This window comes from Salvelinus alpinus, chromosome 17 (genome assembly GCF_045679555.1).
Source record: "Salvelinus alpinus chromosome 17, SLU_Salpinus.1, whole genome shotgun sequence".
NCBI classification, from domain to species: Eukaryota; Metazoa; Chordata; class Actinopteri; order Salmoniformes; family Salmonidae; genus Salvelinus; species Salvelinus alpinus.
In genome coordinates this window covers 36,413,435-36,701,792 of record NC_092102.1, presented here as the reverse complement: position 1 = coordinate 36,701,792, position 288,358 = coordinate 36,413,435, and the positions used below count along the sequence as shown (strand labels likewise).

Sequence of the window (288,358 nt, the reverse complement as noted above, 5' to 3'; positions counted from 1 at the left end):
AGGATCCGGAGAAGGTCTGTATGGAGGAGTGGGCCAAAATCCCTGTTGCAGTGTGTGCAAACCTGGTCAAGAACTACAGGAAACGTATGATCTCTGTAATTGCAAACAAAGGTTTCTGTACCAAATATTAAGTTCTGCTTTTCTGATGTATCAAATACTTATGTCATGCAATAAAATGCTAATTAATTACTTAAAAATCATACAATGTGATTTTCTGGATTTTTGTTTTAGATTCCGTCTCTCACAGTTGAAGTGTACCTATGATAAAAATTACAGACCTCTACATGCTTTGTAAGTAGGAAAACCTGCAAAATCGTCAGTGTATCAAATACTTGTTCTCCCCACTGTATATGCATAGTAAATGCACATCTTGAGGGCAGGTTGACTTTTATTGGGATGAGTCTTGTCCTGGAGGCAGAACTGAGCTGCAAAGACAAAATTGGCAATATTGTAAAAATTCATGAAAGAAAAAAAACTTGCTTTTTGGTCTTAATTTAAGGTTAGGGTTAGGCATTAAGGTTAACAGTGTGGTTAGGGTTAGGTTTAAAAAAATAGTAATAATTGATGACTTTGTGGCTGTGCCAGCTAGTGACCAGAGCTGCCTCTAGAACAAGATTCATGACCTGCATCTTGAGGGTCACTGTTTTCTCAATGGCCAGGGGGTGACAGAGTTAACGATAATGGCCAGGTGGTTGACAGAGATAACGATAATGGCCAGGGAGTTGACAGAGATAAAGATAATGGCCAGGGGGTTGACAGAAATATCGATAATGGCCAGGGGTTTGACAGGGAGAACAATAATGGCCAGGGGGTTGACAGGGATAACGATAATGGCCAGGGGGTTGACAGGGAGAACAATAATGGCCAGGGGGTTGACAGGGCTAACGATAATGGCCAGGGGGTTGACAAAGGTAAATGATAATGGCCAGGGGGTTGACAAAGGTAACGATAATGGCCAGGGGGTTGACAGAGGTAACGATGTGTAATACATTTGCATTCACACATAACACCCACATAATATGGCCATGTACAGAATGCACCAATTACAGATAACGTTTCATATGTTCACAGTACCAATTTGTAGAGTTCAGATAGACTGATATGATCCGGATCCACCATTTCAAACTCCTTTCTAGGAACAAGGTCCAAGCCAAGGTGCCTATTGAGAGAGAGAGAGAGAGAGAGAGAGAGAGAGAGAGAGAGAGAGAGAGAGAGAGAGAGAGAGAGAGAGAGAGAGAGAGAGAGAGAGAGAGAGAGAGAGAGAGAGATGGGGAGTCCACAAATCATAACATTAACCATCCAAGAAAACACAACTGACATTCAAAAAAAATATTTCAAAAAGCATTTCCTCATCGAAAGAATACCCTCATTAATAAGCACTGTCTGAACAACTAATTAGCTCATTGGCAGCACGTTAACATTCATAAAACTTCCCAACTAAACAGTGTTTTTATGTTGTATGCAGTTTAGCTAAATATACATATTTTTTAAGTATCTAAAGTTCACCCAAATCCATTTAACTAAGATTAAGGGAAAAGTTCAAGTTGACCCAACAGATGGCCTTTTCATTTTAAGCTCTTCCTTGGATGATGAGGACGGAGCCCAGAGAGCTCTCTCTACGGGTGGCTACTAATCTAGTTGATAACGTAGGATCAATCAGTAAGGACAGCTCACTTTACATCATTCAGTAAGCACAATATCATTCACATTGCTTCCTCTTCTATGGGCACAGCAGGAATTTATATCTGATGTTGACAATGTTCTCATCAACAGCACAGCATCATGTCCAGGGCTCTAAATTACAATTTTTGTTGGTAGCACTGGTGCTCCAAACTTTAAAAAGATAGGAGCACAACATAGGAACACCCGTCGGATGGTTAGAGCATGTTGCTGGCAACACCAAGGACCTGGGATCAATTCATTCCCCTTGGGGCCAACTATAGAGTACTGCATAAGTACTATGATAGGTACTAGAAGTCTCTTTGGATAGACGCATCTGCTAAATGACTGTGTCATTACATTACATCTACATTATATACTGTAACATGATACAGTGTTATACACACACACGCGGTCACACTCAATATGGTCTCTTGCCTATGCGATACAGTACAATAACTCACTCGTTGCCCCAGTCCAGGCGCACAGTGATGTGGCGTTTGATCTCTCTGGTCTGGTCTTGGGCCAGGTGACCCTGGATGAGCTGCCGGCGCAGGTCGATGAGCTCATTCATCACATGACGCAGTTTGTGGAACAGGTCCACCTTGTGCTTCTGTGTGGATCACATACACAACAATATGATCAAAACATAGAACATTGCATATGACATTACATGGTTCAATACACATTGAGTCTTGGAGACTCTCACACTATAGTATGCCTACTGTATATTGGTCTGAACAATGACGTTTCCATGTTAGTACCTCTATGTTGATGAGAGTTCCCTGGTCTGCTATGAGAGAACCCAGTACCTCCAGCTCCAGGCAGCCTCATGATTCGATCCCTGGTTTTAAATATACTTCCATTATGAAACACACAGCTAACCAACTAGCTACTGTCAGAGTGCAGGTGTTCCTCCTGAGAGTAGAAGGTCAGGGTTATGAAAGTGTAATGAGTGTTAATAAAACACACTGTGACATGGCTGTGTCATGAAATAATTATGCCGGAATTATGCAACTATTGAGGAAAATGGTTCAGTGAAGCCTATTTCTCTGTTATTAACAACCAACAAGGATCTTTCTTTTCTACTAGAGGTTACATATGATACCATATGATAGAGCTAAAATACTAGTATAATTAATTAAGAAGATTTTTTTTTTAAAGTCCTACTAGGCTACCTAGTTACCATACGAGTTCCATTGGAGGCTACCTAGTTACCATACGATTTCCATTGGAGGCTACCTAGTTACCATACGAGTTCCATTGGAGGCTACCTTGTTACCATACGAGTACCATTGGAGGCTAACTAGTTACCATACGAGTTCCATTGGAGGCTACCTAGTTACCATACGAGTTCCATTGGAGGCTACCTAGTTACCATACGAGTTCCACTGGAGGCTAACTAGTTACCATACGAGTTCCACTGGAGGCTAACTAGTTACCATACGAGTTCCACTGGAGGCTACCTAGTTACCATACGAGTTCTACTGGAGGCTACCTAGTTACCATATGAATTCTATTGGAGGCTACCTAGTTACCATACGAGTTCTACTGGAGGCTACCTATTTACCATATGAATTCCATTGGAGGCTACCTAGTTACCATATGAGTACAAACATAATTAATTAGGAAAATAATATTTTTTAAGTCCTACTCAGCTGACCTACATGTGATACAGGGTTTCATCAGCCACAGCTTCATGGAAACAAACTTTTCTCCATGACCAAGGACATCACTTTTAATTGAGCAGCGCACACTACTTCCCAGGTTTGTTTAAATAAGTGCAAAGATTAAGCGCATCCACAACGTTCATGTACATTTAATGAGGGTAAACATTCCATGTTCTCAAACTGCTCATGGCTGGAGGAAAACAAAGATTTTAGTCAGAGTTGATGAGGCATCTCGGACGGCTGTTCTGTAAGGCCTAATTATGTACATTACAACAGATACACATTAATGCTCAAGCCATCGCTCCCTGAAGTACCACTATGAATTCTAATTGGCAGCAAAATGTCTCGAGGGCAAAACATTCAAGGAAAAATCTAATAAACGTGTCAACATCTAGCCAATGATACATCCTGCTTTTTATGGATGGTAACCGTGGTGGTGACTGGCTACACTGGCTACCAAACAGGGGGCAGAATGAGTGCAGTGTTAAATCAATGGTTTGTATTAGTCGTGCTTGACAGGAAGTTACATCACCACAGTCCTGCCCCAGGCTCCTGGGCTCCTCTGAGCATGAGCAGTCCTCAGTGAGAGGTTACGTAAAAACACGCTGCCAGCTCGACAACATCTCCCTCCTCTCAGCTCAAGCTGCAGCTATCCTCCTGGCTCCTGCCCCCTCTACACTTAGCATGATAAGGGTTTATTTAGGTCTCATGGAACATTTATAAAGTGAGAGGAGGATGAGGATGCTGGCTGAATGTACAGAACTGGATTGGGTTTTAAGTTGATGTTATAATAGACCATGACAGGTAAACATTAGCCTGGGCCAGATCTGTGTGGGCTTTAGCTATCTCCTCTGACTATCATTGGTATGAATGGCATCCCAATGATAGAGGAGTTGGCTACTGCACATAGAGATCTGGGACGAGGCTAGGCAAAGAGCTGTGGTAAGAGCAGAGTGACATATAGTGAAATTGCCTATGACAGCTAGCTATCTAGGACATTATTTATGGCCAATGACTATTTTTGGTTTTACAGTAATATGAAGACAGAGTGGAGTGACAGCCTTTAGGACATGTTATGGGGATTCATGGGAAGGGGCTGTATTCGCAGTACAGTGTGTTCAACCCCAATTGTTTCTTACTATCCCACAGTATCTTGCAAATAGACATGGGTTTTTCAGGTATTGAATGAGGTGGATGAAAACTGCATACTGTAGCTAAAAATGTCTCTCATCAAATCCCTTGAGCTGTGTATGTAATGCAAGGATGGATGCAGCTCTTTTCTTGTTCCCTTTCTGATGATCTTCTAACCCTGCATATTGCATCTAAACGGACCCAGTGTTTCCTCGCCACTAGACAGAGGTCTCCCAGTGAGAGGTGAACGGTACTCACCACGTAGAGTTGCTTCCACAGCACGCCCCATTCCTGCAGGGTGGAGGTGGTCTCAGTGATGATAGGGTCTTCCAGAGGCACCACCGTCTCACACACCCTAGGGTGAGACACACAGTTATAGAAACAGAGTCAGACACTCAGAAACATTCAGATTTGACAGAGATGGAAACAAATAGAGAAACAAAAACACAAATGATTGAACGCATGCACAAACACACATGGATACATACACACATTCAAGCATGTATGCACACACTCACTCACACATACACACACATTTAGATCACTGCCCTGAGCTGACACTGTAATGACATAACTCATGATTCAAAATAAAACATTACACAGTAATGAGCTTTTCATTTTGTGAAATGAGGATTACAATGGATCATTAGAGCAAAAACACAATAGACATTTATTGTTCAGAGTGCCAACCATGAGACTACATGTAAGACAAGAGAAAGACCTTCAGCAAGACAAAGAGAGAAGACACCAGGTTGTTGTGAGATGTGGTTCTCTGCACTGTGGTTTTGTATTCCATAATGTACAACTATGCATTGCCTACCTTTTACATTTTGTTCTTTATAAAATGGGTCTAGTTAAAATCATAAGACAGTCTCCATTACATAACAAGTTAGAATGATACTCTATATCTCCAGCATAGATGTGATGCATTGGGAGAACTGAGGAGAAACCGTACAGATGTATGATGTTAATTTGAGCCAGTTTTCCACAGTAGGAAAATAATCTTGCAGCAACATGAAATGTGAATTATTATGTGGTTTCTAATTCATGGACATTATTTGTAGGGGTTGATAAATTTTTCTTTAGGGCAAATCAAGTCTGACATTTTAAAGTGGAAATTACAAACTTTACAAGCCTTCTTAAACCTTGAATACACTACAAGTTCCAATTTCATGCTGTGTAGGAAATTTCTCAGCAACAAAAGAGTGATCAAATTAAGTTCCTACATCTGTAGATGTTTCATATCATTAACCACACTGAACAGCAATGCACATATCTCAAGTGCAACTCTGAGCGGGGAAGTGTCACAATACCAACTTCTGCACCGTTAATTGATGATTGGGCGTCAGGTAGCCTAGCGGTTAAGAGCGTTAGGTAAGTAACTGAAAGGTCGCTAGTTCGAATCCCCTAGTCAACTAGATGAAAAATCTGTCGATGGTCCCTTGAGCAAGGTACTAAACCCTAATTGCTCTGGATAAGAGTGTCTGCTAAATGACAGAAATGTGAATTTAAATGTTAAAATGTAATTGTTTTAAAAGCAAACGAGAGCTCTCTGACTAGGTCCTATGTGCTATAGCGGCACTGGAGGGCGTTGGTGTAACACTGTGAAGTATCCTCCCATTCCAGACTGTGAAGTATCCTCCCAGTCCACACTGTGAAGTATCCTCCCATTCCACACTGTGAAGTATCCTCCCATTCCACACTGTGAAGTATCCTCCCAGTCCACACTGTGAAGTATCCTCCCAGTCTACACTGTGAAGTATCCTCCCATTCTACACTGTGAAGTATCCTCCCAGTCCACACTGTGAAGTATCCTCCCAGTCTACACTGTGAAGTATCCTCCCAGTCCACACTGTGAAGTATCCTCCCAGTCTACACTGTGAAGTATCCTCCCATTCCACACTGTGAAGTATCCTCCCATTCCACACTGTGAAGTATTCTCCCATTCCACACTGTGAAGTATTCTCCCATTCCACACTGTGAAATATCCTCCCAGTCCACACTGTAAAGTCACTGATCCTATCCTAATCTCCATCAACACTAGCTGATAAATAGCTGCCTGCCTGCCTGCCTGTCTTTGCTCTGCCTGCTCTCTGCTTCCACTGACATGAACAGCTTTTGTGCCTTGAACAGCTCTGATGACCACTACTGTCTTGTGTGTCCATTGGAGGGTGTGTGTGTGTGTGTGTGTGTGTGTGTGTGTGTGTGTGTGTGTGTGTGTGTGTGTGTGTGTGTGTGTGTGTGTGTGTGTGTGTGTGTGTGTGTGTGTGTGTTGGCATGCTTCGCTGGCAAAGCAGAACTAATGCTGTTTAAGTATAGATCCTCACAGATCAGTGATGAGGGAAATTAGGCAACAGAAATGGGCAAGACATGCACACACCACCCATCATTGAATCTGACCCAATGGCAGCACGACAGTATGTTGTGGGAAAGACAACGCTTCCTTTGACTTCCATGAACCAATGCTCCTGTTCCACTTATCTCATCTATCACAGTGGTCTTATGACTTAACAGGAAGAGACTCACCCTCTGTTGCTGACTGTGGATTTCTTCAGGTGGACATAGCTGGCTGGGAATATACCCTGCTGGATGGATAGGGCAGAAGTGTTAAAAAGAGAGTAGCAAGGTCCTGCAACTGAAGACCATAGTCCTGTGGTCTACATGCATGTAAACAGTATGTCCCACATGTTGCATGTGTGTCCTATGTTGTACTTGTTATGCTTTGGTCAACTGTAATGTGGAGCAGTTGTTAGAGGAATAGAGCTGTGTTGACAGAGACAGACTACTGTAGCAACAAGCTACTCTTAGATTGTGGCTATTTTAATACTGCTCTAACTCTCTCTGACATACACACATACACTAGCATGCATGCACACACACAAACCCAGACACACACACAAGCTGCATATGCAGAAGTGCCAGCCCAATTGTAGCTGAGCTGGGGACGACAGAACAGTGCAAACTGCCCCCCATACAGTTCCTCTTTTTGCTATAATCTGACAGATGTGATAAATTGGCCACAGTGAGCACAGCTGATTGTGGCAGCTCAGGGAGAGTATGAGCGAGGGAGCGTGGGAGGAAGAGTACATAACAAAATGGAGGCATGTTGGTGGGGAACTGTAAATAGCTCATGAAAGTAGTGAAAGCAGGACGGGCATTAGCATCACATAAGACCTTGAGAGATCTGCCAGGATTGTGAGAAGTTTTTGTGTGTCTTTCTGGAACAGTATGTTATCTGACATAACTCTAAATCTTACTGACCTTTGACTTCAGGTCGGTTTCAAAGAATGATGAGACAAAAGAGGTATCTGTAGCCTGGTCCCAGATCTGTAGGTTAGTGCTTTATCCCTCTGTCCAGCACTGTCATGACATTGTAGACGAGTAAACCACATACAGATCGGGGACCGGGGCCAGGCTAAGGCATCACTGGTTTCCCAGCTCATTAAGATACTGACTGAGTGACTGGTATCAGATGTCAGACATTTTGAGTTCGAATATGAAGCCGGAGGAACGGGTACGGTAATAGACATGGTTTACTAAACAATCGATTGGATCGGAAGAGGATGTGTCAGTAATATTTAATAATAATTTACTGCAGTGCAGAATATTGATCATTGGCAGCAACCAAGGTGGTGCATTGCTTGGAGGTACTGTACATATTTAGTTCAAACATAGTGTACGCAAGGTACACACATCCAATAAACTTCCACAGCTGCAGGCAGGTATAGTACTACCTTTGGTCTCTTGGCTGTCCCACCCCAACCAGAGGTCAGCTCCCACTCAGCCCAGTCAAAGCTCTTCTCTGTCCTGGCACCCCATTGGTGGAAACAGCTTCCCCCTGATGCTAGGGGAACAAAGTCCCTACCCATCTTCTGAAAATGTCTGAAACCCTACCTCTTCAACGAGTATCTTAAATAAGAAATCTCAGTCTTATCCCTACCCCAAAAAAATAACAAATAAACTTGCACTTGACTTTTCCTACTAGCACTGACTTTGCTGATAACTTCTTTGAGGAAAACATGTATTACTACAACTGTGATATGTGGTTGTCTCACCTAGCTATCTTAAGATGAATGCACTAACAGTAAGTCACTCTGGATAAGAGTGTCTACTAAATCAGTGGATCCCAGCATTTTTTGGTTACTGTAGCACAAACTGAATTTTGCTCTGACTGGCGTACTCCTGAAGTACCCCCTCCTGTGCATTTTACCAGTAGGTCTATGGTCTCAAGAGTCTTCTTAAGTACTGTACCTCCTGTGGATAGGCGAAGTACACCCAGGGGTCCTTGTACCCCCGGTTGGGAACTACTGTGCTAAATGACTAAAATGTTAATGTAAAATGTAATGATACCATAGAAAAAATAAGATGAATACCTGCACAATGTTTGAATGCTCTTTGATTTCGAAAGTAATGTGGTCAGCCTGACAAAGAGACACTTAGTAATCAAAACATTGCTATTAAAATATAGGATCATTTTAGCAGCTGTAAGGGTATTTTCTTTTTACTGTACCTATCTAGGCCTTGTGTTAATCGAGCTCAATCTGGAGGAGAAGTGTGCCAATTTACATGGAGCTGCATGTCAGAACAACAGCTGTGCAGGGTCTCTGGATGGGATGGCAGGAGATACTTGCTGGTTCAGACCACATCCTCCTCCCCTCTAACTCTCATCTCCCAGCTAAACACAAACTGCTGCAGGCTTTTATCTTAGATGCTCCAACATACTCTCCTCTTACACTCATGTAGGGTGGCAAAATTATTGGAATTTTCAATAAATTCCCTGGTTTTCCAGAAATCTTGGTTAGAGGACTCTAGATTTCATGCATATTCCATCCCGATTCAGGGAACCATCCAACTGGGATTTCGGGGAAAACCAGGAAATTTAAATTCCAGGAATTTAACAACCCTATACTCATCTCATTGGAAGAGAGATGAATGGTGAAAAGTACACTTGATGCCACAATATAGGCCTCTTTGTATGAGCGGTAAAACACGTGTGGCTGTATTTTAACAAAACCTAATGCAATGGTAAATCTAAGTGCAGGCGGTAGCGGGGTGTGTCAGAAATAGTTTTGCTATTTTCACTATCACAATTACCCGCGCACTTGATGGCGTTGACGCAAAAGGGCTGGGTTGTGGGTGTGTCGAGGCTTGGCTCCTCGCTGGCCAATCTGAACGTCCTCCATGGCGAAATATGTGGTTGCTTCAAGTTGTGTATTTTATGGTACTTTTTTATGTATTGCCTTGGAATTAACTCCATTTCAGATGTTAGTTTATAGTTTCTTAAATGGCTTACAGAAACGAAAATAACAAAATGTAGACCTATCTTTGCTAAATATGTTAACTTGAACCCATTTGTTCTAAGGAATCACATGGCATTCACACTGATACAGGGGCTAAATCAAATCAAAGTTAATTTGTCACATGCACCTTACAGTGAAATGCTTACTTACAAGCCCTAACCAACAGTACAATTTTTAAGTAAAAAATAGGTATTTGGTGAACAATAGATAACTAAAGAAATAAAAAACAACAGTAAAAAGACAGTGAATAATAACAGAAGCGAGGCTATATATAGTAGCGAGGCTATAACAGTAGCGAGGCTATTTACCGGCACCGGTTAGTCGGGCTGATTGAGGTAGTATGTACAGTTGAAGTCGGAAGTTTACATACACTTTGGAGTTGGAGTCATTAAAACTTGTTTTTCAACCACTCCACAAATTTCTTGCTAACAGACTATAGTTTTGGCAAGTCGGTTAGGACATTTACATTGTGCATGACACAAGTAATTTATCCAACAATTGTTTACAGACAGATTATTTCACTGTATCACAATTCCAGTGGGTCAGAAATGTACATACACTAAGTTGACTGTGCCTTTAAACAGCTTGGAAAATTCCAGAAAATTATGTCATGGCTTCAGAAGCTTCTGATTAGGCTAATTGACATCATTTGAGTCAATTGAAGGTGTACCTGTGGATGTATTTCAAGGCCTACCTTCAAACTCAGTTCCTCTTTGCTTGACATCATGGGAAAATCAAAAGAAATCAGCTAAGACATCAGAAAAAAAAGGGTCTGGTACTTCCTTGGTAGCAATTTCCAAACACCTGAAGGTACCACGTTCATGTGTACAAACAATAGTACGCAAATATAAACACCATGGGATCACGCAGCCATCATACCGCTCAGGAAGGAAATACGTTCTGTCTCCTAGAGATTAACGTACTTTCGTGCGAAAAGTGCAAATCAATCCCAGAACAACAGCAAAGGACCTTGTGAAGATGCTAGAGGAAACAGGTACAAAAGTATCTATATCCACAGTAAAACGAGTCCTATATCGACATAACCTGAAAGGCTGCTCAGCAAGGAAGAAGGCACTGCTCCAAAACCGCCATATAAAAGCCAGACTACGGTTTGCAACTGCACATGGGGGCAAAGATCGTACTTTTTGGAGAAATGTCCTCTGGTCTGATGAAACAAAAATATAACTGAATATGTATGAACTTTCCAATTTGTAAGTCGCTCTGGATAAGAGCGTCTGCTAAATGACTTAAATGTAAATGTAAATAACTGTTTGGCCGAAATGACCATCGTTATGTTTGAAGGAAAAAGGGGAGGCTTGCAAGCCGAAGAACACCATCCCAACCATGAAGCACAGGGATGGCAGCATCATGTTGTGGGGGTGCTTTGCTGCAGGAGGGACTGGTGCACTTCACAAAATAGATGGCATCATGAGGTAGGAAAATTATGTGGATATATTGAAGCAACATCTCAAGACATCAGTCAGGAAGTTAAAGCTTGGTTGCAAATGGGTCTTCAAAATGGACAATGACCCCAAGCATACTTCCAAAGTTGTGGCAAAATAGCTTAAGGACAACAAAGTCAAGTTATTGGAGTGGCCATCACAAAGCCCTGATGTCACGTTCTGACCATAGTTCTTTTGTATTTTCTTTGTTTTAGTGTGGTCAGGGCGTGAGTTGGGTGGGTAATCTATGTTTTGTTTCTGTGTTGTATTTCTGTGTTTGGCCTGATATGGTTCTCAATCAGAGGCAGCTGTCAATCGTTGTCCCTGATTGGGAACCATATTTAGGTAGCCTGTTTTGTCTTTTGGTTTGTGGGTGTTTATCTTCCGTGTCAGTGTTTGTCGCCACACGGTACTGTTTCGTTTGCTCACATCGTTTATTGTTTTGTTTAGTGTTCTGAGTTTAATTTAAACATCATCATGAACACTTGCCACGCTGCGCTTTGGTCCTCCTCTCTTTCTCCCGAAGACGATCGTTACACCTGACCTCAATGCTATAGACAATTTGTGGGCAGAACTGAAAAAGCTTGTGCGAGCAAGGAGGCCTACAAACCTGACTCAGTTACACCAGCTCTGTCAGGAGGAATGGGCCAAAATTCACCCAACTTATTGTGGGAAGCTTGTGAGAGGCTACCCAAAACATTTGACCCAAGTTAAACAATTTAAAGGCAATGCTACCAAATACTAATTGAGTGTATGTAAACTTCTGACCCACTGGGAATGTGATGAAACAAATAAAAGCTGAAATAAATCATTCTCTCTACTATTATTCTGACATTTTACATTCTTAAAATAAAGTGGTGATCCTAACTGACCTAAGACAGGGAATTTTTACTAGGATTAAATGTCAGGAATTGTGAAAACTGATTTTAAATGTATTTGGCTAAGGTGTATGCAAACTTCTGACTTCAACTGTACATGTAGGTATGATTAAAGTGACTATGCATATATGGTAAACATGTCACGTTCTGACCATAGTTCTTGTGTGTTTTCCTTGTTTTAGTGTTGGTCAGGACGTGAGCTGGGTGGGCATTCTATGTTTTGTGTTTCTATGTGGGGATTGTCAATTGGCCTGATGTGGTTCTCAATCAGAGGAAGGTGTTTGTCATTGTCTCTGATTGGGAACCAAATTAAGGTAGCCTGTTTTGTGTTGGGATTTGTGGGTGATGGTTTCCTGTCTTTGTGTTTCTCTGCACCAGATAGGACTGTTTCGTTTTGCCACGTTTGTTATTTTTGTATTTGTATAGTGTTCACGTTTATCGTCTGTCATTAAACATGTTGAGCACGAACTACGCTGCGTCTTGGTCCGATCCCTGCTACACACCGATCCCGGCTGCCGTTACAAAACAGAGAGTAGCAGTAGCGTAAAAGAGAGGTTGTCGGGTGGTTGGACACAATGCAGATAGTCCGAGTAGCCAATGTGCGGGGCCACCGGTTAGTCGGGCTAATTGAGGTAGTATGTACATGAATGTATAGTTAAAGTGACTATGCATATATGGTAAACAGAGTAGCAGCGGTGTAAAGAGGGGTTGGGGGGATGCAAATTGTCCGGGTAGCCATTTGATTACCTGTTCAGGAGTCTTATGGCTTGGGGGTAAAATCTGTTGAGAAGCCTTTTGGTCCTAGACTTGGCGCTCCGGTACCACTTGCCATGCGGTAGTAGAGAGAACAGTCCATGACTGGGGTAGGTGGGGTCTTCGACAATTTTTAGGGCCTTCCTCTGACACCGCCTGGTGTAGAGGTCCTGGATGGCAGGCAGCTTAGCCCCAGTGATGTACTGGGCCGAACGCACTAGCCTCTGTAGTGCCTTGTGGTCGGAGGCCGAGCAGTTGCCGTACCAGGCAGTGATGCAACCAGTCAGGATGCTCTCGATGTTGCAGATGTAGAATCTTTTGTGGATCTGAGGATCCATGCCAAATCTTTTTAGTTTCCTGAGGGGGAATATGCTTAGTCATGCCCTCTTTATGACTGTCTTGGTGTGTTTGGACCATTCTAGGTTGTTGGTGATGTGGACACCAAAGAACTTGAGGCTCTCAACCTGCTCCACTACAGCTCCGTCGATGAGAATGGGGGCGTGCTCGGTGCTCCTTTTCCTGTTGTCCACAATCATCTCCTTAGTCTTGGTTACGTTGAGGGATAGGTTGTTATTCTGGCACCACCCGGCCAGGTCTCTGACCTTCTCCCTATGGCTGTCTCGTTGTTGTCGGTGATCAGGCCTACCACTGTTGTGTCATCTGCAAACTTAATGATGGTGTTGGAGTTGTACCTGGCCACGCAGTCATGGGTGAACAGGGAGTACAGGAGGGGACTGAGCATGCACCCCGAGGGACCCCCCGTGTTTCGGATCAGTGTGGCAGATGTGTTGCTACCTACCCTCACCACCTGGGGTTGGCCCGTCAGGAAGTCCAGGATCCAGTTGCAGAGGGAGGTGTTTAGTCCCAGGATCCTTAGCTTAGTGATGAGCTTTGAGGGTACTATGGTGTTGAACGCTGAGCTGTAGTCAATGAATAGCATTCTCACATAGGTGTTCCTTTTGTCCAGGTGGGAAAGGGCAGTGTGGAGTGCAATAGAGATTGCATCAACTGTGGATCTGTTTGGGTGGTATGCAAATTGGAGCGGGTCTAGGGTTTCTTGGATAATGGTGTTGATGTGAGCCATTACCAGCGCCTTTCAAAGCACTTCATGGCTACGGACGTAAGTGCGACAGGTCTGTAGTCATTTAGGCAGGTTGTCTTAGTGTTCTTGGGCACAGGGACTATGGTGGTCTGCTTGAAACATGTTGATATTACAGTCTCAATCAGGGACATGTTGAAAATGTCAGTGAAGACACCTGCCAGTTGGTCAGCACATGCCCGGAGCACACGTCCTGGTATTCTGTCTGGCCCCACGGCCTTGTGAATGTTGACCTGTTTAAAAGGTCTTACTCACGTCGGCTACAGAGAGCGTGATCACACAGTCATCCGGAACAGCTGATGCTCTCATGCATGCCTCAGTGTTGCTTGCCTCGAAGTGAGAATAGAAGTGATTTAGCTCTTCTGGTAGGCTCGTGTCACTGGCCAGCTTGTGGCTGTGCTTCCCTTTGTAGTCTGTAATAGTTTGCAAGCCCTGCCACATAAGACGAGCGTCGGAGCCGGTGTAGTACGATTCAATCTTAGCCCTGTATTGGCGCTTTGCCTGTTTGAATGTTCGTCTGAGGGCATAGCAGGATTTCTTATGCTTCCGGGTTAGAGTCCCGCTCCTTGAAAGCTGCAGCTCTACCCTTTAGCTCAGTGCGAATGTTGCCTGTAATTCATGGCTTCTGTTTGGGGTATGTACGTACAGTCACTGTGGGGACGACGTCCTCGATGCACTTATTGATAAAGCCAGTGAGTGATGTGGTGTCCTCCTCAATGCAATCGGAAGAATCCCGGAACATGTTCCAGTCTGTGATAGCAAAACAGTCCTGTAGTTTAGCATCTGCTTCATCTGACCACTTTTTTATAGACTGAGTCATTAGTGCTTCCTGCCTTAATTTTAGCTTGTAAGCAGGAATCAGTAGTAGAGAATTGTGGTCAGATTTACCAAATGGAGGGCAGGGGAGAGCTTTGCACACATCTCTGTGTGTGGAGCACAGGTGATCTAAAATTGTTTTCCCTCTGCTTGCGCATTTAACATGTTGATAGAAAATAGGTCAAACTGATTTTAGTTTCCCTGCATTACAGTCCCCGGCCACTAGGAGCGCCGCCTCTGGGTGAGCAGTTTCCTGTTTGCTTATTTCCTCATACAGCTGACTGAGTGCGGTCTTAGTGCCAGCGTCTGTCTGTGGTGATAAGTAAACAGCCACAAAAAAGTATAGATGAAATCTCTCTTGGCAAATAGTGTGGTCTACAGTTTATCATAAGATACTCTACTTCAGGAGAGCAAAATCTAGAGACTTCCTCAGATTCCGTGCACCAGCTGCTGTTTACAAATATGCACGGTCTGTGTGCTGATCTATCTAGCCGGTGCAGCATATATCCTGCTCGCTTAATATTCATGTCATCATTCAGCCACGATTCCGTGAAACATAAGATGTTACAGTTTTTGATGTCCTGTTGGTAGGATATTCGTGATCGTACCTCGTCTAATTTATTGTCCAATGATTGTACGTTGCGGAGTGATATTGACGGTAACGGCAGCTTTCCCACTCGCCTTCTCCGGATCCTTACGAGGCACCTAGACCTATTGTAAATTGCATTATTGCTGAGCATGGACCAGCCAAACATTGTCAATAAGCAAAATTACATGAATTATTGATGAGGCCTAAAAATAATGAATAATTCGAATAAAATTCTAAACAAAACAACTTGTTTTAAATAGGCTATGTCTCACTCACAGGCACCATAATTTCTCCCCTTGGGCATATAACATTAAAACAACGCAGACTATGGAGGGTTTTACACACATCCAAACGTTTCACAGTAGCTGGACAAAGATCCAATCCCCGTTATACCCGTCCACTCCCCGTTATACTGCTCACAAATAGGCCTGTTTTCTGAACATAATCGGAACCATTTTACACATCAGATCGCATTCACACATCTCCAAGAGTTGCATTGCAAGCGCGCCACGGACATTGTCACCATAAAATCAGGAAGGTGAATCATTCTAATAAATTTGGTTGTAATAAAATTAAACAAAAAACAAGCTGTGTTTTTTATTGACAACAACAAGAAGAAATGTATGTAAAATCTCATGATATCATAGAATCGCCAGGATCTAAAAGACACGCGTTGCTGATGAACCAGCCTTTGTTATAGTAGGTCTAAGGGAGGGCTTGGGTTTTGAACATATGAAACAGAAAACAAGCTATTTTGACAGGTTACAGATAACTTCTAAATACTGAGGTTCACCGGTATTCACCGAGGTTCTCATCTTTTGTTTCATGATGGGCATAGACACGTAGCCTACATCATGGAGCGGGTTTTACGCACGTCCAAAACGGGACCTGCATGGCAAAAATAATGTTGGCCTGCCTACAATACATAGATAAAAAGGGAATGTCAGCTCACTGTTTTACACCTCTCAAATTTGATATTTTAATAAAGCTTTGGGGATTAAGATGTATTTCCAAGCTGTCTCAGGAGCCAACCCCTTCCTTTATCGACAGTCTTGACTACTTCGCGATTGCATTGGGCAGACAAAAAAAGCCTTCATTGAGAAGAGAGGAGGCTATGCTTGCTTTTTAATCAAATCAAACGAAATGGGTTTCTAAGTAAGAAGTATACAGGCACCAAAAGCACTACTCGTACATGGGCAGTGTGCGTCACGGTTGGATAGGCTGTGTTTCCGCTGTCCAAATTCATGCCATAACCAACTGCGTTACCGCTAAAACCAGCTTTTGGTTGGTCTTAAATATCCACATCAGCGCTGCCTGACATTAGCACTTTTGATCATGTTTTTAAGGATACACTATATAGGAACAGTATATCCGTTTTTCAGGAACTGATATACTGTAAGACAGGTAAATTGCCGAACCTGGCGTTAGGGCTGGAAAATGTCCGTGCGCCAGTTTTTACATGACAAAATTGCAAACTAACCTGCATTTGACACTGGCACCGTCTAGCACCAGACAAAAATCGAGCCCTTGCTCTGTAGTAAATTAATAGTATATGTGGGTGGCTCTGTAAGGTGGTGAACTGAGAAAATAAATTGTGTAACTCTTATTGTACGTTAACCACTACTCGTCCAATACAACGCCTCCAGAAATCTAAATGTGTATTGTATTCTTTGCTGCATAGAGGAAAGAGAGACAAAATATCCTTGATTGCACCTAACAACACATACTAATTGCTGCACCCAAACATGCTTACTTTTCTTAGCTTGTTGTGCTGGTATGGAGGTTTTCATTAGGAAACACGTTGCTGTAAATAAATAGCTTCAAACAAACGATGTCTGATAGCTGCCTGGTCTAAAAGGACCCCTCTGCAAAATGAAGAGAATATGATTGATTGATTGATTGATATGTTTACCTTGATGGAAGGCTTCTTGGTGGAAAACCCTCTGTACCAGCCTAAAGACAGATTAAAGATGCATATCAACCAGCTGAACAAGGACTATGACTATTACCCTTAATACACATACACACACTTTGAACTTGAAGTGCTGTTTTTAGATTAAGGTAAAGTGGTTAAACTTTACAATGTTACTCACTAGTATTCTCTATAAAGGGTTACTCAGCAGCTCTTACCTTCAGTCTTCTCCAGGATCTGCACAGTCTCTCCTATCTCCAGAACCAGGGCCTGACATACTGAGCTCCGGAAGTTGCAGATCACTGAGAGGAGAAAGTAAAGGGTCAACAATGTTACATTCATGAAGTCATCTCCGTTTCTGCTGTAGCCAACATGTTGTCAAGGTAAAGTTGTGACATTGTTTTTTTTGTGATCAATTGTTTATTTTTCAGTGAAAAGAGATTTCTCAAAGCTCAAATTACACAAAGCTCTGTTCATCCCTATATCCCTTTCCCGTAAACATCAGGTAAACATCAGGTAGACAGGTACCCAGCCTGAGGATGAGATACAGTACCCTGTCCTTGGCTTTGTCCTTATGTTACTTTCCACAAGGTGCATCCCTCCCCATCAATGTCATGTGTTTTGGTTTGTTGCTGAGCGGTGATCACAGCTTTTTTAATAAGCTGTTTTGTGCAAACATCTAAACAACACAGCTCACCCAACTGTAAACAGACTCCCCTCCCTTAAGAGTGTAGGCATTTTAATAGGCAATTCATTATTAAACAGTCCTGATTTTAATGCAATGTTAAGTTAATTACACTGTCTCCAAATATAGACCCCACACACAAAGCACACATTCTGCTGCTAAGTAGTAGGGATAAAAGCTCCTCCATCATATATTTTTATTTGCATAAATCTCCCATGCTGAATTGAACTGTGTGCCTACAATGTGTTCTTGCAGCAGCATAAATTCAACCAATGCCCTTTAAATTATACAGAGTACTGCTGGCTGAATATTTAAAAAATGTATACATTAAATACATGCTTTCTCATGTGGACAAATATTCTGCCTCCATTGTGTTGTGTTATGGAGAAAATGGGGGTTCATGTTTGCAGTAACTGCAAAAAATTACAGTGAAAACAAGGTGTCACGTATGCTCCCTCTCCGGCCTCTGGGTCACCAAGCTGCTCGTTATGGGCACACCTGTCACCATCGTTATGCGCATCAGCACATTATGACACTCACCTGGACTCCATCACCTCCTTGACTACCTGCCCTATATACAGTTGAAGTCAGAAGTTTACATACACTTAAGATGGAGTCATTAACACTCGTTTTTCAACCACTCCACACATTTTTTGTTAACAAACTATAGTTTTGGCAAGTCGGTTAGGACATCTACTTTGTGCATGACACAAGTAATTTTTCCAACAATTGTTTACAGACAGATTATTTCACTTATAATTCAATGTATCACAATTCCAGTGGGTCAGAAGTTTACATGCACTAAGTTGACTGTGCCTTTAAAGAGCTTGGAAAATTCCAGAAAATTATGTCATGGCTTTAGAAGCTTCTGATAGGCTAATTGACATCATTTGAGTCAATTGGAGGTGTACCTGTGGATCTATTTCAAGGCCTACCTTCAAACTCAGTTCCTCTTTGCTTGACATCATGGGAAAATCAAAAGAAATCAGCCAAGACCACAGAAGAAAAATGGTAGACCTCCACAAGTCTGGTTCATCCTTGGGAGCAATTTCCAAACGCCTGAAGGTACCACGTTCTTCTGTACAAACAATAGTACGTAAGTATAAACACCATAGGATCCCGCAGCCGTCATACCGCTCAGGAAGGAGACGCGTTCTGTCTCCTAGAGATGAATGTTCTTTGCTGCAAAAAGTGCAAATCAATCACAGAACAACAGCAAAGGACCTTGTGAAGATGCTAGAGGAAACAGGTACAAAAGTATCTATATCCACAGTAAAGCGAGTCCTATATCGACATAACCTGAAAGGCCGCTCAGCAAGGAAAAAGCCACTGCTCCAAAACCGTCATAAAAAAGCCAGACTACGGTTTGCAACTGCACATGGGGGCAAAGATCGTACTTTTTGGAGAAATGTCCTCTGGTCTGATGAAACAAAAATATAACTGTTTGGCCATAATGACCATTGTTATGTTTGGAGGGAAAAGGGGGTGGCTTGCAAGCCGAAGAACACCATCCGAACCGTGAAGCACGGGGGTGGCCGCATCATGTTGTGGGGGTGCTTTTCTACAGGAGGGACTGGTGCACTTCACAAAATGGCATCATGAGGTAGGAAAATGATGTGGATATATTGAAGCAACATCTCAAGACATCAGTCAGGAAGTTAAAGCTAGTTCGCAAATGGGTTTTATAAATGGACAATGACGCCAAGCATACTTCCAAAGTTGTGGCAAAATGGCTTAAGGACAACCAAGTCAAGGTATTGGAGTGGCCATCACAAAGCCCTGACCTCAATCCTATAGAAAATGTGTGGGCAGAACTGAAAAAGCGTATGTGAGCAAGGAGGCCTACAAACCTGACTCAGTTACACCAGCTCTGTCAGGGGGAATGGGCCAAAATTCACCCAACTTATTGTGGGAAGCTTGTGGAAGGCTACCCAAAACGTTTGACCCAAGTTAAACAATTTAAAGGCAATGCTACCAAATACTAATTGAGTGTATGTCAACTTCTGACCCACTGAGAATGTGATGAAAGAAATAAAAGCTGAAATAAATCATTCTCTCTACTATTCTGACATTTCACATTCTTAAAATAAAGTGGTGATCCTAATTGACCTAAGACAGGGGATTTTTACTAGGATTAAATGTCAGGAATTGTTAAAAACTGAGTTTAAATGTATTTGGCTAAGGTGTATGTAAACTTCCGACTTCAACTGTATGTCACTCCCTTATGTTCCTTCCCCAGGCGTCATTGTTTCTGTTTCATTTTCCTGTCTGTGTGTTGTTCGTGTTTCTTGTTTTGAATTATGTTTCAATCATTTATTAAAACACTCACTCCCTGAACTTGCTTCCCGACTCTCAGCACACATCGTTACAGAATGACGCCTCACCAAAGGGAAGCATCAGGGAGTGTTTTTGTTTTGGCGGTGCTGTCGGGTCCAGGTGTCAGAACCGGAGCTACCTGGAAGGCCTCAGCCGGTTTGTTGGATTCCCATGCCTTGGTAGGTTTGACGGGTTCCCCTGCCTCAGCTGGCTTGACGTGTTTCCATACCTCAGTGGGATCGATAGGCTCCCAAGCCTCAGCGGGCTCGATAGGCTCTCATGCCTCAGCCGGTTCATCAGGTTTCTGCACCTCAGCGGAGGCGTCTGGTCCGTTCCTGATCCCCGGGATTGACCCTGTGGTTGGCGTCCTGCGGCTGGGGCCAGCCGCACCGAGGAGGGGGTACTGTCACTTATACTCTCTCTGCGCTCTAGGTCGCCATGCTCCCGTGCCTCAGCTGGATCGACAGGTTCCCGCGCCTTAGCAGAGGTGACCGCTCCGCTCCTGATCCCCGGGATGGTCATCTTGGTCGGCATCCTGTGGCTGGAGCCGCGCGTTGGGGAGGGGGTACTGTCACATATGCTCTCTCCGGCGCTCTAGGTTGCCATGCTCCCGCGCCATAGCAGAGGTGACTAGTCCGCTCCTGATCCCCGGGATGGTCATCTTGGTCGGCGTCCTGCGGCCGGAGACGCTCGTTGGGGAGGGGGTACTGTCACGTGTGCTCCCTCCGGCATCTAGGTCACCAGGCTGCTCATTATGGCGCACACCTGTCACCAGCGTTACGCGCATCTGCGCATAATGACATTCACCTGGACTCCATCACCTCCTTGATTACCTGCCCTATGTCACTCTCTTTGGTTTCTTACCCAGTCATCATTATTTCTGTTTCTTGTCTGTGCATCGTTTGTGTTTCTTGTTTTGTATTATGTTTCGTTCATTTATTAAATTATTCACTCCCTGAACTTGCTTCCCGACTCCCAGCGCACTCGTTACACAAGGAAAACCTTGGTTTCACTGAGCTCTGTGCTGCAGTGTCTACGGTTTACCTTGGTATTATTTACTGTTCTTTGCTGATACAAGTATCAAACTGTGACACTGACAGTCACATATAAATATATGAACACAAGTTTGTTTTAAAAAATCCTCATGGAAACGTATACAGTGGGTGTACCAAGCAAGAAGGCAGTAACTGCCGTCTAGGGTCAAAGGTCACGGTCAATATAAATAAAAAAATAACTCATAGTAAGACAACCACATCTCAGCTTACAGTTCATTTGTCTGGACAATTTTTTAAAATTCAGTTTCACTCTGAGCAGTTACTACTCTTTTGCTTGATAGGGCAGTATAGTGTACTACCTCTTAATATGTCTAAATGGTATGTCAGTCGAGTAGCAGAGTAACTTAACAGCAGAACATAGCTGTAATGTCTACAAAGCCTCAGTATAAGACAAACATATTTGACGATGACAGGGCTCCATTGATGATTCCAAAACCCACAAATGGTGGCCCTTGGAGGAGAGTTCTGTGTAAGTCATTATGCTAATGACCCAGTCAGGGGACCCAATGGGAGAGGGGGGGGGGGCGCCTGTTCTGTTTATGGGAAATGAGTGCTTAGTTCCTCTGCTACGGTAGTTATGGCAACAGATCACATACAAAACTGTAGGGGTTTCTTCAACGTATAACTGCTGCAGGGATCTGGGCATTTTAAAATGGCAGGAATATAGATGTGATGCAATCATGAGTACAGGGCATAGATCAGATGGAGACAGAGATGGAGAAAGGGAGTGAGAGAGAGAGAATCTGAACATTAACCATCTAAAAGTGACAAGAGAGAAAGAGACTTGAAGAGGGCTCGTCACCTTTTTTTAAACTCTGCTTCAGGCTATTACCAAACAGGGATAAACATTCTCTACTTACAAGTCCTCTTCTATTAACATCCTCTACTTCATTTAAATGGCTAAATTACAGTGGAACCATTATGAGAACCTCAACAGAGACACCCATGTCAGAACAAGATGGTACTGTTTCAATGTAGAGTGTGGTTTTATTTCACAGACCATGTTGACACTACTCTCTCACTCTGATTCACTCACTGAAATCTGGAGCGAAGTTATCTCCAAAGCAAATCTCCAATTTCACCACTATTCCCCATATTATGCCTCAAACGTATTTCACTATATAGGGAATTGAGTGTCATTTGAGACACAGACCCAAAAACAAGCAAACGAACAAATCTGCATTGTTTAAAAGTATTGAACTCGCTTCACTTTTCTATTACAGGCCTACTATATATGATGATGTACTGTAATAATTGCCTCAAGCTGCTTTACTAGTAACACACACTGTCTTTGATCAGAGGCCATAACCTTAATGGATCACATGGTCTGTGGCACCAAAGTTCCCGGCCGTCAACACCCCAACAGTACAGTTACTTCACTCAGTGTGCAGTGTCACAATTACTCAAACAGTTGAGTTCAGCCAGAGTTCAGATGCTTACTGAAAATGTTGATGGTGTGAATAAGATACACTATGGTGTGTGATTAGTTAGTCTTGTCGAAAGCAAGGCATTAGGGCTGCACGATATGGGCAAATAATCTTTTTTTTTTTACCAAATATTGTTATTGCGATTGTACTTGCGATTTAGATCAAAACACTGTGGGAATCATAGAATCGGAGTACTCATTTTATTTCTATGGTTGGTGTCGTTTGGCATGACAACTAATGAAAAAGACAGGTATAGTAGAGGTTGTTGTGACAGTTTAGGATCCAAAGTGTTGGTCAGTTTCCCAGGGGACCCTTATTTCATTTGAATGTTACATTCATGGCATAAAAAAAAGTGAAACGATGTGGATATTGCACATCATAATATTTTAATTTAGATTCAAATGTGATTAATTGTGCAGCCCTACAAGGCATTTTCACAATGATAATCATCAAGTGGAGTGAGTAAAAGAAGGACAAACAGAACATGCTTGCTCATACAAGCCGTGCTTGCTCATACAAAAACACAAACAATAAAGGAAATGTTAGTCTTATACTAAAAGTAGTAATAAAGTGAGACAATGATATCTAAATGGGCTTCTTATAGCCTAAACATTTATATTGATGAACAAGTTATGGAGTATTAGGTTGCATGAAGTGCCAGTGTTGATGATTTGCCACAACCGGTGTTAGTTCATGAGCCTCTTTACGATAGCTATTAAGTCTGAATATGGCATAACTCTGTTTGGGAGTTGTTCCTAATTCCTCAACTTTGGAATTCAGTACAGCTTATTTTTGCAGAGATTCAGCTGAAGCTATTTTTTAAGGGTAACATTTCAGTGGGGCCCACATGACAATGTACGATGATGGCAGATGCTGCAGTTTTGTGCTCCCTGTTGTGTGAAAACAGACACGGAATAAGCCACACACACAAAAACAGGGGCGCGCGCACACACACACACACACACACACACACACACACACACACACACACACACACACACACACACACACACACACACACACACACACACACACACACACACACACACACACACACACAAACACTCGGGCATGCACACAAACACACACAAACACAGAGAGAGAGACATGGTTACACGGAAGACAGAGATCAAGGTTACATCAGTGATGCTTTGTAAATGAGTTAGCTCATGGTGTGATGTTACAGACTCCTATCTGTCATCCTTTGTTAGGTTTGTAAAGTGAACGAGAAAAAAAAGAAGCTCAGTTTGAGGTGATCCTTCTTTTTTAAAACAGTGCATGAACTGTTCACTTTTCTATCACAGTGACTATCTACAAAGCCATTTGTACAGTTGACTCTATCTCTTCAACCCAGTGAATCTAGGCCTTTACAGTGTGTCACTCTCTTAGTCCCCAGGCTCAATCAACCATGCAAATAGCTTCACTTAAATATGCACAGCGCACAAAATCATAATTATTATCCAACAATTTTTGTGGTCATCAAAATGCCACAACGTGGAAAAAATGTGAAATACAAAATGATAAATCAAAATGAAAATCAAAGTAGTCTCTCTGGTGATTAGATAGATAATGAACTCCAGACTGAAGTCACAGTCTTCCAAGAATGATCTATTCTTTCACCACAGACAGACATCACTCATTGTAAAGACAGCTTTATTGAAAATGCAGGAGTTAGATTACTGTTTTCTCTGTTAAATGTTTATTCTGTGTTGATTATGGAATAATTTAGCACAACAGGTCAGGAGAACATGCAGCTGAGAGAGAGACTGTACAAGACTGTACTGTATATGCCCTGTAGACCTGACACACTCTGCAGTGTAAAGGGCAGCAAGCATCAAACCCCACCAGCAAGAGTAAATTACAACCCTCTTTATTTTAGAACTGCTGGGCCTACCTCATATGAATTTAAGCTAAAGCAATATTTACATAGTAATTATATTGACAGGGACAGCATAACAACAGTACAATATGAATTGAAGCTAAATCAGAAGCTAAAGCAATGTATTTACATAGTAATTATATTGGAAAGGTCAGCGTAAGGACAGTACAGTGAGGGTGGACACTGTTTCTAAGGGGGCGTTATGGTACCATGATGAATGTAGACAAGGGAGTATACTAACACAGGGTTGGGGAGTAATCTGAATACAAAAAAACAAACTGTAATCAGTTACGTTTCCAGCAAAAATATTGTAATAATATTACAGATACTTATGTAAAACTAGAGGATTACTTTTAAATTCAGAAAGGATGTTTTCTCAATGACGTTTAATTCAGCATTGAAAAAAGATGCAAGTTAAAGTTTTTTCCACCTGAGCGAGTCTGACCACAAGTCAGTGACCACTATGATGACACACCGAATGCATTTGATGGATCCTTTATGTCTTCTAATGCCTCTTAACAGGAAAGTAATCATATTACATTACAGATTACAATACTGTGAGACGCCTAAGACAGCGCTACAGGGAGACAGAACGGACAGATGATCGTCCTTGCAGTGGCAGACCATGTGTAACAACACCTGCACAGGATTGGTACATCCGAACATCACACCTGTGGGACAGGTACAGGATGGCAACAACAACTGCCCGAGTTACACCAGGAACGCACAATCCCTCCATCAGTGCTCAGACTGTCTGCAATAGGCTGAGAGAGGCTGGACTGGGGGCTTGTAGGCCAGTTGTAAGGCAGGTCCTCACCAGACATCACCGGCAACAACGTCGCCTATGTGCAAAAACCCACCATCGCTGGATCAAACAGGACTGGCAAAAAGTGCTCTTCACTGACGAGTCGCGGTTTTGTCTCACCAGGGGTGATGGTCGGATTCGCGTTTATCGTCGAAGGAATGAGCGTTACACCGAGGCCTGTACTCTGGAGCGGGATCAATTTGGAGGTGGACGGTCTGTCATGGTTTGGGGCGGTGTGACACAGCATCATCGGACTGAGCTTGTTGTCATTGCAGGCAATCTCAATACTGTGCGTTACAAGGAAGACATCCTCCTCCCTCATGTGGTACCCTTCCTGCAGGCTCATCCTGACATGACCCTCCAGCATGACAATGCCACAAGCCATACTGTTCGTTCTGTACGTGATTTCCTGCAAGACAGGAATGTCAGTGTTCTGCCATGGCCAGCAAAGAGCCCGGACCTCAATCCCATTGAGCACGTCTGGGACCTGTTGGATCGGAGGGTGAGGGCTAGGGCTAGGGCCATTCCCCCGAGAAATCTCCGGGAACTTGCAGGTGCCTTGTTGGAAGAGTGGGGTAACATCTCACAGCAAGAACTGGCAAATCTGGTGCAGTCCATGAGAAGGAGATACACTGCAGTAATTAATGCAGCTGGTGGCCACACCAGATACTGACAGTTACTTTTGATTTTGTTCAGGGACCATTATTCAATTTATGTTAGTCACATGTCTGTGGAACTTGTTCAGTTTATGTCTCAATTGTTGAATCTTGTTTTGTTCATACAAATATTTACACATGTTAAGTTTGCAGAAAATAAACACAGTTGACAGTGTGAGGACGTTTCTTTTTTTGCTTTGTTTATATACAGTATATAGAGTACCAGTCAAAAGTTTGTACACCTACTCATTCAAGGGTTTTTCTTTATGTTTACTATTTTCTACATTGTAGAATAATAGTGAAGACATCAACACTACGAAATAACACATGGAATCATGTAGTATGCATAAAAGTGTGAAACAAATCAAAACATATTTTAGATTCTTCAAAGTAGCCACCCTTTGCCTTGATGACAGCTTTGCACACTCTTGGCATTCTCTCAACCAGCTTCACCTGGAATGCTTTTCCAACAGTCTTGAATGAGTTCCCACATATGATGAGCACTTGTTGCCTGCTTTTCCTTCACTCTGCGGTCCAACTCATTCCAAACCATCCCAATTGGTTTGAGGTCAGGTGATTGTGGAGGCCAGGTCATCTGATGCAGCACTCCATCACTCTCCTTGCTGGTCAAATAGCCCTTACACAGCCTGGAGGTGTGTTTTGGGTCATTGTCATGTTGAAAAACAAATGATAGTCCCACTAAGTGCAAACCAGATGTGATGGCGTATCGATGCAGAATGCTGTGGTAGCCATGCTGGTTAAGTGTGCCTTTAATTCGAAATAAATCACTGACAGTGTCACCAGCAAAGCACCCCATCACACCTCCTCCTCCTCCATGCTCCTCCTCCTCCATGAACCACACATGCGGAGATCATCCGTTCACCTACTCTGCGTCTCACAAAGACATGGCGGTTGGAACAAGATATCTCAAATTTGGACTCATCAGACCAAAGGACAGATTTCCACCGGTCTAATGTCCATTGCACGTGTTTCTTGGCCCAAGCAAGTCTCTTCTTATTATTGGTGTCCTTTAGTAGTGGTTTCCTCTGAACAGTTGATGTTGAGCTGTGTCTGCTACTTGAACTCTGTGAAGCATTTATTTGGGCTGCAATTTCTGAGGCTGGTAACTCGAATGAACTTATCCTCTGCAGCAAAGGTAACTCTGGGCCTTCCTTTCCTATGGTGGTTGTCATGAGAGCCAGTAACATCATAGCACTTAATGGTTTTTGTGACTGCACTTGAAGAAACGTTAAAAGTTCTTGACATTTTCCGGATTGACTGACCTTCATGTCTTAAAGTCATGATGGACTGTCGTTTCTCTTTGCTTATTTGAGCTGTTCTTGCCATAATATGAAGTTGGTCTTTTACCAAACAGGGCTATCTTCTGTGTACCATCCCTACCTTGTCACAACACAACTGATTGTCTGAAATGCATTAAGGACAGAAATTCCACAAATTAACTTTTGATAAGGCACACCTATTAATTGAAATGCATTCCAGGTGACAAGGTAGGGACCTCATGAAGCTGGTTGAGACTGGTACTGTGTGTATGTACATATTGGTACTGTGTGTATATATATATATACATACACACAGTACCAGTCATGGCGAAGGGTGATTCATCACTCCAGAGAATGTGTTTCCACTGCTCCAGAGTCCAATGGCGACGAGCTTTACACCACTCCATCCGACGCTTGACATTACGCATGGTAATCTTAGGCTTGTATGCAGCTATTTAGCCATGGAGACCCATTTCATGAAGCTACCAACGAACAGTTCTTGTGCTGATGATGCTTTGCTTCCAGAGGCATGCTTGGAACTCGGTAGTGAGTGTTGCAACCGAGGACAGACCGGGACAGCTCTTGCAAGGCAGAAATTTGACAAACTGACTTGTTGGAAAGGTGGCATCCTATGATGGTGCCAAAGTCACTGAACTCTTCAGTAAGGCCATTCTTCTGCCATTGTTTGTCTATGGAGATTGCATGGCTGTTAGCTCGATTTTATACACCTGTCAGCAACGGGTGTGGCTGAAATAGCCGAATCCACTAATTTGAAGGGATGTCCACATACTTTTATATATTTATAGTGTATATATACAGATTTTTTAAATTTTATTTAAAAATGTTTGCTACTGTAGGTAACCTTAGCTAGAGTTTTTCAGCTGTACCCGTGCCAAAACTCTGGTATTTTTCATTCTATAGCTTGTTCACCATCTTCTTTTTAAATAGTGAGCCAACATGTTTTCAGCACTTCTATTTCCCTGACTGATCAAAACTTGTTTTCTCAGGCTCTCTCGTCTCTCTGCAGAAGACATAGTGAGCAATATAAAATCGCAATATAGAATCGTGAGAATTGCAATACATATCATATCAGCTCCTTGTATCACATACTGGTAATTTCCAGTTCTACTTCTTTCCTAGTTTGAGAAACCCTTTCCCAGATCCACATGGCTCAGATAAAAATTACAAATGGGCCTTTTCTGTTTGGCGCCAATGAGTCATGTTGTTCAGCATGACCTGAATGAACGCTCACTCACTCAGACACACATTGTATCGCTGTTCGCAGGTTCTGCTAAGCTAACCTTGTGCCACAGGAGTGCCCTAGCGCTTCTGTCAGATCTGATTCCAGAACAGCAGCCACAGCTATCTGAGTGAGCATGGCACCCATCAGCAGTGGAGGTCACATGACTACTTGATGATGACCTCATTACCTTTCATTACTTTTTAGATGACCACAAGGCTGCTCGGCCAACCTGCAGCGGTGGAGAGCATCAATGGTTGTGTCCTCAGGGGGTTAAAACCATGAAAAAATGGTGCTTAGGGTACTCTAATCTCTGTAATCCCCCTCACAATGGAACAGTAGCTGTATGTCCTGCATTATGTACTTGCTTATGGCTGTCCATCCACATCATTGTCCAAGATGGCATTGCTCCAAATTTCCATGACTTTCAAGTTTATTGCTGTATTGTGTTGCACTTGAGCCATTACATGTGGAGGTGCAAGGGCAGGCCAATGTCAGAGCCACGAGGGGCAGATGTTTCTGAGGCAGAGTGAGAAGTGGCATACAGAAGTGGCATACAGTACTGTCATACAGTACAGTATGTGTACAGCTATCTTTACCCCTACCATATAAACAGCTATCTTTATCCCTACCATATAAACAGCTATCTTTACCCCTACCATATAAACAGCTTTCTTTACCCCTACCATATCAACAGCTATCTTTACCCCTACCATATAAACCGCTATCTTTACCCCTACCATATAAACAGCTTTCTTTACCCCTACCATATAAACAGCTTCCTTTACCCCTACCATATAAACAGCTATCTTTACCCCTACCATATCAACAGCTTTCTTTACCCCTACCATATAAACAGCTTTCTTTACCCCTACCATATAAACAGCTTTCTTTACCCCTACCATATAAACAGCTTTCTTTACCCCTACCATATAAACAGCTTCCTTTACCCCTAACATATAAACAGCTATCTTTACCCCTACCATATCAACAGCTTTCTTTACCCCTACCATATAAACAGCTATCTTTACCCCTACCATATAAACAGCTTTCTTTACCCCTACCATATAAACAGCTTTCTTTACCTCTACCATATGAACAGCTTTCTTTACCCCTACTATATCAACAGCTATCTTTACCCCTACCATATCAACAGCTATCTTTACCCCTACCATATCAACATCTATCTTATCCCCTACCATATCAACAGCTATCTTTACCCCTACCATATAAACAGCTTTCTTTACCCCTACCATATAAACAGCTTTCTTTACCCCTACTATATCAACAGCTATCTTTACCCCTACCATATCAACAGCTATCTTTACCCCTACCATATCAACATCTATCTTATCCCCTACCATATCAACAGCTATCTTTACCCCTACCATATCAACAGCTATCTTTACCCCTACCATATCAACAGCTATCTTTACCCCTACCATATGAACAGCTATCTTTACCCCTACCATATCAACAGCTATCTTATCCCCTACCATATCAACAGCTATCTTTACCCCTACCATATCAACAGCTTATCTTTACCCCTACCATATGAACAGCTATCTTTACCCCTACCATATCAACAGCTATCTTTACCCCTACCATATCAACAGCTATCTTTACCCCTACCATATAAACAGCTATCTTTACTCCTAACATATCAACAGCTATCTGTACCCCTACCATATCAACAGCTATCTTTACCCCTAACATACCAACAGCTTTATTTACCCCTAACATATCAACAGATTTATTTACTACTACCATATCAACAGCTACCTTTACCCCTACCATATGAACAGCTATATTTACCCTTACCATATCAACAACTATCTTTACCCCTACTATACCAACAGCTTTCTTTACCCCTAACATATCAACAGCTTTATTTACCCCTACCATATCAACAGCTTTATTTACCCCTACCATATCAACAGCTATCTTTACCCCTACCATATCAACAGCTATCTTACCCCTAACATATCAACAGCTATCTTTACTCCTAACATATCAACAGCTATCTGTACCCCTACCATATCAACAGCTATCTTTACCCCTACCATATCAACAGCTATCTTTACTCCTAACATATCAACAGCTATCTTTACCCCTACCATATCAACAGCTATCTTTACCCCTACCATATCAACAGCTATCTTTACCCCTACCATATCAACAGCTATCTTTACTCCTAACATATCAACAGCTATCTTTACTCCTAACATATCAACAGCTATCTTTACCCCTACCATATCAACAGCTATCTTTACCCCTACCATATCAACAGCTATCTTTACCCCTACCATATCAACAGCTATCTTTACCCCTACCATATCAACAGCTATCTTTACTCCTAACATATCAACAGCTATCTTTACTCCTAACATATCAACAGCTATCTTTACTCCTAACATATCAACAGCTATCTTTACCCCTACCATATCAACAGCTATCTTTACCCCTACCATATCAACAGCTATCTTTACCCCTACCATATCAACAGCAATCTTTAGCCCTCCCATATCAACAGCTATCTCTACCCCTACCATATCAAATCAAATTATATTTGTCACATGCGTAGAATACAACAGGTGTAGACCTTACCGTGAAATTACCTTACCAACAATGCAGTTTTAAGAAAAATAAGAGTTAAGAAAAATATTTACTAAATAAACTAAAGTAAAAAATAAAATAGCAACAATAAAATAACTATAACGAGGCTATATACAGGGAGTACCGATACCAAGTCAATGTGCGGGGGTACAGGTTAGTCGAGGTAATTGAGTTAATATGTACATGGTAGGGTTAAAGTGACTATGCATAGATATTAGATAATGAACAGTGAGTAGAAGGAGCGTGAAAAAAAGGGTGGGTCAATGCAAATAGTCCGGTAGCCATTTGATTAACTGTTCAGCAGACTTATGACTATGGCCCACCCGTCTCCCCCATCTCATCAATGGCCAACTGGCTTATACGGTGAGGCGTCTCCTGAAGGTTCAACCTCGGGGCAGGGGGTTCTAGTACCTGGTTGACTGGGAGGGTTATGGCCCGGAGGAGAGGTGCTGGGTCCCCGCCAGGGAGATGCTGGACCCAAGCCTCATCGCGGATTTTCAACACCGACACCCCGGTCAACCAGGTATGCGCCCAGGTGGGACCCCAGGTGGCGACCCTAGAGGGGGGGGGGTACTGTCACACCCTGACCTGTTTCGACCTGTCCTTGTCATTGTCTCCACCCCTCTCCAGGTGTCGCCCATCTTCCCCATTATCCCCTGTGTATTTATGTGTTCTCTGTCTGTCTGTTGCCTGTTTGTCTTGTTTGTCAAGTCAATCAGTGTTTTGTTATCAGCTCCTGCTTTTTCCAGTCTCTCTTTTTCTCGCCCTCCTGGTTTTGACCCTTGCCTGTCCTGACTCTGAGCCAGCCTGCTTGATCACATTGCCTGTTCCTGACCCTGAGCCTGCCTGCACCTTTGCCCCACCTCTGGATTGTTGACCTCTGCCTATCCTGACACTGAGCCTGCCTGCCGTCCGGTACCGTTGCCCCACCTCTGGTTCACTAACCCCTGCCTGCCGTCCGGTACCGTTGCCCCACCTCTGGTTCACTAACCCCTGCCTGCCGTCCGGTACCGTTGCCCCACCTCTGGTTCACTAACCCCTGCCTGCCGTCCGGTACCGTTGCCCCACCTCTGGTTTACTGACCCCTTCCTGCATTGACCTGTCTGCTGCTTGCCCCTGTTGGAATATTAAACCATTGTCAATTCGACGTGTCTGCATCTGGGTCTTACCTTGATTCCTGATAGGTATAAAGGTCCTGGGTGGCAGGAATCTTGGCCCCAGTGATGTACTGGGCCGTACGCACTACCCTTTGTTGCGCCTTGCGGTCGGAGGCCAAGCAGTTGCCATACCAGGCTGTGATAAGACCAGTCAGGATGCTCTTGATGGTACAGCTGTAGAACTTTTGAGGATCTGAGGACCCATGCCAAATCTTTTCAGTCTCCTCAGGGGGAATAGACGTTGTCGTGCCCTCTTCACGACTGTTTTGGTGTTTTTAGACCATGATAGTTTGTTGGTGATATGTACACCAAGGAACTTGAAGCTCTCAACCTGCTCTACTATAGCCCCATCAATGAGAATGGGGGCGTGATCGGTCCTCCTTTTCCTATAGTCCATGATAATCTCCTTTGTCTTGATCACATTGAGGGAGAGGTTGTTGTCCTAGCACTACACTGTTGTGTCGTCAACAAACTTAATGATGGTGTTGGAGTCGTGCTTGGCCACGCAGTCATGGGTGAACAGGGTGTGCAGGAGGGGACTAAGCACGCACCCCTGGGGGGCCCACATGTTGAGGATCAGCGTGGCAGATGTGTTGTTGCCTACCCTTACCACCTGGGGGCTGCCCGTCAGGAGGTCCAGAATCCAGTTGCAGACGAAGTGTTTAGTCCCAGGGTCCTTAGCTTAGTGATGAGCTATGAGGGCACCATGGTGTTGAATGCTGAGCTGTAGTCAATGAATAGCATTCTCATGTAGGTGTTCCTTTTGTCCAGGTGGGAAAGGGCAGTGTTGAGTGCAATAGAGATTCCATCATCTGTGGATCTGTTGGGGCAGTATGCAAATTGGAGTGGGTCTAGGGTTGCTGTGACGATGGTGTTGATGTGAGCCATGACCAGCCTTTCAAAGCACTTCATGTGCTACAGGTCGGTAGTCATTTAGGCAGGTTCCCTTGGTGTTCTTGGGCACAGGGACTATGGTGGTCTGCTTGAAACATGTAAGTATTACAGACTCGGCCAGGTACAGGTTGAAAATGTCAGTGAAGACACTTGCCAGTTGGTCAGCGTATGTTCTGAGTACACGTCCTGGTAATCCGTTTGGCCCTGTGGCCTTGTGAATGTTGACCCGCCATGGCGAGCGTGATCACAGAGTCGTCCAGAACAGCTGGTGCTCTCATGCATGCTTCAGTGTTGCTTGCCTCGAAGTGCGCATATAAGTAATTTAGCTCATCTGGTAGGCTTGTGTCACTGGGCAGTTCGTGGCTGGGCTTTCCTTTGTAGTCCGTAATAGTTTGCAAGCCCTGCCACCCCTGACAAGTGTCAGAGCCGGTGTAGTAGGATTCAATCTTAGTCCTGTATTTACGCTTTGCCTGTTTGATGGTTAGTCTGAGGGCATAGCGGGATTTCCTTGAAAGAGGCAGCTCTCCCCTTTAGCTCCGTGCAGATGTTGCCTGTAATCCATGGCTTCTGATTGGGGTATGTACGTACAGTCACTGTGGGGACAATGTCATCGATGCACTTATTGATGAAGCCGGTGACTGATGTGGTATACTCCAATGATATCATATGAGACCCGGAACATATTCCAGTCTGTGCTAGCAAAACAGTCCGGTAGCTTAGCATCTGCATCCTCTGACCACTTCCGTATTGAGCAAGTCACTAGTACTTCCTGCTTTAGTTTTGCCACTAGGAGCACCGCCTCTGGATGAGTATTTTCTTGTTTGCGTATGTGTCACGTTCCTGACCTGTTTTCCTTGTTTTTGTATGTGTTTAGTTGGTCAGGGCGTGAGTTGGGGTGGGCATTCTATGTTATGTGTTTCTATGTTGGGTTAAATGTGTTGCCTGATATGGTTCTCAATTAGAGGCAGGTGTTTGACGTTTCCTCTGATTGAGAACCATATTAAGGTAGGCTGTTCTCACTCTTTGTTTGTGGGTGATTGTTCTTGTGTCAGTGTTTCGCCACACAGGACTGTCACGGTAGTTATTTTGTATCGCATATTGTTTTTGTTAATTATTAAATCACTATGGAAACTAACCACTCTGCGTATTGGTCCGATCCTTCTCGAGGAGGATTACGACTGCCGTTACAGTATGGCTTTATACAGCTTGCTGAGTGTGGTCTTAGTGCCAGCATCGGTTTGCGGTGGTAATTAGACAGCTACGAAAAATATAGATGTAAACTCTCTTGGTAAATTGTGTGGTCCACAGCTTATCATGAGATACTCTACCTCAGGTGAGCAAAACCTTGAGACTTCCTTAATATTTGATTTTGCGCACCAGCTGTTATTGACAAATAGAGATGGACTGCCAACCCTTGTCTTACTGGAGGCAGCTGTTCTGTCTTGCCGATCAACGGAAAAAACAGCCAACTGTATATTATCCATGTCATCATTCAGCCACGACTCAGTGAAACATAGGATATTCATTTCATCTCGCTGACTAATTCTCAGGATGTACCCCGACCTGCGTCCCTTGTATCGGTGTCTTCTCTTCATGCGAATGATGGGAATTTGGGCCTGGTTGGGTATCTGGAGTAAATCCTTTGCGTCCGACTTGTTAAAGAAAAAATCTTTGTCCAGTTCGAGGTGAGTAATCGCTGTTCTGATATCCAGAAGCTCTTTTCGGTCATAAGAGACGGTGGCAGACATAAACATTACACAACAAGTTGGAAATCGCAAATTCAACAATGAGTTCTTTGGAAGGAATCGGTGACAGTGGCTAAGTGCAAGCATTGCAACTGGGAAGTCAGACTGGGAAAATACATTTTGAACAATCATTCAACTCGGAATTGTAAATCGTTTTCTTTGATGACAAAATTTGCCATAAAAGGACCGTCGCGCACAACAAGGTGAGTCCAAAAATGTCTTATATGCAGCTTCAGAAATTATGTAATATGACGGGGAGATATGGTCAGTCATATCAGCTATGTTTTTTAAAAAGTCAGTATATGAGGCTGAATGAACTGTTTAGCTGCCAGACAAGGCTCCACTGATAGCCAGGTGTAGCAGTGGTAAGGATTCACTCCATGGTGCTGAAAAGAAAGCTCTGCTGTTGGGACAGCTTTATGTGAGCCCTAAACGTTTGTGCGCATCGCTTGTTGCCGTTATAGTGCAATTAATGTATTGTTTAGTGTTGTGTAGTGGCTTTGCTGGCATGCATCTAAAAGAAATGTTTGGGGAGTTTGCACCACCAAGATTTACATGCTAAAATCACCACTGCCGCCGGCCAGTGTCGCACTTCCGCATCTGCGGTGAAAGGTGACAGAGCTAGAGAGGTGTTTGTCAGACCATGAGACATCCCAAAAATCTGTCTTCTCACTAAAAGTCTGTAGCGTCCGAACAGTTTGACCTAGAAACTATTATGACTACTCTATGGAAATGGTGTTCTCTGTTTCTATGACCCCTACAATTGTCAGGAGACTCGTCGATGTGCCAACTTCTGTTTTGTAGCATCTGAACCATTTGGGCTACTAATGGGACACCACGGTGGAAAGGGTAGACTCTCCTGAACACAATGGTGTTCTCCTTTTTGCTTTATGACCCACACAATTGTCATAGGACTCCTCTGAAGGTAACCAGTACCGGCTTTAAAAAAACGAATGAAAGTATGAAGATAGTTTTGTGCCTACCCAAAAAAAGGGGTAGGGGTAAATACGTATGTGTAAAAATGTTTTTTTCTTTTTTACATCTCCTAGATTTTTTGTTCAGCTTCTGTCAAAGCTTTGGATGTGTGTAAAACCCTCCCGTCTAAGTTGCCTTAATATTATATGCCCATGGGCAGCAATTATGGTGCCTGTAGGCCTAACTGAGACATAGTCTACTTAAAACAAGTTGTGGTTTCGTTTTTAGTAGAACTTGATAAAAAGTATTTTGCCTACATCAGTGTAAATGTTATGTACAGTGGGGAGAACAAGTATTTGATACACTGCCGATTTTGCAGGTTTTCCTACTTACAAAGCATGTAGAGGTCTGTAATTTGTATCATAGGTACACTTCAACTATGAGAGACGGAATCTAAAACAAAAATCCAGAAAATCACATTGTATGATTTTTAAGTAATTAATTTGCATTTTATTGCATGACATAAGTATTTGATACATCAGAAAAGCAGAACTTAATATTTGGTACAGAAACCTTTGTTTGCAATTACAGAGATCATACGTTTCCTGTAGTTCTTGACTAGGTTTGCACACACTGCAGCAGGGATTTTGGCCCACTCCTCCCTACAGATCTTCTCCAGATCCTTCAGGTTTCGGGGCTGTCGCTGGGCAATACGGAGTTTCAGCTCCCTCCAAAGATTTTCTATTGGGTTCAGGTCTGGAGACTGGCTAGGCCACTCCAGGACCTTGAGATGCTTCTTACGGAGCCACTCCTTAGTTGCCATGGCTGTGTGCTTCGTGTCGTTGTCATGCTGGAAGACCCAGCCACGACCCATCTTCAATGCTCTTACTGAGGGAAGGAGGTTGTTGGCCAAGATCTCGCGATACATGGCCCCATCCATCCTCCCCTCAATACGGTGCAGTCGTCCTGTCCCCTTTGCAGAAAAGCATCCCCAAAGAATGATGTTTCCACCTCCATGCTTCACGGTTGGGATGGTGTTCTTGGGGTTGTACTCATACTTCTTCTTCCTCCAAACACGGCGAGTGGAGTTAGACCAAAAAGCTCTATTTTTGTCTCATCAGACCACATGACCTTCTCCCATTCCTCCTCTGGATCATCCAGATGGTCATTGGCAAACTTCAGACAGGCCTGGACATGCACTGGCTTAAGCAGGGGGACCTTGCGTGCGCTGCAGGATTTTAATCCATGACGGCGTAGTGTGTTACTAATGGTTTTCTTTGAGACTGTGGTCCCAGCTCTCTTCAGGTCATTGACCAGGTCCTGCCGTGTAGTTCTGGGCTGATCCCTCACCTTCCTCATGATCATTGATGCCCCACGAGGTGAAATCTTGCATGGAGCCCCAGACCGAGGGTGATTGACCGTCATCTTGAACTTCTTCCATTTTCTAATAATTGCGCCAACAGTTGTTTCCTTCTCACCAAGCTGCTTGCCTATTGTCCTGTAGCCCATCCCAGCCTTGTGCAGGTCTACAATTTTATCCCTGATGTCCTTACACAGCTCTCTGGTCTTGGCCATTGTGGAGAGGTTGGAATCTGTTTGATTGAGTGTGTGGACAGGTGTCTTTTATACAGGTAACGAGTTCAAACAGGTGCAGTTAATACAGGTAATGAGTGGAGAACAGGAGGGCTTCTTAAAGAAAAACTAACAGGTCTGTGAGAGCCGGAATTCTTACTGGTTGGTAGGTGATCAAATACTTATGTCATGCAATAAAATGCAAATTAATTATTTAAAAATCATACAATGTGAGTTTCTGGATTTTTGTTTTAGATTCCGTCTCTCACAGTTGAAGTGTACCTATGATAAAAATTACAGACCTCTACATGCTTTGTAAGTAGGAAAACCTGCAAAATCGGCAGTGTATCAAATACTTGTTCTCCCCACTGTATATACAGTTGAAGTCAGAAGTTTACATACACCTTAGCCAAATACATTTAAACTTTAAAGTTTTTAACAATTCCTGACATTTAATCCAAGTAAGAATTCCCTGTCTTAGGTCAGTTAGGATCACCACTTTATTTTAAAAATATGAAATGTCAGAATAATAGTAGAGTGAATTATTTATTTAAGCTTTTATTTCTTTCATCACATTCCCAGTGGCTCAGAAGTTTACATACACTCAATTGGTAGCATTGCCTTTAAATTGTTTAACTTGCGTCAAACGTTTTGGGTAGCCTTCCACAAGCTTCCCACAATAAATTGGGTGAATTTTGGCCCATTCCTCCTGACAGAGCTGCTGTATCTGAGTCAGGTTTGTAGGCCTCTTTGCTCGCACATGCTTTTTCAGTTCTGCACACAAATATTTTATGGGATTGAGGTCAGGGCTTTGTGATGGCCACTCCAATACCTTGACATTGTTGTCCTTAAGCCATTTTGCCACAACTTTGGAAGTATGCTTGGGGTCATTGTCCATTTGGAAGACCCATTTTTGACCAAGCTTTAACTTCCTGACTGATGTCTTGAGATGTTGCTTCAATATATCCACATCATTTTCCACCCTCATGATGCCATCTATTTTGTGAAGTCAGACCAGAGGGCATTTCTCCAAAAAGTATGATCTTTGTCCCCAAACCGTAGTCTGGCTTTTTTTATGGCGGTTTTGGAGCAGTCTCTTCTTCCTTGCTGAGCGGCCTTTCAGGTTATGTCAAGTTAGGACTCGTTTTACTGTGGATATAGATACTTTTGTACCTGTTTCCTCCAGCATCTTCACAATGTCCTTTGCTGTTGTTCTGGGATTGATTTGCACTTTTCGCACCAAAGAACGCTAGGAGACAGAACGCGTCTCCTTCCTGAGGGGTATGACAGCTGCGTGGTCCCATGGTATTTATACTTGCGTACTATTGTTTGTACAGAGGAACGTGGTACCTTCAGGCGTTTAGAAATTGCTCACAAGGATGAACCAGACTTGTGGAGGTTTACAACATTTTTTCTGAGGTCTTGGCTGATTTCTTTTGATTTTCCCATGATGTCAAGCAAAGAGGCACTGAGTTTGAAGATAGGCCTTGAAATACATCCACAGGTACAAGTCCAATTGACTCAAATGATGTCAATTAGCCTAATCAGAAGCATCTAAAGCCATGATATCATTTTCTGGAATTTTCTAAGCTGTTGAAAGGCACCATCAACTTAGTGTATGTAAACCTTCTGACCCACTGGAATTGTGATGCAGTGAATTATAAGTGAAATAATCTGTCTGTAAACAATTGTTGGAAAAATTGCTTGTGTCATGCACAAAGTAGATGTCCTAACCGACTTGTCAAAACTATAGTTTGTTAACAAGAAATTTGTGGAGTGGTTGAAAAACGAGTTTTAATGACTCCAACCTAAGTGTATGTAAACTTCCGACTTCAACTCTAATTCCATATTGAAGCCATGCAATTACTTAGAACAATGTGAACTGCTAACATGTTAAACATATTTAGCAAAGATGGGATAGGCTTACATTTTGAAATGTTCTTTCTGTAGGCTTTTTAAAAAACTAACCTATAAGGAATAACATTCGAATTGGAGTTGTTGTCAATGCAATACATAACAAAACGGAAATAAACAACTTGAAGCAACCATATATTTAGCCATGGAGCATGTTCTGATTGGCCAGTGAGGAGTCATGCCTCGACACACCTACAACTAATTTATTCATCAAAACCCAGCCCTTTTGCGCCACTGCCACCTCTTGCACTCATAATTCCTGCAGTGAAAATAGCAAAAATATTTCTGGCACACCCCCAGACCTACAGCCTACTGCCAGCGTAAATATTTACCATTGCATTAGGTTTGTTAAAATAGCCCGTAGATTCTTTAGAGATGCTTCCAATCAAATCTGATATCTCAATTTCAGTTTGTAGCTTTCAACATGGGACATTGTTTTAACAGCTTCAAACATCAACCCTCAGCATCAGCCCACCAATCTGAAGAATATGATGTGCCTTTTGATTACTCTGGCAAAATTCAGAGCAGTAAAACAAAATGGACAGGTCTTTTAACAGTGTGTATGCCTCCGGCTGTCGCCTACATAATCATCTGCATCAGTGCTTATCAATTCAAGTCAAGTGGGCCTACCTACAGGGTTGCACATTTTGTTCTAACCCACCACACCATTAACACGTGACTATCAGTTGATTAGCTGAATCAGGTCTGTGCACTGCCATGTTGTGATAGCAAAATTGTGCAACCGGAATTGAAAAACGCTGCTGGGCAATTCCTCGGTAACAGAATTACACTCAGACTCAGATATTTCACTCTAAAATATATGACAAACAACAAACAATGATTTAAAAGTTTAACAGAACATACAAGTCTATGCACAAGGAATACTTTTAACAATTTACACAGAAAACAAATTTACACAAAAACACATTTATTAAAAGAACTATGCAGATGCAAAGTTTGTTAACAGAATTACGGTAAGATTTCCCTCCGTTTATGCGACCACGTTTTCCAAAAACTCTGTTAAATATCTGTTCCGAATTAAGATGAAAATATTTCTGCAGAAAGAATGGGGTGTCCGCTATGACATGACACTTTGACTTTGAAAAAAGGGCAGTAGCAGGTGACCCAACTGTGGTTTGTGACTACTATGATTTCCCATTGTATTCAATTCAATTGCAGTAATTCCGTTACCGATTTGGTAACAGCATTACACATTTGAATCACTTAATAATTCATAAACAAAATTGATATCAGTAAAACTTTAAATAAATGGTAAGTCTCCCTTTACTTCGACTTCTGTGAACGTTCATTATCCTCCTTATGAGGGAGAGAAATCTGAAAATATTTTAAAGATATGTGGGTTTTTGGTAACGGAATAACAAGGCACAAGGCAATGTTTCTTTAACTTACAGAAGGCAAATAATTTATCCAAAATGAATTAGAAGTGTTGATATTAGTTGGTAGGGGTATTTTACTTCAACATTATTGTGTTTGTAATAACTTTTTTTTAATGTTCTGGTAGATCCCTTTTCCATCTGTTTGACCAGGAATCAAAGCCATTACATATGCCTACTTTTTTAAGATGGAAAATGGTTGAAAAATATATCAATGCCTTCATTTCCCAAAAATATAGACTCCTTGTTTTCATTTGACACCCAATTTGAAATTCTCCTATGAACTTCACATGTTGGTGATCATGGGCCATTTTATATGGAAATGACCTGGACGCGGCTTCCCAAAAGCTTCGTTAGAACCATAGGATCCTAACCAATTTAGCCTTAAAATGCTTTTGTGAAACGGGCTCTGGTTTAAATGCTCTGCCTTCCACATTTCAGCATTTTCAGCACCACGGACAGCGATACGCTAAACGCGGCTCGGCCAGAAGTTGGTTTAAGTGTCATTTTCAGCTCCGTGAACATCGACAAAAAAAAGCATCTGGTTGAACTTGAAGCATCAAGGGTAGGCTACAGTACGCTGCGTGCTCTCATCAAACTGTTGCTTCTCTCCTCCTCCAATGTCAAATCAATAGTTTTCAGCCTTTGTTTCCTCTTTGTTGAACACCCATCAATAGTTCTGGAGTCTGGGTATTTTTCGAATCTACAGTGTAATACAAACATGCAAAGCCGTGTGTGTGTGTGTGTGTGTGTGTGTGTGTGTGTGTGTGTGTGTGTGTGTGTGTGTGTGTGTGTGTGTGTGTGTGTGTGTGTGTGTGTGTGTGTGTGTGTGTGTGTGTGTGTGTGTGTGTGTGTGTGCGCGCGCGTTTTGAGCGAACTGATTCAACATGACTCATTCAAATTGCCAGGAACAGACTTCTCCAATACTACTGATACGATTGTCCACTACCTCTAGGGTTACCAGTGGTGGAAAAAGTACACAATTATCATACTTGAGTAAAAGTACAGATACCTTGATAGAAAATTCATCAAGTAAAAGTAAAAGTCACCCATTAAAATACTACTTGAGTAAAAGTCTAAAAGTATTTGGTTTTAAACATACTTAAGTATCAAAAGTAAATGTAATTGCTAAAATATACCTAAGTATCAGTAAAAGTAAAAACATTTTTTAATTGCTTATACTGTATTAGGCAAACCAGACGGCACCATTTTCTTTTTTTTCTTTTTATTTACAGATAGCCAGGGGTACACTCCAACACTCAGACATAATTAACAAACGCAGCATGTGTTCAGTGAGTCCGCCAGATCAGAGACAGTAGGGATGACCAGGGTTGTTCCTCTGATAAATGTGTGAATTGGACCATTTTCCTGTCCTGCTAAGCATTTAAAATGTAGCGAGTACTTTTGGGAGTCAGGGAAAATGTATGGAGTAAAAACGACATTATTTTATTTAGGAATGTAGTGAAGTAAAAGTTGTCCAAAATATAAATAGTAAAGGGCAGTTACCCCCCCAAAAAACACTTAAGTAGTACTTTCAAGTATTTTTACTTAAGTACTTTACACCACTACTAGCACTTTCCAAATAATTCGGCCTACATGGACCGAGCATGAAGACGAGGGATGGGGTAGCGTTGGTTGTAGTATGCTAAGTAGCAACTATTGTATTAGCGAGGTAGTCGTGGTGCTATGTTATAAATGCCGACAAGTATATGGCCTACGCATAGTCAGACTCTAAAACGTAAGCTACACCTGTTGGCAGAACGCTATCTCATTGCCCCCTCGTGGTTTCCAGTCGAATAGCCTTTTCAGCGATATAGGCTCTGCCGCTCTTCAACACATGGATAGAACACTATGATTGACGCATTTACAGAACTCTAAAAATTAAATGTAGTATATGAATGAATGATAAGGATACTGTAGCCTTATAGGTTATATGGGTATAGACACTGGTGATACAGTCTAATAGAGGTAGCCCATCTAGCCCATAAGAGGGTATAGGCTATCATCCCACGCAATAACCTAGGCTTTGCATTATCTTATTTTTGACCGGTTATCTTCAGCCATTAAGCACAGCTGATAAACTATATGGTTTGTAAACTATAATTAGGCTCACATGATTTAAAGATATATGAAACATTAATTGAAAGACATTGTGATCGTTAGCTGAGAATATCCTACAGTAGCCTAGCCTATAATAACCTGTATGACCAAACATGATATCATCACAACGCTTCTTCATTAGCCAAAATAAGCAGCTTTGAATGAGAAAAGTCAATGAAATTGAAAACATGCAATCAAAAATGACAAATGTCTATATAAATACAGAATGGACTCACCAACTCCGATTTTTTCATCTTCTGTTGGTATCCACATTTTGGATTTTTTTGTTATTTTCCCACCAGGAGACCAAGCCTCATTCTGTCGATATCGTGGGAGAATGTAGCTAAATAAAAGCTATAAGAATATCCCCGACTCCTTCGATACGAACGGGATAATCTCCATAGAAATCTATAACATACAAAGGACCACAAATGTCTTAACCCGCGATTTCTTTATCTCCCGGGTCTGCTCTGCTCGCCGTCTCCTAGTCACACACTGATGCAGTCTCTGTGTCCACCTACCCAACACACACGGTAATCTAATCTCTGAACGCTATTATTGCAGCAGCATCTCGATAGGAACAGGAATAGTTTTTTTAAAGGTTTATTTATTTATTTCCCAGTTAGTCATTAGCCTATGGCTCAGCTACCAAATCAGATATCGGGTCCCACTCCCGGCGGTAGAGTTGAGTCGTTAGATGATAATTAGCAGTCGTGATATTGTCCGCCGGTCCAAACTGGTCTTGGGGTGCAAGAACAATTCAGAAACTGCGATATACCGTAAAATGCGCCATCTTCATGGTCATCACGACTCGTTTAGTCAATACCGATGTGTCAAGCATTTGCAAATGTAGATTGGACTGTCGGAGAGTAACTCGATGGCAATTGCATCTATCACTAACTGCGCTTTCACGGTCATGGGCTACCTCGGCAGCATCTGATTTCACTGCGCTTAAAATTGAATCTGCTGAACCAAGCTGCATATGCTATTAGACTACATCAGTTACTGGAACCAAGACAGATGTGGTAAGGCTTCTCTAGCCGATAATTACAGAAGAATAGGCTAACCACCATCAGAAAATGGTTGCAGAACCTCTATTGGTCCAATAAACACTGAACATACTCCTTGGGATATACATTTTGGATTTTGGCCTATGTTTAATTCACATGAATTAATACAAAAATGTGAACTTGCTCTTAATTACAGTGCATAGCCTACTCAATAAAACCTAAAAAAAACCTAGGCTATTCCTCCCATCACATTGGCAATGTCTTCTGGTTTGGAGGGCATAGGCCTAAGTTATGATCAACTGGTAGCCTAGGTTGTGTTCAGAAACAACCCCTTGTCAGAGGATATAGTGTGATAGTAACCTGCATGTAACGTTCTCACAGATAAACGCCATACACCATTGTGCACTTAGTGTGGGCTGTTGCAGGTGGGTGTTGAAAATGCTACTGTGCTGTATGCAGGCCTATACCCAAATGGACCCTCTCCCCAGGATGACACCTGCGGTTTTGTCTATTCATCTGCCTGTGTTTTTCTCAGAATCTAAAGACTAGTTCCTTCTTCTGCATTGCTGTACAATGTGATCCTTGTTGCCCTCAATAGCCTCCAACATCTCAGTGGGTTCTTGAATCTAGTCTGCCCCTCTCTCCAGTGCTTGCTCTTACTGCATCGCTTAGTGGATTCAGAAAGGCAAAGGGTTTAAAGAATGCTGCCTGCTTGCCAGTATTGAAACCTATTAAAAATCAACTCAGACTAATCCTCATGAAATTATATTTCTAGGGAAAACAATCTAATATTTCTGCCTTGAAAACCAACACAGCTACCTGGAGTATTACATCATCACCCCGTTGTCCTGGGTGATGGGTCAGAGCATGGTGTGATCAGCAGAATGTAGTGCTGTATATTGAGAAAAAAATATGTTCCTGATTCATTTGTTTTACTGTAGATAAAGCTGTTTCCTGTGTAAATAAACAGATTTATAGAACGTTATTATCTGATGATTGACCGTCTCAGAATGTGTCTTGTAATTACAAATGAATCTATCTCTGATGTTCAGTTCCATAGAGTAACTAGTGTGTTGGATGCTGAGTAGGAGGAAGGGCAGTGTTGTGCAGTGCTATGTCCTCATCACAGAGACTCCATACTGACTCCCATCCGTCATTCATCTCAAGTGGAACACTGTGGGCGGTGTTTTAATCACATACATAAAACTGGATGAGTGTGTGTGCAGGTTTAGCACTACAGCACGGGTCTTAGCTGATACAAATGTGTAGAAATGAAATGTAAACATCTAGCTTGACATATGATTCCTACTTGTATAGACAAACATGTGAAAATGTCAACACTGCAAACGTGTTTCCTCCACATGTAAATGTGACGAGTTTACAGCATATTTCAAAGATTAAACATTAGGCTGGGTATCAGACAAACAAGACCTGATGAGAAGTTTGATATGTGCCCTAGCCTACTATGCAAAGTCACTACGGATTTATTTTCCCTGGTTGATACAGACATTCTCAGGAAAGTGATATCACAACTTAAGCTTTCTGCCTGCCTTCTCAATCCCATCCCCACCCCACCACCTTCTTCAAAACAGTTTTTAATTGCATATCTAAAGAAGTGCAAGCTATTGTTAATCACTCCCTGTTCACAGGCACTTTCCTCACTGTACTAAAAACTGCTATGGTGAAACCCCTTCTGAAGAAAAGTCATCTAGATTCTTCAGTTTTTAGCAATTTTCGACCAATCTCCAAGCAACATTCTGGAGAAATTGGTTTTCAAACAACTAAATGCCTTTTTAAGTGCCAACTGTATTTTTTTTAAAAATCCAATCTGGTTTTCGTGCCCACCACAGCACAGAGACAGCCTTAGATAAATTGGCAAATGATCTTAGAGCCAACACCAAACAGCTCTCTGTCCTTGTGCGCTTGGATTCAAGCGCTGCATTCGACCATGCTGACCATGATGTCCTTCTGGACAGACTGGAGAGGTGGTTTGGCCTCTCCGGTCTCGTTCTAAATTGGTTTAGGACCTATTTAACCGGTTGGGAGTTTTTTGTCACCCTTGGTGAACATAACAGAGAAAATACATGTGGTATTCCACAAGGTTAAATTTTGGGTCCAGTACTGTTCCGTTTATATATGTTACCCCTTGGCAGCGTTATCAGAAAGCACAGCATTGATTTTCACTGCTACACAGACGTAACACAACTTTGCATTTCCATGTCACCAGAGGATTTTAGCTCCACAGATAAATTATTAAACTGTATTGGTGATTCAAATACTTGGATGGCTCAACACTTCCTCCAGCTAAATCACGGGCAATAAAGATAAAACACCAGGTAAAAAACCTAGGTGTTTTTTTAGATTCTGAACTCAATATTGAATCACACATTAGTAATGTGACCAAAATACCTTTTTACCACCTGAGGAACGTTGCCAAGGTGTGGCCGTTTCCCTCTAAGGCTGATACAGAGAGACTCATCCATGTACAGAGAGACTCATCCATGCTTTTATGGATACTGTCCTGTCTGTTCTACCCAAGAAAGCCATTGGTCAACTGCAAAACATACACAATGCTGCCACATGGGTACTGACCAAGAACAGATGGAGGGCACACATTACACTGGCTGCCTGTGAGTTTTAGAATTAATTTTAAGATTCTTCTATTGGTTTTTAAATCAATCCACGATTCTTCACTTACAATACATGTCAGGCATGCTTTTAACTTATGTACCCAGTAGTTCCCTCAGGTCCTCTGGCACTGGCCTTTTAACTATCCCAAAGCCTATAACCAATAGGCATGGAGAGGCAGCCTTCAGTTATTATGCCCCCAGCCTCTGCCAGAGAACCCGAGGGGGGCCGAAAGTGTGGACATATTTAAAAGAGATCTTAAAACATATTTTTAGCTTTGTTTTTCCTTAGGTAGCTTTTTAGTCATTCAGTTTTTATTGTTATTCTTTAGTTTTTTTGTAGTAAATATTTTATTTTCATTGTTTTTATGAGTTTTTGCCTGTGAAGAACATTGCGTTGCATTCCATGTCTGAAAAGCACTGTATAAATAAATCTCGATTTGAACACAATGTAAATACAGTGGGGCAAAAAAGTATTTAGTCAGCCACCAATTGTGCAAGTTCTCCCACTTAAAAATATGAGAGAGGCCTGTAATTTTCATCATAGGTACACTTCAACTATGACAGACAAAATGAGGAAAAAAAATCCAGAAAATCACATTGTAGGATTTGTAATGAATTTATTTGCAAATTATGGTGGAAAATAAGTATTTGGTCACCTACAAACAAGCAAGATTTCTGGCTCTCACAGACCTGTAACTTCTTCTTTAAGAGGATCCTCTGTCCTCCACTCGTTACCTGTATTAATGGCACCTGTTTGAACTTGTTATCAGTATAAAAGATCCCTGTCCACAACCTGAAACAGTCACACTCCAAACTCCACTATGGCCAAGACCAAAGAGCTGTCAAAGGACACCAGAAACAAAATTGTAGACCTGCACCAGGCTGGGAAGACTGAATCTGCAATAGGTAAGCAGCTTGGTTTGATGAAATCAACTGTGGGAGCAATTCTTAGGAAATGGAAGACATACAAGACCACTGATAATCTCCCTCGATCTGGGGCTCCACGCAAGATCTCACCCCGTGGGGTCAAAATGATCACAAAAACGGTGAGCAAAAATCCCAGAACCACACGGGGGGACCTAGTGAATGACCTGCAGAGAGCTGGGACCAAAGTAACAAAGCCTACCATCAGTAACACACTACGCCGCCAGGGACTCACATCCTGCAGTGCCAGACGTGTCCCCCTGCTTAAGCCAGTACATGTCCAGGCCCGTCTGAAGTTTGCTAGAGAGCATTTGGATGATCCAGAAGAAGATTGGGTGAATGTCATATGGTCAGATGAAACCAAAATATAACTTTTTGGTAAAAACTCAACTCGTCGTGTTTGGAGGACAAAGAATGCTGAGTTGCATCCAAAGAACACCATACCTACTGTGAAGCATGGGGGTGGAAACATCATGCTTTGGGGCTGTTTTTCTGCAAAGGGACCAGGATGACTGATCCGTGTAAAAGAAAGAATGAATGGGGCCATGTATCGTGAGATTTTGAGTGAAAACCTCCTTCCATCAGCAAGGGCATTGAAGATGAAACGTGGCTGGGTCTTTCAGCATGACAATGATCCCAAACACACCGCCCGGGCAACGAAGGAGTGGCTTCGTAAGAAGCATTTCAAGGTCCTGGAGTGGCCTAGCCAGTCTCCAGATCTCAACCCCATAGAAAATCTTTGGAGGGAGTTGAAAGTCTGTGTTGCCCAGCAACAGCCCCAAAACATCACTGCTCTAGAGGAGATCTGCATGGAGGAATGGGCCAAAATACCAGCAACAGTGTGTGAAAACCTTGTGAAGACTTACAGAAAACGTTTGACCTCTGTCATTGCCAACAAAGGGTATATAACAAAGTATTGAGCTAAACTTTTGTTATTGACCAAATACTTATTTTCCACCATAATTTGCAAATAAATTCATTAAAAATCCTACAATGTGATTTTCTGGATTTTCTTTCTCATTTTGTCTTTCATAGTTGAAGTGTACCTATGATGAAAATTACAGGCCTCTCTCATCTTTTTAAGTGGGAGAACTTGCACAATTGGTGGCTGACTAAATACTTTTTTGCCCCACTGTATAATATTCTGTTGAACATTGGTTGGTTAGTGACAGTCATTGAGAAGTTGGTATGGTAGAGAGTGGTATACTGCACCATCTGGGAACAGCAAACCTGGTATTTTAGTTACAGGTGCAAGGGAATAAACTCAATTAAAATGAACTTCAATCAATGTAAAAGTATTTACAAGGTAATTACCAAACTCAGAAATGTGATATTCTGGCTCTACATCTGATGAACGTCTTGCTTGAAAGATGTTTTACAGATGTTATTGTATAGTTTAATACTGTTTCCCCTGATACGTTTGGCTGAGGGAATGTTTATCACTCTGTATACCAGAGGGTTGTGTGGTACACTGGTCTATGGGCACTGGGAATGCCTACCACAGCAAGAGGTGATATCAGTTTCAACACCCTCCATTCCATCATACCACGGAAGCCAGAGGGGGAGGTAGTAAGAACCACGCAGTGCTTCCTCATCAATCATTTACCTACAGCCACTCCAACTCTCCATCTCACACACACACACACACACACACACACACACACACACACACACACACACACACACACACACACACACACACACACACACACACACACACACACACACACACACACACACACACACACACACACACACACACACACACACACACACACACACACACACACACACAAACAGCAGCTCTCTCTCTCTCACACAAATACACAGTTCAGCTCTCGCTCTCCATCTCTCTTTCATACACATGCAACACACACCTCTTCAAGTCATGCTTTGCCCTCCAGTTTAAAATCTCTCTCACACACACACACCTCTGATCAAACACAGCACAGCAGGAGTGCAACTTTCACTGGGGACGGAATGGCATTCCGAAATGGCATTTTTGTCCCCCCCCAGTTTTATAATTGGAATGTGATGCAAAACGGGGCAACGGGGTGCTTTAGGACCATGCGGATGCCTCCGAGTGGTTGGGTAGGCTGTTTGGAATGTTTATCCGACTGCATAAAAAAATATATATAATACCCCCCCACTTCTAAAACCAAAGTTGCGCCCCTGCAGCACAGACACTATATGCTACTCTCTTATGGACACACAGACTAATGCATACATCGGTCCTCCATCTCTTCCTCTCATACAGTAAGTAAATTCATTCAGACAAAATAGCCTCTGCTTGCAACAACACCCACACAGACAGAAAAATGCATTTATTCCTGCTCCCTCTCCTACACTTAGGCAGACACTATCCCGCCTGTTTTCAGCATAACACAGACTCACACACATACCCTAGCTCTCCCAATCACACACTCTCATACAGACCAAAATACATACACACACATGTTGAATTCTGTCCAGGAAACTACACTGAATAATAATATAAAATGCAACATGCAACAATTTCAAAGATTTTACTGAGTTACAGTTCATATAAGGAAATCAGTCAAGTGAAATATATTCATTAGGCGCTGGATTTCACATGACTGAGAATACAGATATGCATCTGTTGGTCATAAATACCAACAACAACAAAAAAGTAGGGGCGTGGATCAGAAAACCAGTCAGTATCTAGTGTGAACACCATTTACCTCATGCAGCGCAACACATCTCCTTCGCATAGAGTTGTCCAGGCTGTTGATTGTGGTTTGTGGAATGTTGTCCCACTCCTCTTCAATAGCTGTTCAAAGTTGCTGGATATTGGCGGGAACTGGAACACGCTGTCGTATATGTCGATCCAGAGCATCACAAACGTGCTCAATGGGTGACAGGTCTGGTGGGTATGCAGGCCATGGAAGAACTGTGTCATTTTCAGCTTCCAGCAATTGTGTACAGATCCTATGCGACATGGGGCTGTGCATTATCATGCTGAAACATGAGGTGATGGTGGCGGATGAATGGCACGACAATGTGCTTCAGGATCTTGTCACAGTATCTCTGTGCATTCAAATTGGAATCGATAAAATGCAATTGTGTTCGTTGTGTGTAGCTTCTGCCTGCCTGCCTGCCTGCCTGCCTGCCTGCCTGCCCATACTATAACCCCACCATGGGGCACTCTGTTCACAATGTTGATATCAGCGAACCACTTGCCCACACGATGCCATACACGCTGTCTGCCATCTGCCCGGTACAGTTGAGACTGGGATTCATCCGTGAAGATCACACTTCTCCAGCGTGCCAGTGGCCATCAAAGGTGAGCATTTGTCCAATAAAGTCGGTTATGACGCCAAACTGCAGTCAGGTCAAGGCCCTTGTGAGGACGACGAGCACGCAGATGAGCTTCCCTGAGACGTTTCTGACAGTTTGTGCAGAAATTCTTTCCTTGTGCAAACCCACAGTTTCATCAGCTCTTTGGGTGGCTGGTCTCAGATGATCCAGCAGGTGAGGAAGCACTTATGAAGGCCCTCTGCTGGCATGGTTACATGTGGTCAGCGGTTGTGAGGCCAGTTGGACATATTGCCAAATCATCTAAAACAACATTGGAGGTGGCTTATGTAGAGAAATTAACATTCCATTCTCTGGCAACAGCTCTGGTGGACATTCCTGCAGTCAGCATGCCAACTGCACACTCCCTCAAAACTTGAGACATTTGTGGCATTGTGTTGTGACAAAAATGCAAATTTTAGAGTGGCCTTTTGTCCCCAGCACAAGGTACACCTATGTAATAAACATGCTGTTTAATCAGCTTCTTGATATGCCACACCTGTCAGGATTACACAGTACACACAATACCCCATAGACATTTTTGCTCATTTATAAATATTTTCACATCAAAGAGATAACATTTACATAAGTATTCAGACTCTTTACTCAGTACTTTGTTGAAGAACCCTTTTCAGCGATTACCTATATTTGGGGAGTTTCTCCAATTCTTCTCTGCATATCCTCTCAAGCTCTGTCAGGTTGGATGAGGAGAATCGCTGCAAAGCTATTTTCAAGTCTCTCCAGAGATGTTCGATCGGGTTCAAGTCCTGGCTCTGGCTTGGAAACTCAAGGACATTCAGAGACATGTCCTGAAGCAACTCCTGTGTTGTCTTCGCTGTGTGCTTAGGGTGGCTGTCCTGTTGGAATGTGAATCTTTGCCCCAGTCTGAGATCCTGAGCGCTCTGGAGCAGGTTTTCATCAAAGAGCTCGCTGTACTCCGATGAAAAACATCCCCACAGCATGATGCTGCCACCACCATGCTTCACCGTAGGGATGGTACCAGGTTTCGTCCAGAGGTGACATTTGGCATTCAGGCCAAAGTGTTCAATCTGGGTTTCATCAGACCAGAGAATCTTGTTTCTCATGGTCTGAGAGTCATTTAGGTGCCTTTTGGCAAACTCCAAGCGGGCTGTCATGTGCCTTTTAATTAGGAGTGGCTTCCGTCTGGCCACTCTACTATAAATGCCTGATTGGTCGAGTGCTGCAGAGATGGTTGACCTTCTGGAAGGTTCTCCCATCTCCACAGAGGAACTCTGCAGCTCTGTAAGGGTGATCATCGGATTCTTGGTCACCTCCCTGACCACGGCCCTTCTCCCTCGATTGCTCAGTTTGGCTGGGCGGCCAGCTCTAGGGAGTCTTGGTGGTTCCAAACTTCTTCCAATTAGGAATGATGAAGGCCACTGTGTTCTTGGGGACCTTCAGTGCTGCAGAAATGTTTTGGTACCTTCCCCAGATCGGTGCCTTGACACAACCCTGTCTTGGAGCTCTACGGACAATTCCTTCGACCTCATGGCTTAGTTTTTGCTCTGACATGCACGGTCAACTGTTGGCCCTTATATAGACAGGTGTGTGCCTTTCCAAATCATATCCAATCAATTTAATTTACCGAAGGTGTACTCCATTCAAGTTGTAGAAACATCTCAAGGATGATCAATGGAAACAGGATGCATCTGAGCTCAATTTTGAGTCTCATAGCAAAGGGTTTGAATACTTACAGTTGAAGTCGGAAGTTTAGGTTGGAGGTTGGAGTCATTAAAAATCGTTTTTCAACTACTCCACAAATTTTTTGTTAACAAACTATAGTTTTGGCAAGCCGGTTAGGACATCTACTTTGTGCATGACAAGTAATTTTTCCAACATTTGTTTACAGACAGATTATTTCACTTATCACAATTCCAGTGGGTCAGAAGGTCTACTGGACGGTGCCTTTAAACATTTTGGAAAATCGGAAGTTCACTTACACCTTAGCCAAATACATTTAAACTCAGTTTTTCACAATTCCTGACATTTAATCCTAGTAAAAATTCAATGTCTTAGGTCAGTTAGGATCACCACTTTATTTTAAGAATGTGAAATGTCAGAATAATAGTAGAGAGAATGATTTATTTCAGCTTTTTTTTCTTTCATCACATTCCCAGTGGGTCAGAAGTTTACATACACTCAATTAGTATTTGGTAGCATTGCCTTTAAATTGTTTAACTTGGGTCAAACGTTTTGGGTAGCCTTCCACAAGCTTCCCACAATAAATTGGGTGAATTTTGGCCCATTCCTCCTAACAGAGCTGGTGTAACTGAGTCAGGTTTGTAGGCCTCCTTGCTCGCACACGCTTTTTCAGTTCTGCACACAGATTTTCTATAGGATTGAGGTCAGAGCTTTGTGATGGCCACTCCAATACCTTGACTTGGTTGTCCTTAAGCCATTTTGCCACAACTTTGGAAGTATGCTTGGGGTCATTGTCCATTTGGAAGACCCATTTGCAACCAAGCTTTAACTTACTGACTGATGTCTTGACTGATGTTGTGCTACCTGTCCCAGACCTGCTGTTTTCAACTCTCTAGAGACAGCAGGAGCGGTAGAGATACTCTTAATGATCGGCTATGAAAAGCCAACTGACATTTACTCCTGAGGTGCTGACTTGCTGCACCCTCGACAACTACTGTGATTATTATTATTTGACCATGCTGGTCATTTATGAACATTTGAACATCTTGGCCTTGTTCTGTTATAATCTCTACCCGGCACAGCCAGAAGAGGACTGGCCACCCCTCATAGCCTGGTTCCTCTCTAGGTTTCTTCCTAGGTTTTGGCCTTTCCAGGGAGTTTTTCCTAGCCACCGTGCTTCTACACCTGCATTGCTTGCTGTTTGGGGTTTTAGGCTGGGTTTCTGTACAGCACTTAGAGATATCAGCTGATGTAAGAAGGGCTATCAATACATTTGATTTGAGATGTAGCTTCAAGATATCCACATTATTTTTCTACCTCATGATTCCATCTATTTTGTGAAGTGCACCAATCCCTCCTGCAGCAAAGCACCCCCACAACATGATGCTGCCACCCCCGTGCGTCACGGTTGGGATGGTATTCTTCGGCTTGTAAGCCTCCCCCTTTTTCCTCCAAGCATAACGATGGTCATTATGGCAACATTTTTTTATTTTTGTTTCATCATACCAGAGGACATTTCTCCAAAAAGTACAATCTTTGTCCCCATGTGCAGTTTGTCGTGGAAAATTGCAAGATTATGTTATAATGCTTGTATTACATTATAATGGTTGTTTTATTCGACAGAATAGAGTATTCTGTTAACTATTGTGTGTGTGTGTTCCACTGAGGATGGGCCTCTATGAGATAGCACTGACAGAGGAGATTTACGATGTCTTTGGGTGATAAAACCTAAAGAGCATTCCAGAGAACATGAGCTAATGGTTCTGTTCTATGCCGTACCAGGGAGAGACGGTTCCCTTTTGGAGTAAGAGGGCCAGACACTGGTCTTTACAATGAAAACTGCTGACACAGCAGTAACTGTCTGCTTTGTTTTATAGATATCTTTCATACAAATCTTAACCTTTGTGAACTGTTCCTAAGATCTGTGGTTCGACATGTAGGTTGAGAGGGGTGTATCTTGGCTATAAAAGATCTGTGTACTTTTCTGTTGGTACTTTTTCAATGATTCATTAGAGATAGCGCATCATTGAAAGTAAAAAAAAGGCTATTGCAAATCTCTTATTATTAAAGATGTAGTTTAAGTATAACTCTGACTGGTGTGTGAAGTTTGTAACTCTCCTCATTTGGTAATGCAGAACTATGCCACCACAAGTTGCAAACCGTAGTCTGGCTTTTTTATGGCGGTTTTGGAGCAATGGCTTCTTCCTTGCTGAGCGGCCTTTCAGGTTATGTCGATATAGGACTCGTTTTACTGTGGATATAGATACTTTTGTACCTGTTTCCTCCAGCATCTTCACAAGGTCGTTTGCTGTTGTTCTGGGATTGATTTGCACTTTTCGCACCAAAGAACGTTCATCTCTAGTAGACAGAACGCATCTCCTTCCTGAGCGGTATGATGGCTGCGTGGTCCCATGGTGTTTATACTTGCGTACTATTGTTTGTACAGAGGAACATGGTACCTTCAGGCATTTGGAAATTGCTCCCAAGAATGAACCAGACTTGTGGAGGTCTACAATTCCTTTCTTAGGTTTTGGCTGATTTCTTTAGATTTTCCCATGATGTCAAGCAAAGAGGCACTGAGTTTGAAGGTAGGCCTTGAAATACATCCACAGGTACACCTCCAATTGACTCAAATGATGTCAATTAGCCTATCAGAAGCTTCTAACGCCATGACATCATTCTCTGGAATATTCCAAGCTGTTTAAAGGCACAGTCAACTTAGTGTATGTAAACTTCTGACCTACTGGAATTGTGATGCAGTGAATTATAAGTGAAATAATCTGTCTTTAAACAATTGTTGGAAAAAGTACTTGTGTCATGCAAAGTAGATGTCCTAACTGACTTGCCAAAACTATAGTTTAACAAGAAATGTGTGGATTGGTTGAAAAATGATTTTTAATGACTCCAACCTAAGTGTATGTAACTTCCAACTTCAACTGTAAGTAGCTAATAGCCCTTATACAGTATGTAGATACAGCATGTGGCCGACAAAAATATGTAACTGAAGTAGCTGCGTGTGTGTGTTGAACTGGGTTATTTCACTACGATTGGGTCATTCCACGAAGAGTGCCTTTTGCATCCCTTTGCTAGTTATGTAGAAATTGTGCACCAATATTGCATGTTAAATGCCTGCTAAATGTAGTGCCCTTTAATATAGACCACATGGAAAATTCAATAAATCTGATTAAAAAAATAAATATATATATATATATATGAATAAAGGATTGCTAAAGTGCCAAAATACTGCATTTTGACATTTCCCTCTGTCAACCCTGTGTCACTTCTTGGAAGATTTCAACCTACTTAATTTAAACGTTTGACCATTAATGTAAAGCCCTAGTTATTTTGTTGCTTTGACAGTCAATTTATGTAATGTGATTAGTGATTCATTTACAACTGTCCTTCATTTTAAGGTCAACCCTGTTACGTGAACTGAACGATTAATTTTCAAAAGAAACATTGAACATCGGAATAGTTATATCAGTGTAAAAGCAGGTAAGCTGGTTCTACTCTTTTTGGCAATTTACTGGTGTTTTGTGGTGGAAAACAAAGTTGGTCAAGCATAACACGTCAATACTGTTACCCATGGATAGACAGGCTAGAAATGTTTTAGCTTTTTTTTGTTATTGTGAAGCTTGGATTCAATGGCCATTCCTTGCTGCACACAACAAGCTTACATTCCCCATCACAAGGGGATTTATGGCTGATTTAAGATTAAATCGTAAACCCCGTTACGGTCAACCCTGTTACTTTATTTGGCACTTTGTCTTTTTTTAAATTTAATCTCTTTGAGATGGGAAAATGTATATTTTTAATTAATATAAAAGTGAAATTTATATAAACTTAATTTTTTGGGGGGGAGGGACCAAGTCAGATTTCTCAAACATCACTTGGTGGACCAACCCTAATATTGGGGTACAACTAATGACTACATTTCCTCCACATGCGATTCCCATATTCTCTTCGTTTTATGTTCTGACCGATAACCCCTGGCTCTATGTAGGCAGAAATGTGAGCAAACTCTCCATCACAGCGACTGAATAATAGCTGTTGGGTGTATGATGCATATGTCATATTCAATGTTCAGGCCAGGGAGTTAGTCTCTTAATGTCAATGGTTCAGGGTTTTCCAACAATGAATAGGCTTAAAGACAACAGAGCTCAACCTTTCATTTTATTTATAGTAAAAATACTTTTAGATAAAAACATGTTCTGTACAGTATGTATGGATCTTTACAAGAGTGCCTCGAAGAAATGAGAAGAGGCAGAAGGTAAAGAATGTCATCAAACTAGGTAAAGAAAGCATGATGTATTGGCAATAGGCAAGACCACGCCTACATTTGAATCGAGTGTCTTAATAAAGAAGATGCAACTGAATAATAGAGCTATCCACAATTAAATACTTATCAGGAATAGCTTCTAAATCCACCCAACATCAAAGGTTCAGAAAGATGATCCAAACAAGCCCACTTCAGTCAAAATACACTGTCTGCATAATTGACAGTAGGCAAACATTCTCCAATCCAGGTCAAGTTCTGTTGGTGTTGTTCCATGAGAGGACCAATCAAATCCAAAAGAGTCAAATGAAAGGTAAACAGGTTGTAGCTAACTAAAAACTGAACAAGCAATGTCTACTAATGAACGCAAAACTAATCCTAACATGTTTGCATGCAATCCAAATGTAAAGTATGTATTCCCTTAGACTAACCTGTGTGTGGGCAGCAAAAACCCAAGGTTAAGATCAAGCACCATTCAAAATGTCAACCAAAGCCAAATTCATACTTGGAAAAAGACAGACATCCTTGAAGGCCTCATTATGTAGACATACAACTACACCAATCGTGTGCTGACAATATTTGTAGTCCACATTTTACACTCACTAATGTGTGGAGTTTCTAAACAAAATACCAGTTTTCAGCATTTTTCAAGAGCACCATGTTTGATCTGTTGCTATGACGACAGTGAAATCCAGTGGTGTTGGTCATTGATAGCACTATTGTGTGTGGCGTCTTGGTCGTTGGTCACGTTTGTATAGTAGAAGGTGGTGCAGTGGAGATGAACCTGAGGATATGGCTGCTTTAGCTCCACATAGACTGTGTGTTAGTGGAAGCCTCATGCAGCACCTTAGTCTTCAGCAGGCCACATGGGAATTGATGCAGTATAGAACAGGATGTTTGAGTCAGCCAACACTGCCTTACCAATCCACAGTGTCAGAAGTAGCTTCATTCAGTTTCCCCATCTAAAAACAGCCCTTCAGTTTCCCAATCTAAAAAAAATTATACAAATAGCGGTGGCCATTCAGCATTCTAAAAAATAAAGGATAGTCCATATCAAAGGGTAAACTTTTGAAAGAGCTTTAATGAAATCAAAATGAAAAAATTATAACCTCAGTTGTTGTTGTGTCTGTACAAACATTGTTTTCCACTCATCAAGCCCACAGTGTAATATAAAACTATATCATATACAAATCTTCTATTTTTTCATGAATTCAATTTCTGTAGAAATGTTTTGAAAGGTGGATCTCTCTTCTGGCTCTTCACTGACTCCTTCAATCAGCTTCTCCCAGGATGACTTGCTCCTGGGCGGTGGGGGGCCTTGGACAGAATTCCAAACTGGCAATGCTCTGTTGGCGCTCTCAGTTCACTTCCCAAATCGCATCCTTCTTTCTCCCCAACTCTCTCTTATCTAACTGTACCTTATAGTCTTGTCTCAGTTGTTTATGACGGTTCACCCACATGGAGCGCTCTCTCCAGGAGTCTGGACGCGTCGTCCTAGTTTCTCTGTCCCAGACACTGACGGCTCCTCACTCATTCAGGGACAGGATGATGTCATCCTCAAGGTCAGAGTTGTCAGAGCTGTCTGCTGGGTTGACAGAAAGACAGCAAAGATACATTTAGAGATCTGGCGGATAAATGGGACAGAATACTGTACAGGTCACTGCTGTGGTGGTAGAAAAATGACAGAATACAGAAACGACATGCCTTCCGCAACATAGCCCCAGACAGTGTGAGGGTCCATCTTTTTTTCCCTTTTCCTTTCATTCAGTCAATCCCTCTCAAGCGGAAGTGTCCTCACACAGCAGTAGAGTAACAGCTTTTCAAGAATAATAACATAAATGGCTACGTCATTACTAAAAAGTGTTAAGTAGCCTAGCCCTTATGACAACAGGTTTTAGTTTACTGTTTCCAACAACTTCAACCTTGCCTGTCCTGCATCCCATGCTGTACCTATCAGTGAATGTCTGAAGGACAAACTGACAACTGTTACTCACTGTTATCCAGGGCAAGGTCCCCATCTTCCTCATCGTCATCCGAGTCATCATCATCCTCCTCCTCCTCCTCTCCATCCCCCTCCAGCAGGCGAGACACCTCATCGTCGGAGAGAGATAATTCATTGTTCCCGTCTTCGTCTTCCTCATCCTCCCCGTTATCGTTATCCAGCTCAGCGATCAGAGGGTCCGTGTCCATGTCATCATCAGAGTCATCATCATCATCATCATCATCGTCATCATCTTGATCGTCATCCTCCTGATAGGGACAAGTGTTCCAGAACAGCCGTGTAAGTAACATGCTTCGCAGATCTTACATTTCTATATTTAGGTTGTATTCCTTGCAACAAAAAAGACTGACACAACCAACCAATCTTCTAATGTTAGTGATTGGTGATTTGATTAATTATCTACCAACATAATAGAGCGGTGCTTTTTGAAGGCAGCGGGTTTGTTGTGTCTCTTTACCTGATCGTCTTCATCCTCCTCCTCTTCAGCCAGTCTCTGGCGTCCCACCTCGTACAGTCTGCACACCGTGTCTGTGTTGACTGAGTCCTGGTTCTGGATGGGAAACCGCAGCAGTCAGAAACATACAACTGTTGTATCAGAGGCGGTCTCCCAATACTATTCTACCAGTGTGTAACATTTGATTCAAGCCCGTTCAGATTTATTGTGTTATATTACAGATGACAAAAGACCTACCTCAATCACAGCCAGGTAGCAGTCCTTGGTGTCCGTGCAGAGGTCAAAGATATTCCTCTTCACGTCAATGGTGGCTGGGAGGGAAAAGACAGGGGGTATGTTTCACTGATGTCATGTAATACATAAACCTGTCACAATAGTTCAAACTTGACCATAGCTAAAGATGTTAATACAAAAAGAAGTTGTTTGGATGGAGTCTATTCGCTTACGGAACAAAATTAATTATATTCACTTCCACAGCAAGATGCTACAGACACCAAATACATCCAAGACTATTGCTTCCCAGTTGGTGGGTCAGGAATTGTTGCTAGTGACTCATGGCTGGGTTGTTTAGGGTCGTGCAGTATAAAACTGGATAGTCAATTCCTGATAAATGCAACGGCTTGAAACTCTGGTGATGGTGTGGGTCTTAGAGCCATCTCACCAATGGGTTTGTAGTCAGTGGCGTTGAATGTCCTGAAGGAGGAGCCAAAGGGAGTCTTCGTCTGCATCTCCATTATGTCATCATCATCATCTGCCTGGAGCATCGCTGCAAAAACAACCCAGCAGGGTTAGGTTCTCTACATGCCACAACTGGAACACATACACTGTTGTGCTTCATAAACAGAGAAAAAGCAATAGAGGTGTATGGATGGATACAATTATTTTTTACAGGCAAAGGGTAACAGTTGCATCAGTACAAAGGAAGCTGATCGTAGACTACAGGAAAAGGCGGGCCAAACAGGCCCCCTTTAACATCAACGGGGCTGTAGTGGAGTGGGTCGCGAGTTAAGTTCCTTGGTATCCACATCACCAACCAACTATCATGGTCCAAACACACAAAGACAGTCGTGAAGAGGGCACGACAAAACCTTTTCCCCCTCAGGAGACTGAAAAGATTTGACATGGGTCCCCAGATCCACAAAAAGTTCTACAGCTGTACCAGAGAGCATCCTGACCGGTTGCATCACCCCCTGGTATGGCAACTGCTCGGCATCTGACCGTAAGGCGCTACAGAGGGTAGTGCGTACGACCCAGTACATCACTGGGGCCAAGCTTTCTGCCACCCAGGACCTATATAACAGGCGGTGTCAGAGGAAAGCTCATAAAATTGTCAGCGACTCCAGTCACCCAAGTCAGAGTGTTTTCTCTGCTACCGCACGGCAAGCGGTACCGGAACGCCAAGTCTAGGACCAAAAGGCTCCTTAACAGCTCCTTAACAGCTTCTACCCACAAGCCATAAGACTGCTGAACAATTAATCAAATGGCCACCAGACCATTACATTAACCCCCCCATTTGCTTGTACACTGCGGCTGCTCGCTGCTATTATCTATAGTCGCTTCACCCCTACCTACATGTACAAATTACCTCAACTAACCTGTAACCCCTAACACTGACTCGGTAACCCCTGTATATAGCCTTGTTATTCTTATGTTATTGTGCAACTTTGATGATCTATTTCTTTATTTGGTAAATATTTTTGGAACACTTCTTGAACTACACTGTTGTTTAAGGGCTTGTAAGTAAGCATATCACGGTAAGGTCTACACTTGGTGTATTCGGTGCATGTGACAAATAAAGTTAAATTAGATTTTTTATTTAGAAGGGAAAATGGGTGGCCAGATTGATAGACATTGACCCATTATTCTGGCTACTAAATCAGTGTGGTGTGGATGTGCAGAGCCTTCATGGTATCCACAAGGCTTTGGATAACAGGATTGGGGTCAATTCCATTTCTATTGAGTCAAGTGAACTGGAATTCCAATGAAAGAAAAGAAAAATCCTCCTTGAAAATGGATGGCAAGGTTAAATTCAGGTACCTGTAATGTGAGGATTCATCATGGCAAAATAATCAGCTAGTTGCACACATACTGGCTGAACAGAGGTGTGGATGGATGAATAGATCGATAGTAAACTCAGCAAAAAAAGAAACGTCCTCTCACTGTCAACTGCGTTTCTTTTCAGCAAACTTAACGTGTAAATATTTGTATGAACATAACAAGATTCAACAACAGACATAAACTGAACAAGTTCCAGTGACTAACAGAAATGGAATAATGTGTAACAGTCAGTATCTGGTGTGGCCACCAGCTGCATTAAGTACTGCAGTGTATCCCCTCATGGACTGTACCAGATTTGCCAGTTCTTGCTGTGAGATGTTACCCCACTCTTCCACCAAGGCACCTGCAAGTTCCTGGACATTTCTGGGGGGAATGGCCCTAGCTCTCACCCTCCGATCCAACAGGTCCCAGACGTGCTCAATGGGATTGAGATCCGGGCTCTTCGCTGGCCATGGCAGAACACTGACATTCCTGTCTTGCAGGAAATCACGCACAGAAAGAGCAGTATGGCTGGTGGCATTGTCATGCTGGAGGTTCATGTCAGGATGAGCCTGCAAGAAGGGTACCATGAGGGAGGAGGATGCCTTCCCTGTAACACACAGCATTGAGATTGCCTGCAATGACAACAAGCTCAGTCCAATGATGCTGTGAGACACCGCCCCAGACCATGACAGACCCTCCACATCGATCCCGCTCCAGAGTACAGGCCTCGATGTAACGCTCATTCCTTCGACGATAAACGCGAATCCGACCATCACCCCTGGTGAGACAAAACCGCGACTCGTCAGTGAAGAGCACTTTTGCCAGTCCTATTTGGTCTAGCGACGGTGGGTTTGTGCCCATAGGCGACGTTGTTGTCTGGTGATGTCTGGTGAGGACCTGCCTTACAACAGGCCTACAAGCCCTCAGTCCAGCCTCTCTCAGCCTTTTGCGTTCCTGATGTAACTCGGACAGTTGTTGTTGCCATCCTGTACCTGTCCCGCAGGTGTGATGTTCGGATGTACCGATCCTGTGCAGGTGTTGTTACACGTGGTCTGCCACTGCGAGGACGATCAGCTGTCCGTCCTGTCTCCCTGTAGCGCTGTCTTAAGTGTCTCTCAGTACGGACATTGCAATGTATTGCCCTGGTCACATCTGCAGTCCTCATGCCTCCTTGCAGCATGCCTAAGGCATGTTCACGCAGATGAGCAGGGACCCTGGGCATCTTTCTTTTTGTGGTTTTCCAGAGTCAATAGAAAGGCTTCTTTAGTGCCCTAAGTTTTCGTAATTGTGACCTTAATTGCCTACCATCTGTAAACTGTTAGTGCATGTTCATTAATTGTTTATGTTTAGTTGAAAAAGCATGGGAAACGGTGTTTAAACCCTTTACAATGAAGATCTTTGAAGTTATTTGGATTTTTCGAATTATCTTTGAAAGACATGGCCCTGAAAAATTTCATGATAAGAGTGGTACTGCTGCTAGAGTGCCACTGCTGTGGGTGGATCTATCATGGCCTCACAGTGTCTCTGTCTACTGAGCTGTTACAATGGTGTGGATGTGGGTGGATCCATCATGGCCTCCCAGTGGCTGTAGCTGTGAACCAGCTGGTTAGACTCCTCTGCTAGCTCAGGGCACAGCCTCCTGGCCATATGGTTCAACAGGGCCGTGTGGCATCAAACACACACATCTACATGCACCTTTCACACGTCGTGAAAACACAACCCCACAAGCATTCACCTTTCTACACACATCTAAAAGTCTTAGCTCTTCACCACAAGGTGAAATTTGACCAGCCTACCACAGTAGACTACTTAATTTCCTATAGTCCTTACCTCCGTAGATGACCGTGCCGTTGTTGTTGAAGACGATCCTACACTGGTCCAGAGCTGGCACTGTGTGGAGGAGGTGAAAAGTCCGCAGGTCCCACTGACACAACCATTAAGGAATCACACGGTCACATTATCAATATAGCATATTGACTACTCTACCTAATTCCTCTGGGGTTGGGATGTACTCAACAGATGGCATGGGACAGTCTCATCTTGACATTAGGCCACTTATCAGACAAACTGATGCAGGCTCAGTACCGCCAATTAACTCTACAAATATGACTATAACTATTGTACAGTCTGTGAGTCGGATACAATTTCAGTGTTGACGATGACCTCCAGGCCATTGGGGTGGAACACTCCACTGATGTTCATGTTGAACTTGTCAAACTTGTGGATGGCACGAGCCGAGCGCACGTCCCACAGTACGCCGTCATTCAGCACCAGGTCATCAGTGGGGTTAAAGGTCGCACAGTTCCTCTTGTAGTTATTGGCCAGGTCCGGGTAGTTGAGGGTCAGGGTCTTCTGCCCCGTCTGGATGTCATAGATCTGGAGACCCAAAGATCAGGTGATCAGGACAAAAAAAAACAAAGCTTGTGTACCTGGTCGTTCAGTTGAACCTTTAGATGTTTGTAAAGAAGACTTACGTGAGCTATGTGTTCCTTTGTGCCAATAACTCGGTCTTGTGAGAGTTTGCTGAACTCCACATAATGATCATCTAAGAAGGAATGCCTGGAAAGAAGAATAAATAGAGATAAATAGAAAATATTCCTTACAACCTCTGACTTCAGCTCATACAGAATAAGCCATTTAGGTTAAGTAATGATGCACCAATGTTGCTTTGGTTAAACTGAGGGCAGAAGGAAGCCCCACTACACTGTGTATTGTATGAAGTGAATATTCCAGCCCTAAGACATAGTGATAAAAAATAGAAAGTAACATATTGCAATACTATATTGATACTTTGACTCAAAGTATTATTTTTTTATTTGTAACTTGTTAGCTAGCGCTAGAGGGCTGTACCTGCGCTAACCCTCCAGTATTTTTCATCCTATAGCTTGTTGGCCATCTTCTTAAATAGTGAGACATGTTTTCAGTTATTTTATTTCCATGATTGATCAAAACTAATTTCCTCATGTTCTCTCGTCTCTCTGCAGCAGACATAGTGAGCAGTGTTCGGAACATCAAATCGCAATAAATATTACAGTATTGAATGGTGAGAGTCGCAATTCATATCGTATAAGCACCTAAGTATCGTGAGAGTATTGTATTGCGAGGTCCCTGGCAATTCCCAGCCCTACTAAGTCAGTTCAGTTAGTGTGTATAATTAACGAATGTGTCAGCCTCTTTCAGCAGTTCCATGCTCTGCTGGCACTGAGCAGCTGGAGCATTGGGCAGGGAGCACCATAGACACACAACCAGTAGAATTAACCATAGAAATGGAATGGGTAAAGCAGTCATCCCCATTTGAAGAAATAACCAACTGTATTGATCTGACATGGTCAGTCTCCTGTGTCACACTTACTTCATGATGAACACCGACTTCATGCCCCACAGTGCAGACAGAGGATAACTCCATGATGCCGACGTCAACAACAGAGAGCCATCCTGATGACAAAAAAGACAATAAAAGTTTCACAAAAAAACTCATGTTTTAGATATCCACAAGACATGTAGATTTGTAAATGTCCCCACTAACCCGTGATGGCTCTAGGTGTGTGATGGCAGAGCTGTGGCAGCTGTAGCTCGCCTCCTCCTGGCCTGTGAACACATTGTAGAGTTTGAGCTGGCCCGTACACGTCCCCAGCATCAGGAACCGCTCACGGGCAGAGAAGGCACAACACATGAACCCACTCTCATCCTCATCTGCCTCCCTGAACACAGACATGGGACGAAACCTGGGGGAAAGGGGAACATGTTATCCAGAGAAACCTGGGGGAAAGGGGAACATGTTGTCCAGAGAAACCTGGGGGAAAGGGGAACATGTTATCCAGAGAAACCTGGGGGAAAGGGGAACATGTTACCCAGAAAAACTTGGGGGGAAAGGGGAACATGTTACCCAGAAAAACTTGGGGGGAAAGGGGAACATGTTACCCAGAAAAACTTGGGGGGAAAGGGGAACATGTTACCCAGAAAAACTTGGGGGGAAAGGGGAACATGTTACCCAGAAAAACTTGGGGGGAAAGGGGAACATGTTACCCAGAAAAACTTGGGGGGAAAGGGGAACATGTTACCCAGAAAAACTTGGGGGGAAAGGGGAACATGTTACCCAGAAAAACTTGGGGGGAAAGGGGAACATGTTACCCAGAAAAACTTGGGGGGAAAGGGGAACATGTTACCCAGAAAAACTTGGGGGGAAAGGGGAACATGTTACCCAGAAAAACTTGGGGGGAAAGGGGAACATGTTACCCAGAAAAACTTGGGGGGAAAGGGGAACATGTTACCCAGAAAAACTTGGGGGGAAAGGGGAACATGTTACCCAGAAAAACTTGGGGGGAAAGGGGAACATGTTACCCAGAGAAGTCAATCTAAAAACCCATTTAAAAGACAATGACGAGGACTTTGAGTCCCCAGTGTATTAGGAACCAACCATACCTGCTAAAGATGAGGTGTCTGTCGAAGCAGCCCCCGTCCACCCCTCCATACTTGGGGTAGACGACCCTGCGTGTGTTTCGGGAGGTGAAGTTGGTTGGGGCCTGGCGCCTCTGCTTGGGTTCGGGGCACTGGTGGGGGGTGAAGAGGGAGAAAGGGGGGCAGGTGGTGACAGGGTTCTTGCAGCGCGCGTGCTGCTCCCTCAGGTACTCTGTGATGATGCTGTCCAGGGCAGGGGGAGAGGGCAGGTGTCTGTCCAGCTGTTTCTTCATGGCTGGACTCTGGCTGAAGGCACCGTAATCTGACTTCTGCCTCAGCACCCGCGGCTTCTTACAACTGGCAGGCACGGGGCACGGCGATGGGCGCTCTCGCGTGAACACGATCCGACCAATTAGGGGAGAACCGTTGCTTTGGTGAGGGGTCAACAGGGGAGGGGCGGCCGGAGGGAGTGCGAGGAGTTGCGATGTCGAGGGACGGGGCTGAACTGACAACGGCATGGACGGATGAGAGCCGTGGCTCGCCAACCGCGCTGCAACCCCATTGGCCAGCCGAGGGGTCCTGGGGAGGGCAGGGGCAGGAGAGGCAGGAGGAGGGGGAACAACGACAGGAAGTAAAGCTGAGGAAGATGGGTGGGGGAGGATGGCCATGGGGAGGTCGGCCTCCTTGGTGAGTGTGGTGGCCGTGTCATGCAGGCCTTTGGCCACCAGGTGGTTCCGGATCAACAGCAGTAGCTCCTTCTCAGGGAAGGAGATCCTGGACTGGGCCACCACATTAGCCCTCTGCAGCCAGGCCAGGGAGACATCCGTCCCTATCATGAGGGGTTTACCAGACACTCGCTTGATGAGCTCTGCCGCAAACTTACAGAACTTGACGTGTTCGCTGCGTTTGTCTTGGAGCACAGGCTCCTTCATGAGCTGCTGGATGTGTCCACTGCTGAAGAGAGGCAGCTTGCTGATAATCTGTCTGACTGAGCTGGAGCGGGACAGACCCACCAGAGCCTTACAGGCCAGGGCACGGATTTGATCTGCATCTGTGATGGGCATCTTCACCGTCAGCAGGGACAGGAGCACCTACAGGGAGATGGCAGAAGAACTAGCTATGGTTACGAGTGCATAATAACAGTATTGAGAAATCATAAATGTAACCCAAACCATTAATAAATAGAGAGAAATCAGAGACCAGTAGCACCCAACAACATACCAGTGTAATATCTATCAATAGACAGTTCTGAAGTTAATCTTTTCTCACCTTGATGCCGTTGTTGGACTGCACCACGTTCCACATCTTGCTGAGCACGCTCTCACTGCTCTTGGTGGTCTGGGGCAGGCGTCTACGAGGAGTGCCCGAGATGAACTTGCCGATGCTGGACATGCGTTTGTCCGGAGCGCACACACAGTTGATGACCACCTGCAGAGCAGACTTCTGGATCTCGGCGTCGTTCACAAACACCTCTCCCTCCGCCACCAACAGGACTACACTCATACCTGAGGAACAACTGAACATTAAGATTAAACCCCAAAGCAAACAGTCCTGGTCTGCTGGATAGATAAGGAGGTGTCAATAGAACGCCATGGCAGGACAGGTAACGTACCCACGGTGGAGACTGCGTTACCCCCCTCCCCATCTGGCACAGCCACAGACTCAGCCATCAGCAGCTGGGTCTTAGGGATCACCGTCAGGATGCTCAGTATGTCCAGGGCATAACGCACTGTGTCACTCCTAGGGGACAACACGGAAACGGAGGGAATTAGTCACACAGTATTACTCGGGTATTCACTTAAATTGTGAAAAGATATAAACAAATGTTCTCCTTAATGAATAGAGATGTATTTTAATATAAAGCAGAGTATTTTAATTATGGATAACCATAAGGCACTGGTTAGTTTTGCAGCAGCTACTCTTCCTGGGGTCCAGCAAAATTGAAGTTGCACTATCCAGAAATCACTCTGGCATTTCCTGGTTGCTAAAACTATAACAGTTCGCCTAATTTCAGTTTATGTGACAAAATAAGCTAGTATAGTGTAGAGAATCATTGTACCATCTAAACCACTGTGAAATACATTTTCCATAACCATAAATATTGTTTCAGCTGTTTGAAACTGGTATAAAAAACGAAAGTAAAAAAACACGCAAAAATGGGAAGCATGGAAATAGAGCACATGAACAGATCTACCGCTTCTTAAGACTTGCTTTCAAGTAGAATGAGATCTAGACATTCGGTCAGGTCGCCCAAAAAGTTACATATTGCCACTTTAAGGCAAATTAAATACAATAATAGCAAATTATATTCTCACTAAAACATTTGTAGCATCCGAACAGTTTGGCCTACAAACTATTATGTTTATGGAAAGATGAGACTCTCACGAACACAATGGTGTTCTCCGTTTTGCTCTACAAACCCCAACAAGCGTCTTGGCAGTCGTCTGAAGTCTGTACAGCCGATCTGCCAACTTCCCACAAGGACTCTCCCTCTCATCTGTACTTGCAATAGAGAAGGAAGGTTGCATTTCTTATCTGTCCTTACCTGCCATAGTAGGTCCTCCAGTCACAAGCAATGGAGATGAGCTGTAGTAGCAGCTGAACACAGGACAGCTTGTGGAAGACCTCAGCTGGCTCCCAGTACAATCTGACTGGTCCGTACTCGATCAGGAACTCCATCATCTCCACCACCTGCTCATGGGTGTAGCTGCACGCCTGGGGAACAGAAAGACAATGAGGCACCTCTGAAGGAAAAACATCACCACGGTTCATCTGTGATGATGGTTCCAGGGGGTTGGGGTCAATTCCATTCCAATTCAGAAAGGGAACTTTAGAAATCCCTATAGAAAGAAATTGGCAATTTGGAGCGAACACATTCACTTCAATCTCCCAACTCAAATGGGACGGCCTGTTCCGCCTACCTTGTAGTAGGGCTGAGGGTGAATGGGAGCGCCCCCCTCAGTCCGCTGCAGGGACTGCTTGACCTGCTCCACCTTGATGGCCAGATGGGCCTCGAAGAACCTGCGCAGGGCCATGCAGGTGTGCTTGGCTGTCTGTCTGCTGGAGAAGATCTGATCATCACTCAGCAGGGCCGCCTGGTCTTCAGGGTTTAAGATCTCCAACGTACTTATCTGGAGACAGTAGAATTATACACAATAAGCAGCAGTGTAATACACACTGCAACAGTGAGCATGTTCAGAGAACTGATCTAGAGACAGAAATACCAAAACAGTATTTTATACAAATATTAGAAAACCCTGTCCTAGTGACAGCTAGAGGAAACAGAAGCAAGAATAAACCAGACAGGCCCTCCTACCAGGTTGACAAGGCGTCGGAGGCCGTCCTGCCTGTCGAAGAGCTCCAGCACGGCTCGGTAGGAGAAGGAGATGGAGAAGAACATGGTGGCGTGGCAGCAGCCTGAGGCGTGGGAACACTCCAACAGCCACAGAGTGTAGCTCACCACGTCAGACAGGATGGAGTGAGGCAGCATACACACCTAAGGGGAACAGAAACACATGAAGTGAACACACAATTTGTATTGACTTAATTTACTTCAATGTAAATCTGTGTTACACCCACAGACCACAGGAACAGTTAATCTTTATGGTGTGTGTTTGTGTCCCCTACCCTTTCCATGGCATCCTGGTTGTAGGCCAGGTAATAGAGGCACAGAGACACCCCTGTGGCAGCCATGGAAGGCTTGGGGATCTCCAGAAGCTTCTGAACTCCTCCATGGGCCACAAACTGGGCTGCAAACTTCTTATGCAGGAGCAGGGAGGCCAGGTACTACAGGTAGAGAACGGGAATCCTAGGATAAAGCTGGGATGCTCTTCTTTAAACAATTGAGACGCATTCTAAGTCAGTTACAGCTAGGGCTGTGGCAGTCACGAAATTTCGTCAGCCAGTGACTGTCAAGCAAATAACTGTTGGGTCTCACGGTGATTGACCGTTAATTAACAAACATTCAGCATCTCCTGGCTTCCACACATCTACAGTTGAAGTCGGAAGTTTACATACACCTTAGCCAAATACATTTAAAAACTCAGTTTCACAATTCCTGAAATTAAATCCTAGTAAAAATTCCCTGTCTTAGGTCAGGATCACCACTTTATTGTAAGAATGTGAAATGTCAGAGTAGTAGAGAGAAGGATTTATTTCACTTTTATTTCTTTCATCACATTCCCAGTGGGTCAGAGGTTTACATGCACTCAATTAGTACTTGGTAGCATTGTCTTTAAATTGTTTAACTTGGGTCAAACATTTTGGGTAGCCTTCCACAAGCTTCCCACAATAAGTTGGGTGAATGTTGGCCCATTCCTCCTGACAGAGCTGGTGTAACTGAGTCAGGCTCTCAGGCCTACTTGCCTGCACACGCTTTTTCAGTTCTGCCCACAAATTGTCTATACGATTGAGGTCAGGGCTTTGTGATGACCACTCCAATACATTGACTTTGCTGTCCTTAAGCCATTTTGCCACAATTTTGGAAGTATGCTTGGGGTCATTGTCCATTTGGAAGACCCACTTGCGACCAAGCTTTCACTTCCTGACTGATGTCTTGAGATGTTGCTTCAATATATCCACATAATTGCCCTACCTCATGATGCCATCTATTTTGTTAAGTGCCCCAACCCTCCTGCAGCAAAGCACCCCCACAACATGATGCCGCCACCCTGTGCTTCACGGTTGGAATGGTGTTCTTCGGCTTGCAAGCCTCCCCCTTTTTCCTCCAAGCATTACGATGTTTCATCAGACCAGAGGACATATCTCTCAAAAGTACAATCTTTGTCCCCATGTGCAGTTGCAAACCGTAGTCTGGCTTTATGGCGGTTTTGGAGCAGTGCTTCCTTGCTGAGCGGCCTCAGGTTATGTTGATATAGAACTCGTTTTACTGTGGATATAGATACTTTTGTACCTGCTTCCTCCAGCATCTTCACAAGGTCCTTTGCTGTTATTCTGGGATTGATTTGCACTTTTTGCACCAAAGTACGTTCATCTCTAGGAGACAGAACGCGTCTCCTTCCTGAGCGGTATGACGGCTGCGTGGTCCCATGGTGTTTATACTTGCGTACTATTTTTGTACAGATGAACGTGGTACCTTCAGGCATTTGGAAATTGCTCCCAAGGATGAACCAGCCTTGTGGAGGTCTACCATTTTTCTTCTGAGGTCTTGGCTGATTTCTTTTGATTATCCCATGACGCCAAGCAAAGAGGCGCTGAGTTTGAAGGTAGGCCTTGAAATACATCCACAGGTACACCTTCAATTGATTCAAATGATGTCAATTAGCCTAATCAGAAGCTTCTGAAGCCATGACATCATTTTCTGGAATTTACCAAGCTCTTTAAAGGCACAGTCAACTTAGTGTATGTAAACCTTCTGACCCACTGGAATTGTGATAGTGAATTATAAGTGAAATAATCTCTGCAAAGAATTGTTGGCAACATTTCTTGTGTCATGCACAAAGTAGATGTCCTAACCGACTTGCCAAAACTATAGTTTATGAACAAGAAATTTGTGGAGTGGTTAAAAAACGAGTTAATGACTCCAACCTAAGTGTATGTAAACTTCCAACTTCAACTGCACAGCTACATTATAGAAAGTCTAATAAATCCATGTTATACAGCCTGCACCTTCAAAATAAATTCATTATTTATTTTAGACAGGTCTAAAGAAGCATGACATGAAGAAAATGTAATCTATTTCAGAAGAACAGAATAGCATACTTTGAGTTGTACTTATGTTAGATCCTGATCTGGCTACTAGTTAATTTAGCAGACAAGATTTGCTTAGAATTCCATGGCATTATTTTATAGCATAAAGAATACAATTGAACAAAGCAGAATAAAACAGAAATATTTCAGCAAACAATTTGAAGGAGTGTGCACATTCTGTGGTTAACAAAGAAATAGGTACTCCTATCTGCTTAATTTAGAGTTATTAATGTAACTTTAGTTGTTCTACAAACGTTGGGCTATATGTTTTGATTTTTAATTGATTTTAAGGCTGCATGATGCAACTAATGATGATTTGAAAAAAGTTGCTTGAAAAGGCATTTGCTCTGCTTTGTTTTTTTTGCGCAGGCTGTACAATATTCATTAGTCTCTCATTTACAATTTGACAAGAACTTGATAATGCCTCGAATTTCACGGTGGCATTCCCTTTCTGGCTGTAATTCACCCTAAAAAAATCCATGCCTTCTCCCTGAGAGCTGCGCACTCTATCACGTGATCAAGGTCTTTCTCAGACTACAAGCGAAGACCGACACATCCGGGACACAACTGCGAATGTCCTTCTCCAATTCCGAGGTGCATATTGAAGATTTAAAGTTACGGTCCACATGTACTTCTCGTCAGCCAACAAGATCAGTAGGCCTAACAAACAGCAAAAGCAATCTATCCCACATAGCACAAAAGTCGACTTGTTCTATTCTGTGCGATAAATAAATATTCCAAATAGTCTGGGACAGTTGTGGGACGCAATAGATCCCAAATTAAAACAACCACTAGCATCAAAAAAACATTTACACAATGTGGCTGACAACAGATTAGAACGTTTAGCGTAAAATGTTAAACTATTAGGCTATTTCTTCGCAGCAATGCGCACATGGCAGTAGGCCATAAACTGGACTCTTCCATTAGCTGGAAAGACCATAATCAAAAGTGACCGCAAATGCGATTATCCATGTAATGCTTTATTATAGAAGTGAATTTATGGTGAATATTATCTTCCCAAAACTTGAAATAAAAATCTACTTTTATTTGTCACATGCACCGAATACAACAGTTATTGGTGTTGATAATAGTGTTGACTTTACAGTGAAATGCTTACAAGCCCCAACAACAGAGTTAAGAAAAAAATTTAAGTAAAAAAGATTAAATAAAAAGTAACAATTAAACCGCAGCAGTAAAAAAAAATATATATATATATACCGAGGCTATATACAGGGGGTACCGGCACCGGTTAGAGGTAATATGTACATGTAGGTAGAGTTAAAGTGACTATGCATAGATAATAAACAGAGTAGCAGCAGCGTAAAAGAGGGGTCTGGGAAGCCCTTTGAATAGCTGTCCAGGAGTCTTATGCCTTCTGGGTAGAAGCTGTTGAGACGCCTTTTGGACCTTGACTTAGCGCTCCAGTACCGCTTGCCGTGCGGTAGCAGAGAGAACAGTCTATGGCTAGGGTGGCTGGACTCTGACAATTTTTAGGGCCTACCTCTGACACCGCCTGGTATAGAGGTCCTGGATGGCAGGAAACTTGTAGTGCCTTGCGGTCGGAGGCCAGGCAGTTGCCATACCCGGCAGTGTTCAACACATGCAACCAGTCAAGATGCTCTAGATGGTACAGCTGTAGAACCTTTTGAGGATCTGAGAACCCATGCCAAATCTTTTCAGTCTCCTGAGGGGGAATAAGACGGTCGTGAAGAGGGCACGACAAAACCTGGTGTGTTTGGACCATGATAGTTTGTTGGTGAAGTGGACACCAAGGAACTTGAAGCTCTCAACCTGCTCCACTACAGCCCTGTCGATGAGAATGGGGGCGTGCTCGGTCCTCCTTGTCCTGTAGTCCACAATCATCTTTGTCTTGATCACGTTGAGGGAGAGATTGTTGTCCTGGCACCTCACGGCCAGGTCTCTGAACTCCCGCCTATAGGCTGTCTCATCGTTGTCAGTGACCAGGCCTACCACTGTTGTGTCGTCAGCAAACTTGATGGTGTTGGAGTTGTTCCTGGCCATGCAGTAATGAGTGAACAGGGAGAACAGGAGGGGACTGAGTACGCACCACTGAGGGGCCCCTGTGTTGATGATCAGCGTGGCGGATATGTTGTTACCTACCCTTACCACCTGGTGGCGGCCCGTCAGGAAGTCCAGGATCCAATTGCAGAGGGAGGTGTTTAGGTGCTTCGTGATGAGCTTTGAGGGCACTATGGTGTTGAACACTGAGCTGTAAGTCAATGAATAGCATTCTCACATTGTCCTTTCCCACCTAGACAAAAGGAATGCCTATGTTGAGTGCATTAGGAGATTGCATCATCTGTGGATCTGTTTGGGCAGTTTGCAAATAGGAGTGGGTCTAGGGTTTCTGGGATAATGGTGTTGATGTGAGCCATGACCAGCCTTTCAAAGCACTTCATGACAGTAGTCATTTAGGCATGTTCCCTTGGTGTTCTTAGGCACAGGGACTATGGTGGTCTGCTTGAAACATGTTGGTATTACAGAATCAGTCAGGGACAGGTTGAAAATGTCAGTGTAGACACTTGGCCAGCGCATGCTCTGAGTACACGCCCTGGTAATCCGTCTTACTCACATCGGCTACGGAGAGCATGATCACAGTCGTCCGGAACAGCTGATGCTCTCATGCATGTTTCAGTGTTACTGAAACTCACACGTTGCTTATGTATGCCAGTTAAGCTCTAAACCCCTTGTAAAGCAGATGAATGTGCTTAATTTAAGAAGTTATTTGGCCACTTTAGTTGTGATACAAACCTTATTATAACATATAGGCCTTTGGGCTAGGTTACATGAGGTGTGCGACTATGCTGGGCATCATTCACAAGTGATAATATATAATTCACAACCCATCAGACTATTCATGATTTCATCATGTCATTACAAAAAAATATACAATATCAGTCAAAAGTTTGTACACACCTATTCATTCATGGGTTTTTCTTTATTTTTACATTGTAGAATAATAGAAGACATCAAAACTATGAAACGTGGAATCATGTAGCAGCCCCAAAAAATTTAACAAATCAAAATATGTTTTATATATTTGAGATTCTTCAAAGTAGTCACCCTTTGCCTTGATGACACCTTTGCACACTCTTGGTATTCTCTCAACCAGCTTCACCTGTAATGCTTTTACAACAGTGTTGAAGAAGTTCCCACATATGCTGAGCACTTTTCTGCTTTTCCTTCACTCTGCGGTCCAACTCATCCCAAACCATCTCAATTTGGTTGAGGTGATTGTGGAGGCCACAAAGGCACGGCGGTTGGAACCAAAAATCTCACATTTGTACTCATCAGACCAAAGGACAGATTTCCACTGGTCTAAAGTCCATTGTTCGTGTTTCTTGGCCTAAGCAAGTCTCTTCTTATTGGTGCCCATTAGTAGTGGTTTCTTTGCAGCAATTCGACCATGAAGGCCTGATTTCACGCAGTCTCCTCTGAAAAGTTGATGTTGAGATGTGTCTGTTACTTGAACTCTGTGAAGCATTTATTTGGGCTGCAATCTGAGGTGCAGTTAACTCTAATGAACTTATCCTCTGCAGCAGAGGTAACTCTGGGTCTTCCTTTCCTGTGGCGGTCCTCATGAAAGCCAGTTTCATCATAGCGCTTGAAAGTTTTTGTGACTGCACTTGAAGAAACTTTAAAAGTTCTTCAAAATGTTCCAGATTAACTGGCCTTCATGTCTTAAAGAAATGATGGACAGTCATTTCGCTTATTTGAGGAGTTCTTGCCATATTAAGAACTTGTTCCTTTACCAAATAGGGCCATCTTCTGTATACCACCCCTACCATGTCACAACACAACTGAAATTCCACAAATTAACAAGGCACACCTGTTAACTTCTTACGGCGACAACATCCGCTGAAAAGGCAGAGCGTGAAATTCAAATATATATTTTTGTGCAATACACCAAATTAAAGCTTTACTTCTTGTTAATCTACCCATCGTGTCAGATTTCAAAAAGTCTTTACAGCGAAAGCACACCCATATAATTATGTTAGGTCAGAGCCTAGTCACAAAAATACAGCCATTTTCCAGCCAAAGAGAGGAGTCACAAAAAGCAGAAAGAGATAAAATGAATCACTAACCTTTGATGATCTTCATCAGATGGCACTAATAGGACTTCATGTTATACAATACATGTATGTTTTGTTCGATTAAGTTCATATTTATATCCAAAAATCTCAGTTTACATTGGCACGTTATGTTCAGTAATGTTGTGCCTCGAAAACATCCGGCGAATTTGCAGAGAGCCACATCAATTTACAGAAATACTCATCATAAACTTTGATAAAAGATACAAGTGTTATGCACAGAATTAAAGATATACTTCTCCTTAATGCAACCGCTGTGTCAGATTTCAAAAAAGTTTTATGAAAAAAGCACACCATGCAATAATCTGAGTACGGCGCTCAGACACAAAAACAAGCCATACAGATATCCGCCATGTTGTGGAGTCAACAGAAATCAGAAAGAGCATTATAAATATTCACTTACCTTTGATCTTCATCAGAATGCACTCCCAGGAATCCCAGTTCCACAATACATTTTTGTTTTGTTCGATAAAGTCCATAGTTTATGTCAAAATACCTCATTTTTGTTAGCGCGTTTAGTTCACAAATCCAAACTCACGAGGCGCGGGCAAGTCCAGGCGAAAGTTCAGACGAAAAGTCCAAAAAGTTATATTACAGTTCGTAAAAACATGTCAAACGATGTATAGAATCAATCTTTAGGATGTTTTTAACATAAATCTTCAATAATGTTGCAACCGGACAATTCCTTTGTCTTTAGAAATGCAACGGAACGCAGGTCGCTCTCACGGACACACGCGTGACCAGCTCATGGCATTCTGCCAGACACCTGGTTGAAACAGCTCTCATTCTCTCCCCCTTCACAGTAGAAGCCTCAAACAAGGTTCTAAAGACTGTTGACATCTAGTGGAATCCTTAGGAAGTGCAATATGACCCCATTTACACTGTATATTAGAAAGGCAATGAGTTGAAAAACTACAAACCTCAGATTTCCCACTTCCTGGTTGGATTTTTCTCAGGTTTTCGCCTGCCATATGAGTTCTGTTATACTCACAGACATCATTCAAACAGTTTTAGAAACTTCAGAATGTTTTCTATCCAAATCTACTAATAATATGCATATATTAGCTTCTGTGCCTGAGTAGCAGGAAGTTTACTCTGGGCACGGTTCTCATCCGAACGTGAAAATGCTGCCCCATATCCCAAACAGGTTAATTGAAATGCATTCCAGGTGACTACATCATGAAGCTGGTTGAGAGAATGCCAAGAGACTGCAAAGCTGTCAAGGAAAAGGGTGGCTACTTTGAAGAATCTCAAATATATTTTGATTTGTTTAACACTTTTGGTTACTACATGATTCCAGGTGTTATTTCATAGTTTTGATGTCTTCACTATTATTCTATAATGTAAAAATAGTAAAGATAAAGAAAAACCCTGGAATGAGTAGGTGTGTCCAAAACTTTGATTGGTACTGTATGCGTGAAATTTATATTGATTTAGAATGGACCATTATCACGCAACTGTCTTGAAAAATGGCCAGAGGAAAACATACATGTAATCTATGCACTTAAATAGAGAATGGAGGATGCTTTTCCAGTGATTAATTTTCATGCCAGCCAGTTAAAGCTATACTCCTGTTGTATGGTTGAGCAATGTGCTTAATATTAGGAAAGTTGAGAAATAAATATAGTAGGCCTAGCCTATAGAAAGCTGATGTGATGGCCTCTTAAAAAGAGGATCACTCTGTTTTCTCATGCAATTGCATAGCCTATAGAAATGTTGTGCAACATTAGCTCATGGGCTCTCATGAAGTGTTTGATTCGATTTTCAATAACATTTGCATTAATGTCAGAGTGATTAGAGGGACAATATAGTGCTGAGTACCAGGCAGTTATCACGTTTGGTAGGCTACTAATGACCAGCAGCATCTGAGCTTGGAAAAGCCTAATTAGCGTGACAAATGGTCACGTGGAAATTGGCTGCCTTCGTGACTCGTGACCGCCGGTAATACGGTCACCGCAACAGCCCTAGTTGTAGCAAGGTTACCTTGAGAGCCTCAAAGGTGAGCTGTACATCGTTGGTCTGCTTCAGGTCCATGTAATGTATGAGCAGCTCACAGGCTCCCATCTGCATGAAGACAGCCAACAGCTGAAAGACAGAAAATAATACAGAGAAATGAATCAGTTATGCAGAGTACTACTCGTCTGTCTAGCAGTCTACAGTTATTTATGGCATAATGTCTTCAACGAGTACAGTACTAGCTCTTATAATAGAGTTTGACAAGACTGACATCTGCTGGTAGGTTTATGTAGCAGACACTAACCTCCTGGTACTCCCCCAGAGGGGTGAGGTACTGTAGGATGAGCCTCTGCTCCATCTCCGGGGTCAGAGGGTAAAGGTGATAGTTGTTCCCAATCACCCAGGGGCTCATCTCAGACCAGCTGCTGTTGGACAGCTCGCTGAAGTTCCTCTCCGGCTCCGGCAGGGAGAAGTTCAGCTTCTGTTTTACCTTCCGTCCATTCTCCCTCTCCGCCCTCCTCTTGAGGTGACTGCTGCCCTCCGCCCTGCTGTCTAGGAAGTCCCGGTGGGACAGAGACTGCGGGGCAGACACGGGTTTCATCTGGCCTTTGATGGACGAGCTGGTGCAGCTGCTGGTCTTGTGGGAAGAGTTGTCAACCTCATTGCTGGGGAAGGGGTTCTCCTCTATGTCCTCCTCTGGTCCCTTCTCTGTTCTGTTATTCCCTGGGGGGAAGGGGTTCTCCTCTCTGTCCTCCTCTGGTCCCTTCTCCACCCTCTCCGTGCTGTTATTCCCAGAGGAGAACGGGGTGTCCTCAAAACCTCCGTCGACAGTCTCCTCATCCAGAGGAAGGAGAGGTTCCCCCAGGGCCTTCCTGGGACTGGGCCGTTTAAACTCCTTCCTGTTCTCAGTGTCCTTGGCCTGCAGCTCACGTAGCCGCTGCAGCATTAGAGGCACCTGAGAGAGCGAGAGAGAGATGCATAGCGTCCTTCACAGATACTGATGGACACCATGGCGCCCACATGTGGCAACACATGGTAAAATTAAATTGAACCCACATTGCAGTATTTATACAAGATCTTACATTCATGTTGTTAACTTCTTATGGCTGGGGGCAGTATTGAGTAGCTTGGATGAATAAGGAGGTGCACAGAGTAAACTGCCTGCTACTCAGTCCCAGAAGCTAAGATATTCATATTATTAGTAGATTTGTTTAGAAAACACTGAAGTTTCTAAAACTGTTTGAATGATGTCTGTGAGTATAACAGAACTCATATGGCTGGCAAAAACCCGAGAAAAAAATAAAACCAGGAAGTAGGAAATCTGAGGTTTGTAGATTTGCCTATCCAATATACAGTGTCTTTGGGGTCATATTGCACTTCCTAAGGCTTCCACTAGATGTCAAGAGTCTTTAGAACCTTGTTTGATGCTTCTACTGTGAAGAATGAGGGAAGGAGAGCTTTGAGTCAGGTGTCTGGCATGAGCTGACCACGCGCACTCCCGTGAGAGCAACCTGCGTTCCATCGCATTTCTGAAGACAAAGGAATTCTCCAGTTGAAACATTATTGAAGATTTATGTTAAAAACATCCTAAAGATTGATTCTATACATCTTTTGACATGTTTCTACGAACTGTAATGGAATTTTTAAAACTTTGTCAGGACCTAGTGCCTGCGCATTTGGATTACTGTACTAAACGCGCGAACAAAAAGGAGGTATTTGGACAAATTATGGACGTTATCGAACAAAACAAACATTTATTGTGGAACTGGGATTCCTGGGAGTGCATTCTGATGAAGATCAAAGGTAAGTGAATATTTATAATACTAATTCTGGCTTCTGTTGACTCCACAACATGGCGAATATCTGTATGGCTTGTTTGGGCTCTGAGCGCTGTACTCAGATTATAGCATGGTGTGCTTTTTCCGTAAAGTTTTTGAAAATCTGACACAGCGGTTGCATTAAGGAGAAATGTATGTAAAGTTCCATGTATAATACTTGTATCTTTTATCAATGTTTATTATGAGTATTTCTATAAATTAATGTGGCTCTCTGCAAGATCACCGGATGTTTTGGAGGCAAAACATTACTGAACATAACGCGCCAATGTAAACTAAGATTTTTGGATATAAATATGAACTTAATCGAACAAAACCTACATGTATTGTGTAACATGAAGCCCTATGACTGTCATCTGATGAAGCTCATCAAAGGTTAGTGATTAATTTTATCTCCATTTCTGCTTTTTGTGACTCAACTCTTTGGCTGGAAAAATGGCTGTGTTTTTCTGTGACTAGGTACTGACCTAACAATCGTTTGGTGTGCTTTCGTCGTAAAGCCTTTTTGAAATCGGACCCTGTGGCTGGATTTACAACAAGTTAATCTTTAAAATGGTGTAAAATACTTGTATGTTTGAGGAATTTTAATTATGAGATTTCTGTTGTTTGAATTTGGCGCCCTGCACTTTCACTGGCTGTTGTCATGTCGATCCCGTTAACGGGATCTCAGCCATAAGAAGTTAAACCTTCTCAGGGGCTTAATAAAAACACCTCATAATAGGGTTTGGGCACTGACCAGGACTGAGTTCTCCTCCCTGTAGTTGGCAGCGATGTCCTGGTTCTCCATGGCTCCAGCCAGCAGGCCCGTAGCATAGATCATCAGGGGTTGCTCAGCCTCCTGGGCCCATTTAAACAGCCTCTCCACTATGCCCTCCTGTCACAAACACAACATCATGATTATTGAACAAGTTGCATATTCTAGCTAACTAAATCTATAAAGATGTTTAAGTGCATCTCCACAGAAGCAGGTTGTAGCGTACCTTCTCCTGAAAGACCACAGCGGTCTCCAACCCAGGCATGATGTTCTGCAGCAAACGACAGGCTGCTGTGTTAAGGGTGAGCTCTCTGCTGGTCATCACATAGCTATTCACCAGCTGGAAAAAGTCAGGAGTTGAAATAGCATGCACTCACCAGATCATCAATTTACAAATAATACTAAGTAAGTATAATTGTTTTCCATTCTTACCGCATTCATGAAATCATCATCTTTGAACAGGATCTTAAGCAGGTGACCCAAGACGCATTCTGGATCAGCTCTCCCTAAGTGGCAAAAGGTGGGGAGAATTAAGAATCAACAAAATGTCAACAACTGTCACTTTTGCTAACTATAGTTAATTATATAGCTATGACTACACACAACATAAATAAAACATCTTACCAGGGTGCCTGTCATCAAAAGGATCAGGATCAGCTTTGTGATATTCCTCAGTCTCCCTCTCCACCAGCTCTGAGATCCTGAGAGGAAAATAAAACCCATGATATATTCAAAATAGACAACATATTCCTAAATGTCCAGAGACTTTAAAACAAACTTCCATCCATCCCTGCAAGTAATGTGCTCTGAATAAAGTAAGTGCATTTTTGTTGTTGTTGAAACTTCCCATAATATCCACTGGTGTTACAAAACATTATCCTCCTCTATTACACAGACACTCACTTGGTGAGGATGTTAACCAGGTCTGGTGTGCTAGCCTGCTGCTCCCCCTCCCACTTCTCCAACCAATGCTCCAGCAGAGCAGTCAGCTCTGCCTTGGAATCCACGCTGGCAGATGCCGACGCCATGGTGTGGCCTAATACACATGATGAAAGAATGTGCAAAACACTGGATTGGTGCAAGCAAGATGGAAGCATTGAATGTTGACAGAAAAGTGGTAGGAAAACAATCTAGCCCATATCAACATTTACAATGACAGGCAACTGACGGATAGTGATAGTCACTAACACTAGCTTACTTATTTGGCCTGCTCCTGAAATAAAATATATTTCATGCATGATCTATCTATGCTCACAAACACAAACCACGACTTCCTCTCCAGTTGCAACCAGTGACTCAAATGGGACTTTTCTTTGGGCTTCAGTTCAGAACAGATCCAGTGAGACAGCTGCATAGGTCCCTAGAGACTCCAACGGTCAACAGGTGATTTGGTCATGATGCTAGAAACCATCCAATAGCTTTAGCTATCTAACGTTACTGTGTAGTAGCTACTAGTTAGCCTATTAATAACGTCAGCTTGCTACCGTTACTGTCTCTGGAATATATAGCTAAACGTTAGCTAGCTACTGTACACCAGGATGACAAAACACAGTCATCGGTACCTCGATAGCTAACTTATTTCTTAGATAAACTCTGCAGGTGTGAAATACCCCGTTTAGCTAAATGTACCAGCTAGATAGCTAACTACGGATATTCGCTATATAGAGTTACAACGTTGGAAAATCTGTTGAAGCTAAGTTACACTTAGTTCAGTGTTCAGAAACAGCTGTTTGCATTGATTGTGCACACGAGCTAGCTACAAGACCGCCCAGAGTAGACAGTTATTAATGTGCGAGACAGCATTGTTGGCTAACTAACGCTAGCTAGCTAGCGAAAACATTATTAGCATGTTATGCGAATGCGTACCTTGGTATGCTCAATTTTCCCTCGCTTTCCTTATTCCTTCCACAAAAAAAATACTTTTTAAAATCCCGACATACACTTGCTAGCTAGACCTGTATTGTTAAAAACAATACAAACTGCAGCTTCGCACAGCCACCTTATCACTTGTTTTAGCACAGCCTTGTTCGGGGTTTATTATGGCGAACACGTTCTACACGGTTGTCACGAGTTACTACAGCCACAAAGTCAAAATTGGATGTATAGTAAAAATGCATACTTTCTTTTGTTGCTTTTTGGTCTTAATTTAATTTAAGGGTTATACATAAGGTTTGTAGTGTGGTTAAGGTTAGGTTTAAAGTAAGATTTTAAGAGAAATTGTTTATAAAAAGGGGGAGAAAGAGGCGGGGTTTATGCCTTTGTGGCTGTGCTAACCAGTGACGACCGTTTACACGTCAAAGTTTAGCGCCGACTGTCGATTTTTTATGACGCAAACAGGGTCGAGATAAACCAAGATTTGATAATCACAAAACACAGTATGAAATCCTTTATTTATTCAACAAATATTAATGGATTAGAAAACACCCTCAAGATATGTCCGGTTATTCCCCAAATGTGGTTATTTCATTAAATTGTATCAATGTTCATATTTCTGTTTTGTAAGGTGATATATCTATAAGAAAATAGTATAACATACAATGGAAATGATATTCAGCCATCCATTGAACATCAATCACACAGATAGTTGTTGTATACAAGCATAAAAAAAGAGTACAAATTAGCAGACATGTTCACAAATGACAGAACTATCGCATAGGTTAGGTGCATAGGTTTCAGTACATTATACATTACAGCCAGCCTTCCATCTTCACTTTTTCCCACTGGGCACAGACGTCAATTCAATGTTTATTCCACGTTGGTTCAATTTCATTGAAAATATGTGGAAACAACATTGATTCAACCAGTGTGTGTGCCGAGTAGGTTCATCCTAGGGCCTGTGTGGTCCCCAATGACTCCAGTGGAAATTGTATTACATCCATGTCTAGTTCACAAAAAGTGTGTTTGTTTGCAAGTAGAAAATACAAATATTCATGCATTTGTTTAATGATATAGCAAATTGCCTGATTGACAGTCTGCCAACCATAAACTCATTTATAATCACATTCTTTAGAACACAGAGCCATATTCAATATAATCAAAGCAATGTCTTCCTCTGAAGCAAATCTGGGTTACATTACTGTGCAGCAACAGGTAGCTGGGTAGTTATCAGCGCTGACTTTGAACTCATTCCCATAGACAAAGTAAATGTGTGAGTCTCCCTTCCATTTGTAGGTCACCTTGGTGATAGGAATCAACTCAATGGTCTGGCGCTGCAGAGGGAGAGAGTGTGAGAGAGGATTCTGTTATTAAAATAAGCCAAATACCATGACAAACCTTTTCAACTTAGAACAAGCAAATGCACAAACAATCTTCCAGCATAATAAGATACTTCATGTAAAGAAGGAGTTGTTGTTATTTGAATCATGAGGTAGGGGAAATTATGTACCTGTTGTAGAATGCGTGAGGTCTGAGAGAACCTGGCTTGGTGCTCCCTCACTAAACGCTCTGCAGCACGCACCACATTAGGGTCTGGGAACCCCATCACTGGGTAAACCTACACGACAGAGGGTAAAAACTGATAGGAAAAACCCATTGTCTCACGTACATCACCAAATATCTTCATTTCATGCAGACTGATGTCATATTCCCATAAAAATATGACTTTTTTTTTTACCATGTACTGAGCGTCCCTAAACATTTCCTGCCCGGACACCTTGCTCAGGTTGACCACATGCAAACCACTCGACTGTTCCACAATGTAGTCGTCAAGATTATTAGTCCTAGTAAATGGGGATACAGAAATAGAGGAAATTAAGTCAAAGTTGAAGATAAGCAATAAACAAATCTTCTAGTTAATCATACAAAGGAAGCAGAGATCTACTGGATCTAGTGCATCTAATGTATGACACATACTGTTATTCAGTTGAAAAATGCTGAGCTAACACCAGCACTCACTCACCATATAACCTTGAGGTTGATGAAGACCAAAAGCTGTCGTTTGCCTTTACAGGTCTCACACTCCCTTGACCCTTGACCATGACAATGGCTGCAACTGATGAGATAAATAACATGTCAACCACACCACCCAAGTCCCTGAGAGGCCATAGGGAAATGACTGAAATACAAACACTGTACGCTACACACATTTGCTAAGTAAGCAATTATGATTCTCTGTGGAGTTTCCTTTCCTCCAGAAATGTATTTCCCCAAATATATATATTTTTAATTACCTGTGTTTAAAAGCTGATAAATAGAGTGCATAACATACTTACTTGACCCTTCCCCTCCCTTGGCAATGATGGCATCGATCACCACTACTACGGTTACCAGCTCCATTGCACACCCAGCAGATTTTCTGGAAGCGGTGATAAAACAAGGAAATAACACAGCTGACACACTTTATAGAGCACCAAGTGACAACACCACAGATTAATTCTTTAGGCTATTGTTTGTGACAGTTAGAATAAACAAAGAGAATCACATTCATTCAAACAACTGAAAGTAACTAGTAGTTTAGTTAATGTGAAGGTGCAGTTAATTCGGTAGTCAAAATATAGAATTATCTTTTTTTTTTTACATTGTTACCAAGGCTGCAATGCAACTGTGAATTTTAGTAACTTAATATTGTCAGCTATAAAAAATAAATAAAGAGTCCACTAGAGATCCTGGTTCGAGTCCAGGCTCTGTTGCAGCCGGCCGCAACCGGGAGACCCATGGGGCGGCGCACAATTGACCCAGCGTCGTCCGGGTTAGGGGAGGGTTTGGCCGGCAGGGATGTACTTGGCCCATCGCGCACTAGCGACTCCTGTGGCGGGCCGGGCGCAGTGCATGCCGACACAGTTGCCAGGTGTACGGTGTTTCCCCCGACACATTGGTGCGGCTGGCTTCTGGGTTAAGCGGGCATTGTACGGGAGTTGCAGGGATGAGACAAGACTGTAACTAAAAATGAGGATACCACGAAATAGGAGGAAAAAAATGTAAAAATAAAATCTGACTGTTGGCCAAAGATGTGTTTTAATCCTGCACAACTGGCTATATGGTAAACCATTCTTCATGGGAAGGGGATGCATACTGTCTGCGCGTAGCAGGGTGTTGCGGTCTGTGGGTATCCTCATTTTTTGTTAGTCTTGTCTCATCGCTGCAACTCCCGTACATGATGTAATGCATCATCTTTGATGATCCAGATAGTTTATTTTTCTCTTATCAATCTGCAGGGCGCAATTGAGATATTCAGTGATCTCATTTACCCGCGTTTGGAATTAATTTAGAATGAATCCTTCCCAGAGCACAAAAGATATCATCTATATATCTCTTCCATAGAAGGACTATAAAAATAATGATGATGCTTATTGTGCTGGCCCAATTGTGCACCGCCCCATGGGTCTCCCAGTCACGGCTGGCTATGACAGAGCCTGGACTCGAACCCAGAATCTCTAGTGGCACAGCTAGCTCTGCGATGCAGTGCCATAGACCACTGCGCCACTCGGGAGGCCCCTCAACAGTAAAATTTTGACAACAATAATAAGAAAATGACAGACAAATTTGAAATGAGAGGGTACAAGGACAAAACTCTTGATGATGCAATGATGACAATATCCCAAAAACCAAGAGAGGAATTTCTAAAAACTAAACCAAAGAAGAAAAACAAACGCAACAGTCTTTTGGTCTAAGTATCACCAAGTGTTTAGATAAAAGAAAACCTGAAAAAGCATTGGCATATTCTGCAATCAGACAAAAAAATTGCACACCTATTCAAGGAACCCCCACGGGTACAAGCATGGCCGCAATATTGGGGACAGCCTAGTGAGATCTGACCTGCTCCGAGCCCACTTAGACACTCTTGGGACCTACAAATGTGGCTCATACGCCGTTCAACAGCACTCCAAAAATATATATTTTTAGACACCCCCACACAGGCCGAAAAATCTTTGTTAGGGGTGTTCTCATGCAAGACAAAGGGAGTAATCACCTGTCCATGAGGGAAAGCCTACGTAAGACAAACTAAAAGACAATTAAAACAATGCATAGCTGAACACCACAGCTCAATCAGGTGTAAGAACACTGACTATCCAGTAGCAGATCACTTTTTTGAAGCTAACCATCCTATCTCCGCCCTCAAATACACAGGTATTGAGCATGTTACTCTACCAAGGAAAGGAGATAACATTGAGACCCTGCTACTACAGAGTGAGGCCTACTGGATCTCCTCTCTAAAAACACTGACCCCTAGTGGTCTGAACATTGACCTCAGCCCCATTTTTATGAATAAGTCCCCTTTTTAATGAACAATTCTGCTAAATTAACATATTCTTTCTACAGTTTATCAGAGTGAAACCCAAAATGTTCCCTTTGTTGATAATACTGATTGTGCATTACAGTTGAACCAAAAGATTACATGTAACAAAGATAAAATGAAAACAATGAAATATGTATATAAAATTAAAATAATGTATGCTGATGATAATACTATTTACAATATCGAAATATGTTGAACTATTATTTTAACAGTTACACTATATGGCTTTGTGGCAACAGTTTCAGTAAGGCCCTTTCGGGTTTCAGCATGACAATGCCCCCGTGCACAAAGCGAAGTCCACACAGAAATAGATTGTCAAGATCGGTGTGGTAGAACTTGACTGGCCTACACAGAGCCCTGACCTCAACCCCATCGAATTGGAACGCCGACTGCGAGCAAGGCATAATCAACCCAACATAAGTTCCCGATTTCACTAATGCTCTTGTGGCTGAATGGAAGAAAGTCCCAACATCTACTGGAAAGCCTTCCCAGAAGAGTTGAGGATGTTAGAGCAGCAAAAGGCGGGACCAACTCCATATTAATGCCCACGATTTTGGAATGAGATGTTCGACGATCAGGTGTCCACTATCCATATACTTTTGGTCATCTAGTGTATGACATCCCTCACTATTGTCATTGGTTGCACTAATTGCAATGTTTGTCTACATAACCTGGTTCAAGCATTCATGACATCATCCTGAAGAATGCACAGAGATACCGAATCGTTGGTGGTTTACCAAATAAATTACTGGGAGGTTGTATATAGAGTGTGCGACTCCCTTTATTTTATTATAGCCTATAGTTTACTCGCCGTTAGTAAGCACCTCCACCAACTTTTTTTTAAATTAAATGTTTTATTTCACCTTTATTTAACCAGGTAGGCTAGTTGAGAACAAGTCCTCATTTGCAACTGCGACCTGGCCAAGATAAAGCATAGCAGTTCGACATATACAACAACACAGAGTTACACATGGAATAAAGAAACATACAGTCAATAATACAGTAGAAAAAAAGAAAAGAAAAAGTCTATATACAGTGAGTGCAAATGGGGTAAGGTTAAGGCAATAAATAGGCCATGGTGGCGAAGTAATTACAATATAGCAGTTAAACACTGGAATGGTAGATGTGCAGAAGATGAATGTGCAAGTAGAGATACTGGGGTGCAAAGGAGCAAGATAAATAAATACAGTATGGGGATGAGGTAGTTGGATGGGCTGTTTACAGATCGGCTATGTACAGGTGCAGTGATCTGTGAGCTGCACTGACAGCTGGTGCTTAAAGCTAGTGAGGGAGATATGAGTCTCCAGCTTCAGTGATTTTTGCAGTTCGTTCCAGTCATTGGCAGCAGAGAACTGGAAGGAGAGGCGGCAAAACGAAGAATTGGCTTTGGGGGTGACCAGTGAGATATACCTGCTGGAGCGTGTGCTACGAGTGGGTGCTGCTATGGTGATCAGTGAGCTGAGATAAGGCGGGGCTTTACCTAGCAGAGACTTGTAGATGACCTGGAGCCAGTGGGTGTGGCGACGAGAGTGAAGCGAGTGCCAGCCAATGAGAGCGTACAGGTCGCAGTGGTGGGTAGTATATGGGGCTTTGGTGACAAAACGGATGGCACTGTGATAGACTGCATCCAATTTGTTGAGTAGAGTGTTGGAGGCTATTTTGTAAATGACATCGCCAAAGTCGAGGATCGGTAGGATTGTCAGTTTTACGAGGGTATGTTTGGCAGCATGAGTGAAGGATGCTTTGTTGCGAAATAGGAAGCCATTCTAGATTTAATTTTGGATTGGAGATGGTTGATGTGAGTCTGGAAGGAGAGCTTACAGTCTAACCAGACACCTAGGTATTTGTAGTTATCCACATATTCTAAGTCAGACCCGTCCAGAGTAGTGATGCTAGACGAGCGGGCAGGTGCGGGCAGTGATCGGTTGAAGAGCATGCATTTAGCTTTACTTGCATTTAAGAGCAGTTGGAGGCCACGGAAGGAGAGTTGTATGGCATAGAAGCTCGTCAGGAGGTTAGTTAACACAGTGTCCAACGAAGGGCCAGAAGTATACAGAATGGTGTCGTCTGCGTAGAGGTGGATCAGAGACTCACCAGCAGCAAGAGCGACATCATTGATGTATACAGAGAAGAGAGTGGGCCCGAGAATTGAACCCTGTGGCACCCCCATAGAGACTACCAGAGGTCCGGACAACAGGCCCTCCGATTTGACACACTGAACTCTATCAGAGAAGTAGTTGGTAAACCAGGCGAGGCAATCATTTAAGAAACCAAGGCTGTTGAGTCTGCCAATAAGAATGTGGTGATTGACAGAGTCGAAAGCATTGGCCAGGTCGATGAATACGGCTGCACAGTAATGTATTTTATCGATGGCGTTATGATATCATTTAGGACCTTGATCGTGGCTGAGGTGCACCCATGACCAGCTCTGAAACCAGATTGCATAGCGGAGAAGGTACGGTGGGATTCGAAATAGTCGGTAATTTGTTTGTTAACTTGACCTTAGAAAAGCAGGGAAGGATAGATATAGGTCTGTAGCAGTTTGGTTCTAGAGTGTCTCCCCCTTTGAAGAGGGGGATGACCGCGGCAGCTTTCCAATCTTTGGGAATCTCAGATGATACGAAAGAGAGGTTGAACAGGCTAGTGATAGGGGTTGCAACAATTTCGGCAGATAATTTTAGAAAGAGTGGGTCCAGATTGTCTAGCCCGGCTGATTTGTAGGGGTCCAGATTTTGCAGCTCTTTCAGAACATCAGCTATCTGGATGAAGGAGAAATCGGGGAGGCTTGGGCGAGTTGCTGTGGGGAGTGCAGGGCTGTTGACCGGGGTAGGGGTAGCCAGGTGGAAATCATGGCCAGACGTAGAAAAATGCTTATTGAAATTCTCAATTATAGTAGATTTATCGGTGAGGTGTGCGCCAGCTCATACTTTTTATTTAACTTAATATTGACACTTACATTACCAACTCCGGCACATTCTTTGCAGGGAGTTCTTCCCATCCCCAAACAGGTATGACAGTTCTATTGATGAAATCACAGTTTATAAAAAGGCATATTTAATCATTTCAGACATACATATTGTACACTGCTCAAAAAAATAAAGGGAACACTAAAATAACACATCCTAGATCTGAATGAATGAAATATTCTTATTAAATACTTTTTTCTTTACATAGTTGAATGTGCTGACAACAAAATCACACAAAAACTATCAATGGAAATCAAATTTATCAACCCATGGAGGTCTGGATTTGGAGTCACACTCAAAATTAAAGTGGAAAACCACACTACAGGCTGATCCAACTTTGATGTAATGTCCTTAAAACAAGTCAAAATGAGGCTCAGTAGTGCGTGTGGCCTCCACGTGCCTGTATGACCTCCCTACAACGTCTGGGCATGCTCCTGATGAGGTGGCGGATGGTCTCCTGAGGGATCTCCTCCCACACCTGGACTAAAGCATCCGCCAACTCCTGGACAGTCTGTGGTGCAACGTGGCGTTGGTGGATGGAGCGAGACATGATGTCCCAGATGTGCTCAATTGGATTCAGGTCTGGGGAACGGGCGGGCCAGTCCATAGCATCAATGCCTTCCTCTTGCAGGAACTGCTGACACACTCCAGCCACATGAGGTCTAGCATTGTCTTGCATTAGGAGGAACCCAGGGCCAACCGCACCAGCATATGGTCTCACAAGGGGTCTGAGGATCTCATCTCGGTACCTAATGGCAGTCAGGCTACCTCTGGCAAGCACATGGAGGGCTGTGCGGCCCCCCAAAGAAATTCCACCCCACACCATGACTGACCCACCGCCAAACCGGTCATGCTGGAGGATGTTGCAGGCAGCAGAACGTTCTCCACGGCATCTCCAGACTCTGTCACATGTGCTCAGTGTGAACCTGCTTTCATCTGTGAAGAGCACAGGGCGCCAGTGGCAAATTTGCCAATCTTGGTGTTCTCTGGCAAATGCCAAACGTCCTGCACGGTGTTGGGCTGTAAGCACAACCCCCACCTGTGGACGTCGGGCCCTCATACCACCCTCATGGAGTCTGTTTCTTCGTTTGAGCAGACACATGCACATGTGTGGCCTGCTGGAGGTCATTTTGCAGGGCTCTGGCAGTGCTCCTCCTGCTCCTCCTTGCACAAAGGCGGAGGTAGCGGTCCTGCTGCTGGGTTGTTGCCCTCCTACGGCCTCCTCCACGTCTCCTGATGTACTGGCCTGTCTCCTGGTAGCGCCTCCATGCTCTGGACACTACGCTGACAGACACAGCAAACCTTCTTGCCACAGCTCGCATTGATGTGCCATCCTGGATGAGCTGCACTACCTGAGCCACTTGTGTGGGTTGTAGACTCCGTCTCATGCTACCACTAGAGTGAAAGCACCGCCAGCATTCAAAAGTGACCAAAATATCAGCCAGGAAGCATAGGAACTGAGAAGTGGTCTGTGGTCACCACCTGCAGAACCACTCCTTTATTGGGTCTTGCTAATTGCCTATAATTTCCACCTGTTGTCCATTCCATTTGCACAACAGCATGTGAAATGTATTGTCAATCAGTGTTGCTTCCTAAGTGGACAGTTTGATTTCACAGAAGTGTGATTGACTTGGAGTTACATTGTGTTGTTTAAGTGTTCCCTTTATTTTTTTGAGCAGTGTATTTAGAACAGGTTATACAAAAGAAATTAAAATGGTACGATGTGTTAGGAAAATACTGTGTATTTCCAATGCGGACGACAGGCATCAGGTAACATCATACAGTTGAAGTCGGAAGTTTACATACACTTAGGTTGGAGTCGTTAAAACCCGTTTTTCAACCACTCCACACATTTCTTCTAAACAAACTATAGTTTTGGCAAGTCGGTTAGGACATCTACTTTGTGCATGACACAAGTCATTTTGCCAACAATTGTTTACAGACAGATTATTTCACTTATAATTAACTTTATCACAATTCCAGTGGGTCAGAAGTTTACATACACTAAGTAGACTGTGCCTTTAAACAGCTTGGAAAATTCCAGAAAATTATGTCATGGCTTTAGAAGCTTCTGATAGGCTAACTGACCTCATTTGAGTCAATTGGAGGTGTACCTGTGGATGTATTTTAAGGCCTACCTTCAAACTCAGTGCCTCTTTGCTTGACATCATGGGAAAATCAAAAGAAATCAGCCAAGACATCAGAAAAAAATTTGTAGATCTCCACAAGTCTGGTTCATCCTTGGGAGCAATTTCCAAACGCCTGAAGGTACCACGTTCTTCTGTACAAACAACAGCACGCAAGTATAAACACCACGCAGCTGTCATACCGCTCAGGAAGGAGACACATTCTGTGTCCTAGAGATTAACGTACTTCGGTGCAAAATGTGCAACTCAATCCCAGAACAACCGCAAAGGACCTTGTGAAGATGCTAGAGGAAACAGGTACAAAAGTATCTATATCCACAGTGAAATGAGTTCTATATCTCCATAACCTGAAAGGCCGCTCAGCAAGGAAGAAGCCACTGCTCCAAAACCGCCATAAAAAAGCCAGACGACGGTTTGCAACTGCACATGGGGACAAAGATCGTACTTTTTGGAGAAATGTCCTCTGGTCTGATGAAACAAAAATAGAACTGTTTGGCCATAATGAACATCGTTATGTTTGGAGGAAAAAGGGGGAGGCTTGCAAGCCAAAGAACACCATCCTAACCGTGAAGCACGGGGGTGGCAGCATCATGTTGTCGGGGTGTTTTGCTGCAGGAGCGACTGGTGTACTTCACAAAATAGATGGCATCATAAGGATGGAAATTTATGTCGATATATTGAAGCAACATCTCAAGACATCAGTCAGGAAGTTAAAGCTTGGTCACAAATGGGTCTTCCAAATGGACAATGACCCCAAGCATACTTCCAAAGTTGTGGCAAAATGGCTTAAGGACAACAAAGTCAAGGTATTGGAGTGGCCATCACAAAGCTCTGACCTCAATCCTATAGAACATTTGTGGGCAGAACTGAAAAAGCGTGTGCGAGCAAGGAGGCCTACAAACCTGACCAGCTCTGTCAGGAGGAATGGGCCAAAATTCACCCAAATTATTGTGGGAAGCTTGTGGAAGGCTACTCAAAATGTTTTACCGAAGTTAAACAATTTAAAGGAAATGCTACCAAATACTAATTGAGTGCATGTAAACTTCTGACCCACTGGGAATGTGATGAAAGAAGAAAAAGCTGAAATAAATCACTCTCTGCTATTATTCTGACATTTCACATTCTTAAAATAAAGTGGTGATTCTTACTGACCTAAGACAGGGAATATTTACCAGGTTTAAATGTCAGGAATTGTGAAAAACTGAGTTTAAATGTATTTGGCTAATGTGTATGTAAACTTCCTACTTCAACTGTATATGCAGGACCAGTCAAAAGTTTGGACACACCTACTCATTCAAGGGTATTTCGTTATTTTTTACAATGTATAATAATTGTGAAGACATCAAAACTATGAAATAACACATATGGAATCATGTAGTAATCGCCCAAAAAAGTGCTAAACAAATCAAAATATATTTTATATTTGAGATTCTTCAAAGTAGCCACGCTTTGCCTTGACAGATTTGCACACTCGTGGCATTCTCTCAACCAGCTTCATGAGGTAGTCACCTGGAATGCATTTCAATTAACAGGTGTGCCTTGTTAAAAGTTAATTTGTGGAATTTCTTTACTTCTTAATGCATTGGAGCCAATCAGTTGTGTTGTGACAAGGTAGGGGTGGTATACAGAAAATAGACCTATTTGGTAAAATACCAAGTCCATATTATGGCAAGAACAGCTCAAATAAGCAAAAAGAAACGACAGTCTATCATTACTTTAAGACATGAAGGTCAGTCAATCTGTACATTTCAAGAACGTTGAAAGTTTCTTCAAGTGCAGTCACAAAAACCTTCAAGCACTATGATGAAACTGGCTGTCATGACGACACCACAGGAAAGGAAGACCCAGAGTTACCTCTGCTGCAGAGGATAAGTTCATTAGAGTTAACTGCACCTCAGATTGCAGCCCAAATAAATGTTTCACATAGTTCAAGTAACAGACACATCTCAACATCAACTTTTCAGAGGAGACTGCGTGAAATCAGGCCTTCATGGTCGAATTGCTGCAAAGAAACCACTACTAAAGGATACAAATAAGAAGAGACTTGCTTGGGCCAAGAAACACGAGCAATGGACATTAGACTGGTGGAAATCTGTCCTTTGGTCTGATGAGTCCCAATTTGAGATTTCTGGTTCCAACCGCCATGTCTTTGTGAGACGCAGAGTAGGTGAACAGATGATCTCCGCATGTGTAGTTCCCACCGTGGAGCATGGAGAAGGAGATGTGATGGTGTGGTGGTGCTTTACTGGTGACACTGTGATTTATTTAGAATTCAAGGCACACTTAACCACCATGGCTACCGCAGCATTTTGCAGCAATACGCCATCCCATCTGGTTCGTGCTTCGTGGGACTGTCATTTTCTTTTCAACAGGAAAACACACCTCCAGGCTGTGTAAGGGCTATTTGACCAAGAAGAAAAGTGATTTAGTGCCGTATCAGATGACCTGGCCTCCACAATCACCCGACCTCAACCCAATTGAGATGGTTTGGGATGAGTTGAACTGCAGACTGAAGGAAAAGCAGCCAACAAGTGTTTAGCATATGTGGGAACTCCTTCAAGACTGTTAGAAAAGTTGGTTGAGAGAATGCCAAGATTGTGCAAAGGTGTCATCAAGGCAAAGGGTGGCTACTTTGAAGAATCTAAACTATTAAATACATTTTGATTTGTTTAATAATTTTTTGGTTACTACATGATTCCATATGTGTTATTTCTACAATGTAGAAAATAGTCAATAATAAAGAAAAACCCTTGAATGAGTAGGTGTGTCCAAACTTTTGACTGGTACTGTATATATGTTTTTTTCAGTATATTTTCTGTCATGCTTTAATCAACAGAGAAATACATACCTTGACAGATGAGGTGTTGGGAACTTTGATGACCTGTTTGTCATCCTGAAAAAAGGTGGGGGCTTTGGCAGGGATATCCCAGGGCCCAGGGGGTGATTGGGTATAGGCATCCACTGGCTGACCTAAACCAAAGAAAATAATACAAAAATAAGATATAAATAAATGCAGATACAACAGTGGAACTGGACATTTAAATAACACAAAAAATAAATAGGGTCATTTGAATCACCAATATTAGTTACCATTGTATGGCTGCTGACTCCATTCAGTGGTTCTTGACTCAATAAAGGTTTCCAGGCGATACTGAGAATGCGAAAAAAAAGAAGGAATATTATATTACAATGGAGTTGAGTAATTCCTTCCTTCACTGTTGGTGAATCATACATTATATTTGAAACTTTAGTGCCATCTAGTGTATATTTTTCACATTCTCTTGTCTGGGCCTGTCACTCTTATCAAAATAAAGGGAGTGCAATTATAGAGGGCCACAGGTAGACAGTTTCGACCGCAAACTAACCAGCTGTCAATATTCAACATTAACACTCAAGATCAAAGATTCACAGAATAATAGTTTTCATATGTCCCTCACTCAGGTCATTACAATTCTGTAAAGATCTGAAAAAAAGTGTGATTATAACAGGAAGTTGAAGCGCAGGAGAAGAAAAAAAACAGAAAAGCCTAACAGTAAGACAAAAGCACTCTTCAATTTTCAGAAAGGGCAGAGTAAAAACATTAATCTTACCCTATATGTATTGTATGCCTCCATGTTGGTTATCACGCCATCCTTAACTGGTGCTGAACTGTAACAGCACTTACTGGAGGCATACTGGCTAAAGGCCTCCCGGGCAGTGTCTTCGGTGATAGATGGGATACTGTGGAGGATAAAACAACCACATATTTGTCAGACAACTACACAATTGAAAGTGTACACATTGAGTTTCAGTTCAACTGTTATCACCGGTAGTAAGTACAGCACCTCTTAAGATAAACCTGTTATCAAGTTTGAAGTTCAAGAAAGTAATAAGCTATAAACAGGGTCAGTTCCAATACCATATTACAATGTGCAGGGATACTGGAGTCATAGAGGTAGATATGTATAGGGGTCAGGTGACTAGGCATCAAGATATACACTGCTCAAAAAAATAAAGGGAACAGTTAAACAACACAATGTAACTCCAAGTCAATCACACTTCTGTGAAATCAAACTGTCCACTTAGGAAGCAACACTGATTGACAATACATTTCACATGCTGTTGTGCAAATGGAATAGACAAAAGGTGGAAATTATAGGCAATTAGCAAGACACCCCCAAAAAAGGAGTGATTCTGCAGGTGGTGACCACAGACCACTTCTCAGTTCCTATGCTTCCTGGCTGATGTTTTGGTCACTTTTGAATGCTGGCGGTGCTCTCACTCTAGTGGTAGCATGAGACGGAGTCTACAACCCACACAAGTGGCTCAGGTAGTGCAGTTCATCCAGGATGGCACATCAATGCGAGCTGTGGCAAAAAGGTTTGCTGTGTCTGTCAGCGTAGTGTCCAGAGCATGGAGGCGCTACCAGGAGACAGGCCAGTACATCAGGAGACGTGGAGGAGGCCGTAGGAGGGCAACAACCCAGCAGCAGGACCGCTACCTCCGCCTTTGTGCAAGGAGGTGCACTGCCAGAGCCCTGCAAAATGACCTCCAGCAGGCCACAAATGTGCATGACAGACCATGACAGACCTTGACTCTCACATTTTGTTAGCCTTATTCTAAAATATATATTTTTTTCAATCTACACACAATACCCCATAATGACAATGCAAAAACAGATTTTTTATAACATTTTTGCCAATGTATTAAAAATAGAACATATAGAACTTATTTACATAAGTATTCAGACCATTTTGCTATGAGACTCGAAATTGAGCTTAGATGCATCATGTTTCCATTGAGCATCCTTGAGATGTTTCTACAACTTTATTGGAGTCCACCTGTGGTAAATTCAATTGATTGGACAAGATTTGGAAAGGCACACACCTATCTATATAAGGTCCCACAGTTGACAGTGCATGTCAGAGCAAAAACCAAGCCATGAGGTCGAAGGAATTGTCCGTAGAGCGCCGAGACAGGATTGTGTCGAGGTACAAATCTGGGGAAGGGTACCAAAACATTTCTGCAGCATTGAAGGTCCCCAACAACACAGTGGCCTCCATCAAACTTAAATGGAAGAAGTTTGGAACCACCAAGACTCTTCCTAGAGCTGGCCGCCTGGCCAAACTGAGCAATCGGGGAAGAAGGGCCGTGGTCAGGTAGGTGACCAAGAACCCATGATCACTCTGACAGAGCTCTAGAGTTCCTCTGTGGAGATGGGATAAACTTCCAGAAGGACAACCATCTCTGCAACACTCCGCTCAGGCCTTTAATATAGTGGCCAGACGGAAGCCACTCATCATTAAAAGGCATATAAAATCCCGCTTGGAGTTTGCCGAAAGGCACCTAATGACTCTCAGACCATGAGAAACAAGATTCTCTAGTCTGATGAAACCAAGATTGAACTCTTTGGCCTGAATGCCAATCGTCACGTCTGGAGAATACCTGGGACCGTCCCTATGGTGAAGCATGGTGGTGGCAGCATCATGCTGTGAGGATGTTTTTCAGTGGCAGGGACTGGGAGACTAGTCATGATCGAGGCAAAGATGAACGGAGCAAAGTACAGAGAGATCCTTGATGAAAACCTGCTCCAGAGCACTCAGGATCTCCGACTCGGGTGAAGGTTCACCTTCCAACAGGCAAACGACCCTAAGCACACAGACAAGATAAAGCAGGAGTGGCTTCGGGACAAGTCTCTGAATGTCCTTGAGTGGCCCAGCCAGAACCCGGACTTGAACCCGATCAAGCATCTCGAGAGACCTGAAAATAGCTGTGCAGCGACACTCCCCATCCAACCTGACAGAGCTTGAGAGGATCTGTAGAGAAGAATGGGAGAAACTCCCCAAAAACAGGTGTGCCAAGCTTGTAGCGTCATACCCAAGAAGACTTCAACAAAGTACTGTGTAAAGGGTCTGTATTTTTCATTGTTGAATCTTACTTTGCTAAATTTTCTAAAAAACAGTTTTTGCTTTGTCATTATGGGGTATTGTGTGTAGATTGACAATGGAAAAAATATATTTTAATCCATTTTAGAATAAGTCTAACGTAACAAAATGTGGAAAAAATCAAGGGGTCAAAATCCTTTCCGAATGCACTGCATGTGAAGAGCATAAAGGAATGTCAGTGTATGTATAGTTGAAGTCGGAAGATTACATACACCTTAGCCAAATACATTTAAACTCAGTTTTTCACAATTCCTGAAGTTTACATGCTACCAAATACTAATTGAGTGTATTGCCTTTAAATTGTTTAACTTGGGTCAAACGTTTTGGGTAGCCTTCCACAAGCTTCCCATAATAAGTTGGGTGAATTTTGACCCATTCCTCCTCAGAGCTGGTGTAACTGAGTCAGGTTTGTAGGCCTCCTTGCTCGCACATGCTTTTTCAGTTCTGCACACAAATTTTCAATAGGATTGAGGTCAGAGCTTTGTGATGGCCACTCCAATACCTTGACGGTTGTCCTTAAGCCATTTTGCCACAACTTTGGAAGTATGCTTGGGGTCATTGTCCATTTGGAAGACCCATTTGCGACCAAGCTTTAACTTCCTGACTGATGTCTTGAGATGTTGCTTCAATATATCCACATCATTTTCCATCCTCATGATGCCATCTATTTTGTGAAGTGCACCAGTCCCTCCTGCAGCAAAGCACCCCCACAACATGATGCTGCCACCCCCGTGCTTCACGGTTGGGATGGTGTTCTTAGGCTTGCAGGCCTCCCCTTTTGTCCTCCAACAGTTCTATTTTTGTTTCATCAGACCAGAGGACATTTCTCCAAAGAGTACAATCTTTGTTCCCTTGTGCAGTTGCAAACTGTTGTCTGGCTTTTTTATGGCGGTTTTGGAGCAGTCTCTTCTTCCTTGCTGAGCGGCCTTTCAGGTTATGTCGATATAGGACTCGTTTACCTGTTGATATAAATACGTTTGTACCCGTTTCCTCCAGCATCTTCACAAGGTTCTTTGCTGTTGTTCTGGGATTGATTTACACTTTTCGCACAAGTACGTTCATCTCTAGGAGACAGAACGCGTCTATTTCCTGACCGGTATGACGGCTGCGTGGTCCCATGGTGTTTTTACTTGCGTACTATTGTTTGTACAGATGAACGTGGTACCTTCAGGCATTTGGAAATTGCTCCCAAGTATGAACCAGACATTCTTTAGATTTTCCCATGATGTCAAGCAAAGAGGCACTGAGTTTGAAGGTAGGTCTTGAAATACATCCACAGGTACACCTCCAATTGACTCAAATTATGTCAATTAGCCTATCAGAAGCTTCTAAAGCCATGACATCATTTTCTGGAATTTTCCAAGCTGTTTAAAGGCACAGTCAACTTAGTGTATGTAAACTTCTGACCCACTGGAATTGTGATACATTGTGATAAGTGAAAAAAATCTGTCTGTAAACAACTGTTGGAAAATGTACTTGTGTCATGCACAAAGTAGATGTCCTAACTGACTTGCCAAAACTATAGTTTGTTAACAAGAAATTTGTGGAGTGGTTGAAAAACAAGTTTTAATGACTCCAACCTAAGTGTATGTAAACCTCCGACTTCAACTGTATGTATGTATGTATGTATGTATGTATGTATGTATGTATGTATGTATGTATGTATGTATGTATGTATGTCAATATGCATGTGTGTGTGTGTCCTGTGTAGTTTGCAAGGACAGCTATGCAGAAAAATGTGTATGACGAGACAAAATTATGGCAATTGTATTTTACACCTACTTCCAGTTTGATTGTGCGGGACCAGGCTGAGGCTGAGGGGCTGGGTAAGATGGTATAGGAGGGGGCAGGTACCCACCTACAGTAAACAGTCAAACATAATGAGAAGGGCTTTCAACATGTTTGTTATTAGGGAGTTATTACTCTATATGGAATTTCCAACCATAAGGAACAGTGCTGGTGTGGTACGTGACTTGTTTGCTAATAAAACTAAAGATCACTGGCAGGAAACATAGGACCATGGTCCTCAGGTCACATACCTCCGCTCCCGGCCACCGTCCCTTCATATCCTGGCACGCTGTCAAACATACTGGCAGGAGGAGCGCTAGGGCCGTGGAAGTCGCACACAGGCGGGGCAAACACTGCTGAGAAAAAAACAGACAAACCATTTCAGATTCAGGAGTGAAGAGCAGGGCTGGGGTCAATTTGAATTGAAGGCAGTTGATTTAGGAAGTGATTTCAATAAAAAATTCAAAAAATTTAGATTTCTTTGGGGAAAAGCTTATTGAGAAGTTATTTAAAAATAGATGCTGTTTTTTCTAATTTTGAATTGTTATTTAAGTTCACTTCCTGAATTGACTGCCTTTAATTCGAATTGTCCCACTGCCCTGGTGAAGAGACACTTACATATAATTGTGGTCATTTGAACCAGCTTAAATCTCTTAGTCAGTGCTTGACTTGGGATGGAAGGAGTGCAGGAGCTGTCTTTTTGCAAGACAGTCGATTAGACTTTGTTCACCGAAATTCACAAATTACATTATGCTATTATGATTATTCACTGTTAATGGTTTATACACTTTTTCCATGACTTTCAACCAAATGTTCATTACTATTATAGCCTACATGAAAAAGTAAGCATTATTGACACTGGGAAACTGCTGTGTCTGATCCCATGTAGACCTACCACCTGCCGTTGTGCCCTTGATCAAGGCACTTAGCCCCCCACACAAAGCTGCATTGTAAGTCACATGTTGCCAACCCTCCATCTGGAGAGCTCATGGGTGTGCAGGCATGGCTTTTTCAACATTACAACCAAGTACTTTTGTCTTCATAAAAGTATTCCCTCATTCAATAAATCAGGGACCAAAATTAATAAATTAGGCATTAAAAAGGTATCCAACTAGACATGTTTACATTTAAGGCTCAAATATTCATGTTTCGAGGGTGATCTATGCACAGGAAGTTATTTGTCATTAGGCTATTCTTAATTATATTTTTACGTTGTCGTAATTACATGGCTAATGTTTAATTAATAGAGGGGAATGCCAGCTTTCCAACGGTGCAGATTTAGTTAGGCTCTACAGTGCCGGTGGAAAGGCAACGACGAAATTAATGCTTAGTTAGCTATAGCTACCTAGCGAGATAACTGCTACAAGTTATGTTTTGAATTGGCGATCTAGTTTGTCATTATTTTATACCTGCTGCTGAAATGTCGCGCTCTCTTCTCCGGCAAAGGCATACACGCAGCACACTCGGACATGCAATGAAGGGCCATTCCGATAATTGCTTATATGCAGTTTTATAATTGATTGATCATATTTCGAAGTGTCCTTTTATGAATTACATTAAAAACAATTAAACTAATTTCCATGACCTCCCTCATTTGACAATTTGGAACAGCGCACCATGCCATTCAGGTTGGCACATTTGTAATCTGCGCAATCTCGACAAGCCTACTGTCACTCACATATTCACAGACTAAAGGCAAATACACATAAACAAATCGGAATCAGGAAATGAATGCCCACTCTCAATTTCTGTTCAATGAAGATTCAGCCTTAATCAAGTTTTTTTTGCCTCGGTGTGTATAGCTATAGGCTACATTGTTTTTATAGAGGAGCTGGCACGCAATTCTCAAAAAATTTGAAGCGCCGGTATGGCGTTCCAGACAGCTCCAGCCCAAGTCAAGCACTGCTTAAAATAATAATGAAACCTCACTTCAAATATCTACTGGTGTGGCCCCATGCCAGACTATTGATCTAAACATCAAATTGACCCCTGATCCGCATTGACAAAGCATAAAGGTGGGGAAATAACCTAGTTGTTGTCGACCTCATAAAAACGTATTGGTTGCTACAAAATAACATTTAGAACATCACAAAATGATTACCTGTTTCCTAGGTGACACTCAGACACAGTTGAAAAGGTAGCCTACATACAGTGGCAAGAAAAAGTATGTGAACCCTTTGGAATTACCTGTACTTCTGCTTAAATTGGTCATACAATTTGATCTGATCATCTAAATCACAACAATAGACAGTCTGCTTAAACTAATAACACAAACAATTATATGTTTTCATGTCTTTATTGAACACACCGTGTAAACATTCACAGTGCAGGGTGGGAAAAGTATGTGAACCCTTGGAATTAATAACTGATTGACCCTCCTTTGGCAGCATTAATCTCAACCAAACGTTTTCTGTAGTTGCGGATCAGACCTGCACAACGGTCAGGAGGAATTTTGGACCATTCCTCTTTATAAAACTGTTTCAGTTCAGCAATATTCTTGGGATGTCTGGTGTGAACTGCTCTCTTGAGGTCATGCCACAGCATCTCAATTGGGTTGAGATCAGGACTCTGACTGGGCCACTCCAGAAGGCGTATTCTCTTCTGTTGAAGCCATTCTGTTAATTTACTTCTGTGTTTTGGGTCGTTGTCATGTTGCATCACCCAACTTCTGTTGAGCTTCAATTGGCGGACAGATAGCCTTACATTCTCCTGCAAAATGTATTGATAAACTTGGGAATACATTTTTCCGTCGATGATTGTAAGCTGTCCAGGCCCTGAGGCAGCAATGCAACCCCAAACCATGAAGCTCCCACCACCATACTTTACAGTTGGGTAGAGGTTTTGATGTTGGTGTGCTGTGCCTTTTTTCCCTCCAAGCAACTCAACTTCAGTTTAATCTGTCCACATAATATTTTGCCAGTAGCGCTGTGAAACATCCAGATGCTATTTTACAAACTTCAGATGTGCAGCAATGTTTTTTTTTGGACAGCAGTGGCTTCTTCCGTGGTGTCCTCCCATGAACACCATTCTTGTTACGTGTTTTACGTATCATAAACTCTTCAACAGAGATGTTAGCATGTTCCAGAGATTTCTGTAAGTCTTTAGCTGACACTAGGATTCTTCTTAACCTCATTGAGCATTATGCGCTGTGCTCTTGCAGTCATCTTTGCAGGACGGCCACTCCTAGGGAGAGTAGCAACAGTGCTGAACTTTCTCCATTTATTGACAATTTGTCTTACCGTGGACTGATGAACATCAAGGCTTTGAGAGATACTTCTGTAACACTTTCCAGCTTTATGCAAGTCAACATTTCTTAATCTTGGGTCTTCTGAGATCTCTTTTGTTCAAGGCATGGTTCATATCAGTCAATGCTTCTTGTGAATAGCAAACTCACATTTTGTGAAATTTTTAAAGGGCTGGGCAGCTCTAACTAACATCTCCAATCTCGTCTCATTGATGGGACTCCACATTAGCTGACTCCTGACTCCAATTAGGTTTTGGAGAAGTCATTAGCCTAGGGGTTCACATCATTTCCCCAACCTACACTGTGAATGTTTAAATTATGTATTCAATATAAACAAGAAAAACTCACGTGTGTGTGTTTGTGTGTTATTAGTTTAAGCAGACAGTGTTTGTCTGTTGTGATTTAGATGAAGATCAGATCAAATTTTATGACGAATTTATGTAGAAATCCAGATAATTCCAAAAGGGTTCACATACCTTTTCTTGCCACTGTACATATTTGAAGGCACATTGACTGATTAGCCTCTCTCCAAAGTATTGTCCATACTCAAAATATTGATTTGCAGCTCATTTAACGATTGTCTACTTCGTCCTGGGAGAACATTTATTCAAACTATAAGACTGAGCTACGGCTTTAGCTGTCAAAAAGTGAATTGTGCGGCGGGAGCGCACATTCAGTAGTGTACTGCAGTACATTTGTTTTCAGTTTGTATATTGGTTTGATACTCTGAGTTAGCTCGTCAAGGTACTAGGATGATATATCTAGAATCAGATGGCGATCGAGAGCAAGTTACAGTTTATTTTCTTCTTCCTTCTGTTCGGTTGTCAAAATGTGATTTACAAGCCAGTTTATGCTTGATCTGAAAATGTGGTCGGAGGCTCCGTAAAGACTATAGAGGGTGTGATGAAATTTCATGCTGAGGCCAAATTGAGCTCCTCCCAAATTTTGTAACAATGCTAAAATTCTCTGAATGGTCAATCCGAAGACTGAAGTGGTCATACAGCATTTACTGGGATGCAGCATCCGCAGACAACAGGGCTTTCATACTTTTTGCTCTTAGCAAAGCAGAGCTATTGTGAAGGAAGTTGTAACGGAAGTGAGTTTGTGTTTATACAGGATGTACCGCCCCCACCTACCAATCATGTCAATGCGGAGTTATGGAGCACTCCACGTTGTTATTTTTTTTTTTTGAATGCATGGGGATGCAGTACTGAGCTTGACTTGACCTCTGCATGCCTCCTGAGGCTCCGCAATTGCGTCACACCCTCCATATGAAGCCTACAACCACATTTCAGATCAAGCATAAATTGGCTTTGAGAGCTCCACATAGCTCTGCATTGACGTGATTGGATGATGGTAGATGAGAGTGGAAAGTCCTGTATAAAGACAAATTTGCTTCCTTGACAACTTCTTTCACAATAGCTCTGCTCCGCTAAGCGCAAGAAGTATTAAAGTCCTTTAGTCTGGATGCTGCATCACAGTAAATGCTATATGGCCACTTCAGATGTCAGCTTGACCATGCAGAGCCTTTTATACCTGGTAATGGGTAAAATAAAAATTGTGGGTAAAGCACTCACGCTAAGAGACCTTGTTAAAAGAACAATCAGCCGATCCATGGTGTTTATAGATTATTTGTCTTTTTATGATCTACATCTTAAACCAACATTTTTAATATAAATGTTGTGGGAAAATACTATCTTGTTTATTACTTATGGATTATATGTAAAAATATGAGCCAAAAAAAAACAAATAGGCCAATGTCCCATAGGGCAGCGCACAATTGGCCCAGCATCGTCCGGTTTGGCCGAGGTAGGCCATCATTGTAAATAAGAATTTGTTCTTAACTGACTTGCCTAGTTAAATAAAGGTTAAATAAAAAATGTTATTTCTCACTCGTATGCAACCTACTGTAGCCTACTTGAATGACCAATAGAGCTAAAATCACTTGTAGCAAAGTCACTGATGTCTCTAATCCATGATACACAGATTAGAATTCACATTTTAAAGTTCCCAGATTATAAATGAATATTTCACTGTCCATGAGCTATAGATCTACAGACAAGTATGATGGGTTTCAAGTGCGATGGGTAATGTTTTCAAAATTCCTCCCCTTTGATTTTCTACAAATATTTCTCCCATTACAGCTGTGGTTATTAATTCTCGTACAGATCAAATTTTTCAATAGCTTTTAGTTCAAATGACATATAAACTACCAGTCAAAAGTTTATAACACCTACTCATTCAAGGGATTCTTTATTTTTACTATTTTCTACATTGTAGAATAATAGTGAAGACATCCAAACTATGAAATAACACATATGGAATTATGTAGTAACCAACAAAAAAAAGTGTTAAACAAATCAAATTTTAGATTATTCAAATAGCCGCCCTTTGCCTTGATGACAGCTTTGCACACGCTTGGCATTCTGTCAACCAGCTTCACCTGGAATGCTTTTCCAACAGTCTTGAAGTAGTTCCCACATATGCTGAGCACGTTGGCTGCTTTTCCTTCACTCTGCAGTCCGACTCATCCCATACATCCCATTTGGTTGAGGTCGGTGGATTGTGGCTCCCAGGTCATCTGATCCAGCACTCCATCACTCTCCTTCTTGGTAAAATAGCTCTTGGTTTCTTTGCAGCAATTCGACCATGAAGGCCTGATACACACAGCCTATTCTGAAAAGTTGATTTTGAGATGTGTCTGTTACTTGAACTCTGTGAAGCATGTATTTGGGCTGCAATTTCTGAGGCTGGTAACTCTAATGAACTTATCCTCTGTAGCAGAGGTAACTCTGGGTCTTCCATTCCCGTGGCGATCCTCATGAGAGCCAGTTTCATAATATCATTTGATGGTTTTTGCAACTGCACTTGGAGAAACTTTCAAAATTCTTAATTTTCCGCATTGACTGACCTTCATGCCTTAAAGTAATGATGACTGTCGTTTCTCTTTGCTTATTTGAGCTGTTCAAGCCATAATATGGACTTGGTCTTTTACCAAATAGGGATATCTTCTGTATACCCCCCTACCTTGTCACAGCACAACTGATTGGCTCAAACACATAAAGAAGGAAAGAAATTCCACAAATGTTTAATTTATTTAACCTTTATTTAACTAGGCAAGTCAGTTAAGAACAAATTCTTATTGTCAATGACGGCCTAGGAACAGTGGGTTAACTGCCTGTTCAAGGGCAGAACGACATATTGTACATTGTCAGCTCGGGGATTCGAACTTGCAACCTTTGCGGTTACTAGTCCAACGCTCTAACCACTAGGATACCCACACCTGTTAATTGAAATGCCAAGCGTGTGCAAAGCTGTCATCAAGGCAAACGTGGCTACTTTGAAGAATCTCAAACATAAAATATATTTTGATTTGTTTATCACTTTTTTTTGTTACTACATGATTCCATGTGTTATTTCATAGTTTTGATGTCTTCACTATTATTCTACAATTTAGAAAATAGTAAAAATACAGAAAAACCCTTTAATGAGTAGGTGTTCTAAAACTTTTGACCAGCAGTGTACATCTAAAACCCCTTGAGATTTAGTCTTTGACCTCCCTTATCCATAGTAGTCCATAGTACACCCATTAGAATTGACATTTTTATTTAACAGATTTTTTACATAAATATTTCCTGTAATAGGTCTAAATTTCAATAGCTTTACACTTTGTCCGTATGAGCTACAGATCTACAGACAAGTGTCGTGAGCTCCTTGACCTTTCTTATCAAATGTACACATTTTTTTCCTCCCCTTGGTGCTCTTGGAAATATTTTTTTTAATGTTACTGCTTTGGTTACTAATTCACATTCATATCTACTTTTCTATAGCTCTATATGCAGATGGTTTTGAAATCTAACACTGAAAATACTTTCCAATATTATACATATTTAACATAGTCACCTCCAAAATATTTGGCACCCTTGATAAAGATAAATAAATCATTCAAATAGTGAGATATTACATTATTTTATACTAACACAATTGGTCAGAGAAAGAGATTTTGTTTAACACCCGTTTTCAATACTCCAGCACTTTCCCCTTGCAATGATAACGACACTGAGCCTTTTTCTAAAGTGTTTTATGAGATTGGAGAACACATTGGGAGAGATGGGTGTTTTCACATATAGTCCTCTTTAAAATAACCGATCTCAGTCCTCTTTAAAGTGAACTCTGGGGTAAAGAAATTGCAAAATAACTTATCTTTGTATTGACACTGCCCTTGCCTTTGAATGAAGACAATTCTTCTGCCAATTCACTTCACATTTTGTGGTCTGAGTCCTCTTTGCATTCACATTGCTGTGTTTAAAAAGGAACCAAGATCTTTTTCCAACATTCACGTAAAGCACTCTGGGTTTTTACAAAGTGCAGGACAAGCCATTCCATCTGAACGTGCTATCGGACAGCTAGATATACCTACGTAGTAAGCTAATAGATAGCATTTAGATTTTTTTAAACGAGGCATAATAATTGTAATCAGAAGATACTATTAACATATAAATATTATTGGTAACAGAAAAAATAGCTAAATAATAACTGCAGATTAAATAATGCTGTATTAAATAATTGCCCTTTAAGAGTGTGTCATGATTATCATCAAATGTTTTCTTCTCACACTATTCAAACCCAACAATCGAATAAAGAGCTATGAAGCTCTCTTAGCCTATAGATAACATATTATGAACAAATAATCTGAACATCATGTCAGTATAAAACTCCACACATATTTTGGAATTTATGTGCATCCTTGAGAATCGCTAATAAATATCCAAAAACAGCACACGGTTTTCTCTCCCACAAACCTGCACATCATCATCTTATCTCTTTTGTGACACCAATGTGAGGGGTTATGGCAGGAGAAACAGTGTTGCAGTAGTGTAGTGTGTGGTGCGGGAATAATGACAAGCTAACCTGGGGAGCTTTGTGTTCACATTGTCCTAAAAAAGGGAACCAGACTGTGGAATTCAAGCGAACCAAGACCAGAGACTCAACTCAAATCTTATTAGTCACATACGCCGAATACAACAGGTGTAGTGAAATGCTTACTTACAAGCCCCTAACCAACAATGCAGATTAAAAAATACAAATAAGAAATAAAAGGAATTAAAGAGCAGCAGTAAAATAACAATAGCGAGACTATATACAGGGGGTACCGGGACAGAGTGAATGTGTGGGGGCACCGGTTAGTCGAGGTAATATGTACATGTAGGTAGAGTTATTAAAGTGACTATGCATAGATAATAGAGTAGCAGCGGCGTAAAAGAGGGGGTGGGCAATGCAAATAGTCTGGGAAGCCATTTGATAAGATGTTCAGGAGTCTTATTTCTTGGGGGTAGAAGCTGTTTAGAAGCCTCTTGGACCTAGACTTGGCGCTCCGGTACCGCTTGCCGTTTGGTAGCAGAGAGAACAGTCTATGACTAGCGTGGCTGGAGTCTTTGAAAATTTGTAAAATCATCGAGGATAACACACAAAGTCTGGGACTTTTTCCATTGTGGTCCACTTGAGACAAGATGGATAGGCAAGATCAAACACAGTATGGCATTTAGATAATAAGATCTAAAAACAAAGAAGAAGAACATCTATCTCATCATTGCAGTTACATTCACAACTGTCTTGGTTTGTTTGGACCATGATAGTTTGTTGGTGATGTGGACACAAGGGAACTTGAAGCTCTCAACCTGCTCCACTACAGCCCCGTCAATGAGAATGGGTACATGCTCGGTCCTCCTTTTCCTGTAGTCCACAATCATCTCCTTTGTCTTGATCACGTTGAGGGAGAGATTGTTGTCCAGGCACCACACGGCCAGGTCTCTGACCTCCTCCCTATAGGCTGTCTCGTCGTTGTCGGTGATCAGGCCTACCACTGTTGTGTCATCGGCAAAGTTTATGATGGTGTTGGAGTCGTGCCTGGCCGTTCAGTCAGGTTTGAACAGGAAGTACAGGAGGGGACTGAGTACGCACCCCTGAGGGGCCCCTGTGTTGATGATCAGCGTGGCGGATGTGTTGTTACCTACCCTTACCACCTGGTGGCGGCCCGTCAGGAAGTCCAGGATCCAGTTGCAGAGGGAGGTGTTTAGCCCCAGGGTCCTTAGCTTAGTGATGAGCTTTGAGGGCACTATGGTGTTGAACACTGAGCTGTAGTCAATGAATAACATTCTCACATCGGTGTTCCTTTTGTCCAGGTGGGAAAGGGCAGTGTGGAGTGCAATAGAGATTGCATGATCTGTTAGGGCAGTATGCAAATTGGAGTGAGTCTAAGGTTTCTGGGATAATGGTGTTGATGTGAGCCATGAGCAGCCTTTCAAAGCACTTCATGGCTACGGGTCGGTAGTCATTTAGGCAGGTTACCTTAGTGTTCTTGGGCACAGGGACCTATGGTGGTCTGCTTAAAACATGTTGGTATTACAGACTCGGACAGGGAGATGTTGAAAATGTCAGTGAAGACACTTGCCAGTTGGTCAGTGCATGTTTGCAGTACACATCCTGGTAATCCTTTTGGCCCTGCAGCCTTGTGAATATTGACCTGTTTAAAGGTCTTACTCACATCAGTTGCGGAGAGCGTGATCACACAGTTGTCCGGAATAGCTGGTGCTCTCATGCATGTTTCAATGTTATTTGCCTCGAAGTGAGCATAGAAGTAGTTTAGCTTGTCTGGTAGGCTCGTGTCACTGGGCAGCTCTCGGCTGTGCTTCCCCTAGTTGTCTGTAAAGGTTTGCAAGCCCTGCAACATAAGACGAGTGTCGGAGCCGGTGTAGTACGATTCGATCTTAGTCCTGTATTGGCGCTTTGCCTGTTTGATGGTTCGTCAGAGGGCATAGTGGGATTTCTTATAAGCTTCCGGGTTAGAGTCCCGCTCCTTGAAAGTGGTAGCTCTAGCCTTTACCTCAGTGCTGATGTTGCCTGTAAGCAATGGCTTCTGGTTGGGGTACGTACGGTCACTGTGGGGACGACGTCATCGATGCACTTATTGATGAAGCCAATGACTGATGTGGTGTACTCTCCTCTCATCGGAAGAATCCCGGAACATATTCCAGTATGTGCTAGCAAAACAGTCCTGTAGCTTAGCATCTGCTTCATCTGACCACTTTTTTTATTGACAGAGTCACTGGTGCTTCCTGCTTTCATTTTTGCTTGTAAGCAGGAATCAGGAGAATAGAATTATGGTCGGATTTGCCAAATGGAGGGCGAGGGAAAGCTTTGTACACGTCTCTGTGTGGAGTAAAGGTGATCTAGAGTTTTTTCCCTCTGGTTGCACATTTAACATGCGGATAGAAATTTGGTAAAACAGATTTAAGTTTCCCTGCATTAAAGTCCCCGGCCACTAGGAGCGCTGCCTCTGGATGAGCTTTTTCCTGTTTGCTTATGGTGGAATACAGCTCATTGAGTGCGGTCTTAGAGCCAGCATTGGTCTGTGATGGTATGTAGACAGCTACGAAAAATACAGAAACTCTCAAGGTGGATAGAGTATCTCATGATAAGCTTCCTTAGATATTGTGCACCAGCTGTTGTTTACAAATATACATAGTCCGCCACCCCTTCTCTTACCAGACGACTCTGTTCTATCCTGCCGATACAGCATATAACCAGCCAGCTGTATGTTGATAAAGTCGTCGTTCAGCCATGACTCCTTGAAGCATAAGATATTAGTTTTTAATGTCCCGTTGGTAGTTTAATTTTCCTCGTAGGTTGATGATTTTATTTTCCAATGATTGCATTTTAGCTAGTAGAACATAAGGCAGTGGGGGTTTATTCGATCGCCTACTAATTCTCAGAAGGCAGCACGACCGCCATCCTCTTTTCACGCACATGACGGGGATTTGGGGAAATAAGTATGTCCTTCACGTCCGGCTCGTTAAAGAAAAAGAAAAAAAAGCTTCTGCCAGTTCATGGTGAGTAATCGCTATTCTGATGTTCAGAAGTTATTTTCGGTCATAAGAGACAGAGTTCGACTATTGGTAAAAACAAAGTGTGTACCTTGAACTCTAATGTCATCCAATTCTAGATATAACACCCTAGGAACTTCCGACAGAGAGTAATTGACGAGTAACCCCCCCCGAATAAATCTACTTGAATTGAAATTACACGACGTCATCATTCACAGCAGCAGAGAGCCCTACAGATGGCATTTTGAAATTGAATCATTACAGCATCAGGCTACAAACAAATACTTTATAACGTTGTAAAATGTTCAAAAACTCCCACAATGATGTGGGAATTCACACGACAGAGGCTATTATTCATCAGGTTCAAATACAACTAGTAGAAAGGCTAATAATTCAACATTATACATAAACAGACGATGAGATGGAATCACGAATTACCTGGACTTCCTTCTGATATTGGTGCATATCCAGGATTGGCGGTGCCATAAGACCCATAGCTGCTATGAAAATATAACAGGTAAAGTTAAAGTAGAAGAGCAATGTGTGATTTAAATTGCTACAGACTACACTTTCTATCAAGATGTGCATTTGATTGTATCAATAGAGAGGACTGTATTGGCTCATGTTTTGAAAAAGTATAGTATATATATGCTAGGCCTAATACCATGGAAAATAACCACAATCTCCATACAAACATAACTTTTACACATGACGTTCTCACCTTAGAATCGGGGTACTCTCCATTTCCACCTAAGCTTTCACAACATTCAAAGAAATAATGCAAGCGAGAGTTGGTTCCCTTTAGGTTCCCACCCTTGCATGTGATTTATGTTAGATTATTGTAAATCATTACACACATCCAAAAAAATCCCCTTCGTCTGTGGTTCAAGGACTCGCAACTCTTCCTCTTTTTTTAACAAATCTGATAACACCAAAAACACAATTTCCCCTTAACAATAACTTTACACAATTTCGATTTAGGCTAAGCTATGACCTATCTCTTCGTTTAGTTTCGTTTCGTGTTGAGGAAGTTCCGTAGTATTTGGGACATTGATCTTGGATCAGTTTAGGTTTCTTGCTAACAATGATAATGACAATTGTTTGGGTGCTGGAAGCGGATTTTGGATCAGCTTTTTGAGAAACCAGCAACCCGTGACAGTGATGATGCGTGCTTCACACAGGAAAAGCATTCATGGGAAACAATTTACATTCAATACCTTATACGTGACTAATTGCTTACAATGAGTAATTTTGAGGGAGATGTCCTCAATTTGACATACATAAGAACAGCTATTCAGCCTAGTGCCTACACTAGTTACGTACTTTAATTTATCTCAGTTAATACACTACCCATAACACTTTGCAGTCCTTCCGGAAGCCCTTTTCTTCCCTTCCGCCGTTGCTGTGTCCTCCTTAAAATTATACAGGCGGGTGAGTTATCTAAATCTATGTCCATCGACATATTTAGAAGACGTAAGAACATATATCTAGCTCATTAATCACCTATGTGAATTCAAGTTCTACAATTTACCGCAACATTATAGGCATTGCACATTTCTAATCCCTCAAATGCCATGGTTTCGAACGGCTTGCTTTCCCAGTGGCTAGCTAGCTACCTTTCCACACCGGTGTTTCCAATATCATAACTGCCTAGTTATCTTGCTAGTACCTACGTCCATACAGTGGGGCCGACACGTGTTTAATAAAATATAAATTACGCTTTGATTTTGCATGGTTTTTATAGCTAACGCCAAGGTTTTAGACTCGTAATGAAATGCATATCAGACAAACTAGTTAGCTACGTAGCTATTTATCATATTGCCTTACACAAGTCAACTAACTCGCGCTAGTTAGCCCAAACTCATGCCTTCCAACAATGTTTATTGCTTTAGAACGCACTTGCTTTCAATGGGATTGACATGTTACAAATTCATATCATCTTTACACTTACGGCGTCATGTGTTTACACCGTTTAGTTACCTGTAGCTTGTCATTGTGATACAGGGGAAATCTAAATGGCTTGCAAGAGCCAACTACTGGTAACTTACCTAGTTACCTTGTTTCTAGCAATACGAGTTGGCAGAACTAGCTAGTCATGTTATGGTAACTAACGTTACACAGCCACTGATTGTGGGTGATTTGATATGCTATAATTGTTGGTGTTTTGCTAGTGTTAATTGTTGCTAGTGTGTGTTTAATGTTAACAAATTACCTTATCTTCTCAGGTCACCATGGCAGCCCTCAGACCTCTTACCAAACCGAAGATTGTCAAGAAGAGGGTTAAGAAATTCATTCGCCATCAGTCTGACAGATATGTCAAGATCACGGTAAGCACATTTGCTAAACGCATATCAAAGATGACACTTCTCCCTTTATTATTGTAAGGTTGCATATCATGTAATTTGTGGCAGAAACAAGGCTTTTCAAACATTGCACTTGCAGGGAGGCAAAGGACATTATCTCCCTCGGGCAGAGTAGTTAGAAGGAACATTGATCCTAACTGCGGTTCTATGTAATGTCTTTGCCTTTCCGCCTCCAGAAAAGCTGGCGTAAGCCCAGGGGTATTGACAACAGGGTCCGCAGGCGGTTTAAGGGTCAGATGCTGATGCCAAACATTGGTTATGGTAGCAACAAGAAGACCAAGCACATGCTGCCCTCTGGCTTCAGGAAGTTCCTGGTGCACAACATCAAGGAGCTCGAGGTCCTCATGATGAGCAACAAGTAAGTTTTGTTGGTTAGATTTTGGTGTAGTTTTTATCTTCAAGTTAAAGGTACCCAAAGGGCAATATTATTCCTCTTGGGGGGTATTTCCAAGTCTCCTATTTAACTGATACCACCCACAACATGAAGCATACTACATAGGGCATTACATGCAAAGCTACATGGGGTAGAATAGAGGGCATAGTCTTAGTGGAAAGCGGATTGCGTAAGTCATGCCTGTCCACAAGGGTCAGGAGCAAGTTGTAGCAGAATTGACATTATCTATAATTCACTTCTACTCGCCTTATGATGAAAAGATCATCAAGTATGCACCGTGCCTACCTTGGGTAAACCCTCGTAAATCAAGTATATTGCTTTGATTTTCTAGTCCTGGGTACCCACAGTTATAGACTTGTAATAAAGCCCCTTCCTGTTTCAGAAAGTTAACTGGGGTGTGTTGAGCAGGACGCAATGTTTTTGAACATTCAAATCGAAATGTTCTACGTAGACCGAACACGCCTCTGACATGTAAAATAAGGAATCACATCGACTCTGTTCATAGCATTTTCTATCTTCAACGTTGGAGAACGTTCCTAATATGTAAATAAACGATACAATTTAAGACAGAATACCACAAATGTCAGTAGCCTCGGTTTTTCTAATGACTGCCTTGCCTGGTTCACCAACTACTTTGCAGACAGAGTTCAGTGTGTCAAATCGGAGGGCATGTTGTCCGGTCCTCTGGCAGTCTCTATGGGGGTACCACAGGGTTCAATTCTCGGGCCGACTCTTTTCTCTGTATATATCAATGATGTTGCTCTTGCTGCGGGCGATTCCCTGATCCACCTCTACGCAGACGACACCATTCTGTATACTTCTGGCCCTTCGTTGGACACTGTTAACTAACCTCCTGACGAGCTTCTATGCCATACAACTCTCCTTCCGTGGCCTCCAACTGCTCTTAAACGCTAGTAAAACCAAATGCATGCTTTTCAACCGTTCGCTGCCTGCACCCGCACGCCCGACTAGCATCACCACCCTGGACGGTTCCGACCTAGAATATGTGGACATCTATAAGTACCTAGGTGTCTGGCTAGACTGCAAACTCTCCTTCCAGACTCATATCAAACATCTCCAATCCAAAATCAAATCTAGAGTCGGCTTTCTATTTCGCAACAAAGCCTCCTTCACTCACGCCGCCAAACTTACCCTAGTAAAACTGACTATCCTACCGATCCTCGACTTCGGCGATGTCATCTACAAAATAGCTTCCAATACTCTACTCAGCAAACTGGATGCAGTTTATCACAGTGCCATCCGTTTTGTTACTAAAGCACCTTATACGACCCACCACTGCGACCTGTATGCCCTAGTCGGCTGGCCCTCGCTACATGTTCGTCGTCAGACCCACTAGCTCCAGGTCATCTACAAGGCTATGCTAGGTAAAGTGCCCCCTTATCTCAGTTCACTGGTCACGATGGCTACACCCACCCGTAGCACTCGCTCCAGCAGGTGTATCTCACTGATCATCCCTAAAGCCAAAACCTCATTTGGACGCCTTTACTTCCAGTTCTCTGCTGCCTGCGACTGGAACGAATTACAAAAATCTCTGAAGTTGGAGACTTTTATCTCCCTCAACAACTTTAAATAACTGCTATCCGAGCAGCTAACCGATCGCTGCACCTGTACATAGTCCATCGGTATATAGCCCACCCAATTTACCTACCTCACCCCCCCATACTGCTTTTATTTATTTACTTTTCTGCTCTTTTGCACACCAGTATCTCTACTTGCACATGATCATCTGATGATTTATCACTCCAGTGTTAATCTGCTAAATTGTAATTATTCGATTTATTGCCTACCTCCTCATGCCTTTTGCACACATTGTATATAGATTCTCTTTTTTTCTACCATGTTATTGACTTGTTTATTGTTTACTCCATGTGTAACTCTGTGTTGTTGTCTGTTCACACTGCTATGCTTTATCTTGGCCAGGTCGCAGTTGCAAATGAGAACTTGTTCTCAACTAGCCTACCTGGTTAAATAAAGGTGAAAATAAATAAATAAATAATAATAATAAAATCCTCATTGGCAGACTCGATAGCCTTGGTTTCTCAAATGATTGCCTAGCCTGGTTCACCAACTACTTCTCTGATAGAGTTCAGTGTGTGAAATCGGAGGGTCTGTTGTCTGGACCTCTGGCAGTCTCTATGGGGGTGCCACAACTTTCAATTCTTGGGACGACTCTCTTCTCTGTATACATCAATGATGTCGCTCTTGCTGCTAGTGAGTCTGATCCACCTCTACGCAGACGACACCATTCTGTATACTTCTGGCCCTTCTTTGGACACTGTGTTAACAACCCTCCAGATGAGCTTCAATGCCATACAACTCTCCTTCTGTGGCCTCCAACTGCTCTTAAATACAAGTAAAACTAAATGCATGCTATTCAACTGATCGCTGCCTGCCCGCCCGTCCAGCATCACTACTCTGGACGGTTCTGACTTAGAATATGTGGACAACTACAAATACCTAGGTGTCTGGTTAGACTGTAAGCTTACCTTCCAGACTCACGTCAAACATCTCCAATCCAAAGTAAAATCTAGAATTGGCTTCCTATTTCGCAACAAAGCATCCTTCAATCATGCTGCCAAACATACCCTCGTAAAACGGACAATCCTACCGGTCTTCGACTTTGGCCCTGTCATTTACAAAATGGCCTCCAATACCCTACTCAATAAATTGGCTGCAGTCTATCACAGTGCCATCCGTTTTGTCACCAAAGCCCCATATACTACCCACCACTGTGACCTGTACGCTCTCGTTGGCTGGCCCTCGCTTCACTCTCGTCCCCAAACCCACTGGCTCCAGGTCATCTACAAGACCCTGCTAGGTAAAGCCCCCCCTTATCTCAGCTCACTGGTCACCATAGCAGCACCCACCTGTAGCACGCGATCCAGCAGGTATATCTCTCTGGTCACCCCCAAAACCAATTCCTCCTTTGGCCGCCTCTCCTTCTAGTTCTCTGCTGCCAACGACTGGAACTATAAAAATCTCTGAAACTGGAAACACTTATCTCCCTCACCAGCTTTTAAGCACCAGCTGTCAGAGCAGCTCACAGATTACTGCACCTGTACATAGCCCATCTATAATTTAGCCCAAATAACTACCTCTTCCCCTACTGTATTTATTTAGCTCCTTTGCACCCCATTATTTCTACTTTGCACTTTCTTCCACTGCAAATCTACCATTCCAGTGTTTTACTTGCTATATTGTATTTACTTCGCCACCATGGCCTTTTTTTGCATTTACCTCCCTTATCTCACCTCATTTGCTCACATTGTGTATAGAGAATAGACTTTTTTTCCTCCTGTATTATTGACTGTGTTTGTTTTACTCCATGTGTAGCTCTGTGTTGTTGTATGTGTCGAACTGCTTTGCTTTATCTTGGCCAGGTCGCAATTGTAAATGAGAACTTGTTCTCAACTTTCCTACCTGGTTAAATAAAGGTTAAATAAAATGTAAAAAAATTGCCGGAATGCTAACACAATTAGCACAAGTAATAGAGAATTTCCATGGAGGCGGCTAGCTAAATATGCTAATGAGCGCAAACGAAAATAAACCAATTGCAAAGACGAGCAATCCAGCTCGTAAAGTTATACATGTATAGGTAGGAGCTACCGGATGTCATTTTTGCGAGCGAATGTGAACAAAAGACATAGTGCAAATGAATAAAGTTCTGCTGCATGCAGTACTTGAACTCTAGCAGGATGTCTGTGGAGTATAGTGTTGCTAGGACAACAGGTCTGCCTGCTCTGCTCGGAGAAGACAACAGAGGAGAAAAAAATGCAAGGAAATCAAGATGGCAATGGCAGCTATACAAATAACGAATCCAAATGGCTTTTTATTTTATTTATTATTTTTACCTTTATTTAACTAGGCAAGTCAGTTAAGAACATTCATATTTTCAATGACTGCCTAGGAACAGTGGGTTAACTGCCTTGTTCAGGGGCAGAATGACAGATTTTTACCTTGTCAGCTTGGGGATTCGATCTTGCAACCTTTCGGTTACTAACGCTCTAACCACTAGGCTGCCTGCCGCCGCTTTGCCTTCTCAAACATGGCAGAAAGCGAACACAATATGATTCTCTTGTCACCTTAAGTTAACCACTTACTTAGCACGTTAAACTAGGGGTCATCTTAGTGCAGAATTCTGTACTTTCATGCAGGAAAGAAAGGAAACTTATCTTTCTGCTTTTTTTTAAACGCCGATCTAAAATGCTTTTTATTTATACACTGAACCAAAATCTAAACGCAACATGCAACAATTTCAAAGATTTTACTGAGTTACAGTTCATAAGGAAATCAGTCAATTGAAATAAATTCATTAGGCCCTTATCTATGGATTTCACATGCCCGGTCACAGATGCCCCCCAAAAAAGGTAGGTGCCGTGGATCAGAGAACCACCTAATCTGCTGTGACCACCATTTACCTCGTGTAGCGCGACACATCTCCTTTGCATAGAGCTGATCAGGCTATTGATTCTGGCCTGTGGAATGTTGTCCCACTTAAATGGCTGTGGGAAGTTGCTGGACATTGGCGAGACTGGAACACGCTGTTGTACACGTCGATCCAAGGCATCCCAAACGTGCTTAATGGGTGACATGTCTGGTGATTATGCAGGCCATGGACGAACTGGGACATTTTCAGCTTCCAGGAATTGTGTACAGATCCTTGCGACATGGGGCTGTGCATTATGCTCAAACATGAGGTGATGGCGGCTGATATATGCCACAACAATGGACCTCAGGATCACATCACGGTATTTGTGAAGAGCACACTTCTCTAGCATGCCAGTGGCCAATGAAGGTGGGCATTTGCAGTCCAGTCAAGACCCTGGTGAGGATGACGAGCATGCAGATGAGCTTCCCTGACATGATTTCTGACAGTTTGTGCAGAAATTCATCCATTGTGCAAATCTACAATTTCATCAGCAGCCTGGGTGGCTGGTCTCAGACGATCCCACGTGTGAAGAAGCGGGGTGTGGAGGTCCAGGGCCTGCGTGGTTACATGCGGTTGAGGCCAGTTGGACGTACTGCTAAACTCTCAAACAATTTTGGAGGTGGCTTATGGTAGTGAAATGAACATTCCATTCTCTTGCAACAGCTGTGGTGGACATTCCCGCATTCCTCATGTCAAATGCAGGCTCCCTCAACTTGTGACGTCTGTGGAATTGTGTTGTGACAACTGCACATTTTAGTGGCCTTTTATTGTCCGTAGCAGAAGGTGCACCTGTTTAATGAACATGCTGTTTAATCAGCTTCTTGATATTCCACACCTGTCAGGTGGATGGATTATCTTGGCAAAGAAAATGCTCAGTAACAGGGATGTAGACACATTTGTGCAAACATATTTTGCTAAATAAGCTGTTTGTACATATGGATAATTTCATCTATCTTTTCAGTTCTTGAAACATGGGACCAACACTTTGTTTCATTTATATTTTTCTTCGGTGTGTTTTCTGTGACAGATAACTATAGTTAACGCTATTGAAGCAAAAAACACTGACTTCATATATAACGTAACCCCTGTCAATACACAGCTGGACTCACCTGCTTTCTCCTATTGTGCTATTTACAAACAAACACGTGACTGGCTCAACTGCTGGGGAACTAAGTAAGCTTCATAATGTGACTGGTGTAATAAGAAACAGATTGGATTTATATCCTAATGCATTCCAAAAGTTGACTGCAGGTATTTACTTTAAATAGCTACAAATTAAAATGTATTGAAAAACCTCATAGTTTCTACGGTATTGAAGAAACATTCTGTAGCTATTTCCAAATACCCAAGTATACGGTATACCACTTGTTTTCCAACCCTGGTCCTCGAGTAACCCCAACAGTAAACATTTTTATTGTAAACCTGGACAAGCACACCTGATTCAACTTGTAAACTAATCATCAAGCCCTCATTGAGCTGAATGAGGTATTTGTTCAGAGCTACAATGAATGTGTACTGTTGGAGGAATTTGAGGACGAGGGTTGGGAAACACTGCGGTATATAGCCTAAGCCTACTTCAGTCTCCAGCGCACTGTTTGGTTGTTGTGGGCTTTTTTTTTCTCTTTATTTGTCAAGTGTAAGACAAAAAGATAGTGCTTGTGTGGTTGAATATCCAAACGTTGCCCACATATGAAAATGTTACCTAATTGGTACAACAACAACAAATGTTTGAGTGTAGTCAGCCATGCACAAAGTAAACGGCAACAGTGTGCCACTTTTCACAACAACTGTGCTGAAGCACAAGGTTAAATCTCTCTGCTGTTTTGGTCCTGTGGCTATCGCATTGAAGCAGCGTGAAGCACACCTGTACACATGCACAGATCCTTAGTGTAACTGTGAGGGCAAAGTCTTGCATTGCGCTGCTCATAGCAACATAATGTTGTCTCACTGAAACAATCCTCTCCTTCTCTCCCTGTGCCATTCAGTCTCCAGTGTGTATGGTATTTGGTAATTATCTTGCCTCTAACCATCCTCTCCCCCTCCGTAGGACCCACGCTGCTGAAATCGCCCACAACGTGTCTTCCAAGAACAGGAAGCTGATTGTGGAGAGGGCAGCCCAGCTGGCCATCAAGATCACCAACCCCAATGCCAGACTCCGCAGCGAGGAGAATGAGTGATCCAGCCATTATTTTCTTAATAAAACATGTTTAAATGTGCCCTTGTCTCAACAATTTCTTTACTATTCCTTTTCCCATAGTGTGTGTGTGTTTTATGCCCCCCTCAAGAATTTAAAAATAATGGATGAAAGCATAGTTGGGGGAGATTCATGACACCAGTCCCTCCCTTTAAAATCCATGAGAGGAGAATTCACACTGGAGCCAACGGTAGAAAATAGATATGAAGCACTGGTAGCGCCCCCCTGCAAGGGCGTTCATTTTAACCATTCCCACGACGTTCAGACCCTACTAAAGCCCGGTTGCTTCAGCCAAATTTGAGGCCCGGACCTGTCCCAAATCAGAAATGACTTCTTCAGTATATCCATTAGCTACTCTGTCACTCAATCCCTGCATGCACTCTGCTCTTGGCAGCTCTGAGTAATCATAGTAACGTCTCTGCTTGGGCTCCTCAATGAAGAGACATGAGAGCTGTTAGCTACTTTTCGTCACTCTAAACTCCCAACTAAATGAACATCAATTTCTGTGAAACAATGTCTTATATTTGATGAGGTTGAAGCACTTCTGTCACCATGTTATGAACTTAGTCAGATATCGCTGTACTTCACAGCGGAGCATGAGCAAATGGCACAGCTTCAAAATGTGATAGCCGAGCTCTGCCCGTATCCTAGTTATTGATGGGGAAAAAACAGGCCCTAACCCAATATGTTGGGGCCCGTCGGGTAGCAGAGCTCTAACCGCTGAAGCACAAGTATTTAGCTACACTCGCATTAACATCTGTTAACCATGTGTATGTGACAAGTAAAATTTGAATTAGCATTGGTGCAGCTGGTTCTGAGATTTCTCTGAAATATTTGACGGTGTAACATTCCAGTGCACCTTTGTGAGAATGGGGCTATGAAGGACTTCTGTTGGTTAGCTCAACATTTTAATTCAGCTAACACTTTTTCACACCCAATCTTGCATGAAGTCCTACCTGTTAGAGTTCTATAGATCAGACCTGGTTGTATCTGGTAAATCTGGTAAAGTAATGTCTCGGAAGCAGTGGAATCTAGTCTTCTAATACAACCCAAAAATATATTTGTAAGACCACATTTGTTTTGTAGAATATTTCCATATCTCACTGGAGTCCTGTGATCTGTCAGCAACACAGTGGGCATTTTAGACAAGCGTCTAGACTTTAACTATGGGATAGCGCTGTACTTGGCCCAAGCACATGCATCAGTGTGTTTGTTGTACTTCAGCCTGTCATGCTGGCATCCTTGCCAACACCCAGCAATGATCCAGGCTGCTCCTTATCCCGGTTCTGACAACAGGATCTAGAACAAAAACAATGGAGACTTGTCTGAAAAAAATATACATTGCAATATGCTACCAACAGTGATTTTATTATGAGGCTCACAGACGATAGATGGTTGGATCCTCTTTAGGATCTTTGAATATCAAGAAGAACATGTTAATAGATTTGTCGTGTCCCGCAATCAAAACAAACTACTTCATCATCATGAATGCGATTTGAATTAAACCAATTTAGCCAATGGTTTAAAGCCCATCTGAAGCGACCAAAACCAGATTCTTTCCAATCAAGATTCATCTTGAATAATTTGCAATTAATGGAAGATTTAACACAGCTTTGAAGCTTTATGCTGAATGTATTAGATTAAACCAAACCAGTTCTTCTACACAGAAATGACTTTAATGTATTGTCTGCGTATGACAGCTATATTTTGGGCCTCATACCCTCAACCGCATACAGTATTGTTAGAATTACAAAAAATGACAATCACGTTTAGATTCTGCAATTCTGAAATGCTATGTTTTGGGTAGCATGAATAAATAGCCAGTGTCGTCTACTGCCAGCCCCCTGGGGTGAAAGTTTCCATTGCGTTCTGGCAGGCAGGCTGTGCCATCCATCTGTTCATGTAAAATACACTGACATTGATCCAAAGCAGACACAAAATAACAGACAATATATTTACGTTATCAAACCTGGAATGAATAGTGTTGGTTTGCATCTTCAGTTTTTTGTTTTCATGTAGTTTTAATGTCACGTGTGTGTGTGTTGCGAGAGAGACAGACACTGATGGATTTATAAATATGCATAGGTTTATGCAAATTCATTATCTTTTATTTTTCCTTGGATCTTTTTTTCCCCCTGTTCTCCATCTTGTATTTTTAGGCTGATTCAGACACACCTGAGAATGTTGGAACTACTCCAGTTAGGGTGGGGATTGTGGAGACATCAGGACAGAGCTAGAAGAAACAGTGTGAGGTAAACAGAGAGCAATAGAAAGGAGAAAGATCATTCTGTTTTTCCTTCCAGTGACTAGAGAATGAACATGGCAGGCAGAGTGATATGTGGTAAGGGACGCACGGCCAACCCAAAGCTCTTCACCCCGGCCTTCTCTCAGACAGATTCCATCAGGAAAGGAGGAGGAAAGAGGAGGATGTTCTCCTTTTCAATACGGTGTCGACTCGGGATCATCAGAGGGAGGACCAAAGGTAATGCGATTAGAACACATACATAGTTTCTTCGTACTTTTGAATCAAATCCGAACTACCCGTAGGTCATTGGGTTTTTATCTACTGCTATTGTATTGTGTGTACTGCTTCAGCCTGAGGATGTGTATTACTGTCCTGAGAGGGGTGCACCGGTGCAGGAGATTTATCAACCTGGCACGCCGACTGCTGTACATTAGTCAGTAGTCAGCTCCCATGTGATATATTCGAAGGATTCTATTCGCCTAATGTATACCAGTATCTGCTTGTAATGAAAGAGATGAACCATTTTGAATGACAGTGGGCCAAGTGTGAGAGCTGACGTTCCTCCAAAATGATAGGGGCGAGATCCCGGTAGTTAAGGGTAATAGCAGAATGCAATATTTTATATTATATCTTTACTGTACTTTCAATTCTTATATGAGAGGTTAGTCTTTCACTCGGGTACTTGTCAAGTGAAAATGTTACATCTTATTTGTCTTAGTTCCAAATAAGCATCATATCATAATGGAAGTGTCAAGTACAAGGCATTAGCACTGTTTTATACACTTTTTAAACAAACAATTGTGTGTTGAATCTAAAATCGATTGCATATTGCTTTCTAGTATAATGTTTAAAAACATTATATTGACTCACTATTATATCAGTTTATTGGCATTGAATTTGTTCTCTCTCTGGTCTATATGTTGAATTCTTTCAACTTTACAGAACTACACTGAGTGGGTGTGCTTCTACTGCTATACATAATTAACCTAATTCTGTTGCCTTGTGTGTTCCCCTGGGTTTTTATCAGACCATCTCACAGCTCTGTGTCTCCTGTTCCTCTTTATTCTGTAATAAATGAATTAGTTTCGCTCTGAAACACCATAGAGTAAATGGGGTATTAAGGACGAAACTCTCTGAGGAAATGATCTACGCTAAAGAATGTTGTGTCCACTGGAAAGAGCCGACTAATTAGGCGACATGCTACAATGAAGAGAAACACGGGAAGCGTTTGTTTGTAATTGTTTGATGTGTCTCTGGTCAGGGCTATGCATCATAGACTCTATAAATCTATGCATTATTGGGCTCAAGGATGTATTTGCACAGCACATAAAGACTTAATTTACTAGCTAATTTATTTGTACTTGAGCATATTCTCACATCTGTGGACATTTTTGTCAGTGTTGTTTTCTAAGATCTTGTTTAGTACTTTTATGTGGTCTTTGATGCCATTTCCCTACTCTCAGACTATGACAAAAGTTCCTTTGGGGGGGATTGTCAGACCTTAATACAGGGTAACATATGGGGGGGTGACTGCGTGAGGGTGACAAATGGACAGACAGGTGTGGCTCTCAGTCAGTCAGCGCCCGTGTTAACCCCTCTCTGTATGTGTCTGGGTGGAGGGCAGATGGCAGATGGCAGCAGAGATGCAGTGGGGCAAAGAGCCCTCTCACCCAGAGAAGGGAACATGAGTTGTTCAGCACTCCACAGATTCCACAGATTGAAAGAGAGAAAGCATATCGTTGATTTGATTTATATCCATTGCAGCCAAATGGCTGATGAAAAGGACAGAATTCTATGGTCAGCAGTTCAGAGAAAATCACAGTCTCTTTTGGCTTGGTCGCAGCATGCATATACGTTTATTGGTAGTGATGCTCTTGTATAAGCAGATAACAATCATTGTGATGAGCCAATGGCATGTGAGGTAGAATTGAATGCATGTGAGGGAAAAAGCACGCAGGCATTAGCTAGCCAGTGTGTGTGTGGGTGGGATAACTATGGTGGCACAATAAAATGGTCACTGACTAGTGTGGAAAATGTGTGGCTGATATTTTATGGGCTCAAAGCGACAATGGATATGGGGGTGGCGTTGATTGTGCGCTTGACTGTAGGGAGTGTGTGCGTGTGTGTGCAGGGGGTGTGACTGCTTCATCACACCCCTCTGGCAAAGAGAGGGAGAAAGACCCTCTCCGACACACTCACTGAGGCTGTGTGAGTGTGTCTGACGGTTTGTATGTGTGTGAGCGGGTATGTGAGTGTGTGAACGAGGGGAGGATTATTCCTCTGGAATAGGAAGACTGACCAGGAATACCTCTAAAGGAACCTCAGCATGGTGGGAGGAAAAGGAGGAGAGATGATGATTCCTTTGGTGCTTTGATCATTTAGTGTCCCTGCTTTCTGTCTGTCTGTGGGAATTACTTATTACAGCAACAAGCAAATTGTTTGTTACCAAGTTTAAACAGTTCATGGGCAAAAACATGGATCAGGATTTGTTATGTAATTTGCAATAAATAAAGATATGCTTAAAGTAGAACAGTGATATGAAGAGAAGAAGACTGGGATTCTGAGGACAGACAGACAGACAGTATTCCCAGGGGCACCTCGCTGGGTCCGCTGGCCACTACAACAGAACAGCTACATTCCTCTCAAATCGGATGTTTTGACAGGACTGCAGACATGCTGTGTGGTCTGAGGAGAGAGGCGAAGAATAGCAGCATCGGTAAGACTGCCTTAAACCCACTGACTGGAACCATATGAATGAATATCACAGACATGATATAGCTAGCTATATGTACTGTAGCTGTGTAGTTAGTGTGTAATGTATGTCATATGTGCTACAGTATACAACGGGTGGGTGTAATCCTGAATGCTGATTGGTTAACGGTATACTCTAGTGCTACACCTTAGTAGTGTAATTGTCATAGTAATGGATTTATGACTATCGTTAGCACCTGTAATAGTATTTACTTATGAATATGAAGTGTGTAGTGATGCATGCTGTTCAACTGAGGAGCATCAACTTCCTGCTGTTGTACCTGTAGTTATACCTGTGGATGTCAGCCTTCTGTCATTAGAAGTTATTTGATCATCTGGGAATGTGATTATTTTTTCCTACATTGCAGTTTATTCAGATTGGTGGATATTTATTCAACTTTTTAAATGACAGCTCTGTCAAGCACCAGTTTACTTACAGTATATCTATTTAGCTAATAAGGCACAGTAGACGCCAATGCCATTTGATTAAAGCCAGACAGTACTGAATACCAGATTGCAGTCTGAAATGGGGGCTGATATAGCAATGCAAACTGGGTCTACTGGAGCCCAGTTTATTTAAAAAATGTACCTCTGAAAATAGCATTTTGATTTCATAGCCATTATCAGAGCGGCCCCCACATTTAACCTACATTCTGATTGGTTCTGAGGGAGATAGCATACAGTGCCCTGAATTACATTGAGTTAATTGACTCACCAGAAATACATGGGGCTGACTAGTTTTCTGATTTCTTTGCACACCACTTTCAGTAATGTTGTAAGTACAGTCCTGTTTGCAGATGTCAAATGTATGGTATTGCAGTTCTGCTCTTGATCCTAGAGCCACAGACAGTAGTTGAGTATTCCCTCTGCCAAGACAGCATACTTCTACCAGCAGAATCATGCCGTGCCATACCCAATTAATTGTTGTTGCTCAGGTCAGTTTTTGTGTATGTTTTGGCTGCTAAACTGTTTAAGTCAATTAAATCAGTCACATATTTCGCCTATGATTGGCCAGTCAAGATCACTAATGATGTTTCTAAACTGGTGCATGTGTGTGTGTGTGTGTGTGTGTGTGTGTGTGTGTGTGTGTGTGTGTGTGTGTGTGTGTGTGTGTGTGTGTGTGTGTGTGTGTGTGTGTGTGTGTGTGCGTGCGTGCGTGCGTGCGTGCGTGGCCGCCTTTTAGTTGGTGATGTAATATTATGGATTATGAGTCATGATACCAAAGTGGATGAAGGGTTAATTGAGTGCAGAAAACAACACAGAACAGCAATACCACCCACACACATGTCCAGAGTTGTGTTGTACATGTAACTGAAAAAAGCAACAACTGTAATCTGTTACATGACCAGCAAAAATATTGTAATCGGATTACAGATACTTTTGAAAAATTGATGATTAGGCTACTTCTAGGGTTACTTTTAAATGCAGAAAGGATGTTTGCGAAAAAATACTTTGATACCTTTCTATTTTCTCAATGACATTCAAATCAGCATTGAAAAAAGCCACAAGTTTAAGTTTGTTCTGTCTGCCTGAGCAAGTCTGACCACAAGCCAGAGACTACTGTGGCAGCATTTACACAGGCAGCACAGTTCTGATAAATCTTTCCCGAATTGGTCTTTTGACCAATCAGATCAGCTATGAAATAGATCTGATGTCAAACGATCTGATGTGATTTGTCAAAAGACCAATAGTGAAAAGAATTATCAAAATTGTACTGCCTGTGTAAATGCAGCCTATGACGACACACCAAATGCGTTTGATGGATCGCAGGAATAGGTTTTTGTAGAATGCAGTGCAAGCTACAGTATGTCCTCCAATGGTCCGACTGCTGTACTATTATTATATTATGACCAACTTGAATAAGCGCTTGGAGGTATTACGACAGCAGTGGTGTAGCCTACGGGCTATAAGGATATCACTTAGGCCCATTCGCCTACTGATATCAACATAGCAATTAGGACTATGTGAATCACACTGCTGCTCTCTCAATTATTTGCGCCTTACGGATTGTGGTTGTTATGGATGGCCGTTCACAAATGTATAGTTATATTTTACCCCAATAATGGTTGAATTGAAGAAATGTAGGCTAAGTTGTCCATCAATCATTGTTAATGGGACCGGTGGACAGACAGCCAGTGAAAAATGTGCTCTTTCAACAGCTGAATAGTGTGGATCCCAGCCTATGGAATAAAAGTTTGAGAGAGTTCCTAACACCTCCGTGGTATAGTGCTCCATACATACTGTCAAAAACGAGTAGGGCTTTTATTGCTCAATCTAGTTTGTGCTGATAGAACAAAAATGTCCAAAGGCATCAACAGCTGCAAATTATTGAGATATGGAAGTATCACCCATAGAGATCCTATTAAAGATGTCTCTACCTTTTTGCCATATGTGCTTTTGTCTGTGCCTAACAGTGTTCATACCATGTTTGTGCTGCTACGATGTTGTGCTGCTGCCATGTTGTGTTGCTACCATGTTGTGTTGCTGCCATGTTGTGATGTTGTCTTAGGTCTCTCTTTATGTAGTGTTGTGGTGTCTCTCTTGTCGTGATGTGTGTTTTGTCCTACATTATTATACACTACCGTTCAAAAGTTTGGGGTCACTTAGAAATATCATTTTCTTTAAAGAAAAGCACATTTCTTGTCCATTAAAATAACATCAAATTGATCAGAAATACAGTGTAGACATTGTTAATGTTGTACAATTTTTACATTTATTTAAACTTTATTTAACTAGGCATGTCAGTTAAGAACAAATTCTATATTTACAATGACGGCCTAGGAACAGTGGGTTAACTGCCTTGTTCAGGGGCAGAACAACAGATTTTTACCTTGTCAGCTTGGGGATTCGATCCACCAACCTTTCGGTTACTGGCCCAACGCTCTAACCACTAGGCAGCCTAGTGTAGCTGGAAATGGCTGATTTTTTAAAATGTAATATCAACATAGACGTACAGAGGCCCATTATCAGCAACCATCACTCCTGTGTTCCAATGGCACGTTGTGTTAGCTAATCCAAGTTTATCATTTTAAAAAGCTAATTGTTCATTAGAAAACCCTTTTGCAATTATGTTAGCACAGCTGAAAACTGTTGTTCTGATTATAGAAGCAATAAAACTAGCCTTCTTTAGACTAGTTGGGTATCTGGATCATCTCCAACTGTGGGTTCGATTACAGGCTCAAAATGGCCAGAAACAAAGAACCTTCTTCTGAAACTTGTCAGTCTATTCTTGTTCTGTGAAATTAAGACTATTGGATGCGAGAAATTGCCAAAAACTGAAGATCTCGAACAGCGCTGTGTACTACTCCTTTCACAGAATAGGGCAAACTGGCTCTAACCAGAATAGAAAGAGGAGTGGCAGGCCTCGGTGCACAACTGAGCAAGAGGACAAGATACAGTATATAAAACATAGGAAAATCACATTTTTGACTGCACTGGCAGATGCCTTACAAGACCTCAACTGGCAGCTTCATTAAATAGTACCCGCAAAACACCAGTCTCAACGTCAACAGGGAAGAGGCGACTCCAGGATGCCAGAAGGTCAGCACAACCTAGAAGGCCAGCATCCTGGAGTCACCTTGTCACCGTTGGCGTTGAGACTCGTGTTTTGCAGGTACTATTTAATGAAGCTGGCAGTTGAGGACTTGTGAGGCGTCTGTTTCTCAAACTAGACACTCTAATGTACTTTCCACACTATGAGGTTGGAAAAATACTACGGAATTGTGAAATTATGACAATGCACTTTTAGTGTAACAGGTGTTTGAAAAGACTGCCTGAAATGTCAGCATTTTTGGCTGGGTGGGGTTTGGTCTGCCTGATATAAGTTAATAGACCAATAACAAGAGTTTGCCCTCCTCTCTGCCAGTAGCAGCTAGTTTTCAGATTACACATCCCTCCCATTAGTCTCCTCCAATTAGGCCCTTCTCTCTGACCACTCCCAGACAGTCCTGGCAAAATTCTTTCTTGAGCTATTTTTGTTTATTTTTGACCATTTTAATTCCAGTCACAGTAAGGTACTTAATTGGTACCCAGAAATTATTTGATATTGAGATAAAACGGCTGCATTGGACCTTTAAGTGTGTAATGTGCTGTTTAAATCACTTGGTTGAAAAGGTAGTCCTCAGTGGACTGGATTAAGGAAGTGCAGCGTCAGATTTCTCATCATCATGAATGCTGACATACCCACGCTGCTGTATCCAGCTTCAAACAGCCAGGCAAAGCAGGGCCACTGCTAATCTGGGCCCGGTGCTGCTGTGGCAGTAATGGCTCCCACTGTAAAAAGAAGATCCTGTAAGAACAGATAGAGCATTTCCTGGTTTCCTCTGTAGCAGCTGTTGTAGATGACTGAAAATGGTTGTATTCTCCACATGCCTGAACAGTCCATTAACCACAACATGTTCCCTCAAGAGTATGTCCCAGCTCTAACGTATGCTGTATGCACCATCTTGGTGCATAATGTTTCACTGCAGGTAGAAGATGCCTGTGGACAGAGATATAGGATCAGCTACTCCAAATCTAAAGGCAACATTATCTTCAGATCAGCGTCTATTGGAGCAAATTCCATTTACTCTTAATGTATCTAATAGGGTTCTCTGTGTGGCTTCTGTCTCACACTAAAACTAGCTGTCTTGATCTCTTGACCCTTCCCACTATGTTACTGTGGAAACAGAGCAGCGTGACCTTCCGGGTCACAGATTGACCCGCCAGTATTCTGTTTGAGTTACCTAAGTGCCTGTTGGAGGAGTTTCTTCCTGTTGTACCTCTCTCTAATGTCCACACTCCCTCTAATGGGGATCAAAGGGTTAAACAAGGCCCTGGCAGCTGTCAGCATATGGATGGGGGATGTGTTGGTGTCAGGTTCCCCCCTCCCTCTCCTCTCTCAGGAGACACATTCCTCACATACTGTAGTAGTTCTCCAAACATCCAGATTATTCACCAAATGTTCCTTTCATTGTTTCAGATGACGGGCCCTACTCTAAGGGCAACAAGGACTCTGGAGGGACCGACCATGCCTCCAGGAGACGCAGTATTGCAGGTACAGTGGGGTTACACCTTACTGTGACTTTCAGTGATTCCACTGTTTCTCCTCTGTGGTACCATGTCCAATATTTTCAGCCTTACTCTCTCCAAGATGTAAGGATATCTGAAGGAGTGAAGCTTTTCAATGGGATTGTTAGATCACACATGTTCCATCACGTCTGCGCTGCATTGGTTGATAAGTGTGGCACTGTTATGAATATCTCGTGCTGTAGTGCTTAGATAAGGAGGAAATATGCCTATGTAACATACCTGTCGTTGGAGACAAAAGGAGTCCTCTCCCCCTGTGAATTTAGCATGATTTAACAGCACAGCACAATGTGGCCAGAGCCAGAGACAGAATGGGACCAAGCACATAACCACAAAAAACTACAGCATCTGAAGGCACTACAACTAGATATCCATCAGAGTTAGTGTCAAGCCCAATTTATCCTAAATTCTGTTCAGGAAATGAATACATTTAATTTAGAAATCTGTAATAATTTCCTTTTTTCTGTCAAGATTTACTTTTTCAATTAATTCACTGAATTCCATCCCGTTATGGGGAATGTACTGAGTTTAAATGTAGCTGACCCCATCCCACTATCCATGACATCCATCAGTTTATATGTAGCTGACCCCATCCCCTATCCATGACATCCATCATCAGAGAGTAGAGGGAGGGGAGAGAGAGAGGAGAGAGAGAAAGTGAGTCAGACAGAGAGAGATAATGAGGGGTAGAGAAAGAGACAGAACGTCAGAGGCAGAGATAATCAAGCCGTGTTTGTAACAGTTCAGACAAACAGACTCTGTGTCCCAGATGGATGCTGACTCAGTGACTCTGTCCATCCACTGTTCCTCCTGTGTTTTTTCCCTGTGTGTCCCTGTGTGTCCCTGTGTGTCCCTGTGTGTTCCTGTGTGTTCCTGTGTTTCCCTGTATGTTCCTGTGTGCCCCTGTGTGTCCCTGTGTGTTCCTATGTGTCCCTGTTTGTTCTTGTGTGTCCCTATGTGTTCTGTGTGTTTCCCTGTGTGTTCCTGTGTGTCCCTGTGTGTTCCTATGTGTCCCTGTTTGTTCTTGTGTGTCCCTGTGTGTCCCTAGAAGACTACCGGGGTGTGACCACCGTGGACCTGATAAAGAGGGAGGGCAGCAGCCTGGGCCTCACCATCTCCGGGGGGTCCGATAAGGACGGCAAGCCCAGAGTGTCAAACCTACGGCCAGGTGGGCTAGCTGCCAGGTGAGATCTCCACTGAGATGACACATCCGTAACCTGGCAACTGCAGCGAGCTGTCTGTATGTGTTACCCACACCATCCACACTGTAATACACCGCCTCACACTAACCTGGGGATCATAAACGCTGCAGATCAGCTGTTTACTGGGTGATGTGGAGCCTGGAACTGATATTCCACCAGAGCATAGTTTAGGAGAGTGTCTCCTATGTTAATAAACAATCACACAAACTAAATTAAATTACATCTTACTACAGTGAATTAATTGGTATTAAGTTAATGTAGAGATAACTGTTTTAAGCGACTACCTGCTGTATTTAATTGCCTCCCAATTCACTTGGTATTCATAGTGATTTAAAGTTTCTATTTTGGAGTGTGGAGCGATGTTATTTCAGTAAAGATAGTTGAATTAACATTCAATTCATATAATTTGTCCTTATGTCAGCCATAAAAGAACAAAACACAGTGGAAAGCTCTCTCACGCTTCAGAGTGACTAAGTGGCATGTGACCGCAGCCTCTCATCTTTATTTATTACACACACACACACATATTAAATACTGGAAAATTAATTTATTTCTGCCACCACAAAAGTGTCTCAGTATAGAATGTGGTCGACCGACTAGATATGACAATCATGATATTACTTAACAGCTTATCTCACTGCTATTATAACCATTACACCACTGGCCTGTTTGCTAGTCGACTCGGTTGGTCTCATATACACAATATATCTATGTTAAGATGAAAGCGTATGACTGTGTTTGGTAGGCTCATGCTGATGTGTGTGTCCTGAGTCACTGTAGCGATTGGCAGTAGCCCAGAGGTGTAGCAGAGCAGCACATCTATTTAATTAGCATCCAAATGAGCATCGTGTTGACTCACAATGTCACATGGGAGACATCATGTGAAACATGTCTCTCATCTCTATCTGTCTGTCTGTCTGTCTGTCTGGAGAATTCTAGGGTTGCATCTATTTGCATAGCTTGTGTTATAATTAGACAGACTTTCTGTTACAAAGATGCCGAACATTAGTCATGACAGGGCAGTGATGAAGATACACAACAACGTTCTGAAGCCATGAATAAAGAGATTAGATGTTGTTTTCAGAGTCTATCATTAGTGGGGCAAGGAGGTTTTCCCAAACATGTGACCCAACCAACCCAGAGTTGTTCCCTGGCTAAGTGACATGGTCAGGAAAAACTCATCAAGCAACGTCTTCAATGTTCTCTGCTGGGGATGTGCTCTATTGTAGCTCTAACTGAGTGCCTCTATCTCTCCTTGTAGGAGTGACCAGCTGAATGTGGGAGACTACATCAAGTCTGTGAATGGCATCAACCTGTCCAAGCTCCGCCACGATGAGATCATCAGCCTGCTGAAGAACATAGGGGAACGTGTGGTGCTGGAAGTGGAGTACGAATTACCTCCCTTTGGTACGAGCACTTCTAGTGTGTATAGTCCTGCGTCTATTATAGTAGGTCTATAATATCCATATATTTTCAAATAACATATACAGTAGTGGAGATAAGGTCAACATAGCTTGCCTTTGTTCTTGGTTGAAAAAGCTTCCAATTCTCTCTGTTGTTGTCTTCTCATAATGGGACATTATTCCAGTACAGTAGTTGTCAATCTATTTCTGGACTGTGACCCAGCAAGTAAACAAACTAATCAGAATCCCAGTGGAGGCTGGTGTCATTTTCAATCGGAAGACACACTCATTTGATGGCCCAAATGGAATGAATGGAATGTGTTTGATTTCTTTGATACCTTTCCATTCCAGCCATGAGCTGTCCTCCCTCCACTGGATGATCCAGTTTTGACCCATAAGGACCAAAACAGCAACCCAGCAGTGGGTCACAACTCACATTGGCAGTTAACACTAACCCTGAACCCAAGGACCCTGTACAGCAAACGAGAGGGGAAAAAAGCTAAGATAAAAGAATTCAAACTAGGGTTAAAACACTGAATGTGAATCATGAATGTGACAGTTGTTCTCTCTCTCCCCATCTCTGTTTTCAGTCCAGAATGCTCCCTCGGGTGTCATATCTAAGACCATAGAGGTGTGCCTATACAAGGAGGGTAACAGCTTTGGATTCGTCATGAGAGGTGGGCATCATTCAGTCTGCTAGAATGTACAGTGTGTATAATGAAGGGTGGCAGAGGATGAAAGATTGAACCTGATTGTGTGTGTTCTGCTTCTCTAGGAGGGTTCCATGAAGACTGGCACAGGTCTTGTCCTCTGGTAGTGACCTACGTACGGCCCGGGGGTCCTGCTGATAGGTAAAGACATGCATAGGTGTGTGTGTGTGCGCACGTGATTATTCCCTCATGAGTAATTTCACATGAGTAAGCGATTAAGAAGCTCTGGAATGCCTTGTTTTCAGTCAGTGTATATATCTGTGTGCAATCTGTACAGCTTGCTGGACCTGGTTTTCTCTTTGCCATTTGTTTCAATGGCAAATGCTATTGAAAAGATGTAGTGATGCGTGCCCCCCAGACCTATGGAAATGCAGTCATGCATTAATGTTATATCCACATTAACAGTATAAAGAGCAAGCTTCATCCTAAGGCTAGGGACTAGCTAGCTGAATGCTGTACTGCACTGTTTCTGTCCAGGATTTCTCAGAAGATTAAGGGCAACATACATTGTATATACATCATATAAATCAAACAGTGACATGTTGAGTGTACTGTACACCATGAGAGAATATATAGATATTATTTATGCTTATTCATTTATGTTCATTAATGTCCTGAGAGGTCAGAGGTAGAATCTATCTTTTACCAGAGAGAGGACATTGGGAGCTGTTTGGTGGCGAAAGATGACTGTACTGCAATGTCCAAAACAACCCCTTCTTCCCTTCTTAATGTTCCTCTATTCCTAGAGACAGCAAACAGAAAGATGGTGACCATGTGATGTGTCTGTGTGGACGGAGTGCCTGCATTCGATGCCCTCTCCTTCATGCACACTTACGGGTTAGTGTTCTCTCACCTCTCTCTTTGTCTCCCTATCAGAGAGGGCACACTGAAGGCTGGTGACCGCGTGCTGAGCGTGGATGGGATGCCCTTAAACCGAGAGAAGCACGCTGACGCCCTCACTATGCTGATGCAGTGTAGCCAGGAAGCCCTGTTCCTGATTGAGTATGACGTCTCCGTCATGGGTGAGCACACACATGCTGGTCGGAGGGGTATTATGTGAGAATACGGCAGGCAAGGCAACATCGCTCTGAGGGTAAATTATGCGCCCGTTCCACAAGAATGTATTAGAGCGAGTGTTCGTTGCTCACAAGCCGCCACTGGGGATTCACACGACTACAAAACATGTCAATACTTAGTAGGAATGGTACAGCAGGTACATACAATAAAACAATAAATACTCTACTGATTCTATTATAGAAGTCGGCTCTATACCATATGTAAGTAAGCCAAATCACCTGGAAGTTTAGGATAATTTTTTTTGTCTTTCATTTTGCATGTTACATAGAACGGTTTTATTCTTCTAAATGAAGCAAAAAAACTAAAACAGAGATCTAGGCTTTCATATACCCTAATTAGAACTAGTGCTTCACAGTCAGTCAGTCAGACAGTCAGTCAGACAGATGTTCCTGCCCCCTCACAGAAGGATGCAGAATGTTGAGGACCGAGGGTTTGCGTCAGTTTGGCTTGGTCAAATGTCAAATAACCCTTCAGTCTGTTCTCCTCCGATAAAAAAAATGATATACAGAAATACTTCATTTACATAAGTATTCACACCCCTGAGTCAATACTTTATAGAAGCACATTTGGCGGCGATTACAGCTATGAGTCTGAGAATATAGAGCTGGCGGGATTTTCCATGCACCGGCAGAACAGAGACGCTACCTCTGGTAAGACAAGGGGTGGGGGTGTGTGTATTTTTGTCAACAACAGCTGGTGCGAGGTATTAAAAGATGTCTCGAAGTATTGCTCTCCTGTGGTAGAGTACCTTATGATAAGCTGTCAACCGCACTATCTACCAAGAGAGTTCTCATCTGTATTATTCGTAGCGTCTATTTACCACCAAAAAGCGAAGCTGGCACTAAGACCGCTCTCAACCAACTCTATAAGGCCATAAGCAAAGAAAATGCTCACCCAGAAGCGGCGCTCCAAAGTGGCCGGGGACTTTAATGCAGGCAAACTTAAATCAGTTTTACCAAATTTTTATCAGCATGTCACATGTGCAACCAGGGGGAAAAAATCCTAGACCACCTTTACTCCACACACAGAGATGCATACAATGGTCTCCCCCGCCCTCCATTTGGCAAATCTGACCATAATTCTATCCTCCTGATTCCTGCTTACAAGCAAAAACTAAAGCAGGAAGTACCAGTGACTCACTCAATATGGAAGTGGTCAGATGACGCGGATGCTACACTACACACTGGAATATGTTCCGGGATTCATCCAATGCCATTGAGGAATACACCACCTCAGTCTTCAGCTTTATCAATAAGTGCATCGATGACGTCGTCCCCACAGTGACTGTACGTACATATCCCAACCAGAAGCCATGGATTACAGGCAACATCTGCATCGAGCTAAAGGCTAGAGCTGCCTCTTTCAAGGAGCGGAAGACTAATCCGGACGCTTATAAGAAATCCCGCTATGCCCTCAGACGAACCATCAAACAAGCAAAGCGTCAATACAGGATTAAGATTGAATCCTACTACACCGGCTCTGACGCTCGTCGGATGTGGCAGGGCTTGACAACTACTACGGACTACAAAGGGAAACCCAGACGCGAGCTGCCCAGTGACGCGAGCCTACCAGATGAGCTAAATGCCTTTTATGTTCGCTTCGAGGCAAGCAACACTGAAGCATGCACGAGAGCACCAGCTGTTCTGGATGACTGTGTGATAATGCTCTTGGTAACCGATGTGAACAAAACCTTTAAACAGGTCAACATTCACAAAGCCGGTGGGCCAGACGGATTACCAGGACGTGTATTCAAATCAAATGATTACCGCCCCGTAGCACTCATGTCGGTAGCCATGAAGTGCTTTGAAAGGCTGGTCATGGCTCACATCAACAGCATCCTCCCGGACACCCTAGACCCACTCCAATTCGCATACCGCCCCAACAGATCCACAGATGATGTAATCTCACTCCACACTGCCCTTTCTCACCTGGACTAAAGGAACACCTATGTGAGAATGCTGTTCATTCACTACAGCTCAGCGTTCGACACCATAGTGCCCATGAAGCTCATTACTAAGCTAAGGACTCTGGGACTAAACACCTCCCTCTGCAACTGGAGCCTGGACTTCCTGATGGGCCACCCCCAGGTGGTAAGAGTAGGCAACAACACGTCTGCAACGCTGATCTTTAACACTGGGGCCCGTCAGGGGTGTGTACTTAGTCCACTCCTGTATTCCCTGTTCACCCACGACTGCGGGGCCAAACACAACTCCAACACCATCATTAAGTTTGCTGACGACACAAGTGTGGTGCCAGGACAACAACCTCTCCCTCAATGTGAGTAAGACAAAGGAGCAGATCGTGGACTACAGGAAAAGGTGGGCCAAACAGGCCCCCATTAACATCGATGGGGCTGTAGTGGAGCGGGTCGAGAGTTTCAAGTTCCTTGGTGTCCACATCACCAACGAACTATCATGGTCCAAACGTACCAAGACAGTCATGAAGAGGGCACAACAAAATCTTTTCCCCCTCAGGAGACTGAAAAGATTTGTCATGGGTCCCCAGATCCTCAAAAGGTTCTATAGCTGCACCATCGAGAGCATCCTGACCGGTTGCATCACCGCTTGGTATGGCAACAGCTCGGCATCTGACCGTAGGCGCTACAGAGGGTAGTGCGATCGGCCCAGTACATCACTGGGGCCAAACTTCCTGCCATCCAGGACCTATATAATAGGCGGTGTCAGAGGAAAGCCCCGAAAATTGTCAGAGACTCCAGTCACCAAGTTATAGACTGTTTTCTCTGCTACCGCATGGCAAGCGGTACCGGAGCTAGGACCAAAAGGCTCCTCAACAGCTTTTATCCAATTCTTTCTAGTAGATTTTCCCAAGCTCTGTTAAGTAAGACCGGTGGTGAACAGCAATCTTCATGTCATTACACAGATTTTCAATGGGATTCAAATCTGGGCTTTGGCTGGGCCACTCAAGGACTTTCATATTCTTGTTCTGAAGGCATTCCAGCATTTCTTTGGCTATATGCTTGGGGTCATTGTCCTGTTGGAAGGTAAATCTTCGCCCAAGTCTAAGGTCATTTGCACTCTAAAGCAGGTTCTCATCAAGGATTTGCCTTTATTTGGCTCCATTCATTGTTCGCTTTATCCTTACCAGTTTCCCTGTCCCTGTCGCTGAAAAGCATTCCCATAGCATGATGCTGCCACCACCATGCTTCACGATAGGGATGGTGTTAGATGGGTGATGGGCTGTGCCTGGTTTTCTTCAGACTTAGCACTTTGCATTCAGGCCAAATAGTTGCATTTTTGTCTCATCAAACCACAGAATATTTTGCCTTATGCTCTCAGAGTCTTCCACGGGCCTTTTTTCAAACTCTGTTCATGCTGTCATGTACCTTTTTCTCAGGAGTGGCTTTCGTCTGCCCACTCTCCCGTAAAGCCCAGATTGGTGAAGTGCTGGAGAGACTGTTATCCATCCGGCAGGTTTTCCCATCTCAGCCAAGGAACTCTGTAGTTCGGTTAGAGTGGTCATTGGGTTCTTGGTCACCTCCCTGACCAAGGTCATTCTTGCCCTGTGGCTCAGTATAGTCAGACGGCCAGCTCTAGGCAGAGTCTAGGTTGTTCCATATTTTTTACATTTCCCAATGATGTTCTCTTGGAAATGTTCAATACTCTAGAAATTGTTTTATCCCCTTCCCCATATATACAGTACCAGTCACCTGGAATGCATTTCAATTAACAGGTGTGCCTTGTTAAAAGTTGTAAATCACTTGCTCCATGCCAGGGGGGGTTTACTGCCTAACTTCATCTGGTAAACAGAATACGCCCCTCAGGACAGCTGTAAGTCAGTGACAGGGTCTGGGACACTCCTCTGGCACGGTGACACTCCCCAGGCAGTACAAGGTTGGACTTGAGTCTCAGACAAGATATCAGACGAACTGACGTTTCACTGAGAGTTCCCAATCTAGTGTGCCTGATTTTCTCTGTTTCGCCCCTGGCTTCTAGTTCTGTCAATTCTCCGTTATCACTGGATAGCATGTCTCATACTGTATGTCATCAGCTGAGACAGCTTGACATCTGTGCTGCCGGAGTTAAATGTTAAGTGAGGTGGGTTGAGCTGAAGTAAATGGGAATATCCTTGTTTGGAATAAAGTGGGAAAACATCATTAACAAACCAAATGTCCCCTGAAATAAAATAATGGGGTCTTCAATTTAGAGAGAGGAGATAATGAATACAAAGTAAATGTGGAAATTATAATTATAACATTTCTTAAGTACTCAGACACTGATTTCATCACTGTACTGTAGTGACCTTATTATCCCAACATCAAGCAACCTCATCAATTCACTACAGTACTATGGATATTCCACGCTAATGCCGTGTATGTCTGTCTGTCTCTCAGAGTCTGTGCAGCAGGCCTCTGGCCCCCTGCTGGTGGAGATAGTGAAGTGTCCTGCAGCCAGCCTGGGTGTCAGCCTGGCTACTGCAGTGTACAGGAACAAGCAGGTCATCATCATTGACAAAATCAAACAGGCCAGTGTGGTGGAGAGGTGAGCCAAGCCTCCTGTCACATACAATGTCAAACTTTTTTACTTGCATACCAAAGAGATCATACTGTATTTTGCATGAAAATAGCTTTATCCTAAATGTAATATGCTTTTCTACTTTCAAATCCCTCTCTGTCTGTCCCTTTCCTACCCCTCTCTCTCTCTCTCTCTCTCTCTCTCTCTCTCTCTCTCAGGTGTGGGGCATTGCATATAGGTGATCTTCTCCTGTGTATAGATGGGACCAGTACTGAGCACTGTTCCCTGATGGAGGCCACACAGCTGTTGGCCCAAACCTCTGACGTTGTTAAATTGGAGATCCTGCCAGCCAATCAGAGCAGACTTCCCATGAGACCTCAAGACACAGGTCTTTATATTTTTATTTATTTAACCTTTATTTAAGTAGTCAAGTCAGTTAAGAACAAATTCTTATTTACAATGACGGCCTACCAAAAGGCAAAAGGCCTCCTGCGGGGACGGGGGCTGGGATAAAAAAAAATATATATAGGACAAAACACACATAATGACAAGAGAGACTACACAACACTACATAAAGAGAGACCTAAGACATCAACATAGCATGGCAGGAACACATTACAACAACACAACATGGCAGCAGCACAACATGGTAGCAGCACAAAACATGGTACAAACATTATTGGGCACAGACAACAGCACAAAGGGCAAGAAGGTAGAGACAACAATACATCACGCAAAGCAGACACAACTGTCAGTAAGAGCCTTTGAGTGAAGAGATAAAAATGTCCAGTTGGAGTGTTTTTTGCAGCTCGTTCCAGTCGCTAGCTGCAGAGAACTGAAAAGAGAAGGGACTCAGAGATGTGTGTGCTTTGGGGACCTCTAACAGAATGTGACTGTCAGAACGGGTGTTGTATGTGGAGGACGAGGGCTGCAGTAGATATCTCAGATAAAGTGTAATGAGGCCTAAGAGGGTTTTATAAATAAGCATCCACCAGTGGGTCTTGGATGGGTGTACAGAGATGACCAGTTTACAGAGGTATAGAGTGCAGTGATGTGTCCAAAAGGAGCATTGGTGGCAAATCTGATGGCCGAATGGCAAAGAACATCTAGCCTGCCGATCTATAAATTACGTCTCATTAATCTAGCATGGGTAGGATGGTCATCTGAATCAGGGTTAGTTTGGCACCTGCGGCTTTGATATGTGCTGAGAGAAGGACAGTGTACCGTCTAGCCATACTCCCAAGTACTTGTATGAGGTGACTACCTCAAGCTCCAAACCCTCAGAGGTAGTAATCACACCGGTGGGGGAGAGGGGCAGTATCCCAACACTCTCCAAGGCGTCCTCTCCTCCCCTCTTCACAGTCCTTTGTTTATGCAATGTTTAGGTAGTTTTCTAGCTAGTAAGATGGCACCAACAGATATGGCAGCTCTGCTTCTAGTTCCTAAGCAACTTTGCAGTATTTCAGTTTTTTGTGTGTTATTTCTTACATTATTAGCCCAGAAATGTTTTTGTGTTATTACATACAGCCAGAAATAACTTTTGGATATCAGAGCGGCGGTAACTCACCAGCATTATGGACAGGAATATGACTTTCCAGAATTGGATCCTTTGTTCGTACCACCCAGGGCAATTGAACTTATTCTAGAGGCTGCTCCGGCAGAGAAGAGGTATTCGAAGTGGACTTCTAGTCCGACTCAGGAGGCATGCATACCATCCACCGCTTCTGAGTATATTTCTTGCTAATGTTCAGTCTCTGGATAATAAAGTATTTTCTTTTTTATTCATTTTATTTCATCGTTATTTAACTAGGCAATCAGAACAAATACTTATTTACAATGACGGCCTACACCAGCCAAACCCGGACGATGCTGGGCCAATTGTGCGCCGCCCTATGGGACTCCCAATCACGGTCGATTGTGATACAACCTTGAATCAAACCAGGGTGTCTGTAGTGATGCCTCAAGTACTGAGATGCAGTGCCTTAGACCGCTGCGCCACTCGGGAGCCCAGGGCGAGGATCTCCTTCAGAGAGACATCAGGGATTGTAACATACTCTGTTTCACGGAAACATGGCTCTCTTGGGATATACTGTCCCCGTCCATTCAGCCATCTGGGTTCTCAGTACATCGCGCAGACAGGAATAAAGAACTCTCCAGGAAGAAGAAAGGCGGGGTTGTATGTTTCATGATTAACCCATATGGTGTGTTTGTGATAACATACAGAAACTCAAGTCCTCTTTTTCACCCAACTTAGAAAATCTCACAATCAAATGCCGACCGTATTACCTCCCAAGACAATTTTCTACGAATATAGTCACAGCCGTGTATATTCCCCCTCAAGCCAATACCATGACGGCCCTCAAAGAACTACACTGGACTTTATGCAGACTGGAAACCACATATCTTGAGGCCGCATTTATTGTAGCTAGGAATTTCAACACAGCAAATTTGAGGAAAACACTACCAAAGTTCTAACAACACATTGACTCGCGCTGGTAAAACATTGGACCACTGCTACTCAACTTTTCGAAATGCCTACAAGGCCCTCCCCCACCATCTCTTCAGCAAATCTGACCACGACTCCATTTTGCTCCTCCCTTCCTATAGGCAGAAACTTAAACAGGAAGTACCCGTGCTAAGGTCTATTCAATGCTGGTCTGACCAATCGGAATCCATGCTTCAAAATTGTTTTGATCACGTGGACTGAGATATGTTCCAGGTAGCCTCTGAGAATAACATCAACGAATACACGGATATGGTGACTGAGTTCATCAGGAAGTGGATAGGAGATGTTGTAGCCACTGTGACTATTAAAACCTACCCAAACCAGAAACCGTGGATAGATGGCAGCATTCGCGCAAAACTGAAAGCACAAACCACCGCATCTAACCATGGCAAGGTTACTGGGTATATGGCTGAATACAAACAGTGTAGTTATTCCCTCCGTAAGGCAATCAAACAGGCAAAACGTCAGTATATGTCACATCCGTCAAAGGGAGGAGACCAAGGCGCAGCGTGATTGGAATACATTCTTCTTTTATTCAAACGAAGAACACTTAAACAAACTAACAAAACAACAAAACGAACGTGAAGCTATAAACAATTAGTGTTGACATGCAACTACACATAGACAACTACCCACAAATACAGGTGGGAAAAGGCAACCTAAGTATGGTTCTCAATCAGAGACAACGATAGACAGCTGCCTTTGATTGAGAACCACACCCGGCCAAACACACAGAAATACAAATCATAGAAAAAGGAACATAGAATGCCCACCCAAATCACACCCTGACCAAACCAAAATAGAGACATAAAAAGCTCTCTACGGTCAGGGCGTGACAGTATAGAGACAAAGTGGAGTTGCAATTCAACGGCTCAGACACGAGACGTATGTGGCAGGGCCTACAGACAATCACGGACTACCACGGACTACTTCTCCAACCTCAGGAGGCTGAAGAAATTTAGCTTGCCCCCTAAAACCCTCACAAACTTTTAAAGATGCACAATTGAGAGCATCCTGTTGGGCTGTATCACCGCAACCGCAGGGCTCTCCAGAGTGTGGTGCAGTCTGCCCAACGCATCACCGGGGGCAAACTACCTGCCCTCCAGGACACTTATAGCACCTAATGTCACAGGAAGGCCAAAAAGATCATTAAGCACATCAACCACCCTAGCCACGACCTGTTCACCCCGCTATCATCCAGAAGGCGAAGTCAGTACAGGTGCATCAAAGCTGGGACCGAGACACTGAAAAACAGCTTCTATCTTAAGGTCATCAGACTGTTAAATAGCCATCACTAGCTGGCTTCTACCGGATTACGCAACCCTGCACCTTAGAGGCTGCTGCCCTATATACAGTGGGGAGAACAAGTATTTGATACACTGCCGATTTTGCAGGTTTTCCTACTTACAAAGCATGTAGAGGTCTGTCATTTTTATCATAGGTACACTTCAACTGTGAGAGACGGAATCTAAAACAAAAATCCAGAAAATCACATTGTATGATTTTTAAGTAATTAATTAGCATTTTATTGCATGACATAAGTATTTGATACATCAGAAAAGCAGAACTTAATATTTAGTACAGAAACCTTTGTTTGCAATTACAGAGATCATACGTTTCCTGTAGTTCTTGACCAGGTTTGCACACACTGCAGCAGGGATTTTGGCCCACTCCTCCATACAGACCTTCTCCAGATCCTTCAGGTTTCGGGGCTGTCGCTGGGCAATACGGACTTTCAGCTCCCTCCAAAGATTTTCTATTGGGTTCAGGTCTGGAGACTGGCTAGGCCACTCCGGGACCTTGAGATGCTTCTTACGGAGCCACTCCTTAGTTGCCCTGGCTGTGTGTTGCGGGTCGTTGTCATGCTGGAAGACCCAGCCACGACCCATCTTCAATGCTCTTACTGAGGGAAGGAGGTTGTTGGCCAAGATCTCGCGATACATGGCCCCATCCATCCTCCCCTCAATACGGTGCAGTCGTCCTGTCCCCTTTGCAGAAAAGCATCCCCAAAGAATGATGTTTCCACCTCCATGCTTCACGATTGGGATGGTGTTCTTGGGGCTGTACTCATCCTTCTTCTTCCTCCAAACACGGCCAGTGGAGTTTAGACCAAAAAGCTCTATTTTTGTCTCATCAGACCACATGACCTTCACCCATTCCTCCTCTGGATCATCCAGATGGTCATTGGCAAACTTCAGACGGGCCTGGACATGCGCTGGCTTGAGCAGGGGGACCTTGCGTGCGCTGCAGTATTTTAATCCATGACGGCGTAATGTGTTACTAATGGTTTTCTTTGAGACTGTGGTCCCAGCTCTCTTCAGGTCATTGACCAGGTCCTGCCGTGTAGTTCTGGGCTGATCCCTCACCTTCCTCATGATCATTGATGCCCCACGAGGTGAGATCTTGCATGGAGCCCCAGACCGAGGGTGATTGACCGTCATCTTGAACTTCTTCCATTTTCTAATAATTGCGCCAACAGTTGTTGCCTTCTCACCAAGCTGCTTGCCTATTGTCCTGTAGCCCATCCCAGCCTTGTCCAGGTCTACAATTTTATCCCTGATGTCCTTACACAGCTTTCTGGTCTTGGCCATTGTGGAGAGGTTGGAGTCTGTTTGATTGAGTGTGTGGACAGGTGTCTTTTATACAGGTAATGAGTTCAAACAGGTGCAGTTAATACAGGTAATGAGTGGAGAACAGGAGGGCTTCTTAAAGTAAAACTAACAGGTCTGTGAGAGCCGGAATTCTTACTGGTTGGTAGGTGATCAAATACTTATGTCATGCAATAAAATGCAAATTAATTACTTAAAAATCATACAATGTGATTTTCTGGATTTTTGTTTTAGATTCCGCCTCTCACAGTTGAAGTGTACCTATGATAAAAATTACAGACCTCTACATGCTTTGTAAGTAGGAAAACCTGCAAAATCGGCAGTGTATCAAATACTTGTTCTCCCCACTGTACATAGACTTGAAATCACTGGCGACTTTAATAATGGAACACTAGTCACTTTAATAATGTTTAAATAATGTTTACATACTGCTTTACTCATCTCATACATATATAATGTATTTTATTCTACTGTATGTTAGTCAGTGCCATGCTGACATTGCTCAATCTAATATTTATATCATTCTTAATTCCATTCATTGACTTTTATATTTGTGTGTATTGTTGTGAATCATGTTTAGATGCTACTGCACTGTTAGATGCTACTGCACTGTTAGATGCTACTGCACTGTTAGATGCTACTGCACTGTTAGATGCTACTGCACTGTTGAAGCTAGGAACACAAGCATTTAGCTACATCCGCAATCACATCTGCTAAATATGTGTATGTGACAAATACAATTTGATTTGATTTGCATATGTAACCCAGTAGAAAAACATCAGATACACTTTGTTTTAAGCATATTCACACCCCTACATAGTTCCCTCTGCTGCTGTAAAGGGATTGCAGAGGGTGAGCTGCCTCCTCCCGTATGCTGTGAATCACTTAAGTGTGGAGAGGGCTGGAGGCTACGAGCTCTGCACCCTGGGGTAGACCGCAGGCCTTTTATGCATCCCGACAAGCTACACACACACACACACACACACACACACACACACACACACACACACACACACACACACACACACACACACACACACACACACACACACACACACACACACACACGTAAGAATTAACAGGTAGAAAGGAACACCTAACAGCTGATTGACAGAGCCTTTGGTCAGAGGTTGTTTCTTAGTATGTGAGGTTGGGAAAGATTGTGAAGCCTGAAGTGTGGTACAACTACGCTGTGTCTTAGTGTCAACTACAGTGGCTTAGTCTTATCTGCGGTGGGCGTCTCAGCATTAGAATATGGATCTTATGGCTAAGTCATTATATTATGGAGACACCCACTTCCCAATGGAGTTGGATTACATATTGTTATCTGTCATCGTGAACATGGATTATCATATTGCACTGTATCACACTAATGTATGTACTCAAGATAGTGAAAAGAAAGTGTTTCAGTTAGGTTTTTATTTGTGCCTAGAAAATTACTGTAATTTTTCATGTCCTTCTAAATTGGATTAGATGTAGATTCATTATTGAAATTAAATGCCACAACGATGAGATTATATTTTAATGATATGTTCCCTTTGGGTATTAGACATGATCATAAAATGCAATTTGTCTAATCCTCACTGGGATTTAATAAGACTGATATGGCAACGAAAAGATAAGCTGTTTCTACAGTATTCCTCAGTAAAGATAGGAATTAGAGCTCTACTCTGCAGGAGCCAAAAGGTTACAGGACCACAGAGTGGGATGGAAGTTTTGGTGGAGTGGATAGAAGTTGCCCCGAACTACTGAGAAAGGGTCACATCTTGTCACTTCTTATGGTTAGGCCTAGGGGATACGAAAGGGTTAATGACAACTTCTGCCTGAGCCGAACGTTGTGGACGTTTGAAAAATACTTGCTTTCATAAGACATACTACAATGTCTTGAATTTAACCAGATTACCTGGATCTGTGAGACATCCATGGCTTTCTTGCAAATCCGTCATCCATGTGAGGAGGGAGACTGTCACAGATTAAGACTGTACGAATAGAACACTAAGGATTACTGTCGTGTGTAATTCTCCCTGTTAAATATAGCTGTGTGGTTTGGTCACATTCAAGTGTGGAGTGTAGCTCCACATTTTTCCCTTGAATGTTTCATTAATGATTTGGTTTTATTTACTACATTGTTTGTGGGTGTGAGAATAGAATAGCCAATACTGTATCTTTCGGCTACAACCTGCATTGTACAGCATTAAAGAATATAAATAATTTGTAAAGGGAGTAAACATCTGGGGACACAGCCATCACACAGTAAATGCAGTCCAAGAGTGGAACATTTCAGACCAGTATTTATTCTGTATCATCTGGCATCTATATCTCCAATCCCATTAACTTTTCACACAACTGAATAAGCCTCAGGTTTGACACTGACAGCTCACATGCTCAATTGGTCAATTGGCCTGCCAATCAGGAGAGAGGCAGGACATATCTTATCCATGAGGCGTCATCTGCAATTAGCCTTTCGGGTTTCAGCTGTGTTCAATGAAGGCAGATTCACATGGCATGTCCTCTCTTCGCAAGGCAGTATTAGCTCAGTGAGAGTCAGTTCTGACTGACCTGCCAGTGTTTTTACAAACCTAGTTTCTTTTGCTTTCTTCAAAGTGAAATTGTAAAATGTTCTCAAATCTGCATTCAGCTTTGTTGAAGCTTGTTAGTAAACGTAAGATAACATTTCTCAGCCATTCTGTCCTTCTTTGCTCCATTCAGTTACATGTCTCACTGATTTTCCTGTGTTGACAAAAATGCATTATGCCACAGGATTCAATCTAGTGTACCATGAAGAAAACAAAATATCAATGACTCTGCCTGTTGTTATCCTGCAGGCTCTGGGGTGTAAATGGAGATGAAAACAGCGTTTCATGGGCAGAATTTAGCAGCACATTGCTGTGCCTGAGCAGAGAGTAATTTTCCTTATAAACAACTTTTAAATGTTTTTTTGTTTCATTGTGGATGCAGTGAAAGTGGAGAAGAGCAACCTTCACCATTGGGACCCCACTGTTAACTACAGCCACACCCAACACTGCAAGACATGGAGCAGTCCCAGCCACCCACTCAACCAGCAGGACCACTGCACATGTGAGTTATAATGTGTGAATATGCTGCTGGGTATAGTACAGTATATAGCATTTTCATTGCTAAGTGTATGTATTTTAAAAGTTGCTGTTGATCATCTGTCTTTTTTCAGTTTATGATCCTCTGATCCCAATGATAATGTTGCGATATAATTAACTGTGTATTAGCATTGCATGTAGCCTAGGTGCAGTGTGGAGTTACAGGTCAAGTGACGAGTTGCATTATTCTACCTTGAAGGGTTCTCTCTTTGCATTGATTTGATGTTGTGAGCATGTGTCCTTTCAGCTCTGGTGTGTGGTGGCTTCTCCCCTTCCTCCACAGCCACCTCAGGGTACAGCAGCAGCCAGGGCAGCAACACCCTACCCTGCCCCATCCCATCCACCAGCCCCCGTAGCACCACAAATAAGAGACGCCAGAGGAGGAAGGAGCACAAGAGCTCACGTATGTGGATTGTGTACTGGTTTAAGAACAAATGTGTATTCATAACCGGGTTTTATAATAGTTTGAGAATTGACCTACCTCCCCTCATTAAAGGGGTGACTGCTCTGATGACGGATCACTGACATGGACTGATGGAAAAGCTGATAGCTGACTCACTCTCCCTCTCTCTCTCTCTCTCTCTCTCCATCTATCCATTCATTCCTCCCCTTTCTCTCAATGTATCACACTATCCACCCTTCCCCCTCACCCAGTGTCCCTAGCATCCAGCTCAGTGGGCCCTGGGGGTCAGGTTGTTCATGTGGAGACCAGCGAGGTCATCCTGAGGGGGGATCCACTCACAGGGTTCGGGGTTCAGCTGCAGGGGGGTGTCTTTGCCACAGAGACCCTGACCGTTCCCGCAGTCATCCGCTTCATCGAGCCTGACAGCCCTGCCGAAAGGTTACACACACACACAGCCTCCCAGACAGAGAAGTACTGTACAGTGTGGAGTGACCTTGACCTTAGGGCCATGTCTTAGTCACTCAGCGGACGGTAGGGTGTCATCAGGAGTGATGAGGAGAGTCACTGCTTTCTCTGAGGAATACTAATCTGGGTCTCCTATCCGAAGATGTCACATTTAGCTTCGCTGTGTCCTAGCAGTTCCATTAGGCACCTTGCTTTGAGGTAATGGTAATAACTTCAGTGGTATTAGAATCTGTGAGAAGCAAGTGAATTAATTATATTTTACTACGTTTATTTATAAAAGTTTATCCTGGTCTTGATTTTAAAAAGCATTTATCTGTTAAGTTATTAAGGAAACAGATAGCCCTGATTAGGCCAATTTGTGCTCTCTGCCCTTGTCTTGTAAGAGTAAGGATAGTGTCTGTATGGACAACAGAAGGCCATGTCCTCTGGGTGGTGTAATACCATTTAAAATCTCCCTCCGTTGGGAGGGAGTGACTCAAGCAGAATATCCTATTGTGATGTTTGTCTCAGCACTAACGCAAGGTTAATGAATTGCAGTGTTTAGTGAATTAATCCTAGTTGACAGTGCTGCTATGTGTGTGTCCTAATGATGTGTTCATGGAAGTAAGTGCCGGTGTGGGGGGCGGTGTGTCCTTGCCCTTTATTTAAGGTCAAGCAAGGTGAAGAGTCATTTTCTTATCAGAGAAGGGATTGACAATTATTCAACTTCGGTGCATCCATTATTCCACAGTCACTGGAGTCAAGGCCATTTTTCTGGGAATAGAAGAAATCTACTGAAATGTTTGCCATTGCTCCTAGCCAGAACAGGAGGGTCTAGCTTTGTTCAATTTAACAACAACTGTTGATTGTGGGTAGGATTGTGCCTTTCAGGGTCCTGACTCAGTGGTTTATTGATAGTGGTTAGCAGTGTGACTCAGTGGTTTATTGATAGTGGTTAGCAGTGTGACTCAGTGGTTTATTGTTAGCGTTTAGCAGTGAGTTGAGGTCAAAGTTGATAGTGGTTAGCAGTGTGACTCAGTGGTTTATTGATAGTGGTTATTAGTGTGACTCAGTGGTTTATTGATAGTGGTTAGCAGTGTGACTCAGTGGTTTATTGATAGTGGTTATTAGTGTGACTCAGTGATTTATTGATAGTGGTTAGCAGTGTGACTCAGTGATTTATTGATAGTGGTTAGCAGTGTGACTCAGTGGTTTATTGATAGTGGTTAGCAGTGTGACTCAGTGGTTTATTGATAGTGGTTATTAGTGTGACTCAGTGGTTTATTGATAGTGGTTATTAGTGTGACTCAGTGGTTTATTGATAGTGGTTAGCAGTGTGACTCAGTGGTTTATTGATAGTGGTTAGCAGTGTGACTCAGTGGTTTATTGATAGTGGTTAGCAGTGTGACTCAGTGGTTTATTGATAGTGGTTAGCAGTGTGACTCAGTGGTTTATTGATAGTGGTTAGCAGTGTGACTCAGTGGTTTATTGTTAGCGTTTAGCAGTGAGTTGAGGTCAAAGTGGAGTTGAAATATGTTCACCATAAACTACCTGTCTCTGAAATCTAAAGCAGATTCATGAGAGTAGAGAACCAGACAGCTCTGTATATTTTTATATGCTCCATATAACAGTTTCATGGTAGTAGTGGTGGTGGTAGTAGTACGGATAAGGTTTCTTATCGTTTTACAGCAGGACTCTCATGGTCTTTAGTTTATGAGCAGGCTTCATCTGAGAAATGGGATGTAAATGAGAGAAGTATTAGGAAAAACTGTTTGTAACAACCGTTCAATTTGGTTAAATGTCTAACTTTATAAAGGCCACACAGAATTACCCATTGTCCCTTATTGTACTCTACTATGTATTAAAAAGATGTTCCCTCCATTCTACTCTTCTAACTATTCTCTGTGTCGTCAGATGTGGGTTGCTGCAGGTGGGGGACAGACTCCTGTCCATCAACAGAATCCCTACAGAGGATGGAACACTGGAGGAGGCCAATCAGCTACTGCGTGATGCCGCTCTGGCCAATAAGGTCACCCTGGAGATTGAGTTTGATGTAGCAGGTATAGTTTTTAATTAGTTTAACCTTTGTTCATCCAAGTTGAAATAGCATCTCAAATCAAAATGTATTGGTCACGTGCGCAAATTTGCAGGTGTTATAGCAGGTGCAGTGAAATGCTTATGTTACTAGCTCCAACAGTGCAGTAGAATGTCAAATACACAAGTAATCTAAACAACAAATCAAGAAATAACAATCCAAAGTAGATATATTAGAGTGAGCATGTGTGAGAATCCAGAATATAAATGTGTTCTGTGTAAAGACTGTATATAATTTGGAAAATGGTATGTACAGTCGTGGCCAAAAGTTGAGAATGACACAAATATTAATTTTCACAAAGTCTGCTGCCTCAGTTTGTATGATGGCAATTTGCATATATTCCAGAATGTTATGAAGAGTAATCAGATGAATTGCAATTAATTGCAAAGTCCCTCTTTGCCAAGCAAATGAATTGAATCCCCCAAAAACATTTCCGCTGCATTTCAGCCCTGCCACAAAAGGACCAGCTGACATGTCAGTGATTCTCTCGTGAACACAGGTGTGAGTGTTGACGAGGACAAGGCTGGAGATCACTCTGTCATGCTGATTGAGTTCGAATAACAGACTGGAAGCTTCAAAGGGAGGGTGGTGCTTGGAATCATTGTTATTCCTCTGTCAAACATGGTTAACTGCAAGGAAACACGTGCCGTCATCATTGCTTGGCACAAAAAGGGCTTCACAGGCAAGGATATTGCTGCCAGTAAGATTGCACCGAAATCAACCATTTATCGGATCATCAAGAACTTCAAGGAGAGCGGGTCAATTGTTGTGAAGAAGGCTTCAGGGCGCCCAAGAAAGTCCAGCAAGCGCCAGGACCATCTCCATAAAGTTGATTCAGCTGCGGGATCGGGGCACCACCAGTACAGAGCTTGCTCAGGAATGGCAGTAGGCAGGTGTGAGTGCATCTGCACGCACAGTGAGGCGAAGACTTTTGGAGGATGGCCTGGTGTCAAGAAGGGCAGCAAAGAAGCCACTTCTCTCCTGGAAAAACATCAGGGACAGACTGATATTCTGCAAAAGGTACAGGGATTGGACTGCTGAGGACTGGGGTAAAGTCATTTTCTCTGATGAATCCCCTTTCCGATTGTTTGGGGCATCCGGAAAAAAGCTTGTCCGGAGAAGACCAGGTGAGCGCTACCATCAGTCCTGTGTCATGCCAACAGTAAAGCATCCTGAGACCATTCATATGTGGGGTTGCTTCTCAGCCAAGGGAGTAGGCTCACTCACAATTTTGCCTAAGAACACAGCCATGAATAAAGAATGGTACCAACACATCCTCCAAGAGCAACTTCTCCCATCCATCCAGGAACAGTTTGGTGACGAACAATGCCTTTTCCAGCATGGCGCACCTTGTCATAAGGCAAAAGTGAAACTAAGTGGCTCGGGGAACAAAACATTGATATTTTGGGTCCATTGCCAGGAAACTCCTTAATCCCATTGAGAACTTGTGGTCAATGCTCAACAGGCGGGTGGACAAACCAAAACCCACAAATTCTGACAAACTCCAAGCATTGATTATGCAATAATGGGCTGCCGTCAGTCATGTGGCCCAGAAGTTAATTGACAGCATGCCAGGGCGAATTGCAGAGGTCTTGAAAAAGAAGGGTCAACACCTCAAATATTGACTCTTTTCATCAACTTCATGTAATTGTCAATAAAAGCCTTTGACACTTATGAAATGCTTGTAATTATACTTCAGTATTCCATAGTAACATCTGACAAAAGTATCTAAAGACACTGAAGCAGCAAACTTTATGTAAATTAATATTTGTGTCATTCTCAAAACTTTTGGCCACGACTGTACAGTAGGTACAATTGAAGTTGGAAGTTTACATACACCTTAGCCAAATACATTTAAACTCAGTTTTTCACAATTCCTGACATTTAATCCTAGTAAAAATTTCCTGTCTTAGGTCAGTTAGGATCACCACTTTATTTTAAGAATGTGAAATGTCAGAATAATAGTAGAGAGAAGGATTTATTTCAGCTTTTTATTTCTTTCATCACATTCCCAGTGGGTCCGAAGTTTACATACACTCAATTAGTATTTGATAGCATTGCCTTTAAATTGTTTAAATTACGTCAAACGTAGCCTTCCACAAGCTTCCCACAATAAGTTGGGTGAATTTTGGCCCATTCCTCCTGACAGAGCTGGTGTAACTGAGTCAGGTTTGTAGGCCTCCTTGCTCGCACACGCTTTTTCAGTTCTGCCCACAATTTTTCTATAGGATTGAGGTCAGGGCTTTGTGATGGCCACTCCAATACCTTGACTTTGTTGTCCTTAAGCCATTTTTCCACAACTTTGGAAGTATGCTTGGGGTCATTGTCCATTTGGAAGACCCACTTGCGACCAAGCTGTAACTTCCTGACTGATGTCTTGAGATGTTGCTTCAATATATCCACAGCATTTTCCATCCTCATGATGCCACCGTAGTCTGGCTTTTTTATGGCGGATTTGGAGCAGTGGCTTCTTCCTTTAATGAGCGTCCTTTCAGGTTATGTCGATATAGGACTCGTTTTACTGTGGATATAGATACTTTTGTAACTGTTTCCTCCAGCATTTTACACAAGGTCCTTTGCTGTTCTGGGATTGATTTGCACTTCTCGCACAAGTATGTTTATCTCTAGGAGACAGAACGCGTCTCCTTCCTGAGCGGTATGACGGCTGCGTGGTCCCATGGTGTTTATGCTTGCGCGCTATTGTTTGTACAGATAAACGTGGTACCTGCAGGAGTTTGGAAATTGCTCCCAAGGATGAACCAGACTCGTGGAGGTCTACAATTTTTTTAGGGGGTCTTGGCTGAGTTCTTTTGAGTTTCTCATGATGTCAAGCAGAGGCACTGAGTTTGAAGGTAGGCCTTAAAATACATCCACAGGTACAACTCCAATTGACTCAAATGATGTCAATTAGCCTCTCAGAAGCTAAAGCCATGACATAATTTTCTGGAATTTTCCAAGCTGTTTAAAGGCACAGTCAACTTAGTGTATGTGAACTTCTGACCCACTGGAATTGTGATACAGTGAAATAATCTCTGTAAACAATTGTTGGAAAAGTTACTTGTATCATGCACAAAGTAATGTCCTAACCGACTTGCCAAAATTTAACAAGAGTGGTTGAAAAACGAGTTTTAATGACTCCAACCTAAGTCTATCTTAACTTCCAACTTCAACTGTATATTAGGATAGGCTACAGTATGTGGAGAACACAGTATATATACACAGTGCGTAAACAACAGTATATAAACCAGAATATGAGGTGACCAGTGTAAAATTACTATCTGTATACATGGATTATTAGTCTCAAGTTCTATGGCAGAGAACCGGGCAGGTAGCCCGGTAGTGATGGCAGTTCAACAGATGGCCTGGTGATAGAAGCTGTTTTCTCTCTTTTATTATCTCCCCCCACCCATTAGAATCAGTGGTTCCCAGTAGTGGCACGTTCCATGTAAAACTGCCCAAGAGGAGAGGAGTCGAACTTGGTATCACCATCAGTGGTGAGTTACCAGATGCAAACGGCAGGGGGCGATGTAACCTAACATAACAACCCTTGGCCTGCATATCTCTCTCTGTGTGGATCAATGCTCTGTGAACCATAACTATGGCCTAGACTGTCATGAAAGCTACTGCCTCATTAAGTCTGATAAATGCTTGAAGACCATTTTTATTCATTACCTCTTTCACACTTTAACGAGCCTGGGAAAACAATAAAGGACAGTAATTCTATGTAGTACAAAGAGTATGTTAGTGATGTCACAGATACTGAAGCTAGTAGGGCAGACCATCAGTTGACTTGTGATACATGCAATGCTTTTGGACTGTGTGCACTAAAGTAGAACATGCAGGGATCCAGAGCAAGTAAAAATAATTTGGGCAACAGTCAACTCCTGATAAGTGTTATTTTTATTCCCTGCTTTTCTATTATCTCTGTGGATGTTATGAATGTTTAATTTAATGGTGTCTGTCTGTCTGAACAGCAAGCAAGAGACCTGACAAACCTCTGATCATCTCTGATATCAGGAAAGGAAGCATAGCCCACAGGTATGTCCAGCCTCCCAATCACATGGGGTAGATTCCTCAAACAAATTACTTGCTTTACTGCCACAGGTCTGGGGTTAGTTTCACCTGGTAAGTATGAAATTATACTAGTCATGAGGAGAACCAAGAGTGTTTCCCAACCATGTGACCTTAAAATGATAGTTCACCCAAATTACAAAATAACTTATTGGTTTCGTTACCCTGTAAGCAGTCTATGGACAAGGTATGACTGCAATCCAGGCTTTGGTTTAGTTTCCATGGCACCATTTCCACATGCTAACGTTTTAGCGGCTCGAATCCCATTCAAGTCATGGGACCGATATTGGAATTTTTCATCTATCATGTTAAAGGGATACTTCGAGATTTTGGCAATGAGGCCCTTTATCTACTTCCCCAGAGTCAGATGACCGCATGGATACCATTTTTATGTCTCTGTCCAGTATGAAGTTAGAGGTAGTTTGGCAAGCCAATGCTAATTAGCGTTAGCACATGCCTACAGATACCCATAGACTTCCAGTCAATGCGCTAATGCTAGTTAGCAATTGCTCTAGTGCTAGTCAGCATCTTCCTTCAAACTGCACGCAGAGACATACATGTTATCCTTGAGTTCATTTGACTCTTGGGAGTAAATACAAATCTCTTTAAAAACCTCATTGACTTAGTTGAGATTCCAATCAATTTAAGATATTTTAGAAAAATGCTATTATCAGTCCCTTGAAATGAAGTATTAGCAGCTTTGAGATGCAAAGCAAATGTCAGGTACAAACATACACAGTATTATTAGATTTTTTTTAACTCGTGTGGTTTAATTTCCTGCCCACCTCTCACCTGCCTGCTAATAGGACGGGTACGTTGGAGCCAGGGGACAGGCTGCTGGCCATCGATAACGTGCGTCTGGAGAACTGCTCCATGGAGGATGCTATGCACGTGCTTCAGCAGGCAGAGGACATGGTCAAGCTCCGGATCCAGAAGGACGAGGACAACGCTGGTAGGATGAACAGAGTCATGCTTCAAAAATTAACATGCAGTCCTGAAACTTATTTGCATGGAGAGGTGTGTCTAGAAGAGACGGACGGCAGGTAGCCTAGTGATTAAGAGCATTGGGCCAGTCCCCGAGACGACTAGGTGAAAAATTTGTCAATGTGCCCTTGATAAAGGCACTTACCCTAATTGCTCCTGTTAGTCGCTCTGGATAAGAGCGTCTGTTAAATGAAATTGTACAACAACACATTTCTATCCAATTAGGTTGAATTCCCCAGTAGAAATATATTTAGACTATACATTTCTGTCTATTTAAATGCCCTAATATAAATAGCGTTACATACCATTTGGTACAAGGAAGTTAGAATTTGTGATGGATGATTGTACTGTAATGCCCATTCTTATGAAATATTTGTCTGTTAAACACCATCAGAAATACTTCATAAAATTCCATCTGAAAAAGAACTACGATTAAATAGTGACTTGGTATATGTCATGTGGCTGCTATATTTGTCCAACAAAATGTCTACTTATACATGTTTTATTTGTGTCTCATAATGTCTCATGTTGCGTAGTAGCCAGTTTGGATGTGACCCAGATTTGGGCTAGACTAGTTCATCCCTTTATGTAATAGTCATATTTATACATGTGTGTGCTCTCTCTGTCCCTGTCAGATGAGCTGGAGATGTCTGGTTCCATTATCTACACGGTGGAGCTGAAGCGTTACAACGGCCCGTTGGGTATCACCATCTCAGGCACAGAGGAGCCCTTTGACCCCATCGTCATCTCAGGCCTCACCAAGAATGGCCTGGCTGAAAGGTGAAAGGTCGTGACAAGGGCATGCGGTTGACTCTCCTATTATAAGAGTGGAAAAAGGGTGATGAGCCTACAGACTGGCTCCATAGGTGGGATTTTGTACACATTTAATTTGTCAAAAGCGCCTGCTTTGTCTGCTCCGCTTCATTGGTACTGATCTGTATGGAGAGGTGAAAGCAATATGGCAGATGCCCACTTACCAGGCATCTGCTTTCACTCTGGGTTTTCTATACAATTATTTAATACCAGTTTAGATAGAGGAGGCCTCTTTAGACTGTTGGACTATTGAGATGCACCTCCACTCTCCTGTTATGGTTGTGATGTCTGGCTGAGAGGAGTTCAATCATGTGGTCTTCCTAGATCTGGATTGACGCTGGCCCTCATATCTTCTCCTATGCCATTGGCACCTTGGGAAAAAATGTCAGAAATTGTTTCTTCTCCAGAAGATATGATTCATGAAATTGTGAAATCAATGACTCTTATTGGCATCATAACAATGATAGTCAGAGGAGTTTGACTACAAGTTCCAACAAAATCACCTATATTCACAACAGCCTTTTTTCCCTGACCGTGTTTCCCTAGGCAGTATAGGCGTGCCGCAAAGTGGCATGAGATACCCTTAGTGTTGGCACACAAAACAGAAAAGTATTAGAATGTTGGAACTAGATGTCCATACACTTTGAGGACATTACATCATGCCATCACATGAGTTGGTTTTAGGTGGTTTGAACAACCAATTACCGATGTCGTAACGTTGACTATCATTAAATGTGAAGACTGTATGTATATTATGAAATCAATTCTCTGTGTAATTTAATTACACGATTAAACTAATCATGTAACTTTAATTAACTAGGAAGTCGGGGCACCATGGGAAAATGTTTAGAGTCTATTTCACGAATTAACTCTTCAGATATTTTCATATCTTATCAATTAGTCACTTATTAATGTATTATTACCACAGTCATATTCAATGTCGCAAACCCTTGGATATCTGCATGAACTCTAGCATAGATCATGAATCAGCAATATACAAATTGGCTTATTTATTTATTAACTTTATCAATCACAGAATTACATAAACACACACAATAGGTAATACATTGGTTACTACGTGATACAAATAAAAAAATCCCTAGTGGATGAAACCGATATGACGGCTTGGGAGACAAAGGAAATGGGTGGGGACAGCTCAAGAGCGGGAAACTCAGAGCTGATAACTACACTCATAGAAATTTCTAATACTTTGAATATGAACAACCGCTCATTTGAAAATACATTTCAATTGACCTTTTAACGAGTGTATGCCTTTGCTGTCCCTCTCTGCGATCACCGGTCCGTCTGCTGGATAGTCAGTCGACAGAAAGCGTCTGGTTTGTTCACCAGAGATCAAAGTCTGTTGTAGGTTGTTATAATGGATACTTCAGAGTTCCATTCTGATGTTCTTAGGGTAGATGCGTTTACCAGACTAAAGTGTTTAAAGAGCTGCAGCCTGAATAGTTGGTCTTTAGTTTGTAGATTTCTTCACCATTTCAGCGTGGGGATGATCTCCACGTTCTCTGGTTTTGTCCTTTGGTAGAGTTGCCAACCATTTCAGCATGTAGTGACAACTCCATGTTTTCTGATCTAATGTACATTTTGTCGGAGGGCGGTTCCATGACGTTTGGGGTATAATGTCTGTCCTCACGAGGGTGTGGCCACTGACTAGTTATAACTTTATATGAAAACCCGTACTCTCATTTAGAAGGCTAACATCACATTTAATCTTTTCAAAAGTATTCCTTTACTCAATCATTTATTTTATATAACATTAAGATCCATAATTGGGAAGTGTATACAAACAAAGAAACAGTAATGTGTGTCTTCTGTCATTCATGACTTCACCAAATGAAACAAACTCATCATGACTGTTCCTTAAGTGTCCATGGACCACTCCAACTTCTTGGAATACAGAAATACTGTTCAATTATTCCACCTTTTGACGTTACCGTACTGCAGTCTTTCTTTGTGGTAACAAAGGGATTCTCAACCTTCATTTGGGCAGAGTGGGGAAGGGAGTTTCGGTATTTACGTCCGTCATAAACCTGTGGTGAGAGAGGGGGGCTGCTATGATCCTCACCCAAAAAGGGCGCGTCGTGACACCAATTACCTTGTTGCTTTCTTATCTATTGTTTATAATATGCTGGGTATGTTTGTTGTAGTTTCGTACCCTTGGAAATGACAATGTTTTCAGTGGCATCCTCCTCCTTCAAAGGGATACAAATATTGTCTTCTAATGTTTGTAGGACTGGTGCCATCCATATAGGGGACCGTGTCTTGGCCATTAACTGTGTGAGTCTGAAGGGGAAACCACTGAGTGAGGCCATCCATCTTCTCCAGATGGCCGGAGAGACTGTCACCCTCAAAATAAAAAAACGTCAAGACGGTATGTATCGTTATTGTTAAGTTAATTAAGTTGCTTTTTAAAAAGTATGCATGGAAGGGGATGTGAAGCCTCCTTTTTTGAAGATTCTGATTGGATGGAAGGAAAGACTGCCGTCATTGGATTTGATGTTGACAAACTGAATATTCTCTCGTTAGAAGCATTTCATTGACAAAATTAAATAGAGCTGGATCGATATGATTTTTTGGGAGTCCCATACTGATTTAGATTTTGGGGTGGACAAATCAAATCAAATCAAATCAAATTTATTAGTCACATACACATGGTTAGCAGATGTTAATGCGAGTGTAGCGAAATGCTTGTGCTTCTAGTTCCGACAATGCAGTAATAACAACAAGTAATCTAACCTAACAATTCCGCAACTACTACCTTATACACGCAAGTGTAAAGGGATAAAGAATATGTACATAAAGATATATGAATGAGTGATGGTACAGACGGCATAGGCAAGGTGCAGTAGATGGTATAGAGTACGGTATATACCTATGAGATGAGTACTGTAGGGTATGTAAACATAAAGTGGCATAGTTTAAAGTGGCTAGTGGTCCATGTATTACATAAGATGGCAAGATGCAGTAGATGATATAGAGTACAGTATATACATATACATAAGAGATGTGTAATGTAGGGTATGTAAACATTATATTAGGTGGCATTGTTTAAAGTGGCTGGTGGTACATTTTTACATAATTTCCATCAATTCCCATTTTTAAGGTGGCTGGAGCTGAGTCAGTTTGTTGGCAGCGGCCGCTAAATGTTAGTGGTGGCTGTTTAACAGTCTGATGGCCTTGAGATAGAAGCTGTTTTTCAGTCTCTCGGTCCCTGCTTGGATGCACCTGTACTGACCTCGCCTTCTGGATGATAGCGGGGTGAACAGGTAGTGGCTTGGGTGGTTGTTGTCCTTGATGATCTTTATGGCCTTCCTGTGACATCGGGTGGTGTAGGTGTCCTGGAGGGCAGGTAGTTTGCCCCGGGTGATGCGTTCTGCCGACCTCACTACCCTCTGGAGAGCCTTACGGACAAAGCTTACCTATACCGATATATCTGCCGATATGCTGTTTTACAGTGGGGAAATTAGTGAAATTTTTCCATTCCGAGTTCCATCTCCGGCCCCACGCTTGAGGTGGTGTCCAGTGCCAAAGCGCTCTGAGTGACATTCCGAGCCAACCTAAAATGGGACACGCACATCTGACATTACCACCGAAGGGAACCGGAGGCTCTTCATGATGAACAGTCTTCGCCACTTCAACCTCCCCCTGAAGACCTTCTGGCAGTCTACACCTGCTTTGTCCGTCCAGTGCTGGAGTACACCGCTCCGATATGGCACCCATGTCTCACAGCCCACCAACACAACCAACTTGACAAGGTCCAACGAAGTGCAACCAAAATCAACATGGGCCCCACCTACACCCTCTACGACTCTGCATGCAATGACCTGGGCTTACAGACCTTGGAGTCCTGCCGCACCTGCCTCTGCTGATCCTTTGGCCCAGAAGCTTGTATAATCCCAGGATTACAGCATATGGCTGCCTCAGATGAGAGGCCATGTCATTGGCCGATCTACCTGATCCAGTCACAAACTAAACCCTACCTGAACTCGGACAGATACTACAACAGCCTTATGCCTTACATTGAGAGATTGCTTAATGCTGCTTGACTGTAATGTTGTATACTAGATATTCATTTGTATTTGATTTACTTACATATATCTATGTATGCTGCAATTCAGCTTTTAGCTGCAAACGTGTACAGTACAATTCAAATAACCTTAAATATATTTATTTATTTTACCTTTTATTTAACTAGGCAAGTCAGTTAAGAACAAATTCTTATTGACAATGACGGCCTACTAAAAGGCCTCCTGCGGGGACGAGGGCCTGGGATTAAACAAATAAATACAATATAAATATAAATATAGGACACTACATGAAGAGAGACCTAAGACGACAACATAACAAGGCGACAAAACATGACAGCACAGCATGGTAGCAACACAACATGGTAGCAGCACAAAAACATGGTACAAACATTATTGGGCGAAGTCAACAGCACAAAGGTCAAGAAGGTAGAGACAACAGCCACAACTGTCAGTAAAAGTGTCCACGATTGAGTCTTTGAATGAAGAGATTTGAGATAAAACTGTCCAGTTTGAGCGTTTGTTGCAGCTCGTTCCAGTCATTAGCTGTAGCGAACTGAAAAGAGGAGCGACCCAGGGATGTTTGCACTTTGGGGACCTTTAACAGAATGTGACTGGCAGAACGGGTGTTGTATGTGGAGAATGAGGGCTGCAGTAGATATCCCAGATAGGGGGGAGTTAGGCCTAAGAGGGTTTTATAAATATGCATCAACCAGTGGGTCTTGGGACGAGTATACAGAGATGACCAGTTTACAGAGGAGTATAGAGTATAGTGATGTGTCCTATAAGGAGCATTGGTGGCAAATCTGATGGCCGAATGGTAAAGAACATCTAGCCGCTCGAGAGCACCCTTAACTGCCGATCTATAAATGATGTCTCCGTAATCTAGCATGGGTAGGATGGTCATCTGAATCAGGGTTAGTTCGGCAGCTGGGGTGAAAGAGGAGCGATTACGATAGAGGAAACCAAGTCTAGATTTAACTTTAGCCTGCAGCTTTGATATGTGCTGAGAGAAGGACAGTGTACCGTCTAGCCATACTCCCAAGTACTTGTATGAGGTGACTACCTCAAGCTCCAAACCCTCAGAGGTAGTAATCACACCGGTGGGAAGAGGGGCATTCTTCTTACCAAACCACAAGACCTTTGTTTTGGAGGTGTTCAGAACAAGTTTAAGGGTAGAGAAAGCTTGTTGGACACTAAGAAAGCTTTGTTGTAGAGCATTTAACACAAAATCCGGGGAGGGGCTAGCTGAGTATAAGACTATCATCTGCATATACAGTTGAAGTCGGAAGTTGACATACACTTAGGTTGGAGTCATTAACTCGTTTTTCAACCACTCCACAAATTTCTTGTTAACAAACTACAGTTTTGGCAAGTCGGTTAGGACATCTACTTTGTGCATGACACAAGCAAAGTTTACATACACCTTAGCCAAATATATTTAAATTCAGTTTTTCACAATTCCTGACATTTAATCCTAGTAAATATTCCCTGTCTTAGGTCAGTTATGATCAACACCTTATTTTAAGAATGTGAATTGTCAGAATAATAGTGGGGAGTGATTTATTTCAGCTTTTATTTCTTTCATCACATTCCCAGTAGGTCAGAAGTTTACATACACTCAATTAGTATTTGATAGCGTTGCCTTTAAATTAGTATTTGATAGCATTGCCTTTAAATTGTTCAACTTGGGTCAAATGTTTTGGGTAGCCTTCCACAAGCTTCCCACAATAAGTTGGGTGAATTTTGGCCCATTCCTCCTGACAGAGCTGGTCAGGTTTGTAGGCCTCCTTGCTCGCACAAGCTTTTTCAGTTCTGCCCACAAATGTTCTATAGGATTGAGGTCAGGGCTTTGTGATGGCCACAACACAAAGCCATTTTGCCAGAACTTTAGAAGTATGCTTGGGGTCATTGTTCATTTGGAAGACCCATTTGTGACCAAGCTTTCACTTCCTGACTGATGTCTTGAGATGTTGCTTCAATATATCCACATCGTTTTCCATCCTCATGATGCCATCTATTTTGTGATGTGCACCAGTCCCTCTTGCAGCAAAGCACCCCCACAACATGATGCTGCTACCCCTGTGCTTCATGGTTGGGATGGTGTTCTTTGGCTTGCAAGCCTCCCCCTTTTTCCTCCAAACATAACAATTGCCATTCTAGTTAATTTTGTCTTTTGTTTCTGTTTGTACTTCTATCCATGTCACTAAAGACTGTCTGCTGTCATTCTGATCTGCTAAGAATATTACTCCTGCTTATTATGAAGAAAAAATACATCTGTTTAACTTGTGTAAACTAAAGGAGTGTGTTTTGAATAATTTTTGTTGTATTAATGCTATTTAGTCTCTCAGACTAATATTATTCTGTTTGTCCTGTGGGTACCTTTGCCACTGTTCCACCCCTTGTGTGTTGCGCTGTCATGGTGTATTTGTATTTTTTGTTTCATCAGACCAGAGGACATTTCTCCAAAAAGTACGATCTTTGTCCCCATGTGCAGTTGCAAACCGTAGTCTGGCTTTTTTTATGGCGGTTTTGGAGCAGTGCCTTCTTCCTTGCTGAGCGGCCTTTCAGGTTATGTCGATATAAGACTCGTTTTACTGTGGATATAGATACATTTGTACCTGTTTCCTCCAGCATCTTCACAAGGTCCTTTGCTGTTGTTCTGGGATTGATTTGAGCTTTTTGCACTGAAGTACGTTCATCTCCAGGAGACAGAACGCGTCTCCTTCCTAAGCGGTATGACGGCTGCGTGGTCCCATGGTGTTTATACATGCGTACCATTGTTTGTACAGATGAACGTGGTACCTTCAGGTGTTTGGAAATTGCTCCCAAGGATGAACCAGACTTGTGGAGGTCTACAAATTTTTTCTGAGGTCTTGGCTGATTTCTTTTGATTTTCCCATGATGTCAAGCGAAGAGGAACTGAGTTTGAAGGTAGGCCTTGAAATACATCCACAGGTACGCCTCCAATTGACTCAAATGATGTCAATTAGCCTATCAGAAGCTTCTGATGCCATGACATAATTTTCTGGAATTTTCCAAGCTGTTTAAAGGCACAGTCAACTTAGTGTATGTAAATTTCTGACCCACTGGAATTGTGATACAGTGAATTATAAGTGAAATAATCTGTCTGTAAACAATTGCTGGAAAAATTACTTGTCATGCACAAAGTAGATGTCCTAACCGACTTGCCAAAACTATAGTTTAACAAGAAATTAGTAGAGTGGTTGAAAAAGGAGTTTTAATGACTCCAACCTAAGTGTATGTAAACTTCCGACTTCAACTGTGTGTGTGTGTGTGTGTGTATTTATTTATTTATTTAGTACACCAAACATTAGGAATACCTTCCTAATATTGAGTTGCACCCCCACTTTTGTCCTCAGAACAGCCTCAATTCGTCAGGGCATGGACTTTACAAGGTGTCAAAAGCGTTCCACAGGGATGCTGGTCCATGTTGACTCCAATGCTTCCCACAGTTGTGTCAAGTTGGCTGGATGTCCTTTGGGTGGTGGACCATTCTTGAAACACACAGGAAACTATTAAGCTTGAAAACCTCAGCAGCGTTGCTGTTCTTGACACAGACCGATGCACCTGGCACCTACTACCATACCCCGTTCAAATGCACTTCAATCTTTTATCTTGCCCATTCCCTCTCTAAATGGCACACATACACAATCCATGTCTCAAGGCTTTAAAAATCCTTCTTTAGCCTGTCTCCTCTTCATCTGCACTGATTGAAGTTGATTTATCAAGTGACATCAATAAGGAATCATAGCTTTCACCTGGTCTGTCTGTCATGGAAGGAGCAGGTTTTCTTAATGTTTTGTACCCTCAGTGTATTTTATGACATAATTGAGTTATGATTCTCTCTTAACTCGCCACTGCCTTTGTTCCCATGCAGAATCAGATGTGCAGCAGATGTCGGAGCAGGCAGGGTTCCTGAGCGACACAGAGGATGAGCTGACTGACTCTCAGAAGACCAGTAAACATTCAGGGGTGTACTCTGCCACCGTGCCCAGCATGGACTCTGCCATGAGCTCCTGGGACGGCTCCGGCATCGATGCTGACTACGGCAGCCAAGGTGAGGACAGAACATGGACGCGTAGTCATTACCAGTTTAGACAACCAGTTTAGGCCACTTTAGATTTATATGCTCACATGACTCTCCTGAAATCAGTTGTTGGGTGTGTAGAACGTTATCATGTTTTTTAATGTTTGTTTTTGTCGCTTGTGTGCAGGAACGTATCTCCACAGAGCTGCAGATTTGACTTTCCAGCCTAATGAGTGGAGACGCACCAAACCACCCAGGACCCACCTCAACTCCATCTCCACTGGCCTTACCGGCCTTACCCACCACTCCCACCTCTACGATGGGAGATACACTGAGGATGACTGGGATAAGGCTGCTGGGTGAGTGCCTACTTTAGGCTAGAACAATGGATTTGTTGTTTCAAAGTTTGTCACATTAACAGGATACAGCAAGTATAAGACAGTACAGTGAAATTCTTACTTGCAAGCTCTTGCAAACAGCAGTATCAAGGTGAGAGGACATTATATAAAGGAAGGAGACACACAAGAAATATGAAGAGAAAGAACACGAGAATGCATGCTATATACAGGGTCCGTGCCAGTACCATGATTACAATGAGCAGTGGGTACTGTTGCCTGGTTCCGGGTCTGTTTGTGCTTTATCCAAGTCATTAAGCACATAATACAGATCTGGCTAATGCATTTGATAGTTGTAATAATTTCTTTCATTCTGTGGCTTTCAGTGTTGTTCTTTTTTCCTTTTAATCTACGTGTATGCCTTCTGTATGCCTCCATGTATGTAAGCAATGATCATGAAGTGAGGTACAAAAAAATTTCTTTCAAGTCTGGTTTAGCCTAAAACTCAATATGTATTGATTTGGAAAGTGAATCCAATAAATCTGCAATGTCACTCAAATATTTGGCTTTAGAATGTTTTTCTAAATCACCACAGTTGTTTCATTCCTCCATTTTATCTGCTCCTATCTGTGCTTTTTCTCTTTTTCTCAGGTACTCTCTCTCTCATCTGCTTTACTAACTGCACGTGAGGCTCCTGGTGTTTCACATAAACGTGTATTTTTCTGTCGCTTTTTGTCTTCACCAAACCTGTCCCTCTAAAACACCCAAAGGCCCCATGGACACACCTCTGCCTTGTCTGTTGCTTCACTCTTAACTCTTCACTTGATTTTTTTTTTCTGAACTTTTGTTGCCCTTCACTGCCGCAAAACTGTCTACACCTTAAGGCTTTTTGGGTGGCTTAACTTTTAAACTTTTAAACGATGAACTATCTGCATGAAGACTCTTTCTATTCTAAGGGACTACACTGTTCTGTGTTAGAGAGCGTTTACTCTTGCCCTCACTGAGGCCTGAAAGGTTTTTAAAGGACCTCTCAACGTCATGCAGTCCGGTGCCTGCATTACCCACGCTGCTTTGCAGGCCACACCTGTTTCAAACCGGTCTCAAAACACCCCAGTCTCTGGACAGCAAGACTCCTCTCATGTTCTGGTTCCTGCATTGTCATAGATACGCCAGCCCCCCTAGTTGCCATGGCACCCTGAAACAGGAGGATAGCTTCTGGTCCCAGGCGTTGCAGGACCTAGAGACCTGCGGCCAATCAGAGATACTCAGGGAGCTGGAGGTAAGCTCCTTCTATCTGTCCCAATCTGCTACTAAAAGAACCAATTGGGGAGGCAGTTAGCCTAGTGGTTAAAGCGTTGGTCCAGTAACTGAAAGGTTGCTTAATCGAATCCCTGAGCTGACAATGTAAAAATCTGTCTTACTGCCCCTGAACACGGCAGTTAATCCACTGCTCCTAGGCCGTCATTGTAAATAAGAATTTGTTCTTAACTGACTTGCCTAGTTAAATAAAATACAAATAAATAAAAGCCTGATTGTCTAGACCGTCCAGACACCTGCTGCCACTTTGATCATTAGAGACATTGGCACAAAGCCTCCCTATTAAATCAAGCTGTGAGTGTGCATGTCTTCAGTTATACATGTATATCATGTTATTTTATTCACACACCTATAATTTAACAATACTGTTGTCTTCTCCCAGGCGTCCATGACTGGCAGCACTCTCAGCCTGTATCTGGAGGAAACGAGGTCCCAGGATGACTCAGTGCTACAGAGCAGAATCAGTCCTGTGAAGAGGGGTCCCATTCATGACGAGCCCAAGACCAAAAGCAACCTGCAGAGGTCAAACAGGACCAGGGACACACCACCCAGGGGGAGAGGGGAGCCCCAGGAGACCAGCTCCCCTACAGCCCTGGAACTACTGAAGGTACATAGCAGGATTGGAGGCGGCATCTCAATTCAGTTAATTTAGGAAGTGCATTGAAGTTCCTATTCAAGAACTGAAAAATAATCTGAATTTCAGACTTGTACAGAAGGCCAGCCTTCTCAATCTGATTGGCCTGCAGCCCTGTCAATCACTCTTCATGCCTCTGTTCACCTCTGTTCGCTTGGACACACTCCAGGGCTCCAGCCCCGCATACCTCATGTTAGATCGTGTTCACTTGTCGTCTCAAGAAGAAACAAGTATTTTGTAATGACGGACTTCAACATGCTGTTTTCCTATCTTGAAGTGTTGTGCGTCCATCGAACATGTAAGTGTTGTGAAATATGTATAGATGTGCAATGTCTGACCCAGGACGAGGCCTATTTGTTAGGCTTTGATTGTTTCAGAGTGAAGTTTGTTATGGTTAGCTTGTAGCTAATGCTAGCGCTATTGTTATTCATGCATGTCTTTGTATTGCCACATTCTAAGTAGCCTATTACATTTCTACATGGTGTTGCTATACCTTTGCATTCATTCATGTTTATATTATGCCATTTTTTTCTCTTTGAATTATTGTATTGCATGTACAGTACCAGTCAAAAGTTTGGACACACCTACTCATTCAAGGGTTTTTCTTTATTTTGACTATTTTCTACATTGTAGAACAATAGTGAAGACATCAAAACTGAGATTCTACAAAGTAGCCACCGTTTGCCTTGATGACAGCTTTGAACACTCACTTTGGCATACTCTCAACCCGCTTCACCTAGAATGCTTTTCCAACAGTCTTGAAGTAGTTCCCACATATGCTGAGCACTTGTTGGCTGCTTTTCCTTCACTGTGCAGTCCAACTCCTCCCAAACCATCTCAATTGGGTTGAGGTTGGGTGATTGTGGAGGCCAAGTCTTCTGTTGCAGCTCTCCTTCTTGAGCAAATAACCCTTACACAGCCTGGAGGTGTGTTCGGTCATTGTCCTGTTGAAAAACAAATGATAGTCCCACTAAGCGCTGTAGCAGCCATGCTGGTGTGCCTTGAATTCTTAATGAATCACCGACAGTGTCCATGGGTCACGGTAGGAACCACACATCGAAGATCATCAGTTCACCTACTCTGCGTCACAAAGACACGGCGGTTGAAACCAAAAATTTTACATTTGGACTCATCAGACCAAAGGACAGATTTCCACAGGTCTAATGTCCATTGCGCATGTTTCTTGGCCCAAGCAAGTCTCTTATTATTGGTGTCCTTTAGTAGTGGTTTCTTTGCAGCAATTCGACCATGAAGGCCTGATTCACGCAATCTCCTCTGAACAGTTGATGTTGAAGTGCGTCTGTTACTTGCGTCTGTTACTCTGTGAAGCATTTATTTGTGCTGCAATTTCTGAGGCTGGTAACTGAAGAAATTAATTTATCCTCTGCAGCAGAGGTAACTTTGGGTCTTCCTTTCCTGTGGTAGTGCTCACGAGAGCCAGTTTCATCATCAGTGCTTGGTGGTTTTTGCGACTGCACTTGAAGAAATGTTCAAAGTTCTTGAAATGTTCCGCCTTGACTGAACTTCATGTCTTAAGGTAATGATGGACTGTCGTTTCTCTATGCTTATTTGAGATTTTCTTGCCATAATATGGGCTTGGTATTTTACCAAGTAGGGTTGACTTCTGTATACCACCCACCCCTACCTTGTCACAACACAACTGATTGGCTGAAACACATTAAGAAGGAAAGAAATTCCACAAATTAACTTGAAATGCTTTCCAGGTGACTACCTCATGAAGCTGGTTGAGAGAATGCCAAGAGTGTGCAAAGCTGTCATCAAGGCAAAGGGTGGCTACTTTGAAGAATCTCAAATCTAAAATATATTTTTGTTAAAAAAATTTTTTGGTTACTATCTATTTCTTAGTCTATTTTAAGTGGATCCTAATGCTTGTATTGTTTCTCCCTTTTTAGAACCACATAACAATATAAAGAACATTAATGGAATCAGCTGTGTCGGTGTGTGCGCGTGGTGGTGACCAAGTGTTCAGTATGGGTCTCAGCATGGTGTTTTAACCGGACAACACTGTAGTGAGAAGAACCTAAGCAATCAGCATAAGTTACTAGCGGGTGAGGGCATTCACAGCCGAGCTCCTGTTAGACAATTTTTTCATTTAGCTACCAATTGTAGCTTTTTTTTCACTCGAGACAGATTCTGACCTGCTATAGTTAAGATGTTGAAGTACCCAAAGAGGAGTTTGTGCATCTCACCACGAGACGACCGTCACCACCCACCTCAGCCCACCCCCGCCATACGAAGCGGTCACGCACCTGAGCCTTCCTCACTTTCTCATCCAAGAGACTACTACAAGCCCTTCTCCAGGCCTTCTCAGTGGTGAGGGAGAGACCACACCCTCTCCAGTTAGGAGCTGCAGAGGGACTACTGATCTATGAGCAGGAAGAGCTCAGGAGGGCGTACTCTAGGTCCTCCCGGCCTGAGCCCCGCCACGGGGGCACCATTACTGCCGTTATTCTCCTGACCGCAACCGCTCTAGGCCCCCCTGGCTAGAGCCATCGTCATGGCCTCAGAAGCACCACCACTGCTGATAGTTCCATAGTCGGCCCTGCTGCTGCCCTGAGAGACTCTACTCCAGGCCTCCCCGGCCAGAGTGTTCACCACCTCCATGGGAGCATTGGGACTTCCACTATGTTCCGAGGTGGCCCACAGAGCGTAGTCGCTCCAGGCCTCCCCGGCCAGAGTGTTCACCACCTCCATGGGAGCATTGGGACTTCCACTATGTTCCGAGGTGGCCCACAGAGCGTAGTCGCTCCAGGCCTCCCCGGCCAGAGTGTTCACCACCTCCATGGGAGCATTGGGACTTCCACTATGTTCCGAGGTGGCCCACAGAGCGTAGTCGCTCCAGGCCTCCCCGGCCAGAGTGTTCACCACCTCCATGGGAGCATTGGGACTTCCACTATGTTCCGAGGTGGCCCACAGAGCGTAGTCGCTCCAGGCCTCCCCGGCCAGAGTGTTCACCACCTCCATGGGAGCATTGGGACTTCCACTATGTTCCGAGGTGGCCCACAGAGCGTAGTCGCTCCAGGCCTCCCCGGCCAGAGTGTTCACCACCTCCATGGGAGCATTGGGACTTCCACTATGTTCCGAGGTGGCCCACAGAGCGTAGTCGCTCCAGGCCTCCCCGGCCAGAGTGTTCACCACCTCCATGGGAGCATTGGGACTTCCACTATGTTCCGAGGTGGCCCACAGAGCGTAGTCGCTCCAGGCCTCCCCGGCCAGAGTGTTCACCACCTCCATGGGAGCATTGGGACTTCCACTATGTTCCGAGGTGGCCCACAGAGCGTAGTCGCTCCAGGCCTCCCCGGCCAGAGTGTTCACCACCTCCATGGGAGCATTGGGACTTCCACTATGTTCCGAGGTGGCCCACAGAGCGTAGTCGCTCCAGGCCTCCCCGGCCAGAGTGTTCACCACCTCCATAGGAGCATTGGGACTTCCACTATGTTCCGAGGTGGCCCACAGAGCGTAGTCGCTCCAGGCCTCCCCGGCCAGAGTGTTCACCACCTCCATGGGAGCATTGGGACTTCCACTATGTTCCGAGGTGGCCCACAGAGCGTAGTCGCTCCAGGCCTCCCCGGCCAGAGTGTTCACCACCTCCATGGGAGCATTGGGACTTCCACTATGTTCCGAGGTGGCCCACAGAGCGTAGTCGCTCCAGGCCTCCCCGGCCAGAGTGTTCACCACCTCCATGGGAGCATTGGGACTTCCACTATGTTCCGAGGTGGCCCACAGAGCGTAGTCGCTCCAGGCCTCCCCGGCCAGAGAGTTCACCACCTCCATGGGAGCATTGGGACTTCCACTATGTTCCGAGGTGGCCCACAGAGCGTAGTCGCTCCAGGCCTCCCCGGCCAGAGTGTTCACCACCTCCATGGGAGCATTGGGACTTCCACTATGTTCCGAGGTGGCCCACAGAGCGTAGTCGCTCCAGGCCTCCCCGGCCAGAGTGTTCACCACCTCCATGGGAGCATTGGGACTTCCACTATGTTCCGAGGTGGCCCACAGAGCGTAGTCGCTCCAGGCCTCCCCGGCCAGAGTGTTCACCACCTCCATGGGAGCATTGGGACTTCCACTATGTTCCGAGGTGGCCCACAGAGCGTAGTCGCTCCAGGCCCCCCCGGCTGGAGCCTACGTATCTTTTTTTTTAAATGTATTTGTTATTTTTTTACATCCCTTTTTCTCCCCAATTTTGTGGTATTCAATTGGTAGTTACAGTCTTGTCCCATCGCTGCAACTCCCTTACGGACTTGGGAGAGGCGAAGGTCGAGAGCCATGCGTCCTCCGAAACACAACCCAACCAAGCTGCACTGCTTCTTGACACAATGCCCATTTACCCGGAAGCCAGCCGCACCGTACACCTAGTGACCGTGTCAGCGTGCACTGCACCCGGCCCACCACAGGAGTCGCTAGTGTGCGAGTCCGGCCAAACCCTCCCCTAGCCCGGACAATGATGGGCCAATTGTGCGCTGCCCCATGGGTCTCCCGATCGCGGCCGGCTGCGACAGAGCCTGGACTCGAACCCAGAATCTCTAGTGGCACAGCTAGCACTGCGATGCAGTGCCTTAGACCACTGCGCCACTCGGGAGGCCCCGCCTATATCGTATCTACCAGAGCGTTGGGAACGCCTCCTGGCCCAGATCCCAAGCCAAGCTGTGGATTCTATGCCTGCTCCTAGTATGTAACCACAGCCTGCAGCTACTGGCAAGGTTAAGTGCAGGCTTATCCACCCCGGCTTGCCAGCACCATGCTAATTCCAGCCCCAAGGGTCCTGCTACCTCCAGACCTACCAGATGTCGCTTCGGGACCCGCCACACATCACCTCGAGTGTCCCACCAGAAGTCACCCCTAGTGTGTCCCCTGACCTAGATGTCCAAATCAAATAAAATGTATTCATATAGCCCTTCTTCCATCAGCTGATATCTCAAAGTGCTGTACAGAAACCCAGCCTAAACCCCCAAACAGCAAGCAATGCAGGTGTAGAAGCGCGGTGGCTAGGAAAAACATCCTAGAAAGGCCAAAACCTAGGAAGAAACCTAGAGAGGAACCAGGCTATGACGGGTGGCCAGTCCTCTTCTGGCTGTGCCGGGTGGAGATTATAACAGAACATGGCCAAGATGTTCAAATGTTCATAAATGACCAGCATGGTCAAATAATAATAATCACAGTAGTTGTCGAGGGTGCAGCAAGTCAGCACCTCAGGAGTAAATGTCAGTTGGCTTTTCATAGCCGATCATTAAGAGTATCTATACCGCTCCTGCTGTCTCTAGAGAGTTGAAAACAGCAGGTCTGGGACAGGTAGCACGTCTGGTGAACAGGTCAGGGTTCCATAGCCGCAGGCAGAACAGTTGAAACTGGAGCAGCAGCACGGCCAGGTGGACTGGGGACAGCAAGGAGTCATCATGCCAGGTAGTCCTGAGGCATGGTCCTAGGGCTCAGGTCCTCCGAGAAAGAGATAATTAGATAGAGCATACTTAAATTCACACAGGACACCGGATAAGACGGGAGAAGTACTCCAGATATAACAAACTTACCCTAGCCCCCCGATACATAAACTACTGCAGCATAAATACTGGAGGCTGAGACAGGAGGGGTCAGGAGACACTGTGGCCCCATCCGATGATACCCCCGGACAGGGGATATAACCCCACCCACTTTGCCAAAGCACAGCCCCCACACCACTAGAGGGATATCTTCAACCACCAACTTACATTTACATTTACATTTAAGTCATTTAGCAGACGCTCTTATCCAGAGCGACTTACAAATTGGTGCATTCACCTTATGATATCCAGTGGAACAACCACTTTACAATAGTGCATCTAACTCTTTTAAGGGTCATAAAAACTCTTTTAAACTTACCATCCTGAGACAAGGCCGAGTATAGCCCACAAAGATCTCCGCCCCGGCACAACCCAAGGGGGGGCGCCAACCCAGACAGGAAGATCACGTCAGTGACTCAACACACTCAAGTGACGCACCCTTCCTAGGAACGGCATGAAAGCGCACCAGTAAGCCAGTGACTCAGCCCCTGTAATAGGGTTAGAGGCAGAGAATCCCAGTGGAGAGAGGGGAACCGGCCAGGCAGAGACAGCAAGGGCGGTTCGTTGCTCCAGAGCCTTTCCGTTCACCTTCACACTCCTGGGCCAGACTACACTCAATCATATGACCCACTGAAGAGATGAGTCTTCAGTAAAGACTTAAAAGTTGAGACCGAGTCTGCGTCTCTCACATGGGTAGGCAGACCATTCCATAAAAATGGAGATCTATAGGAGAAAGCCCTGCCTCCAGCTGTTTGCTTAGAAATTCTAGGGACAATTAGGAGGCCTGCGTCTTGTGACCGTAGCGTACGTGTAGGTATGTACGGCAGGACCAAATCGGAAAGATAGGTAGGAGCAAGCCCATGTAATGCTTTGTAGGTTAGCAGTAAAACCTTGAAATCAGCCCTTGCCTTAACAGGAAGCCAGTGTAGGGAGGCTAGCACTGGAGTAATATGATCACATTTTGTCCAGTTCCCTTCCCTTCTGGTAGGGTCAGATTCAGTTTCCTGCCTACCTGGCAGGTGTGAAGTGTTCAGGCTTAGAGCCTCCTACCCTGCTAGGCCCCAAGTGTGCTGCACTAGGCTCACTGTCTCCAGATTGTCAGCTCTCGGTCCCTAGCACTATGTCATCAGTCTCCAGCCATGCTAGGTCTGTCTCCCCAGCACTAGTCTGCCCTCAGTACCTAGCCCAGGTGGGTCATCAGGCTTCTACCCGGTTAGGCGCAGAGTTACCAGTTCCTCTAGTAGGCCCAGAGCTCCACTGCTCTCCTAGCTATCAGTTGTTCTCCCTGGCAGGTCCAGAGTCAGTGTAAGTCTGTCTCCCTGTCAGGTCCAGAGTGGGTGTCCCCTCTTAGGTCCAGAGCCACTTTACCTGTCAGGCCCAAAGTTATTGGCACTAGGCTCCCAGCCATCAGATGTTTTAGTTTCAAAGTCTCCAGCTCTAGTCAACCCTCAGTCCACTGCTCCACCAGGCTAAGGTTCTTTGCCACACTAGGTCTGCAGCTTCTGCCCTCAGTTAGTCCGCAGCCCCCAGTCTCAGTTGACAAGCAGTCCGCTCCCTCAGTGCTACATGCCAAACCTCCTGCCCCGTCTCCAGGGCCCAGCCTGCCCCTGCCTCTGGATCCCTGATGAGCCTCGCCCAGGGGCCCTCACCTGCTCCACCATGGGTGCCATTGCTTTCAGCAGTGGTGAGGCAGTCACCGACCTCAGCTGCAACAGCCAATGAGCTGCTAACGACAGTTGTGGCCGGCATGCCACAATCCTCCGCAGCAGTAGGCAAGCCACCACCTCCAGCCATGACCTGCCTCCGGCATTGTACTCAGTGCCAACAGATGGACTAGAGTTAGAGGGTCCTTTGCAACACTTGTGTTGTTCCATGGGGCTGCCCAAAGCTGTCTCTTCGCCTCTGTGCACCTCCCTTCCCTGGCGGCCCCTAAGCCTCTTATTTATACCAGTGCCGGCACCCTCCTGGCCCCCATGGTCCCCAAAATTGATACCCTTCACTGCTCTGCCCTGCCTATACTGCAGGATAGGACTAGGCCCTTTCAGGACTTAACCCCCAAAGAAATCCAGGTGCGGCTATACAAAAGGCTGCCCCTCTCAAACTGAATGGCCTGCACCTCTGTCAATCACCCGTTCACACCGCTGTTCATCCAACCAATCAAGGCACTTGGACGCACTCCAGGGCTCTGCCCCGCACACCATGGTAGAGCTTGTCTCAGCCGTCTCGAAAAGAATAAGTATTGTGTAATGACTGACTTCAACATGCTTTTTTCCTTTCTTGAAGTATCTTGAACATGTAAGTGTTGTGAAATATGTGTAGGTGTGTGCAATGTCTGACCCAGGACGAGGCCTATTTGTTAGTCTTTGAGTGTTTCTGAGTGAAGTTTATGGTTAGCTTGTAGCTAATGCATGTCTTTGTATTGCCATATAAGTAGCCTATTACATTTCAACATGTGTGTTGCTATACCTTTGCATTCGTTTATGTTCATATTATGCCACAATTTTCTCTTTGTATTATTGTATTGCATGTATATCTATTTCTTAGTCTTAAGTGGATCCTAATGCTTATATTGTTCCTCCCTTTTTAGAACCACACAACAATATAAAGAACGTTAATGGAATCAGCTGTGTGTGCGTGTGGTGGTGACCAAGTGTTCAGTATGGGCCTCAACATGGTGTTTTAACACGCAGTGCGTGGGTAAATCCACCACAAGGCCATATTACAACCTACACTGTATGTGTTCTGATAATTGCGTTGTTTGCTGTCAATACATATGCCTTGCGACTGTGATATATAGGCCTACAGGCCGAGACAATAAGACAATGGCAGAACAAATTCAACCACACCTTCGTTTTATAACAAAACCGGATAGCAACCTCTGTCCGGTGAAGTCTGAGACGCATATTACATGTAACAGACCTACAGCATGACCTACAGCATGGTTAAGTAAATTAATGTTTTTCAACATTTTCGGGCCACTAAACAACTATGGATTTAGAACCACAGAGTTACCACAAGTCGCAAAATAACAGGAGTTGCCTCCACTATTCCAGCACCATCTCAACTTCATTTCAACATCAAATCACCTCTGCTTAGTCTAAAACAGTGACAACTAAAAGATACCAGAATTTTTTTCATTTATTTTATTTAAATTTAGTCCAACATAAGCTAAATATGATGTGGCTGTCCATGGTTCTGATTTCTGTTTGCACGCATGTGTGCCCGTTCGTGCAAGTAGAAAAACATGTTGAGTCCCCCTACTTGCAGAGAAACGCCAATGCCATCCTCTCTTTCATGTTAACAGTACAGGCTTTAATTTTTTGTTGTCCTAGACTACCTGGCTAAAATGCTTGCTCGCCAACTTCCATTCATGGGCAACGTTAGCTCGTTAATATTAGCCTTCCTCCTCTAGCTGCATATTGAACTTCCATCATCTCAGGCCAGGGGCACAACAATGTATGGATTAATGGTTGGATCAGAATCGCCATTATAATCATTGGCCAGTAGAGAGAATTAAGTAAAACCACATGTCCAAATCCCTATCTCCATCCATTGCTAATTTAGGAAAGGGCCAATTTTAGCTAGCTAGCCACCGGAGGACGACAACACGAGATGCAACAAGTCATATTGTTTCTGTTTAATGACCTGTGCTCTCAAAGCAATTTGATAGGAGAGACTCCAAATCCAAGCTAGCTTCCCCTGACACTATTTTTTTATTTTTTATTCACCAGGACCATTCATAGTTGAGCTGTGACTGTCAAGGGAGACCAAATGCTCGCTGGCATGTAATGCTACAGGTGGCAACAATGTCATACTCGTTTGGACCAGACAGTATCAGATAGATGGCATACATGTAGAGGGACAGAGGGAAGCTGTTTCACTCGCTCGGATGCTTTCTCCTGTGAGATGCATTTTTTGTGGAAGCCTGGCTTCCCTTCGCACCCATGAATACACGCCACTGCACGCTACTCTACCCATGACTGGGGTCTAACTGTACCCGGTGGATGCCAGGCCAGCCAGGACTTGTAGAGTGTGGGGTAATAGATAAAGACATAGATGCATCCGCACGCTGAGCCAAATGCTTTGACTCCTGACTTTTCTCTGATGCCTCAGACTGCTGCTTGGCAGTCCCTATACTGCTTAGAAATGGCATACGTGACCTAAACACTATATGTACAGAAGTCTGTTCTGTTGTGCTGTAATGTACTGTTGGCTTAGGAGGTAGGTTGAGTAAGGGCACAAGCACATTGAAACTGAACGCCCTTAAAAACAAACATTCATTGAAGATTGAATACACAATTGTTGATAATGGTTTAATTACTCTTGACAGTCATAATCCCACATTATTCTTAGGTTCTGTATCATTTACATTGCAAAAAAATGACTTGCGCAAGAATGGCATTGTACTGAGTGAGCCATTGTTTTTCCACGGAGGAGGCATTGCGCTCCGCAAGAGGGTTACGGCGAGCAAGGTCTTTTGGGGTCGGAGTCGTTGCACTCCGACTTTAAGTAAATTTACAACCCACTCTGTGCCGGACCCAATGGAGAGCTTGGCGACTTGCACGAGTCAAGTGAATTGGCCTTACTGTCTGTCCTTTAGGTGACCCTGAGGAAGGACCCAGACTGTGGAGACTTCGGCTTCAGTGTGTCAGACGGCCTCCTGGAGAAGGGTGCCTACGTCAACATGATCCGACCAGATGGTCCTGCCGACCAGGCCGGGTTGAAACCCTATGACCGCATTCTGCAGGTACACATCTTTGTTCAACTAACATCATTTTTTTCTTCCTACAGTATCTACATCTGTGTTATGTTACTTGACCTCTCCTGTCCCAGGTGAACCGAGCAAGGACCAGAGACTTTGACTGCTGCCTGACCGTCCCCCTCATCACTGAAGCAGGAGACAGCTTGGACCTGGTAATCAGCAGGAACCCCCTGGCACAGGCAGATAATGGGCCGCCTCAGGACTGCGAGGACCCGTCTGATTCACTGTTGGACTTCCCATATTACAGGACCAACAGTATCGCCCTGTGACCCAGGTCCAGGTGGGAGATTATGGATTAATTGGCACTGCACATTACACACACTGATTTTGTTTCATATCTCTTGTACAGACACACACACACACAACCACATTCACACGTGAGCATACATGTGTACGTGAGTATTCACACAGACACACTGTCATTCACACTGTGTGACCAGTGTTAGTCAGTCTAATCATGTGATGCAGAGCAGAGGAGACTGTCAGGCTCCTAGAGCTGTTCTGGAGAAAACACATGTCGTTACGTAACAGCTTCTGGATGACAACACTAGCGTTGCTCAGTTCTGCAGAAATCCTAGAGAAACACAAACACGTACTTCCATCCCAGAGAAGCAGGCGTGTTTGGCACACCACCACTACAGCATTTACTTTTTATTTTATTTATTGTGTGCAATTGACCCTCTGTGACCTTTTGCTGGGGATTGGTGCAGTTACATGTACACACACACTTGACACACGAACGTGGGCACATGCTGTGCTGGACTATTATTTAAGCCATGGGTTGGCTGGCTGCCTTCTCTTTCCCCTCCTGGCCCACATTGCCAACCCCAAGCAAAAAAAACAGCTAACTAGCAACTCCAAATAGATAGAATGCTAAACTGTCACTCACTGTTACTTGCCAAGTATTGCAAATATTTCTATTTTAGATCCCCCACTCTATCCTGAAGTCTAAAATGTTTGTGAAAATGGACTTGGTGACTCGGGTCCAGGTTTTTATCCCTGTTGTTATTAAATGTCCGTCATATGAAGGACAAATACTTACGAACGACTGTTTTATCACACCTACTTTGTCCACAACAAAAGTTACTTTTCAGAATGTTTATTTTTCTCATTACATTTCTCACTGTGTTAATATCTACTGGATAGACTGGGCAGAAGTGTGTAATTCATACTTTTTGGGATCAGTGTTTTTGTTTCGCAAGGTTCTTGTCAACGGTTTTATGTAATCAAGTTCACTACATTTATTTTACCAAACCCCACTTTTGTTGCTAGCATGCACTGGTAGTTCACCCAAATCGGATCCATGCACTAGTAGTTCACCTAAATCAGATCCATGCACTAGTAGTTCACCTAAATCAGATCCATGCACTGGTAGTTCACCTAAATCAGATCCATGCACTGGTAGTTCACCCAAATCAGATCCATGCACTGGTAGTTCACCTAAATCAGATCCATGCACTGGTAGTTCACCCAAATCAGATCCATGCACTGGTAGTTCACCCAAATCAGATCCATGCACTGGTAGTTCACCCAAATCAGATCCATGCACTGGTAGTTCACCCAAATCGGATCCATGCACTAGATTGACTTGTTTTATCACTCATGATTAGATTGTATTATACCACGATTGGTGATAGTCACATTATTTTGAAAAGCTTTATCACCCACTAAAGGAGTGTTCCTTATCATGAACACCACTTGATTCTGTTGTTCAGGTCACATCTCTTTAGATGTTCAGGTCACACAGCCTCAATATCAGCATCTCCCATGTGAGGCCAGGAGTTTTTCCTGACTAGGAAAACCTCCTGGCTCTAGTCCTATGTATACACGTTTCAGAAGGCATTATACCAGAGTATCAACTCTCAGGAGTCCAGGGTGTGGTTTCCCCACAAACAGACTCTTAAGTGAATCACATCCCCTGCCAAATGTGGAATAAAATACATTTCAATTGAGATGAGTGATTTCCTTTAAAACCATTTTCATGTATCCGTTAAGGCCCCAACTCCCAATACGGTGTGGCCTTGGATTAGAGTATTTTTCTGAACCTCCATGGCTGTTTCTCCCACCCATGTTAGTAAGCATGTAGCTATAGGATTTAATGCCCCACCCAGTAGAAAGCTCACATTGTTCACAAAAGGTAATTTTGGAACATTTCTGCGCTGAACAATTGCCATCTCTTTCCTGCTCCGTCAGACAGAATGTTCCCCATAGATGTTTGCGTTTTATCATGACATTGTATGGTTTTATAAAGCTCTTTACATAACGTGTCTAGCCCTGGCCTGCTTACCAAGCTGCCTCAGTGGAAATAAGATGATTTGTGTAATGTAATGGCTGGTGTAGTGAGACTGCAGTCATGCTGTCCCGTTCAGGGCTCAACTATCTGCTTTTTAATCCTCAGGAAGGAAACCATGTATTTAGATTATTTCATCACACATGAAAAATGTCCCATTTGATACAGAAGACTATTTTGTTTTTATACATTTTATTTGAGGTGCTTCTGAATATTATTCAATACATGGTCTCCCTATGTATAATGTTTTTATTTGAAATGACATTCTGCGTGTGGTTTCTGTATGTAAGATGTGACTGAGTGCAGTGTCTGTTCTCTGTTCAGTTCTTCTGTTTACGTGGTCCCCCAGCTGCATCCAATCATTGCTATTTAAGTAGGGGGGCGGGGGGTCTGAGCCAATTTGAAGGAGATGGTTTGTGAGATGTACATGAAATGGATGTAATTTTATTCTTTAATGAGATATTTCCTGCTTTTTATGAAAATAAAGATATGACTAATGGGGTGTTCTTTCTTTCTTGAATTCTTCTACCTTTGCTACTTCAGGTATTGAGCAAACACTACACGGATCCTCTACCATTGGACATGAAGTGAAGGAACGTTTGCAGAAAGAACATAATGTCCTGAATAGTTTGGCTAATTAAGGATTTCATGCCTATTTCTACAAAGAAAGACCTTACTCCAACCATGTTTGGCCAGCCTCCCCCACACTAGTGATGCCAGGTAACAAGCTGAACATAAATCTACAATGGTCTCAGACCCTCCACACTCCCACTTCTCTGTAGATGTGAACGTCACGTCTTTGTGGGTGAGGTGTCAAAATGGTTTCCACCGGTCAATGGATTTATGGCAGAGAGGACACCTAGGATCGTTTACCAGAAGTGTCAATGAGCTGTCACACTGGCTGCTGTAGGGCCGACCCAAGAGGGCAAAGTAGGACTCAAGTTCAAATAAATATAGTTGGCTATTTTGGGGAGTGGGGTGCAAGATGTATTGTGATTTGTTGAAGCAGCACTTGCTGAACAAAACAGTATTGACCAGCAAGGTGATGGAGATGAGCAGTCATATTATATTCCTTTTGGTATTAAGCAGGTATTACATTACTCATCACATGAGCATAGTGCACTGAACCACCTCGGCTACACCCATATGTTTCTGGCACTGGCAACAGGGTCAGAGTTTTCCACAACACCAGAGGGACTTCTCAACTGTACTACGCCACTGTCTGCCATTCCAAGGTTTCACCTACCTATTATTGCCCATTTTGGCTAAAACTAGCTACATTAGAGGCCCAGTGCAGTCAAAAATGTTTCTGTGTTTTATATACTCAGTGGACAGTTTATTAGGTACACCCCGTTCACGGAAATGGTTTGTTTCATGTGACGGTGGTTTGCTATGTAGACCAGGTAGACAGACATCGAGGCATTCAGTTACTGTTTGATTAAATGTTAGAATGGGCAAAACAAGTGACCTAAGCGACTTTGAGCGGGGTATGATCGTCAATGACGGGTGTCCCGGTTTCAGTATCTCAGAAACAGCTGGCCTCCTGGGATTTTCACGCATGACAGTGTCTAGGGTTTACTGAGAATGATGCAACAAACAAAAAACATCCAATCAGCGGCAGTCCTGTTTGTGATGAGAGGTCGAAGGAGAATGGCAAGAATCATGCAAGCTAACATGCAGGCCACAAACAGGAAAATAACGGTGCAGTACAACAGTGGTGTGCGGAACGGCATCTCGGAACGCACAACCAGTTGGTCCTTGTCACGGATGGGCTATTGCAGCAGACGACGACACCGAGTTCCACTCCTGTCAGCTAAAAACAAGAAGAGGCTCCAGTGGGCACGTGATCAGCAACACTGGAGGGGGAAAACATTGTCTGGTCTGACGAATCCTGGTTCCTGTTGCGTCATGCTGATGGCAGAGTCAGGATTTGGCTTATGCAGAAAGAGTCCATGGCCCCATCCTCGCTGGTGTCAACGGTACAGGCTGGTGGCGGTGGTGTAATAGTGTGGGGAATGTTTTCCTGCCAACGTTAGGTCCCTTGAGACCATTAACGTGAAGTTTGCATGCCCTGAAGAAATCAGGCTGTTCTGGAGGCAAAGGGGGGTCTGACCCAGTACTAGATATACCTAAAAATGTTGTGTATATTTCCACACAATGAGTTTGGAATAATACTGTGAATGTGATGATAATGCCCTTTTACTGTAAGAGCGAGTGTAAGAGCTGAAAATCCGGCAGAAATTTCTGCCTGTTTTGGTGGGATGGAGTTTTCACCTACCTGGTGACATCACCAGGCAGTAAATTAGTAAATATACCATCAAGAGAGTTCCAAACCTCTCTGCAAATAACAGCTACTTTTATTTTGTCCCCTCCCCACTCAAACCACTCAAACCACTCTGACACTTCTAGTGCAATTTCTGCTTGAGAAACTGCTCTTTGCTAGGAACCACATATTTTTTTCTCACCATTTTAATTGAAAACAATTACAGTAAGGTGCTTTTAATTGTTACCCATAAAGGATTTGATACTGAGATAAAAACGGCTGCATTGGACCTGATTCTAATCTGTTGAAAGTTAAGTAATTCTGAGAGGAACGTATAGGATATGTCTGTCGAGGTCATCTGAGGGGTCAGAGTTGCCACATCCTATAGCCCATCAGTAACTTTCACTGTTGTGACCAAGCATAAGTGGTCTGTGAGTGGTCATTTTGACGGGGTGTGTGATTACAGGAAAAAGTCTTAAAATAGAAGCACAGGCATTCAATTCCTGCAGGGTGTCTGTCAGCACCATAACAATAGTACAATTGTATTTGTTTAATTAAATATGAGTCTACTCTATTAACACCAACATAATTTCGATAATTACACAAGATACAATTGTTATTGTGTTGTTATTAAAGCCTCCTTATTTGAATGCATTTGTTTTAAGTCCTTTTCAACATATAAATGTAGGGTATGAATATGGAATATGAATATGGAAGAATGTAGAAAAATATCCTCATGTTAGAAGTGAATGTGTGTAGTATTTCCACAGCAGTCTGTATGAGAAATAAGCAGGCCAGTAGACCCTAGGGAAAGTTACTTAAATGCACTTCACAGAACAAATGAATAATTCACTCAAAGACGTGTAAAGAAAAATATGTTTATTTTCAATCTAGGAAGAGATGATGCAATGAGCATCTTAAAGAAGGACAGACGTTAGACAAAAATACTTTGGTACACTTGATTTTCCAACAGGGTTTATTTATCACCCTCTGGACTAGTAATCTTGCTGACCAAGCACTGTACTGTGGCTGTTCATGTACATGCATTGGGTAAAAGAATCTCACTTGAACTTTATACATTCATATTTTTTATGTTGGTCACATATCAATTTTTGTATTTTTATATCTGTTTTCAAATTGAAATCAAATAATTTGAGTGGTAAAGGCCATTTCTTTGACGAATATTGCACACTGCAAATATTCATTCAGGCTCATAACATTTAACATTAAAATACAAATTGCTGTATTCAGAAAACATCAGTCCTCATCAGTGACAATGTTCATATGATGTACAGTATAAAATGGTTAATACAAAAAGGCATATGTGATTCACAAACAATAAAAATACTAAAATACAAACAAGTAAAATACTAAAATACAATTGCCTAAAATGAACATGATAAAATCCAGATTCTGGTGGTAGATTCATATGATACAGATATTTAGTGACCATCGCTGCTATTAAAATGACTGGAGAAAAAAACAATTATTTCACATTTTTAGAAAAAACATTTTGTTAAGGTTACATTTTTTACTCCAATCAAGTTATGGTTCTCACAACTCTCACAGGTTTATTCCTAAAGAAACAGAATGTTTGATGGCAATGTTCCACCTTTATTTTATATATTTATAGCAAGTGAGTGAGAGTCTAATGCTCCTGTTTGAACCGATAGATATCAAACCAAAAAGGTTTGAAGCTATATACTTTCCCTTTTAAATGCATGGTGCAAATGTAACTGTCGGTTCTTGCCACCATTACAGCGGAGGTTGGTGGCACCTTAATTGGGGATGACGGGCTCATAGTAATGGCTGGAACAGAATCAATGGAATGGTATCAAATACATTAATAACATGGTTTCCATTTGGTTGATACCATTCCATTCACTCCATTCCAACCATTATTATGAGCCGTCCTCCCCTCAGCAGCCTCCTGTGGACCATTATCATAAGAGATCACTACAATAAAGGTGAAACTCAACGTATAAAGTGCAAAGAGAGGTTTCAATAAATGCACTGGGGCGGACTGTAGGCAATGTACAAATACTCTTAAAATGCTTCTTCCCTTTTTGTCCTTCACTTCCTCCTTGTTTTCTCCACCGCCTTTCCTGCCTCCCTCCTAGGACATGTGATCCTTCCGGGAACATTTTGTACAGTATTTGGGCATGGACGTACATATGAACTTCTATATTTACACTGCATGTTGTCACTATACATTCAGGTGGTGTGGATGTCTACTCTACTAGCAGGTGTGACTGGCTGGCGTCCACTAGCACAACTAAGATTTTTTCAGTTGCATCTCAAAACAAACAACAACGACAACAGATAAAAAATGACCTCAGACAAGGATACTGCCACAATAATGTGAGGAAATTATCTTAATAGTTTGCTACCTAACATGTTACACGTTTAGTTTACTGTATTTGTGATAAGTGAAAACTACCTTTTTTTTCTAGTATTTCCGAACAAACACCTTCTCAATTCTCAACAGAAAGTTAATTAACATAGAACAACATGTTCTATCTCAAAATATTCCCTCAACTGAGATCACCACCCACTACAGCAACGACAACAACGGTAACAACAACATTTAAAAAAATACAGAGAGAAAAAACTACAACAACTCAACGACAATATATATAATGTAGCTCTCTTCATCATCATCATCGTCATAGAAACCAAACCAGAATATTCCTAGTGCGGATATATAGAACAATGTAAACCTGGTTCTACCACTATCAAAGTTAGCAAATATATGATAAAAACATAGAAAGCACGTCAATCAGCATGTCCTCTCACAGAGAGTGCTCACATCATTGTTTCTACAATGGTGTGGGTGGGCTTGATCAGGCCGTTGTTCCCATTGGGGTCCAGAGGCTGGGTTAGCTCGCTGCCCTTCACGCTGTACTCTTTGGGGCGAGAACTCGCACCTCCCTTTACTGGGGCCGCCACTGCCTTAATCCTCTGTGGGGAGGAGAGGAAAAATCCTTATATCATGCCATAAAATCATATTACATGGTATACTGTATCATGTGACTATCTTATATCTTGTGTGCCATATCATACAAGTAATGCAATTGCATACCGCATGCCATTCCCACAATTGCTGCATTTCCTTGCAGGCAGTGCATGTATTCATACAACTAGTTAACCTAGAAGATGTCCCAAATCATTGATAAAGGGTTATCTAGCATAATCTTTTGTGTTTGCGTACCTCGATGAGCGGGCCGTCGGACTGGAGGATCTTGATGACCATTACCATGGGGATGCAGATCATGGAGGCCAGGGCCAGAGACCAGCCCAGGCCGATGGACCAGTCAGGGTACTCATACACCTTGTTATAGGTCAGTGGCTTGTACTTCACCAATGAGAAGATAAAACAACCCTGGGAACAACAAGAAAAATGGTTTAGGACATGGTCCCTCACGGAGACATTCTACAGTACATCATCACTCTGATCCAAGAGGTTCCTCATGTTTTCAGAACCACAACACAACAGTGTCGGGCTGTTGATCACACTGTAACAGTGTTGGGCTATTGATCACGCTGTAACAGTGTTGGGCTATTGATCACGCTGTAACAGTGTTGGGCTGTTGATCACACTGTAACAGTGTTGGGCTGTTGATCACACTGTAACAGTGTTGGGCTGTTGATCACACTGTAACAGTGTTGGGCTGTTGATCACACTGTAACAGTGTTGGGCTGTTGATCACACTGTAACAGTGTTGGGCTGTTGATCACACTGTAACAGTGTTGGGCTGTTGAACACTTTGTAACAGTGTTGGGCTGTTGAACACTTTGTAACAATGTTGGGCTGTTGAACACTTTGTAACAGTGTTGGGTTGGTGAACATACTGTAACAGTGTTGGGTTGTTGAATACTCACCGCACAGAGGACGGGAGTGATAAAGGTCCAGCTCCATTTCATCCACGGGTTTGGTCGGTAGCCAATCATGTCTTCAATTGCATCATAGAAATTATCAGCGCCTGTCAACCATACAGAAGAACAAACTTGTTGTAAGAGACACACTCCTAGTCTCCTATACATCATATTAAACCTGTGCATTTTCTCAAGGTGAAACATCAGGGTGATGTATTAACTTAAAACAGAATCAGTATCTCTTCATCTCTAGACCAATGACAAAAGCTACAGTACAGGATGTGGCGCCATCATAGCCTCTATAAACACCCTAATCTACCTGTCGGCTTTTCCATGAAGTCACATATTATGGCATAAACAATCTCTCTGTAGGGGCTGGATTCAATCCGTATTGCAGAAGTATCAAGGAAGAGCCGCACTTTTGCTCGATTTAAATTTAAGGGCAATGTTCCCACCTTAGCAGAGACTGCATTCACGGTAAACGCTGCATATGTCAGCTCAGTCGGAAATTACCTTTACATTTTAACACAGATCTTCTGCGATACTTCCGTGATACAGATTGAATCCAGCCCTAGTTTACTGTTAACCGTTACAAAACTAGGAACAGGTTCCACTCAGCAATGACAGACAACCCCTGTTATGGCCTATGTGCCATTGCATGATAAGCTATTCTTAGCAATATCGGCATGCTTGCTCTCTTAATAACGGCTATAACAGCGTTACTAAAAACACCTCTAGGAATGGCAGCTGGGTCGTTGTGCTCCTGTTCACCTCTTCATTATAAAGGTCATTGTGATGAGGCGGCATAGTTCTTAGTCATTTGCCTTCAATAGAAGCCAATGGGCTGTGCGTAAAAGCCAATTCAAGTGATTTACGATTGGCGTGAAAGGAAACAAGGTTATTGTTTACCCCAAGCAAGGTCATAACTCATGTGTTATTGTTTTTGTTTAACATTTTAAAAACACAGTATCTTAACATGTGTTCCCTAAATGTAGGCTACACACTTTATTTGGCAAAAAGAGCAAAAAAATAAAACTTACCATAAACCCAGGCTACAGCAATACATTCAAAGAATGCAACCCACAAAAGGCACACACCACTGGCTGCATAGTAGTCAAAGAGTTGAAACACATACATGCCACCCTGAAAAGAAAGCACATAGCAAAAAGAGAGTGAGAGAGAAATACAGAAAGGGAGAGAGATGGGGTGGGCATGGGTAGGAAAAGGTGGAGGAGGTTGATACATCAGAATGCGGGCGCTGGGCCAATGAAAGGACAGTTCAACAGGTGGTGAGATGTCACATATAATTGAAGTTAACTGGAACATAGCATTCTAAATTGTTCCATTTGTGATGTCAAGCACACAGGATGTGATATGAGAGGTCATTAGTAGAAACCCCATATTTGGTCGCAAAATTGTGACAACGGCAAAGTATGTGGGAAAACTATTTTGATGTTATCTTATATGTTAACCTGAAATGTGTGTAGTAGAAACGACAGTGTGTATCGTTAGCTTATATTGAAGAGATGTTTCTGTATGTGAACATAATTTAATTACAAAGGTCCCAGAAGTGATTGTTTAAAATTCTATTTAACTAGGCAAGTCAGTTAAGAACAAATTATTATTTACAATGACAGCCTACCAGGGAACATTGGGTTAACTGCCTTGTTCAGTGGCAGAACAACAGATGTTTACCTTGTCAGCTCTGGGATTTAGATCCAGCAACCTTTCAGTTACCGGCCCAATGCTCTTACCACTAGGCTACCTGCCACTAGTCGCAGTATGTCAATGTGTCTTACATGTAAGGTAAAAACAACATGTCTTGCATAGAGATACGTTAAAGTGCTGTTGGTGTACTTACTTTTGTTACCATGGTAAGTCCCAAAAGATAGCTTATGCAGCACATTACAGCTATAAAGATCTCGCGGCGGTAACCCGTCCTTAGGGCGGCTGGATACAGATCGACCAGGGAGGTGATCTGTCCTTCCACCTCCACAAACTGGGGAGACAGAAAGCAACACATCAACCTTAATTAGGCCTCATTACAAAAACATGAATACTAAATAAATACATTATAAAGTAACAACCTATATTTATAGCCCTGGATCTCATATGAGCAAATACCCTGAGAAACTGTTGAGCATGAAGAATCCAGCAGCGTTGCAGTTCTTGACCCGGTCCACGTGGCACCTACTACCATACCCCGTGCAAAGGCACTTAACTCTTTGGTCTTGCCCATTCACACTCCCCTTCATCTACACTGATTGAAGTGGATTTAACAAGTGACATCAATAAGGGACAATAGCTTTCACCTGGTCATGTTTTGTACAGTCAGCGTACAGGAATATGGAAACATTTAAAAAATGTGCAGCCTGGAACCAATTTAATTTCTCAGTGGTCTGTCGAAAGCTTAACAAAAAGTAATGTCGGCCTCTCTATATGTTCACTTTTCTTTCTCCTCAAATCGCTGATTAGACTAGACTAGAGAATGACTGCTGTCTTTGTTGTGCAGAAATGAGACATTCTAAACAAGGCTTCTCTTTGGAAGGCCTCCTATTGGTTTGTTGATGCAAAACAACACTGACTGTCTCCCACTCTCAACCTCTCTCTCGCCCTCCACCTCCCTCCCTCTCTTTCTCCAGTCTATTCTTCATGGAAACCCTCTCCACTTCAAGCTACTCCAGTTGTCTTGTCATGGGCTGAATTATTTAATAGGCAGTGCTGTTGTCGTCACTGTAAATGTATCTGGAGTCACACTACTCTGATTTCGTGAAATAGACTTTGTTATTCAGCATACACTGAAAATAGTTTTTCCCCCCACATCTTACAACAAGCCCACTCCTCATAACTATGGCATACGAGCCATGAAACAATACTGTATTCAGCACCTCTAATCTGAGTCAAATGTATGGTCAAGAATGACGGCCACTCTCCTACTGCTCAGTTTGCCTATGGACGTAGTAGTGCTAGAAGCACAAGTATTTATTTCAAATTTGGACCATCATCCTGATCTCCTATTTGGCTGAGATATATCATTGGCCATGAGGAGTGCTGACTTAGCACAGAGTAAAATTACACTTGGAAGCTGGAAATGTGATAGTGAGAGAACCCCACTGATGCCACTCCTGTGTTGTCTCCCTGGCCTTGCCTCCGTTCATCTTAATCAACGCCCCGGGACTCTGGGCTGCAGGGACACCTCAGAGGAAGGCTATAGGACTAGACTGTTTGGTTCTACCTACTAAATTACTATGCGTTCAGAGATTAATTTAATTTCACACACTTTTACAAAAACTGTTTACTATTTGCGTTCAAGCCTTCAAGATGTAACAGCTGTTTTGACATAGTAGTAGAGTCCACTCTGGGAAAACACTAGTTAAAAATACTGCCTGCTGTGAAACGTGTTGGGTCGCCTTTCTTGTCTGGAAGTTATTTGAAACCAGGGGTCGTTGATGTTGATCAGACACACAATCTCTTTTATACCCATGACTGACCTGACTGTAGCCCTGTGCTCCATTTGGAGCACAACTGACTACTGTACTGGGGTCCTCAAAAGAACTATACCAATCGAAAAGGTACCACTTTACACTTCTGTATGAGTACCTACTTCCTATATATTTACATGGTACTGTAAATACATAGGCATATTGTAATTAGAGTTTAAATACACTAACAACATACTGTAATTACAGTGTAGATACTCTAACGACATATTGTAATTACAGTGTAGAGACACTATATTATAAATACGGTGTAGATACACTAACCACACATTGTAATTACAGTGTAGATATACTAACATATTGTAATTACAGTGTAGATACACTAACAACGTATTGTAATTACAGTGTATATATACTAACGTATTGTAATGACAGTGTAGATACACTAACAACGTACTGTAATTACAGTTTGTAGATACACATTGTTACAAGGTCCTTATAACTAGGGACATGTACTGTCACGTCCTGTTGTACGTACCACTACCAATAGTAATGTATGCTAGCTATTGGTTTAGTACTGACCTGACTGTCGAGGCCCAGTAGCAGAAGCATGATGAAGAATAGGATGGCCCAGAACGTGGGATAGGGCATCATGGACACAGCCTTAGGATAGGCAATGAAGGCCAGGCCAGGACCTAGAAGGGGGAGAAGAGAGGGGAAGGGGGGAGAAGGGGGAAAGGAGAGGGGAAGGGAGAGAAGGGGAGAAAGAGAGGGAAGAGAATTAACCAACCCGTCTAATTTGAGCTTGGACGGTATGAGGGGGGATAAAAACATTAAACTAAAGACATTCAAAGTATCTGGAATGCTAATGTTACAGTACTGGAAGAGACTAAGTGATAAACCTTTGGTATATGCTATGTGTTTCTGTTCTGTAAGGACTGGATAGGTTGAGGAACTATCCACTAAGTATCTGCTACCGTTCATATGCTGTGTGACTCTAGCATCCTGCATTAGTTTACTTGCTAAACAAATACTGACAAAGCAGATAGCGATTTGCTCAAAAGCATAAGCTAATTCAACAGGATTTTGAAAGGCACTTGAACATATACAAACAGACAGGAAACTGAACTCAACAAACTATATATCATTAACTCTTGCAAGTCCATCCAACACAATAAAGTATTGCACAGATTTAGTTAGACCTCACATTTGTCATTATTTACTGTTATCCACAACAATTTACATTTACTGTAACCTTAAGAAAATATGACCTATTTTTCAAGTTAATCCTTTTACAATAAATATTCATGAATTATAGCAACGACAAAAAAACAATCAGACATTGATTTTCAATCATTCCAATTGACAAACACAGCAGACACAGCTATAACAGTCAGAGTACAATATAATTCTCTCCTCTTACTAATTCAAGTTAAAGTACATGGAAACAGTTTCTCTCTGAACCAGGTTGTTGTCAAGGAAGGAACAATAGCAACACTGAACTGGACAGAGCGAGCATGCTGAAAGAAGATGCATCTCCTTCGGAATCCACATCAAATACAATATCAAGGTGGGCAGAAACAGAACCGCTTAGCTAAAGCCACCTCTGGGATCCACAGCTCAATGCAGTACAGTACTTAACATTACAGTTACATTACAATACTTGGCACTGTCGTTTTCCACAACTATTTCACTGGTTGTGAGCAGTCTACTGTATTACCCAACATAAATGATAACAATTTAATTGGAACAGAATTGTCTTATTTTATTTTGGCTTATTGCACATTATAGTGACTGTAAACAATTTCTTAATTAAATAAATTCAATCCACAATTGCCAATCTTATGGATGACCCCTCACCATAAGATGTAATGATATTTTAAATAAACATAAATATTATAAATAGATTATAAACCCTAGAGTGGAACATTGGTGCACGTGGTGCCTTTGAGCCCAGGTGACTGTGAATGGTAGAGCATAGCTGTGGTTATGAGTGTGGTTTTATAGAGTGGCTCTTTATTTAACCCAGCTTTACATGGTAGCTCAGACACACGGCACAGTGCTCAACCAGAGCCAAATTCGCTGTGGAAAACACAGCATAGAAAAAGCAACAATTCTGTTTCTTTCAGGCCTTTATTCAAGGAGTGTCCAATTGCCGATACCTCTACATTTCAGCATTGTCGTTTCCAAAACTTATCTTTTCAAATGGCGCATTTTAGTTTTTTCCCTCTTTCAAATCTGGGTGTCTTTTGGCTAAATCGTTAAAAAAAAAAAACTTTCCAATCATCTGTTTTGTTCGTTAGCAGTGCCCACCATCACTGCTACGTTCACCGTTGACCTTTGACCCTCATACCTGACTCTGCCACATCGGCAATGTCCACCCCTTGCTCTTGTGCCATGAAGCCCAGGACGGAAAATATTGCGAAGCCAGACACAAAACTGGTACCGCTGTTCAGGCCTCCCAGCAGCAAACAGTCCCTATGTCACACATATGTCATGGAGGATGTTAATTTACACAGACGGAACCGAAGTTCCCATTTTTTTCTTACGCAACCGCCTTTGACACGAGTTGCTCTCTCTACTACTACAGCAGTCCCCCGTCACCATGACAACAAAGCTCACCTGTAGCAGTTGTATTTGTACTTGTTGTAGCTCCCTAGTGACGTCATAGCCCCCAGACAGATGGCGTAGGAGAAGAATATCTGGGTTCCTGCGTCGATCCACACCTGAGACAACAACAGCAACAACATGATACCAGGCGGCTCAGTTCGCCATTCATCATACACTTCTGGTCACATAGCCAGCAACCTTTTTCATCTTTGTTGGGACATAATTGGGTTAGATTAACCTAATAAGCAATTGAATTTGATTAACGCACTTAAGGCATTTTACTATGACCTTTTCCTTCTGCGTCTGATCAAACGTACAAGTAACTAAGCTACTGAGGCTAAGACACATAACTACTTTAATAAACATGTTGCGAGCTCAAATCAAATTGAGGGCACTGAATTGCTCTTCAGTGCACTCTCAAAACTGAACATCTTAATCAAAGCAAGGCTTTTGTTGTAACATTGGAAATCAAAAAGACCACATGGGGTACCATGTTGCAAATCTAATTTATCCAACAAAAGTACCTTTCAGCTCTCCAGCTCAAAGCATGTAACAAAAAAGCGTCTCTAATCTCATTGCAAAACCACGATGTTGCAGAATGATTGTCATGGAACTTTCCAGGTCCACCAGGCATAGTTAAATCTTATATGCTTTCATGCCCTCAGTTTGTCCATAGATTGCACTGGGATCAACAGAGAAACACATCTTATCTCTTTCCTAAGCGTCAACCCTATTTTTGCTCAACTCATTTAACTCCAGCAGTGAGCTAATTTAATTACACGATGTATATATACACACAAAAGTATGTGGACACCCCTTCAAATTAGTGGATTTGGCTATTTCAGCCATAACTGTTGCTGACAGGTGTATACAATTGAGCACAAAACCATGCAATCTCCATAGACAAACATTATCAGTAGAATGGCCTTACTGAAGAGCTCAGTGACTTTCAACGTAGCACTGTCATAGATAGGATGCCACCTTTCCAACAAGTCAGTTATCAAATTTCTGCCCTTCTAGAGCTGCCCTGTTCAACTTTAAGTGCTGTTATTGTGAAGTGGAAATGTCTAGGAATAACAACGGCTCAGCCGAGAAGTGGTGGGCCACACAAGCTCACAGAACTGAACCGCTGAGTGTCGAAGCGCGTAATTATCGTCTCTCCTCGATGCAACACTCACTACCGAATTCCAAACTGCCTCTGGAATCAAGGTTAGCACAACTGTTCTCCAGGAGCTTCATGAAATGGTTTTTCATGGCTGAGCAGCCGCACACAAGTCTAAGATCACCATGCGCAATGCCAAGCGTCGGCTAGAGTGGTGTAAAGCTCGCAGCCATTGGACTCTGGACTGATGAATCACGCTTCGCCATCTGGCAGTTCGATGGACGAATCTGAGTTTGGCGGATGCCAGGAGAACGCTACCTGCCTGAATGCATAATGCCTACTGTAAAGTTTGATGGAGGAGGAATAATGTTCTGGGGCTGTTTTTCAAGGCCCCTTAGTTCCAGTGAAGAGAAATCTTAACACCACAGCATACAATGAAATTCTAGATGATTCTGTGCTTCCAACTTTGTGGCAACAGTTTTGGGAAGGCCCTTTCCTGTTTCAGCATGACAATGCCCCCGTGCACAAAGTGAGGTCCATACAGAAATGATTTGTCAAGATCGGTGTGGAAGAACTTGACTGGGATGAATTGGAACGCCGAATGCGAGCCAGGCCTAATCACCCAACATCAGTGCTGACCTCACTAATGCTCTTGTGGCTGAATGGAAGCAAGTCCCCACAGCAATGTTCCAACATCTAGTGGAAAGCCTTCCCAAAGGAGAGGAGGTTGTTATAGCAGCAAAGGGGAGACCAACTCCACATTAATGCCCATGATTTTGGAATGAGATGTTCGACGAGTCAGGTGGTGTATGTCATAAACCTGGATGGTTGGAGAGTTCTAGCGAGTCTTGCATTGTGAGCACATGTTCTCTCAAAGATTATAGTGTCACTAATAATTCAACCAGCCTTAACCAAAGCTGTGTACCGGTTCCTTTTCCGCAGTCCAGATTACTTTATGATGTAGAGTTGTCAGTGAGAGGCCCTGATAGACGTGTAAGTAAACAGATATGCATTGATGCTGAAAGGGGATATGTGTAGTCATGTCATTGGGGGCAGGCAGAGGGGATTGCACAGAGACAGGGAAGATGGGTAGAGGGGTGGGGGTGAGGATTTGGGTAAGAGTTATGGCTCCTACCTCTGGATCCTGTAGGCGGGTCAGGTTGGGGTAGAGATAGAATTTGATCCCTTCGGACGCCCCTGGCAGAGTCACTCCACGCACCAGCAGCACAATAAGCATGACGAAAGGGAAAGTTGCTGTGACATACACCACCTAGAGAAAACAGATAAGAGACTATTATAGATTTATTAGCTGATTTAAGGTTTCCTAACAGAATGGAACTTGGAGAGGATGCTTGAGGTAGAAGTTACTCCCAACTACAGATCTAGGATTCGATTACCATATCACCAATTCTTAAAGGGATGAAGAAATATCTGATCCTGTGTCAGTGGTTAGGTTGGGGGTAACTTCTACCCACTCCTTAGGGCTCCAGAGATAGCCCATCAACTGAAGCCAAGGTTTCAAAATATAAAAGGTGGCGCAGTTGGCCATTTTACAGAATGGAATGTTTTTTGCTAGGAAATAAATTGGTTTAAACAAATAGGAAAGGGAGCATGGAATACACAGAAGGACACAACTGCACAAAGATAGTTGACTGTTGTGGATTGCATTGTGTGAGGTGTTTTCAGTTGGGGTGGGCAGCTGGAGTGAGTGCATGGAAATATACTTTACAATAGCCTTTTAACTGAAGTAACAGCTGCCGTCATATAAGTAGTGGCCTCCATAACATAACCAGGTGACATGTAGAGCTCTGTGTTTGCTCTAGGTGCGTGGGGATACGAATATGTATTACATGGTAATAATGGCAGCCTTTTACAGTGTAGATTTAAGCCACTCCCTTGTTAAGATATGGTAATGAACAATTCAAGGACAAGGACCACCTCATTTAACCATCGAAAGAGGTCTGGAAATATGGCTGAATATAAACAGTGTAGGTATCCCCTCTGCAAGGCAATCAAACAAGCGAAATGCCGGTATAGGGACAAAGTGGAGTCGCAATTCAACGGCGCAGACACAAGACGTATGTGGCAGGGTCTACAGGAAATCACGGACTACAAAAAGAAAACCAGCCACGTCACGGACACCGACGGCATGCTTCCAGACAAACTAAACACCTTTGCCCGCTTTGAGGATAATACAGTGACAACGTCGCGGCCCGCTAACAAGGACTGCGCCCCCACCCTCCTTCTCCGCGGCCGACGTGAGTAAAACATTTAAACGTGTTAACCCTCGCAAGGCTGCTGGCCCAGACGGCATCCCTAGCTGCGTCCTCAGAGAATGTGCAGACCAGCTGGCTGGTGTGTTTACGGACATATTCAATCGCTCCCTATCCCAGTCTGCTGTCCCCACATGCTTCAAGATGGCCACCATTGTTCCTGTACCCAAGAAGGCAAAGATAACTGAACTAAATGACTACCGTCCCGTAGCACTCACTTCTGTCATCATGAAGTGCTTTGAGAGACTAGTCAAGGATCATATCACCTCCACCTTACCGGACACCCTAGACACTTCAGTTTGCATACCACCCCAACAGGTCCACAGTCGATGCAATCGCCATCACACTGCACACTGCCCTATCCCATCTGGACAAGAGGAATACCTATGTAAGAATGCTGTTCATCGACTACAGCTCAGCATTCAACACCATAGTACCCTCCAAGCTCATCATCAAGCTGGAGACCCTGTGTCTCAACACCGCCCTTTGCAATTGGGTCCTGGACTTTCTAATGGGCCGCCCCCAGGTGGTGAAGGTAGGAAACAACATCTCCACTTTGCTGACCCTCAACACTGGGGCCCCACAAGGGTGCGTCCTCAGGCCCCTCCTGTACTCCCTGTTCACCCATGACTGCGTGGCCATGCACACCTCCAACTCAATCATCAAGTTTGCAGACGACACAACAGTAGTGGGCTTGATTACGAACAATGACGAGACAGCCTATACAGAGGAGGTGAGGGCACTCGGAGTGTGGTGTCAGGAAAACAACCTCTAACTCAACGTCAACGTCAACAAAACAAAGGAGATCGTGGACTTCAGGAAACAGCAGAGGGAGCACCCCCCTATCCACATCGAAGGGATAGCATTGGAGAAGGTGGAAAGTTTTAAGTTATTCGGCGTACACATCACGGACAAACTGAAATGGTCCACCCACACAGACAGTGAGGTGAAGAAGGCACAACAGCGCCTTTTCAACCTCAGGAGGCTGAAGAAATTTGGCTCGTCACCCAAAAACCTGACAAACTTTTACAGATGCACAATCGAGATTATCCTGTCGAGCTATATCACAGCCTGGTACGGCAACTGCACCGCCCTCAACCGCAAGGCTCTCCAGAGGGGGGTGCGGACTGCACAACGCATCCATGACACCTACAGCACCCGATGTCACAGGAAGGCCAAAAAGATCATCAAGGACAACAACCACCTGAGCCACTGCCTGTTTACACTGCTACCATCCAGAAGGCGAGGTCAGTACAGGTGCATCAAAGCTGGGACCGAGAGACTGAAAAACAGCTTCTATCTCTAGGCCATCAGAGTGCTAAACAGCAATCCCTAACTCAGAGAGGCTGCTGCCTACATTGAGACCCAATTATTGGACACATTAATAAATGGATCACTAGTCACTTTAAACAATTCCACTTTAAATAATGCCACTTTAATAATGTTTACATATCCTTCATTACTCATATCATATGTACATACAGTAAAATCAAATCAAATTGTATTGGTCACATACACATGGTTAGCAGATGTTAATGCGAGTGTAGCGAAATGCTTGTGCCTCTAGTTCCAACAGTGCAATAATATCTAACAATTCCCAACAACTACCTACTACACACAAATCTAACAAGTAATCTAACAATTCCACACCAACTACCTAATACACACAAATCTAAAGGGGTGAATGAAAATATGTACATATAAATATATGGATGAGTGATGGCCGAGCGGCATAGGCAAGGCTGTATTTTATACCATCTATTGCACCTTGCCTATGCCGCTTGGCCATCGCTCATCCATATATTTATATGTACAGATTCTCATTCACTTTAGATTTGTGTGTATTAGGTACTTGTTGGGAAATTGTTAGATTACTTGTTAGATATTACTGCACTGTTGGAACTAGAGGCACAAGCATTTCGCTACGCTCGCATTAACATCTGCTAACCATGTGTATGTGACCAATACAATTTGATTTGATTTAATGCTGGATAGGCAACTGTTTACCATAATGGAAGGGGCTAATTCTGTGTTTTGTACAGAGCTGAACCCACGAATTAGGTATTTCCGTAACAGTTCGCCAAATAGACAGTTGATAGGTCTCCCAACAAGCCACAGTGGTCCTTTAAGTGGTTCAGTAATCAGTGTTGGACACAGCCCAGTGACTGTCCCGCTCCATTGACAGACAGACAGAGCTCTGAGGGGATCTGCCGTACTGTACTGCACACTAACACACTGTCAGCATTGAGTCTGGCCAAAACCTAATGTACAGTACAGTAACTCACAGTCCTTAATCAAACAGACTAACCTGCCTGTTTCTGCAATCATCAACAGACCGTTACTGCTTTGTCAGTGACAGAGACAAGTTGGCTACAACAGAAAACACCTAGCACCCAGGTTAATGCCCTTAGGGAGCAGACAATACATATTAAGTAATTCCCTTTTTTGGGTGTATACATACAGATGTAGGATACTAACTTGAGCCAGTTTGCACCAGCAGGAAAATAATTCTGCAGCAACAGGAAATGTGAAATATTATGTTGATTATAATTAATGGACATTTTTGTAGGGGTTGATACATTTTTTGTAGTAAAGTTGTCCTGCAACAGGTTGATCAAATGAAGATCCGACATCTGTAAACACACTTTTTAAGAGACTACAAACAAGCCTGATAACAACCACATCGTGCTACTACTCACCTTCCCAGTGGACTTGACTCCCTTCCAGATGCAGAAGAAGCAGACAATCCACACTGCCAGAAGACACAGGGCTAGGTCCCACTTCAATGGCCCGATGTCATCAATTCCAGAGGAGATGCTCAGCACATTGCGTCTTAGCAGAGAGGGGGCAGACAGCATCCAGGTTAATGACTGTTCTGATGGGACAGAACTGTAGGCTTATGTAGACCCCTGAACGATACAGTACAGTACATTTTCCACTCTACAAAAACTTTTTAAAAAGTAGGGCAAGTGTGACATGTCATAATTCCTGTGGGTCCTGTCCAAGGTTTCATGCCAACAGAGGTTACATCACCGCAGTGAAAAGCAAACATCCACATGATGTGACGGTAATAGTGTGTCTGTGAGGTCTAGTTTTCACCAACCCTCCTCTGCTCTAGCTCACCCTGGACCTGAATGAACTGTGCCCTGAGACAATTTTGAGAGAATATGACAGAATTTTATTTTCATTCTATGTGTTCTATTCTATTTCTGTGGAACAGCCTCAATTCGTCGGGACATGGACTCTACAAGGTGTCAAAAAGCGTTCCACAAGGATGCTGACCCATGTTGACACCAATGCTTCCCATAGTTGTGTCAAGTTGGCTGGATGTCCTTTGGGTGGTGGACTATTATTGATACACGTGGAAAACTGTTGAGAATGAAAACCCAGCAACGTTGCAGTTCTTGACACAAACTTTGAACGGAGGTGAGACTACCTCCGTTCAAAGGCACTTAAATATTTAGTCTTTCCCATTCACCCTCTGAATGGCACATATACACAATCCATGTCTCAATAGTCTCAAGGCTTAACCTGTTTCCTCCCCTTCATCTACACTGATTGAAGTGGATAAAAAAAAATGAAATCAATAAGGGGTCATAGTGTTCACCTGGTCAGTCTATGTCATGAAAAGAGCAGGTGTTCTTAATGTTTTGTACACTCAGTATATATATTTTTAATTTAACTAGGCAAGTCAGTTAAGAACACATTTTTATATTCAACGACAGCCTAGGAACAGTGGGGTAACTGCCTTGTTCAGGGGCAGTGCAACAGACTTTTGCTTTGTCAGCTCAGGGATTTGATCTTGCAACCTTTCGGTTTCAAGTCCAACGCTCTAACCACTAGGCTACCTGCCACCCCATATATGACTCTGGTAAAAGTAGATATCATCTATGCTGGATTTTGTGTTGGCCAAATGTCAATAAGCATCATCTTAACCTAAATTGGGATTTGAAGTTAAGTGGTTGTGGCTTCCCAAGAGGATACAATTTTGGCAGGACTTTTAAGAGGAAAGGAAAAGGATAATACCCCTTGATCCAAATATAGTACAGTGAAATTATCCAATTTAAAGATAGAATGAACCTCATGATAGAGGGGGGATTTCTTGGAAATGTTGCCCATTCAAACATAAGTTTACAGCAAACAAGGAAGAGGCACAGTATCTGCACTGTTTATATTTGAGTTTGTTTTTGACATTGTAAACCTGTCTGTGTTCACGTGCGTGTGTATGCATGAAAGGTGTGTGTTTGTCTGTGTGTGTCAGTACAGAGTCAACCCAGCTGTCAGACAGTGAGTACTCACTCCCAGAACTCAGTGACGGGGGAGGTGAAGTTGGTGATATTGGCAGCCAGCATTAGGGTCTTGTTCTTGCGGACTGTGTCCTCCACACACCGGTCTGTGTTCCACGGCTGATTGCATTTGGCCCAGGGCAGCTCCGGCTGAAAGCACTGGAATAGGTAGTAGAGTCCCCAGGCTAGAATCACTATGTAGTAGATGTTCAGGAGAGAGACGATCACGATAGAGGCATAGCCAATACCTACAGAGAAGAGAAATTATTCATTAAAACCAATACTGGATTGATTCTTTATTATATCAGTAAACCAGTGCAGAAGCTTGGGAGTAAACAGAGAACTAGTGTTCTTGGAATAAGTCACAGCCATGATGAAATCACCATGAAAAATCGATGTCCTACAACTAAATTGTGAAACCACAAGAGTTTCATTCCAAAACACTATATATAAAAAAATTTGAAATGTTGATTAATTAAAAACACATCTTGTGAAAGAGATTGAGCTATTCTTTTTTCATGTTACCGATTAATGGGCTAGTGAAAAGACACATATGATTTTGTTTAAAATATATTGCAAGGTAATTTTATTTTAGGGAGACAAGTAATCATGTTTTGTGGCAAAATGCTATGTAACCACCCCAAACAACTGCAATAGAAAAAGTATCTGGATTGGGTTTTAAACAATTAGGGAAAAGGGAATACTTAGTCAGTTGTACAACTGAATGCATTCAACTGAAATGTATCTTCTGCATTTAACCCAACCTCTCTGAATCAGAGAGTTGCAGGCAGCTGCCTTAATCAACATCCACGTCATCAGCACCAGGGGAACAGTGGGTTAACTACCTTGCACAGGGGAAGAATGACAGATTTTTATCTTGTCAGCTCAGGGACTTGATCCAGCAACCTTTAGGTTACAGGCCCAAAGTTCTAACCCACCAGGCTACCTGCCAGGCTACCTGCCACCCTCCACATGTAATAAAGTATTGATACATAAATAAACACATATTAAAATAATTAATTTGTTTAAACTATATTACACAAATACCCTATCACATATCCAATTTATTGTATCCAGAGAGTGAACAGTGTATGGAAAGTATGTTTTCTTTTTGGACATTTAAGCAACTTTTGGAACAATTTGATAGGGTTTTTACAGGTTTGTTTCGTTAGGATAAATCAAGGGAAGATTTTGAGTTTGATTATATACACTTCATAATAATATACATATAATACTATCAATAATATACAAATATATAATACAACTTACGACTGAACAATGACAATGATTCGCTAAATTGCTCACTTTTGCGCCAGCAGCAAAAACCATTTGGAAGGTTCAGCACATCTGGACAGAGTTGGGCTAACTTTTAGCATTTAAAAAAATTATTCTAGACATTCAGTTAGGCTACATAGCATTTATTTTTACAATTCCTTGTGTAATGTTAATGGCGTGCTAACATGGCTGCCATAAAATGTTGTAGTGTCATGTAAATACATCATAATGCAGAAACACCAACGTCCCTGCTCTCTAAACACGGCTCTGGATATAACACATTTTCGTATGAAACAAGAGTGTCGGATATTGCGTTATGCAAAAAAACACATTCTAAAGCAAATGTTTTGAAAGTACGATAACAGCCATAATTGATTCACAGAGAAAGGACCATTCATTTCAATTGCCGTTTATCGTATATTGGAATCACACCCTTCAATGCATTTACTGTAGCAGAACAGTGCCATAGGGGCTTCAATATGTGTCACTGAATCCCCTTGGAAACTAAATGAAGTAAAGCCAACATTGGAGCTGAAGCATGTCAGTGAACAGCACTGACCTAGTTCCTTTTGACTAAATGTATGTCTATAAAATCATTAGAAACCAATCCACTGACTCGGATGTTCACAACTCAACACTCCTATTTCAAAGAGAGGATGTTTCCCTGGCTTGAGTGTACTAACTCTGGTAATAATGACTTTAGTCACAGAAATCCCCTGTAGTCTTCCACTCCTCTGATCTATTTGTAAAGTGGCGTTACCTCCGCCAGTCAGGGTTGTGTGTGTGGTAGGTGAGGCAGGGCAGGCCTTCTGAAGGTGTGATAAAACACTAAGAGGGACAATGGCAGCCGGGCTATAGGCCACCTGTGGGCATCTGTCACTCTCTAGTCTATATGTGGGTAAGCAAACGTGTGCGTGCGCATGTGTGTGTGTGTGTTTGTGCACGTGTGAGTGTGTGTGTGCGCAAGTGAGTGTGTGTGTGTGCATGCATGCACACGTGCATGTGTGTGCCAGTTCACACAACCCCCCAGTCAATTAGGCAGCTGCCTCAGCACTCCTTGATTATTCAAGCTCATCAACAGATGCTGAAGATTGGCTGCACCCCAGTCTTCAGCTGTCTGTTTCTACCTGCCGCTCCCAGCTTCATGGCATAGCAGTTTATGGCTGGGAGCTGTCTCTCTACCTACTGATCTACATGTTAGAACTGGTCTGCCAGTAGCATATCACAGTGTAAACCTATGGCAGGACCCTAACTGATAAGGAGATACGTTACAGTGCCAAACAGTGACGCCAGGACTGTAATAACGACATCATAATACAGTAATATCCGATAACATATCCGTGGTGCTGACAAACAAAACAGGTGGCCCCCTGCTGCCAAGACCTACACCGTCCATCATTTCATGAAAAAAAATGTGTTTCTTTGCTGATCCACTGTATGAGATATTTATCATTTTGGGGCAGATCCCATTGCTAGGCAACTCGCTCTAACCTTCTCTGTTGCCATGGTAACACAGCACTCAGCACTACTTTACACAACCAAGGCTGAAAATACATGTGCGTGTGCATGTATGTACTTAGCTACCACAAGTACAAAAAAATTTATGCTTGATCCGATGTGGTCGAAGGCTCCGTATGGAGGGTGTGCAATTGTGGAGGGTGTGGCAATTGCGGAGCCTCCAGAGGCAAGCAGAGGCCAAATTGAGCTCCGTACTGCATCGCCTCCCAAATGTTGTAACAATACTGAGGGTTCCGTGTAACTCTGTATGACTCCTCATTGACATGAATGGTTGACGGTAGGTGGGGGCAGGAGGTCCTGCATAAACACAAACTCACTTCCTTGACTACTTCCTTCACAACAGCTCTGCTCAACAGCTCTGTGCTGCTCCGCGAAGCGCAAGAAGTATGAATGCCCTGTCTTCTGCAGAGGCAGTATCACCGTAAATGCTGCACGGCCAATGAAGACATCGGATTGACCATGCAGAGCCTTTTAGAGTGTTCAATGTTTGGTGTTTGATTACGTCCACTCCAGGCTCCAATGCAAATGAGGCAATCCTCAACAAACCTGTTCGCAGATCAGCAGCACTGTGTGCTTTAGCTAAATCCTTATGCATGTCAAAAACACAGTCAGAGAAAGTTGGCTGAAGCACATCCATATCTGGGACCAGTCTGCTCCACAGCTATGCTGAATAATATATTTTACACATCACAGAGCATGCTAACGGGAAGTAGCTATGGTCCAATTACCCATCAGAACACAGGGAGGGAGACCTTAGCAGAACTCAATGTCTGTGCACTGAGTCTAGCAACCCACAGACCAACAGCACAATCAGACGCTGCTAGGGAGTTTCGCAAGAGCAGTCAGAAAAACAGAACTACTGCAGTAGTTGTCACTGGAATTCGTTGTTTTTTAAAAAGCAGGACGTGAATAATATCGAGGCTAGATTAAAGGCTGGTAACATCATTATTTTCAGTAGGGATTTTTTTCTGCGATGGGACAAGGCACTAAGCAGGCACAAAGCAGGTTTGGCGCCCCGCCTGAGCAACGCTAATGGAAACTGTGTTTAGGCTCTTCGCTAATCCCTCTGTCAGTCGCTGACGTTACCACCTACAGTACATGTCCAAGAAGGCTTACACAACACCCTTTCCGTGCCTACTTTCCCTGATGACGACCGGCCTTAATGGCAATAGGGGAGAATGGTATTAGGGTAATGGGAAGCAGTGTGGTGACTCACCAGTGAAGATGGGGCAGAGTTTTTCCCAGCAGGTGATGCCTCCCTCAGAGGTATACTGGCCCAGAGCCACCTCCAGGAAGAACACCGGCAGGCCTCCACCAAACAGGAAGATGGTGTAGGGGATGAGAAATGCACCTGGGTGGAGGAGAGGAAGAGAGAGGGAGGGAAAGGGAACAGACAGTTAGCCTACAAATGTCAGGGTCTACAGTATGTGCTCACCCACAGCCATTTCACAAATCAAAATCCTGTAACTGCAGTCTCCGACTTGAGTTTTTTTTATAGGTTCCTGAAAACTTATCAAACTTGAGTGACCCCCAACTTTAAGACCTGTCTGTATGGAGAAAGGGCCCATGTTCATTTGAATGCCTACCTCCACCATTCTTATAGCAGAGGTACGGGAAGCGCCACACGTTCCCTAAACCGACAAAGCCTCCGGCCACGGACAAGATAAAGTCTAGCTTGCTGGCCCACTTCTCCCTCTGGATGGGCTTGCCCTCTGCCTCGTCCTCCGGCCGCGTGCCTGGGCTCTTCCCTGGCGAAGGCTTCAGCGTGTCCTTGTGGAAATCCTTCAGACATTGGAGTTTCTCTTTCTGTGCCATGCTATAGGAGGTTGAGAGGAGAGAGGACAAGGACAAGGAAAGAGAGAGAGAATTAGAGAAAGCGAGAGAGAGAGAGAGATGAATAGGAAGAGAGAGAGACGTGAGCCGGATAAGGCAGAGATAGGACGGCGCATTAGCAAGATGAGGGTCTCTCACGTGCTGTATAGTCAGCCATGGCGTGATACAGTGATACAGCTATGTGTCAGTATAGAGCCTGCAATGAGAACTGCTACAGGAGTCACTATATGGCTTCCTCCTCGCCACAGTTCTCTCTTATTTACTTCACATTGGATATACATTCCATCTTACATTGCAAATCTCTCTGGGTTGAATAATCTCTTCACTTGCACTGTACAAATATAATTTCTATGTGCATAATATAAGAAATCCTGATTATGTATAATTTTGTATCCATTAATTAACCAGGGACATCATATTGAGACATGTCCTGGTAATCAGACCTGGGTTCAAATAATATGTCAAATAGCTCAATTGCTTTCACATACATTCAAAGTAAGTATTCAGATATATTTTATTTGAAAAGTAGTTTAATATTTTAATGTATTTGGAAATACACTTGGAAAGTAAAACGAAATAATGAAAAACGAATTTACACTGACGCAAATACACTCCCATGCATTTAACCCAGGTATTTGAAAACAGTATTTGACATAAGTATTGAACATACGACTATTTTACAAATAACCATTCAAATACTCAAATAAAAGTACTTATTTTGGGCTGTGTATTTGAAAATACTCAAATACACAGAAATAGTATTTTAAGTACCACTCAAATACACAGGTCTGCTGGAAATGCAGCTCGAACAATACTTGAAGAACACAAATACAAGGAGAAGCAACAACCTACTCTTCCCTTCAAGGTGGGGGGTACATTGTCATCTAAGGAAAGGAAATATTTTGAACAGGATATACCGTATGCCTTTCAGACCACATATAGACAAAAAATTATATATTAAATAACTACAACTGACAAACTCATGATATCCACCATAAATATGTAACCAGAATCACTGCCAAAGAATTTTCCTAATGCTAAAAGCAAATTTAGAGAAGATACAGTGCCTTCAGAAAGTATTCATACTCCAAGACTTATTCCATATATTGTTGCGTTACAGCCTGAATTCAAAACGAATTACATGTATAATTTTTTCTCTCACCCATCTACACAATACCCCATAATGACAAAGTGAAAACATCTTTAAGAAATGTTAGTCATTTTTTTAAATGAAATACATAAATATGAATTTACATAAGTATTCACACCCCTAAGTCAATACTTTGGCAAGGATTACTGCTGTGAGTCTTTCTGGGTAAGTCTCCAAGAACTTTCAACACCAGGATTGTGAAACATTTGCCCATTATCTGCCCATTTTCAGGTCTTGCCATAGATTTTCAAGTAGACTTCATTCAAAACTGTAACTCGAACATTCACTGTCTTCTTGGTAAGAAACTCCAGTGTAGATTTGTCCTTTGTGCTCCATTTTTATCCAGAAAAACTACCCAGTCCTTTATTACAATTATAAGCATACCCATTATATGATGCAGCCACCACTATGCTTGAAAATATGGAGAGTGGTACTCAGTAATGTGTTCTATTGTACTTGCCCCAAACTTAACACTTTGTATTCAGGTTCAAAAAGTGAATTGCTTTGCCACATTTTTTGCAGTATTACTTCAGTGCCTTGTTGCAAACAGGATACATGCTTTGGAATATTCTGTACAGGCTTCCTTATTTTCACTCGGTCAATTGGAGTAACCACAATCTATCCTCACTGTTCTCCTATCACAGCCATTAAACTCTGTAACTGTTTAAAAGTCACCATTTACCTCAAGGTGAAATCCCTGAGTAGTTTCCTTCCTTTCCAGCAACTGAGTTAAGAAGGATTTCTGTATCTTTGTAGTGACTGGAAGTATTGATACACCATACACAGTGTAATTAATAACCGCACCATGCACCAAGGGATATTCAATGTCTGCTTTTTTATACCCATCTACCAATAGGTGCCCTTCTTTGCGAGGCGTTGGAAAACCTCCCTGGTCTTTGTGGTTGAATCTGTGTTTGAAATTCACTGCTCGACTGAGGGACCTTACAGATAATTGTATGTGTAGGGTACAGAGATTAGGTAGTCATTAAAAAATAATGTTAAACACCATTATTGTGCATAGAGTGAGTCAATGCAACTTATTATGAGACTTGCTAAAGCACATTTTTACTCCTGAATTTAAAAAAAACATTTAACCTTGGCAAGTCAGTTACGAACAAATGATTATTTACAATGACGGCCACTTGGGGAACAATGGGTTAACTGCCTTGTTCAGGGGCAGATTTTTACCTTGGGGATTTGATCCAGCAACCTTTCGGTTACTGGCCCAATGCTCTAATCACTAGGCTACCTGCCGCCCCAAACGTATTTAGCCTTGCCATAAAAAGGGGTTGAATACTTATTGTCACAGGACATTTCAGCTTTTAATTTTTTTGTCATTTGGAAACATTTCTAAAAACATAATTCTACTTTTACATTATGGGGTATTGCGCATCCATTTTAAATTCAGGCTGTAACACATCAAAATGTGGAAACTTCAAGGGGTGTGAATACTTTCTGAAGGCCGTTTCTGTATCCGTGTCCATTCCGAAAGCTTGGATGGGTTCTGGAAGATCCCACAGCTTAAGTTCACTGAATGTTTATATTGTAAACAGCCTTTCCAAGAAAGACAGGATTTGGAATTACTGTCTCAGGTATCCCGTTTCCCTGCCTGTGCCAATCAAAGCATGGCAGGGCAGGAGATATTCCTTGGACATGTTAAGACACAAATGGATTTAAGCTTACTGCTGGAATACAATGAATGGTGTCGTATAAAACAGGAAGAATGAAAAAAGCAGCTATGATTAATTGTAAGTCTGATAATACCAGTGTAAAAGAGTAAGGTTTCCTGTCCTTTTGAGGCAGGCTCAGACTGAAATGCAGTTGGCAGAAACAGAGAAACGGAGAACATTAAAGGCTTCCCCTCTACTCTCGCTGGCTCCAATGGAAATCTGTCATTGAAGATTGTGTGCCTCACAAAAGCTTACGAGTCAGTCGACTAGGTGCTTGGTTTCCAAAAGATTCACAGAACAATAGCTAGAGAACAAATCTTTCTCCAATAAGTAAATGTTTCTCTTTAGCCTCTGAAAGTAACAGTATAATTCAAGTTGATTTATAGTTGGATCTCTCAACAATACATACTATTGTCAGACACCCTGATGAAGTGTAAGCCTATTTGCGTTGGTGTATTTTAATAATATCAGCCCATACATTAAAGGCTTTTTAACTTTCAAACCCACACGAGTGCATGGACTTGCCACTTAACACTTACCACCATTTGTGGTTATAATTTTTTATTTTTATTTTCAAATACATACATGTATTGCCAGTTTACAGAACAATCTATCCAAACTACTCTCAGTTGAAAGGCAGCCATAGATCTTTAAAACATAAGGTATCTTCATTCACCTTGTCGTGTGACTAACACTCCAGACAGTTACATCGTGTAGCCACTGTACAGGCAGACTAAGAAATAGAACAGACACACATTGTAGCTAATAAATACCACATTGTGAAAATCTAATGCAAAGCTGCACTCATTGACCAGTGACCGCTCTGTGCTTCTGTTTTTCAGAGTCTGACAAAAAAGTGAACTTGTTTTGCAGTCTCAAATAACTACTTATTAGTTCATTAAATAATTAAAGGGAAATTTCATTTTAACTTCATATTCATAATCTCCAGCACCACCCCAACATCAACATATGTGAAAGTGGATCATTTCTATGTTTTGTATTAAAAAAGATATGCAGATTAGTGTTTCCAATGACATCATCAACTAATTAGTAGACAATTAGTGGGCAATGCCTACTCATAATTGGTTAAAATCACACGATGCACACTGATGGTGTCACTGGAAACACTTATCTTCCTCTATCTTTTTTACTACAACACATAGACACGCAACATTTTCACATCAATTGATGTTGGGGTGGTGCTGGAGATGAATATGAAGTTGAAAAATTGTGAAATTGCCCTTTAAATGGCTGTTTGAGCTACAACCACACAGCCCTTCATTACTAAATCCAGCTCCAGTTATGGTCCTCTCCATCGCTCTGCTCATTCTGCTGTCATTTTCCAGGTTCTCTCTGTCTCTGCTATGCATTTCAAGTCAACTTGAATTGCTTTCCACTCTCAAACCTCATTACATAACTGTATCAGCTCTCACGCACTCTATTTCTCTTCCTCTCTCTATCCCTCTATCCCTCTCTTGCTCTATGTGCTTTCACCTGCTGGGTGCTGGGAGGCTGTCTGCCGTCAGACTTAAGGCAAACAGTCCATGGGATCTGCCACATGACCCACCCAGACACCCTTGACCAGACATTCTCAAACCCTTCTAAAACATCACACTGTGATTATCTGAAAACACCGCATTAGACACATCACCAACTTAGCATCCAATCAAACATAAAGAAAGATTCTGTAACAAACATGCATTGCAAAAGATAAAAGGCAAATGGAAATAAAGGACTGAATGCAATCCTTAGTCTTTGTGAAGTAGTTCCCCCTTTCACACTCAAACAAAGCATTAACAAAGCCATTTCAAATATGCTAATTCGAGGGTTTCTAAGTACTTACATGAAATTTTCCATTCAGATTAAACAAAAAGCATCCCAAAACAGACCTTAATAATCACTTGACATAAAGATTTAGATAAGGCTATTTTATTATTTCAGTTGAGTAATTCCAGGGACTTACATTTCCTTCATGGCTGTGGATATATGTAGTATGCTTCTCTCTCAGCTGTCACCATTCCTCTGTACTGAATGTCTTTATGCCAACACTGCTCACAAGAAGTGGAGCTGACAGCGAGTCCCGCCCTCAGCTAAAGACAATTAAATCCTATGTGGAGATTGGGCACAGCCTCGCAGTCGCGGACCAACTCTCCAGATACTGATTCGGGACTGTAAATTTCCACTTCCCACTTACAACACCCCACCCCCCCCCCCCCCCCAACACACACACACACACACACAGTGAGGGACTGGGGCTGAATGCTTTGCCCTGCATGTGTCACAGGCACCTCTTATTCAAGTAACTGAAACAGATGACAGGATAGGAAGGGGGAGGGAGGGAGTGAGGGTGTGAACAGAGTAGTAGGCCATGAGCAGCAGCATGCAGGGGAAATCAAGCCTCATGGGACAGCTTCCAGGCAGGAGAAAGAAGCCCTCATAAAACATTATGTGGGTAAGGGGTGGTGGCTGGACAGGGACTGAAGGAAGGGACTGATGACTGGCTTGGCTGACCATGCTAACTTTTCATGTATTACTGTCTTAATGTCCCACTTCCACATAGCATTGGAAATGTGGGACATTTCCTATTATAACTGCTTGTGACTGTATCATTTCACATCACAGCAAAGACTTTCAAATATCTCTATGAGAACTGTTTGTGAATATAAATATAGTTTTCTTAAATCAGGGGCAGGATATAATCAGGGAAGTGTCTCTGTGGTGTCTTTGGGAGCCTTCTGCTCCATTTTGACATTGCGTGTGCCAGGTTATCTCTGAAACGTAAACCAGGTACAGCACACTCTATAACAACACCTAATAAGGTGATGGTTCCTGTATTCTTCCCTGTTCTGTTTAGACACCATAATATACTCATAAAGGATCTCACGTGTACAATAGCTGGCACGGTAATTAAAAAACAGTGTTAAACTTGACTACAGGATTTGAGCAATCCTTTTGACAGAAGACAGGGCTTGGCTATTGGCAGGCTTTTACACACACACAGAAGTAGTTACTTCAAATGATATTTCCAGATTGCGAATATCCTTGCCACTTCTGGAAAAATACAACAACTCACATTGTTTTGCATAGTGCAAAGAAACCTTCTGTTACATAATGTTAAAGAAACCAAAGTTATACTGTGAATGAGTTTCCTTGAGATTTGTCTTGTGTTCCGTTACAAATTGGCAGACAACAGAGGAGTAGGAGTGTGACAGAGCTCCTGTTTCACACAGTTGCTTTAAATTGTCAGTCAATGTAAAGTCAAGCCACATTTTTATATTAAACTGCAGACCCTTAACTTTTCTTGATAAAAATTGGGGCGTCATCGCAAATCTCAGAATAGATTTTTGTTTATTTTACTTTATTCCACTGCATTGTGGTCTTAGACTGTTGACATTATCTTCTGAGACTGAAGCATTTATTAATTTTTTTCAACTTTATTTAACCAGGTAGGCTAGTTGAGAACAAGTTCTCATTTGCAACTGCAATTAAAGACAGAATCAAAGACTGTAAACTATCAAATGATTTGATAAGACCTTTAGTCAAAGGTATATCTTCTGTTTATGACAAATCATGTGCCCCTCATGCGCTGGGCATGGTTGAAAAAAAATAAGCCTTGTCTGCATGTTTTATAACAGCCAAACCATTCCTCAATTACTTAATTGAGTGGAGTATTAAACGCTGTCCAAACCAATTAATATGTAGGCTCACTTGTAGCTTTGCTTCTATAATTTCTACTCACCCCACCCCATACCACCCTTATTTGGATATACAGTGGACCGCACACATTCGCTATTATGTAATATAATAGATTTATGGAGCTGGAGTGCTTGTCCTGGCTTCGAATTCTGTGATGAGAAGATCAAATTGAACTGATGCAGCTTGCCTGGAGACAACAGTCCAGGGGGAGTTTTTTTTTTACTCTTTACATTCAGCAGATAAAGTTCAAATCAAGATAATCTGTGAGGGCGGACCCTCTATATCAACATGACAGGATGTTACCGTGTAGCATGATATTATAGAAAAGAGCCAAGCAAATAACAGCCAAGCATCCCAAACCAGCTCTCCGGATCCCATTGGAAACAACTGGATCCACCTCAAGGGGTTTTGTCTTGCACAACATTTGTGTTTAAGCAAATGGAATATATTAAAGGGGTAATCCAATAACAAATGTCCATTTTACATATCAGGAGGGAGAGCTACAGTACATTCGGAAAGTATTCGGACCCTTTGACTTTTTCCACATTTTGTTACATTTAGCCTTGTTCTAAAATTGATAAAATACTGTTTTTTCTCATCAATCTACACCCAATACTCCATAATGACAAAACGAAAACAGGTTTTTAGAATTTTTTGCAAATGCATTAAAAATAGAAAAACAGAAATACCTTATTTACATAAGTATTCAGACTATGAGACTCGAAATTGAGCTCAGGTACATCCTGTTTCCATTGATCATCCTTGAGATGTTTCTACAACTTGATTGGAGTCCACCTGTGGTAAATGCAATTGATTGGACATGATTTGGAATGGCACACACCTGTCTATATAAAGTCCAACAGTTGACAGTGCATGTCAGAGCAAAAACCAAGCCATGAGGTCGACGGAATTGTCCATAGAGCTCCGAGACAGGACTGTGTCGAGGCACAGATCTGGGGAAGGGTACCAAAACATTTCTGCAGCATTGAAGGTCCCCAATAACACAGTGGCCTCCATGATTCTTAAATGGAAGAAGTCTGGAACCACCAAGACTCTTCCTAGAGCTGGCCACACGGCCAAACTGAGCGGGGGAGAAGGGCATTGGTCAGGGAGGTGACCAAGAACCCGATAGAGTGGCCAGACGGCAGACACTCCTCAGTAAAAGGCACATGACAGCCCGCTTGGAGTTTGCCAAAAGGCACCTAATGACTCTTAGACCATGAGAAATAAGATTCTCTTGTCTGATGAAACCAAGATTGGCCTGAATGACAAGCGTCACGTCTGGAGGAAACCTGGCACCATCCCTACGGTGAAGCATGGTGGTGGCAGCATCATGCTGTGGGGATGTTTTCCAGTGGCAGGTACTGGGAGACTAGTCAGGATAGAGGGAAAGATGAACGGACTAAAGTACAGAGAGATCCTTGATAAAAACCTGCGTTGGAGCGCTCAGGACCTCAGACTGGGGCAAATGATCACCTTCCAACAGGACAATGACCCTAAGCACGCAGCCAAGACAATGCAGGAGTGGCTTCGGGACAAGTCTCTGAATGCAGTTGAGTGGCCCAGCCAGAGTCCAGACTTGAACCCAATCGAACATCTCTAGAGAGATCTGAAAATAGCTGTGCAGCGACACTTCCCATTCGACCTGACAGACCTTGATAGGATCTGCAGAGAAGAATGGGAGAAACTCCCCAAATACCCATGTGCCAAGCTTGTAGCGTCATACCCAAGAAGACTCAAGGCTGTAATCGCTGTCAAAAGGTGCTTCAACAAAGTACTGAGTAAAGGGTCTGAATACTTATGTAAATGTGATATTTATGTACATTTCTAAAAACCTGGTTTTGCTTTGTCATTATGGGGGTATTGTGTGTAGATTGATGAGGAAAATCAATTTTAGAATAAGGCTGTAACGTAACAAAATGTGGAAAAAGTCAAGGGGTCTGAATAATTTACGAATGCACTGTATGTCAGATAACAGAGACGTGGGATAATGTAGCCTGATGCTTGACCCCATGGCACTGTTATTTTGATAGGTGTGGAATATTGCATACTGGCTCAGTAATAAGGTGCACACATCAGTATAGCTGCAGTGTATTACATATTCATATGACAGAAAACTCAATACAGTTAGCCCTTTTGATGTCTTCTTCAACAAGGGCCCATTTGAGTTAAAAAAATAAAAAGGGTAGATATAATGATTGATCATATAATGAAGACAATATGAGATGAAGAATCAACATGGTAATATGCAGTTATACAATGTAAATAAAATGCACATATCTATTGATTTCACATTATCCTTTGATTCTTTGTAAACAGGCTTCTGTGAGAAAGCATCATATTTTCAGCATCACTGTAAGTGTATGCTTGGCTACTGTCAACAACTCATTCATGGTTGGTTAGGAAAGACCCAAGACAATGGTTAGGAAATAGAGCAATGCCTAGTTTCATAATCCACTCTTGACATACAAAACAAAAACACAAGCCATCTTCATCTTTATGACACATTAGTTTGTAGACTAGCCTACTACAGCCTATTGTGTCAGTGTCTCAAAGACTCAACCAACACATCAATAAGTATTTATCCAAAAGGTGCAGCAAATTTGAAATGTCATTATCTGATTCATAAAACGTCACCTCTTTCAAGTCGTACAAAAGCCAATGGAGGGCGAGAGTCTATCCATTCTCATCAACGGATGGCAAACTACAACATTGTTGTTTCTAAAAAAAATATGGTACCAAAAGGACACGCCTCAATCTCAATCAATGCCTGTTTCTCTGTCGAGAGTTGCGACTCTGTCAGGCAGAGTGAAGACAAAATAAGTGGGTTAAAATGTACAACCTGTTAATGGGTATTAAAACCATCTTAAACCGTCACAACTAATTCACAAACAGCATCGTCTTTCAAATAACAGTCCTCATCATCATTGCACTTTGACAAAACCAATCCATCGAATATAGACTAGGTTAGATTAAGAAGGCACACGTGGGAGAGACAGACAGTAACATCGTAAAGGAGTGTGAAGGCTTGAAGGCAATACTGCCACCACAAACCCCAAAAGTTGACCTCTTAGAATGCATCGCATTATAAAAAGCAATGCTATAGTGTAGGAAATATAGCCTATTCATTTATAGAATTTTAAACGCGGAAGCGCACTCACAAAGGCAATGGCAACCAAAATATACCTATACTTTAATGTTGCATTTTGTCATAATTTTATGACAAATCAAATATCTAAAAACATTGGCTTTAATTAAATAGTTTGACGTCCAAAAGCAATATAAGGCGCCCTTGGGTTGATGTCCAAGCTATGGTGTTTTTAGCCTACACATCATGTGCGCTCACAGACACACGCACCGCATAATTAGGTTTTATACACACAGCAATTATTAGCATCACTTCAAATAAAACATTATCAAGCAGGGAGAGAGATTCCCAAGAGGACACTTACTTTTATATTTGAAAACATCAAAGAACAACATGTATATTTCAGTCCAAAACCTTGAGGAATTGTTACAGAACATACATTGGCTGCTCTATTCAGATAATATAAATCATAATATGACTTATATCATGAAAATAATGTGAATATTAGCCTATACATTAAGAACATACAAACAACAATCTAATTTGCTATTACTTATCTCTCTGATGGGTAAAGATGATGCTTAATTACCTGCCAGATAATTTTATAGCTCGAGCTGTCCCTTAAACTTGTGTTGTGCTGTGAGTGCTCAATAAAACAATTGCATCGGAAATGAATTACACGAGTTCTCTCTCTCTCTCTGACCTTTGTTTCTGAGAGCGGGTGCGCGTTTAATATGAGTTTGAGTGGAAAATCACCAGCTTCCCCATGCAACAGGAGAGTTTATTCTTAAAGTGACAGGTTCCCGCTAATTTGAACCGCTCGACGCTCTCACCTCATCTGGCTCGATCAAGTCTCAAAGCAAGGCATGCATGTGGACTCACAAACTCAGCCAAGAAAGGAATGGAAAGGACAAAGGACATGAGGGACTGCTGTGGCGTTTTCATCACAGGCTTTGGTAACCAGTGAAACATTACAATAACTATAACCCACATAGCCATGAACAATAATACCTAAAACATAAGCAAGGACCTGGTTGATGATAGGAAAAATGGTCCTAAATGTAAGTTCCATCACATTTGTCTTCAGTATTGCACAACCTAAGAACATCAGGCCTATCCCATTTTTCAAAGTAGCCTAATATGAAAACACAACTTTGTATGTTTGTTCAGCTCAGTGCATATTGGTTCATTGCACTTTAGTAGACTAATCCAATGCTGACAGACAACCAACCTTACCCAAACAGATGGCAAGACCACGTGTTGGCATGGCGGAGCTTTGTGGGACACACTAGTCAGGGGTAAGGGGAACAGTCAGCAAATCACAGGGGGAAACTAGTCACACCAAATGCTATGCATTCTACAGAGAGGTTACATTTCTATACCTGAACCACAGAAAGTGATATTTTACTCCCAAACCGCATGCTATCTGTTGTTAAACTGTTTACCTCAATCGGGAAATTATGTGATTTCGGGCACTCTAACAATGACCCATTTCTTGTGTAACATTGAGTAGCCGGTTCAAGGCTACATGCCGGGTTTTTTTCATCTTCAGAATTGAATCAAAAAGAGCCTTTCTTTATTGTTTGTGCAGATGGGCAGCAGCCATGGTGGCCTGTACTGGGTACCTTGGCGCAGCCTTTTAGCCAAAGTGCCTCTTGTAAAGCAAAGACTGTTGTCAGGCCGCCCAGTCCCTGAGTTTCAGCACCCATTTCCCCTAAGAGAACAATATGCTCTGTCAGCAGGGCCCACTATTTTCTCTAAGCGAAATGGGAAATGGCAGAGAAAGAGGAAGTTGTTTCAAGACTACTCTGTTTTGGACCAGTGTTTGCGACTGCAACTGAACTTGCATCTAAAGTAGCTTCTGAACATGTTACATGAAACAAGAATATGGATTTTTTTCACCAGTGACATGAACAAAATGGTGGGAACACTCCTAAAGCTGTATTTGGAATCTGGATCACCTGATGAGATTGCTTTGTGATATCATATCTTTGTTGTTCCATATCAGGCTTATAGTTGTGTAACAGCCTACCTTGTGCAAGACCACTATTTACCTAACTGCCAAGGGAGGTGTCATTCTGAATAAGCTTAATGCTGGAGGTTTGGTAACAAGGTGTTTATATGACAGTTTCTTGGATCTGTGTTGTGCAGGCAGTGCGAATTCAGTAACGGCAGACAACAGGCTTTAAATACATTTTATTTTAGGCATGGCTTTTTGCAAAATGTCCCATTCCATAAATTCTGTTTCTTGTAGCAGCTGCATTTGCGATCAAATCAAGGGCAGTTCAAATCAAGTGCAGTTCAAATCAAAGGCAGTTCAAATCAAGGCAAGCATCCATCTTGTCTTGATCTTATCTTTAACTTTTTGAGCTCATAGACTTTTGTACTGTAGCCTTGTGCTCTAACCAAACCAAAACTCCATTATACCAATGTACTTCATCACTTCTTGTGGGCAGAAGCACAGTGAGCTTAAATACAACTATTCAGGTCACACAACTGGTCAATTATTCAATAGGTTAACTTGGTTAATTAAGCATGCAAAAAGTAATCTGTGACAGTGACTGTTCCAGTTACACTAGTCACTATCAGGGATAGGAAATACATAGTAACAGCTTTAATATTTTAACTTTGTGTGGCGTGAAATTACAGAAAGATAAAACTTTTAGAGTATCACCCTTAGGAAAATGTGCCAGATCACTAACTAGCCGTAGACTTTACATGCAATTTACTGATTCCTTAATTGATATCTTACAATTAGATAAACCCACTTCTAACCCCTTTTAAACATTGTGTTTGAGACTTATGGGTTGTACCATTGCATTTGTCTATTACTTCTGCATAGCAACCATTAGTCGGTAGCCTAATATAAGAGTGTTGGGCCAGTAACTAAAAGGTTGCTGGTTTGAATCCCCAAGCCGACCCAGTGAAAAAATCTGTTGTATGTGCCCTTGAGTGTAACGATGACGCTGTGAGTCGAGAAGCAGGTGAAACGTTTAATAAAACAACAAACAAGACAGCGAAACAGTGGCGAGATAGCATGAAAACAATACCCACTGAGGAATGAACATAAGGGATGGACATATAAAGGGGAGGTAATGAGGAAGGTAATGGAGTCCAGGTGTGAATCATGATGATCTGCAGGTACGCATAATGAAGGATGCCAGGTGTGCGTAATAATGAATCCAGGGACTGGTGGTTAGTATTTTGGCGACGTCGTGCACCGGAGGGGAGGAGCAGACGTGACAGTACCCCCCCCCCCCCCCCCTGACGCGCGCTCCTACCACCGGATGACGCAGACCAGGGGGGCGACCCCGAGGAGCGGGTCAGTCCGGGCGGTGAAGGTGGAAATCACGGATGATGTTGGGATCCAGAATGTCCTCCACCGGAACCCAACACCGCTCCTCTGGGCCATACCCCTCCCAGTCCACCAGATACTGGAGCCGACCCCCACGATGCCAGGAGTCCAGTAGGGATCTGACAGCATACACCGGACTCCCCTCGATGTCCAGGGGAGGTGGTGGGGTGTCGTGGGGAACAGCATCAGCTACGGACCAGGTACCACCGGCCTGAGAAGGGAGACATGAAATGAGGGTGAGATACGAGTGACTGGGCAACTGTAACCTATACGTCACCTCGTTGACCCTCCGGAGAACCTTGAACGGCCCCACAAACTGGGGGCTCAGTATCTTGCAGGGCAGGCGGACTGGGAGGTTCCTGGTAGAAAGCCAGACACGATCCCCAGGGTGGAACAGTGTTCACTGCTGTGGTGGTCTGCCTGTTCCTTTTGATGGTAGACAGCGCTGGAGTCTCACATTCGCATCGTACACACTTCTTCTGCGTGCCAGAACCACTCGTCAACTGCAGGAGCTTTGGTCTGGCCCCGGGGGGCCAGAGCCGTCTGAAAACCCAGAACACACTGGAAGGTGGTCAACCCAGTGGAGGAGTGACACAGCAAGTTCTGGGTGTACTCTGCCCATGGAAGAAATCATGTCCACTCACCCTGCCGGTCCTGACAGTGACTCCTCAGGAACCTCCCCAGTTCCTGGGTCATCCTCTCCACCAGCCAGTTGGATTGAAGTGAGGCTGACCGTGACACCGCACTTCTCCATGAAGTCCCTCCATACTCATGATGTGAATTGGGGCCCACGGTTGGAGACAATGTCCTCTGGAAGGTCATAATGCCGGAAGAACTGCTGGAAGAGTGCCTCAACGACCTGGAAAGCAGTGAGAAGACCAGGAAGAGGGATTAAACTACATGACAACATGAAAATCTATCCACTACCACCCGAATGGTGGTGAAACCATCAGAGGAGGGGAGATCGGTTACGAAGTCAATGGATTGATGAGACCAGTGTCATTGAGTCACGGAAGCTGCTGGTGCATTCCGGAGGGACTTGGTTTGGGCACATACGGAACAAGAGTTGACATAATGAGTTACAACCTGCGCCAAGGTGGGCCACCAGTCCCTCTCAGCGATGGAGTGGATAGTTCGAGAAACACCTGGATGTCCAGCGACGACAGCTGTGTGTGCCCAGGTCAGCAGCCAATCACTTATCCCTGTGGGAAAGTACATGCGCTCAGGAGGACAGTTCAGGGGTACGGGCTCCCTCTCTGAAGCCTGGCGGCTGTCTACATCTACGTCCCAGGCCACTGGACCTACGACTCGGGATGGGATTATAGGTGCACTCTGGACAGGACCCTCTCCCGAATCGTAGATACTGGACAGGGCATCGGCCTTGATGTTCTTGGAACCTGGGCGATAGGTCAGCGTGAAGTCGAACCTGGTGAAGAAAAGTGCCCATCTGCTTGGCGCGGATTCAGTCTCCTCACTGTCCGTATATACTCCAGGTTCTGATGGTCGGTGAGGATGACGAAAAGTTCCTTGGCGCCCCCCAGCCAGTGTCTCCTCTCCTCTATTGCCAACTTCACTGCCAGGAGCTCACGATCGCCGATGTCGTAATTTCTCTCTGCGGGGGACAGTTTCTTAGAGAAGAATGCACATGGATACAATTTCAATGGGTTACCCTGTGGTTGAGACAAAACTGCCCCCACGCCCACCTCTGACGCGTTCACTTCAACCACAAAGGATAACGTAGGATCTGGGTGTTTGAGCAATGGGGTGGAGGTGAAACGTCCCTTGAGGAGATGAAAGACCTCGTCGGCAGCTGGGCTCTACACCAACCTACGAGGCCCACCCTTGAGGAGAGAGGTGAGAGGAACGGTGAGAGAGCTGAAGTTCCTGATGAAGCGATGGTAAAAGTTGGCAAACCCCAAAAAACGTTGTAACCCCTTTATGGTGGTTGGGACTGGCCATGACCTAACCGCATCTACCTTGTCGTCCATCCTTACTCCCTGTGGGCTGATTTGTTACCCTAGGAAGGAGACAGCCTTCTGATGGAATTGGCACTTCTCAGCCTTGATGAACAGGTGATTAGCCAAGAGGTATTCCAGGGCTGTTCGAACGTGAATGATGTGATCCTCCAGGGTAGCCGAGTAGACCAAGATGTCAGCAATATACACGACCACCTGGCGTCCGAGCATGTCCCTGAACACCTCGTTCACGAATGCCTGGAACACTGACAGAGCATTGGCTAAGCCAAATGGCATCACCAAGTACTCGTAGTGGCCAGACATCGTGCTGTATGGGCGTAACCTTCCATCCTTCTTGTCCACAAAGAAGAAATCAGCCAACGCAGAGGAAGTGGATGTGTGGATGAAACCTTGTTGGAATGCCTCTTGGAAGTAATCCTAATCAATGGCACAGTCCCAGGGGCGATGAGGAGGAAGACAGGTGGCGCGGGTCTTGGAGAATACTTCCCGGTGGTCCTTGTATACCTCCAGGATGTTGGGCTGAAGGGCAACCACAGGACTCTCAACCGACTTGGAACCACAGGGGACAGAGAAGCAGGTCCTCCAGCATTCAGGTGACCAGTCTGTGATTCTCATACTCGACCATGAAATGATAGGGTTATGGCATTGAAGCCAAGGGAGGCAGAGGATGATCTTGTGAACTGGTGCACTGGTGATGAAGGGGATATTTTCCTGATGAGTGGACTCCATGGTGAGGTTGAGTGATGTAGGTGATGGTTCCGGATCCTAGAGGCCGACTATCCAGGGCTTGAATTGGGAAAGGAGAGGAGAGCGGGTATGAGTTGATGTTAAGAGAGGAGACAAGGGTCTGGTCAATAAAGTTCCGAGCGGCACCGGAATCCACTAACGCTGTTGACACAGAACATGAGGGACAGTCAGCTAGTGTAATGGACACCAAAAAGGGCCTAGTAGACAGTGATGAAGATGGAATACTCACTCCTGCCCTAGGTGCTGGAGTCTCACGTGACCGTCCCCTTGCTCCTGTGGATCCCGGATTGGGACATGCCGGACACCTCTGGAGCTCGTGCCCTCCTTGTCCACAGTACAGACACAGCCCCAGCTGTATCCGTCTGCGGCACTCCGCCAAGGGGAGACGAGTGACCCCTACCTCCATGGGTTCAGGCTCTGATCCCGAGTGTTCACTGAGGGAGGGAGAGAAATTATGAGAGTACTGGCACCCCCGAAGTAGATTATCCAGATGGATGGCCATCTCAATGAGGGCCTCCAAGGTGAGGTTGTCGTCTTGACAGGCCAGTTCCGTCTGAAGCGCCGGCTCATTCCATCCACTGGATGCTGCTATAGTCCGAAAGGTGTGCCCGTACTCAGCAGCCGTCTGGTTCCCCTGCCGTAATTGCAGTAGCTGCTCACCTCCCTCTCTGCCCTCTGGGGAATTATCAAAAATACATTTAAACAAACAGAGCCATGAACTCCTCATAAGAATCCAGCTCCTCCTCTCTTCTCTCCCAGATGGCCGTAACCCATTCCAACGCCCGGCCAGTCAGCCGAGACCGTGGCAACCTTGGACCTCTCGGTGGTGGGAGCTCCCCTCTGATGTGAAAATAGAGGGAGCACTGAAGTAGAAAACCACGGCATTTGGATGGTGTAAAGTCATATTTATCTGGGAGGGATAAATGGGCATCGCTGACTTTTTTAAATTTTATTTTATTTTATTTTTATCCCCTTTTCTCCCCAATTTTCGTGGTATCCAATCGCTAGTAATTACTATCTTGTCTCATCGCTACAACTCCCGTACGGGCTCGGGAGAGACGAAGGTCGAAAGCCATGCGTCCTCTGAAGCACCACCCAACCAAGCCGCACTGCTTCTTAACACAGCGCGCCTCCAACCCGAAAGCCAGCCGCACCAATGTGTCGGAGGAAACACCGTGCACCCGCCCCCCTCGGTTAGCGCGCACTGCGCCCGGCCCGCCACAGGAGTCGCTGGAGCGCGATGAGACAAGGATATCCCTACCGGCCAAACCCTCCCTAACCCAGACGACGCTAAGCCAATTGTGCGTCGCCCCACGGACCACCCGGTCGCGGCCGGCTGCGACAGAGCCTGGGCGCGAACCCAGAGACTCTGGTGGCGCAGCTAGCACTGCGATGCAGTGCTCTAGACCACTGCGCCACCCGGGAGGCCCCCGGGCATCGCTGACTTGAGCGGGTTGAAGAATGGGCTGATGTACTGAATTTCCTCCTGCTTCCATGGTTTGAGTCAGTATTCTGTAACGATGACGCTGGGAGTTGAGAAGCAGGTGAACCGTTTAATAAAACAACAAACATGAAACACGACAGCGTAACAGTGGTGCGATAGCATGAAAACAGGAAACAATACCGACTGAGGAAAGAACAAAAGGGAGGGACATATAAAGGGGAGTTAATGAGAAAGGTAATGGAGTCCAGGTGTGAATCATGATGATCTGCCTGTGCGCATAATGAAGGATGCCAAATGTGTGTAATGATGAATCCCAGGACAAGTGGTTAGTATTCTGGAAACGTCGCGCGCCGAAGGGTAGGAGCAGGAGTAGATATGACATTGAGTAAGGCACTTGACACTAATTGCTCCTGTAAAGCGCTATGCATAAGAGTGTCTGCTGAAAACATACAGTTGAAGTCGGAAGTTTACATACACTTAGGTTGGAGTCATTAAAACTCGTTTTTCAAACACTCCACAAATTTCTTGTTAACTATAGTTTTGGCAAGTCGGTTAGCACATCTACTTTGTGCATGACAGTAATTTTTCCAACAATTGTTTAGACAGATTATTTCATTTATAATTCAATGTATCACATTTCCAGTGGGTCAGACATTTACATACACTAAGTTGACTGTGCTTTTAAACAGCTTGTAAAATTCAAGAAAATTATGTCATGGCTTTAGAAGCTTCTGATAGGCTAACTGACATCATTTGAGTCAATTGGAGGTGTACCTGTGGATGTGTTTCAAGGCCTACCTTCAAACTCAGTGCCTCTTTGCTTGACATCATGGGAAAATCAAAAGGAATCAGCCAAGACCTCAGAAAAAAAACTGTAGACCTGCATGGTTCTGGTTCATCCTTGGGAGCAATTTCCAAATGCCTGAAGGTACCATGTTCATCTGTACAAACATTAGTACGCATGTATAAACAGCATGGGACCACACAGCTTTCATACCGCTCAGTAAGGAGACGTGTTCTGTCTCCTAGAGATGAACATACTGGTGTGAAAAGTGCAAATCAATCCCAGAACAACAGCAAAGGACCTTGTGAAGATGCTGGAGGAAACTGGTGCAAAGTATCTATATCCACAGTAAAACGAGTCCTATATCGAATTAACCTGAAAGGCAGCTCAGCAAGGAAGAAGCCACTGCTCCAAAACTGACATAGAAAAAGACAGACTACGGTTTGCAACTGCACATGGGGACAAAGATCGTACTTTTTGGAGAAACGTCCTCTGGTCTGATGAAACAAAAATAGAACTGGTTGGCCATAATGACCATCGTTATGTTTGGAGGAAAAGGGGGACGCTTGCAAGCCGAAGAATACCCTCCCAACCGTGAAGCACGGGGCATGTGGCAGCACGTGGCAGCATCATGTTGTGGGGGTGTTTTGCTGCAGGAGGGACTGGTGCACTTCACAAAATAGATGGCATCATGAGAATGGAAATGTATGTTGATATATTGAAGCAACATCAAGACATCAGTCAGGAAGCTAAAGCTTGGTCGTGAATGGGTCTTCCAAATGGACAATGATGTCACGGCTGTTGAAAGATGAGGACCAAGGTGCAGCGTGGTGAGCGTACATTTTCTTTAGTTAAATCAAAATGACGCCGAACAAAACAATAAACACTACGAAAACAAACCGTGAAGCTCAAAGGCTATGTGGCCTAAACAAAGTCAACTTCCCACAAAGACAGGTGGGGAAAAAGGCTACCTAAGTATGGTTCCCAATCAGAGACAACGATAGACAGCTGTCCCTGATTGAGAACCATACCCGGCCAAAACATAGAAATAGAAAATCATAGAAACACAACACATAGAATGCCCACCCCAACTCACACCCTGACCAAACCAAAATAGAGACATAAAAAGGATCTCTAAGGTCAGGGCGTGACAAATGACCCCAAGCATACTTCCAAAGTTGTGGCAAAATGGCTTAAGGACAACAAAGTCAAGGTATTGGAGTGGCCATCACAAAGCCCTGACCTCAATTCTATAGAAAAATTGTGGGCAGAAATTAAAAAGCATGTGCGAGCAAGTAGGCCTAAAACCTACAAACCTGACTAAGTTACATCAGCTCTGTCACGAGAAATGGGCCAAAATTCACCCAACTTATTGTGGGAAGCTTGTGGAAGGCTACCTGAAACGTTTGACCCAAGTTAAACAATTTAAAGGCAATGCTACCAAATACTAGTTGAGTGTATGTAAACTTCTGACCCACTGGGAATGTGATGAAAGAAATAAAAGTTTAAATAAATCATTCTCTCTACTATTATTCTGACATTTCACATTCTTAAAATAAAGTGGTGATCCTAACTGACCTAAGACAGGGAATTTTTACTTGGAATAAATGTCAGGAATTGTGAAAAACGGAGTTTAAATGTATTTGGTTAAGGTGTTTGTAAACTTCTGACTTCAATTGTATATATATCTTTTTTTTATTAATCTGTGTGATTAACTGGGGCTAAGCTAGAGTGGTGTTTGTGAGACAAGGGCGGGGCCCGGGGCTGGGTCTATTTACAAAATGGTTTGAGCTACAAACTATAAAAACTACAAACTATAAAAAGCTATCTATGAAAAGCTGAGACTGTAACGAAGACAAAGACGTACATGCAACATTTTTTGCTCTATCACCAGCTACACAAGAAAAATTTGAAGGTAAGGGGTTCTTCTACATAAAATATCATAAGAAATCCCTGGACATAATCAAATCGAATCAAATTGTATTTGTCACATGCGCCGAAGACAACAGGTTTTCACAGGTTTTCACCTTACCATTAAATGCTAACTTACAAGCCCTAAACCAACAATGCAGTTTTAAGAAAATATTTATTAAATAAACTGAAGTTTAAAAAAATGTAACACAATAAAATCACAAGGAGGCTATATACAGGGGGTACAAGTACAGAGTCAATGTGTGGATGTACAGGTTATAGTGCTGTAATATGCTCAAATCGTTGCTGTCACAAAAGCCAAACTCCACACAGTTGTCACTGATTAATTGGATATTAATTTCCCACTGAGCAAACAATTTCTGTACTTACAGCTCCCTAAAACACTTCAGCAAGCAAGCCTTTCTAATCGACCTGGCCCGGGTATCCTGGAAGGATATTGACCTCATTCCGTCAGTAGAGGATGCCTGGTTATTCTTTAAAGTGCTTTCCTCGCCATCTTAAATAAGGTTGCCCCATTCAAAAAAATGTGAACTAAGAGAAAATATGACCCTTGGTTCACTCCAGACCTGACTGCCCTTGACCAGCACAAAAACATCCTGTGGAGTACTGCATTAGCATCGAATAATCCCCACGATATGCAACTTTTCAGGGAAGTTAGGAACCAATATACACACAGGCAGTTAGGAAAGCAAAGGCTAGCTTTTTCAAACAGAAGTTTGCATCCTGTAGCATAAACTCCAAAAAGTTCTGAGACACTGTAAAATCCATGTAGAATAAGAGCACCTCTTCCCAGCTGCCCACTGCACTGAGGCTAGGAAACACTTCCACCACCGATAAATCTACGATAATCGAGAATTTCAATAAGAATCTTTCAACAACTGGCCATGCTTTCCACCTGGCTACCTCTACCCTGGTCAACAGCTCTGCACCCCCCCACAGCAACTTGCCCAAGCCTCCCCCATTTCTCCTTCACCCAAATCGAGATAGCTGATGTTCTGAAAGAGTTGCAAAATCTGGACCCCTAAAAATCAGCTGGGCTAGACAATCTGGACCCTCTCTTTCTAAAATTATCCGCCGCAAGTGTTGCAACCCCTATTACTAGCCTGTTCAACCTCTCTTTCGTATCATCTGAGATCCCTAAAGATTGGAAAGCTGCCGCCCTAGACCCAAACACCCTAGACCCAAACTGTTACAGACCTATGTCTATCCTACCCTGCCTTTCTAAAGTCTTCGAAAGCCAAGTTAACAAACAGATAACCGACCATTTTGAAACCGACCATTTCGAATCCCACCGTACATTCTCTGCTATGCAATCTGGTTTCCGAGCTGGTCATGGGTGCACCTCAGCCACGCTCAAGCTGCTAAACGATATCATAACCGCCATTGATAAAAGACAATACTGTACAGCCGTCTTCATCGACCTGGCCAAGGCTTTCGACTCTGTCAATCCCTGCATTATTATCGGCAGACTCAACAGCCTTGGTTTCTCAAATGACTGCCTCGCCTGCTTCACCAACTACTTCTCAGACAGAGTTCAGTGTGTCAAATCGGAGGGTTGTCCGGACCTCTGGCAGTCTCTATTGGGGTGCCACAGGGTTCAATTCTTGGGCCAACTCTCTTCTCTGTATACATCAATGATGTCGCTCTTGCTGCTGGTGATTCTCTGATCCACCTCTACGCAGATGACACCATTCTGTATATTTCTGGCACTTCTTTTGACACTGTGTTAAATAAACCTCTAGACGAGCTTCAATGCCATACAACCTTCTTCCGTGGCCTCCAACTGCTCTTAAATGCAAGTAAAGCTAAATGCATGCTCTTCAACCCGCACCTGCCCGCCCGTCTAGCATCACTACTCTGGACGGTTCTGACTTAGAATATGTTGACAACTACAAGTACCTAGGTGTCTGGTTAGACTGTAAACTCTCCTTCCAGACTCACATCAACCATCTCCAATCCAAAATTAAATCTAGAATCAGCATCCTATTTTTCAACAAAGCATCCTTCACTCATGCTGCCAAACATACCCTCGTAAAACTGACTATCCTACCGATCCTTGACTTCAGTGATGTCATTTACAAAATAGCCTCCAACACTCTACTCAGCAAATTGGATTCAATCTATCACAGTGCCATCCGTTTTGTCACCAAAGCCCCATATACTACCCACCACTGCGACCTGTATGCTCTCGTTGGCTGGCCCTCGCTTCATATTTGTCGCCAAACCCACTGGCTCCAGGTCATCTATCAGTCTTTGCTAGGTAAAGCCCCACCTTATCTCAGCTCACTGGTCACCATAGCAGCACCCACCCGTAGCACGTGCTCCAGCAGGTATATTTCACTGGTCACCCCCAAAGCCAACTCCTCCTTTGGCCGCCTTTCCTTCCAGTTCTCTGCTGCCAATGACTGGAACGAATTGCAAAAATCACTGAAACTAGAGACTCATATCTCCCTCAGTAACTTTAAGCATCAGCTGTCAGAGCAGCTCACAGATCACTGCACCTGTACATAGCCCATCTGTAAATAGCCCATCCAACTACCTCATCCACATACTATTATTTATTTTGCTCTTTTGCTCTTTTGCACCCCAGTATCTCTACTTGCACATTCATCTTCTTCTCATCTTTCACTCCAGTGTGTAATTGCTAAATTGTAATTATTTCGCCACTATGGCCTATTTATTGCCTTACCTCCCTAATCTTACTTCATTTGCACACACTGTATATAGACTTTTCTATTGTGTTTTTGACTGTACGTTTGTTTATTCCATGTGTAACTCTGTGTCGTTTGTGTCGCACTGCTTTGCTTTATCTTGGCCAGGTCGCAGTTGTAAATGAGAACTTGTTCTCAACTGGCCTACCTGGTTAAATAAAGGTGAAATAAAATAAATAAATGAAATTCATATGAATTAATTTTGATCAGGTTTTTGCTTTGGCTGACCTTATTCTTTTATTGATATTTGTCCAAAGAAACTCAGGAATGCAACTGTTTATGTCAAATTGTTATGTGTTCTACTTTCATCCCTGGTTGTCCCGACAGGAAAATTGTAAAATACTTAATTGTAAAAATAAATATAAGGGCTGGACATGCAAATAAATAAAAATCTGATAAATTAAAAGTTGCTTTCTGCTGGGGTCTCGGGACTGATTGGGTTAACTGATGACAACAAGCACGTTCTAATCCAAATCTTTGCAAAACAAGACCTTATCTGACTGTGGCGGTAGTGTACGGAGGGATGTTTTCCAGTGATTTTCCATGGATGTGTTTACCAGCAAGGTCCTATTGGTTCCTGTCCTGTATAGGTCCTCCTCAGCCTGTCTATTGTTAGAGGTCTGTCTGATGGCGGTCACATGGTGACGGTGTAATCCTCTTTCTCTCTCACATGCAGACGCTTTGCTGTCTGAGTATTTGTCCACAGCCAGCCGGCCTGTTCCACCACTGTCAACCTTGTGACTCACTTCAAAGGGAGCATGTACACACACACACACACACAAACACACACAGCCATAAATGCACACACATACATTAATGACACATACAGTACACAGCACTCACACAAAATGTAGCCCCATAGCCAGATATCTATACATGCGTATGAGAGCAGAGACATACAAATGCACTTACAAACATACACAGAGATGTCTAGCAGAGACACACAACCATACACTGTCGCTCGCATGCACTAGTTGTGTTCTGCAATATGAGGAGCCTGATGTCCCTTATATGAGTGGAGGACACACTTTAACTTTCCCCGTCTGTGTTTTGGTGGCTAATGCTTTAATTGAGCATGTAAGGCTTCATCCCATATTGCTTGGGCTAATAAGTCATGTGAAGTGTAAGGATCTGACTCTCACACACTGCCAAAAGGAGCCTCAACGCAGAGCACGGAGATAAACAGAATTCCTATTAGATAAGCCTCCTGCACTATAATCACTGTTAATGACATGTTATACTCATCTTTAGCTTCAGCGTGGGCTTGGTCATGGTTTGACATTGGGGAAAGGGAAAGGAAGAGCATGAAAGGACTCCCACACCAGGGCCTAAATCCCTCGCCTTTCTGGACACAACCTTGTAAAGTGATCCTCTTGGCAAAAGCTTAGCTCAACTTTGTCAGGACATGTACAGTCTAAACAGTACCCTTTATTATATAATCCCTGGACCCATGCCCACTAAGCATCTTAATTTACCCACAAAATGTCAGACGTTGTTTGAAGAGGGAGATGTACCTATCAAATCTCAGGTGTCACCAGTGCTTGACTTGGACTGAAATAGGTGCCGGTACTCATTTTGGGTGCTGGTTCTGTTAACATTTAGGTGCAGGAGCTCCACAACACTTTTGAGCTAATATGCTATAAGAGGAACAGGAACTCCAGCAATAGAACATTTGACGTGCCGGTACTCAGCTCCAGTGAGCTCCTGCCCAAGTCAAGCACTGGGTGTCCCAGAGGGGGTTTGATCATGAGTACTAAACCATAGACATCAGTTGTCACCATGCTGTTAAAACTCAAGGCAAATGGGTGTTAATGCTGATTAAATGTCCTAAAGGGAGTGCCCCTGCCTTCATGTGGTGCCAAGGTACCAGGAGGAGGGTAGTGTGTGTCTCTGTGTGTGAGCAATGAGACAAATAAAAGTAGGGATTGGGAGGAGAATGAGATGAGATGAAGAATGACACAGACTCAGTGTACAGACTCAGTGAGCATAGCCTTGCTATTGAGAAAGGCCGCCGTAGGCAGACCTGGCTCTCAAGAGAAGACAGGCTATGTGCACACTGCCCACAAAATGAGGTAGAAACTGAGCTGCACTTCCTAACCTCCTGCCCAATGTATGACGATATTAGAGACACATATTTCCCTCAGATTACACAGATCCACAAAGAATTCGAAAACAAACCCGATTTTGATAAACTCCCATATCTACTGGGTGAAATACCACCGTGTGTCATCACAGCAGCAAGATTTGTGACCTGTTGCCACAAGAAAAGGTCAACCAGTGAAAAACAAACACCATTGTAAATACAACCCATATTAATGCTTATTTATTTTCCCTTTTGTACTTTAACCATTTGTACATTGTTACAACACTGTATATATACATAATATAACATTTGTAATGTCTTTATTATTTTGGAACTTCTGTAAGTGCAATGTTTACTGTTCATTTTTATTGTTTATTTCACTTTTGTATATTATCTACCTCACTTACTTTGGCAATGTTAACATATGTTTCCCATGCCAATAAAGACCCTTGAATTGAATTGAATTGAAGAGAGAACGAGATGAGACAGATTTATGATAGAGAGTGGGGAAGAGGGAGAGAGCAAGAGATAGGTGAGAGATAGACAGCAAGAGTAATCAAACAGAGAGACAGAGACTGAACGAGAGAGGGACAGAGTAATGGGAGAGAGAAAGGAGAGACGTGAGGGACAGTAAAAAAAAGAGAGGGAGAGAGAGAGGGTGAGGGACAGACTGAAGAAAGAGAGAGAGGGTGAGGGACAGAGTAAAGAAAGAGAGAGAGGGAGAAAGAGAGAGGGGGTGAGGGACAGAGTAAAGAGAGAGAGAGAGATTTCCAGGTCAGTCTCTGGCTAAGTATGGGGGCTTACCACTCTTTCTCTCTGGTGGTAATCCGTAACTAATAGAAAATTAGGACATTGGCAGTGACAGCAGCAGTCTGTCCCTTTGTCTCATGGGAGGACAGACAAACACCAAGACAAGAACACAGGCCAGGATGTTCTTTATGTCCTTTACTGTAGTTTATACTGTAATGCTGTCTTTACTGAACACATAATTGTACTCAGATTAAACACATTGACAGCTGTATCCCAGCAATTTGCTACAGGGACAGCAGTGTTACTCGTAATGCTCTGAAGTCTGCTTTTCATGTCCAACACATATGCTGCTTCACTAACCCTACCATATTTAACCCCAGTACCACCTGCAGCACTGTGCATCTGTTTGGTATCTATTGAAGCTTCCATATAAACTAATTGTGTGTTACATGCATGTTAAAACTAGCAGAGCTGTTCCGTGGCACACGAAGCAGACAGATGGTAGACTATGTACTGTATGGAACAGCACTGCATGTCCTCCAAACACAAGCCATGGCAACTGAAGTCACAAAGTATATATTGCTTAAGAGTGAAGAAATGTAGCTGAACTAAAAAAACACATCTCTCTTCTCCCACGTACTGTTCTGAGGAGGGACTGCAGACATGAGAAAAAGAGAACGGTAGTAAATTTCCACCAGTGAACGTTTTCTGGCACTGTTGTCAAGGGGTAGGCTGAGGCTTTTGAAAAAGTAACAATTTTTCATAAAATTATACCGTTTTCTTAGCTAGCTAAGTTGTTTACCTGTTGCTAGGCAGTTGCTAGGGACATTCCTGAAAGAAGCTAGCTAGCTAACAAGGAGTGTCTAGTTGGCAGAAGAGAAGAAGGGACAAAGAAGGGACAAAGTGGGACAAAATAAGGACAGAAGAAAAGGGAAAGGGGACATTAAGGTGAAGCAGTCCTCTAAAGACACAAAAGACAATAATACAAGAAACAACACTTCTATTGCCTCTCCCTCTACGATACGCACTTCCGGTTTGGTTTGGAGCGAGTAGTTGCATTCCGCTTTGCTCCACAGGTAGTATTACAGGTAGTATTACATTTCATTTCATTACAGTACAACAGTTTGATTTGTTTGATCTTAGCTGGCTACATAGCCGTCTTTGTATCCAAGATAATTGTGTAGTCTAGAGTAATTGTCGAGGTTACCTAGCCAGTTAGAGGTTACCTAGCCAGCTACACTTTCAAACAAAGTCAACAACGCAGCCACTGCTAGCTAGCCTATTTCACCAGCCAGCAGTACTATATCATTTTAGTCAATAAGATTTTTTGCAACGTAAGCTTAACTTTCTGAACATTCGAGACGTGTAGTCCACTTGTCATTCCAATCTCCTTTGCATTAGCGTAGCCTCTTCTGTAGCCTGTCAACTATGTGTCTGTCTATCCCTGTTCTCTCCTCTCTGCACAGACCATACAAACGCTTCACACCGCGTGGCCGCTGCTACTCTAACCTGGTGGTCCCAGCGCGCACGACCCACGTGGAGTTCCAGGTCTCAGGCAGCCTCTGGAACTGCCGATCTGCGGCCAACAAGGCAGAGTTCATCTCAGCCTATGCTTCCCTCCAGTCCCTCGACTTCTTGGCACTGACGGAAACATGGATTACCACTGACAACACTGCTACTCCTACTGCTCTCTCCTCGTCTGCCCACGTGTTCTCGCACACCCCGAGAGCTTCTGGTCAGCGGGGTGGTGGCACTGGGATCCTCATCTCTCCCAAGTGGACATTCTCTCTTTCTCCCCTGACCCATCTGTCTATCGCCTCCTTTGAATTCCATGCTGTCACAGTTACCAGCCCTTTCAAGCTTAACATCCTTATCATTTATCGCCCTCCAGGTTCCCTTGGAGAGTTCATCAATGAGCTTGACGCCCTGATAAGTTCCTTTCCTGAGGATGGCTCACCTCTCACAGTTCTGGGTGACTTTAACCTCCCCACGTCTACCTTTGACTCATTCCTCTCTGCCTCCTTCTTTCCACTCCTCTCCTCTTTTGACCTCACCCTCTCACCTTCCCCCCCTACTCACAAGGCAGGCAATACGCTTGACCTCATCTTTACTAGATGCTGTTCTTCCACTAATCTCATTGCAACTCCCCTCCAAGTCTCCGACCACTACCTTGTATCCTTTTCCCTCTCGCTCTCATCCAACACTTCCCACACTGCCCCTACTCGGATGGTATCGCGCCGTCCCAACCTTCGCTCTCTCTCCCCCGCTACTCTCTCCTCTTCCATCCTATCATCTCTTCCCTCTGCTCAAACCTTCTCCAACCTATCTCCTGATTCTGCCTCCTCAACCCTCCTCTCCTCCCTTTCTGCATCCTTTGACTCTCTATGTCCCCTATCCTCCAGGCCGGCTCGGTCCTCCCCTCCTGCTCCGTGGCTCGACGACTCATTGCGAGCTCACAGAACAGGGCTCCGGGCAGCCGAGCGGAAATGGAGGAAAACTCGCCTCCCTGCGGACCTGGCATCCTTTCACTCCCTCCTCTCTACATTCTCCTCTTCTGTCTCTGCTGCTAAAGCCAATTTCTACCACTCTAAATTCCAAGCATCTGCCTCTAACCCTAGGAAGCTCTTTGCCACCTTCTCCTCCCTCCTGAATCCTCCTCCCCCTCCTCCCCCCTCCTCCCTCTCTGCTGATGACTTCGTCAACCATTTTGAAAAGAAGGTTGACGACATCCGATCCTCGTTTGCTAAGTCAAACGACACCGCTGGTTCTGCTCACACTGCCCTACCCTGTGCTTTGACCTCTTTCTCCCCTCTCTCTCCAGATGAAATCTCGCGTCTTGTGACGGCCGGCCGCCCAACAACCTGCCCGCTTGACCCTATCCCCTCCTCTCTTCTCCAGACCATTTCCGGAGACCTTCTCCCTTACCTCACCTCGCTCATCAACTCATCCTTGACCGCTGGCTACGTCCCTTCCGTCTTCAAGAGAGCGAGAGTTGCACCCCTTCTGAAAAAACCTACACTCGATCCCTCCGATGTCAACAACTACAGACCAGTATCCCTTCTTTCTTTTCTCTCCAAAACTCTTGAACGTGCCGTCCTTGGCCAGCTCTCCTGCTATCTCTCTCAGAATGACCTTCTTGATCCAAATCAGTCAGGTTTCAAGACTAGTCATTCAACTGAGACTGCTCTTCTCTGTGTCACGGAGGCGCTCCGCACTGCTAAAGCTAACTCTCTCTCCTCTGCTCTCATCCTTCTAGACCTATCGGCTGCCTTTGATACTGTGAACCATCAGATCCTCCTCTCCACCCTCTCCGAGCTGGGCATCTCCGGCGCGGCCCACGCTTGGATTGCGTCCTACCTGACAGGTCGCTCCTACCAGGTGGCGTGGCGAGAATCTGTCTCCGCACCACGTGCTCTCACCACTGGTGTCCCCCAGGGCTCTGTTCTAGGCCCTCTCCTATTCTCGCTATACACCAAGTCACTTGGCTCTGTCATATCCTCACATGGTCTCTCCTATCATTGCTATGCAGACGACACACAATTAATCTTCTCCTTTCCCCCCTCTGATAACCAGGTGGTGAATCGCATCTCTGCATGTCTGGCAGACATATCAGTGTGGATGACGGATCACCACCTCAAGCTGAACCTCGGCAAGACGGAGCTGCTCTTCCTCCCGGGGAAGGACTGCCCGTTCCATGATCTCGCCATCACGGTTGACAACTCCATTGTGTCCTCCTCCCAGAGTGCTAAGAACCTTGGCGTGATCCTGGACAACACCCTGTCGTTCTCAACTAACATCAAGGCGGTGACCCGTTCCTGTAGGTTCATGCTCTACAACATTCGCAGAGTACGACCCTGCCTCACGCAGGAAGCGGCGCAGGTCCTAATCCAGGCACTTGTCATCTCCCGTCTGGATTACTGCAACTCGCTGTTGGCTGGGCTCCCTGCCTGTGCCATTAAACCCCTACAACTCATCCAGAACGCCGCAGCCCGTCTGGTGTTCAACTTTCCCAAGTTCTCTCACGTCACCCCGCTCCTCCGCTCTCTCCACTGGCTTCCAGTTGAAGCTCGCATCCGTTACAAGACCATGGTGCTTGCCTACGGAGCTGTGAGGGGAACGGCACCTCCGTACCTTCAGGCTCTGATCAGGCCCTACACCCAAACAAGGGCACTGCGTTCATCCACCTCTGGCCTGCTCGCCTCCCTACCTCTGAGGAAGTACAGTTCCCGCTCAGCCCAGTCAAAACTGTTCGCTGCTCTGGCACCCCAATGGTGGAACAAACTCCCTCACGACGCCAGGTCAGCGGAGTCAATCACCACCTTCCGGAGACACCTGAAACCCCACCTCTTTAAGGAATACCTAGGATAGGATAAAGTAATCCTTCTAACCCCCCCCCCCCCCTTAAAAGAGTTAGATGCACTATTGTAAAGTGGTTGTTCCACTGGATATCATAAGGTGAATGCACCAATTTGTAAGTCGCTCTGGATAAGAGCGTCTGCTAAATGACTTAAATGTAAAAATGTAAATGGGTAGATTCTGTTATTGCAACCAAAACCACATAGGGCTAACCCAGAATGACGATGAGACAGTATATAGGGAGGAGGTCAGAGGCCTGGCAGTGTGGTGCCAGGACAACAACCTCTCCCTCAATGTCAGCAAGACAAAGGAGCTGATCGTGGACTACAAGAAACGGAGGGCCGAGCACACCCCCCTTTCACATCGACGGTGCTGTAGTGGAGCGGGTCGAGAGCTTCAAGTTCCTCTGTATCCACATCACTAAGGACCTATCATGGTTCAAACAAACCAACACAGTTGTGAGGCTGTGAAGATTTGGCATGAGCCCTCAGATTCTTAAAAAGTTATACAGCTGCACCATTGAGAGCCTCTTAACTGGCTGCATCACTGCTTGGTATGGCAACTGCTTGGCATTCGACCGTAAGGCGCTATAGAGGGTACTGCGTATGGCCCTGAACATATGGGCCGAGCTCCCTGCCATCCAGGACCTCTATACCAGGCAGTGTCAGAGGAAGGCCCTAAAAATGGTCAAAGACTCCAGCAACCCAAGTCATAAACGGTTCTCTCTGCTACCGCATGGCAAGCAATACTGGAGCGCCAAGTCTGGGACCAACAGGACTCTGAACAGCTTCTACCCCAAAGCCATACGACTGCTGAACAGTTATTAATCAAATGGCTACCCAGAATATGTGCACTGACCCCCTTTTTATTTGCATTGACACTGTTGCACCAGCTCTATGCACACTCACTGTACTATACCCACACACTCACACATACTACACTGACACTTCAACACACACATACACACACATTACATACCCTCACACACACACACACACACACATATTGAAGAAACACACACACACACACAGAGACACATACTCACACAGACACACTTTCACACTCTTCACATACGCTTCTGCTACTCTGTTATCTATCCTGATCGCCTAGTCACTTTTACCCCTACCTACATGTACATATTACCTCAACTACCTCGTACCCCTGCACACTGACTCGGTACTGGTACTCCTTGTTTATAGCCTAGTTATTGTTATTTTATTGTGTTACTATATACTTTTTAACTTTGCATTGTTGGGAAGAGGCTCGTAAGTAAGCATTTCACTATAAAGTCTACACCTGTTGTATTCGGCACATGACAAATACATTTTGATTTGCTTAATGTCACGAAGCCAAGAAGTGTGGACCTATTGTATTACACACCGCACCTTACTTCCGCATCCAACTTTAATACCTCAGCGGCACGCTATAGGCCAATAGTTTGTTCTGTTTTAAAGCGAAACAGAACATTGCATGAAGAAACAGGAGTTAAAGGAACTGTTTGTCCCTCAACTTGGTTCAGCCAAGCTCTCTCTCCTCTGCTCCTAAGGCCTTCCGGGAAAGATAACTCTTGAGTGAGTCAGGGTTGTGAGTCACTAACCAACAACCCATTTCACCAATTGACATGTCTCCCTTTTCATGGTAGGCAATAAATCCTCATCTTCTCCTCTGCTTGGTTCCTCTCTGTTCTTTCTTTTTTATTCCTGTTTTTGGGGCAAACAACGGCCTTTAAGACGATGGAGGAGATGCACGAGGATAGAGCATCAGTTGCTTCTCTAATTGGACAACATGATTCATGACCACACTGAGGAAAACTAAATGCTGTTGTTTAGAAAAAAAACACAATGTCTTTAGAGCGGGGTCAAGGTTGTGGTCAGAGGTTACTTAGGGGCGATTGTCTTGTTGTCCTGCTTTTTTTAAGATGACAAATTGTGGTAAAAAATCTGTTAAAAAATATCACTTTAATATAGTGTCAATCCTGTTGGATAATCATGTCACAATTTGTCACACGCACCGAATACAACAGGTGCAGAACTGACAGTGAAATGCTTACTTACAAGCCCTTAACCAACAATGCAGTTTTAGGAAAAATACCTAGAAAAATAAGAAATAAAAGTAACAAATAATTAAAGAGCAGCAGTAAAATAACAATAGTGAGGCTATATACAGGGGGTACCGGTAAAGAGTCAATGTGTGGGGGCACCGGTTAATCGAGGTAATTGAGGTAATATGTACATGTAGGTAGAGTTATTAAAGTGACTATGCATAGATAATAAACAGAGAGTAGCAGCAGCAAAAGAGGGGGAGGGGGGGCAATGCAAATAGTCTGGGTAGCCATTTGATTAGACGTTCAGGAGTCTTATGGCTTGGGGGTACAAGCTGTTTAGAAGCCTCTTGGACCTAGACTTGGCACTCCGGTACCACTTGCCGTGCGGTAGCAGAGAGAGCAGTATGACTAGGGTGGCTGGAGTCTTTGACAATTTTTAGGGTCTTCCTCTGACACCGCCTGGTATAGAGGTCCTGGATGGCAGGAAGCTTGGCCCCAGTCATGTCGGAGGCCGAGCAGTTGCCATACCAGGCATTGATGCAACCTGTCAGGATGCTCTCGATGGTGAACCTTTTGAGGATCTGAGGACCCATGCCAAATTATTTTCAGTCTCCTGAGGAGGAATAGGTTTTGTCATGCCCTCTTCACGAGGGTCTTGGTGTGCTTGGTCCACGTTAGTTTGTTGGTGAACTTGAAACTCTCAACCTGCTCCACTACAGCCCCATCGATGAGAATGGGAGCATGCTCGGTCCTCCTTTTCCTGTAGACCACAATCATCTCCTTTGTCTTGATCACGTTGAGGGAGAGGTTGTTGTCCTGGCACCATACGGCCAGGTCTCTGACCTCCTCCCTATAGGCTGTCTCGTCGTTGTCGGTGATCAAGCCTACCACTGTTGTGTCATCGGCAAACTTAATGATGGTGTTGGAGTCGTGACTGGCCATGCAGTCATAAGTGAACAGGGAGTACAGGAGGGGACTACGCATGCACCCCTGAGGGGCCCCCATGTTGGGGATCTGTGTTGGATGTGTTGTTATCAAATCAAATCAAATGTTATTAGTCACATGCGCCGAATAAAACAGTTGTGGACCTTACAGTGAAATGCTTACTTACGAGACCCTAACCGACAGTGCAGTATAAAAAAATATGGATAAGAATAAGAGATAAAAGTAACAAGTAATTCAAGAGGAGCAGTAAAAAATTACAATATATACAGGGGGGTGCCGGTACATAGTCAATGTGCGGGGGCACCGGTTCGTTGAGGTAGTATGTACATGTAGGTAGAGTTAATTAATTAAAGTGACTATGCATAGACGACAACAGAGACTGGCAGTGGTGTGGAGAGGGGAGGGGGGAGGGGCAATGCGAATATTCTGGGTGGCCATTTGACTAGATGTTCAGGAGTCTTATGGCTTGGGGGTAGAAGTTCTTTAGAAGCCTCTTGGACCTAGACTTGGCGCTCCGGTACCGCTTGCCATGTGGTATGAGAGAGAACAGTCTATGACTAGAGTGGCTGGAGTTTTGTAGGGCCTTCCTCTGACACCGCCTGGTATAGAGGTCCTGGATGGCAGGAAGCTTGGCCCCAGTGATGAACTGGGCTGTTCGCACTGACCTCTGTAGTGCCTTGCGGTTGGAGGCCGAGCAGTTGCCATACCAGGCAGTGATGCAACCAGTCAAGAAGCTCTCGATGGTGCAGCTGTAGAACCTTTTGTGGATCTGAGGACCCATGCCAAATATTTTCAGTCTCCTGACGGGGAATAGGTTTGTCGTGCCTGCTTCACGACTGTTATGGTGTGCTTGGACTATGTTAGTTTGTTGGTGATGTGGACACCAAGGAACTTGAAGCTCTCAACCTACTCCACTACAGTCCCGTAGATGAGAATGGGGGCGTGCTCGGTCCTCTTTTTCCTGTAGTTCACAAACATTTCCTATGTCTTGATCACGTTGAGGGAGAAGTTGTAGTCCTGGCACCACACAGTGTAACGCTCGTCGAAAGGAGTGGACCAAAGCGCCAGTGTTCAGTGTTCATGATTTTTATTATCAAAAAACACTCAAACAAAATAACAAAGTGAAAACGAAAGCGAACAGTTCTGTCAGGTACAGACACTAAACAGAAAACAAGACCCCACAAAACCCAAAAGGAAAATGACAACTTATATATGATCCCCAATCAGGGACAACGATAGACAGCTGCCCCTGATTGGGAATCAACCACACCAACATAGAAATAGGGAAACTAGAATGCCCACCCTAGTCACACCCTGACCTAACCAAAATAGAGAATAAAAACCTCTCTACGGCCAGGGCGTGACACACGGCCAGGTCTCTGACCTCCTCCCTGTAGGCTGTCTCGTTGTTGTCAGTGATCAGGCCTACCACTGTTATGTCATCGGCAAATTTAATGATGGTGTTGGAGTCGTGCCTGGCCGTTCAGTCAGGTGTGAACAGGGAGTACATGAGGGGGCTGAACATGCACCCCTGAGGGGCCCCTGTGTTGAGGATCAGCGTGGCGGATGTGTTGTTACCTACCTTTACCACCTGGGGGCGGCCCGTCAGGAAGTCCATTATCCAGTTGCAGAGGGAGGTGTTAAGTTCCAGGGTCCTTAGCTTATTGATGAGCTTTGAGGGCACTATGGTGTTGAACGCTGAGCTGTAGTCTATGAATAGCATTCTCACATAGGTGTTCCTTTTGTCCAGGTGGGAAAGGGCAGTGTGGAGTGCAATAGAGATTGCATCATCTATGGATCTGTTGGGGCGGTATGCAAATTGGAGTGGGTCTAGAGTTTCTGGGATAATGGTGTTGATGTGAGACATGACCAGCCTTTCAAAGCACTTCATGGCTACAGATGTGAGTGCTATGGGTCGGTAGTCATTTAGGCAGGTTACCTTAGTGTTCTTGGGCACAGGGACTATGGTGGATTGCTTGAAACATGTTGGTATTACAGACTCAGACAGGGAGAGGTTGAAAATGTCAGTGAAGACACTTGCCAGTTGGTCAGCGGATGCTCGCAGTACACGTCCTGGTAATCCGTCTGTCCCTGCGGACTTGTGAATGTTGACCTGTTTAAAGGTCTTACTCTCACATCGGCTATGGAAATCATGATCACACAGTCGTCCGGTATAGAACAAGAAGGCCCGCACACTGTTAAATCTCCCAATTCACCACTTTATTGACAATGTTTCGATCCGAAACAGATCTTTGTCAGGTCAAACACACTGAGAGTTCACATCCCAAAATATAAACATTTCCATTGCGGACATGACGCATGGTGTGTGCAAAAAACATTTGTATATCTCTAATAATTCAACAACAATGAGATGGGTGCATGTAATGGTTCCAGAAAATAATATACAGTACTGTGAAAAAGTTTTAGGCAATTGTGGAAAAAATGCTGTAAAGTAAGAATGCTTTCAAAAATAGACATGTTAATAGTTAACGTTTATCAATTAACAAAATGCAAAGTGAGTGAACAAAAGAAGAATCTAGATCAAATCAATATTTGGTGTGACCTCCCTTTGCCTTCAAAGCAGCATAAATTATTCTAGATACACTTGCACACAATTTTTGAAGGAACCCGGCAGGTAGGTTGGCCCAAACATCTTGGAGAACTAACCACAGTTCTTCTGTGGATTTAGGCAGTCTCAGTTGCTTCTCTGTCTTCATGTAATCCCAGACAGACTCGATGATGTTGAGATCAGGGCTCTGTGGGGGCAATACCATCACTTACAGGACTTAATGACTTTCGTTGTATGCTTGGGTTCTTGTCATGCTGCAGAATATATTTGGGGCCAATCAGATGCCTCCCTGATGGTATTGCATGATAAGTATCTGCCTGTACTTCTCAGCATTGAGGAGACAATTCCATTTGCAGAAATGCAGCCCCAAACTTGCAAGGATCATCCACCATGCTTCACTGTTGCCTGCAGACACTCATTTGTGTACCGCTCTCCAGCCCTAAATCCAGAATAAACTGCCTTCTGCTACGGCCAAATATTTCACATTTTTACTCATCAGTCCAGAGCACCTGCTGACATTTTTCTGCACCCCAGTTCCTGTGCTTTCGTGCATAGTTGAGTCGCTTGGCCTTGTTTCCACGTCAGAGTTATGGATTTTGGGCCGCAAGTCTTCCATGAAGGCCACTTCTGACCAGACTTCTCTGGACAATAGATGGGTGTACCAGGGTCCCACTGTTTTCTGCCAATTCTGAGCTGATGGCACTGCTGGACATCTTCCGATTGCGAATGGAAGTAAGCATGATGTGTCTTTTATCTGCTGCACTAAGTTTCCTTGGTCAACCACTGTGTCTACGGTCCTCAACGTTGCCCGTTTCTTTGTGCTTCTTCAAAAGAGCTTGGACAGCACGTCTGGAAAACCCTGTCTGCCTTGACATTTCTGCCTGGGAGAGACCTTTCTGATGCAGTATAACTACCTTGTGTCTTGTTTCTGTGCTCAGTCCTGCCATGGTGTATGACTTTTGACAGTAAACTGTCTTCAGCAACCTCACCTTGTTAGCTGTGTTTGGCTGTTCCTCACCCAGTTTTATTCCTCCTACACAGCAGAAAGTTTCAGTTAATGATTGTGTTTCAACCTACATATTGAATTGATGATCATTAGCACCTGTGTGGTATAATTGTTTTATCATACACCTGACTACATGCCTACAAAATCCCTGACTTTGTGCAAGCGTACCTAGAAGAATTTATGCTGTTTTGAAGGCAAAGGGCGGTCACACCAAATATGGATTTGATTTAGATTTGTATTCTGTTCACTCACTTTGCATTTAGTTAATTGATTAATATAATCTATTAACATGGCTATTTTTGAAAGCATTCTTACTTTAAAGCATTTTTTCACACCTGCCTAAGATTTTAGCACAGTACTGTATATTTACAAATTGACCAAGTGGGTAACCTGGAAGGCAAAACAAATCAAAGTAAAGTCACATATTCAGGTAAGAAATGGTCTGATATCAAACTCTTGGTTCAGACCTTTAGGAGACATGGTACACAAACGGTGAATCCAATACAATTCTCTTCTCAATAATAGATCATCAGTGTCTCCGCCCCTCCATGGAGTCTTAACATGTTCGATGCCAATGTATCTCAAAGCGCTAATGTTGTGACAAGCCTCCATAAAATGCGCAGCCACAGGGCTTCTCTGGTAAAGGGTCCTGATATTACTCCTGTGTTCTATCCTTGTTTTTAGAGCTCATTTTGTTTTTCCTACATAGCATAGACCACAAATAAACTTGATCAGGTATATCACTTTTTTTGTGGAACATGTAATGATGCCCTTAATCTTAATGGCCTTTCCCGTAATAGGGTGACTGAACATTGTGCATTTGTTTGTGAAGTTACTGGGTGCATCCGCCACATCTATAGTTACCGTCCGGCACATTGTCTAGAAAGGTACTGCGTGGCACTGGTGGAAGATCAGACCTCACCACCATTTGACTGATGCTGGGGGCGCGTCTGAAGACTACCCACGGGGGTTCTTTAAACGTCTTTTCCAGTTGTGGATCAGTGCTCAAGATGTACAAGTGTTTTTTAATGATGTGCTTGAACTGTTTACCAAGTGGGGAGTACTGAAGGATCCATTGAATGCGTTGGTCAGGAGGGCGGGGAGGTTTGGGTGTGAGGCTGTCATCCTGGGGGATATTTTATAACATTTCCATGCGTCATGCAGCCATTCCTCTGGGTAACCCCGCTGTCTGAAACGCTCATCCAGATGGTCGGTTTGTTTGACATAGTCCCTTTGTGTACTACAAATCCTGCGTATGCGACTGTATTGACAGTCATCCGGAACAGCTGATGCTCTCATGCATGTTTCAGTGTTACTTGCCTTGAAGCAAGCATAGAAGTCATTTAGATCATCTGGTAGGCTCATGTCACTGGGCAACTCGCGGCTGTGCTTCCCTTGTAGTCTGTAATAGTTTGCAAGCCCTGCCACATCTGACGATCGTCGGAGCCGGTGTAATACGATTCAATCTTAGTCCTGTATTGACGCTTTGCTGGTTTGATGGTTCGTCGGAGGGCATAGCGGGATTTCTTATAAGCTTCCGGGTTAGAGTCCCGCTCCTTTAAAGCGGCAGCTCTACCCTTTAGCTCAGTGCGGATGTTGCCTGTAATCCATGGATTCTGGTTAGGGTATGTACGTACGTACAGTGACTGTGGGGACGATGTCATCAATGCACTTATTGATGAAGCCAGTGACTGATGTGGTGTACTCAATGCCATCGGAAGAATCCCGGAACATATTCCAGTTTGGGTTTATCAATGATATGATTTGTTGTTATGATAAATGGCATGAAGCACACTTGATTGAACATATGCTGGTATAACTGGGAATTTGTACAGAAGTAATCATCTTTATAATAAGAAATATCAGGGCAATGATGCAGACATTTTGTTGAGGTCCCAGTGTTCTTGCTCCTTCAGACATCCCATTCTCTCCTCCTGTTGCCATGGCAATTGTTTCACTCCTGCTGAAAATGAGAGCCCCTGAACAAAACTACAGTACGAGGATCCTCCTTGTTCTCAGAAAGAAAACGACAAACCAAGGGTTTCAAATGGCACATCACAAAATTACACACAAAGAGAGAATTCACCACTTGATTAATAACATGAGAGACTATGGGTGAAAAGTTGAACGCTGCACAGGGCAACAGTATGAGTAACTGTGATCTATACATGAGGTTGAGTCATGTAATTTGCTGATACGTACAACAAAAGCATTATGCAATCCCGGTACACTTAAGCCTTGTTAACATTCACTTGTCACAGAGTATTATATGTCTAAAAGTCCCCGAAGGGGAACTTTCCCATCACCTCTAAACTCAGAACCCAAGTTGCTAAGGAACAACTATAAAACCTCTGTGAAGACAACTCACTGGGGTAGTAACAAATTATATTGTTTATTTTGTCTTTTCAATATGTGTGGGAACCCAGCCAAGGGTTTTGTTTGCTAATGGATTGAGTTTAAGGTTGAACCCCACTTCAACATGCTTTTACAGCAGCTTTGCCCACAACTTATTCCCTGTTGCGCTTTGGCCTATTCTATGTCTGCCACCACTGAAAACCTTTGCCACCACTGAGCTCCATTAAGGTGACATATAGCTCTGCATCCCTTTCAAATGAGAATGATTATGCACAAAGGGAGGCAGAACACTGGAGACTTGCAGGCAAGGGCAATCCGTTTGTGAACACACACACACACAAAACACAATGGGGGAAGGGGGTACAGTGGCCTTGGTATGCCACCACACACAACCATCCCTCTTTCCCCTGACCTTCTTCGCACCTTTGTGGGCTTCTGATAAACTGGGATTAAAATGAAGGTTGGAGACAGAGAACCCTATGAGAGTCCCTGGCTGTGCACCCAGAGAGAAAACATTGCCAGGAGTATAGAGCCTTGGTAACAAGATAAATGGTTTGCATTATTGATTGAGGATGATAGATCAGTATGTTTACCCTAAATTACTGTTTTCCTCCCCAAAAAAATATATCTTGGCAATTGACAAACAACTCTTCTATCCTAAATGCTCCATCTCAGATGAGCAACTGAGACAATCTGAATGAAGAAAGGGCACCACCTTGAGGGTGTTGGAAAGTATTGACAGACCAGGCCTTCATATTCCACTTCATTCTCTATCTTCTAGAACAGGGATAATCAACTAATAGATTCAGCAGGGGGCCAACTTTTTCTTGAGCAGATGGTCAGGCAGCCGGAACATTATTACAAATAATTTGTAGACTGCAAATTGACTGCAAAAAAGCACAAACAGGTATAATATTTCACTAAAACAATAATTTAAAAACATTTCTTATATTTGTTTACAATCACATCTCTCTATTATACATGGGAATACTTTAGAAGAGATTTCCCAAATTAAAAATGTTGCTAATTTATTACAAATAAAAAACAGAAATATCACATTTACGTAAATATTCAGACCCTTTACTCAGTACTTTGTTGAAGCACCTTTGGTAGGGATTACAGCCTCGAGTCTTCTTGGGTATGACGCTACAAGCTTCGCACACCTGTATTTGGGGAGCTTCTCCCATTCATCTCTGCAGGTCCTCTCAAGCTCTGTCAGGTTGGATGGGAGCGTCGCTGCACAGCTATTTTCAGGTCTCTCCAGAAATGTTCAATCGGGTTCAAGTTCGGGCCACTCAAGGACATTCAGAGACTTGTCCCGAAGCCACTCCTGCGTTATCCTGTTGGAAGGTGAACCTTCACCCCAGTTCCTGAGCGGTCTGGAGCAGGTTTTCATCAAGGATCTCATTGTACTTTTCCCCGTTCATCTTTCTCTCCATCCTGACTAGTCTCCCAGTCCCTGCCGCTGAAAAACATCCTCACAGCATAATGCTGTCACCACCATGCTTCACCATAGAGATGGTGCCAGGTTTCCTCCAGATGTGATGCTCCAGATGTAAATGCCTGATTGGTGGAGTGCTGCAGATATGGTTGCAGAGATGGTTGTCCTTCTGGAAGGTTCTCTCATCTCCACAGAGGACCTCTGGAGCTCTGTCAGAGTGACCATCGGGTTCTTGGTCACCTGCCTGACCAAGGCCCTTCTCCCCCGACTGGGCTGTTTGGCTGGGCCGCCAGCTCTAGGAAGGGTCTTGGTGGTTCCAAACTTCTTCCAATTAAGAATCATGGAGGCAACTGTGTACTTGGGAACCTTCATTTCTGCAGACATTTTTTGGTACCCTTCCCCAGATATGTGCCTCAACACAATTCTGTCGCAGAGTTCTACGGACAAGTCCTTCGACCTTATGGCTTGGTTTTTGCTCTGACATGCACTGTCAACTATGGGACCTTATATAGACAGGTGTGTGCCTTTCCAAATCATGTCCAATTACTTACATTTACCACAGGTGGACTCCAATCAGGTTGTAGAAACATCAAGGATGATTAATGAAAACAGGATGCACCGGAGCTCAATTTTGAGTCTCATAGCGAAGAGTTTGAATACTTAAGTAAATAAAGGTATGTTTTACATTTTTTATACATTTGCAAAAATTTCTAAAAACCTTTTTTTGCTTTGTCCTCATGGGCTATTGTGTGTAGATTGAGGAAAATGTTTAATTTAATCAATTTTAGAATAAGGCTGTAACATAACAAAATGTGGAAAACGTCAAGGGGTCTGAATACTTTCCGAATGTACTGTACGTCCAACATATAAAAATCACCTGCGGGCCAGATCTTTAGACTTTAAGGAAAATGTGTTTGATAATATGTACTTGGAACTTTCAAAAAGGACAAAAACACCAATGGAAATGCATTTTTTCTTCATTTTTAATTGTACCTACAGCTTTGTCCATAATATATTATTTCACTTTCAAATAAAATGTATGTGGAGTCAATATTGCTAACAATGTGACAATGGTAAAACATTTCTGTTTTAAATAAAAGCAAAATACAGGAGTAAAAAATCTAATAAAATTGGAAGCACTGTCATGGCCCATCCTACTACCACACACAATCACGTCAACATCCAGAGAAAACAAGTTATATCCAATTGTAAACCGGGTGGTTCGAGCTGTGAATGCTGATTGGCTGAAAGCCGTAGTATATCAGACCGTAAACCACTGGTATGACAAAACATTGATTTTTACTGTTCTAATTACATTTGTAACCAGTTTATAATAGCAACAAGTCAGCTCAGGGATTGGTGGTATATTGCCAATATACCACAGCTAAGGGCTGTATCCAGGCACACCTTGTTGCATCATGCTTAAGAACAGCCCTAAACCGTGGTATATTGGTCACATACCACACCCCCTCGGGCTTTATTGGTTAATTATACCATGGCATTGTTGAATACTTGTTTTGGATTAATTTGAAGGGCATTCTAGAACATGCATTATTTCCCTATAACGCATGGTATATTTGCACGATATAATTCAATGGCTATAGTTAATTATTACATGTGCTATGTTTGAGCTGCTTTTGAAAGCAAAAGTCGAATTGAAAGCATTATTGGCATTGTTGAATTCGATTTTCATAATAGCAAACTACGACTGATGGTTTGGTTAGTTAAACTAGCTTGTTTGCTTACCAAGGTAACTACCGTCACTAACTAGTAAACTGCATAGCTATCTAAGTGGATGTTGAACACATTTCTAGCGGTAAATGTGCTAAATTATAGCCATGATATAAAATGGATAATCAAATCGGGGCTCTATGCGTTCTCTGGAAAATAATACAACTCAGCTGCACACCTTCCAATTTGTTCATTATTTTCCAGAGAAGGCATAGCCCCTCGTTGATTATCCCTTACATATTTATCAAAGCAGACTGGCTAAATGATTGATCCTACTTTGTGCATATAATGGGAAATCATTACTAACCATAGCGTGTTATCCTCTTAAAGAACAGTCCTCATAAGAAACTGTTAAATCACACAAGCTTCACAAACAAATAACATGTGTTTGTCTGTTCAGCATGTACAGGGGTTAGTATGTTATTTACAGCACAAGCCTATGCTTATCCAGTAGTCTATGTGGTAAAGTTGACAATGAAAAATACAGTTGTATTTTGAAAGTGACATATACATTGCAGTGGAATGTCATAGTTAAAGATAAGAGATATTGGGACTTAGATTGAGTTCAAAATAAAGTCATCAAAATTGCACTGTATTGCTTGTGGTTGGTTGTCTGCTTGTCCATGTACATGCAAGTATGCTTTAAGTAAATGAGGATCCATTGTGACTGCTGTGTGAAAATACTCACTTCCTTTTTACCCCACACTGTATACTGCATGCAAATTGAGGCTAAATGCATTTGCTGCATGAATGTGACTGACAGGATTCAATATCTAGTTATCAAACCAAGTAGACTACAAGTTGTGTCATGAGTTCTCTAATTTGCCAACTAAAAATAAAAAACACTTACATTTTGTAAATGATCTCGTTGGGTCTTTACTTGACTCCAGTCATAATTTTTTCAAAACTAAATCATAAAAACAAATTCATTACTTTACTCATGATTAACAGTAAAAGTTTCAATACATTGTCATATGCGACATGAGGCTGAATTTCTTTTCATTCTTTTTGGATTAAACAATATTTAACATAGCCATGTAACTAGCTATGGTTTCCTCTCCTAACACCTAAATAAGAAGCTACATTCTATAAAGATAAATCATGCATACACAACAAGAGTAATCAGCATGCATTTAGGCCTACAATATACTAGCACAAGATGAAAAATAATCAAAATGTCTTGCCTCTTAAGAAAAGCAAGCCGCTAAAACATAGTGTAACAAATTCATATCAGTCAGGAAAATCTGAAGGTAAAAATAAAAAGAGTAATGTCCATGTTAGGGGAAACATTTTTTTTGCTGTCATTCAGAATTCTATAATTATTCTAATTCATCACAAGAGTCAGATATTTGCTGTTTCTCTGAGTCTCTTTGTTTAAAAACAGAGATTTTCATAATTGGGTATTTTTCACAAAAATGCGAAGGTTCTTTAATAGCTACATTTCTAAGCCAACATACTGTAATATCTTCTGTGATATTGGGTCTACAATGTTTGTGGTCAGATGACCTGTCATTCCAAGAAAAAGACACATTACTTCAAAATAAAACCGCAAACGAAAGTATATATTACAATCAGAGTCCACACTCCATTCCTCACTCTTCATCCTCATCACATGGGCTTCTGTATCTGTGTGTTTCATTCATTCCAATGCAACATCATCCTCAACTTCTTCAGCAACCCTATCCTTGTCTAGCTACTCAATAGCAACTTGACGCCTCTAGTCCCTACATACTTCGGTCTTTGACATTCCAGGTCAATACTAGAATGTACCCAATAGACAAATTGTTGCATTATCAGCTTTCACATTATTCACAAAAAGGTGCTTTGCCCACCACCTGGTTGGGCCCAGAAGCATTTAAACTATTTGAAGTAAACACTCTTTTTGTGTGTATAATGTGAAAGCTATTTAATGTCTCCCCCAATACCCTTCAACAGTCCAATACAAGTCCTTCTTGCCACTGGTTGTGGCTAGCAGCTAGCTTAGCCAGTACTAGCCCTAACACACCCCCACACCTTCTCATTAGCATTCCAGACCGATGGTGGAGAGCAGCTGATCCAGGGCGTCCAGCTTCACGTTGGCCTCCTCGATGGCACTGAAGGTCTGAACGTTACTGGTGATGTGGAAGCGGATGTCGTCCACCAGAGGGATGGAGTCGGTCTCGTGTCGGTCCTCCACTGCCCCAGCATCCTCCTTGATCATGTCAGCAAACTCAGGCTGCTCTACCAGCTGTTGAGGAGAGGGGCAGCTGTCAGATGGGACACAGCAATGACCATCCTTGCACAGCCTATAATGACAGACACTCACCCTCTCTATGATCTTAGCCATGTACTCCGTGCACTGGTCCTCCAGACGAGACAGTCTGAAGAGCTTGGCTGTCTTCCACATGTGCAACACGTTATCCTCACACAGCATCTTGGCCAGCGTCTTACCACACAGACGCTTCAGCCCGGGGAGCAGGTACATATCAGCCACACACAGCACATCAAACACATTATCTGGGGACAGCTGGACCCAGGCAGAGAGAGTATTACAATACATTAGGAGAGAGAGAAAGACAAGACTCTGGTGAGTTCATAGAAATATCATCACTGCAGGAATTCTGTCTGAACTGACCTCCGTGTCGTCGCTGTATACGTAATAGAGGAGACGGATAAAGATCTCGTGGGAGATGTTGTGGATGGTAAGGACTGGGGTGCTGGGCTGGGACTGCATCATCTCTCCCTCACTGAAGTGGTCCTGCAGCAACGCCTTAAAATAGTCACTGCGTCCACAGAAAAACGCCTGTCCAGAGGGGATAGAGACAACTTGTTAGCCCATAATAATTAACTGAGGAGATGCATAAATAATGACTAATTCCAAAATCATAGCCTGACAATTAACTCATCTATCTTTGTACTTTGTTAGAGGTATGTGGAGCACACCTTATGACACAGGAAGTCATAACCTTCAACCCTGAAGCAAATGTCAGGGTAGCTAGGGAAGTTATCAGTTCTGTCAAATGGAAGCTCGCCAAATCCCACCTAAAGAAAAACAAAACAAAATGACAAAGATCCTTGACAATTCACTTATTATGAACAAAAGGTTTATTTACATCAAGGGATAATCATAAGTGGCAACCTTGAATATGATTAGCTGGTCCCACATCTGTTTGGTATGTGCTTTAGCCAACGCCTCTGACTATTCTTGCCATGCTAACAATGATAGTTAGAAGAGTTGGCTAAATCCCAAACGATGTGGGACCAGGCTAGTTTGTAATGTTCTTACTTTTAGCTCAGCAGGGAGGGCACAGTCTGCCAGTTGAGCCATCTCCTCCTGATGCTGACAGCTGTGAGGTTCCAGGGTCAGAACCTTTACACAGGTCCCTGGCTTATTGGAGACTATGCATGGAAGCAGACACAGAGAGACAGGTGAGACACCATGTAACAATGTAAATGTGTAGGCCTAATTTCAAGAGATTTAAGAAGAGGGAGCTTACCAAACTCATACACCTGTTTACACTTGCTCTCCAACTCATCAATAAGGTCGCCCATTTTGCACTGTTTGGCCAGCCGCTTGCAGTCCTCCACGTGGCTCACATCAATGTCCATACGACCTGGAAGCGAAAGCCGGTTAGCTCATAGCTTTGTAACACTAAATGTAGGCTACACAACTTTGAAAGACAGTGTATGCTGGCTCTTTATGATGCAGTCATGTTAGACTTTATGGATGCCATATCATCACCTTTTTAGAGAAAGACTGAAAATACCCTAATCTTCTGACTGGATCGAAACATCATTTACAATCACTGGGATGACTATGATATACTTAGACATCTTTAAATGCAAAATGCCATTTTACATACTGCACATTTGCCTAATCTTAATTAAAACGTCAACATGTCTGACTTCCATTATGTTAATTTGTGATCTTAGCCTAATTCTGCATTCATACATCTAGTTATACACCTCAAACAATAGAAACCAACCAGTGTAAAAATACTGCAGGATGGCACCAAAGGCTGCTGGGTTGATCTGAAACATGGTGGAAAAAAATGTTTTTTTTCTTAATCCATATGGATCTTTTACTGTGTTTACACTGTCACTTTAGATTCCCTTTTGGCCAAGTGAATGTTTTGGTAGCATTTATACATACAGCCATGATTGAGTTTGTTTCCACAGAAATTCTTACTGAAACAATCTTTTTAGTACATACTCCATATAATTCCTGTATCAAATGGTTTGCAATTGTGCTTGTTGTAATGACTCCTAAAACAATAACAAGGTAAATAGCATATTATAAAGTAAACACATTTATTAAAATCAATAACGGCAAATATAGCTACACCCCCCCCACCGTCCAATCCAACGTAATGCTGTCATGCCTATCTGAAAGAGGTGGTGTAACACAACACCTACCAAAGGGTGTTTGAGGGGGATCAAGTTCTTTCCTTTCCATTTGGTTTCAAACATGGCTGTGAAGTACTCTGAGCGAGCGCTCAGCACACAGCGGTGAGCCTGAAATGTCTCACCGTGAACCAGGAACTTGACGTCACTATACTGGCCCTGCTCCAGTAACCTAGATACAGACAGAAGGGGAGGACAGGGAGAAAGCAGGGCCAAATGAGTGTTGATGTTAGAGTTTCACTGCTTCTGTATAATATAAGCAGACAAACAGAAGTACAGGCAACACAGAATGAGGAAAACACAAAGCTAACGGCTATAAAACATTACGATGCAGTTAAGATGCATTGTAGCGTTACAGCGCCTTACGTGAGAAGAAAGTGGTCATAATAGTCCCTCTGCATGGCTTGGGCTGTGATGCACTTGTACTCTTTTAGGAGACGTCGGATGGAGTCACTCAGAGAGCCATACATGCATCGCTCTCCATCAAATGTGTTGGCTTCACACTTTGCTCCTGAAAGCCCAAATGGAAAACAGTGTACAGGTCACCTCCAAGACACAATTAATTGCATATAGGATAACAGTGCATTTGGAAAGTATTCAGACCCCTTGACTTTTTCCACATTTTCTTACTTTACAGCCTTATTTTAAAATAGATTAAATAATTGTTTTTCCTCATCACTCTACACACACAATACCCCATAAGGACAAAGCGAAAAACAATTTAGATTTTTTTGGCAAATGTATATATAAAAAAAAAAAACTGAAATACCTTATTTACATAAGTATTCAGACTGTTTGCTATGAGATTGAGCTCGGGTGCATCCTGTTTCCCTTGATCATCCTTGAGATGTTCCTAGAACTTGATTGGAGTCCACCTGTGGTAAATTCAATTGATTGGACATGATTTGGAAAGGCACACACCTGTCTATATAAGGCCCCCCAGTAGACAGTGCATGTCAGAGCAAAGACCAAGCCATGAGGTTGAAGGAATTGTCTGTAGAGCGCCGAGACAGGATTGTGTCGAGGTACAGATCTGGGGAAGGGTACCAAAACATTTCTGCAGCATTGAAGGTCCCCAACAACACAGTGGCCTCCATCATTCTTAAATGGAAGAAGTTTGGAACCACCAAGACTATTCCTAGAGCTGGCCACCCGGCCAAACTGAGCAATCGGGGGAGCAGGTAGCCTAGTGGTTAGAGCGTTGGACTAGTAACCGAAAGGTTGCAAGATCAAATCCCCGAGCTGATAAGGTACAAATCTGTCGTTCTGCCCCTGAACAAGGCAGTTAACCCACTGTTCCTAGGCCATCAATGAAAATAAAAATGTGTTCTTAACTGACTTGCCTAGTTAAATAAAGATAAAATAAAAAAAGGGCCTTGGTCAGGGAGGTGACCAAGAACACGATGATCACTCTGACAGAGCTCAAGAGTTCCTCTGTGGAAATGGGAGAACCTTCCAGAAGGACAACCATCTCCGCAGCACTCCACCAATCATGCCTTTATGGTAGAGTGACCAGACAGAAGCTACTCCTCAGTAAAAGGCACATGACAGCCCACTTGGACATTGCCTAAAGGACTCTCGGACAATGAGAAACAAGATTCTCTGGTCTGATGAAACCAAGATTGAACTCTTTGGCCTTAATGCCAAGCGTCACGTCTGGAGGAAACCTGGCACCATCTTTACGGTGAAGCATGGTGGTGGCAGCATCATGCTGTGGGGATGTTTTCAGCGGCAGGGACTGGGAGACTAGTCAGGATCGAGGGTAAGATGAACAGAGCAAAGTACAGAGAGATCCTTGAAGAAAACCTGCTCCAGAGCACTCAGGACCTCAGACTGGGGCAACGGTTCACCTTCCAACAGGACAACGACCCTAAGCACACAGCCAAGACAATGCAGGAGTGGCTTTGGGACAAGTCTCTGAATGTCCTTGAGTGGCCCAGCCAGAGCCCGGATTTGAACCCAATCAAACATCTCAGGAGAGACCTTAATGGCTGTGCAGCGACGCTCCCCATCCAACCTGACAGAGCTTGAGATAATCTGCAGAGGAGAATCTCCCCAAATACAGGTGTGCCAAGGTTGTAGCGACATACCCAAGAAGACTCGAGGCTGTAATCACTATCAAAGGTGCTTCAAAGTACTGAGTAAAGGGTCTGAATACTTATGTAAATGTTATATTCATTTGAATCCATTGAAAAAAATGTCTAAACCTGTTGACGCTTCAACATTATGGGGTATTGTGTGTAGATTGACGGGGGGAAACAATTTAATCCGTTAGAATAAGACTGTAATGTAACAAGACCCCCCCCCCCCCCAAACCCTGTTTTTAAACCATGTAAATGTGCTTTGACACTTGGGGCAAATTCCAGCTTTACCATTTGCCAACAGGTACTGGACCAGCTCCTCATGGCCACAGAGGCAAGAATAGTACCTGTGGAAGAATACATTGTTACATTACATTCTTAACAATGACCTTGTCAAATATATTGTGTGCAGGCTACATTCTGCAATATTAACTCCGTACTTACAACGGGGTGCTGTCCCATTTGTCTCTTACATTGAGGTCCACGTCTCTCTGTTCAACAAGATACCTTGACAGGAAAATGGACGGTTAATAGGCCAATACAGGCAGTTAAGACAGGTTATGGTAGAAACTGTCTTCATCTTAATGCTGGTCTCCACATGTTCACATTCCACACAAACAGTACAATCCTAACTGTATTCCAAATTCTAGACTGACAAACTACTTGTTTGATTTAACATAAGTTAACACCATATAGCCCTCTTTAAAAGGAATAGTGTTTTTTTATTGCACTCTTCACTAATAGATAGTAGAAGAGTTTGGAAAGCAACCTACTTAAAATTTGTATATCGGTCAAGATGAAAAGTTTCCAGGTTGGAAGTTGCCAGATATGTGCGCAGAATAAATAAGAGTTGTATTTATAGTTTCTAGCTAAACCTACTTTCATGCACATAAATTGAACCTAGTAATACCAAAACACACAAACACAATATCGCCACTGGCATGACTTCAAAGACCAGACTTCAACAGACCAACGCAAATAGCATAGCGTATGCTAACATAGGCACTAACGTTAGCTCACTGACAAATTTGCTAAATATTTGTAACACTACTACTGACCACAATGTTGTCTTTGTTTATAGCTAAGCACGCTAGATAACCTCATCCCGCTGCTGCGAACTACGCATTTCTATTCCACAGACTCCATTTACCTAACTCTGGAAATGTCGCCCTTTCTGCAACTTGTAAACAAATCGTACGCGTCCATCTCCGCAGCGTTTTCGGTTCTCTGTAATGCATTGAAACGGCCTGCCTGTTAGACAGGTGTGGATCCAGTTATAATTTCCTGTAAAGTGTAAACAATTGATCTTGCTAGCAAGTTCTTTCTTGCAGTGCAACTATTTACAGACTTATATTTCGATCACCAGTGTTGTTTTGCGGCTTATATAGTCACATGACCAGAGAAGGTGGAGCGAGATGACATTTACTTCCGTATTTTCTTGATGCCCTCTTCTCTGATAGGTTGACTAAACCACGGGTCTAGGATCAGATTAGTATCACACCCATAATCCTTACCAAGGGGCCAGAGTTCGTTTAGAAGCACAGTTTCGACTGCTTTTACAGTTTTATTTCGGTACTGCAGTTTAACTGACACGGCCCATAAAGCCTATTTCCATACACGGCCTCATAGAGAAGGCAGATTAGAAAATTCCTAATAAAACACTTTAGCCATCACCTTGGTCCACAAAACATCCATTGAATTATTCAAATAATTGTCGCAGAGGCCGTTTTTCCCCCCATTACTCACAGCCGAAGATATTAACATTTTATATTCATCCAATGTCTGCCATGTTTTTGGATGATGACCTGAAGGCATTGTTGCTGATGGTGCTGCTCCCTGTTGCCATGTTAATATGATATTCGGAATATAAAACTCTGAAATGTTCGACTTGCTAACTGATTGAACATGGCATGTGTATAACTACAACCAGTTAGCAAGTCGTAAATGTCAACATTTCCTAGTTCCGATTTGCACTTGATTTGCATGTTGGTCAGTATAAACCGGATGCAACCCGGATATAGATGGTCCATGATTCGGTATGCGAACATAAGTAGATTACGTTGAAAACAACGAGTGGACATCTTGGACTCAGATTTTATTATACCTCAGTGATCCTTACCCATATGAGGTTGCGGCACCTTAATTGGGCAGGACTGGCTTGTGGTAATGGTTGGAGCGGAATGGTTTCCATGTGTATAATGCAATTCCATTTGCCCCGTTCCAGCAATTATTATGAGCCGTCATCCCCTCAGCAGCCTCCACTGTCCTTACCCTAACTATTGGTGCGATGAAAAAGTATCTGGGTGTGTTCAAGCAGTAAGCCTAATGAATGCCGACTGTAGACAAAATTTGGCGAGTGAAGTCGGGGAGGTGCATCTGCGACAGCCGAAAGTCGTACACTGTAATGGTTTTCCAACAATAAGGCTCAGATCAACATAGCTGCAATTGCCTATAAACGTTTTTCTGTATAAATGTCTGAAACTTTTCCATATCCCCATGTCACACACTCACAAACTGAAAACATAATGTGTGTACAATGAATTGGTTAGAGAGGTCTCAAATATCACTTTCGTTTGTAGCTTTAGAATTGCGTCAAAGCTGATTCCTGTTTCTGTCACCTCTTTGGCCACGTCAGCGTGGGTCAAACAAAAACACCCTAATGATCAGTTGGTAAATACTGCCTCCCACAATTCAGGTGATGGCTGCATGGTGCAGTTGGTGAGAAGCAACTGCAGCGACTTCATCAAAAAGTGCATGACCTCTGGTCACATGATTTTTGTAAAGATCATGTAGTCGCAAGTTGGACAATGTTTCTAACCATAACGCAACACACTTTGAAAGGCGTCACCGACTTGACAAAACTGCTCCCCTCGAACGAGCCTTCTGGTTAGGGTAATTTATTCCACCCTCCGTGACAGCATTTTATCAAAGACAGTACAGTATGAAGATAGGCAGAAACTGTTTCCCCAATAGATATTCCGATCTTGCTTGTAGTCGATGTCATGGCGACGTTGTCTAGCTAAGCTCATGCGCAGAAACACGCCATCGGGTCTAACGGTCGTCTCGCCAAACTGCGCATGTGCAGGCCAATAAATATGAAAGTCCCTCCTTCGATATAAAGTTGTTTTTGAGTTTGTCACGAGGTTGGAGTAATAACGCGTAATAACGAGATAAGGTCACAAGTGTTTCCATAAAATATGTCTGGGTTTATACATCTTCTATTGTACAGAAAGTGAATATCTTAATCAATGGATAGTGACAGAATTAGATTACTTCCCAAACAAAGTCTAGTTTTTGTCTCCTCGGCAATAGGACGTTGTAGCTCAGCCTTTGAATCTCAAAGAAACTAAACAATGATATTCCCATATGCATCGGTGTCACGTCTTTCCCGGGTTTCTTTTACAGCTGTTTTTTAGCATAAAACATCGCGGACCAAAGCACTGTTATAGATCACTTTAATTTCGGATCAGTTTTATTTTCTTAAAAACCTTAAGCTAACAAGGAGTAGGCCTGTGCTGTTTGCCATTTTCTTTATTAAAGCGAGGCCTATGCCATACCTTCTCATACGCCTCAATTCAAGTCTTGGTTTTAACTTGACAGGCCTGCACTGACAGTGAGGTAGGCTGTTTAATTAAAGAGTGCATGGTGGGTGGAGAAATTGACTGACAAATCTATGGATATAGCAGCCTTTAGCCTAAAATAGGCTCCAACATAAAGTCTAATTAAAATGAAAACGGTTTAAATGAATTATGCCTACTTGAATTTGCCTTCTTTCATCACCATGAGCTGTCGATTTCTGACTCACCAGGCTGGGGAGACACACTGCAGGCCTGGTGCGCGGAGCAGGCACAGGACTCACCAGGCTGGGGAGACACACAGGAGGCCTGGTCCGTGGAGCAGGCACAGGACTCACCGGGCTGGAGAGACACACTGGAGGCCTGGTTCGTGGAGCAGGCACAGGACTCACCGGGCTGGAGAGACACACTGGAGGCCTGGTTCGTGGAGCAGGCACAGGACTCACCAGGCTGGGGAGACACACAGGAGGCCTGGTCTGTAGAGCAGGCACAGGACTCACCGGGCTGGAGAGACACTGGAGGCCTGGTTCGTGGAGCAGGCACAACCCGTCCTGGCTGGATACCCACTTCAATCCAGCAAGTGCGGGGCACCAGCACAGGACGCACTGGGCTGTGAAAGCACACTGGAGGTCTGGAGCTTAGAGCTAGCACAACCCCTCCTGGCTGAATCACCACTTTAGCCCGGCACATTCGAGGCGCTGACACAGGACGCACTGGGCTGTGCAGGCGCACTGGAGACACCTTGCGCAGAGCCGGCACAGGATATCCCGGTCCGAGGAGGCGCACTGGAGACCAGGAGCGCTGAGCCTGCACCACCCTTCCTGGCTGGATACCCACTTTAGCCCGGCACGTTCGAGGCGCTGACACAGGACGCACTGGGCTGTGCAGGCGCACTGGAGACACCTTGCCGGCGCAGGATATCCCGGTCCGAGGAGGCGCACTGGAGACCAGGAGCGCTGAGCCGGCACCACCCTTCCTGGCTGGATACCCCTCTTTACACGGCAGGTACGGAGAGCATGTACTGCACGCACCTGGCTGTGACTTTGCACTGAAGGCACGGTGCGTAAAACCGGAAACATGGCACTGGACCCGTGACCAACTCCGCTCGCCCCGCTCGCCAACCCGTGTACCCCTGTCGTGCTCTGCCCCTCTCGTGCTCTGCTGTTGCCTTATGCCTACACAGCACAGCCATTGGTTAGACAGCATACAAAACGTTTTTGATCAGCAAGAGAAGAGCAGGCCGGGCTCAGGGTTGGAATATCCATTGCATTGTGTTATGCAGCCCAGTTGTATTTACACCATCTCAGCAGCTGTCTTAGAAATATAACTTTGCTCTGTGATTCTCCGAACATGTATTTCATAGACTATAGGCTATGGATCATTTGATTGAGACCACACTAAATACTCTATAGGTGCAGTTGATATTGCGCGCCCAGCCTAAATCAGAGATGCACATCGATATATAGCTTAATAAGCAACTAATTCAAAAACACTGAGAAATATTGAAATGTCATCAATTACAAATTACATGACCCTCCCCTGGACTAGATTTTAAAATGCTAAATCCTCCCCATGGCTGAAATTTAAAAAGTATCACGCTCCATTCTCCTCCAGGTATCCGTTCTGCAAATTTCAATCCATCCCTAAGGAAGAATTTTTCTCTTCTCTCACTGCCCGTGATCTAGTGATGGGTCATTATTTTAGGGGATTTCTACACTGGCAATTTTAGAGGCTTACTATGTATCCGGAAAACTGTCACTTAATGAGCAAGTACCACAGACACCAGTCATGGGGTCAATACCAAGTGCGTTATATTGCTTGGCATATTGTTTACCCAGTAATTTATGTGAACAGATGTACATATAGTCTAATCCTTTTCATATTGTTTACCCAGTAATTTATGTGAACTGATGTACATATTGTCTAATCCTTTTCATATTGTTTACCCAGTAATTTATGTGAATGCGATGCTGACATGGAATCAGTTACCATACAGTAAGACACTTTGTGGACTCAATTTAATCACATCTGTTACAATTCCAAGGATGGTCACCGACTTGACAAAGGTGATTCCCTCGAACGGTGACCTCTCAAACCCCAAACCCTGGCCTGGTCTGCCCAGTGGGTTTGCCGAGTCTGGTTCGCAAGCATTCCTGGAAGTCTCGCAATGTTACGCATCTGGGTTTAGAAACTCTGTGGTTTTATAGACTGGCTAAATTGACCACTTGATGTCCCTATGATCGCTTTTCTCACTTCCTCATACTCTGAATGCTTGAATATAAAAATGCAGGTAGGCCTAGTCATAGATAAAACAGACTGGTATGTTTCACAATGTTTTATAACGTTTTTATTTTCAAGATGTGTATTGTACAATGTATCAAATTACAAAAAAAGGAAAAATATAAATATAGACAAATGAAGAAATAAGCTTGCAGCTGACTATACATGAATAGACACAATTCAGAAATGATGTCTGTCATGTAGGCTAATAATACCAAAAAAGGAAAACATTCAGTAACAAACAACAATAAGAAACATTATATTTGTTCCTCCTTCATATAGCCCAAACACAGCAAGCTTCTGTTTCAGCAGCTTGATTTCCAGATTAAGTTTTTTCCGTTACAACAGGAGGATCTCCTTCTTCAGTTCCAACACATCAAAATATAAGCCCTCATGCATGTTCACTGAAGTGATCCAAGTGAGGGGCCTAATTGAATGAGCCAAATGGGAGGGATCTGTAACCTGAAAACTACCTGTTATTGGCAGAGAGGTCTGAAACTCTTTTTGTTATTGGTTTATTGACTTATACCGCTTGGTGATGTCACCAGACAGGCCAAAACTCCATCCCACCAAAACAGGCTGAAATTTCAGGTGGCCTTTTCAAACTGCACTTACACTAAAACGGCATCATCATAATTTTCACAATTTCACAGTATTATTCCAACCTCATAGTGTAGAAATACAGCACCTTCAGAAAGTATTCACAACCCTTGACTTTTCCACATTTGGTTGTGCTACAAAGTGGGATTAAAATTGATGTTATTGTCGTTTTTTGAGAACAATCTACACAAAATACTCTGTCAAAGTGGATTTTTTTTTATATATACAAAAACTTTTTGGGTTGGAAAATAAAACACAAATATATCTTGATTAGATGAGTATTCAAACCCCCTGAGTCAATAAATATTAGTATTAACTTTAGCAGCAATTACAGCTGTGAGTCTTTCTGGGTAAGTCTCTAAGAGCTTTGCACACCTGGATTGTACAATATTTGCCCATTATTCTTTAATTATTATTATTATTTTTTTACATTTGTTTTGTGATATTTTTACCCCTTTTCTACCCAATTTCATGATATCCAACTGGTAGTTACAGTCTTGTCCCATCGCTGCAACTCCCGTACGGACTCTGGAGATGTCACGTTCTGACCATAGTTCTTTTGTATTTTCTTTGTTTTAGTGTGGTCAGGGCGTGAGTTGGGTGGGTTATCTATGTTTTGTGTTTTTATGTTGGGTTTGTTGTTTGGCCTGATATGGTTCTCAATCAGAGGCAGGTGTTTGTCATTGTCTCTGATTGGGAACCATATTTAGGTAGCCTGTTTTGTCTTTTGGTTTGTGGGTGTTTGTTTCCGTGTCAGTCGCCACACGGTACTGTTCCGTTTGATCATCGTTTATTGTTTTTGTTCCTGTGTTCAGTTTTTTGGATTTATATTAAAGACATGAACACTTACCACGCTGCGCTTTGGTCCGATCCTTCTACCACCACAGACGATCGTTACAGGAGAGGCGAAGATCGAGAGCCATGCGTCCTCTGAAACATGACCCCACCAAGCCACACTGCTTCTTGACAGACTGATCGCTTAATCCAGAAGCCAGCCACACCAATGTGTTGGAGGAAACACCATACAGCTGGCGACCAAAGTCAGCCATGGATCGAACCAGGATCTGTAGTGACGCCTCGAGCACTGCGATGCAGTGACTTAGACCGCCGTGCCAATCTCAATTTCATCCATTTTAAATTCAGGCTGTAACACAACAAAATGTGGAAAAAGTCAAGGGGTGTGAATTCTTTTTGAAGGCACTGCATATATAAAACACAGGTAAATCACGGTTTTGACTGCACTGGGCCTGGGACTGCACTGGGCCTGTGACTTTGACAAAAATACATGCTCAGTTGTCAAGCTGTTAAAAACAAGGATCTTGCAGGCAAGCTCTGAAATTCCAAGCATTAGCACTTCCCGAGGACGTTTGGAAGTGTCGCATAAAACTATTAGTAAGCCATACCTTACCTCAGCTATGGTTGCCTTCCTTGATGTTGAGTAATACGATGAGTTGTAATAACATAAGATTGTCAACATTCCTGACTATCAAATCAAATCAAATTGTATATACGTGTAGACTAACAGTGAAATTCCTACTTACGTATCCATTTCCAACAATGCAGAGTTAAAGATAAGATAAAACATTTAATAAAAAATAGTGACACAAGGAATAAATACTCAGTGAATAACAAATAAAATAAAGAGTAAAAATCTATATATTTTTTTGCTTTGGTACTATTTACATAATGTTGTAAAATTTCACAACTCTTAGTACAAAACTCAAAACAGACCATCAAAGAGGCTGTTATTTCAAAACTTTAAGCACATTCTCAATTGACTAAGTACAACACACAAAATCACACAGTAAATCTTTCACCAAACCTAATCAGTGTTTCATCTAGAAAAACCTTTCATATAAAGCAATTGCCTTTCACATTGCAATGCTCACTATCCTTTTCATATGATTCTCTTCTCATTTGTTTAAATACATTTGACTATCACTTAATCCAACTGTGCCTAATTGTTAATCACTTAACCATTTGGTAAACCTACAGACTTTAAACTGGTTTGTCTACTATATATGGATTTTGAGAACTGCAGAAATAAAATGTGTGTTTGTAAAGTATAAACATCTAAATGACATGTATGATACATGATAACCATACATAATAACTAGTCATTATTGCTAATTAATTTCACAGTGGTAACCAGAATTTGTCATCGTATAAAAGGGTGTGTGTGAACACTTGCAATTTCTTTCAACATGGAGCAGGATAGACAGCAAGGGAGAGGAAGAAATCAAAGAGCTCATGGACAAGGGACTCGTCAGAGAGAGGGTATGGGCCACATCAAAGAGATGGGCATGGGCCCCATCAAAGATGTCAAAGAGGTGGGCATGGACCCCATCAAGGAAGTGGACATCAGATAGAGGGAGGTAGACGGCAGGGAACTGTTGTGTCTAATGAAGTACGGGCCATCATGAAAGAGGCTGCCAGATTAGTACACCCCAATCTGAAAAGATAAACTGTCAATTTGATCGCGAGAACATTTCGCCAAGAATACCAGTAAGTCTGCAGGATATGCACTATGCTTTATCATTACATTTACAGTAAATTACATATTGTAATGCAGGTAAATTCACAAAACATGTTACAGTATGATCTATTGACAGTGTCCTCTGTTCTACCCTCAAAATTGACAGAAGACCCCATGGATGGTGGATATGGCCGTGTGCTGACCGACCAGCAGGAGTAGGCAGTGGAAATGGTGAGGGTCAGGAATGACATATGGCTGTTCGAAATAAAGCAGGTCATTGAGGAGAACGATGACACCTTTGCCAATGTGGCATTCATCAGCCTTCCAACAATCGCCCACCTTTTGAAGAGGCACCAGGTATTTATGAATCACATGAAGAGGTGGTGTCTTTTGAGAGAAACAACAACCGAGTAAAACAACCGAGGGCCGAGTATGTTCAGGTACAGCACTATTTACTGTATTACTGTTACTATTTGATGCACATGCTACTTCACAATATCATATTGGAACTATACTGTAAAAATAACTAACCAAAATATATCTTTAGAGGTTGATGGTGCCTGATGCTGCTGTGAATCATCACAAATATATCTTTGTTGATGAAGCGGGCTCTAACCTGGCCAAAACTCGGCGCCGTGGGCGGAACCTCATCGGCCAACGGGCGAATGTCCAACGTAGGGGAAACATCTCCATGTGCGCAGCTATTTCTGAAGATGGTGTGGTAGGACATAGGCCATTATTTGGACCCTACAACGCTGCACACAATGTGTTTCTCAATGAAATTGAGCAGGCCTATCAAGGTGAAGGGGTCACCTATGTCATTGTGTGGGACAATGTCAGGTTCCACCATGCAGAGGTGTTTCAGGCATGGTTTTGGGCCCATCCCTGATTCATGACCCTATACCTGTCCCCATACACTCCTCTTCTCAACCCTATTGAGGATTGTTTTTTCAGCATGGAGTTGGAAGGTGTACAATCGCCATCCCCATGAGCGTGCCGCCCTCCTGGCCACGGATGAGGCATATGACGACATCAATGCAGACTAATGTTAAACTTAGATTCGCAATGCCGAAAGGTTTTTCCCACGGTGCATGAACAATGAGGACATTCACTGTGATGTGGATGAGAATATATGGCTTATTCCACTACTGCGGTTGAGCCTTACAATACTAATTCCAAATGACAACTAAAGTCTTCTTATAGTAAGAATACTGCCAACAGATTCATTGAAATGGCTCTATAAATATTTGTGTTTGATATTTTCTCCATTTACAGAACCCTGTCAGGTATGAATGGATTTGACTCCTATTTTGGCACACAGCATAGTTTAGATGGATGTGACACACAAATGTTTTACCTTCACAGGTGTTTGGCATCTGGATCAGAAATGTTATTCAGTCCAAATCTCCTGATGTTAAAGGATGCAACCTCCATAACTCCTCAGACAGAGAGAGAACTTAGGTGTTAAACATTTACAAGGAATATATTTACAACACGTTAGTGAGTTAACTGTAACTGATGAAATAGTTAGGAAATTCTTATTAAAAATGTCATGTGTGAGAGGTATTTGTCATTTTTAATTGGGCAAAATCACGCAATCCAATATCTCTCTCTCTCTCTCTCACACACACACACACACACACACACACACACACACACACACACACACACACACACACACACACACACACACATATAAATAACATTGCAAACATCCACATCGACTCACCTATATGAGATGTGTAGATAATAGAGATAGGATAATCAGTCTCACACTGCTACAGTTCAAGTGAGAGCAGTGCTCAAAACCAAACCACACGGTTGGTTGTAGACAATCCAGTTATATCTCTGTTACTCTATCTGTGGAACTGTGATGATTGATTCATCTGCCTTCACACCTGGGCAAACCTGACAACCACCTGACAGCCACCTGACAGTGCACTGTAGTCACCCATTAGATGGGGAGGGTCAACCCATAATCATCATTGTAGTCACAGCTGAATGACAGTGAATAGAAGTGTCTGCCTGCATGCTGACAGACCAGTTTGTTGTTTACATCCTACCTCAGAGCTGCCCATTTGTCTACTAGAGAGAGCACCGTATGTGTCACTAGCAGCCAATGTTGATTCAAAATGTGTAGTTTTGTAGGTCTTATGTACACTCTTAGAAAAAAGGGTTCCAAAATGGTTCTTCGGCTGTCCCCATAGGAGAACCCTTTTTGGTTCCAGGTAGAACACTTTTTGGTTTCCAGGTGAACCATTCTGGGTTCCATGTAGATCCTTCTGTGGAAATGGTTCTATATTGAACCCAAAAGGGTTCTATCTGGAACCAAAAAGGGACAGCCCAAGTACCCTTCAAGGTTCTCGATAGCATTTGATTGACCAGTTTTACCTGAATCTTTTGTGCTGTGATCCAAGTTTTGATATGCAAAGTCTTGTTTTGGCTTTAATTATTTACATGTCAAGTTTCTAATCTTTTGGAGAAAGATAACGTTGCTTGTGCACACAAATTTAAGGTCAGTTATACTTTTTACCAATTTTGGGATATGGTTTGGATTTGAAGTTCTACTCACAACAAAGCTGTCTGGCAACGTACCATTACTATTGTTACTACTTTATTTGTATGCTGACCTCTAGGGTCACAATTTTATACCAACATCATTTACAATCCTTCAATTACGGTCCTATAGTGCTGTTTAAGACCTGCAACACCAGGGGACGAACTTTCTGATCAATCGATGACTTTCATTTATAAATAAAGGAATAAAGAACCCAAAGAGGTGAGATGCTGGCTAACTGTCACATACTCTCATTACTGGAACACAACTCCCATAACTGGACAAGCTGACTTGGAGAACATGAAAGACACAAATCGTTACCTCTTTTAGATGGCACCAGTAGTTAAAAAGAGAAAATATTAAGTTAAATATAAAGGCCAGTGTAAAGTCTTGTTATTAAAAAACTAAGTCCTAAAGGCTGGCTGATACAGCACATCACATTCCCTCTAAGGTGTTTTTTGACCTTTGAGTGTTCATGTGGTAGAGGTAAAACCACAAGTCTTGGTTCCCTAAAGCAAGTCAGAAGAACAGGTATCCAGGTACACCATGTCTGTAACAGAGGGTGAAGGGGCTTAAAGTAGGTATGTTCAGTATGCATCTGACTGGTTCTTCCACATTGAGAGTGGCATACCGTCACCACCTCTTTAACGCCCACACACATACATACACCCACACACAGACACAGGCTAACCTGGCCCAACCCTGTCCCTTCTATATAAGGGGATGAATTTGTTAACGGTAACCCAGCTCAGCAACTCGAGGCTCAGTCTGCAATCATCCCAGCTGTAATACATTCATACAACGGAACCATGAGCATAAGGACAAAGAATCGCACTGGGACAAGCCCTAATTACATGAGGGACTTCAGCAGCATGTCCTTGGGCTCCAGAAACGGCCCCAGGACCAGCAGCAGCGGCCTCTACATGGGAGGCTCCATCACGGCCGTGACCATCAACAAGAGCCTGCTGGCACCCATCAACCTGGATATCGACCCCAAAATCCAGGCTGTCCGCACTCACGAGATAAACCAGATCAAGGGTCTCAACAACCGCTTTGCCACTTTTATTGATAAGGTACAGTATAAATAGAGTGTTTTTTGCCGCTTGCTGTTTTTTGTCTTTTGTTTGTGTGAATGTTCAACTCAAGTAAAAAATACTGGAAAAAATATTAAAAGTCAGAGTTATTGTGGTAAATCCAGAAAATGTATGAAAAGCATTAAAAATGAGGAGTGCGGTGGATTGCATCACATCTTCTTAATAACGTCATTCTTAATAATAATAATAAGAGGAATATGGTTGTGATGATGGTAATGACACTCCAATCTACATAATAATTAGAGAACCAATCTTGTAAAGTCAATAACAGATTAAGACATTGTTTCCTCCTCTTGGAGTGTTTAACCCTAGAAGCACCTCTCCCTCTGGGCACTGTTTCAACGTTTGTGTGTGTGTGTGTGTGTGTGTGTGTGTGTGTGTGTGTGTGTGTGTGTGTGTGTGTGTGTGTGTGTGTGTGTGTGTGTGTGTGTGTGTGTGCCTGCCTGCCTGCCTGCATGTGTGCCAAACATGACGTGTGGACTGAGGAGTCCAAACATCTATAATAACAAATCAATTATTCATATGTATGTGTGTATGTGTGTGTCACAGGTGCGACACCTGGAGCAGCAGAACAAGATGCTGGAGACCAAGTGGAAGCTGATGCAGGACCAGACAACTGGCCCCTCCGACATGGAACCTATGTTCCAGATCTACATCAAAAACCTGCAGAGACAGCTGGACCAGATCAACAATGACAAGGACCGGTTGGATATGGAGAACAGGAACATGCACCATAACGTGGAGGACTTCAAATCAAAGTAAGAACACAGTGACGTTAGTCTGTGCGTTAGCCAATTCCTCTGTCATGTTTGTTGTCATGCAAGACATGCATGCTGGGCTGTGACAAAAGACTGCATAATGCAGCTCTTCGGGGCCAGAGTTGGTCTCCCCTGTTATAGAGACCCTAACCCTATTCTATTGCTTTGGCTTGTTCCAGGTATGAAGATGAGATCAGCAAGAGGAACACAGCAGAGAATGACTTTGTCCTGCTGAAAAAGGTACGCAACTGAATGATAACATTCAGTGAAGAATAGTCTCAGAAATGTATTGTATAGATAAAGTATAGCCAGAGTCCCATTCTGATCTAATCTAACTCATCTGCCGTGGGTCGAAGATTAATAATAGTTAGGGAAAATAGGCGAATCATCAAAGGTGTATTACAAATGTGCCTTTTATGTTCAGTAAAGCTTGAGTATTTTCCATGTTGTGAAAGATGTAGCTACAACTAGCTACGTAAACAAGTGTCAGTAATGCAAACATCCCCATATGAACAGGAAAAAAGGGGCTATGACTTGTGTTATGTGAGGCTGCATCAGGTAGGCATGTTTCTCAGTGTCACAGCTGTTGACTGTCTTCTGATGTCCTGTAGGATGTGGACGCTGGTTACCTGTCCAAGGTGGATCTGGAGGACAGGTTGGCTGGGCTGGAAGATGAGGTCAACTTTTTGAAGGTCTTGTACGATCAGGTAAGGCAGTGCTAAATCACACATATATATTTTTGATGCCCCTATAGTCAAAGATGCCAATACTATAGAGACACGGTATTTAGAACTATAGAGATTACAGAAATTACATTGTTTCTTTCATGACAGGAGCTGGGTGAGCTGCAGTCTGACGTGAAGGACACCTCTGTGGTGGTTCAGATGGACAACTCCCGGGGCCTGGACATGAACCAGATCATAGCTGACGTCAAGGCCCAGTACGAAGACATCGCTGCTCGCAGTCGGGAGCAGGCCGAGAGCTGGTACAAGACCAAGGTGAGGAGGTCAGAGGTCAGGAGTTAGAGAATGAGTAAATCTTAAGGGTTCATGCCTACGGGAGCAGTACAGCAGGTCAAACAATAATTCGTAAAATAAACCTGTCGTCTCTGCCCACATCAGGTTGAAAGTTTGGCCGGCCAGGCTGGCCAGGCTGCAGAGGAGCTGCGCAACACCAAGGCTGAGATCACCGAGCTGAACCGACTCATCAGCCGCCTGCAGAACGAGATCCTGGCTGTCAAGGGACAGGTGAGCACCGCAACTGACTGGAAGGAGTAATAAAGAATTTTATAATTGAAGACTGTTTTAATCACAGACTATAGTGTCAGACTGGATAGAACACCACCTTATAATTGAGGAGTACTGTACTGTATGTCAAGGCTTGGTGCCAGACTGATTTCTGCTTTGGCCAACTTATCATTATCTTCGGTTTGGCACAACACCAATGTGACATTGTTGATCGCAAAAACAATGTTACACTCTCAGGCTAAAATACCAATATATCTTTGTCTTTGTCTGGGAGGACAAAGACACATTTTAGAATGGAGCAATTAAGTCATATGCCGGAAGACAGCACATGTCTCAGCTCACTGGGTATAATTACACCTACACAAATGGACGACAGATGATGACACAGTGTTTATGCATACCTGAACTACATAGGCCTACGTTATGCATACAATGATGTATTCTGGGCTATAATGAAAACCTAATGACTGAAAACCACGCTTATCTTTTCTGTTCCAAATGCCTTCTGATACATTTCCCTCCTTAACCCTACAGAAGGCCAACCTGGAGAGCCAGATAACCGAGGCGGAAGAACATGGGGAGATTGTCGTAAAGGATGCCAGGACTCTAATCAAGGACCTGGAGGTAGCTATGCAGAGAGCCAAGCAGGACATGGCCTGCCAGATCAGGGAGTACCAGGACCTGATGAACGTCAAGCTGGCCTTGGACATCGAGATTTCCACCTACAGGAAACTGCTGGAGGGGGAGGAGACCAAGTAAGGAGATGATGAAACTCTGAGGGACTCAAAGTTCCACTATAACCAGCTCCTCTGCATAGACAGCTTCCGAAATCCATGATGCAGAGAAAATTACGTGTGTGTATAGCTGTATGATGTTCTTATTCTCTCTTCCTCTTCTGTCCACAGATTTGGACAACAATCAATTACCAACATTTCTACCACAAAGCCTTGTTGTAAGTTGTCTTTCACCCTAAACTACTAGAAGCACCTGACAGAACTATTCTCTCTAAAGTTAGCATTTTTATTCTCCTCTCACATTCCTTTACCTTGTTTTACGAAGGCTTATACTATTGATAGGATTTAGGGATCGAAAACAGGTGTGGTGATTGGCAGGAAGAGGGATAAGGGAATCTTGATGGTGACATGAGCCTTTGTAATAACAACCCGCATCCTCCTCTTTTCCCCCCAGACACCATGCCAGAGACTAGCTGCCAGCAGCCCACCCGATCTTCTGCTGTCTTCATCAAAATGGTGGAAACCACCAACTCCTCCAGATCGTACCACTGAAAAACAACATGTTGCTGAGACACAACATGACTCAGAGAGGTCATTTTCTGAAGGGGCTACAGTTTTCATAACAATCCATGGCACTCATAACATATTCATAGCAGCCTATTGATGCAGTCATAGAGCATTATGAGACTCTAGAGCCCCTTGGCTGTGATATATACCATACTATGAATATTTATAAGACAATATCACTTCATAAGAATTTGCATCAAGTGTTACTGTTACTTTATACCATGGCATTGTTGAATACTTGTTTTTGATTGGCTTGAAGGGCATTCTAGAACGTGCACTGTTTTCCTATAACGCATGGTATATTTGCACGGTAGAATTCAATGGCTATAGTTAATTCTTACATGTTCTATGTTTGAGCTGCTTTTGAAAGCAAAGTCGAATTGAAAACATCATTGCCATTGTTGAATTCGGTTTTCATAATGGCAAGCTAGGACTGGTGATTTAGTTAGCTAAACTAGCATGTCTGTTTGTTTGGTTACCACGGCAACTACTGTAGCTATCTAGTAAACTTGCTAGCTACTTCAGTGGATGTTGAAAACATTTCTACCGGCAAATGAACTAATTTCTATTGGCAATTATGTTAAATAATAGTCATGGTATAAAATGGATAATCAACGCTGGGCTCTTTGTGTTCTCTGGAAACTAATGCAACTCTGTGTGAGGTCAGTTCCACTCTGCTAGCACGTAGTGGAACACACCGCGTCGTTAATTATTTTCCATAGAACGCATAGAGCCCCTCGTTGATTATCCCTTACATATACTTCATCATACTACATCAGAGAAATGGTCTGTCAACCAGACCTCACAGAACCGCTTGTTATTTATTTGTTATGCTGTACTATAAACTGAATTTAGCTTGTTTCCTAGTATAAGATTAGCCTAAAATCTGTTTCTTTACTTCTATTAAAACGGTTTAATTATGCAATATCATGTACCAAGATGTTCAGACACAAATAAAGACTCATAATGGGGATCACATGCAATCATTTGACTCATCTTTCACTTCTGACAGATTAATGACTAGACTACACAACCGCATGTTCTACATTCTCTTCATTCCAACCTCCACAAAGTACCAGATGTTGTGTGATGGTTATTATGACAATACCTTCCTATAAGGAAGATGGGATCCACCCAAATCATTTGAGTTCCTGGATCCTTTCACAGCATTATAAGGCTGCGTTGAGATGACCCAAGCCCAGCTCAGTTAATCCCTACCATTGTGACGCAGAGTTGTCATAATGCTTCAGCAAATGTATATTACACCAGGGGTGTTGGTAGACACAATACAAGTAACCTAATTTATGTCCCTCTAACTGTCCTGAATGCCTCTGCTGATCGTACAGCTATTGTATGCATTAATCATGTACTTATGAACCAGATTTATCCTATTAACACTGAGCCGGTGTGCCCTAGGAGGAAGTCCACTGTGTGCAGCTCACCCTGCACTAACATAAATAACATGAGCATATCTACTTCTGCTAAGCTTCCCAGTAAAGCAATAAAATAAGTAAGCATCCCAGAAGAAAAGTGCTCAAAATAGCCCACATTAACATACATGTATGTAGCTTAAGAAACAAGGTTGATGAAATCAATAATTTGCTAGTAACAGATGACATTCATACTCTCATATTGTGTGTGACTAGGGTGGGCATTCTAGTTTCTTTATTTCTATGTGTTCTATTTCTTTGTGTTTGGCCGGGTGTGGTTCTCAATCAGAGGCAGCTGTCTATCGTTGTCTCTGATTGAGAATCATACTTAGGTAGCCTTTTGCCCACGTGTCTTTGTGGGAAGTTGTTTTCTGTATAGTTTTAGTTACCTTACAGAACTGTTCGTTTCTCGCTTTGTTATTTTTGTTCTAGTGTTCAGATTTAAATAAATATCATGAACACGTGCTGCGCTTTGGTCCACTCCTTCTTCATCAGACGAGCGTTACACATATCTCTGAAACTCACTTAGATAATACCTTTGATGACACAGTGGTAGCAAAACAAGGTTATAACATTTACAGGAAAGATAAAGGTGTTGCTGTTTATATTCAGAACCACATTCCTGTAAAGATTAGAGAGGATCTCATGTTAAATACTGTTGAAGTAATATGGCTACAGTTTCATCTGCCTCACCTAAAGCCCATTCTGGGGGGAAGCTGCTATAGACCACCAAGTGTTAACAGTCAGTACCTGGATAACATGTGAGAAATGCTTGATAATGTATGTGATATCAACAGAGGTATATTTTCATTTTCATTTAAATATTGACTGGCTGTCATCAAGCTGCCCACTTAATAAAAAACTTCAAACTGTAACCAGTGTCTGCAATCTGGTTCAGGTTATCAGTCAACCTACCAGGGTAGTTACAAACAGCACAGGAATGAAATCATCAACATGTATTGATCACATATTTACTAATGCTGCAGAAATTAGCTTGAAAGCAGTATCCATAGCCATCAGATGTAGTGATCACAATATAGTAGCCATATCTAGGAAAACCAAAGTTCCAAAGGCTGGGCCTAAAATAGTGTATAAGAGGTCATACAATACATTTTGTAATGATTTCTATGTTGTTAATGTAAAGAATATTTGTTGGGCTGTGGTATGTAATGAGGAACAAACAGTTTGAAGCATTTCAAATTATGAAAGACAAGCATTGTAATTTTGAATTTTGAGTGTGGAAGAGGTGAAAAAAATATTGTTGTCTGACAACTTGGATGGAATATTTCTGAGGATAATAGCGGACGATATTGCCACTCCTATTTGCCATATTATCAATTTAAGCCTACTAGAAAGCTTGTGCCTCCAGGCTTGGAGGGAAGCAAAAGTCATTCCGCTACCTAAGAATAGTAAAGCCCCCTTTACAGGCTCAAATAGACGACCAATCAGAATGTTACCAACCCTTAGTAAACTTTTGGAAAAAATGGTGTTTGACCATATACCATGCTATTTTAAAGTAAACAAATTGACAAACTTTCAGCATGCTTATATGGAAGGGCATTCAACAAGCACACACTTACACAAATGACTGATGATTGGCTGAGAGAAATTGATGATAAAAAGATTGTGGGGGCTGTTTTGTTAGACTTCAGTGCGGCTTTTGACATTATCGATCATAGTCTGCTGCTGGAAAAACGTATGTGTTATGGCTTTACACACCCTGCTATATTGTGGATAAAGAGTTACCTGTCTAACAGAACACAGAGGGTGTTCTTAATGGAAGCCTCTCCAACATAATCAGGAATTCCCCAGGGCAGCTGTCTAGGCCTATTACTTTTTTCAATTTTTACTAATGACATGCCACTGGCTTTGAGTAAAGCCAGTATGTCTGTGTATGCAGATGACTCAACACTATACATGTCAGCTACTAAAGCGACTGAAATGACTGCAACACTTAACAAAGAGTTGCAGTTTGCTTCAGAGTGAGTCGCAAGGAATAAGTTAGTCCTAAATATTTCTAAATCTCAAAGCATTGTATTTTGGACAAATAATTCACTAAACCCTAAACCTCAATTAAATCTTGTAATAAATAATGTGGAAATTGAGCAAGTTGAGGTGACTAAACTGCTTGGAGTAACCCTGGATTGTAAACTGTCATGGTCAAAACATTTGATACAACAGTAGCTAAAATGGGGAGAAGTATGTCCCTAATAAAGTGCGGCTCTACCTTCTTAACAGCACTATAAACAAGGCAGGTCCTACAGGCCCTAGTTTTGTTGCACCTGGACTACTGTTCAGTTGTGTGGTCAGGTGCCACAAAAGGGGAAAATTGCAATTGGCTCAGAACAGGGCAGCACGGCTGGCCGTTTGGATGTACACATAGAGCTAATATTAATAATATGCATGTCAATCTCTCCTGGCTCAAAGTGGAGGAGAGATTGACTTCATCACTACTTGTTTTTATGAGAGGTATTGACATGTTGAATGCAACAAGCTGTCTGTTTCAACTACTGGCACACAGCTCGGACACCCATGCATACCCCACAAGACAAGTCACAAGAGGACTCTTAACAGTGCCCAAGTCCAGAACAGAGTATGGGAGGCTCACAGTACTAAATAGAGCCATGACTACATGAAACTCTATTCCACATCAAGTAACTGATGCAAGCAGTAAAATTAGATTTAAAAAAAACAGATTTAAAAAAACAGATAAAAATACACCTTATCGAACAGCGGGGACTGTGAAGCAACACAAACATAGGCACAGACACATGCATACACACACACGATAACATACACACTATACACACACGCACGTACACATGCATTTTGTACTGTAAACATGTGGTAGTGGTGGAGTAGGGTACACAGTGTGTTGTGAAATCTGTGAATGTATTGTAATGGCAGCAGCTAATGGGGATCCATAATAAATACAAATACACATTTTCACACTCAGCAGACCTGAAACCAGACAATGAGAGATAGAGTGAGAAGAGAGAAAGAGAGAACAAAACTAAACAGGTTTATGTTTTCATAAAAGTTTTCTTGTGTATAATTTGGAACAATAAGTGAAAGACAACAACTGGGTTTGTAGGTATAACCAAAGGAAATTGTGATAATGGGGCAGGCGAGAGTGGGCTTATATAACAGCACATTCAGATATCAATGACTTGTGTAGAACAGACATGAGCTTATTCACTTGGTGCAAATAACAGCACATTCAGATAGCAATGTCTTGTGAATAATAATAATACTTTTTTTAAACTAGGCAAGTCAGTAAAGAACAAATTCTTATTTACAATGACAGCCTACTGGGGAACAGTGGGTTAACTGCCTTGTTCAAGGGGAAAACGACAGATTTTTACCTTGTCAGCTCAGGGATTTGATCCAGCAACCTTTCGGTTACTGCCCCAACGCTCTAACCACTAGGCTACCTTCCGCCCCACAACATACAACTGTTGTGTAGAAAAGAGAATAATAGGCAGTTATTGTCATGTTTTGTCATTGATTATCATGTCTTGTCCCTGTGCTTCCCTTCTATTCGTTTCCCTCTGCTGGTCTTATTAGGTTCTTTCCCTCTTTCTATCCCTCTCTCTCCCCCTCCCTCTCTCCCTCTCTCGCTCTCTCTCTCTATCGTTCCGTTCCTGCTCCCAGCTGTTCCTCATTCTCCTAACTACCTCATTTACTCTTTCACACCTGTCCCCTATTTTGCCCTCTGATTAGAGTCCCTATTTCTTCCTCTGTTTTCCGCTTCTGTCCTTGTCGGATCCTTGTTTGATGTTTGCTGTTCTGTGTCCTTGTTCCGCCCTGTCGTGTTTTTTGCCTTCTTCAGATGCTGCGTGTGAGCAGGTGTCTATGTCAGCTACGGCCTGTGCCTTCCCGAAGCGACCTGCAGTCTGTGGTCGCGTCTCCAGTCGTTCCTCTCTACTGACGAGAGGATTTCAGTTTTCCTGTTTTGGATTTACCTAAGATAATATCCAGGAGTATCGTTTTTTGTTTAAGACTGGAATAAAGACTCTGTTTCTATTAAGTCGCTTTTGGGTCCTCATTCACCAGCATAACAGAAGGATCCGACCAAGAATGGACCCAGCGACTACGGATTCTCGCAACACTGCCGTCGAGTTCCAGGGAGCAATGCTCGGCAGACACGAGCAGGAATTGTCTGCTGCTCGTCATGCCGTTGAGACCCTGGCCGCTCAGGTCTCCGACCTCTCAGGACAGTTTCAGAGTCTTCGTCTCGTGCCACCAGCTACTTCCTGGTCTTCCGAGTCTCCGGAACCTAGGGTTAATAACCCACCATGTTACTCTGGGCAGCCCACTGAGTGTCGCTCCTTTCTCACCCAGTGTGATATTGTGTTCTCTCTCCAGCCCAACACATACTCAAGAGAGAGAGCTCGGATCGCTTACGTCATATCACTCCTTACTGGTCGGGCTCGGGAGTGGGGCACAGCTATCTGGGAGGCAAGGGCTGAGTGTTCTAACGATTATCAGAACTTTAAAGAGGAGATGATACGGGTTTTTGATCGTTCAGTTTTTGGGAAGGAGGCTTCCAGGGTCCTGGCTTCCCTATGTCAAGGTGATCGATCCATAACGGATTACTCTATAGAGTTTCGCACTCTTGCTGCCTCCAGTGACTGGAACGAGCCGGCGTTGCTCGCTCGTTTTCTGGAGGGACTCCACGCTGAGGTTAAGGATGAGATTCTCTCCCGGGAGGTTCCTTCCAGCGTGGACTCTTTGATTGCACTCGCCATCCGCATAGAACGACGGGTAGATCTTCGTCACCGAGCTCGTGGAAGAGAGCTCGCGTTAACGGTGTTCCCCCTCTCCGCATCTCAACCATCTCCTCCCACCGGCTCAGAGACTGAGCCCATGCAGCTGGGAGGTATTCGCATCTCGACTAAGGAGAGGGAACGGAGAATCACTAACCGCCTTTGCCTCTATTGCGGTTCTGCTGGACATTTTGTCATGTCATGTCCAGTAAAAGCCAGAGCTCATCAGTAAGCGGAGGGCTACTGGTGAGCGCTACTACTCAGGTCTCTCCATCAAGATCCTGTACTACCTTGTCGGTCCATCTACGCTGGACCGGTTCGGCTGCTTCCTGCAGTGCCTTGATAGACTCTGGGGCTGAGGGTTGTTTTATGGACGAAGCATGGGCTCGGAAACATGACATTCCTCTCAGACAGTTAGGGAAGCCCACGCCCATGTTCGCCTTAGATGGTAGTCTTCTCCCCAGTATCAGATGTGAGACACTACCTTTAACCCTCACAGTATCTGGTAACCACAGTGAGACCATTTCCTTTTTGATTTTTCGTTCACCTTTTACACCTGTTGTTTTGGGTCATCCCTGGCTAGTATGTCATAATCCTTCTATTAATTGGTCTAGTAATTCTATCCTATCCTGGAACGTTTCTTGTCATGTGAAGTGTTTAATGTCTGCTATCCCTCCTGTTTCTTCTGTCTCCTCTTCTCAGGAGGAACCTGGTGATTTGACAGGAGTGCCGGAGGAATATCATGATCTGCGCACGGTCTTCAGTCGGTCCAGAGCCAACTCTCTTCCTCCTCACCGGTCGTATGATTGTTGTATTGATCTCCTTCCGGGGACCACTCCCCCTCGGGGTAGACTATACTCTCTGTCGGCTCCCGAACGTAAGGCTCTCGAGGATTATCTGTCTGTTTCTTTCGACGCCGGTACCGTGGTGCCTTCTTCCTCTCCCGCCGGAGCGGGGTTTTTTTTTGTTAAGAAGAAGGACGGTACTCTGCGCCCCTGCGTGGATTATCGAGGGCTGAATGACATAACGGTTAAGAATCGTTATCCGCTTCCCCTTATGTCGTCAGCCTTCGAGATTCTGCAGGGAGCCAGGTTCTTTACTAAGTTGGACCTTCGTAACGCTTACCATCTCGTGCGCATCAGAGAGGGGGACGAGTGGAAAACGGCGTTTAACACTCCGTTAGGGCATTTTGAATACCGGGTTCTGCCGTTCGGTCTCGCTAATGCTCCAGCTGTCTTTCAGGCATTAGTTAATGATGTACTGAGAGACATGCTGAACATCTTTGTTTTCGTTTACCTTGACGATATCCTGATTTTTTCACCGTCACTCGAGATTCATGTTCAGCACGTTCGACGTGTACTCCAGCGCCCTTTAGAGAATTGTCTCTACGTGAAGGCTGAGAAGTGCGCCTTTCATGTCTCCTCTGTCACATTTCTCGGTTCTGTTATTTCCGCTGAAGGCATTCAGATGGATCCCGCTAAGGTCCAGGCTGTCAGCGATTGGCCCGTTCCTAAGTCACGTGTCGAGTTGCAGCGCTTTCTCGGTTTCGCTAATTTCTATCGGCGTTTCATTCGTAATTTCGGTCAAGTGGCTGCCCCTCTCACAGCTCTGACTTCTGTCAAGACGTGCTTTAAGTGGTCCGGTTCCGCCCAGGGAGCTTTTGATCTCCTCAAGAAGCGTTTTACATCCGCTCCTATCCTTGTTACTCCTGACGTCACTAAACAATTCATTGTCGAGGTTGACGCTTCAGAGGTGGGCGTGGGAGCCATTCTGTCCCAGCGCTTCCATTCTGACGATAAGGTCCATCCTTGCGCTTATTTTTCTCATCGCCTGTCGCCATCGGAACGCAACTATGATGTGGGTAACCGCGAACTGCTCGCCATCCGCTTAGCCATAGGCGAATGGCGACAGTGGTTGGAGGGGGCGACCGTCCCTTTTGTCGTTTGGACTGACCATAAGAACCTTGAGTACATCCGTTCTGCCAAACGACTTAATGCACGTCAAGCTCGTTGGGCGTTGTTTTTCGCTCGTTTCGAGTTCGTGATTTCTTATCGCCCGGGAAATAAGAACACCAAGCCTGATGCCTTATCCCGTCTCTTTAGTTCTTCTGTGGCTTCTACCGACCCCGAGGGGATTCTCCCTGAAGGGCGTGTTGTCGGGTTGACTGTCTGGGGAATTGAGAGACAGGTAAAGCAAGCACTCACTCACACTGCGTCGCCGCGCGCTTGTCCTAGTAACCTTCTGTTCGTTCCTGTCTCTACTCGTCTGGCTGTTCTTCAGTGGGCTCACTCTGCCAAGTTAGCTGGCCACCCCGGCGTTCGGGGTACGCTTGCTTCTATTCGCCAGCGGTTTTGGTGGCCTACTCAGGAGCGTGACACGCGCCGTTTCGTGGCTGCTTGTTCGGACTGCGCGCAGACTAAGTCAGGTAACTCTCCTCCTGCCGGTCGTCTCAGACCGCTTCCCATTCCTTCTCGACCATGGTCTCACATCGCCTTAGACTTTATTACCGGTCTGCCTTCGTCGGCGGGGAAGACTGTGATTCTTACTGTTGTCGATAGGTTCTCTAAGGCGGCACATTTCATTCCCCTCGCTAAGCTTCCTTCCGCTAAGGAGACGGCACAAGTCATCATTGAGAATGTGTTCAGAATTCATGGCCTCCCGTTAGACGCCGTTTCAGACAGAGGCCCGCAATTCACGTCACAGTTTTGGAGGGAGTTCTGTCGTTTGATTGGTGCTTCCGTCAGTCTCTCTTCCGGGTTTCATCCCCAGTCTAACGGTCAAGCAGAAAGGGCCAATCAGTCGATTGGTCGCATATTACGCAGCCTTTCTTTTCGAAACCCTGCGTCTTGGGCAGAACAGCTCCCCTGGGCAGAATACGCTCACAACTCGCTTCCTTCGTCTGCTACCGGGCTATCTCCGTTTCAGAGTAGTCTTGGGTACCAGCCTCCTCTGTTCTCGTCCCAGCTCGCTGAGTCCAGCGTTCCCTCCGCTCAGGCTTTTGTCCAATGTTGTGAGCGCACCTGGAGGAGGGTCAGGTCTGCACTTTGCCGTTACAGGGCGCAGACTGTGAGAGCCGCCAATAAACGTAGGATTAAGAGTCCTAGGTATTGTCGCGGTCAGAGAGTGTGGCTTTCCACTCGTAACCTTCCCCTTACGACAGCTTCTCGCAAGTTGACTCCGCGGTTCATTGGTCCGTTCCGTGTCTCTCAGGTCGTCAATCCTGTCGCTGTGCGACTGCTTCTTCCGCGACATCTTCGTCGCGTCCACCCTGTCTTCCATGTCTCCTGTGTCAAGCCTTTTCTTCGCGCCCCCGTTCGTCTTCCCTCCCCCCCCCCCGTCCTTGTCGAGGGCGCACCTATTTACAAGGTACGGAAGATCATGGACATGCGTTCTCGGGGACGTGGTCACCAGTACTTAGTGGATTGGGAGGGTTACGGTCCTGAGGAGAGGAGTTGGGTTCCATCTCGGGACGTGCTGGACCGTTCGTTGATTGATGATTTCCTCCGTTGCCGCCAGGGTTCCTCCTCGAGTGCGCCAGGAGGCGCTCGGTGAGTGGGGGGGTACTGTCATGTTTTGTCATTGATTATCATGTCTTGTCCCTGTGCTTCCCTTCTATTCGTTTCCCTCTGCTGGTCTTATTAGGTTCTTTCCCTCTTTCTATCCCTCTCTCTCCCCCTCCCTCTCTCCCTCTCTCGCTCTCTCTCTCTATCGTTCCGTTCCTGCTCCCAGCTGTTCCTCATTCTCCTAACTACCTCATTTACTCTTTCACACCTGTCCCCTATTTTGCCCTCTGATTAGAGTCCCTATTTCTTCCTCTGTTTTCCGCTTCTGTCCTTGTCGGATCCTTGTTTGATGTTTGCTGTTCTGTGTCCTTGTTCCGCCCTGTCGTGTTTTTTGCCTTCTTCAGATGCTGCGTGTGAGCAGGTGTCTATGTCAGCTACGGCCTGTGCCTTCCCGAAGCGACCTGCAGTCTGTGGTCGCGTCTCCAGTCGTTCCTCTCTACTGACGAGAGGATTTCAGTTTTCCTGTTTTGGATTTACCTAAGATAATATCCAGGAGTATCGTTTTTTGTTTAAGACTGGAATAAAGACTCTGTTTCTATTAAGTCGCTTTTGGGTCCTCATTCACCAGCATAACAGTTATGCCAGCATCCGGCTGACCAAAACAGATGAACTCAGGGTCTTAGTTATAGGCTACAACTAGAGTCTGGAGTTTTTATGCATCAGGTCACGTCTTCTTCAGGAAAAACTAGAATCTAGACACAAGACGACTGGACCCTACCCAACGAAGCTATTTGATATGAAGAGCAAAAGGCCTTTACTGGGCTAGATGATGATAATTATTGACAGTGCTTGACAGATTAACCCCGCCCACTCTAGCACTCTCCCTCCTTCCACCTCTTGATGAATGGAATGTTGTTTTCAGTAAGTGCAGAAATATTTTATCTTAGATGCATTGTCGCTAACACCCTACTGTTGTTCTGAATCATACACTTATCTGTCTCGTTGTGGTATGTGATGACTCAACCTAAATGTTACTTTGTGTGTAAATGGCTGTGATTGCACACTATATATACAAAAGTATGTAGACACCCCTTCAAATTAGTGGATTTGGCTATTTCAGCCACATCCGTTGCTGACAGGTGTATAAAATCACGCACACACAGCCATGCAATCTCCATAGACAAACATTGGCAGTAGAATGGCCTTACTTAAAAGCGCAGTGACTTTCAATGTGGCACCGTCATAGGATGTCACCTTTCCATCAAGTCAGTTTGTAAAATTCCTGCCCTGCTAGAGCTGCCCCGGTCAACTGTAAGTACTGTTATTGTGAAGTGGAAACGTCTAGGAGCAACAACGGCTCAGCCGCGAAATGGTAACTGACACAAGCTCACAGAAAACATTGGCCCCAGCCTACATCCATGGTGCAGCTGCAATGTTTCCTGGGATTCGCCAACTTTTATCGCCGCTTTATCCGGGGTTACAGCACCCTGGCTTCCCCACTGTCTGCACTCACCTCTCTCAAGGTTCTGTTCAAATCAAATGTATTTATATAGCCCTTCTTACATCAGCTGATATCTCAAAGTGCTGTACAGAAACCCAGCCTAAACCCCCAAACAGCAAGCAATGCAGGTGTAGAAGCACGGTGGCTAGGAAAAACTCCCTAGAAAGGCCAAAACCTAGGAAGAAACCTAGAGAGGAACCAGGCTTTGAGGGGTGGCCAGTCCTCTTCTGGATGTGCCGGTGGAGATTATAACAGAACATGGCCAAGATGTTCAATGTTCATAAATGACCAGCATGGTCAAATAATAATAATCACAGCAGTTGTCGAGGGTGCACCAAGTCAGCACCTCAGGAGTAAATGTCAGTTGGCTTTTCATAGCCGGTCATTAAGAGTATCTCTACCGCTCCTGCTGTCTCTAGAGAGTTGAAAACAGCAGGTCTGGGACAGGTAGCACGTCTGGTGAACAGGTCAGGGTTCCATAGCCGCAGGCAGAACAGTTGAAACTGGAGCAGCAGCACGGCCAGGTGGACTGGGGAGAGCAAGGAGTCATCATGCCAGGTAGACCTGAGGCATGGTCCTAGGGCTCAGGTCCTCCGAGAGAGAGAAAGAAAGAGAGAAAGAGAGAATTAGAGAGAGCATACTTAAATTCACACAGGACACCGGATAAGACAGGAGAAGTACTCCAGATATAACAAACTTACCCTAGCCCCCCGATACATAAACTACTGCAGCATAAATACTGGAGGCTGAGACAGGAGGGGTCAGGAGACACTGTGGCCCCATCCGATGATACCCCCAGACAGGGCCAAACAGGAAGGATATAACTCCACCCACTTTGCCAAAGCACAGCCTCCACACCACTAGAGGGATACCTTCAACCACCAACTTACCATCCTGAGACAAGGCCGAGTATAGCCCACAAAGATCTCCGCCACGGCACAACCCAAGGGGGGGCGCCAACCCAGACAGGAAGACCACGTCAGTGACTCAACCCACTCAAGTGACGCACCCCTCCTAGGGACGGCATGAAAGAGCACCAGTAAGCCAGTGACTCAGCCTCTGTAATAGGGTTAGAGGCAGAGAATCCCAGTCGAGAGAGGGGAACCGGCCAGGCAGAGACAGCAAGGGCGGTTCGTTGCTCCAGAGCCTTTCCGTTCACCTTCACACTCCTGGGCCAGACTACACTCAATCATATGACCCACTGAAGAGATGAGTCTTCAGTAAAGACTTAAAAGTTGAGACCGAGTCTGCGTCTCTCACATGGGTAGGCAGACCATTCCATAAAAATGGAGCTCTATAGGAGAAAGCCCTGCCTCCAGCTGTTTGCTTAGAAATTCTAGGGACAATTAGGAGGCCTGCGTCTTGTGACCGTAGCGTACGTGTAGGTATGTACGGCAGGACCAAATCGTAAAAATAGGATCATCCAGTGATGATCCATGGCACGAAGCCTCCAGTGATGATCCATGGCACGAAGCCTCCAGTGAGGATCCATGGCACGAAGCCTCCAGTGAGGAGCCATGGCACGAAACCTCCAGTGAGGAGTTATGGCACGAGGCCTCCAGCGTCGCCCTCTAGTCCGGAGCCTCCAGCGTCTTCCTCTAGTCCGGAGCCTCCAGCGTCTTCCTCTAGTCCGGAGCCTCCAGCGACGCCCTCTAGTCCGGAGCAGCCAGAGTCTCCCTCCCGTCCGGAGCAGCCAGAGTCTCCCTCCCGTCCGGAGCAGCCAGAGTCTCCCTCCCGTCCGGAGCAGCCAGAGTCTCCCTCCCGTCCGGAGCAGCCAGAGTCTCCCTCCCGTCCGGAGCAGCCAGAGTCTCCCTCCCGTCCGGAGCAGCCAGAGTCTCCCGCCCGTCCGGCGCTGCCAGAGCCTCCCGCCCGTCCGGCGCTGCCAGAGCCTCCCGCCTGTCCGGCGCTGCCAGAGCCTCCCGCCCGTCCGGCGCTGCCAGAGCCTCCCGCCCGTCCGGCGCTGCCAGAGTTTCCCTCCTATTCGGGGTCCGTTGTAAGGGTCGGCGGCGAGGGTTGCCACTCCAGAGGCGCTACATAAGGGGGCCAAGACTAAGGTGGAGTGGGGTCTACGTCCCGCACCAGAGCTGCCACCGCGGTGAAATGCCCACCCAGACCCTCCCCTATTGGTTCAGGTTTTGCGGCCGGAGTCCGCACCTTTGGGGGGGGGGGGGGGGTACTGTCACGCCCTGACCGTAGATTGCTTTGTATGTTTCTATTTTTAGTTTGGTCAGGGTGTGATGTGGGTGGGTATTCTATGTTGTAGGTCTAGGTTTTCTGTTTATGTGTTTGGCCTGGTATGGTTCTCAATCAGAGGCAGCTGTCTATCGTTGTCTCTGATTGAGAGCCATACTTAGGTAGCCTGTTCTCCCACTTTTGTTTGTGGGTGGTTATTTTCTGGTTAGTGTTTGTTATACCTGTCAGAACTGTTCGTTGGTCATTTTGTTGTTTTTGTTCGTGTATTCATTTTTGATTAAAAGTATTATGGATACGTACCACGCTGCACTTTGGTCCTCCTCTCCTTCTCCCGACGACTTTCGTTACAATGTTAATAGAATTTCAGCAGCCTAGTCCTCAGATTTGCTTTGTTAACTTCTCTGCGCTACGGATCCCTTTAGCGGGATCATTTTCCTAAACAACCGCTGAATTGCAGGGCGCAAAATATTACAAAAAATATTTATAATCATGCAATCACAAGTGAAATATACCAAAACACAGCTTAGCTTGTTGTTAATCCACCTATCGTGTCAGATTTTGAAAATATGCTTTGCAGCGAAAGCAATCCAAGCTTTTGTGAGTGTATCAATCAATGCTACAACAGCTAGCCCCAAATTAGCATGGTCACGAAAGTCAGAAAAGCAATAAAATTAATCGCTTACCTTTGATAATCTTCGGATGTTTGCACTCACGAGACTCCCAGTTACACAATAAATGTTATTTTTGTTCGATAAATATTACTTTTATAAAAAAAAAACGCCATTTGGGTTGCGCGTTATGTTCAGAAAACCAAAGCCTCGTTCCGTTCGACGAAAATTCCAAAAAGTATCCGTAATGTTCGTAGAAACATGTCAAATGTTTTTTATAATCAATCCTCAGGTTGTTTTTAACAAACATAATCGATAATATTTCAACCGGACCGTAACCTATTCAATAAAAGAGAGAAAGAAAATGGAGAGCTACCCCTCTCGCGCGCAGGAACTAATCAGAGGACACCTGACTAGTTTTGAAATATCTCGCTCATTTTTCAAAATAAAAGCCTGAAACTATGTCTAAAGCCTGGTCACAGCCTGAGGAAGCCATTGGAAAAGGAATCTGGTTGATACCCCTTTAAATGGAAGAAAGACGGGCCAGGAAACACAGATAAAAAAAAAAATCACTTACGGGTAAGATTTCCTCAGGTTTTCGCCTGCAGAATCAGTTTTGTTCTACTCACAGATAATATTTTGACAGTTTTGGAAACTTTGGAGTGTTTTCTATCCTAATCTGTAAATTATATGCATATTCTACGATCTGGATAGTCTGTTTACCTTGGGAGCGTTATTTAAAAAAATATATATATATATCTGACCCCTAGCGTCAAGATGTTAAAATGCCCAGCTACAATAAATGCAGCCTCAGGATATCTGGTTTCCAGTTTGCATAAAGTCCAGTGAAGTTCTTTGAGGGCCATCGAGGTTTCGGCTTGAGGTGGGATGTAAACGGCCGTGGTGATGACGGAGAGGAATTCTCTTGGGAGATAATATGGTCGGCATTTAATTGTGAGGTATTCTAGGTTGAGTGAACAAAATTACTTGAGTTCCTGTATGTTCCTAGAATTACACCATGAGTCGTTAATCATGAACCCCCCCCCCCGGCTCTTCTGCTTGCCGGAGAGATATTTATTCCTGTCTGCGCGAAATATTGCTGGCTTTACTGACTATGACAGAGTATCCCTTTCCAAGATGGCATAGCAGTCAGACGTCCTTTGTCCTCGTCTTGTCGTGTCCCGTGTATATATATATATATATATATATTTACATATTTTCTTCGCATATCTTTTTATATACAGTGGGGAGAACAAGTATTGGATACACTGCCGATTTTGCAGGTTTTCCTACTTACAAAGCATGTAGAGGTCTGTAATTTTTTATCATAGGTACACTTCAACTGTGAGAGACGGAATCTAAAACAAAAATCCAGAAAATCACATTGTATGATTTGGGATTGAAACCAGGTGTGCAGGAAGACAAGACAAAACCAATGGAAAATGAAAAATGGATCAATGATGGCTAGAAGACCGGTGACGTCGAGCGCCGAGCACCGCCCGAACAAGGAGAGGCTTCGACTTCGGCAGAAGTCGTGACAGTACCCCCCCCCCCCTGACGCGCGGCTCCAGCAGTGTGTCGACACCGGCCTCGGGGACGACCCTGAGGGCGAGGTGCAGGGCGTTCCGGATGGAGACGGTGGAATTCTCGCAGCATGGAAGGATCTAACACGTCCTCCACCGGAACCCAGCATCTCTTCTCCGGACCGTACCCCTCCCAGTCCACGAGGTACTGAAGGCCCCTCGCCCGACGTCTCGAATCCAAGATGGATCGAACGGAGTCTGCCGGGACCCCCTCGATGTCCAGAGGGGGCGGAGGAACATCCCGCACTTCAGCCTCCTGGAGCGGGCCAGCCACCACCGGCCTGAGGAGAGACACATGGAACGAGGGGTTAATACGGTAATTAGTGGGTAGCTGTAACCTATAACATACCTCGTTCACTCTCCTCAGGACTTTAAACGGCCCCACAAACCGCGGACCCAGCTTCCGACAGGGCAGGCGGAGGGGCAGGTTTCGGGTCGAGAGCCAGACCCTGTCGCCTGGTGCGAACACCGGGGCCTCACTGCGGTGACGGTCTGCGCCAACTTTCTGGCGCAGTATGGCGCGCTGAGGGTGGATGTGGGCGGCCTCCCAGGTTTCCTCCGCGCGCCGGAACCAATTGTCCACCGCAGGAGCCTCGGTCTGACTGATGCTAAGGAGCCGGCTGATACCCTAATACACATTGAAAGGGAGAAAGGTTAGTGGAGGAGTGGCGGAGCGAGTTCTGGGCCATCTCTGCCCAGGGCACGAACTTCGCCCACTCCTCCGGCCGGTCCTGGCAATAAGACCGCAGAAACCTACCCACATCCTGGTTAACTCTCTCCACCTGCCCATTACTCTCGGGGGGAAAACCTGAGGTAAGACTGACCGAGACCCCCAGACGTTCCATGAACGCCTTCCAGACCCTTGACATGAACTGGGGACCCTTATCAGACACTATATCCTCAGGCACCCCATAGTGCCGGAAGACGTGTGTAAACAGAGTGCCCTGCCTGCTGCCTCGATTCCCAGAGGAACCAACCCGGTACCGACCAGCAGTGTGACCTCTGCGACCATATATGGTGCACGAGCGGTAAACCCCTCCGGTCTCCCTGCGCACCGTCCCTCCCAACTCCATGGGTACAGGAGAGAGGGTGCGGGAGGATGGAACAACCAGACCCCGATCTAGACGTCCACGAGTAGCCAGCATGTTGTCCAGTCTGATGGACAGGTCCACCAGCTGGTCGAAGGTGAGGGTGGTGTCTCTGCAGGCCAGCTCCCGATGGACGTCCTCGCGTAGACTACAGCGGTAATGGTCATTCAGGGCCCTGTCGCTCCATCCAGCGCCGGCAGCCAGGGTCCTAAACTCCAGAGCAAACTCCTGTGCGCTCCTCGTCTCCTGCCTCAGATGGTAAAGGCGCTCACCCGCCGCTCTGCCTTCGGGTGGGTGGTCGAATACTGTCCGGAAATGGCGGGTGAACTCCTCAAAATGGTGCAACGCCGCATCCTCTTCTCCACACACAGCGCTGGTCCACTCCGGGGCTTTCCCGGTGAGGCACGAGACGAGGGCGTAACTCTTCTCACGGTCCGATGGAGCTGGGTGGACCGTGGCCAGATACAAGCTTAGTTTGAGGATGAAACCCTGGCAGCCGGCAGTATCTCCGTCGTACCTCTGTGGCAGGGATAAATGGATCCTGCTGGGTTCAGGCGGGGAAGGGGCGCTCAGGGGAGACCCCGGTTGTGCTGGTGGAGGTGCTGGAAAAACTCCCTGTGGCTCCCAGCGGTCCATATTCTGGACAACGCGATCCATGGCGGCGCTCAGATTGTAAATCATCTCCGTATGTTCCATTATGCGCTCCTCCACCTCCATGGCCAGGGTACCTTCTCCTGCTGACTTCATGTTTGGTCAGAGATTCTGTCAGAGTCGTGTGTATAGGTGGCAGGGAAGTCAGGCGCAGGAGAATCAAACTTAATGAAATGGAGTTGTTTAATGACTGTAAACAAAACATAACTCCAAAACTATGAATAAAAATAAAACAAAGTGGGTACGAGGACCCGTCACACACCAATACAAACAACACAAAATCTGAATAACAAACAATCTCTGACAAAGACATGAGGGGAAAAACAGAGGGTTAAATACACAACAGGTAATGAATGGGATTGAAACCAGGTGTGTAGGAAGACAAGACAAAACCAATGGAAAATGAAAAATGGATCAATGATGGCTAGAAGACCAGTGACGTCGAGCGCTGAGCACTGCCCGAACAAGGAGAGGCTTCGACTTCGGCAGAAGTCGTGACAGATAGCCTGCAGAGTTCTGTCCTACTATCCAGGTCTGTACCCAAACAATTTGAACTTCTAATTTAAAAAATCCACCTCTCTAAAAACAAGTTTCTCACCGTTGCCGCCTGCTATAGACCACCCTCTGCCCCCAGCTGTGCTCAGGACACCATATGTGAACTGATTGCCCCCATCTATCTTCAGAGCTCGTGCTGCTAGGTGACCTAAACTGGGACATGCTTAACACTCCAGCCATCCTACAATCTAAGCTTGATGCCCTCAATCTCACACAAATGATCAATGAACCTACCTGGTACCACCCCAAAGCCGTAAACACGGGCACCCTCATAGATATCATCCTAACCAACTTGCCTTCTAAATACACCTCTGCTGTTTTCAACCAAGATCTCAGCAATCACTGCCTCATTGCCTGCATCCTAATGGGTCAGCGGTCAAACGACCTCCACTCATCACTGTCAAACGCTCCCTGAAACACTTCAGCGAGCAGGTCTTTCTAATCGACCTGGCCCGGGTATCCTGGAAGGATATTGACCTCATCCCGTCAGTAGAGGATGCCTGGTTATTTTAAAAAAATGCCTTCCTCACCATCTTAAATAAGCATGCCCTATTCAAGAAATGTAGAACCAGGAACATATATAGCCCGTGGTTCTCTCCAGACCTGACTGCCCTTAACCAACACAAAAACATCCTGTGGCGTTCTGCATTAGCATCGAACAGCCCCCGTGATATGCAACTTTTCAGGGAAGTTAGAAACCAATATACACAGGCAGTTAGAAAAGCCAAGGCTCGTTTTTTCAAGCAGAAATTTGCATCCTGCAACACAAACTCAAAAAGGTTCTGGGACACTGTAAAGTCCATGGAGAATAAGAACACCTCCTCCCAGCTGCGCACTGCACTGAGGATAGGAAACTCTGTCACCACCGATAAATCCACTACAATCGAGAATTTCAATAAGCATTTTTCTACGACTGGCCATGCTTTCCACCTGGCTACCCCTACCACGGTCTACAGCACTGCACCACCCACAGCAACTCGCCCAAGCCTTCCCCATTTCTCCTTCTCCCAAATCCAGTCAGCTGATGTTCTGAAAGAGCTGCAAAATCTGGACCCCTACAAATCAGCCGGGCGAGACAATTTGGACCCTTTCTTTCTAAAATGATCTGCCGAAATTGTTGCAACCCATAATAAATACCTGTTCAACCTCTCTTTCGTGTCGTCTGAGATTCCCAAAGATTGGAAAGCAGCTGCGGTCATCCCCCTCTTCAAAGGGGGGGACACTCTTGACCCAAACTGCTACAGACCTATATCTATCCTACCCTGCCTTTCTAAGGTCTTCGAAAGCCAAGTCAACAAACAGATTACCGACCATTTCGAATCCCACCGCACCTTCTCCGCTATGCAATCTGGTTTCAGAGCTGGTCATGGGTGCACCTCAGCCACGCTCAAGGTCCTAAACGATATCTTAACCGCCATCGATAAGAAACAATACTGTGCAGCCGTATTCATTGACCTGGCCAAGGCTTTCGACTCTGTCAATCACCACATCCTCATCGGCAGACTCGATTGCCTTGGTTTCTCAAATGATTGCCTCGCCTGGTTCACCAACTACTTCTCTGATAGAGGTCAGTGTGTCAAATCGGAGGACCTGTTGTCTGGGCCTCTGGTAGTCTCTATGGGGGTGCCACAAGGTTCAATTCTTGGGCCAACTCTCTTCTCTGTATACATCAATGATGTCGCTCTTGCTGCTGGTGAGTCTCTGATCCACCTCTACGCAGACGACACCATTCTGTATACTTCTGGCCCTTCTTTGGACACTGTGTTAACAACCCTCCAGACGAGCTTCAATGCCATACAACTCTCCTTCCGTGGCCTCCAACTTCTCTTAAATACAAGTAAAACTAAATGTATGCTCTTCAATCGATTGCTGCCTGCACCTGCCCGCCCGTCCAGCATCACTACTCTGGACGGTTCTGACTTAGAATATGTGGACAACTACAAATACCTAGGTGTCTGGTTAGACTGTAAAACATCTCCAATCCAAAGTTAAATCTAGAATTGGCTTCCTATTTCGCAACAAAGCATCCTTCACTCATGCTGCCAAACATACCCTCATACTGACCATCCTACCGATCCTCGACTTCGGCGATGTCATTTACAAAATAGCATCCAATACCAACTCAGCAAATTAGATGCAGTCTATCACAGTGCCATCCGTTTTGTCACCAAAGCCCCATATACTACCCACCACTGCGACCTGTACTCTCTCGTTGGCTGGCCCTCGCTTCATACTCGTCGCAAAACCCACTGGCTCCAGGTCATCTACAAGACCCTGCTAGGTAAAGTCCCCCCTTATCTCAGCTCGCTGGTCACCATAGCAGCACCCACCTGTAGCACGCGCTCCAGCAGGTATATCTCTCTGGTCACCCCCAAAGCCAATTCCTCCTTTGGCCGCCTCTCTGCCTCGCCTCTCCAGTTCTCTGCTGCTAATGACTGGAACGAACTACAAAAATCTCTGAAGCTGCAAACACTTATCTCCCTCACTAGAGTTGAGCACCAGCTGTCAGAGCAGCTCACAGATTACTGCACCTGTACATAGCCCATTTATAATTTAGCCCAAACAACTACCTCTTCCCCTACTGTATTTATTTATTTATTTTGCTCCTTTGCACCCCATTATTTATATTTCTACTTTGCACATTCTTCCACTGCAAATCTACCATTCCAATGTTTTACTTGCTATATTGTATTTACTTCGCCACCATGGCCTTTTTTTTGCCTTTACCTCCCTTATCTCACGTCATTTGCTCACATTGTATATCGACTTATTTTTCTACTGTATTATTGACTGTATGTTTGTTTTACTCCATGTAACTCTGTGTTGTTGTATGTGTCGAACTGCTTTGCTTTATCTTGGCCAGGTCGCAATTGTAAATGAGAACTTGTTCTCAACTTGCCTACCTGGTTAAATAAAGGTGAAATAAATAAAAATAAATAAAAAAATCTCGAGAGAGCCATGTTTCCGTGAAACAAAGTATGTTACAGACCCCGATGTCTCTCTGGAAAGAAATCCTTGCTCTAAGCTCATCAACTTTGTTATCCAAAGACTGAACATTAGTGAGGAATATACCTGGAAGCGGTGGGTGGTGTGCGCGCCTCCTAAGTCGAACCAGCAGGCCGCCTCCAGTGCCTCTCCTCCGCCAGCGATGTTTTGGGTCGGCCTCTGGAATATGTTAAATTGCTCTGGGGAGAGGGAACAAAGGATCTGCTCCAGGGAAGTCGTATTCCTGGTCGTAATGCTGGTATTTCTGGTGAGTTACCACCGCTCTAATATCCAATAGTTCTTCCCGGCTGTATGAAA

The 288,358-nt window shown here is 43.4% G+C and overlaps 9 protein-coding genes across 23 annotated transcripts in view; 4 read left to right on the top strand and 5 right to left on the bottom strand.

Moving 5' to 3' along the window:
• LOC139542888 (dedicator of cytokinesis protein 3-like) overlaps positions 1–43,910 on the bottom strand; it is an 85,541-nt gene extending 41,631 nt beyond the window's left edge. The window contains exons 1-7 of the mRNA XM_071348840.1: positions 43,136–43,910; positions 17,468–17,551; positions 17,250–17,290; positions 6,987–7,042; positions 4,719–4,815; positions 2,124–2,272; positions 1,075–1,159 (exon numbers count right to left, since the gene is read on the bottom strand). Of these exons, the coding sequence (XP_071204941.1) occupies positions 1,075–1,159; positions 2,124–2,272; positions 4,719–4,815; positions 6,987–7,042; positions 17,250–17,290; positions 17,468–17,551; positions 43,136–43,172 (549 nt within the window). The 5' untranslated portion in view covers positions 43,173–43,910. The remainder of the gene's footprint in view (positions 1–1,074; positions 1,160–2,123; positions 2,273–4,718; positions 4,816–6,986; positions 7,043–17,249; positions 17,291–17,467; positions 17,552–43,135) is intronic.
• Positions 43,911–57,777: 13,867 nt separating this feature from the next.
• On the bottom strand, positions 57,778–82,198 carry LOC139542881 (DDB1- and CUL4-associated factor 1-like). 3 transcript variants are annotated; one of them, XM_071348823.1, is made up of 25 exons: positions 81,843–82,198; positions 80,880–81,012; positions 80,601–80,677; positions 80,409–80,482; positions 80,203–80,316; positions 79,959–80,096; positions 77,692–78,342; positions 77,415–77,516; positions 69,238–69,396; positions 68,927–69,106; positions 68,532–68,741; positions 68,156–68,325; positions 67,223–67,350; positions 66,880–67,115; positions 65,635–66,701; positions 64,739–64,937; positions 64,565–64,647; positions 63,687–63,771; positions 63,355–63,588; positions 63,043–63,136; positions 59,834–59,938; positions 59,410–59,483; positions 59,176–59,268; positions 58,711–58,966; positions 57,778–58,301 (listed from the first exon to the last, which is right to left on the bottom strand). In XM_071348823.1, the coding sequence occupies exons 2-25, from the start codon at positions 81,002–81,004 to the stop codon at positions 58,243–58,245; spliced, it is 4,713 nt and encodes a 1,570-aa protein (XP_071204924.1). In that variant the 5' UTR covers positions 81,005–81,012; positions 81,843–82,198; the 3' UTR covers positions 57,778–58,242. The 3 variants fall into 3 exon arrangements, with proteins under 3 accessions (XP_071204924.1, XP_071204926.1, XP_071204925.1); XM_071348825.1 differs by having other exon boundaries at positions 57,778–58,298; XM_071348824.1 differs by lacking the exon at positions 81,843–82,198 and adding an exon at positions 81,232–81,406.
• A 149-nt stretch (positions 82,199–82,347) lies between these two features.
• ssuh2rs1 (ssu-2 homolog, related sequence 1) lies at positions 82,348–111,265 on the bottom strand. Of its 4 annotated transcripts, none has more exons than XM_071348835.1 (13): positions 110,885–111,265; positions 110,602–110,663; positions 99,288–99,392; positions 99,031–99,106; positions 94,915–95,044; positions 94,415–94,475; positions 94,173–94,294; positions 89,168–89,230; positions 84,188–84,270; positions 83,875–83,967; positions 83,590–83,695; positions 83,362–83,469; positions 82,348–83,185 (listed from the first exon to the last, which is right to left on the bottom strand). In XM_071348835.1, the coding sequence occupies exons 1-13, from the start codon at positions 110,905–110,907 to the stop codon at positions 83,045–83,047; spliced, it is 1,173 nt and encodes a 390-aa protein (XP_071204936.1). In that variant the 5' UTR covers positions 110,908–111,265; the 3' UTR covers positions 82,348–83,044. The 4 variants fall into 4 exon arrangements, with proteins under 4 accessions (XP_071204936.1, XP_071204938.1, XP_071204937.1 ...); XM_071348837.1 differs by having other exon boundaries at positions 99,288–99,389; positions 110,885–111,194; XM_071348836.1 differs by having other exon boundaries at positions 110,602–110,660; positions 110,885–111,194.
• Positions 111,266–111,290: 25 nt separating this feature from the next.
• LOC139542887 (large ribosomal subunit protein eL32) lies at positions 111,291–119,586 on the top strand. The gene is made up of 4 exons (XM_071348839.1): positions 111,291–111,594; positions 112,389–112,490; positions 112,703–112,884; positions 119,418–119,586. The coding sequence occupies exons 2-4, from the start codon at positions 112,395–112,397 to the stop codon at positions 119,545–119,547; spliced, it is 408 nt and encodes a 135-aa protein (XP_071204940.1). The 5' UTR covers positions 111,291–111,594; positions 112,389–112,394; the 3' UTR covers positions 119,548–119,586.
• Positions 119,587–121,392: 1,806 nt separating this feature from the next.
• Positions 121,393–181,426, top strand: grip2a (glutamate receptor interacting protein 2a). 6 transcript variants are annotated; one of them, XM_071348827.1, is made up of 25 exons: positions 121,400–122,046; positions 129,521–129,595; positions 130,676–130,811; positions 132,091–132,236; positions 132,823–132,909; positions 133,008–133,083; positions 133,819–133,964; positions 138,371–138,518; positions 138,710–138,879; positions 146,565–146,684; positions 146,967–147,122; positions 147,374–147,560; positions 149,481–149,626; positions 153,075–153,155; positions 153,636–153,699; positions 154,539–154,684; positions 155,352–155,496; positions 157,779–157,918; positions 163,474–163,653; positions 163,811–163,982; positions 165,123–165,237; positions 165,658–165,882; positions 176,062–176,208; positions 176,295–176,503; positions 179,057–181,426. In XM_071348827.1, the coding sequence occupies exons 1-24, from the start codon at positions 121,878–121,880 to the stop codon at positions 176,490–176,492; spliced, it is 3,375 nt and encodes a 1,124-aa protein (XP_071204928.1). In that variant the 5' UTR covers positions 121,400–121,877; the 3' UTR covers positions 176,493–176,503; positions 179,057–181,426. The 6 variants fall into 6 exon arrangements, with proteins under 6 accessions (XP_071204932.1, XP_071204928.1, XP_071204929.1 ...); XM_071348830.1 differs by lacking the exons at positions 121,400–122,046; positions 179,057–181,426 and adding exons at positions 123,912–124,138; positions 124,473–124,525 and having other exon boundaries at positions 176,295–179,015; XM_071348828.1 differs by lacking the exon at positions 179,057–181,426 and having other exon boundaries at positions 121,402–122,046; positions 147,003–147,122; positions 176,295–179,015.
• LOC139543199 (collagen alpha-1(IV) chain-like) lies at positions 165,896–173,183 on the top strand. The gene is made up of 3 exons (XM_071349467.1): positions 165,896–166,207; positions 167,823–170,019; positions 173,055–173,183. The coding sequence occupies exons 2-3, from the start codon at positions 168,556–168,558 to the stop codon at positions 173,181–173,183; spliced, it is 1,593 nt and encodes a 530-aa protein (XP_071205568.1). The 5' UTR covers positions 165,896–166,207; positions 167,823–168,555.
• Positions 181,427–181,640: 214 nt separating the features above from the next.
• Positions 181,641–213,340, bottom strand: slc6a6a (solute carrier family 6 member 6a). Of its 2 annotated transcripts, none has more exons than XM_071348834.1 (14): positions 213,183–213,340; positions 202,743–202,972; positions 202,373–202,507; positions 198,377–198,611; positions 196,777–196,909; positions 192,940–193,074; positions 190,715–190,818; positions 190,446–190,570; positions 188,675–188,787; positions 186,514–186,651; positions 185,693–185,795; positions 184,659–184,759; positions 183,988–184,158; positions 181,641–183,737 (listed from the first exon to the last, which is right to left on the bottom strand). In XM_071348834.1, exons 2-14 carry the CDS (start codon positions 202,969–202,971, stop codon positions 183,582–183,584), a joined length of 1,878 nt encoding a protein of 625 aa, XP_071204935.1. In that variant the 5' UTR covers position 202,972; positions 213,183–213,340; the 3' UTR covers positions 181,641–183,581. The 2 variants fall into 2 exon arrangements, with proteins under 2 accessions (XP_071204935.1, XP_071204933.1); XM_071348832.1 differs by lacking the exon at positions 213,183–213,340 and adding an exon at positions 207,773–207,957.
• A 30,716-nt stretch (positions 213,341–244,056) lies between these two features.
• abtb1 (ankyrin repeat and BTB (POZ) domain containing 1) lies at positions 244,057–254,088 on the bottom strand. 4 transcript variants are annotated; one of them, XM_071348821.1, is made up of 12 exons: positions 253,905–254,088; positions 251,731–251,793; positions 251,578–251,633; positions 249,572–249,716; positions 249,218–249,377; positions 248,788–248,833; positions 248,299–248,415; positions 248,088–248,200; positions 247,745–247,843; positions 247,437–247,604; positions 247,128–247,328; positions 244,057–247,049 (listed from the first exon to the last, which is right to left on the bottom strand). In XM_071348821.1, exons 4-12 carry the CDS (start codon positions 249,673–249,675, stop codon positions 246,843–246,845), a joined length of 1,215 nt encoding a protein of 404 aa, XP_071204922.1. In that variant the 5' UTR covers positions 249,676–249,716; positions 251,578–251,633; positions 251,731–251,793; positions 253,905–254,088; the 3' UTR covers positions 244,057–246,842. The 4 variants fall into 4 exon arrangements, with proteins under 4 accessions (XP_071204922.1, XP_071204921.1, XP_071204920.1 ...); XM_071348820.1 differs by lacking the exon at positions 253,905–254,088 and adding an exon at positions 253,406–253,874; XM_071348819.1 differs by lacking the exon at positions 253,905–254,088 and adding an exon at positions 252,437–252,718.
• Positions 254,089–263,506: 9,418 nt separating this feature from the next.
• Positions 263,507–268,147, top strand: LOC139542879 (keratin, type II cytoskeletal 8-like). Its single transcript, XM_071348817.1, has 9 exons — positions 263,507–263,847; positions 264,418–264,626; positions 264,806–264,866; positions 265,238–265,333; positions 265,460–265,624; positions 265,748–265,873; positions 266,408–266,628; positions 266,779–266,825; positions 267,062–268,147. Exons 1-9 carry the CDS (start codon positions 263,584–263,586, stop codon positions 267,157–267,159), a joined length of 1,287 nt encoding a protein of 428 aa, XP_071204918.1. The 5' UTR covers positions 263,507–263,583; the 3' UTR covers positions 267,160–268,147.
• Positions 268,148–288,358: the final 20,211 nt, after the last annotated feature.

Bases quoted from the DNA above. Each gene is read 5' to 3' on its own strand.
- LOC139542881 (XM_071348823.1), bottom strand. From the start codon at position 81,004: ATGGCGTCGGCATCTGCCAGCGTGGATTCCAAGGCAGAGCTGACTGCT. The intron at 80,317-80,408 runs GTAAGAATGGAA...GACTTTTTCCAG, and splicing joins ATGATGATTTCATGAATGCG to CTGGTGAATAGCTATGTGAT. The intron at 78,343-79,958 runs GTCAGTGCCCAA...TCGCTCTCTCAG, and splicing joins GGGAGGAGAACTCAGTCCTG to GTGCCTCTAATGCTGCAGCG.
- ssuh2rs1 (XM_071348835.1), bottom strand. From the start codon at position 110,907: ATGGAGAGTACCCCGATTCTAAG. The intron at 110,664-110,884 runs GTGAGAACGTCA...ATATTTTCATAG, and splicing joins GAGAGTACCCCGATTCTAAG to CAGCTATGGGTCTTATGGCA. The intron at 94,295-94,414 runs GTAACTAATATT...TCTTTGGTTTAG, and splicing joins GAGTCAGCAGCCATACAATG to GTCAGCCAGTGGATGCCTAT.
- LOC139542887 (XM_071348839.1), top strand. From the start codon at position 112,395: ATGGCAGCCCTCAGACCTCTTACCAAACCGAAGATTGTCAAGAAGAGG. The intron at 112,491-112,702 runs GTAAGCACATTT...TTCCGCCTCCAG, and splicing joins ACAGATATGTCAAGATCACG to AAAAGCTGGCGTAAGCCCAG. The intron at 112,885-119,417 runs GTAAGTTTTGTT...CCCCCTCCGTAG, and splicing joins GTCCTCATGATGAGCAACAA to GACCCACGCTGCTGAAATCG.
- grip2a (XM_071348827.1), top strand. From the start codon at position 121,878: ATGAACATGGCAGGCAGAGTGATATGTGGTAAGGGACGCACGGCCAAC. The intron at 132,237-132,822 runs GTACGAGCACTT...CTCTGTTTTCAG, and splicing joins GTACGAATTACCTCCCTTTG to TCCAGAATGCTCCCTCGGGT. The intron at 138,519-138,709 runs GTGAGCCAAGCC...TCTCTCTCTCAG, and splicing joins CAGGCCAGTGTGGTGGAGAG to GTGTGGGGCATTGCATATAG.
- LOC139543199 (XM_071349467.1), top strand. From the start codon at position 168,556: ATGTTCCGAGGTGGCCCACAGAGCGTAGTCGCTCCAGGCCTCCCCGGC. The intron at 170,020-173,054 runs GTAGTCGCTCCA...CCCCGTCTCCAG, and splicing joins TCCGAGGTGGCCCACAGAGC to GGCCCAGCCTGCCCCTGCCT.
- slc6a6a (XM_071348832.1), bottom strand. The intron at 202,508-202,742 runs GTAGGCATTCAA...TCCTCCACCCAG, and splicing joins CTGCTATAAGAATGGTGGAG to GTGCATTTCTCATCCCCTAC. The intron at 190,819-192,939 runs GTAGGAGCCATA...TTGTTGTCTCAG, and splicing joins CCCGCCTACAGGATCCAGAG to GTGTGGATCGACGCAGGAAC.
- abtb1 (XM_071348819.1), bottom strand. From the start codon at position 252,492: ATGGACGCGTACGATTTGTTTACAAGTTGCAGAAAGGGCGACATTTCC. The intron at 249,378-249,571 runs GTAAGGCGCTGT...GTCTGTATCTAG, and splicing joins TATGACCACTTTCTTCTCAC to GTTACTGGAGCAGGGCCAGT. The intron at 248,201-248,298 runs GTAAGCTCCCTC...TTCCATGCATAG, and splicing joins TAAACAGGTGTATGAGTTTG to TCTCCAATAAGCCAGGGACC.
- LOC139542879 (XM_071348817.1), top strand. From the start codon at position 263,584: ATGAGCATAAGGACAAAGAATCGCACTGGGACAAGCCCTAATTACATG. The intron at 265,874-266,407 runs GTGAGCACCGCA...TTAACCCTACAG, and splicing joins TCCTGGCTGTCAAGGGACAG to AAGGCCAACCTGGAGAGCCA. The intron at 266,629-266,778 runs GTAAGGAGATGA...TTCTGTCCACAG, and splicing joins CTGGAGGGGGAGGAGACCAA to ATTTGGACAACAATCAATTA.